The sequence below is a fragment of the Pantherophis guttatus genome, chromosome 1, assembly GCF_059756535.1.
Source record: "Pantherophis guttatus breed Tessera chromosome 1, ASM5975653v1, whole genome shotgun sequence".
Classification (NCBI taxonomy): Eukaryota; Metazoa; Chordata; class Lepidosauria; order Squamata; family Colubridae; genus Pantherophis; species Pantherophis guttatus.
In genome coordinates, this window is record NC_142063.1 from 344,389,985 (window position 1) to 344,678,342 (window position 288,358).

The window sequence follows — 288,358 nt, forward strand, 5'->3', positions numbered from 1 at the left end:
AGAATTCCCCAGCCAGCATATTTTAAGATGGGTGGACTTCAACTCCCAGAATTCCCCAGCCAGCATGTTTTAAGGTGAGTGGACTTCCATTCCCAGAATTCCCCAGCCATTATGCTTTAAGAGGGGTGGACTCTTAACTCCCACAATTCCATCCTGCCTGCTTTAAGACAGGTGCCTGACATATATTTACGACCGTTGAGGTGTCCTGGGGTCATGTGATCATCATTAACGTCTTTCCCAGGTTCCAAGCAAAGTCAATAGAGGAAGTTTGATTTGCTTTATGATTGCGTGATTCACTTAACGATTGTGGCAAAGATAAAATTGGGTGCGACTCACTTAGTGACTGCATAAAAGTTCTAATCCTAATTGTAATCATAAATCAAGGACTTCCTGCAATTTTGTGTCTGATTTAACCACAGAATTAAATTTGTCTGTTCCCCGGCTTGCTCTTGTCCTCGATTTACGACCACAATTGGGGCCAGAGTTTCCATTGCTAAACAAGGAAGTCGTTAAGCGAGTCGCACCCTATTTTTCAACCTTTTTTGCCACGGTTCTTAAGCAGATCACCGCTAGTTGTTAAGCGAAGCAGGCAGTCATTAAGCGAATCCGGCTTTCCCCATGCTTGTTAGAAGCCACCTGGGAAGATTGCAGAAGGGGATCATGTGATCCCGATACACTGCAACTGTCATAAATGCCCGTTGCCAAGCACCCAAATTTTGATCACATGCTCCTTTGGGAATGCTATGATGGTTGTAAGTGTGAGGACTGGACATAAGTAACTTTTTCAGTGCCGTGTTAATGGAATGGTCACTAAATCATCATCATTTAACGACCCCATAATCCTTTGTGAGGTGGAGTCTGGCCAACTGAATGGAGCTAGCAGAGTGTTTTCATGGCCGGATGCCCTTCCCTGTTGCCAATGAGGAGTTTATTCTCCATTGTGCCCAGAGAGAGAAAAATCTGCCTCTACCTAGGATCAAACTCACAGCCTCCGGATTGTGAGGCGAGAGCTCCACCTCCAGGCCACCGCACCACTTTACGGTACTGTCACTAAATGAATGATTGTAAGTCGGGGACAACCGGTGCCGCAGGCAGAAAAAGAACAAAAAAACTCATTTTCTTTAAAGAAAAACCCTGGGAAATTTAAAGAAAAAAAACCACAGAAACCATATGGTAGAAAGAGAAGTGAATGAACACTGTTATAAATTTCTCCAGGGATGTGTGAAAACGACATATTGATGCCAGCTTGAGCAGATTTCGAGCAAACTACGGTATGTTTCAGGAGGGCAAGGCGATGGGGCATTCCTGAGACTTAATGCCAGGCGCCGGAATCTCTAGTTCAGGTGCATAGAAAAAAAATGTGGAATGATGTCGTTCGGTAGGATAAAAAGGATAAACCAGTTTTGGAAACTTCGGGTTAGGCGAGAATTTTACATGTTCTTAACGCTCTTTCAGTTCAAAGCTAGGTAGTCCTCGACTTACAACAGTTCCTTTAGCGACCGAAGTTACGGCGGCGGTGAAAAAAGTGACTTGCGGCTGTTTTTCACAGCTGGAATCCTGCATCCAGTTTTTGGTTGCCACAGAATAAAAAAAAAAGATGTTGAGCCTTTGGGAGGAAAAAAGGTGCAGAGAAGAGCAACTAAGATGATTTAAAGGCCTGGAGATTTAAAACATATGAAGAACGGTTGCAAGAATTGGGATTGGCCAGTCTAGAGAAAAGAAGGATGGAGGGGGGGGGGTGGAAATATGGTGCCAATATTTGAGGGGCTGCCGCAAAGAAGATGGGAAGTCAACTTATTTTCCAAACCACCAGAAGGCAAGACAAGAAACAATGGATGGAAACTAATCAAAGAATAGAACAGAACAGAACAGAACAGAATAGAATAGAATCTTTATTGAGAATAGAATAGAATAGAATCTTTATATAGAATAGAATCTTTATTGAGAAGAGAATATAATAGAATATTGAGAATAGAATAGAATCTTTATTGAGAAGAGAAGAGAATCTTTATATAGAATAGAATAGAATAGAATCTTTATTGAGAATAGAATAGAATAGAATCTATATAGAATAGAATAAAATAGAATCTTTATTGAGAAGAGAAGAGAATAGAACAGAATAGAATAGAATAGAATAGAATCTTTATATAGAATAGAATAAAATAGAATCTTTATTGAGAATAGAATAGAATAGAATAGAATCTTTATTGAGAATAAGAATAGAATAGAATAGAATCTTTATTTAGAATAGAATAGAATAGATTCTTTATTAAGAATAGAATAGATTCTTTATTAAGAATAGAATAGAATAGAATCTTTAGAATAGAATAGAATCTTTATTGAGAATAGAATAGAATAGAATAGAATAGAATAGAATAGAATATTGAGAATAGAATAGAATAGAATCTTTATTTAGAATAGAATTTGAATTTGAATTTGAATAGAATAGAATAGAATAGAATAGAATAGAATAGAATAGAATAGAATAGAATAGAATAGAATAGAATAGAATATTGAGAATGGAATGGAATGGGAGAGGAGAGGGGAGGGGAGAAGAGAAGAGAAGAGAAGAGAAGAGAAGAGAAGAGAAGAGAAGAGAAGAGAGAAGAAGCAACCTGGAACTAAGACAGTGAGAACAATTAACCAGTGGAACTACTTGGCCATCAGAAGTTGTGAATGCTTCATCACTGAAGGTTTTCAAGAAGAGACCGGACTGCCATCTGTCAGAAATGGTGTAGGGCAGGAGTGTCTAACTCAATTTCATTGAGGGCCGCATCAGGGTTGTGTTTGACCTCAGAGGGCCGTGTGTGTGTGTGTGTGACCGGGCGGGGAGGGGGGGGCGTGGCCATGGTGGGCGTTTGACAGAGAAACTTATTTATTTATATTCTGCCTTCATTATTTTTACATAAATAACAAGGCTGTAAAGTTAGGGTCTCCTGCTTGAGTAGGGGGCTGGACTAGAAGTCCTCCAGAGTCCCCTTCCAGCCCTGTTTTGATTGATGGAATGCAGCCGGGGGTGGGCGGGGGGAAATCTGGCATTAACGCCACGAGAGTAATCATATTCCCTGTAATTAGCTACAATTAATGTCCATTAAATTTAAAAACATTTAATTTGCATCTCGGCTCTGGTCAACTCATTTGCACTGATTAAGTCTGCTTTATGAAGCATGACTGACACAAACATATGTGCGGCACACAAACCCCCCCCCCCACACACACACATACACAAAGACACACCCCAGACTTAATACTCAAAGGCTGAAGTTGTTTACGAGCAGGAAAGCTTTTTTCCCCATCCGCCTGAAACTAATTACAGGTAGTCCTCGATTTACGACCACAATCCGAGCCCGACGTTTCCGTGGCTAAGCAAAGGCTGTTGTTAAGTGAGTCTTGCCCCCCATTTTGCAAACTTTTTTTGGCCACAGTTGTGAAGCGAATCGCTGCCGTCGTTAAGTGAATCATGCAGTCGTTAAGCGAATCCGGCTTCACTTTCCGACTGTTTGTTGGAAGCCACCTGGAAAGTTATACAAATAGGGATCACACAACTCCGGGACACTAACCATCATAAATATGAGTCAGTTGCCCAAGCGTCCGTATTTTGATCACGTGAGCAAGGAGATGCTGCAGCGGTCGTAAGTGTGAAACATGGTAATAAGTCACTTTTCTCACTGCCGTCGTAACTTCAAGCGGTCACTGAATGGATTGTAAGCCGAGCACTGCCTGTATTTCAATAGCACTGATGGGACATGTTTCTCAGTTTTTCCAATACATGTAGTCTTCGACTTATGACCACAATTGAGCCTAACATTTCTGTTGTTCAGCGAGACAGTGTTTAATTTTAATTTTGCCCCATTTTACGACCTTTCTTGCCCCAGTCGTTAAGTGAATCAGTTGTAATACAGTTGTTAATTGAGTCCAGTTTCCCCGTTGACTTTGTCAGAAGATCGCAAACGGGGATCATGTGACACCAGGACGCTGCAACTGTCATAAATATGAGTCAGTTGCCACATCTCTGAATTTTGATCACATGACCACAGATGCTACAACGGTCGGGAGTGTGAAAAATGGTGATAAGTCACTATTTTCAGTGCCGTCGTAACTTCAAATGGTCACTAAAGGAACTGTTGTAAATTGAGGACTACCTGTAATTATTGTATATTATCTCCGTTGTGTGACACTGTTGATGTCACTTTTTTCACTGTGATGGTAACTACGAACGGTCGCTAAGCGAACTGTCCTCGATTTACAACAGTTCATTTAGTGACCAAGGTTACGACGACACAGAAAAAGGTGACTTATGACCGTTTTTCACCCTTACGACCATTGCAGCATCCCCAGGGTCACCTGATCAAAATTTCAGACTCTTGGCAACTGACTAGTATTTATGACGGTTGCGATCTGACAAGCCAAGTCCACGGGAAGCCCGATTCGCTTAACAACCAGGGTTCCTACTTACCAACTGCAGTGATTTCACTTAACAACAGTGGCAAGGAAGGTCGTAAAACGGGCCAAAACTCCCTTCACCGATGTGAGTTTTCACTGAGCAACAGAAATTTTGGGCTCAATTTTTTTTGGTCGTAAATCAAGGACTCCCTGTTATTTCGATGCCAGGCTAATGAATGGAGCAGATGGGGTATATATATATATTTTTCTGGTGCTGCAGATTTTGATGCATTCTGTCCATCCATCAAGGCCCTCCACCTTTTCCACCCAAAACTTTTTGATGAGCTCGTAAATCACATAAACCGGAGTTCAGGATTGTCAACCTGAGGTTTGTTGGGGTTTTGTGTGCAAAGCTGCTTTGAGATTTAGATGTCTTCTTTTGAGATCAGCACAATCTCGCCGGCAGCGGATGGGGCTTTGGAATTTAAATTAAAAAATAAATAAATAAATAAATAAATAAAGCAACATGGATTAGAGGAGCTACTGGCTGCAGCTTCAGAGTCCCAGCAAAATCCTTGGGAATATTGGATTGTCCGGCCTCGGAGTTAAATTAAAAAAGGGGACCGAAAAAATATGGTGGTTGTTATGGTACAAATCCTTTGTTTTTTGTAACAGGTTTAAAAGGTGGGGTGGTGTTAGTGGGATTAACGGGCAGGCAAAGGATGAATCCCTTCCTTGGGGAGGTTTAAATCGGGATTAGGGGCATCTGTGGGAGGGGGCGAAATTGTGAAGATGCAGCAGCCAGACAAATCAAAGCATCATCTCTTTTTTCTTTTCTCTTTCCTTTTCTTTCCTTTTCTCTTTCCTTTCCTTTTATTGCTTTCTTTTATTCTTTTCTTTTATTCTTTTAGTTTAATTTATTATTTTATTTAGTTTAGTTTAGTTTATTATTTTATTTAGTTTAGTATTTAGTTTATTATTTTATTTTTATTCACTGATTTAAAACATTTACATTATTCTTTTATTCTTTTAGCTTAGTTTATTGTATTTATTTTTATTTTATTATTTAGTTTTGTTTATTATCTTACTTATTTTATTTAGTTTTTTTATTTAGTTTAGTTTAGTTTAATTTAGTTTATTATTTTTATTCACTGATTTAAAATATTTACATTATTCTTTTATTTTATTATTTTATTTTACTTTATTATTTTATTTTATTATTTTTATTTTATTATTTAGTTTTGTTTATTTATTTTATTTAGTTTAGTTTAGTTTATTATTTTATTTTTATTCACTGATTTAAAACATTTACATTATTCTTTTAGTTTATTCTTTTATTTTACTTTATTACTTTATTTAGTTTATTTTATTATTTTATTTTATTTTATTTAGTTTAGCTTCTTATTTTATTTACTTTATTTTATTTAGTTGTTTAGTTTAGTTTATTATTTTATTTTTATTCACTGATTTAAAACATTTTACATTATTCTTTTACTTTATTATTTTAGTTTATTACTTTATTATTTTTATTTTATTTAGTTTAGGTTCTTATTTTACTTATTTTATTTTATTTAGTTGTTTAGTTTAGTTTATTATTTTATTTTTATTCACTGATTTAAAACATTTACCTTATTCTTTTACTTTATTCTTTTATTTTACTTTATTACTTTATTTAGTTTAGTTTATTATTTTATTTTATTTTATTTAGTTTAGCTTCTTATTTTATTTACTTTATTTTATTTAGTTGTTTAGTTTAGTTTATTATTTTATTTTTATTCACTGATTTAAAACATTTTACATTATTCTTTTACTTTATTATTTTAGTTTATTACTTTATTTTATCATTTTTATTTTATTTAGTTTAGGTTCTTATTTTACTTATTTTATTTAGTTGTTTAGTTTAGTTTATTATTTTATTTTTATTCACTGATTTAAAACACTTACCTTGTTCTTCATCGTCCAAGCAACTCTGTTGGGCAATCTCTTCATTATTTTATTTCTATCTATTTAAAACATTTATCTAGGGGCCCATCTTCTAAGCAATCCCACTTGGCAGTCAAAAGTCTTTTATCTTTTTATTATTTTATGATTATTTATTTTAAAACATTTATAGAGCAGCCCCCCTTCTAAGCAACTCGGCTGAACAGTCAAAGGGTTTTCTCTTTATTATTTTATTTTTATTTATTTGAAACATTTGCATAGCATTTATTTATGAATATCAGTGGCCCCGTGGTCGTGCCGTCCTTCTCTTGCAACCTTCCAACACAAGCAAATTCCATGGGGAAGCCAGATTCACTTAACAACCGTGTTTCTAACTTAACACTTGCCATGATTCATTTAACAACAGTGACAAGAAAGGTCATAAAATGGAGCAAAACCCACTTGACAACTGTCTTGCTTAGCTGAGCAATAGAAATTTTAGGCTCAATTGTGGTATTGTGCCCCCGCCTTCTCAGAGACCACCAAGGACCCCACAGTTGTCCTCCTCATCTCTACAAATCCCACTTCCTTACACTGATGATGTTACCTAGTTGGGTCATGAAACGTCTGCAAGAAAACAACCAGGCTCATAGAGCATCAAGGACCCTGCAGCCTTCCTCCTCTTCCCCCCTCCTCTTCCTCTCTGCAATCCCTACTCTCTTCTAAAACTGATAGCGTTACCTAGTTGGGTCATAAAACATCTGCAAAAAGCTAACTAGGTCGGTGATGGCAAACCTATGGCACGCGTGTCACAGCTGGCACGCAGAGCCTTCCCTGTGGGTATGTGAGCCGTTGCCCAGCTCAGCTCCACTGCGAACGCACGCCTCCCGCAGGCCAGCTGATATTCGGGATGCGCAGGTGGCGGGGCACATGCGGGAGAAGCGCAGGCATGCGAGGGGGGAGCGTGGGGTTAGGGTTAGGTGTGGCGTGCCCCCATGGCCTGTCTTTGGGCACAAGAGGCTCCCAGGAGACTCCCAGGAGTCTCCACACGGCCCGTTTTGGATGCCAGGTACATGCAGGGCCCGTGCGGAATCTGGGGAGGGTGAAAAACGGGCCTCCCGGAAGTTCCTGAAGTCTGGAAACAGGCCCATTTCTGGCCTCTGGAGGGCTCCGGAGCCCAGGAGAGGCCGTTTTCGCCCTCCTGGAGGCTCAAGGAAAACCTCTGGAGCCGGGGGGGTGGTGAAAACGTCCCTCCCGCCGTAGTGCAGGAGGCCAAGTAGGCCACACCCACCAATGGCCACACCCACCCAGCAATGCGTGGGAAGGCGTGAGGGGTGTGCGCATGCATCGGGGGGGGGCGCACGCATTGCATTATGGGTGCTTTTGGCACACAAAGAGAAAAAGGTTAGCCATCCCTGAACCAGGTTCTTAGAGCACCAAGGACCCCGCAGCCTTCCTCCTCTTCTCCGCCTCCCTGCAAGCCTGATGATGTTACCTAGTTGGGTCATAAAACATCTGTAAGAAAACAAGCAATTTGATTGGGGAAAAAAAATTGAAAACCAGGTTACAGCAAACCTGGGAAAAGTGCGGAAGGCTTTTCATTCCGCCAATCTGGTGGTTGTAGATAAACAGTGTTTTTCCAGTGTTCCAAATCAGCTGTTGACACCTTCGGTTCGGCTTCCCAAGAATTATTCATGGAATGCAAAAGGGGATTAAACTGAGCGTGCGGCACCTGTGAGCGTGATATGCCAAAATCTGCAAGGGGGCGGGGGTGTGGTGGGTTCGCTACCTCACAATTATGTGCTCACGCGTGTGACTTCTCGTGCTGCTAAATATTTCTAACATCGACACTCAAGAATTATCGAATCAGGTTCACATCCTTCAACCTTTGGGGCAAGCCATGAAGACGGTACAGTATTCGTATATACAGCGCAGGGATGAGATTCAGCCAGTTTGGACGAATCGGTATCTCCGACGATCAGCTGAGAGTGAACTGGTTCGCTCCGACAATCAGCCGGGTCTGCCCACACACCCCTGCGCTATACCGACTTATATTTCCTTTGTTTGAAGCCCAGCTGATTGGCGCGGGCCTCAGCTGTTTTACTCCCCGGGGCTGCAGTAGAAGGTAAGTTTTAGAGCCGTTTTCAGACACACTGTGCGCGCGCAGAGTGCCCGCTCAGCGACCAGTTGTTATACCGGTTGAATCCCACCACTGATACAGCGTATTATATAGGTAGTCCTTGGCTTACAACTGTTGGAAGAAATATCCACCCGGTTCAGTTCCAATCCGGAAGAATTGGAAAACAAAATGGAGGCTGATTGGAAAAGATGGTTTAATGACGAAGCAGAACCATATGGGTTTGTGGTTCTGGGCAGCTGACCACATGGAGTTGAGAGTTGAGGGGTTTGATACCTTCCCTTGGGCTTCGCACTTGAGCTTCCTGTTCCTGTGCAAGATGTAGTATTCTATTGGCTTTTATCAGACTCCCATGGGGTCATGTAAGGGTCATAGCTGGCTCTATAGGCAAAGTACAAATCCTAGGTGCGTGTCTGAGCTAAGTTTGGTTGGAAGTTTCTGAGGGTGAGGCAATACCGTTAGGAGATTGTGCAAATGTAGTGAGCTCTGTGCCTTCTGCTAAACGGTAGTGGGTTAATCCTATTGTGTCCTGAAGGATCGTGTCCTGTTTTTCTTTATCCCATCATCCTGGGGCTGAAGGTCTTTTGTTTTGTAGATAGGCTGGCCCAGTCTTTCTTAATGAGCACAAAATATCTGCTTCGGGTGGGGGGGAGTCTGCTTTCTGTCTTTAAAAAAACATGTTTCTTCATTTCTCATTTAGGGAAATATAATATTCTGCCTATTTTTTAATATTCCTCAAAATAGGAGGAGGTGGTGGCAACAACAGTTCCTTTAACGACTGTTCGAATTTACAGCACTCAAAAGAGTGACATAACTGGTCCTCGCACATACGACTGTGCAGCATCGGCACAGTCACGTGATCGAAATTCGAACACTTGGAAACTGGCGTGTACTTACAAAGGTTGCAATGTCACCTAATTTCCATTTGCAAACTTCTCAGCCTGCTCAAGGCTGACAAGCAAAGTCCAGAGGGAAGCCAGATTCATTTAACGTCTCTAGGATTCACTTAACGACTACAGCAATTCACGTGATCAAATTCAGACACTCGGCAACTGGCTCATAGATACGACGGTCAGTCGCAGTGTCCCGAGGGTCATGTGATCTCTTTTTGTGACCTTCCAACAAGCCAAGTCAATGAAGGGGAGGGAAGCCAGATTCACTTAACAACCGTGTTACTAACTTAACAATGGCAGCGATCCATTTAACGACTTTGGCAAGAAAGGTTGTAAAATGGGGCGAAACTCAACACTTAACCGCTGTCTCGCTTAACCACAGAAATTTTGGGCTCCGTGGTGGCCGTACGTCGAGGACTACCTGTCCTGGAGTACCTGCTAATAATTGCGGCAAAAAAAAAAAAAAGGTTGCAAAGTTAGGCGTGACTCACTTAACGACCGTCTCACTTCGCAACTGACATTGTGGTCGTAAGTCGAGGACTAGTTATACATTAGCACCTGAGGATGCCACGTTGGAACCACCAATCTGCAAAATGTTTTTTTTTCCCCCCAAAAAAAGAGATTTCAGGTTCGTAAGCTTTAACCAACTTGACGAACAATAAATAAATAAATAAAGACACATAAAACGATAGTGGAATACAAAATTTATGTCTGAAGTTGTAGTCAGGGCTGCCTTCAGCGGTGACCACGTTGTAGCAAAACATTTGGTATCAAACATTTAACAAGTTCTGTTGCATGACAACCACCCACTGGCATGCGATAATAAGGTATTTCGTTTAAATAGGCCTGTTATTTATATATTTATATGCTGTATAAGGATATAATCTATGTATAGGTCAGTTTATACAGAGTTTTTCGGGTGGGGAAACGAAAGGGTTTGATACAAAATGAAAGCGTCCACCACAGATCACGGGGAGAGGAGTAAAAACCCAGCCGGAGGAGAGGGGATTTACACAACGTGCAAACGAGGGACGTGAAGAAGGAGGCATCGCCCTGCCGGATTGAAATGGATCGGTTCCTACTTCCAAGCAGAAATAACGGGTTTTCTTTGTTCCTGTGCAAAGTTTAAAATGTCAATTCTACGTCGGGAAAAATTCAGAATGGGAAACTTTTTGCTCTCAAGCATTGAAATAGGATTCGAAGATTGTGTTTCTCAACTTCTGTCAGCGTTAAGATGGGCGGACTTCAGCTCCCAGAATTCCCCAGCTAACATGCTTTAAAATGGCTGAACTTCAATTCCCAGAATTCCCCAGCCAGCATATTTTAACATGGGAGGACTTCCACTCCCAGAATTCCTCAGCTAACATGCTTTAAAATGGCTGGACTTCAACTCCCAGAATTCCCCAGCCAGCATATTTTAACATGGGTGGACTTCTAGAATTCCCCAGCCAGCATATTTTAACATGGGAGGACTTTCACTCCCAGAATTCCTCAGCTAACATGCTTTAAAATGGCTGAACTTCAACTCCCAGAATTCCTCAGCCAGCATATTTTAACATGGGTGGACTTTCACTCCCAGAATTCCTCAGCCAACATGCTTTAAAATTGCTGAACTTCAACTCCCAGAATTCCCCAGCCAGCATATTTCAACATGGGAGGACTTCCACTCCCAGAATTCCTCAGCTAACATGCTTTAAAATGGCTGAACTTCAACTCCCAGAATTCCCCACCCAGCATATTTTAACATGGGAGGACTTCCACTCCCAGAATTCCTCAGCTAACATGCTTTAAAATGGCTGGACTTCAACTCCCAGAATTCCCCCGCCAGCCATGTTCTAAGATGGCGAATGTTTATGGAGATTTGCAATCTTGGCTGCCCCGAAAAGAGCTTCATTCCACAAGGCAACTGGGCTTTCGTTGTTTGACCTTGAAGACATTTCACTTCTCATCCAAGGAGCTTCTTCGGTTCTTAAGAAGTTTTTTGGGATGAGAAGCGAAATGTTTTCAAGGACAAAAAACCAAGGATGTCCAGTTGCCTTTCGGAAAAGCCTGTTTGGATTACGATGGGTGGACTTCAGCTCCCAGAATTCCCCAGCTAGCCTGTTTTAAGATGGGTGGACTTCAACTCCCAGAATTCCCCAGCTAGCCTGTTTTAAGATTGGTGGACTTCCACTCCCAGAGTTCTCCAGTCAGAATTCCCAGAATTTCCTGACAGTAAGATTCAGAGGTGGACGGCACATGAATTAACAACCGGTTTGCCCCAGCACTGAAAATGCGCGCACCTGCCTTTGCGCATATGCTTTACTCTTGCGCACACACGCATGCATGCAGCTTAAAAAATGCGGCTAAATAGGATGACAGGTCACAACTACCACCTGAACCGGCAGCAGCCCATCACAGGTAGAAACAATTAATCAGTGGAACTACTTGCCTCCAGAAGTTGTGAATGCTCCAACACTGGAAGTTTTTAAGAAGAGACTGGGACAACTATTTAAAATGGTACAGGGTGTCCTGCCTGAGCAGGGGGTTGGACTAGAAGACCTCCAAGGTCCCTTCCAACTCTGTTATTCTATTCCAGTGGTGGCAAACCTTTTATTCACCGTGTGCCGAACAGGTATTTGCTTCGCGAGCACCCGTGCTATCCGTGCTAACGCGCAGATCCTTCCCTGTGCGTTGTGTGCACAACCGCACCATCTGCTCCTGCTCACAGTTTCCATGCGTGCAATGCACCCGTGCGAACATCATCTATGCATGCATGCATTGCACGGAAGGACTTATGCACATGTACAAACGTGCACACATGCGCAGGAGAGCTCCGAAGACCAGCTGGGTCCCCTGAATTGCGCGCATGTGCACCGGAAGTCCGAACACCAGCTGGGGCCCATGCGCATGCACAGCTGCAGGTGAGTTAGGTTGACAGCTCCAGTGCCCGGAAAGATGGCTCTGCGTGCCACTTCGGGCGCACGTGCCATACGTTCGCCATCACGGTTCTAGTCTAACTCCCCAAATTCCGTAGATCAGTGATGGCTAACCTTTTTGCCGTCGCGTGCCAAAAGCGGGAAGAGCCCGGGGGGGTCGTGCATGCGCATGCCCCCACCCAGAATTCAATGTGCCCCACCCCCTGTGCATGCATGTGTGACTCCTCTATGCTCCTCCCACTTTTGATATGTGATGGCCCGGTAGGCCTGTTTTTTCACCCTCCCCAGGCTCCAGAGCCTTTCTTGGAGCCTGGGGAGGGCAAAAACGGCTTTCCCCACACACCCCCGGAAGCCGGAAATGGCCCGTTTCCCGACTTCCGGTGGGCCCAGAAGGCCCGAAAATCAGCTGGCTAGTGCGCGCATGCACACTGGAGCTGAGCCAGGGCAAAGCTCGGGTGCCCACAGATATGTCTCTTATCACGGCCCGAGATAGTATGCTTAACTGTCTCGTTTAGCAACCAAAATATGGGGTTCCGTTGTGGTCGTAAGCCGAGGACTGCCGTATTTTGAACGGATGAGAAATTTTGAGCTGCTCTTTTTAGAATTTTGCATTGTTTTTTTTTTGGTAAATTAGAGGTAAAGCCGAAGAAACACAAAAACGCTATTCGGGGGTGTACAATGAGTAATTAGTTACACAGCCCTTTGTGGTTTTGTACAGATTGTCTGGAAGGGCAGCTAAAACACTAGGGACGCCAAAAGTACAGCAAACTTTCATTGCACAACCAGACACACATGTATACATGCGCACATACACATACACGCAGCAGGCACGCAAACCAAGAACTAAAATCACCGTAAACGTTAAACGCAGGAAAAGACCCTGCTCCAAATTATCCACCCGCCAAAAATGCAATCCAGAGCATTTTCTAGTAGAGTAGGAATATCCAACATTAGCAACATTAAGATCTGTGGACTTCAATTCCCAGAATTCCCCAGCCAGCCATTTATGGCTGGCTGGGGAATTCTGGGAGTTGAAGTCCACAGGTCTTAAAAGCTGCCAAAATTGGACATCTCTGTTTTAGAGACTTAGTAAACCTGTTGAAACGTATTTAGAGGCTGACTTTTCAAGCCTGAAATTCAGAATATTCATATAAATCACCACTGTAATACATGCAGGGTAACTTTTCCCCAAACGCACACACTCTTGTCACACGTACACACAAACACACACGGGGTTCAAGGCATCCCAGAAAAAAAAAAAAAAAAACCCTCTAGCACGGATTTGCCAAACGACCAAGAAACCAAACCACTTCGGATTGGAGTCGCCGGAAAATGAGCCATGCCCCTTGCCCAGCCCGTTTCTCCCCTCCGCACCCGGGAGGCCCTAAATGAATCGTGTGCGGTCAAGCAACCCACAATCCGCAGCCAGCGGTCTCTTCTGACGTTTGTCGATCCCGGGTTCGAGATCTTGACAGTCAGTCGCTAAGAAGAGCTCCCGGTAATTCGTTGGTAAGCGTGTGCCACCGTTCGATTTTCTTATCCTTGTTTTTTAAGCAGTCAAACCAGTGCTTCAGACGATCCCCTTTGGCGTTGATACCCAGAACTACGCCACCTGAATGCACAAAGGGATGGAACAGAAGGAAACAAGTAACCAGGATAATCAAGGAAAGTCAGTTTGGTCTAGTGGTTAAGGCACCAGGCTAGAAACCAGGAGACGGTGAGTTCTAGTCCCGCCTTAGCTATAAATGCCAGTTGGAAGACTTTGGGCAAATCACCAGGAGATGGTGAGTTCTAGTTCCGTTTTAGGCATGAAAGCCAGTTGGATGACTATGGGCCCGTAACCAGGAGACGGTGAGTTCTAGTCCCGTCTTAGGCATGAAAGCCAGCTGGGTGACTTTGGGCCAATCACCAGGAGACGGTGAGTTCTAGTCCCGTTTTAGGCATGAAAGCCAGTTGGATGACTATGGGCCCGTAACCAGGAGACGGTGAGTTCTAGTCCCGTTTAAGGCATGAAAGCCAGTTGGAAGACTTTGGGCAAATCACCAGGAGACGGTGAGTTCTAGTCCCGTTTTAGGCATGAAAACCAGTTGGATGACTTTGGGCCCGTAACCAGGAGACGGTGAGTTCTAGTCCCGTCTTAGGCATGAAAGCCAGCTGGGTGACTTTGGGCCAATCACCAGGAGACGGTGAGTTCTAGTCCCGTTTTAGGCATGAAAGCCAGTTGGATGACTATGGGCCCGTAACCAGGAGACGGTGAGTTCTAGTCCCGTTTAAGGCATGAAAGCCAGTTGGAAGACTTTGGGCAAATCACCAGGAGACGGTGAGTTCTAGTCCCGTTTTAGGCATGAAAACCAGTTGGATGACTTTGGGCCCGTAACCAGGAGACGGTGAGTTCTAGTCCCGTCTTAGGCATGAAAGCCAGTTGGAAGACTTTGGGCAAATCACCAGGAGACGGTGAGTTCTAGTCCCGTTTTAGGCATGAAAACCAGTTGGAAGACTTTGGGCCCGTAACCAGGAGACGGTGAGTTCTAGTTCCGTCTTAGGCATGAAAGCCAGCTGGGTGACTTTGGGCCAATCACCAGGAGACGGTGAGTTCTAGTCCCGTTTTAGGCATGAAAGCCAGTTGGAAGACTTTGGGCAAATCACCAGGAGACGGTGAGTTCTAGTCCCGTTTTAGGCATGAAAACCAGTTGGAAGACTTTGGGCCCGTAACCAGGAGACGGTGAGATCTAGTTCCGTCTTAGGCATGAAAGCCAGCTGGGTGACTTTGGGCCAATCACCAGGAGACGGTGAGTTCTAGTCCCGTTTTAGGCATGAAAACCAGTTGGATGACTTTGGGCCCGTAACCAGGAGATGGTGAGTTCTAGTCCTGCCTTAGGCATGAAAGCCAGTTGGAAGACTTTGGGCCAGTCCCTCTCTTTCTCTCAGCCTAACCCACCTCACAGGGTGGTTGTGGGACAATAGGAGGAGGGAAGGTGTACTGGATATGTTTTGTTGCCTTCAGTTATTTGTAAAAATATTAAAGGTAGGATATAAACAAGTAAATAAATAAATAAAATGAGAGTTCCACAATCTCGTAGGATCATACATGTCTTAATAGATGCTGGCTGGGGGATTCTGGGAGCGGAAGTCCACCAACCTTAAACCTGCCAAGATTGGGAAACTCTGGCCTAACTGAATCATAATTGATATTGGGTGGATTTAAGAAGGGATTTGAAACATGGCTGAGTGTGTAATGATGATGGAATCAGTGTCAATGAGAATTTGTTCGATTCACTGCAAAATAACGCTGTGAGAACCCAGAGTTCCAATCCTGGGCCCCCTCCCATCCAATACCCAGATTTACCAATAAAATCGTTGGATTTGCCAATGTCATAGTCCCAGACTGTCACCTCCAAGGTCTTCTTGGTCAAATCGCCATGCTTTATCTCATACAAAAATTCCTGCAAAAAAGGAATTTAGAAAGGAGGAAAATTATTCAGTTCATCATTGAATAGTAAACCTGTACTAGAAACGAGCAAGTCTCTGGTGAACAATGAACAATGATGCTTTTTAAACAATGATGTGAGCTTTGGTCATCCACAACCAGAATGCAGAACTGAGTTGGCAGGGACCTCGGAGGTCTTCTAGTCAAACGCCCTGCTCAAGCAGGAGACCATTCCAGACAAAGCCTCCAGGGATGGAGCAGCCACAGCTTCTAGAGGCAAGTTGTCCCACTGACTAATTCTTCTAAGTGTCAGGAAATCGTTGTGTCTTCCCTTTCTTTTATGGTATCTTGAGAGATGAGAGATGGAGAGAGGGATAGAAATGTAGATGATAGATAGTAGACAGATGGAGAGATGAGGATGGAGAGAGATGTGGATGGAGAGATGGATAGAGTGATGGGTGGGTAGATTAGATAGATAGATAGATAGATAGATAGATAGATAGATAGATAGATAGATAGATAGATAGACAGATAGATAGATAGATGATAGATAGAAAGGAAGGAGGATGGATGGATGGATGGATGGATGGATAGATAGATAAAGATAGATAGAAAGAAAGAAGGAAGGATGGATGGATAGATAGAAAGATAGATAGAAAAAGAAGAAAGGATGGATGGAAAGAAAGAAAGATGGATAGATAGAAAGATAGATAGAAAGAAGGAAGGATGGATGGATAGAAAGGTAGGTAGGTAGGTGGATAGGTAGGTAGGTAGGTAGATAGGTAGAAGAATGGATGGATGAATGGATAGATAGAAAGATAGATTATAGATAGATAGATAGATAGATAGATAGATAGATAGATAGATAGATAGATAAATAGATAGATAGAAGGATGGATGGATGGATAGATAGAAAGATAGATAGATGACAGATAGAAAGATAGAAAGAAAGAAGGAAGGATGGATGGATGGAAAGAAAGATGGATAGATAGGTAGATAGATAGAAAGATAGAAAGAAAGAAGAAAGGATGGATGGATAGAAAGATGGATATATAGATAGGTAGGTAGGTAGATAGATAGATGGAAAGAAAGAAAGATGGATAGATAGAAAGATAGATAGAAAGAAGGAAGGATGGATGGATGGATAGAAAGGTAGGTAGGTAGGTAGGTAGGTAGATGGGTAGAAGAATGGATGGATGAATGGATAGATAGAAAGATAGATTATAGATAGATAGATAGATAGATAGAAAGAAGGATGGATGGATGGATGGATAGATAGATAGAAAGATAGATAGATAGATGATAGATAGATAGAAAGATAGAAAGAGAAGGAAGGATGGATGGATGGATGGATGGATGGAAAGAAAGATGGATGGATAGATAGGTAGATAGAAAGATAGAAAGAAAGAGAAAGAAGGAAGGATGGATGGATAGAAAGATATATATATATATAGATAGGTAGGTAGGTAGATAGAAAGAAGGATGGATAGATAGATAGATAGATAGATAGATAGATAGATAGATGGATGGATGGAAGGAAGGAAGGATGGATAGATAGATAGATAGATAGATAGATAGATATACCCTGTTTTCCCCAAAATAAGACATTCCCTGATAATAAGCCCAATCGGGCTTTTGAGTGCACAGGCAATAAGTCCAAGTGCTTATTTCAGGGTTCAAAAAAAAATATGACAGGGTCTTATTTTCAGGGAAACACAGTAATACAAAGGCTAAGTAGTACAGATAGTCCTCAACTTACAACAGTTCATTTAGTGACCGTTTGACGTTATAACAGCACTGAAAAAAAGTGACTTATGACCGTTTTTCACACTTACGACCATTGCAGCATCCCCCATGGTCACATGATCAAAATTCGGACACTTGGCAGTTGACTCGTATTTGTGACCGTTGCAGGGTATCCCAGGGTCATGGGATCCCCTTTTGGGACCTCCTGACAAGGAAAGTCAATGGGAAAGCCAGATTCACTTAACAACCGTGTTACTAACTTAACAACTGAAGTGATTTACTCATCAACTGTAGCAAGAAAGGTTGCAAAATAGAGAAAAACCCACTTTAGAACTGTCTCGCTTAGCAACAGAAATGTTGGGCTCAATTGTGGTCGTAAGCCTAGGACTCTACATTTTATTTAAGTCCATTTTTGCTATAAGCTGCTGTGGCCTAGAGGTGGAGCTCTTCCCTCACAATCAGGAGGTTGTGAGTTCAATCCTAGGTAGAGGCAGGAGGTTGGACTAACTGCTCTGTTAATTTGTAAACTGTTGTAATTTTATGCAATAGTAGCTGTAGTATTCAGCCAGTAGATGGCAGTGTTTACAACTTTGGATCTATGGGATATATACTCTATATCCGTGATGGCGAACTTATGGCACATGTGCCACAGATGGCACGCGGAGCCATATCTGTGGGCATGCGAGCGTTGCCCTAGTTCAGCTCCAGCTGCCCACCAGAAGTTGGGAAATGGGCTGTTTCCGGCCTCTGGAGGGCCTCTGGGAAGGTGGGGAAGACTGTTTTTGCCCTCCCCAGGCTCCTAGAAAGCCTCTGGAGCCTGGAGAGAGCAAAAAACAGGTCTTCCAGTCCTACCAGAAGTTGGGAAACAGGGCGTTTCTCGCCTCCAGAGGGCCTCTTGTGGGGGAAAGGCTGTTTTCGCCCTCCACAGGTTCTTAGAAAGTCTCTGGAGCCTGGGGAGGGCGAAAAATGGGTCTACCTGGCCCATCGTGCCATTGCGTGCCACAAACGGGAGGAGCGCGGGGGGCGCATTGAATTATGGGTGTGGGCACATGCACGTGACCCCCCACACAACCCCCACTTCTGGCACGCGACAGCAAGAAGGTTAACCATCACTGCTCTATATTCTTTTGTACTAAGTAGACTTGTTTCCTTTTACAGTTGAGCAGTTAAGCAGTAAAGCACATGGTGACTGTACTCTTTGTTTGGTCTGCGGTGCTACATATGAAACAGAATTTCTAACAAAAACATCGGGTGGTTTGGGGATGCAAGAGTCCAAGCCAGTGGTGGCTTGTCCCAGGTTCGGACCGGTTTGCAAGAACTGGTACTAAAACCAGTGGGAGGCTCCGCCCACCGCCCCGGATGTCGTCATAGGCGATCTGCGCATGTGCGATCCCGTTGCGAACTGGTAGTAAAGGTAAGTAGAACCCACCCCTGATCCAAGCATGGTTAACTCAAAGGTCCTCATTAATAAACACAAACTAAATTTGTTGGAAAATAGTTTAGCCACACTTGACAATTTAAAAGCAACACTCCCTTCCAGGAACATCTTGAAGTAAAAATATTTTAGCTAATTAGAGGATTGTTGCCCAATTGTGGTAACTTTTAAGCATCCTTAGTCCTTGAAACTCGCAATGGCGTCTACTGGTGTGTGTTTGTGTCTTTGTGTCCTATCTTCTTGCCTGCTTGTGCGCATGCTCTCGTTTCCAGGGCGCCTAGTATTTTGATTTCTGGCGCGCATATGCGTGCGAAAACCAGCTGGCTGGTGTGAATGCGCACGTAGAGAAGATGTTCTTCTGATTTCCAGCTTGTACATGCTCACCCGCCAGCTGGTCTGCGCACACGCACACACACCAGAAACTGGAAAATGATTTTCCCGGCGCACGCACCAGGGGTGGGTTCTAAATTTTTTTTACTACCGGTTCTGTGGGTGTGGCTTATTTTGTGGGTGTGGCTTATTTTGTGGGCGTGGCTTGGTGGGGGGGAGTAATGTGACTGGGTGGACGTGGCCAACTAAAAGCATTTTTTCTACAACCTTAAGAGGTTGCAGGAAAAAATGCTTTTAAAAGCCTCTGACGATCCCAGCTGAGCCGCGCGATCATCAGAGGCTTTTTTTTTTTACTTTTAAAAACATTGTTTCGGCCAAAGAGGTTGTAGAAAAAATGCTTTTAAAAGTTAAAAAAAAAAAAGACTCTGATGAGGTGGGCAGGGTAAGCGAGCAGCGCCCGGGCCGGGGACCGGATCGGGGGCGTGGCTAGCCAATGTTATCACCGGTTCTCCGAACTACGACAAATTTTTACTATCGGTTCTTGCGAACCGGTGCGAACCGGGAGCAAACCACCACTGGCATGCAACCAGCTGCTCTTCATTCATGCATGCACGCCAGAAACCAGAAGACCAGGCGCACGCCAAGTAGCTACTGTTCCGGTTTCCGGCACACGCACGCACGTGCGCTTCTGTTTCGGCACTCGGTGCCGAAAAGGTTCACCAACACTGTCCTAGCCTGCTTGGACAACCCCCCCCCCTCACGACCTGACACTTCTGATGCGTTCACGCTTAACTGCGTCTCAAACATACGTCCACAGGGTTTTTTTTAAAAAAAAAAACGAAACACGGATCTATGGAATCTAATCTGTTGCCATTGAGATTTGTTTAAACTCTGCACGACGTGGGTGCGGTTTTTTTTTTTTTTAAATAATATTTTCCAATTTGCCGGTGTGATGGCAATACCAGGTTGCCTCACAGACAGGCATCCTTCGCACGGATTTTTTTTATACAGAACATTTTAATCATCCCTTTCGCGGGTGTTTGTCTTTTCGCAGCTCCTTTTTTCCCGCCCCGCACCCCCGAATAGGCGCTGTTTCAATTAGCAAGCGACACTGCAAAATTCGGAGGTCTGCGTTTTGGAAAATCAGCTTTGCTTCACCTGTGATTGGCTTGAAAGTGTGAAATGAGATTAGCCTGCATTTAAATGTGAACGAAACCAATTTTTTTCCCCCCACCCAGGATTTGAGGTTCTGGATGGTACAAATCTAAGCAAGGAGGCTATTCCAGGCAAAAGTCTTGTTTCTTTGCAAAAATTGATTTTGAGAGGGGCTGGATCCAGATTTCAATATTTATGCCTGAGCTTCAATTAGGAACCGTGCCTGGTGTTCAAATGATTTTGAGTTAAAAGGGGAAGGCATCTAAGAGAATACCCAGGTCCCCAAACACGACAAATCCTCTGAAGTGAACTCAAAAGATTCCTTTAATTAGGAACGCCGGCAGCCCCGGCAAAAAGTTTCTCTCTCACCGCAGGCTAACAAGTCCGTCCGGCAGGGAGATGAATAATTGTCTGCCACATCTATTCATCTCTGCCCCCTGCCTTTTATCCTCAGAGCAAGGGTGGGGCTTGGCTAGTAGCGGTGGCTCTTCCATCCCGAGGACCGGCCCATAGATTTCCACTGCTCTCCTCTCCTCTGCCTTCTGTGCATCCAAGCGTCAGGCACTGGACCCAGCTGTTCCTCCTCCTCCTCATCAGCCGCCTCCAGACCTGGGGCTGTTGACTCTCCATCTGAGGGCTGACAGACGGCCCAGGCTCCGTCTCTGTCTCTCTCTCTCTCTCTGCCAGCTCCAATCCCTCTTTCCCCTCGGAGCTCTCAGGTTGCCTTGATACTGGTCCTGACTCCCATGCCGCCTCCTCATCTGATTCAGGTGTTTTTTTTTTTTTTTTAATTTGATTTATATGCCGCCCTTCTCCGGAGACTCAGGGCGGCTTACAATGCGTTAAGCAATAGCCTACATCCTTTTGTATATTTATACAAAGTCAACTTATTGCCCCCACAAACTGGGTCCTCAGGTGTTGGCGGGGCCAGCGGCCCACAGGCCACAATAATAATAATAATAATAATAATAATAATAATAATAATAATAATAATAATAATAATTAATAATAATTAATAATTAATAATAATAATAATAATTTTATTTCTATACCGCCCTTCTCCCGAAGGACTCAGGGCGGTGTACAGCCTGATTAAAAGCACAAAGACAGACAAAATTTAAAAATAATTAAAATTATTAAATCATTGGCTCAATTATAAAACCCTCAAATTTAAAATCCCACATTTAAAACCAATTAAAATCTTTACATTGATAGCCCGGCCTGGCGGAACAAGGTTTTGAGGGCACAGCGAAACACCCGGAGGTCGGAGATCTTACGTATTTCGGGGGGCAGTTCATTCCACAGGGCTGGGGCTCCCACAGAGAAGGCCCTCCCCCTGGGTGTCGCCAGCCGACATAACTTGGCCGATGGCACCCTGAGGAGACCCTCTCTGTGGGAGCGAACTGGCCGGTGGGAGGCTACTGGTGGCAGAAGTCGGTCTCGAAGGTACCCGGGTCCAATTCCATGGAGCGCTTTAAAGGTGGTAACCAACACCTTGAATCACACCCGGAAGACCACTGGGAGCCAGTGCAGCTCGCGCAGGAGGGGTGTCACGTGGGCACAATGAGTTGCGCCCATAACCACCCACACGGCCGCAGTTACAAGTTACAACAATCTGTAACTTCGGGTTGAATGGTTGGTACTCTGTGAATTTGATGGCTTTTTTGCAGACGTTTCATGACCAAGCTAGGTAACAGCATCAGTGTGAGGAAGAGTGAAATCCTCTGGGTGTTTATGTATAGTTATCCCAGGCAGTCTTCCTTGATTGGAGTATTTTTTGTCTTTCTTGATTGCACATCTGGTGTTGTTGCCTACTGGTAGTCCTCAATTTATGACTGGAATTTCAGCTATTAAGCAATATGGTCGTTAAGCGAGCCATCACGAGAGCTGACTTGCTTTTTTTGACTATTTCTACTGCGGTCATTAAGCATGTCCCCTGATCGTTAGGGGAACCACGAGGTCATTAAGCAAATCCTGCTTCTTCAATTGCCTTTTTTTTGTTTGTTTGTTTGTTTGGCAGAAGTCAGCAGGGAAAGTCGCAAATCGCAATTGCGTGACCGCAAAAACACCACAACCGCTGTAAATTTGATTTACATTGATTTGATGTGTTGGTGTTGGTCCTGCCATGGGGGGTGGGGGTGGGGTGGGTTATTTTATGGGGTTTTGTTATCTGGTGGATTTTTTTTTTAAATGTTGTAAATCGGCTGGAGGCAGCTACATGTGAGTTGGGCAGATATACAAATTTGTTTAATAAATAAATAATACAAATAATTAACTGTAAGCAGTTGCCAAGTGTCCCAATAGCAATGATGTTATTGGGGTGGGCGGGAGTGATTAGGTGCAACTATTGTAACTTGAAGGAGGGGTTGTAAGTCACTTTTTTCATAACCATTGTCATTTCAAGCTGTCAGTAAACGAATGGTTATAAATCCAGGGCTACCTGTAGATATTTTATTTTATTTTATTTTATTTTATTTTATTATTTTATTTATTTTATTTATTTTTTTATTTTATTTTATTTTATTTTATTATTATTTTATTTTATTTTATTTTATTTTATTTTATTTTATTTTATTATTTTATTTTATTTTATTTTATTTTATTTTATTATTTTATTTTATTTTATTATTTTATTTTATTTTATTTATTTTATTATTTTATTTTATTTTATTTTATTTTATTTTATTTTATTATTTTATTATTTTATTTTATTTTATTTTATTTTATTTTATTTTATTTTTATTTTATTTTATTTTATCTTTTATTTTATCTTTTATTTTAAAGGCGGGACTAGAACCCACAGTCTCCTGGTGATTGGCCCAAAGTCACCCAGCTGCCTTTCATACCTAAGGTGGGACTAGAACCCACAGTCTCCTGGGGATTGGCCCAAAGTCACCCAGCTGCCTTTCATACCTAAGGCGGGACTAGAACCCACAGTCTCCTGGGGATTGGCCCAAAGTCACCCAGCTGCCTTTCATGCCTAAGGCGGGACTAGAACCCACAGTCTCCTGGGGATTGGCCCAAAGTCACCCAGCTGCCTTTCATGCCTAAGGCGGGACTAGAACCCACAGTCTCCTGGGGATTGGCCCAAAGTCACCCAGCTGGCTTTCATGCCTAAGGCGGGACTAGAACCCACAGTCTCCTGGTGATTGGCCCAAAGTCACCCAGCTGGCTTTCATGCCTAAGGCGGGACTAGAACCCACAGTCTCCTGGTGATTGGCTCAAAGTCACCCAGCTGGCTTTCATGCCTAAAGTGGGAAGTCACTGTCTCCTGCTTTCTTGCCTGCTGCTTTAACCACTAGACCAAACTCTCGCTTATCTGGCTGATGGTCCCAAAACTATCAGCAAACCGACATTGATAAGGCTACCTCCTCCCGGACCTAGGCTGATCACGAAATATCTACCAAAAACCCACATCTAAGCTCAAAGAACATCAGGCACCACATTTTAATCCTGGAGCCATCAAGAAGTCTACGAGGTGAATCATTTTTGCCCTGGTGGTCTGGGAAGATATTACCCTACAAGGTAGAACCACAGCCAAAATAACCAGTGGAACAACTTGCCTCCAGAACCTGTGGGTGATCCAACTCTGGAGGTTTTTAAGAAAAGATTAGACAGCCATTTTTTGCCATCGCGTGCCAGGAGAGGGGTGGGGGGGGGTGTCGCGCATGTGCCCCGCCCCTACACATGCGTGTGTGACACCCCCCCTCTTCCTCCTCCCCCACCGCTCCTGGCACGAGATGACATGTTTTTCTCTCCCCAGGCTCCAGAGCCTTTCTAGGAGCCTGGAGTGGGTGAAAATGGCCTCCCCCCACCCCCGCAGGCCCTCTGGATGCTGGAAACGGCCTCTGGAGGGCCTCCAGGAGGGCGGGGAAGGCCGTTTCGCCCTCCCCAGGCTCCTAGAAAGGCTCTGGAGGCTGGGGAAGAGCAAAAAACGGGCCTTCCGGTCCCAGCGGAAGTTGGCAAACAGGCCGTTTCCGGCCACCGGAGGGCTTCTGGGTGGGGGAGGAAGGCCGTTTTCACCTTCCCCAAGCATCTAGAAAGGCTCTGGAGCCTGGGGAGTGTTCTGTCCCCGTCCCACACACGCACCCCCAGAGACGGCCCGGAGTTAATAAACCACACGACAAAGTCTTTGAAGATAAAGCTGGCAGCAACCCAGTGGCTAGCTGCCAATTCAGACTTTACTCACACAAAACAAAGATTAGACTGCAAGCATTCCGATAAAGCAGGCAAAGTTTCAACAATACAAGGATTAGTCCAAATGCAGTCCGACAAGGCAGGCAGAAGTCCAGTAACACAGAGATCATGGATTATTTCTAGTTTTTGCTTGTCACAAACTGAACCGGCCATCACACCCACATTTATACCCTGTGGGGTGCGGTCCAGTGACTCAGCTAATCTCTGGCACACCTTCCCCTCTGCTGCGCACGCTTCTCCCTGCACTGCTGTCGAGGATCCAGCCAGCACTTATCTCCTTCGTCGCTGTCCACCTGTGGCTGCGGGGACGTGCTTGGCTCTGGGCCTATCTTTTGGCCTTCGGTGTCCTCCGGAGGCATTGCCAGAGAGGAGGGTCCTGGAGAGGGAGGCCTTGCCAACTCCTCTCCCTCACTCTCAAAGTCTGCATCTGTCGATAGCCCAGGCTCAGGCAATGGAGCCACAACAGGGAGAGAGAGAAACGGGGCTTCCCCATCCCCCACCCCAGAGGCCCTCTGGAGGCAGGAAACAGCCTGTTTCCTTACTTCCAGTGGGCCCAGAAAGCCTGAATATCAGCTGGCCGGTGCGTGCATGCACGCCAGAGCTGATCTCGCGTCAATATGGCTACACGTGCTATCTGTGGCTCGCGTGCCATAAATTCACCATCATAGATATAGGGCCTCCTGCTTGAGCAGGGGGTTGGACTAGAAGACCTCCAGGGTCCCTTACAGCTCTGTAATTCTGTTCTTTTGAATAATGTCCAGGAGAAAATATACAAGAGACTATAAGAATCTTGGAACTTCTAGGGGATGGAGGGAGGAAATATGGGGAAATGTACCAACCGTTAAGTCTCAAACTTTGCCATTTTAAGACGAGTGGACTTCAACTCCCAGAATTCCCCAGCCAACAAGCCGGCAGGGGAATTCTGGGACTTGGAGTCCACTCGTCTTAAAGTGGCCAATGCTCTATTTCTGCTCATCGTTTCAGAGAAAGGCTTGCAGAGATACTTGGAGATATTAAAAATATTTGCTGCTCCACTCTGGTTACCATTTCAAAGAGAGGCTTACGGTTCGATTCAATCCAGCCCAAAATTGACAGAGAAAATATCCTGACAGACGTACCTCATTAAATTCAGGGTTGAGGGTTTTCTTCTTCACGGCCGTCTTATGCTTCGATTTCTTGTCCTCGTCTGGTTTCAAGTAGCTGCAAAGAAAAACATCCAGTTCTGTTACCTGGGCCATAACTCAGGGTTCAGATAATAACAGGATAACAGAGTCGGAAGGGACCTTGGAGGTCTTCTAGTCCAGCCCCCTGCTCAAAACAGGAGACTTTACACCATTCCAGACAGGTGGCTGCCCAGTCTTTTCTCCAGTGATGAAGCACCCACAACTTCTAGTGGCAAGCAGTTCCACTGGTTAATTGTCCTCACTGTTAGGAAGTTTCTCCTTAATTCCAAGTTGCTTCTCTGCTTGATGAGTTTCCATCCACTGTTTCTTGTCCTGCCTTCTGGTGCTTTGGAAAATAAGTTGTAAGTTGAGAATTTACGTATAACATCTGAGAATCCATTGGATTCTTAAAATCAAGGTCAGAAGCTGTCTCAAAGTTTCTTCCTCCTGTTTTCAAGTCTGACTCACTTATAAAAGAGCCTTGGTGGCGCAGCAGACTAAAGTGCTGTTAAGTAGCACCAGCTGCCTGCAATTACTGCGAGTTCAAATCTCACCAGGCTCAAGGTGGACTCAGCCTTCCATCCTTCCGAGGTAGGTAAAATGAGGACCCGGTTTGTGGGGGCAATAAGCTGACTTTGTATAAAAAAGAACATCGCTTAGGGGGGGCCCGAAAGCCTTACTAAGCAGGTATATACAAAAGTATGAAGGCTATTGCTTAACGCATTGTAAGCCGCCCTGAGTCTCTGGAGAAGGGCGGCATATAAATCGAACCTATAAATAAATAAACAATAAATAAAATATTGTCATTAACAGAATGTCAGAGTTAGAAGGGACCTTGAAAGGTCTTCTAGTCCAACCCCCTGTTCAAGCAGGAGACCCTAGACCAGTGATGGCTAATCTTTTTGTTGTCACGTGCCGAAAGGTTAGAAATCAGGAGAAGGTGAGTTCTAGTCCTGCCTTAGGCATGAAAGCAGGCTGGATGACTTTGGGCCAATCACCAGGTGATAGTGAGTTCTAGTTCCACCTTATTTATGAAAATTGGCTGGGTGATTTTAGGCCAATCACCAGGAGACGGTGAGTTTCAGTCCCACCTTAGGCATGAAAGCCAGCTATGTAACTCTGGACCAATCACCAGGAGGTGGTGAGTTCTAGTCCCACCTTAGGCACGAGAGCCAACTGCTTGACTTTGTAATCCCTGTCTCAACCCAATCCGTCTCACAGGGTTGTTCTTGGGAAAATAGGAGAGACAAGGATTAAATATGTTCTCTGCCTTGAGTTGATTACAATAATAAAATTAAAAAAATAAATAAAAATAAAGAATAAAATAAAATAAAAATACAATATAAAATACAATAATAAAAAATAAATAATAAAATACAATAATAAAATAAAATAATAAAATAAAAATACAATACAGTATAAAATAAAATACAATAATAAAATAAAATAAATACAATAAAATAAAAATACAATATAAAATACAATAATAAAATACAATAATAAAATAAAATAAAAATACAATACAATATAAAATACAATAATAAAATACAATAATAATAAAAATAAATAATAAAATATAATAATAAAAATAAATAATAAAGTACAATAATAAAATAAAATAAAATATTTGGGATGCTTGGATTCCTGCCCAAACTGAGGGTTGGACTAGATAACCTCGAGGGAACCTCCCCACTCTAGAATTCAACAGAATCCCATGCTCTTCCAGGCAAAGTAAAACTGCAGCCTTTAATTGACGCACCGGAGTAAAGCAATTATTTTCTCTGGAGCTTTTAATTAAACAGAAGGAGCACACTGTTTTATGGCTGTTTTGGCATTTAATCCTATAGGTCTCTGTGGCTGTTTTATCGTCTCGCTGCTTTATGACCATATTTTATTTATCTCTTTTCCTTTGTCGTCCCCGCGTGGATGTGCGTGTGGGACTTCTGTGTGTGCTAAAAATTACGATCTTGTGGATTGTCTTATAAATCTACCCCGTGCGCTGTAAAGCTTGGAGATTAAAAGTTTTGTGGAATAAATCATGCTCGCCTGGCCGCAAACAGCAAGAGCTGAAAAATTGAGGACGAAAATGAAATGCTTGGATTTTACCCAAGAGAGCAAGGTTGCGATCGCACATCAAGCTAAGCCGCGTTTAAACCTTGGTTTGTTGAACAAGCAGCAATGCGTTGGATTCACTCGATGGGCAAAAAGATCCAAGACAGGCTGAGGTTCCTCTCCATGTGACCATCCCAAAGCTGCTTTTTTTCCAAGAGGCAACTGGACTTTCTGGTTTTTCTTTGAAGACATTTCGCTTCTCGTCCAAGAAGCTTCTTCAGTTCTGACTGGATGGTGGGGAATGGAAGGATTTATACTCCTTGCAGACAGCTGGTCATTTGCATCCTTTGAGAGAGACTTTGAGGCCACTTGGAGGTTTATCTGTGTCCTCAGGATCACCTGAGTGGTGCAAAAGGGGGTGGAGGCTTCTTGGAACTGCTGAAAGGATTGTTGTAGACTAGAGATAGATGATGTCGTATCCCTCCCCCTCTGTTGAGAGGGCCAGAGGTGGGCTGCTGGGGGTTCGCAGGGGTTCGGGAGAACCTCTAGCTAAGATTCTGTGCAGTTTGGAGAACCCCCAAATCCCATTCCTGGCTGGCCCACCCCACCCTTCCCAGGACTCCCCACGCGGCCCATTTTGGATGCAGGTAAGTGCAGGGCGCACACGGAGGCTCGGGTAGGGTGAAAAACGGGCCTACCGGAAGTTTGGGAAAGCCGGAAACAGGCCCGTTTCCAGCCTCCGGAGGGCCTCCAGAGCCTGGGGAGGCCGTTTTTGCCCTTCCGGAGGCTCGAAGAAAGCAAAAATGCCCCACCCCGCTGTGATGCAGGAGGCCGACTAAGCCACGCCCACCATGGCAATACCCACCCACTAACCTGGCAGAGAACCCCTTGCTAAAATTTTTGAAGCCTGCCCCTGGAGAGGGCTGTTCAATTTTGACGATGGCCTCTTTGACTCCTCTTTGAAACCAGCGGTCTTCTCTGTCCAAAATGTGGACTTTGCTGTCTTCAAAAGAGCGGCCTTTTGTCTTTTAAATGCAGACGGAACTGCTGAATCTTGTCCCGATGGGTTTTGTTCTCCTACTTTGCGCCATGGGTTTGTGAAGTGGATGTTTTGTTTCCCCAATGTACCGATCGGCACATGGCTCGCTGCATTGTACTGACCAGCTGTCTGCAAGGAGTATAAATCCTTCCAACTCCCAGAATTCCTCCAATCAGCATGTGGGCTTCAAGTGGGAGTTGGCTGGCTGAGGAATTCTGGAAGTTGAAGTTCACACGTGTTAAAGTGCTCAAATTTGGAGACCCCCCTTGCTGTAAACCGTGCTCACTTACGTTTTCACGTAGGGATCGGAGTAACCGTTCGCGTCCATGGCAGCCAAGTGGGCGCAGCGGACGATGCCGACCAGCAGGCCCTGTTTCTGAGAACTGTATTTCAAGGAAACAAGGATTCGGCCACGCTCCTCCAGCGACTTGTCTTCCATTTTGTCCATCTGTGAACAGAGAAGGAAACAAAATGGCTGAGCCCCAAATTTCTACCTGGAAGTCGAAGGTCCAGGAACAGATTTTGCTCTCAAGAGCAAACCACGAGGTAAAAAAGATGTTGAGATTCTAGAAAGAGTGCAGAGAAGAGCAACAAAGAGGATTAGGGGACTGGAAGCTAAAACATATGAAGAACAGTTGCAGGAACTGGGTTTGTCTAGTAACTAGACAAATTAGACTCTAGTTTAATGAAAAGAAGGACTAGGGGAGACATAATAGCAGTCTTCCAATATCTAAGAGGTTGTTATAAACAAGAGGGAACTGATCTATACTGAAATGTTATAGGGCTGCAATGGCGAACCTATGGCACGCGTGCCACAGGTGGCACGCAGAGCCATATCTGTGGGTATGCGAGTGTTGCCCTAGCTCAGCTCCAGCGCACATGTGCACGCCGGCCAACTAATTTTCAGGCCTTCTGGGCCCACTGGAAGTCAGAAAATGGGCTGTTTCTGGCCTCTAGAGGGCCTCCGGGGAGGTGGGAAAGGCCGTTTTTGTCCTCCCCAGGCTCCTAGAAAGGCTCTGGAGCCTGGGAAGGCATAAAACGGGCCTTCCGGTTCCACCGGAAGTTACGAAATGGGCAGTTTCTGGCCTCTGGAGGGCTTCCAGGGGGGTGGGGAAGGCTGTTTTCGCCCTCCCTAGGCCTACCGTCCCATCGTGTTCCAAAAGTGGGGGGAGCACAGGGGAGGGGTCACACACACGACTGGGGGCCAGGGCACATTGAATTATGGATGTGGGCACGCGCATGTGTGACACACACACCCCCGCACTCCCCCGCTTTTGGCACACGATGGCAAAAAGGTTAGCCATCACTGTTATAGGGTTTCCGGCCTAAGCAGCGGGTTGGACCTCAGGGGTAGGTTCTACTTACCTTTACTACCAGTTCGCATCGTGCCAGCGCAAAGGGGGATCATGTGACCTCGGGAGATTGCAACCGTCATAAATGTGGGCCAATTGCCGAGCATCTGAATTTTGATCATGTGACCGCGGGGATGCTGCAACGGTCATACATGTGGAAAACGGTACTAAGTACTAAATGGTACTAACGGATAGCTGTAAGTAGAGGAGGATCTGTAATGATCTTCCACGTATTATTTCTGGTCCTGCCCTCTGCTGCTATAGAATAGAATAGAATAGAATAGAATAGAATAGAATAGAATAGAATAGAATAGAATAGGATAGGATAGGATAGGATCGGATAGGATAGGATAGGATAGGATAGGATAGAATAGGAGTAGAGTAGAGTAGAGTAGAGTAGAGTAGAGTAGAGTAGAGTAGAGTAGAGTAGAGTAGAACAGAATAGAATACAGTAGGAGTAGAAATAGAGTAGAGTAGAAATAGAGTAGAATAGAGTAGAATAGAATAGAATAGAATAGAATAGAACAGAATAGAATACAGTAGGAGTAGAGTAGAGTAGAAATAGAGTAGAGTAGAGTAGAAATAGAGTAGAATAGAATACAGTAGAATACAGTAGAGTAGAGTAGAGTAGAAATAGAGTAGAGTAGAGTAGAGTAGGATAGGATAGGATAGGATAGGATAGGATAGGATAGGATAGGATAGGATAGGATAGAATAGGAGTAGAGTAGAGTAGAGTAGAGTAGAGTAGAACAGAATAGAATACAGTAGGAGTAGAAATAGAGTAGAGTAGAGTAGAGTAGAGTAGAGTAGAGTAGAATAGAATAGAATAGAATAGAATAGAATAGAATAGAATAGAATAGAATAGAATAGAATAGAAAAACAGGCATTGGAAGGGACCTTGGAGGTCTACTAGTCCAACCCCCTGCTCAGGCAGGAAACCCTACACCATTTCAGACAAGTGGTTATCCAATCTCTTCTTTAAAACTTCCAGTGATGGAGCACCCACAACTTCTGGAGGCAAGTAGTTCCACTGACTAACTGTTCTCACTGTCAGGAAATTCCTCCTCAGTTCCAGGTTGCTTCTCTCCTTGATTAGTTTCCATCCGTTGCTTTTTGTCCTGCCTTCAAGTGCTTTGGAGATTAGATGACCTCTAAAGTCACATCCAATTTTTATGGCTCCCTCTGAGCTCAGATGTTCAGGTCTGACCTATCTTAGAAGGCATATCATCCCAGAAAGCCAGAATTTTTCTCCCCATATCTACTTGTGTGGTGCCTTCTTAGCCTTACTCATCCTCCCCACCTCAACCAGTTGTCGCTAACAGATTTAATCTGCTTGCTGGAATAACAACGCACTCGTCCCCAGCAAGGTGTAGTCGAGATTAAAGCCGACTGAAATCGGAGCTGAACACCTGTTTAAAAGGAATGTCGGATTCAATTAGGATCCTGTCCGCAGGTGATCGCACTGAATAAGATGTAACGGTACGTGGGAATGACGTTGCAAATCCGGGCGTGGAGGTGGGAGCGACAGGTGCTGCATACAGAACAGTCAGGTAAGAAGAGGACATGGCTTGCCAGTCATAAGTCAGTTCTTTGAGTGCTATTGCACCTTAAAATGGTCATTAAATGAACTGTTGTAAGTCGAGAACAAGCTATAAGACAAAAATCAGGATTCTGGTAACATCTTTTCCCACTAAGAGTAGGGAAGGGATTCAACTGGTTCAGACCGGTTCAGGCAAATCGGATGCTAATTTTACATCTGGTTCACCAAACCGGTAGTTGGAAGGACTGGCTGGCCCCACCCCTCTCAGGAGTCTCCACACGGCCCATTTTGGATGTGCGGAGGCTCTGGGGGGGGCAAAAAAACGGGCCTACCGGAAGTACCGGAAGTCCAAAAAGGGGCCCGTTTCCGGCCTGCGGAGGGCCTTCGGAGCACGGGGAATGCCATTTTCGCCCTCCCGGAGGCTCAAGAAAAGCCTCCAGAGCTTGGGGAGGGTGAATCCCTCCCCCATGGTGCAGGAGGCCGAGTAGGCCACGCCCCCATGGCCACACCCACCCAGCAACTGGGCAGAGAACCGGTTGCTAAAATTTTTCAACCCCACCCCTGACTAAGAGATTTTATTCAAAAGAAAAAAAAAGGCTTTTTCTTCTCTCATTTTTACTTTATTCTCAGGAAAAGAGGGAAGGCCCAGCTGTCAGGGGAAAAAAAAAACCAGTGAGAGTAATTAGTAGCTCGGCTGGAAAGTAGGATTCTGGACTTTCGTGAGAAAGTAAATCAGAATTCACATCGACTGAATTTCAGCCTCTTGAGGATAGATTTAAAAGCAGGGGTGTCTCTGTCCAGGGGGCTTTTGCTGATGAAATTGGGGTTTTGTAAAAGTGGCCTGCTTAATTTGAATTTGGAAAAGTGGGGAGGGCGCAGAAGAGGCCCCTGGATCAAGGCAAGAAGACACTCATCCTTCCAGCCATCAGCCTGAGCTGAGAGAAAATGCAATCTTCTTACGTTTAAGTCCCACAGAAGGAGTTTCTCTCTATCTCTGTCCTCCCACGCATTTCTCTTTCTCCTGGAATTGCTCATCAAGAACTCTTGAGCGGTTTCCAAGATTTCATTTTCATTTCATTTCATTTTTTTCTTTCTTTTCCTTCCTTCCTTTTCCTTCTTCTTTCTTTCTTTTTTTCTTTCATTCTTCCTTCCTTGCTTGCTTTCTCTCTGTGTCCTCCTTCCCTCCCTCCCTCCCTTCTTTTCCCTTCTCTCCTCCCTTCCTTCTCTCCTTCCTTTTTTTCTTTCTTTTCTTTCTCTTTTGACTACCCCACCTCTTGTTTTCTCTCTCCTCCTTCCTTCTCTCCCTACCTTTTCCCTTCTCTCCTTCCTTCTCTCCTTCCTGCCTTCCTTTTTCTTTCTTTCTTTCTTTGACTACCCCACCTCTTGCTTTCTCTCTCCTCCTTTCTTTTCTCCCTACCTTTTCCCTTCTCTCCTTCCTTCCTTCGCTCCTTCCTTCCTTTTTCTTTCTTTCTTTGACTACTCCACCTCTTGCTTTCTCTCTCCTCCTTCCTTCTCTCCCTACCTTTTCCCTTCTCTCCTTCCTTCCTTCTCTCCTTCCTTCCTTTTTCTTTCTTTCTTTGACTACCCCTCTTGCTTTCTCTCTCCTCCTTCCTTCTCTCCCTACCTTTTTCCTTCTCTCCTTCCTTCTCTCCTTCCTGCCTTACTTTTTCTTTCTTTCTTTCTTTGATTACCCCACCTATTGCTTTCTCTCTCTCCTCCTTCCTTCTTTCCCTACCTTTCCCCTTCTCTCCTTCCTTCCTTCCTTCCTTCCTTCCTTCCTTCCTTTCTTTCTTTTCTTTCTTTCTTTCTTTTGACTACCCCACCTCTTGCTTTCTCTCTCTCTCCCTCCTTCCTTTTTTCCCTTCCTCTTTTCCCTTCTCTCCTTCCTTCTTTTTCTTTCTTTTTTTCTTTCCTTTGACTACCCCACCTCTTGCTTTCTCTCTCTCTCCCTTCTTCCTTCCAATTCTGTTATTCTGCCTTCCTTCCTCCCTCCCTCCCTCCCTCTTTTTCCTTTCTCTCCTTCCTTTCGTCCTTCCTTCCCTTTTTCATATCGCCGCCTGACATTTTACTGTCACTCACCGGCAGCTGCTTCTCCAGGCAAATGTTGAATTTCTTAGTCTGGTTGGGCTTCAGTTTCTTGAGAGGAATCCTCGTTTCGCCAATGAACTCGTTGTGACGGAACTTGTCCTCGTCGCAAACCGAGATCCTGAAAGGCACCGAAGAGGAGAGGGGAGATGGATGAGCAAGGCCATCATTTGCCAGTGGAAACGGTTAATAACAGCATCAATTCAGCACAAACTCTTCTTCCTAACTCAGCAGGAGGCATGGATTGTGAAGAGCAGGGATGGGCAATCATTCGAGTTGCAAAGTCAAGAGAAGGATGAGCAAGGGGGTGGGACTAGAAGACCTCCAAGGTCCCTGTTATGACCCAGGGGGTCAAGGCAAGGACCCAGGCCTCTAGAGCAGAGTTCCCCAACCTTTCTGAGTAGGCAGCCCAGGAGGAGGGGGCTGTTGTGTCCTAGGCTTACTGAGTCATTACAATGCACAATTAGTCCCAAACAAACCTATTTTATTGTAACAGCTGAGAATTACGTTCATTCCCAGCTGAGTCCCAATTAGTTGCAAAACAAGTCCTTCGGGATAATCACCAACCTTTCTCTTCTTTGACACCCTGCCAAAGGCCTTACTTGGCAAAGCCCCACAAGTTCAGAAGCAAACAAGAGATGCCAACTGGAAACAGAGTTAGCAATGTTGCTTTCCTGCAAAAGGCCCAAGTGCCTTTGTTTCTCTTTAAAGCCTCATGGGAGGGGCCAATCATCTCCTGGCCTTACTCCTGAGTTGTCCCTTTTGCTTTAGCTACTCTTGCCTTCTGGCAGCTCTGTGCATGCGTGCGCTAGGAAGAGGCTCCTCCTGTTCCTCTGCCTCTCTGCTGTCCGATTCTGGGGGCTCCGGAGTCTGCGCATCACTCCCAGATGGCCCTGGTCCCATCTCTGCCTCCGACACAGAGCCCTCATCCGGGCCTTCCCCAGACTTCCTCTTTGGCCGAAAAAATGCTTTTAAAAGTAAAAAAAAAAAAAAGCCTCTGATGATCGCATGGCTCAGCTGGGATCGTCAAAGACTTTTAAAAGCATTTTTTCTACAACCTCTTCAGAGGTTGTAAAAAAAATGCTTTTAAAAGCCTCTGACGATCCCAGCTGAGTTGCCTGATCGGCAGAGACTTTTAAAAGAAAAAAAGCCTCTGCCGATCAGGCAACTCAGCTGGGATCATCAGAGCCTTTTGAAAGCATTTTTTTACAACCTCTTCGCCGAAGAGTTTGTAGAAAAAATGATTTTAAAAGTAAAAAAAAAATGGCCACACCCACCCAGTCACATTACCCAGCCCCACCAAGCCACGCCCATAGAACCGGTGGTAAAAAATTTTAGATTTCACCACTGGCCTGTTCCCAGGGTGCGCATGCGCAGAGTTGCCAGACGAAGGGAACAGGTAAAGAACAAGGGTCGACTTGGGAGAAAGGCCACAGGTGGACGATGAAGGGCCCCTCCCAGAGGGAATAAAAGAGGAGCGAAAGGGGAGTGGAGTTTGCAGGAGACAATTGGTTCACTTAATTGGTTCGTGACTCCTTGCCAAGTTTTGAAGTTATCGGCCTGGCAGCTCTCCAAGCCAGATAAAGGTCTGTGACTGTAAATACTCCCTTGAAAGACTTTTCTGGGTGTGAATCAGTGGTGGGTTCCTCCCGGTTCGGTCCGGTTCGGCCGAACCGGTAGCGGTGACGATATGATGTCACCGAACCGGTTTCCCCCCGCCCTCCCACCTCCCCACCCCCCACGTTATTCTTATCTTTTATTTGGTCCCACCCCCAATCTATTGCTGCCTCCTGGGTCCCAGCTGATGACTAGAGAGAAAAAAACTGTTTAAACTCTTGCTGCGGGGCTTCAAAGGGCCGCCCTACAGCTGATCAGTGTTAAAAGCAAACAAATGAGTCGGGTCGTAAGTGCGAGGACTGGTCGTAAGTGCGAGGACTTTCCAGAAATGACTCTGACCATCTAGCCACGCCCACCTAGTCACATGACCTCCAAGCCACACCCACAAAATAAGCCACGCCCACAGAACCGGTAGTAAAAAAAATTAGAACCCACCCCTGGTGTGAATGAGAGGAATTCTCAGTCACTTAATAAAAAGGGTTTTTTGTCGGGACAAGGAGTCTTTGTCGTGCTCTTGGGAAGCCTAAGTCAGAACATCAGTTCCCCAAACAACAGCCCCTATAAAACCCACAGAGTAGGAGCCCACTCACAGAGCAAGGTCCAGAGTCCCAAATCCAGGCCACAAGGCAGAGTCCAGGCACAAGAAAAGGGCAGTCTTCATGGCCAAGAAAAGACTCACGTCAGTAGTGGGTTACAAAACTCATTGCTACTGGTTTGCTCGGACGGTTTGCTCGTCCGGCGTGGGTGGGTGGAGCCTCCCTCCCACCACCGCCGCTACCGGTTCGCCGATCCGGGTAGAACCGTAAGCAACCCACCACTGCTTCACATCATGAGACCATTTCGAAGGCCCAGTGAAGAATATGAAAAACAGTTACAAGAACACCATTCGCTTAAAAAGTGACATGGCTCACTTTAAAAAAAACAACAACAACACCTTCCTTAGCAGCAGAAATTGGGAGCCCGATTGCGGTCATAAGCCGAGGATCGCGTGTGTACCTACCCTGAAGTTTATAGCCTTCCTGGCACATCTCTGTTGGGACCCTCAAAATTATCAGGGTTTCCGAGACATAAAACAACTCTAACTCTGTTACAATGGTGAAATCTAAAATTTGTTACTACCGGTTCTGTAGGTGTGGCTTAGTGGGGGGGGGGCGTGTAATGTGACTGGGTGGGCATGGCCAATTTTTTTTTAACTTTTAAAAGCATTTTTTCTACAACCTCTGAAGAGGTTTAAAAGGTTTAAAAGCCTTTTAAAAGCCTTTGACGATCCCAGCTCAGCCGTGCGATCATCAGAAGCTTTTTTTTTTTTTACTTTTAAAAGCATTTTTTCGGCCCAAGAGGTTGTAGAAAAAATGCTTTTAATTTTTTTTTTTTTTTTAAAAAGCCTCTGATGATTGAGCAGCTCAGCTGGGCATTGAGGGGGGCAGGGATTTTTGCTACCGGTTCTCCGAACCACCCACCTCCATCGCTACCGGATCGCGTGATCCGGTCCGAACCGGGAGCATTTCACCCCTGCTCTGTTATTGAAAAGTCTGCTTTAGACATCCGTTTTAAAGAAACAAAAGGAAAAAAAGTTAAGAAGAAGGAAGTTTGATTCTGCTTTAAGTTCCACATCCTCCAAAAACATTAGGGGACTGGAGGCTAAAACATACGATGAACGGTTGCAGGAACTGGGCCTGGCTAGTCTAGTGAAGAGAAGGACCAGGGGAGACAGGAGAGCAGTCTTCCAAGATACAAGGTTTGCTATAAGACCTAATAAATTGTCAAATTGAGCTAAATCCGGAAACATTTCTCCTGGGAATATTAAAAACTAAATTTGATTTTTAAAAAATAAGATATTTGATCCTACGCATACTAACAGCGGCAAGAATTGCGTTCGCGCAATATTGGAAGGAACGCAACATACCACCAGAGGGATTGATCATCCAGAAAATATATGAATGTGCCAAAATGAACAAACTTACTTAGAGTTAAATGAAAAAGATGAGTTGGAATATTATGCGGTTTGGGGAAAATGGTATAGGTCAGTGATGGCTAACCTTTTTGCCATCGCGTGCCAGGAGCAGGGGGAATGTGGGGGGGGGTCACGTACATGCGTGCCCATACTCATAATTCTATGTGTCCCGCACATGTGCATGTCACACACCTCCACACTCCTGGCACGTGATGGCCCGGTGGGCCCTTTTTTCTCTCTCCCCAGGCTCCAGAGCCTTTCTAGGAAGCTCGGGAGGGCGAAAATGGCCTTCCCCACCCCCACCCACCCCCGGAGACCCTCCGGAGGCCAGAAACGGCCTGTTTGCCAACTTCCGGAACAAACTTGTTCATTTTCGGCCTCCAGAGGGCCTCTGGGTGGATGGGGAAGGCTGTTTTCGCCCTCCCCAGACTCCTAGAAAGGCTCTGGAGCCTGGGGAGAGAGAAAAACGGGGCTTCCCCACACACACCCCAGCCCTCCGGAGGAAGGAAACAGCCTGTTTCCCTACTTCTGGTGGGTCCAGAAAGCCCGAAAGTCAGCTGGCGCGCGTCGGAGCTGAGCTCTTGTGGCCACCAATATGGCTACACATGCCACCTGTGGCACGCGTGCCACAGGTTCACCATCACGGGTATAGGTGGATAGACAAACAGAAACAAAAATAGGTAATATACAGAAGGAATTTGAGGAATAGACATTAAACGTATATATATATATATATATATATGTATATAATGTATATATTACATGAATTGTTAACCCAAAGTATAGAAAAATGACACTGTCTGTTTGACTATGTATTAGAGTTATGAAAAAGAAAAATTATAATATTTTTTTTTTTAAAAGGATAGCATTGTTCCAATATTTGAGGGGCTGCCACAGAGAGGAAGGGGGTCAAGCTATTCTCCAAAGCATGTGAAGGCCAGACAAGGAACAATGGATGGAAACTGATCAAGAAGAGATTCAACCTAGAAATATGGAGAAATTTTCTGAAAGTGACAGCAATCAACCACTGCTCGGTGGATTATCGCTTAATCTTTTACACCAGGAATGTCAAACTGGGTTTTTTCGAGGGCTGGATCGGCATTGTAGTTCTGCTCCACGGACTGGCTGGAGGTGGGTGGGGGGCAGGAGAGATGTTACGGACGTCTCCTGTTGTAAGATAAGGATTGCCTGTAGAAATTTCTTTCTCCTCGTGAATGAAAAATCGCTGCAAACGTCCCTTCGTGGTTGCCAGTTTGATGTGTATGTATGTATGTATGTATGTGTGTGTGTGTATTTGAGTGCGGGTGTTTGTGTATATAGCTGTGCCTTTGTGTTTGTGTGTGTGTGAATCTCTCCTATGCACACTGCCTCTCCCGCCAGCGCGTGTGGAAATAATGCTCAAAATAGGGGCCGCGTCAAAACGTATCTTAATTACAGCCTCCCCAATGCAGCTATTGTTTTTCCCCAATGAGCCACAACTGGGGAAGAGCAAAACTCAGCATAATTAAGGATGATTAAAAGTGACATCCCGTCGGGCAGGTGTGGGGAGGGGGAAGGCGTCCTTGGAAGGGAGCGCAGAATCTGCAGAGTGGCCATCCTGGGTTTTGGAGGAAAGGAGGAAATAGAATGGAATTAAATTGATTACAATTAGAATCATTAGAATTAGAATGGAATGGAATGAAGGGGAAATGAAGAGAGGAGAGGAGAGGAGAAATAAGAAGGGAATCAAATTAAATTGATTAGAATTAGAATTATTAGAATTAGAATGGAATGGAATGAAGGGGAAGGGAAGGGAGGAGAGGAGGAGGAGAGGAGAGAAGAGGAGAAGAGAAATAAAAATGGAATCAAATTAAATTGATTAGAATTAGAATTATTAGAATTAGAATGGAATGGAATGGAATGGAATGGAATGGAATGAAGGGGAAGGGAAGGGGAGGGGAGGGAAGGGAAGAGAAGAGTAATAAGAATGGACTGGACTGGACTGGACTGGACTGGAACAGAACAGAACAGAACAGAACAGAACAGAATAGAATCAGTGCTGGGCTGCTGCCGGTTCGGACCGATTCGGGTGAACCGGTAGTTCTGACGATCGGCTGGCCCCGACCACCCGCACCTGTCCTATCCTGTCCTATATTTCCTTCTTTCTGGCTCAGATGATTCGCGTGGCCCAGCTGGTTTCCACGCCTCTGCTGTTCTACTTACTGGGGCTGCCTTAGAAGGTAAGCAGCTGAGCTTCAAATTGCTGTATTTTGAATGCGGTGCGCAAGTACGTTAGGCGCATGCGCGCAAAGCACACCCTGACAGAACTGTTTGTGAAACCGGTTGCAGCCAACCACTGAATAGAATGGAATGGAATGGAATGGAATGGAATAGAATAGAATAGAATAGAATAGAATAGAATAGAATAGAATAGAATAGAATAGAATAGAATAGAATAGAATAGAATAGAAAATATGGGATTTTTTATTAGAAGGGAACAGAACGGAACAGAAAACAGAATAGAATAGAATAGAACAGAACAGAATAGAATAGAATAGAATAGAATAGAAAATATGGGATTTTTTATTAGAAGGGAACGGAATGGAACAGAAAATAATAGAATAGAATAGAATAGAATAGAATAGAATAGAATAGAATAGAATAGAATAGAATAGAATAGAATAGAATAGAAAATATGGGATTTTTTATTAGAACGGAACGGAACGGAACGGAACAGAAAATAGAATAGAATAGAATAGAATAGAATAGAATAGAATAGAATAGAATAGAATAGAAAATATGGGATTTTTTATTAGAAGGGAACGGAACGGGACAGAAAACAGAATAGAATAGAATAGAATAGAATAGAATAGAATAGAATAGAATAGAATAGAATAGAATAGAATAGAATAGAAAATATGGGATTTTTTATTAGAAGAGAACGGAACGGAACAGAAAACAATAGAATAGAATAGAATAGAATAGAATAGAATAGAATAGAATAGAATAGAATAGAATAGAATAGAATAGAATAGAATAGAAAATACGGGATTTTTTATTAGAATGGAACGGAACGGAACGGAACAGAAAATAGAATAGAATAGAATAGAATAGAATAGAATAGAATAGAATAGAATAGAATAGAATAGAAAATATGGGATTTTTTATTAGAATGGAACGGAACAGAAAATAGAATAGAATAGAATAGAATAGAATAGAATAGAATAGAATAGAATAGAATAGAATAGAATAGAATATTATTTATTGGCCAAATGTGATTGGACACACAAGGAATTGGTCTCCAGTGCAGAGGTTATCAGTGTACATGCAAACAACGAAGTAACATAATATAATATAATAACTTTATTGTCATTATACGTCTATGCACAGTATACCCATACAACGAAATTCACTTAACACCCAAAGATCCGGTCCAACACACATAACAATCCCCAAACACACCACAAATTCCCCGCTCCTGAACTACACAAACATCCACACAACAGATCAAGTCATGCTGTCCAACAGCTCACCGATGGTGGCCCTTTCGTTCATTGTTGAATGCAATTATAGCTCTGGGATAAAAACTATTCAGAAAACACAATCGTAAGATACTGATAGGAGAAGGTGGTAGGAAAGGCAAGAAGGATAATACTAATACGGTAATACTGCATGGATAAATATCCTTAGACTTAAGAGAGCGCTGTGGAAATTAGGTGTTTAGCGGTATGATGGTGTGGGGGGAAAGCTGTCTCTGTGCCTAGGTATTTTGGCACGCAGCGGGCATCCCAACAGGACGGATTGAAACATTTTGCATTCCTTAGATGCAGAATCTGGTGTGTGGGGAACAGAGAAATTTGTATGGAGAACTTGGGCTGGCTAAATAGCTTCCTTCCTGGAAAAATAGCAGAATTGCAGATTAAGAATTCTCTTTAGCAGTGTTTTTAACCTTGCCAACTTTAAGGTGGATATGAGAATCCCCCAGTCAGCATGCTTTAAGATGGGTGGACTTCCACTCCCAGAATCCCCCAGTCTGCATGCTTTAAGATGGGTGGACTTCCACTCCCAGAATCCCCCAGCCAGCCTGCTTTTAGATGACTGGACTTCCACTCCCAGAATTCCCCAGGCAGCCTCCTTTAAGATGGCTGGACTTCCACTCCCAGAATTCCCCAGGCAGCATGCTTTAAGATGGGTGGACTTCCACTCCCAGAATCCCCCAGCCAGCCTGCTTTTAGATGACTGGACTTCCACTCCCAGAATTCCCCAGGCAGCCTGCTTTTAGATGGCTGGACTTCCACTCCCAGAATTCCCCAGGCAGCATGCTTTAAGATGGGTGGACTTCCACTCCCAGAATCCCCCAGCCAGCCTGCTTTTAGATGACTGGACTTCCACTCCCAGAATTCCCCAGGCAGCCTGCTTTTAGATGGCTGGACTTCCACTCCCAGAATTCCCCAGGCAGCCTGCTTTTAGATGGCTGGACTTCCACTCCCAGAATTCCCCAGGCAGCATGCTTTAAGATGGGTGGACTTCCACTCCCAGAATCCCCCAGCCAGCCTGCTTTAAGATGGCTGGACTTCCACTCCCAGAATTCCCCAGCCAGCCTGCTTTAAGATGGCTGGACTTCCACTCCCAGAATTCCCCAGGCAGCCTGCTTTAAGATGGGTGGACTTCCACTCCCAGAATTCCCCAGGCAGCCTGCTTTAAGAGGGGTGGACTTCCACTCCCAGAATTCCCTAGGCAGCATGCTTTAAGATGGACAAACTTCCATTCCCAGAATCCCCCAGCCTGCATGCTTTAAGATGGGTGGACTTCCACTCCCAGAATCCCAGTGAGTAAGTCACGAGGCTAGAAACCAGGAGAGAGTGAGTTCTAGTCAGCAGCTGGGTGACTTTCGGTCAATCACCGGGAGACAGTGGGTTCTAGTCCCACTTTAGGCATAAATGTTGTGTGGGTGCCTTTGGGCCGATCACCAGGAGATGGTGAGTTCTAGTATCCCTTTAAATATGAAAGCCAGATGGGTGACTTTGGACCAATCACCAGGAGATGGTGAGTTCTAGTATCACCTTAGGCATGAAAGCCAGATGGGTGACTTTGGGCCAATCACCAGGAGATGGTGAGTTCTAGTATCGCTTTAGCTATGAAAGCCAGGTGGGTGACTTTGGGCCAATCACCAGGAGATTGTGAGTTCTAGTATCGCTTTAGATATGAAAGCCAGGTGGGTGACTTTGGGCCAATCACCAGGAGATTGTGAGTTCTAGTATCGCTTTAGATATGAAAGCCAGATGGGTGACTTTGGGCCAATCACCAGGAGTTTCTAGAGTTCTAACCCTAACCCTAAACCTAAGTGACCTATGACTGTTTTTCACACTTATGACCATTTCAGCATCCCCGTGGTCACGTGATCAAAATTCTGACGCTGGGCAACCGATTCATATTTATGACAGTTGCGGTATCCCGGGATCATGAGACCCTGTTTTGTGTCCTTCCAACAAGCAAAGTCGATGGGGAAGCCAGACTCACTTAACGGCCGTGATCCTGACTTCACAACTGCAGCGATTCATTTAACGACGGTGGCAAGTCGAGGGCTACCCCTACAAAGGAGTAAATTCTACAGATGTGAATGAAAACGGGGCCCGAATAGAGAATAATGCTTTTTATCATGCATCTATAATAATAGAAATTAATGCCTCAAGTGTCAACTGTGAAGCTGGCCTGGCGGCAGCCATCTTAAAACCTCAGTGCTGCCACAATGGAGCTGAGGGATAGGGAGGGGGGATTACAGATAGTTGGGGGCTATGTAGTCAAAACAAAATACTTTCTCTTGGGAACCAAGGACGTTCTCACACCTGGCCGGAGGATGGAGGAATGATATCGCCTGACCAGTAGTGGACGCTGCCTTTATTGGGACATGTGACTGATTGTTTGGGGTTGAGGGAAAAACTTTTACTTTTAATTAGGTGAAAACCTTAAGAGCCTGTAGTACAGTGGACTAAGCACTGTTATTAACAACTGCTGCTTGCAATTACTGCAAGTTCGAATCTCACCAGGCTCAAGGTTGACTCAGCCTTCCATCCTTTCTAAGGTAGGTGAAATGAGGGTCCAGATTGTGGCGGCAATAAGCTGACTTTGTATAAATGTACAAAAAGTATGAAGGCTATTGCTTAACGCATTGTAAGGCGCCCTGAGTCTCCGGAGAAGGGCGGCATATAAATTAAAGCAAAAAAAAAAAACGTGGGATCCTTCAGAGTCGGTTTTCACCAGAACTGTGCCAATATGATCTTTCCAATAAAGCTATTCTTTGAGGAATCTACCTGCCTCGGAGTTTTTGCTTGCAATGGCTCTATTACTTGGAAACCTGCAGAGGTGGTATTTAGCTGGTAGTGGAAGTTGCAGGTGGGGCTGCCCACTCGTCCCGCCCCTATGCCATTGTGAAGTTTCCGAAAGATGCCCTAATTAATTTATGAGCCACGAGCCAAACTTCAAAAGAAATACAGTCATTTATTAGGAGCAGCATTCCGGCAATATCCGGATGCAGTTAGAACTAATCCCACGTAGATTTACGTTCCCCTATAACCCTGTCTCTCCCCTCCTCCCTGGCCATGTCATAAATCCAGGGGTGAAATGTAAAATTTGTTACTACCGGTTCTGTGGACGTGGTTTGGTGGGGAGGGGGGTAATGTGACTGGGTGAGCGTGGCCAACTTTTTTTTTTTTAACTTTTCCAAAGCATTTTTTCTAATGCTTTGAAAAGCCTCTCTGCCGATCAGGCAACTCAGCTGGGATCGTCAGAGACTTTTCAAAGCATTTTTTTTACCACCTCTTCGGCCAAGAGGTTGCAGAAAAAGATGCTTTGAAAAGACTCTGACGATCCCAGCTGAGCCGCGCGATCATCAGAGGCTTTTTTTTTTTACTTTTAAAAGCATTTTTTCATTGGAAGAGGTTGTAGAAAAAATGCTTTTAAAAGAAAAAAAAAAGCCTCTGATGATCCTGCGGCTCAGCTGGGCATGGTGGGGGGCGCGCAGGGATTTTTGCTACCAGTTCTCCGAACCACCCGTCGCCATCGCTTTTGGATCGGGCGATCTGGTCCGAACCGGGAGGATTTTTTTTTTTAAATTTGATTTATATGCTGCCCTTCTCCAGAGACTCAGGGCGGCTTACAGTGCACTAAGCAATAGCCTTCATACTTTTGTATATTTATACAAAGTCAGCTTATTGCCCCCACAAACTGGGTCCTCATTTAACCTATCTTAGAAAGGATGGAAGGCTGAGTCAACCTTGAGCCTTGGAGAGATTCGAACCAGCAGTAATTGCAGGCAGCTGTGTTAATAACAGGGTGCTTAGACCACTGTACTATCAAGGCTCTTTCACCCCTGCATAAATCACATTCTCCGATTAACCACTTTGGCTGGCTGTGAAACCCAACACTCTCCTACTGATTGCGGTAAGAAAGCATCTATGGAATGCAGCTTCAGTTAGGGAAATCAATCAGCTCTATCAGTTCTCCTTCCCTCCTGCTCATGGCAACTTGAAAGCTTTGCAAGCTTTAGGCATATTTTTGAGGCTGGGCACATGCACAGAATGCACGTGTGCGAGCAAAGCGCATGCGCGGAAGGCCATGTGCGAATCGGGCATGGACGCGCACAAAGCGAGAGCGCACATGCGCAGCGAACCGGTAGTAACATAATGTGAAACCCAGTACTGGAATCCTGACCTCGAGAATAATGCTCTCCATGTTTTCTTTTCCCTCTTATTTAAAAAAAAAAAATCAGGATATTTTTATCTGTGTTAATAGCAAGATATCACAGAGCGAGCGGGCTGTCAGCGTTCAAACCCCGAATGCTATTCTGAGAGCATTTTCTCTTTCTTTCCCCCGACTCTCGTCATCTTAAAATGACACTTTTTTCGGCAGCTCGTTGGAACCACTTCAAAATCCCATTAGTCTCTTGTTTTCCACAGATGCTTCGAGAGGACTTGGTTACTGCTGAATCTTATTTTCATGTAGCATACAGATCCATCCTCAACATACGACCGCAGCGGAGGCCGAAATTGATGTTGCTCGCGGAGAAGTGTGTCCAGGGAGTCTTGTCCCGTTTTACGACTTTTCTCACCAGATTTGTTATGCGAATTGCTCCGGTTCTTCAATTAATCACGCAACCTTTCTTGCCACCGCTGTTAAGGGAATCACTGCCGTTGTTAAGTGGGGAACAGGGTTGTTGCGCGAATCTGGCTGCCCCACTGACTTTGCTCGTCAGAAGGTCCGCCGTGACCTCAAGACTTTTTAACTCCTTTTAATTGTTTAATTTTAATTTGTTTTTTAAAAAATAGGGGTGTTTTAATTAGTATGGGCCAAATTTATTTAATGTGTTTTAAATTGTTTTTTAAATTTTATACTATATGTGTTTTATCTTTGGCTGTTCACCGCCCTGAGTCCTTCGGGAGTAGGGCGGTATATAAATCCCAAAAAATAAAATAAAAAAATAAAATAAAGGGGATTGCGCAACCGTCATAAATGTGAGTCGGTTGTCAATCATTCGACTTTAAATTACGTGACCAATGGGGATTCTGTAATGGTCATAAGTGTGAAAAAGGGCCGTAAGTCACTTTTTCCGGTGCCGCTGTCACTTCGAATGGTCACTAAATGAATTGTTGTAAGTCAAGGACTACCTACATATATTTCCAATTTAGCCTGTAATTTTTCAAAGCAGCCTCTAAATTTAATCTGTTTTAAAACCCAGCCTCCTGATCATAGGCAAGTAGTACAGTGGTTTAATGCACCCTGTTATTAACACAGCTGCCTGCAATTTCTGCTGGTTCGAATCTCTCCAAGGCTCAAGGTTGACTCAGCCTTCCATCCTTTCTAAGGTAGGTTAAATGAGGACCCAGATTGTGGGGGCAATAAGCTGACTTTGTATAAATATACAAAAGGATGAAGGCTATTGCTTAGCGCATTGTAAGCCGCCCTGAGTCTCCGGAGAAGGGCGGCATATAAATCAAATTAATATATATATATATATATATATATATGTTCACTCATCGACAACACGCAAACCCACAACAAGGGAAAGTCTTCCAAACTTTCCCCCCCTTGGTTTCTGAGATGCTGCATAGAAAGAGGTACAGCTCAGAAATCCTAACAATGAGGACTAGTCGCTTTAGAAAACCACCAGGAATTCAGACACAGCCCCTGATGTTGTGATCTGCAACTTGAATGGTGAATTTAGAAAAAGGAAGAGGATTACATTTTCCCCGTTTCCCCGTTTCCAAGGACAGGGAGTCCTCGACTTCCAACGATTCATTTAGTGACCATTCGAAGTTACAACGGCACAGCAAAAAAGTGGCTTGTGGCCTTTTTTCACACTTACGACCGTTGCAGCAATCCCTGTGGTCACGTGATCAAAATTCAAACGCTCGGCAAGTGACTCATATCTATGAGTCTATATATATGATGTTATCTACGGGACCGCCTGCTACCACCAATAGCCTCCCACCGGCCAGTACACTCCCATAGAGAGGGGCTCCTCCGGGTGCCGTCGGCCAAACAATGTCGACTGGCGGCCCCTAGGGGGAGAGCCTTCTCTGTGGGGGCACCTATGATCTGGAACGAGCTCCCCCCGGAGATACGGAGGATCCCGGATCTGCGCACCTTCCGTCGCGCGCTTAAAACGTTTTTATTTCATCAAGCTGGCCTGGCCTAAATCTTCTCCCTTTTAAAATTTTAAAATTTAAATTTTAAACACTAATTTTAATTTGTTTAATTATGGGATATTTTAAAATTTAGCCAAATTGTTTAATCTGTTTTAATCTATTTTAAATTTTGTATCTCTGTGTTTTGTTTTTTGTTTTTTTTAATAGACTTTATTGTTGTATCTCTGTGTTTTATCTTTTGGCTGTTCACCGCCCTGAGTCCTTTGGGAGAAGGGCAGTATAGAAATTTAATAAAATAAATTAAAATAAATAAATAAATGACGGCCGCAGTGTCCTGGGGTCCCCTGCTCTTCTTTCGCGACCTCCCAACAGGCGAAGTCAATGGTTCGCTTAACAACACCGTGTTACTAAGTAAACAATGGCAGAGATCCGCTTAACAACCGTGGCAAGAAAGGTCGTAAAACGGGGCAAAACTCACTTCAGAGACGTCTCGCTCAGCCACGCAAACTTCGGGCTCCGTTGTGGTCGTAAATCGAGGGCTGCCTGTAAACGAGAAAACCTTTCACCCCTTTTTTAAAAAGAAGATGTATGTACCTGTTTGTGTGTGTGTGTTTGTTGAGTTTTGGAGGGCAAAAACATTTGAATTTTGGAGTTAACAATATTGTCCCTTGTTTCAAAACAGGCTGTGGGGATAAAGAGTTGATAAAAAAGAGAAGCGGACAAGGAAGAGTAGTAATAAAAACCGGGGGGCGGGGGGCGGAAGGGAATTGAAGAAAAGAAGGAAAGAATTTCATTTTCTTTTATCTCCCAGCAGTTCGGAGGCCTCGTTGCCTCCCTGGCCTTCAATATCCCTTATAGTAGGCAAGGGACAACCGAGCGCCAGCAGGTTATTTTAATTTAATTTTATTTTTTCCAGGGCAAAACTGGAGCTTCGGAATTGATTATAAGTTGGTTTTTTTTCGGCCACCTGGGAAATCAAAGACGACAGCAAAAATTTGTGGCCTCCTCCTCTCAAATTCGGTTTAAGAATTGGAAGGAAAATCCACCTGGTTCAGTCCAGCGGTGGGTTTCACATATTGTTACCACCAGTTTGTCGTGCGCGTACAACTTCCGTGCATACGCACGGCCTCAAAAACATGGCTAAATAGGACGACATTATGCCGGGGCGGGGGCGGGCCTACCCCACCCGCAGTCACCGCTACTGGTTTCCCCGAACTGGTCCAAACCGGTTGAATGCCACCTCTGGTTCAGTCCCAAACCGAGAGAAAGACGCTGGAACTAAAATGGAGGCTGGAGGCTGATTGGAGAGAAGGTCCATTTCTTGATGAAGCAGAAGCACCAACCACATGTGGTTCTGGGGCAGCTGACCAAAGGACTGAAGGAGTGGACGGATCCTTAGAGTAACGTTGAAGTTTGGGATTTGTGCAAGATGGGCTTTGTGTTCTGAAAAGGGTGTTGGGTCATTCTTATTGTGGCTGAGGGCTGGGTCCTGTGTTAGATTTTTGGGTGAGGGGGCTGCTTGCTCTAATCCTGTCACTAACTTCTTTTGTTAGCTGTCGAAATTGCTGTAAGGGGCTTCGAAATAGCCTGTCTTCAATGGGTTTCTGTGGGCAGCATTTGCTTTGCTTATGAATGGAGCCATCTAGATCAGGGGTGTCAAACTCAATTTCACTGAGGGCCGCATCAGGGCTGTGGTTGACCTCAGCGGGGGTGTGGGGGTGTGGCCAATTGGGTGGGCATGGCCCGCTTGATGCCACTCCCCAAACTGCTGGCATGTTTCCTCTTTGCATTGGGTAGACCGGGCTGAAACCATGCAGATAGACCGGGCCAAAGTGACGCAGGTAGACTGGGCCGAAGCGGCACAGGCTGGCCCCTTACATTTTCCAGGACGACCCCATGGGCTGTGTCTGACCACATCGCAGGCCAGCAGGCCTTGAGTTTGACACCCGTGATCTAGATAGTTGGCTTCCTTGGCATTTGCTGTCAGCTATTAAGAAAGACTGGAGCCTGCTTTCTGCCTCTAAAAACATGTATCTCCGTTTCTCCTTTGGGGAAATAAAATATTCTGCCACTTTTAATAATCTCCAAAATATATCATTCCTCAAGGAGAGGCGGGGGGAGTATGGCTTCCCACAGAAGACTGAGATAAGAAAGTTGGCAGGATTAGAACTCGCAATCTCCTAGTCAGCCAGCCCCCTTAACCACGACAGGTAGTCCTCGATTTACGACCATGATCGAGCCCATTGATGTTGCTAAGCGAGAAACCCATTTATGTTGCTAAGCGAGAAATTTGTCACATGAGTTTGGTTCCATTTTATGATCTCCCTTGCCTCTGACTCTGCCGTGACTCTGGCCCAAACAACACGTGACGGTGAGTTCTAGTACCACCTAAGGCCATGATGGCGAACCTATGGCATGTGTGCCACAGGTGGCACGTGGAGCCATATCGGTGGGCACGCGAGCTCAGCTCTAGCACGCGCACACCGGCCAACTGATTTTTGGGCCTTCTGGGCCCACCGTAAGTCAGGAAAGAGGCTGTTTCCAGCTTCCGGAGGGGGGGGAAAGGCTTGTTTTTCGTTCTCCCCAGGCTCCAGAGCCTTTCTAGGAGCCTGGGGAGGGCGAAAACAGCCTTCCCTACCCCTCCGGAGGCCCTCCGGACCTGGGAAATGGCCCATTTGCCAACTTCCGGTGGGACCAGAAGGCCCATTTTTTGCCCTCCCCAGGCTCCTAGAAAAGCTCTAGAGTTTGGGGAGAGTGAAAAACGGGCCTTCCAATCCCACCAGAAGTCGACAAACGGGCCGTTTCCAGGCTCCGGCGGGTGGGGAAGGCCTTTTTTGTCCTCCCCAGGCTCCTAGAAAGCTTCTGGAGCCTGGGGAGGGCGAAAAACAGGCCTACCAGGCCCACTGTGCCATCGCATGCCAAAAGCGGGGGGAGCAAGGGGAGGACACGCGACATACATGGGGAGGCGGGGCACACAGAATTATGTACGACCCCCCGCAACACCTCCCCCACTGCGCAACCCCTGCTTTTGGCATGCGATGGCAAAAAAGTTAGCCATCACTGACCTAACGGATGAAAGCCAGCTCAATCACCAGGAGAGTGTGAGTTCTAGTCCCACCTTAGGCGTGAAAGCCAGCTAAGTGACTTTGGCCAATAACCAGGAGATGATGAGTTCTAGTCCCACTTTCGACATAAAAATGATATCCGGGTACCTTTGGGCCAGTCTCTCTCTCTCTCTCTCTCTCCCAGCCCATCTCACCTCACATTGTTGTTGTTGTGAGGAAAAAGAGGAGGAAGATAGAGTACGACATCCGTTGGCCATCTTGAATTACTTATCAACATTAATAAAGGCAGGCTAAACATCCAGCATTAAACAAGCATACAAATAATGACCCCATTGTTTTCCTGTTTTGGCAACTGTGCCGAATTTAAAAGTGGTGTTTTGTTTTGTTTTTCTTGGCTGGTAGAAGTAAACCCCAGCTTCATAATTCACATAATCACCCAAAAAGAAAGGTGGTTTATCAATTCCTTCCCTTCCCTACCAGTTTTGTTGGCTAAAGAGCCTGAAACATGCACAAACAGACAATTTCCGTTAATTATGGGCAAAACCTCGAGACGCCCAACGGCTGCCAAAAATTTTGCCGATCATCTCCAACCCGGCTATGCCGAATTTGTCCTCAACATTGAGCAGAGAAACTGCCGCGTTTGTGAGGAATTATCTGGAGCAAACAGACTGCAGGGGGGGGCAAAAAAAGATATTTTAATCTGATTTTCCAAGCAGCTGGATCCAGCCGATAGGGAATCCTGCTTGGGACAGTTAGCAACAGTGGGAATCCGAGCCGAGTTTGTTTACAATTAAAACTCCATGGAGGAGATCTGATTAAGCGGCCCCTCTTTTTTTGGGATGTGGGTGTGTGTAAATCACATTAAGGTAAAGGATGGGTGGCTTATTCTCGTTTTTATTGGCACATTTTTCCAGTCGGTGAAAAAAAATAAAAATCTCCTTTTTAGGGTCAGATTTTGGCAGGCCTTTCAAAAATCAGGTTTTGCTGTGGCATCAGATTCATTCGGGAGGGGTTAATTGGATTTATGGAGGGATATAGTCACTGAGAAGGGCGCGGTGGCTCAGTGGCTAAGACACTGAGCTTGTCGATCGAAAGGTCGGCAGTTCGAATCCCTAGTGCCGCGTAACGGGGTGAGCTCCTGTGACTTGTCCCAGCTTCTGCCAACCTAGCAGTTCGAAAGCAGGTAAAAAATGCAAGTAGAAAAATAGGGACCACCTTTGGTGGGAAGGGAACAGCATTCCGTGCGCCTTTGGCATTGAGTCATACCGGCCACATGACCACAGAGACGTTGCCAAGCCTCTGAATTTTGATCACGCGACCACAGGGATGCTGGAATGGTCGTAACTGTGAAAAACGATCCTAAATCAATTTTTTCAGTGCCGCTGTAAGTTCGAAAGGTCACTAAATGAATTGGTCGTAAATCGGGGATTACCTGTAGCAGTCCCCTCTCCCTTTTCATGAAGGTAGAGGACAAGACTTGGGTGGCATCCCAAATAGTGCTGATTCCCAAAACTGCCAATTCAGAGAAGGAGAGCAGAATAACTGTCAAAAATGGATCATTTTAATCTATCTCTGTAATTCAGGGTTTCTCAGGCTTGTCAACTTTAAAATGGGTGGATTTCCATTCCCAGAATTCCCCAGCCAGCATGCTTTAAGATGGGAGGACTTCCACTCCCAGAATCCCCCAGCCAGCCTGCTTTAAGATGGGTGGATTTCCACTCCCAGAATTCCCCAGCCAGCATGCTTTAAGATGGGAGGACTTCCACTCCCAGAATCCCCCAGCCAGCATGCTTTAAGATGGGAGGACTTCCACTCCCAGAATCCCCCAGCCAGCATGCTTTAAGAGGGGTGGACTTCCACTCCCAGAATCCCCCAGCCAGCATGCTTTAAGAGGGGTGGATTTCCACTCCCAGAATTCCCCAGCCAGCATGCTTTAAGATGGGAGGACTTCCACTCCCAGAATTCCCCAGCCAGCATGCTTTAAGAGGGGTGGACTTCCACTCCCACAATTCCCCAGCCAGCAATGCTTTAAGAAGGGTGGACTTCCACTCCCAGAATTCCACAGCCAGCTTGCTTTAAGAAGGGTGGACTTCCACTCCCAGAATTCCCCAGCCAGCAATGCTTTAAGAGGGGTGGACTTCCACTCCCACAATTCCCCAGCCAGCAATGCTTTAAGAAGGGTGGACTTCCACTCCCAGAATTCCACAGCCAGCTTGCTTTAAGAAGGGTGGACTTCCACTCCCAGAATCCCCAGCCAGCATGCTTTAAGAGGGGTGGACTTCCACTCCCAGAATCCCCCAGCCAGCATGCTTTAAGAAGGGTGGACTTCCACTCCCAGAATCCCCAGCCAGCATGCTTTAAGAGGGGTGGATTTCCACTCCCAGAATTCCACAGCCAGCTTGCTTTAAGAGGGGTGGACTTCCACTCCCACAATTCCCCAGCCAGCAATGCTTTAAGAGGGGTGGACTTCCACTCCCACAATTCCCCAGCCAGCAATGCTTTAAGAAGGGTGGACTTCCACTCCCAGAATTCCACAGCCAGCTTGCTTTAAGAAGGGTGGACTTCCACTCCCAGAATTCCCCAGCCAGCATGCTTTAAGAGGGGTGGACTTCCACTCCCACAATTCCCCAGCCAGCAATGCTTTAAGAAGGGTGGACTTCCACTCCCAGAATTCCACAGCCAGCTTGCTTTAAGAAGGGTGGACTTCCACTCCCAGAATCCCCAGCCAGCATGCTTTAAGAGGGGTGGACTTCCACTCCCAGAATCCCCCAGCCAGCATGCTTTAAGAAGGGTGGACTTCCACTCCCAGAATCCCCAGCCAGCATGCTTTAAGAGGGGTGGATTTCCACTCCCAGAATTCCACAGCCAGCTTGCTTTAAGAGGGGTGGACTTCCACTCCCACAATTCCCCAGCCAGCAATGCTTTAAGAGGGGTGGACTTCCACTCCCACAATTCCCCAGCCAGCAATGCTTTAAGAAGGGTGGACTTCCACTCCCAGAATTCCACAGCCAGCTTGCTTTAAGAAGGGTGGACTTCCACTCCCAGAATCCCCAGCCAGCATGCTTTAAGAGGGGTGGACTTCCACTCCCAGAATCCCCCAGCCAGCATGCTTTAAGAGGGGTGGACTTCCACTCCCAGAATCCCCCAGCCAGCATGCTTTAAGATGGGTGGACTTCCACTCCCAGAATCCCCCAGCCAGCCTGCTTTAAGAAGGGTGGACTTCCACTCCCAGAATTCCTCAGCATCTTTACGAGAGATGGACTAATTCCAAGCCATTTGGGGAATTCTGGGAATTTAAACCCACATCAAAAGGACCAAAACATCAAACATGGGGTGACTTCCCACTGTCCCAACCATCTCCTTGACCAATTGGTCCCAGCTAAGGATCCCCTCAGTGCCCTCCAAACCCAGATCTTCTCAATCCCAGAATCCCCTGCCGATCTGGGCCCTAGGCATTCTGGGAAGTTTAGTTCTAATCTGGCACCACATTGGAGGGGACAGTCAAAGATTAAGGGAGAATTCAAGCGAGAAATAATGCACTTCATCCTCTGGGTTTTGTTCTCAATTCCCTCTCAGAGTCTCTGGAGAAATTAAGGCCTGTTAGTCAATTATTTCTGAAGGTAAAGCGATTAAAGACTCGATATAAACTTGGTTAATAGGACAGCCGCAGCAATAAAAAAGGAAAAGGAAAGGACAGATAGAAAAATAGCCCTGGGAAAATGAAGGCCTAATGCAGAATGAAACATGGTTTAGAATTAGATGTTCCCACTGTTACATTAGTAAAACTCGCCCGTCTGTTTGTCTGTTTGTCACTTTCAATTTGCCAAATCGGTACCTCACAACACAAAAAATATTCCAAATCAAGATACCGCAAGTCTGCTAGCTGAAAGAAAGAACGCCATTAACTCCCACATAATGGAAATTTCAAGGATTTCTAATTTGTGTGGAAGTCCTCGATTTACAACCATTCATTTAGTGACCGTTCAAAACCGTTAAGACTGATGCCTGGTAATATAATTCCCAGTTTGATAATCCAAACCCTCCTTGGGTTTTTGCATGTTATAACAGTTTTCAGTTGATTCTCGCCTTCTTCCACCTGCCATATAAAGTTCACTATTATTTTATTCAAATTTTCAAACGATTAGCTACATTTTGTAGATATAAATAATGAATATGGTAGTAAGCTTTAACTGTTATGACACAAAAAAAATTGTACCCAGATGATACAATTGTTTAATGAATGATGGAATGTTTGTAATTAAAAGAAAATTTTTAAAAAATTATATATATATATATACATATACATATACATATACATATACATATACATATACACACACACACACACACACACACACACACACACACATATATATATAAAACAAAAGTACAACGGTTAAGTGAGTTTTGTCTCCATTTTACGAATTTTCTTCAGGTTACTGCCGCGAATGTGCACATGCCGATCAGCTGGCGAGCACGTGCTGGAAAATGCACTTCCGGTTTCTGACACGCGCATGTGCACCGGCGGGCAAGTCTTCAGGTTAATGCCACGCATGCACACGCGCCGATCAGCTGGCCAAATGCTCCAGTACTGGGTTTCAAAATTTTTTACTACCGGTTCTGTGGATGTGGCTTGGTGGGCGTGGCAGGGGAAGGACACTGTAAAATCTCCATTCCCACCCCACTCCAGGGAAAGGTTACTGCAAAATCCCCATTTCCTCCCTTATCAGCTGGGAGGCAGAGAAGAGATGGGGGTGGGGCCAGTCACAATTTTTATTACCGGTTCTCCAAACTACTCACAATTTCCGCTACCGGTTCTTCCGAACTGGTTAGAACCTGCTGAAACCCACCTCTGACATCCTCACTCTGGTAAATGGAAGACCAGCTGATCATCACATGCGCATGCACGCCAGAAACCTGGAAGAGGAACGGGCGACGCCGCGCGTGCCAGCGACAGGGATCCACGTGCCACTTCGGGCACGGGTGCCATAGGTTCGCCATCATGGGTGTAAGGTCTCCTGCTTGGGCAGGGGGTTGGACTAGATGACCTACAAGGTCCCTTCCCACTCTGTTAATCTGTATCTGTATGTCTCCCCTGGTCCTTCTCATCACTAGACTAGCCGTGCCTGGTTCCTGCAACCGTTCTTAGTATGTTTTAGTCTCCGGTCTCCTAATCATCTGTGTTTATCATTATTATTTTATTTTATTTTATTTTATTTTATTTTATTTTATTTTATTTTATTTTATTTTATTTTATTATTTTATTATTTTATTTTATTATTTTTTATTATATTTTATTTTATTTTATTTTATTTTATTTTATTATTTTATTATTTTATTTTATTATTTTTTATTATATTATATTTTATTTTATTTTATTATATTATATTATATTTTATTTTATTATTTTATTATTTTATTTTATTTTATTATTTTATTATTATTTTATTATTTTATTTTATTTTATTTTATTATTATTTTATTATTTTATTTTATTTTATTTTATTTTATTTTATTTTATTTTATTTTTTATTATTATTATTTTATTTTATTTTATTTTTTTTATTTTATTTTATTTTTTTATTTTTTTATTTTATTTTATTTTATTTTATTTTATTATTTTATTATTTTATTTTATTTTATTTTATTATTATTTTATTATTTTATTTTATTTTATTTTATTTTATTTTATTTTATTTTATTTTTTATTATTATTATTTTATTTTATTTTATTTTTTTTATTTTATTTTATTTTATTTATTTTATTTTATTTTATTATTTTATTTTATTTTATTTTATTTTATTATTTTATTTTATTATTTTATTTTATTTTATTTTATTTTATTATTTTATTTTATTATTTTATTTTATTTTATTTTATTTTATTTTATTATTTTATTTTATTTTATTTTATTTTATTTTATTATTTTATTTTATTTTATTTTATTTTATTTTATTTTATTTTATTTTATTTTATTTTATTTTATTTTATTTTATTTTATTTTATTGACTTATATGCCGCCATTCTCCGGAGACTCAGGCGGCTTACAATATGTTAACCAATTATTTATTGGTTCAATTTATATGCCGCCCTTCTCTGGAGACTCAGGACGGCTTACAATGCGTTAAGCAATAGCCTTCATACTTTTGTATATACCTGTTTAGTAGGGCTTTCGGCCCCCCCTAAGCGGTGTTGTTTTTTATACAAAGTCAGCTTATGGCCCCCACAATCCGGGTCCTCATTTTACCTACCTCGGAAGGATGGAAGGCTGAGTCCACCTTGAGCCTGGTGAGATTTGAACTCGCAGTAATTGCAGGCAGCTGGCAGCTAAGTGCTACTTTAACAGCACTTTAGTCTGCTGCGCCACCAAGGCTCCTCTTGCTCTTCTCTTCAAGGGAGAAAGTCTTTTAGCTGACCTCCTGCTTTGCAAAATGAATTTTCTTTCTTATCTCTCTTTTTTTCCATCGGAGGCGAATGACTTTTCTCCATGCTCGACTGGACTTAACCTGCAATCTGGCGGTAACGCAGGATGTTTTAACCTCATTACGGGGTTCATTTTGGTCTGCCAACCACCGCCGAGGTAGTCACAACTCCCGGCACGGCGCGGAGAGAGTTCGGTCAGTCCCATTAAGCGACTCCGTTCGTTTTCTCCACCGAGAGACGTTCAAAGCAATTACTTTCCTCTAGGCATTTCGGCGCGAAGAATCGATGGAGCTCATTAGGTTTTCCATGCGCGTTTTAAGGCGGGGGGGAATGGCAAATTGGACCATCCCCCGGAAAATACAATAAATTTTTTAAAAAATTGATCCGTAACAAGAACAAGTTCCACGCAGCCATTAAAAATGAGGTGGCAAGAGAGGATTTGGGGCTTTTAGGAAATTCAAGCGCATTAATGCGCATGCAGGCGAGTCCTCGGTTTACGACCACAATCGGGATCAGAATCGACCTCGCTAAACACGACGGTTGGTTCAGCGAATTGTGCCCGATTTTACAACCTTGCTCGGCCACGAGTGTTAAGCGAACTACCACTGCGGTCGTTAAGGGAATCAATTGGCCGTTAAGCGAATCTAGGTTCACCCTGCCCTTGTCCCAACTATGGAGCTCCAATATTTGGGGTTCACTCTGCCCTGCTTCTCCTCATTTAAATTGCCTTTCTTTTCCCAAATAGAGAGCCAACTGAGAGTTCAAACTCCCCTTTAATGCTCCAAAATTCCTCTCAAACCGGGGGTGAAATCCAAAATTTTTCCCTACCGGTTCTGTGGGTGTGGCTTAGTGGGCATGGCAGGGGAAGGATATTGCAAAATCTCCATTCCCACCCCACTCCAGGGGAAGGATACTGCAAAGTCTCCATTCCCTCCCTTCCTGGGGGGAAGGATATTGCAAAATCCCCATTCCCACCCCACTCTGGGGCCAGCCAGAGGTGGTATTTGCCGGTTCTCCGAACTGCTCAAAATTTCCGCTACCGGTTCTCCAGAACCTGTCAGAACCTGCTGGATTTCACCCCTGTCTCAAACGCTCCCAAATTCTTGGCTGCGCCCAGTCCAGCAAAACCAAGGAACAGAGAAATGAGTCCACGAAAGAAACGAACAACCAATGAGTCCACAAAGTAAGGAAGAAACAAGCAAGCAGTCCTGCAAACTCCAAATATTTGCAGGACTGCAAACCAAATTCTACCAATTCAGCGTATGTTCCCGACAAACGCCCCTCCCCACAGTGCCTCCTTAAATCTCAGTCCCCAGGTGTGCCTTGTGTAGACGGGCGAGGTGCTCTCCTCCCGAGTCGTCGGATCAGCCTATGCTGTTCCCGCCTTCTCTCCACTCTCCGTGCTCGGGGATCAGGAGGGGGCGGTTCTTGCTCATCGCCTGAGCTCTGCCCCGCCTCCTGTCCACTACTTGCCGTCTTGCAGTCATCCTGCCACCCACCCACCCCCGTTCCTCACTGCTAACAAGCCGTCCCAATCCTGAAGGGCTGTGGGCTGAACTCGGCCGGCTCCTCCCCACATTTCTCCAAAGCCAACAAAGCCGCCCCCTCGATCTCCCTTGGCTTCAGCACCAGCTCGTCGTCCTCCGCAGATTCAGGCTCCGGCGGGGGCATGACACTTAGTTTTGGGGATTCACCTTGCCCTTCTTACAACTATAGAGTTTAGGCAGTGGTGAAATCCAATTTTTTTTAATACCGGTTCTGTGGGCATGGCATGGTGGGCATGGCGTGGGTTGGTGGGCGTGGGTTGGTGGGCATGGCAGGGGAAGGATACTGCAAAATCCCCATTCTCCCACAATCCTGGGGGAAAGATATTGCAAAATCTCCATTCCCATCCTACTCTGGGGCCAGCCAGAGGTGGTATTTGCCGGTTCTCCGAACTGCTCAAAATTTCCGCTACCGGTTCTCCAGAACCTGTCTGAACCTGCTGGATTTCACCCCTGAGTTTAGGGGTTCACCTGCCCTTCTCCTCCCAACCCCAATCTTAGAGTCCCCCTGCCCAGCTCCCCCAAAGGACAGAAACCCAGACGGGCTATGCCTCCAGCAGAGACAGACCAGACAATCCTGGTTAATAATTCATGTCTCTAGTAAGGCTGTTATTTGCCAAAAAAATCCATATCAGGGAATGGAGTCATAATTGGCCGGTAGTTCCAATTGAGAAATTCTCAATAATACATGATTTGCTGAAGGGCTCAGAAGTTGGTTTGTTGCAGGACCTATTTGCACTGTCTGATGGGTTCCATGATCATCCCAAAGCCACCAATAGAATACAAAGAGAATGAATAAACAAAGGTTTGTCTAAATAAACCTAAGTTAATACGAATCAAGCTGGAATGGCAAATGGGTCTTCTTCTCCTGGTCTGGTTGGAGACCTTCCGAGGGGGTCTCTTCAGACCCCTGAAGGGTGAGACTAAACTCAAGCTCTTCTGTTGTGGCCCGCCAGCGGCCTGCGCGGATCGTGGCTGATCCCGACGACAAGGAGGCTGGTGTGGTGTTGCGCCAGCAGCCTGCACAGCCAGTGACAGCGAGGAGGCTGAAGAGGATGTGGTTCCAGAGGCAGAGACTCCGCCTGGGCCTTCAGAACCTCCCGAGGCTCCTTCAAGTGGAGAGAGCGAAGTGGAGGAGCCTCTCCTCAATGCTCGAGCACGCGGGCCTGCCAAAAGGCAGGAGTGGCTACTCAGGAGGAGGAGGTCTCCTCGAGAGTAAGGCTTGAGGATAATTGGCCACTCCCTTAGCCTATTTAAGTCACACGCCGTTAGTAATTTCTTGCTGGAAACGACGTGTAATTATTACAGAGCATTTTGGAGAGTGAGTGTCTTATCGTATCTTGTTTTCTGGGCTGGTTGCCAACCTTTGCCGGTCTTGTTTATCCTTGCTACTTAATCAATTTGATAAGGACCGTTGGTATGTGTCAATATCCTCGGAAATCTGGAGCTGGGGAAGAACATCTTCCATGTTTACGAGTACTGTAACCGCTGGCTCACGCTTCCTCTTTCTGGGTCAGCCTATAGAGCAGCGATGGCTAACCTTTTTGCCGTCGCGTGGCAAAAGCAGAGGGAATTTTGGGGAGGGGGTCACGCATGCGCGTAACCTACTATTCAATTCCTTTCCATGCCCCGCCCCCCCCGCACATGCGCGCGTGACCCACTCCCCCTGCTTTTGGCACACAACAGCAAAAAGTTTATCAGTGGGCCCGGTAGGCCCATTTTTCACCATCCCCAGGCGCCAGAGGCTTTCTTGGAGCCTGGGGAGGGCGAAAATGGCCTTCCCCACCCACCCCAGGAAGCCGGAAACAGCCCGTTTCCTGACTTCCGGTGGGCCAGGAAGGCCCGAAAACCAGCTGGCTGGCGCACGCATGCGGGTTGGAGCTGATGTGCCCACAGATATGGCTCTGTGTGCCACCCGTGGCATCTATGCAGTGGTGGGTTCCTCCCGGTTCGGTCCGATTCGGCCGAGCCGGTAGCGGTGATGATATGACGTCACCGAACCGGTTCTCCCCCCCCCGCCCTCCCACCCCCCCACGTTATTCTTACCTTTTATTTGGCCCCACCCCCAATCTATTGCTGCCTCCTGAGTCCCAGCTGATGACTAGAGGGGAAAAAACTGTTTAAACTCTTGCTGGGGGCTTCAAAGGGCCGCCCTACAGCTGATCGGTGTTAAAAGCAAACAAATGAGTCGGGTCGTAAGTGTGAGGACTGGTCGTAAGTGCGACGACCTTCCAGAAATGACTCTGACCAGCTAGCCACGCCCACCTAGTCACATGACCTCCAAGCCACACCCACAAAATAAACCACGCCCACAGAACTGGTAGTAAAAAAAACTTAGAACCCACCCCTGCACCTATGCCATAGGTTCACTATCACGGCTATAGAGCTTTGGGCAACTCAAAACTACAACATGGGAACTGAACCATGGGCATTGGAGTACGTGTGGCCACTCGGCTTACAACCACAACTGAGCCCCAAATTTCCGTTCCTTAAGCGAGACAGTTGTTCAGGGAGTTTTTTTGACCCGTTTTACGACCTTCCTTGCCACAGACATTAAATGAATCAGGGCCATTTTTTACTTACTTTTACTTTACTTTTATTTGATTTGTATACCGCCCTACTCCCGAAGGACTCAGGGCAGTGAACAGCCAACAATAAAACACATACATGCAAAATTTAAAAAGCAGAAATAAAATCGAATTAAATAGTTTGGCCCAGACAGATTAAAACCCCGATCAATTTAAAACCAATTTAGACTTTAATTAAGTTAGGAACACGGTTGTTAAGTGAATCTGGCTGCCTCGTTGACTTGGCTGGTCAGAGGTTTGCAAAAGGGGATCACATGACCCCGGGACACTGCAGCCGTCATAAAATACAAGTAGTCCTCTACTTACAACAATTCATTTCTCCTCCTTCCTCTCCGACCGCTCGCAGTTCGTGTTGGCAGGGGGACAGAGGTCGACCTCGAGGCGTCTCGCATGGGGAGTGCCGCAAGGGTCGGTCCTCTCGCCCCTCCTGTTCAACATTTATGTGAAGCCGCTGGGTGAGATCATCCGTGGTTTTGGGGTGAAGTGCCATCTGTACGCTGATGATACTCAGCTGTACATCTCCACCCCAGACCACCCCAACGATGCCCTTGATGTGATGTCTCGCTGCCTGGAGGCCGTGCGGGTCTGGATGGGGAGGAACAGGCTCAGACTCAACCCCTCCAAGACCGAGTGGCTGTGGCTGCCGGTGCCCCGATATAGTCAGCAGGTGCCATCGCTGACTATTGGGGGTGAATCTCTGCCCCCCACGGAGAGGGCTCGCAATCTGGGTGTCCTCCTGGACGCGCGGCTGTCTTTAGAAGAGCATATGACGGCCGTGGCCAGGGGGGCCTTTTATCAGGTTCGCCTGATTCGCCAGTTGCAGCCCTTTCTGGATCGGGACGCCCTGCGCACGGTCACTCATGCCCTTGTTACTTCCCGGTTGGACTATTGTAATGCTCTCTACATGGGGCTCCCCTTGAAGAGCACCCGGAGGCTCCAACTGGTCCAGAATGCGGCCGCGCGGGTGGTTATGGGCGCAACCCGTTATGCCCACGTGACACCCCTCCTGCGCGAGCTGCACTGGCTCCCAGTGGTCTTCCGGGTGCGATTCAAGGTGTTGGTTACCACCTTTAAAGCGCTCCATGGCATAGGACCCGGGTACCTCCGAGACCGTCTTCTGCCACCAGTAGCCTCCCACCGGCCAGTTCGTTCCCACAGAGAGGGTCTCCTCAGGGTGCCATCAGCCAAGTTATGTCGGCTGGCGACGCCCAGGGGGAGGGCCTTCTCTGTGGGAGCCCCAGCCCTGTGGAATGAACTGCCCCCGGAAATACGTAAGATCTCCGACCTCCGGGTGTTTCGCTGCGCATTGAAGACCCTGTTGTTCCGCCAGGCCGGACTATCAACACAATAGTTTTAAATAGGGGTATTTAAATTCATTGGGGTTTTAAATCTGAGCCACTTATTTAATTATTTTAAATATCATATTGTTGTTTTGTCTGTGTTTTTAAATAGGCTGTACACCGCCCTGAGTCCTTCGGGAGAAGGGCGGTATAGAAATAAAATAATAATAATAATAATAATAATAATAATAATAATAATAATAATAATAATAATAATTATTATTATTATTATTATTATTATTATTATTATTATTATTATTATTATTATTATTATTATTTATTGGTTAATCTTTAGTGAGATTCACAGCCTTTGAGGCTGGTTAATAGCTCAGCAGCTCGAGTCCTAACCAAGGACCTAGGAACTGTTAAGGTATCGTCGGAGGATGTAAGCTGTTCCGAGTAAGGTGGTTTTTTGTAGAGTCAAAATGTTCAAGTCCGGCAAATTTAGAATTTCTAAATAGCGGGGTAGCCCTTTGGGTATTGCTCCGAGGGCTCCAATTACAATCGGGACAACACACGATTATTATTATTATTATTATTATTATTATTATTATTATTATTATTATTATTATTATTATTATTATTTAGTGACTGTTCCAACGGCACTAAAAAAAGTGATCTATGAACATTTTTCACACCTTTTTAGCATCCCCATGGTCACATGATCAAAATTCAGATGCAACTGGTTCATCTATTTATGACCCCTTGGTAAGACCCTTAATATGTCTCTCCTGGGGGTCATATGATCCCCTTTGGCGACTTTCTGACAAGCAAGGTCAATGGGGAAGTCAGATTCACTTAACAACTGGGACTAGAAAGATGGTAAAATGGGGCAAATGAGCCAGTTGCCAAGCATCTGAATTTCGACCACATGGCCACAGGGATGCTGCAACGGTCGTAAATGTGAAAAACGGTCATAAGTCACTTTTTGTAGTGCCTAAGGCGGGAGTAGAACTCCCAGCCTCCTGCTGATTGGCCCAAAGTCACCCAGTGGGCTTTCATGTCTAAGGAGGGACTAGAACGCACCGTCTCCTGCTGATTGGCCCAAAGTCACCCAGTGGGCTTTCAGGCCTAAGGAGGGACTAGAACTCCCAGCCTCCTGGTGATTGGCCCAAAGTCACCCAATGGGCTTTCATGCCTAAGGAGGGACTAGAACTCCCAGCCTCCTGCTGATTGGCCCAAAGTCACCCAGTGGGCTTTCATGTCTAAGGAGGGACTAGAACTCACCGTCTCCTGCTGATTGGCCCAAAGTCACCCAGTGGGCTTTCAGGCCTAAGGAGGGACTAGAACTCCCAGCCTCCTGGTGATTGGCCCAAAGTCACCCAGTGGGCTTTCAGGACTAAGAAGGGACTAGAACTCACCGTCTCCTGCTGATTGGCCCAAAGTCACCCAGTGGGCTTTCAGGCCTAAGGCGGGACTAGAACTCCCAGCCTCCTGCTGATTGGCCCAAAGTCACCCAGTGGGCTTTCATGCCTAAGGAGGGACTAGAACTCCCAGCCTCCTGCTGATTGGCCCAAAGTCACCCAGTGGGCTTTCATGCCTAAGGAGGGACTAGAACTCACCGTCTCCTGCTGATTGGCCCAAAGTCACCCAGTGGGCTTTCAGGCCTAAGGCGGGACTAGAACTCCCAGCCTCCTGCTGATTGGCCCAAAGTCACCCAGTGGGCTTTCATGCCTAAGGAGGGACTAGAACTCCCAGTCTCCTGGTGATTTGCCCAAAGTCACCCAGTGGGCTTTCAGGTCTAAGGAGGGACTAGAACTCACCGTCTCCTGATTGGCCCAAAGTCACCCAGTGGCCTTTCATGCCTAAGGCGGGACTAGAACTCCCAGCCTCCTGCTGATTGGTCCAAAGTCACCCAGTGGGCTTTCATGCCTAAGGAGGGACTAGAACTCCCAGCCTCCTGCTGATTGGCCCAAAGTCACCCAGTGGGCTTTCATGTCTAAGGCGGGACTAGAACTCCCAGTCTCCTGGTGATTGGCCCAAAGTCACCCAGTGGGCTTTCATGCCTAAGGAGGGACTAAAACTCCCAGTCTCCTGGTGATTGGCCCAAAGTCACCCAGTGGCACTGGTGGGTTGCCCCCGGTTTGCACCGGTTCTATAGAACCGGTCGTAAAACCGGCAGGAGGCTCCGCCCATTGACCCTGACGTCATCAAAATACTTCTGCACAAGCGAAGCAAGCGCGCGCGCAGCCCCATTGTGAACCAGTAGTAAAGGTAAGTAGAACCCACCCCTGCCCAATGGGCTTTCACCCCTAAGGAGGGACTAGAACTCCCATCCTCCTAATGATTGGCCCAAAGTTACCCAGCCGGCTTTCATGCCTAAGGAGGGACTAGAACTCCCAGCCTCCTGCTGATTGGCCCAAAGTTACCCAGCCAGCTTTCATGCCTAAGGAGGGACTAGAACTCCCAGCCTCCTGCTGATTGGCCCAAAGTTACCCAGCCAGCTTTCATGCCTAAGGAGGGACTAGAACTCCCAGCCTCCTGCTGATTGGCCCAAAGTTACCCAGCCAGCTTTCATGCCTAAGGAGGGACTAGAACTCCCAGCCTCCTGGTTTCTAGCCTGGTGCCCTAACCACTAATATTGCTTTTGATTTTTTTTTTTTTTATTTCTATTATTTCTCTGCATTTCACGGGAACATTCTGTGAGCTTATGAAGTGCCTCTGCTTCTATTTAGGGCTGTAGCTAAGAGGTCCTTGAGTTTTCGACTTAACCAACAACATTCAGACGGACGAGTGGAAATTCACACTTCCCCAATTGCGGCAGCCTTTAAAAATATCTCTCAGATCACCTTTTTAAAGAAGGTGGTATCAGACTATCGAAAATATTTTCGGAAAATTAGTTTGGCTGGATTCACGAAACACCGGCCCACTGAGCTAAATTAAGGTTGGGTTATTTGTCAATCAACATGTGGTGTGAATCAGCATGTCATTTTTAAGCCTTATATAAAATATTCATTTCGGCGTAATATAAGTACATGCCAGTTGCAAAGCATCCGAATTTTGATCACGTGACTATGAGGATGGTCGTAAGTAGAGGTGGACGTCATATAATTTAACAACCGGTTTGCCCAGAATTGAAAATGTGAGCGCGCATGCACACGCTTGCTTCGCTCACGCGTGCCTTGCACACATGCGTGCTGCATCAAAAACACGGCGATTGTATAGGATGGGATAACTTCGCTCACGGACGCGCCTTGCACACTGTTGTGACCTAGGCTTCCTGAGTCATTAAAACACACGAGTCGTCCCAAAAAACTCTTTTATTGCAACAGCTGTGAATTACGTTCATTCACAGCTGAGTCCCAATTAGTTGCAAAAAGTCCCTCAGGAGAAGTCCTTCAGGATAATCACCAGCCTTTATCTCCTTTGACACGCTGCCAAAGACCTACTTGGCAAAGCCACACGGAGTCCAGAATCAAACAGAGATGCCGACTGGGAACAGAATTAACAATGTTGCTTTCCTGCAAAGGGCCCAGGTGCCTTTGCTCCTCTTTTAAGCCTTATGGGAGGGGCCAATCATCTCCAGGCCTTACTCCTGAGTCGTCCCTTTAGTTTTAACTGTTCGTGCCTTCTGGCAGCTCTGCGCATACGCGCACTAGGAACAGGCTCCTCCTGTTCCTCTGCCTCTCCAATGTCCGACTCTGGAGGCTCTGGAGTCCGCGCATCACTCCTAGATGGCCCTGGCCCCATCTCTGCCTCTGATGCAGAGCCCTCGTCCGAGCCTTCCCCAGACTCCAGGACTGGCCCGTGGTCCTCCTCAGTCTCCTCACTTTCCGACTCCACTGCCAGCTTCGCAGGCTGCTGGCGGACCACAACACAACATGCACACTGCATCAAAAACATGGCGATTGTATAGGACGTAATAGCTTTGCTCACGTGCGTGTCTTGCACTGCACTTGCATGTGCACTGCATCAAAAACACGGCAATTGTATAAGATGAGATAGCTTCGCTCGTGCACGCAGTTTGCACACATGCGCGCTGCGTCAAAAACATGGCGATTTTATAGGACAGGATAGCTTTGCTTGCTCGCGCGCCTTGCGTACATGCGTGCTGCGTCAAAAACACTGCAATTGTATAGGACGGGATAGCTTCACTCAGCTGTCACCCCTGGGTGTGTGCTCCTTGTCTGGACTACCTCGCAGGGCTGACAGCTGTGGAGACTACAAGCCCCATCATCTAACTTTAGCTGGCTTTAGGGCAGGGGTCTGCAAACTTAAATACTCAAAAGAGCCATTTGGACCCGTTTCCCACAGAAAAGAAAACACTGGGAGCCACAAAACCTGGGTGGGCGTGGCCAACTCGATGTCACTCACTTCCACCAGTCACATGACACCCCCCCTAGCCACGCCTACCCAGCCGGTCATTAGGGCAGAGAACCAGTTGTTAAAAAACACCGGGAACCACAAAATTCTTTTGACATATCTCTCTCTCCCCTCCCTCCCTCTCTCTCCCTCTCTCATTGTATCCCTCTATGTCTCTCTCTCTCTCTCCCCCTCTCTCTGTATCTCTCTGTCTCTGCCCTGGCCACTTCTCCATCTCCCGCCGTCGCCCTTACCTTCTCAGGCCAGGTGAGGAGTGACTGGGAAGGGAAGGCGAGGGACGGGGCCAGCCAATGAGCCGCATGCAGCTCCGGAGCCGCAGGTTGCCGACCCCTGCTTTTAGGGGAAAGAACTTGGGACTTTCCAACCCATTGAAATCAGCCTGTTTGGAGAAAACTACACACTCACACAAACACGTCTCCTGTTGTTTTGCATAACACCACCTTCGGAGCTGTCACATTTTACAACTTTGCACCTTAATTTGTTAACGAAAGATTCGTACACACATATGGTATTTAAAGCAACAAACGCCCCCCCCAGGCCCCCACCCCCTGAGTCCACCTGAATCCCACCCAGCCGGTGTCAATTTTCTCCTCCTGACAGATCTGCAAAAAATAATAATAATAAAAAATGTGCGATTGCGTCTCTTTTAACAAGCGGGAAACGGGACCCTTGACAGAATCTCAGGTGGTGTAACATCTGTCACCTGTTCCAGCAGGTTTGACGAACTGCTGACGGTAGGGATGAAATTGGAAGCGCTAAGAAGGAGGCCGGCATAAGCAGTTCGGTCTAATTGGGTTATGCAATCTTCCCTCCTTCCTGGTTAAAAAGGGGAAGCTCTTATTTTGGGGCGCTCCAATAAGGGAGAATATTTGTAGCTCAGGGTTGAATTGGGGAGGTGGGGGGGTGCTCTCTGAGCTTCCTTCTTTTCTTGCAAACGTTTCGTGAGCTGTCTAGGTAACATCATCAGTGCTAGAAGGGATGAGGGGTTACACAGAGAGGAGGGGGGGAGGGCAGTGGTGACTTTTAAATTTTTTTACTACCGGTTCTGTGGGTGTGGCATGGCTTGGTGGCCGTGGCATGGCTTGGTGGGCGTGGCAGGGGAAAGATACTGTAAAATCTCCACCCCGGACCACCCCAACGATGCCCTTGAAGTGATGTCCCGGTGTCTGGAGGCCGTGCGGATCTGGATGGGGAGAAACAGGCTCAGGCTCAACCCATCCAAGACCGAGTGGCTGTGGCTGTGGCTCCCGGCGTCCCGATATAGTCAGTTGGTGCCATCTCTGACTATTGGGGGCGAGTCCCTGGCCCCCACGGAGAGGGCTCGCAACTTGGGCGTCCTCCTGGATTCACGGCTGTCTTTAGAAGAGCACTTGACGGCCGTGACTGGGAGGATTTTTTATCAGGTCCGCCTGATTCGCCAGTTGCGTCCCTTTCTGGATCGGGACTCCCTACACACAGTCACTCATGCCCTCGTCACTTCCCGCCTGGACTACTGTAACGCTCTCTACATGGGGCTCTCCTTGAGGAGCACCCGGAGGCTCCAACTGGCGAAGAGTGCGGCCGCGCGGGTGGTAATGGGAGCAACATGGCATTCCCGTGTGACACCTCTCCTGCGCGAGCTGCACTGGCTCCCGGTGGTCTTCCGGGTGCACTTCAAGGTTTTGGTTACCACCTTTAGAGCGCTCCATGGCTTAGGACCTGGTTATTTACGGGACCGCCAGCCTCCCACCGGCCGGTACGCTCTCATAGAGAGGGGCTCCTCCGGGTGCCGTCAGCTAAACAATGTTGACTGGCGGCCCCCAGGGGGAGGGCCTTCTCTGTGGGGGCACCCACTATCTGGAACAAGCTCCCCCCGGAGATACGGAGGATCCCGGATCTGCCGTGCTCTTAAGACTCTCCTATTCCAGCAAGCCGGCCTGGCCTAATTTTCTCCCCTGTTTTAAAATTCTTTTAAATCGAAATTTTAATCTGTTTTAAATTATTGGGATTTTTAATTGTCTTGGGCTAAATTATTTAATCTGGTTTTAATTATGTTTTTTAACTTTTGTATCTATGTGCCTGTTCACTGCCCTGAGTCCTTCGGGAGTAGGGCGGTATATAAATCTAATAAAACAAACAAACAAAATCTCCATTCCCTCTCCAATCCAGGGGGAAGCTGATCCTCCTGATCAGCTGGGACTCGGGAGGCAGAGAAGAGATGGGGGTGGGGCCAGTCACAATTTTTATTACCGGTTCTCCGAACTACTCAAAATTTCCGCTACCGGTTCTCCAGAACTGGTCAGAACCTGCTGAAACCCACCTCTGGGGGAAGTGGAGGGGGGGAAAATGAGGAAGTGGAGGAGGAAGGGAAAAGCAGGAGAAGGGGGAGGGAGGAAGAAGAAAAGGCGGAAGAGAAGGAGACAGAAGAGGGGAGGAGGGGGGGAAAGGAGGAGAAAAGGAGGAGGGGGAGGAGGAGGAAGAGGAGGAGGAGGAAGAGAAAAAGGAAGGGCAAATGAGGAGGAGGAGGAGGACTGTGGGGTCCTTGACGCTCTCTGAGCTTGTAGACATTTCATTACCCAACTAGGTAATTTCATCAGTGCTAGAAGGGAATGGGCTTTGCAGAGAGAAAGAGGAGGAGAAGGAGGAAGAGGAAGAGGAAGAGGAGGAGGAGGAGGAGGAGGAGAAGATGATGTCCTCGGTGCTCTCTGAGCTTGGTGGTTTTCTTTCAGGACTACCTCAAGCCCCCCCCCACCTCCAGCCCCCCCACATTACGAACAGCCACCCTCCTGTTCCTTCCACCTCCTCGCTCTCCTAAAGATTTCTAGGGAGAAAAAAAATTAAAATTAATATGCTTGGCATGCAGGCGTCTTTGCTTCGCAGCACACCTAAATTTAGTTTTCTTCAAATATGCAAGGAAGCGGCGGGTGGGGGGATAGGAAGTCAGCTTGGCTGGAAGGAAGAGGGAAAAAATAAACAGATGGGGAGAGAAGAAAGAAAGAAAGAAAGAAAGGAAGGAAGGAAGGAAGGAAGGAAGGAAGGAAGGAAGGAAGGAAGGAAGGAAGGAAAGGAAGAGAGGCGGGGAGGTGAGTGGCCCATTAGGAAGTGTGCAGTGGACCATACAAGATTTTAGTTTTCGTTTCGGGGAAAGCATCATCTGGCCCCTCTCACCCCTCTCTATCTTGGTAATGGTCTTTGGGAATAATTTTGATAGATGGAGAGAAGAATTGCAGCTAGGGGAGCAGTCTGTTCTGCCCCAGCTACGGACCCCAAAGAACGCAGCACACACAAAGTCTGTACAAACCTTCGTTTACTAAATTAAATCAGTCTTTTTCAAACAAAGGCTGTTAATTAACTTTCTTAACAGCCTACAAGAATCCAAAGAATAAATAATCGTAATTTTACTAGGAATGGCAGAAAGCCCAGAAGCAATTTGCAGGAAGCTGATAAGAGAACTAAGATCAGGACGCGAAGGAGAGTGAACGAAGTTGTTCCCTGCAAATTGCTTCAGTCGGCGTTCCTCCTTAAATAGGCTAAGGGAGTGGCCAATTAGCCCCAAGCCTTACTCTCGAGGAGACCTCCTCCTGAGGAGCCACTCCTGCCTTTTGGCCGCTCTGTGCACCCGTGCATCGAGAAGAAGCTTCTCCTCTTCTTCCTCTTCACCCATGGAAGCTTCTAGAGGTTCTGAAGGCCCTGGCTGAGTCCCCACCTCTGGCACCACATCTTCTCCAGCCTCCTCATTGTCCGACTCGAGTGCCAGCTGCACAGATTGCTGGCGCAGCATCACACCAGCCTTCTCACTGTCGGAATCAGCTACTAGCTGCACAGGCCGCTGACGGGCCACAACACAGTCGGATAACGGAATAACTGAGTGGGAAAGGACCTTGGAGGTCCTCTAGTCCACCCCGTGCATGCAACATTGCAAAGCGCACAGGTTCAGGATCAGAATAATAGAATAACTGAGTCGGAAGGGACCTTGAAGGTCCTCTAGTCCACCCCCTCCACGCAACGTGGCAAAGCAGATGGGTTGAGGAGCAGAATAATAGAACAAATGAGTCGGAAGGGACACTGGAAGTCCTCTATGTCCACTCCCTGCAGTCAATGTGGCAAGGCACACAGGTTCAAGGAGCAGAATAACAGAATAACCGAGTTGGTGGGGACTTCGAAGGTCTTCTAGTCCAGCCCGCTGGCTCAAGCATGAGACTCAATGTATACCAATCCAGACAAGGGCCTGTCCAGTCTCTTCTTCAAAACCTCCAGCGATGGATCACCCACAACTTCTGGTGGCAAGCTATTCCACTGGTTAATTGTCCTCACTGTTAGGAAGTTTCTCCTTAGTTCCAGGTTGCTTCTCTCCTTGATGAGTTTCCATCTGTTGTTTCTTGTCCTGCCTTCAGGGGCTTTGGAGAATAGCTTGACTCCCTCTTCTTTGGGGCAGCCCCTGAGATATTGGAAGACTGCTGTCATATCCCACCTAGTCCTTCTTTTCTCTAAACTGGGGATAGACCTTTAAAACGCTCCATGGCTTAGGACCTGACTATCTACAAGACCGCAATCTGCCAACGGTTGCCTCCCACCGACCGGTACGCTCCCACAGAGAGGGCCTCCTCAGGGTCCCGACAGCCAAACAATGTCGACTGGCAGCCCCCAGGGGGAGAGTCTTCTCTGTGGGGGCCCCTGCCCTCTGGAATGAATTACCCCCGGACATACGAAGGATCCCCGACCTCCGCGCCTTCCGTCGTGCAGTGAAGACCCTGTTATTCCAGCAAGCCGCTCTGATGGGATAAATGGTTTTAATTTGGCTTTAATGGGGTTTTAAAATTGGTTTTAAATGAGAGTTTTAAATTCGGTCTATGATTTAATTATTTTAATCTGCTTTTAAATTCTATTTTGTACACTGTTTTATTATGGCTGTTCACTGCCCTGAGTCCTTCGGGAGAAGGGCGGTATAAAAATAATAAAATAAAATAAAATAAAATAAAATAAAATAAAATAAAATAAAATAAAATAAAATAAAATAAAATAAAATAAAATAAAATAAAAAAATAATAAAATAAAATAAAATAAAATAATAAAATAAAATAATAAAATAAAATAAAATAAAATAAAATAAAATAAAATAATAAAATAAATAAAATATAAAATAATAAAATAAAATAAAATAAAATAAAATAAAATAAAATAAAATAAAATAATAATATAAAATAAAATAATAAAATAAAATAATAAAATAAAATAAAATAAAATAAAATAAAATAATAAAATAAAATAATAAAATAAAATAAAATAAAATAATAAAATAAAATAAAATAAAATAAAATAAAATAATAAATAAAATAAAATAAAATAAAATAATAAATAGATACCCAGTTCCTGCAACCATTCATCGTATGTTTTAGCCTCCATTCCCTGAATCGTCTTTGTTGCTCTTCTCTGCTTTCCTTCTAGAGTCTCAACATCCTTTTTTAACGACGCTGTAGAGCACTGCACACCAGAACAATTAGACACAAGAACAGTTTTTTCCCCGAACGCCATTGCTCTGCTAAACAAACAATTCCCTCAACACTGTCAAACTATTTACTAAGTCTGCACTACTATTAATCTTCTCATCATTCCCATCACCCATCTCCTCCCACTTATGACTGTAACCTTGTTGCTCGTATCCTTACGATTTATATTGATATTGTTTCCTGATTGCTTATTTGTAACCTATGACTATCATTCAGTGTTGTACCTTATGATTCTTGATGAATGTATCTTGTCTTTTATGTACACTGAGAGCATATGCACCAAAGACAAATTCCTTGTGTGTCCAATCACTCTTGGCCAATAAAAAATTCTATTCTATTCTATTCTATTCTATTCTATTCTATTCTATTCTATTCTATTCTATTCTATTCTTCGATTGCTTATTTGTACCCTATGACTATCATTAAGTGTTGTACCTTACGATTCTTGATGAACGTATCTTTTCTTTTATGTACACTGAGAGTGTATGCACCAAAGACAAATTCCTTGTGTATCCAATCACACTTGGCCAATAAAAAAGAATTCTATTCTATTCTATTCTATTTATTTATTTATTTGTCAGATTTATATGCTGCCCTTCTCCTGTAGGACTCGGGGCGGCTCACAACAATAAAACAACCTGACAACAGATAAAAATTAAATAATGTTAAAACCAATTAAAATCCCCAAATCCCCAAGTTAAATTTCACGGCAGATCAGGGAAGTTGCTGAAAGAGCCATGTCTTTAGGTCGGCGCAAAAGGTGCGGAGGTCGGGGGCCGTCCGGAGCCTGGTGGGCAACCCATTCCAGAGGGTCGGTGCGACCACAGAGAACGCTCTCATCCTGGGGACCACCAGCTGACACTGTCTGACCGAGGGGACCCGGAGGAGGGCAACCCTATGTGAGCGCACTGGGCAGTGGGAGGCCGGTAGGAGGGGATCCTGCAAATACCCCGGGCCCATGCCATGAAGAGCTTTATAGGTGAGTACCAGCACCTTGAAGCGGATCCGGAGGACCACCGGCAACCAGTGCAGCTCATGCAATAGTGGTGTTATATGGGAGTAGCGGGACGCACCCGTAACTACTCGCACGACCGCATTCTGGACCAGTTGGAGCCTCCGGGTGCACCCCAAGGGCAGCCCCATGTAGAGGGCATTGCAGTAATCCAGCCGAGAGGTGGATTCTATTCTATTCTATTCTATTCTATTCTATTCTATTCTATTCTATTCTATTCTTCATTCTTCATTCCACTATTCTATTCTATTCTATTCTATTCTATTCTATTCTATTCTTCATTCTTCATTCCACTATTCTATTCTTTTCTATTCTATTCTATTCTATTCTTCATTCTTCATTCCACTATTCTATTCTATTCTATTCTATTCTATTCTATTCTATTCTATTCTATTCTATTCTATTTATTCCATTCCATTCCATTCTCTACTCTACTCTACTCCATTCCATTCTTCATTCTTCTATTCTATTCTATTCTATTCTATTCTATTCTATTCTATTCTATTCTATTCTACTATTCTATTCTATTCTACTCTACTCTACTCTACTCTACTCCATTCCATTCCATTCTCCATTCTCCATTCTTCTATTCTATTCTATTCTATTCTATTCTATTCTATTCTACTCTACTCTACTCTACTCTACTCTACTCTACTCTACTCTACTCTACTCTATCTTTTTTTATATTGTGGTGACCAAAACAAAGAGAAGGACCAGAGGTGACATGATTGCGGCGTTCCACTATTTAAGGGGCCGCCACAAAGCACCCGAGGGCCGGACAAGAAGCAACAGGTAGAAACGAACCAAGGAGGGAAGCAACCTAGAACTAAAGAGAAACTTCCTGACAGTGAGGACAATTAACTGGTGGAACTACTTGCCACCAGAAATTGTGGATGTTCCAACATTGGAGGTTTTTCCAAGAAGAAATCGGACAGCCCTTTGATCTGGAATGGGGTAGGCAGGCTCTCCTGCCTGTGCAGAGTGGGGTTGGTCTAGAAGACCTCCGAGGTCCCTTCCTTCCAACTCTGTTATTCCCCTATAGATCTCATGAGCCTACCAAAAAACAAACAAACAAAGAAACATGAAACCAGTGGTGGGTTCCTCCCGGTTCGGCCGAGCCGGTAGCGGTGACGATATGACGTCACCGAACCGGTTCTCCCCCCCGCCCTCCCCCCCATGTTATTCTTACCTTTTATTTGGCCCCACCCCCAATCTATTGCTGCCTCCTGAGTCCCAGCTGATGACTAGAGGGAAAAAACCTGTTTAAACTCTTGCCGCGGGGCTTCAAAGGGCCGCCCTACAGCTGATCAGTGTTAAAAGCAAACAAATGAGTCGGGTCGTAAGTGCGAGGATGTGGTCATAAGTCCAAGGACCTTCCAGAAATGACTCTGACCAGCTAGCCACGCCCACCTAGTCACATGACCTCCAAGCCACACCCACAAAATAAGCCACGCCCACAGAACCGGTAGTAAAAAAAATTTAGAACCCACCCCTGCATGAAACCCATCGATCTCAGGGTTTTTACCCGAGTACCCTCACAATCATTCTAAAAAAAAATATTTGCCAAGAGAAATCTTCGGCCGTGAGAAAAATTTAAAGCCTCCATTTCATTCATGCAACCTTCCTTGGGGGTATCTTTTTCCGGAGGTTCGGTTGCCATAGCAACCCAGCGAGGGTACCCGTCGTCGCTTCCTTTTATACACCCCCCCCTTAATTCCTGCCAGGCAGGTAATTAAATCACCATCCTAGTGCCTGGGTAGTAGGAGAGGATGGACGCTTTTTCCCCCAATTTTTTTTTTTTTTAATTTTTTAACAACATAATGCGACGCTCGGATAGAAAGAAGTGGGAAACGATTGGGGGAAGAGAGGGACGAATTGAAAAATTTTTCCTGTGCTGTAAAAAAAACAGTCACACACATGCACAGCTCCAGCTGTGTTCCTCGTGAAGATAGGGGAAGGTGAAAAAAATGTCCATTCAATTCAGAATAGAAGGAAGGGACCTTGGAGGTCTTCTAGTCTACCCCCGCTCAAACAGGAGGGACCCTATATTGTTTCTGACAAATGGCTGTCCAATACTCTTCTTGAAAACCTCCCGTGATGGAGCACCCACAACTTCTGGTGGCAAGCGGTTCCACTGGTTAATTGTTCTCACTTCTCAGGAAACTTCTTAACTTCTTGGTTCTCCTTGATTGGTTTCCCATTTGTTGCTTCTTGTCCTGCCTTCTGGTCAGGGGTGGGTTCTAAAATGTTTTACTACTGGTTCTGTGGGCGTGGCTTATTTTGTGGGTGTGGCTTGATGGGGGTAATGTGATGGGGTGGGCGTGGCCAACTTTTTCTTTTTTTTTTACTTTTAAAAGCATTTTTTCTACAACTTTAAGAGGTTGCAGAAAACAATGCTTTGAAAAGCCTCTGATGATCAGACAACTCAGCTGGGATCGTCAGAGGATTTTAAAGGCATTTTTTCCCCCTACAACCTCTTTGGCCAAAGAAGTTGCAGAAAAAAAATGCTTTTAAAAGCCTCTGACCCAAGTAGGTAGTAGTCGACGCAAACAGTTCCAAAACAAACAGACTTTATTAGAACAGCTGAGAATTAACTCATTCTCAGCGTGGTCCAAACTAAATTAAAACAAATTTTTCATAACACAAATTCTTCAGTCTAATCACCAACCTTGGTATAATTAGGCAAACTGCCAAAGGCTTCGCTTGGCAAAAGTTCAGAAGCAGAAGACGCCAACCGGAGATAAGTGCAGCAAGACAAGAAACAAATCTATCAATCTTGTTTTCCGACAAAGAGGCCAAGAGCCATTGCTGGTCTTTTAAACCTTATGGGAGGGGCCAATCATCTCTTGGCCTTACTCCTGAGTCGTCCTTTTTGCTGTAGCTGCTCTTGCCTTTTGGCAGATCTTCTCATACGTGCACTAGGAACAGGCTCCTCCTGTTCTTCTGCCTCTCTACTGTCAGCCTCTGGGGGCTCCGGAGTCCGCGGCCCTGGCCCCATCTCTGCCTCCGACACAGAGCCCTCATCCGCGCCTTCCCCAGCTTCCAGGACTGGCCCATGTTCTTCCCCAGCCTCCTCACTGTCCGACTCCACTGCCAGCTCCGCAGGCTGCTGGCGGACCACAATACTAAGACCCTTTTTCACGTTTACAACCGTCGCAGCATCCCCGTGATCACGTGATCAAAATTCAAACAGTCGGAACTCCAACTCACATAATAGGTAGTGCGGACTTACAACTATTTGTTTAGTGACCATTTGAAGTTACAACGGCACTGAAAAAAGGGGCCCGCCTAAGACCATTTTTCACACTTACGACCGTTGCAACATGATCAAAATTCAGACGCTTGGCAACTGACTCATATTTATGACGGTTGCAGACAAGCAAAGTGAAAGGGGAAGCCCAATTTACTTAACAACAATGTTGCTAACTTCACAACTGCATCAATTAACAACCATGGGAAGAAAAGTCGTAAAATGGGACAAGACTCCTTTAACAACTGTCTCACTTAGCAACTGAAATTTGGGGCTCAATTGTGGTCGTAAGTCCAGGACTACCTGTACTGTACTGCGCAAAAGCTTAAGGCAAACTCTGAATGAAAACTCACTTAAAGACAAATACCGCAGTGGCGAAAGTAAATTTCCTTCCTTAGAGAAAGAATTCAGAAAAGTGGATTATGTTTCTTTCATATTCAAGGCCAACCTTTCAGGGTGAAAGGAGTCCTTGAGTTTGAGCCATAAAGTGTTTTATTTAGTTCTGCTCGGTGTAAACCAGCCACTTTGATTGACAAGCCATAATTTAGGGTTTAGGGTTAATGCAAAGCCCGACATGGTAGCTTAGTCATCCAATGATGCTCTCGAAGGCCACGTTAAGAAAAAAAAATGATGGGCATACTGAAAAGCAGGGACTATATTCTATCAAAGTTGGGCAGTGATTATATTTTATCTTAATTGCCGCAGACCTATTCTTGGCGATGTTTAAATGGTAAATAGGAACATTTAAAATTCGTTTCAATTTACTTTTCAGTGGGTTGTTTGTTTTTTTTTGTCTACGTGCATTACAGATTTTCCTCAGTGACTTGGAAATATTTTGTTAATTGCTCTGGAAGAAAAGTAATTTTTTTAAAAAAGAAAAACAGGAAGGTTTGAAGGAAATGGCTAATTGCAATGAGTAAACGCCGACCCTGTTCCTTATTCCCAAATTCTTAACCAGCCCAATGTCAGCGTTTCAGCGCTGACATAGAAAGGGAGATAAGCCCTGGACTTTTGCCTGCTAAATCCCTTTGAAGCTCGGTCTCTGTGGAAATGAAGAGGGAGGGGAACATTCCTGTGAAATGACGAGACAAGAAGTCAGGAGAGTGACTTGGAAGATAGCCAATGAGAAGCAGAGAATTGGGGATCAGAAAGGGAGGGATTGGGGGGCAAAAGGTCAGTCTTGTCCGCATCGAGTCATGATCCGGTTGCTGTGCTCGAATAAAGAGATTTCCTTAAAGATTGGCAGTTTGGAAATTCATTTATTTTGAGATAGCATCGAAGTCTGACACCCACTCAGTTTAGTGTGTCACGTAAACCAAGTTTTCTAATGATGATCGCATCCTCATTTGAAGATGCAGTTAGTATCAAGCTAGAAAGGCTGTCGAAAACCTTTGCAATTTGGCATTGCATTCGGCAAGGAATGTGAACCAGGAAAAATGTGACACGCAGAGGATTCGGGAGGCCAAAAACAGATCTGTCTTCGGTCTATAAGACACACCGAAATTTTCACCCTCTTTTAGGGGGAAGGGGGAAAGTGCGTCTTATACTCTGAAAAATACGGTCGTACCGCTTTATAAAGCTTTAGTAAAGCCACATCTGGAATCCTGCAGCCAGTTTTGGTCCCCACGTTACAAAAAAAGATGTTGAGACTTTGGAAAAAGTGCAACTAAGATGTTTAAACAGCTGGAGACAAAAACATATGAAGAATGGTTGCAAGCAACGGTTGGCTATGTCCAGTTTAATTAAAAGGAGGACTAGGGCCGTGATGGCGAATTTATGCCACCCATGCCCGAAGTAGCCTGCAGAGCCATGTCGCTTGGCACGCATGGTGTTGCCCATGTCTCTTTTGTTGTGGCTCCGTTGCCTGAGCCTGGGCTATTGACAGATGCAGACTCTGAGTTGGCAAGGCCTCCCTCTCCAGGACCCTCCTCTCTGGCAATGCCTCCAGAGGACACCGAAGGCCAAGAGATAGGCCCAGAGCCAAGCACGTCCCCGCAGCCACAGGTGGACAGCGACGAAGGAGATAAGTGCTGGCTGGAGCCTCGGCAGAGGCGCAGGGAGAAGCGTGCGCAGCAGAGGGGAAGGCGTGCCAGAGATTAGCTGAGTCACTGGACCACACCCCACCGGGTATAAATGTGGGTGTGGTGGCCGGTTCAGTTTGTGACGAGCAAAAACTAGAAATAATCCATGATCTCTGCATTACTGGACTTCTGTCTGCCTTGTCGGACTGCATTTGGACTAATCCTTGTATTGCTGAAACTTTGCCTGCTTTATCGGATTGCTTGCAGTCTAATCTTTGTTTTGTGTGAGTAAAGTCTGAATTGGCAGCTAGCCACTGGGTTGCTGCTAGATTTATCTTCAAAGATTTTGTCGTGTGGCTTATTAACTCCGGGCCGTCTATGGGGGTGCGTATGTCGGATGGGGACAGAACATCTTTTGGGTTTCTGGCGCACATGTACGCATGACGATCAGCTGGTCTTTTTGCGTGCGGTGGTTCTGGAAACTGGAAGAGCTGGTCTTCCATTTTTCTGCGTGAACATGAGCGCTGGCCAGCTGATCGTCGGCACGCATGCGCGCCAGAAACCCAGAAGAATATAAATTCATTTTCGGCCGCGCACATGCATCCTGGGCAGCTCCTCTTCCAGGTCGCAGCCCAGCCAAAAAGGTTCGCCATCACTGGACTAGGGTGACATGATAGCAGTCTTCCAATCTCTGAGGTGTTGCCACAAAGAAGAGGGGGTCCAGCTATTCCCCAAAGCACCGGAAGGCAGGACGAGAAGCTATGGATGGAAATTCATCAAAGAAGGAAGCAACCTAGAACTAAGGAGAATTTTCCTAACACTGAGAACAATTAACCAGTGGAACTACTTGCTACAAGAAGTTGTGAATGCTCCATCACTAGAGGCTTTTAAGAAGAGATTGGACAGCCACTTGTCTGGAATGGTATAGGGCAGTGATGGCTAACCTTTTTGCCATCGTGTGCCATGAGGCGGGGGCAGGGGGGGTTGCACGCGTGTGTGCCCACACCCATAATTCTATGTACCTTGCCCCCGCGCATCCGCTCGCGACCCCCCCCCCGCTCCCGGCACGTGATGGCCCGGTAGGCCCGTTTTTCTCTCTTACCTGGCTCCAGAGCCTTTCTAGCAGTCTGGGGAGGGCGAAAACAGCCTTCCCTACCCACCCACCCCTGGAGGTCCTCCAGAGGCCAGAAACAGCCCGTTTTCCAACTTCCGGTGGGACCGGAAGGCCCGTTTTTTGCTGTCCCCAGCCTCCAGAGCCTCTCTAAAAGTCTGGGGAGGACGAAAATGGGCTTCCCCATCACCCCCCGAGGCCCTCCGGAGGCTGAAAATGGCCTGTTTGCAAACTTCCGGTGGGACCGGCAGGCCCATTTTCCTCTCTCCCCAGCCTCCAGAGCCTCTCTAAAAGTCTGGGGAGGACGAAAATGGGCTTCCCCATCACCCCCCGAGGCCCTCCGGAGGCTGAAAATGGCCTGTTTGCAAACTTCCGGTGGGACCGGCAGGCCCATTTTCCTCTCTCCCCAGGCTCCAGAGCCTTTCTAGGAGTCTGGGGAGGGCGAAAATAGGCCTTCCCTACCCACCCACCCCTGGTGGTCTTCCAGAGGCCAGAAACAGCCTGCTTTCCAACTTCCGGTGGGACTGGAAGGCCTGTTTTTTGCTGTCCCCAGCCTCCAGAGCCTCTCCAGAACACTGGGGAGGCCGAAAATAGGCCTTCCCCACCACCCGCCGAGGCCCTCTGGAGGCAGGAAACAGCCGGTTTCCCTACTTCTGGTGGGCCCAGAAGGCCTGTAAATCAGCTGGAGCTGACTTTGCGTGCCCACTGATATAGCTATGCATGCCACCTGTGGCACACGTGTCATAGGTTCGCCATCACGGGTATAGGGTCACCTGCTTGAGCAAGGGGTTGGACTAGAAGACCTCCAAGCTCCCTTCCAGCTCTATGATTCTACTTCTATTTCTATGATTTCATATGATTTTTTTAATGGGACTAGTTCATGCTGATGTTAGGAAGGAATGCTCTCTCACAGAATCCCGTGGACTTAGATTTCCGATTCTGCCAAGGAGTCCTGTGAAACACAAAAGGTTTCACATCAACTCTATTGAATTCACCCACAATCTATGGTGGCACATATTTCTAAGTCATTTTCCTGACCTAGAAAAATTTTGCGCTCTAACTTGTCCTTTATGAATCTTTATGAGGTCAGCATCACAGTTCATTAACACCCAAAGGGTGATAAATAAATTCCAGGTTCCTGTGAAGGCGAGAAGTTGGCACGATATTTTATATCGGCTGCTTTAGATTCACAGGAGCCCGCAAGAAAGTTTACGAAGACAAACAGGCATCGAAAAGCTGGAAGCTTAAACCGAGAGAAGAGGTGGGGGAGTTCAGACAGTCCCCGACTTACTGTCAGTGCTGCCTCCGATCAATTCCTAGGAAAGAAAACCCTCGACTCCATGGATTTAGAGAAGAGGCACTTTTACTAACTGCCTTTTACTGAACGCAGCAAAAGTCGGGCAAGGACTGAAGCAAATGCGTGTGGAAAGACAAATTGAAAATAGTCCTAGAGCCCATCCCTCAGTAGTCAGTCTAATATACTCCTATCATTGGCCAGGAAGATGTTTTGAGAACATCTCTGGTCCAGGTGCTCCGTGCATGCCATTCCCAGGAAGTGTTGTGGCCCGTCAGCGGCCTGTGCAGCTAGTAGCTGATTCCAACAGCGAGGAGGCTGGTGTGGTGCTGCGCCAGCAGCCTGTGCAGCTGGCACTCGAGTCGGACAGTGAGGAGGCTGGAGAAGATGTGGCGCCAGAGGCGGGGATTCAGCCAGGGCCTTCAGAACCTCCAGAAGCTCCCTTAAGTGAAGAGGATGAAGAGGAGGAGCCTCTTCTCGATGCACGGGCGCGCAGAGCTGCCAAAAGGCAGGAGTGGCTCCTCAGGAGGAGGTCTCCTCGAGAGTAAGGCTTGGGGATAATTGGCGACTCCCTTAGCCTATTTAAGGAGGAACGCCAACTGAACCAATTTGCAGAGAACAACTTCGTTCACATACCATCGTGTCTTGTCTTGCTTATCTTATCAGCTTCCTGCAAATTGCTTCTGGGCATTCTGCCAACCACAGTAAGCTTTCAGTTATTATTCTTTGAATTCTTGGCAGCTGTTAATGCAGTTAATTAACGTTATTGTAAAAAACTGGTTTATTTAGTAAACTAAGGTTTGAACGGACTTTGTGTGTGCTGCGTTCTTTGGGGTCCGTAGCTGGGGCAGGACAGGAGGGTTGGCCTTGAAAAAGTTAAAACAATTCAAGTTTGCCTCTCTCTCTGAGTCCAAGCCTCCCTGTTGGTTCTCAGCAATTCTACTCACACACCACCTGCAACGATTCATTTAGTGACTGTTTGAAGTTACAATGGCACTGACAAAAATGACTTAGGACCAGTCCTCACACTTATGACCATCACAGCATCCTCACGGTCATGTAACTAAACTCTGGAGGCTTATGTACTTATGACAGTTGCACTGTCTTGGGGGTCATGCGATCCCAACAAGCAAAGTCAATGTGGGAAACCGGACTCACTTAACAACCACGTGATTCACTGAACAACTGCGGTGATTCAACTGTGGCAAGAAAGGTGGTAAAATGAGGCAAAACTCACTCAACAACTGCCTTGCTTAGCAACGGAACGTTTTTGTGCTCAGTGGTAGTCGTAAGTCAAGGACTATCTGTACAGGGAGTCCTCGACTTACCACCACAATTGAGCCCAAGCTTTCTGTTGCTAAGTGAGAGAAATGAGTTTTGCCCCCATTTTACGACCTTTCTTGCCACCGTTGTTAACTGAATCCATGCAGTTGTAAAATCAATAACACAGTTGTTAAGTGAATCTGGCTTCCACCTTGACTTTGCTTGCCCGAAGGTCGCAAAAGGAGATCACATGACCTCAGGACACGGCACCCATCATAAATACGAGTCACTTGCCAAGGGTCCGAATTTTGATCACATGACTACGGGGACGCTGCAAACGCTCGTAAGTGTGAGAAAGTCTCTTTTTTTCAGTGCCGTTGTAATTTCAAATGGTCAGTAAATGAACGGTTGTAAATTGAGGACTACCCTGTTTCCCTGAAAGTAAAGACCAGAAAATAAGTCCTAGCATGATTTTTTCCCAGGATGCTCGTAATATAAGCCCTACCCCAAAATAAGCCCCAGTTAAGATTGTCAGTCAGATGGATGCATTTAGTACCGTATTTCCCCCCAAATAAGCCCTAATCAGAAAATAAGCCCTAGCATGATTTTTCAGATGCTCGTAATATAAGCCCTACCCCCAAAATAAGCCCCAGTTAAGATTGTCAGCCAGATGGATGCATTTAGTACCGTATTTCCCCCAAAATAAGCCCTAATCAGAAAATAAGCCCTAGCATGATTTTTCAGGATGCTCGTAGTATAAGCCCTACCCCCAAAATAAGCCCCAGTTAAGATTGTCAGCCAGATGGATGCATTTAGTACCGTATTTCCCCCAAAATAAGCCCTAATCAGAAAATAAGCCCTAGCATGATTTTTCAGATGCTCGTAATATAAGCCCTACCCCCAAAATAAGCCCCAGTTAAGATTGTCAGCCAGATGGATGCATTTAGTACCGTATTTTCCCCAAAATAAGCCCTAACCAGAAAATAAGCCCTAGCATGATTTTTCAGGATGCTCGTAATATAAGCCCTACCCCCAAAATAAGCCCCAGTTAAGATTGTCAGCCAGATGGATGCATTTAGTACCATATTTTCCCCCAAAATATGCCCTAATCAGAAAATAAGCCCTAATGGGTCTTTTGGAGCAAAAATTAATATAAGACCCGGTCTTATTTTTGGGGAAACACAGTATATGTAAACCAAAATATTCCAGACCCCTTTCAAAGCTAGGATTGTAACTTATCTTTATACGTGTTAGAAGTCTATATCCTGTTTCAATATTATGCACTCCATGTCTCCTTTGCATTCAAGCTATGTCGGGAAGAGCTGCAATTTGCTTTTTCAACCAATTTCCATGGCTAAAAAGAATTGGGAGCTTTTCAGAAAAAAAAAAACACAATTAAGCACCAACAGCCCCAGCAGGAGCCCAGGGAATAACAACAGTCGCGTGTGTTGCCGTCTTAACCACTGATTGCAAAATTTAATAAGATGAACAGTCCTTCCAAAAAAAAAAAGGGGGGGGAAAGCAAATGTTCGGGGAGTCGTGGGGAGCCATGATGCTCCTGCCGATTTATACCACAGTCTGAGCAATCTTGGCGGACGCGACTGCAAAAGTTTTTAGTCCTCAACATTTCATGCACCGACTGCCAGCGTTTCTAAAGGCAAGGAGAAACGGCACATCAGCCTTTCTCCAAACCCGTGCTGGCTGAGGATGATGGGAGTTGCAGTCCGCACGTGGAAGGCGGAGCGATAGGTTATGTGATTTTGTTTGGAAAGCGGAAGCAACGTGAGAAGCATTGCATTGCATTCTGGGGAAAATACTGGGAGGCGTTTTTACCAGGTTGGCATTTTTCCTTTCCTTCCGGGGAGCAAGGTAAGGATACAGGTGGAAGGAATCCTCAACAACTGTGGCAAGAAAGGTCGTAAAATGGGTCAAAACTCACTTAACGACTGTCTCACATAGCAACAGAAATTTTGGGCTCAACTGTGGTTGTAAGTTGAGGACTATCTGTACAGGGCCCTCATTTTTCCAATTTTTGAGCTTTGCCCACTCTGTGTTGTGGCCCGTCAGCGGCCTGTGCAGCTAGTAGCTGATTCCGACAGCGAGGAGGCTGGTGTGGTGCTGCGCCAGCAGCCTGTGCAGCTGGCATTCGAGTCGGACAATGAGGAGGCTGGAGAAGATGTGGTGCCAGAGGCGGGGATTCAGCCAGGGCCTTCAGAAACTCCTATAAGTGAAGAGGAAGAAGAGGAGGAGCCTCTTCTCGATGCATGGGCGCGCAGAGCTGCCAAAAGGCAGGAGTGGTTCCTCCTTATTTGCTGTTACTCTCTACCTGATCTCTCTGCATGATCACTGTTTGATCATTGCTACTTGTTGCTTTCTACTATTTACTGAATGTTTTAATACTAAACTTGTTCTTGTTTGAAACTCGAGAAGAACTGTTTTATTGTATAATGACAACAACTGGTAAGAAGACTTTGTACTTGGAATATCCCTGAATTGGTATTTTAACTATCGCCTTATCTGTGTACGAGTTGGATTTTGGACTTTGGACTTGGCTTCACTTTCTTCTAAAAGTAAAACACTACCACAACTCAGTGTGTCAGTATATTAACTGTGGTTACTCACTCTCAGCCGCTTTCATGTGCATACTCAACGGGTACTCTGCTCAATAACCCATAACATCGGTTATGAGCCAAGAATATCCTTAACAGATTCGGTCTCCTACGCTTCTCCAACCTGCCTCGATCTCCCTTCGCAGGCCTCTTTAATCTCGCGCCTCACACTCCTGCGGCCCACGTGCACTTCTACAGGAGATAAAAGTGCCCGGAGAAGATACTGCACACCTTCACGCTCCTTTCCCGTATATCAAGCAGCTGTCACGGGGGATTTATGGGCGAGAGCCGGAAAAGCATGCAAAAAAAAAAAAGGATGACCAACTATTATCCTGACCTGCTGCTGATAAAGCATGTCCAGGTCTTAGGTGAGAAGACCCCGAATAAATTATGGGTCTAAAGGCCACACGCAAAGTTTTGATTTCATGAGCCCGGAGGGAGAACGGGGTGAGATCTCAAAGCAAAGCATTTTTGCAACAACAAAAATCTAAATTCTACAAAACCTATCAAGAGTACAGGTAATCCTGGACTGACGACCGCAATTATTGGGCCCCCAGATTTCGGTTGCTTAAGTGAAACGTTGGTTCGGTGAGTTTTGCCCCGTTTTACGACCTTGCTTGCCGCAGTGAAGTGAATCGCTGTCAGCGTTAAATTAGTCAGACTGAGGGGGTCCTTGGTGCTCTCTGAGCTTGCTGGTTTTCTTGCAGACGTTTTATTACCCTTATTAGGTAGCAGCATCAAGCACTGATGAGGTTACCTTGTTAGGCTAAGGAAACGTTTGCAAGAAAACCAGCAAGCTCAGAGAACACCAAGGACCCCTTATCATCTGTCCGTCTGTTTCTCTGTCCTTCTACCTACCTACCTACCTACCTATCCATCCAACCGTCCATCCGTCCATCCATATATCTATCTATCTATTTATCTATCTATCATCTATCCATCCATCCATCCATCCATCCATCTATCCATCTATTCATCTATCCATTCATCCATATCTATCTATCCATCCATCTATTCATCCATCCATCTATTCATCCATATCTATCTATCCATCCATCTATTCATCCATCCATCTATTCATCCATCCATCTATTCATCTATCTATCTATCTATCACCTATCCATCCATCCATCTATCCATCTATTCATCCATCCATCCATCCATCCATCTTTTCATCCATATCTATCTATCTATCACCTATCCATCCATCCATCCATTCATCTATCCATCTATTCATCCATCCATCCATCCATCCATCCATCCATCCATCCATCCATCTATCTATCTTTCTATCCATCTATTCATCCATCCATCTATTCATCTCTATCTATCTATTCATCCATCATCTATTCATCCATCTATCTATCTATCTATCTATCTATCTATCTATCTATCTATCTATCTATTCATCCATAGCTATCTATCTATTCATCCATAGCTATCTATCCATCCATATCTATCTATCCATCCATCTATCCATCCATCCATCTATTCATCTATCTATCTATCTATCTATCTTATCTATCACCTATCCATCCATCATTCATCCATCTATCTATCCATCCATCCATCCATCCATTCATCCATATCTGTCTGTCTATCTATCTATCTATCTATCCATCCATCCATCCATCCATCCATCCATCCATCCATCCATCAGCTCAATGAAAATAGGCAATACATTTTTTTTATACGTCAATGTTTATATGTCTATTCATGAGATATGTCAGTAACAGATTAAATAAATAACATATAATTTAAACTGACAGTTAACGGACTCACAGGGCTGTTTAGAGAATGCAAAGGATAACCAAAAATCCAAACCTTTTTCGGAAAGATAAGCCGACACTGACAAAAACAAGATTTCTTTTTTTAAAAAAAAAAAACTTGTACCATTTTTCCCCCGACGAAAGTTTGTTTTTCCTCATTTTGCAAGGAAGAAAATTAGCAGGCTCAAACCCCCACCCCACGTGTTCATCTCACATTAAGTGGATCTGGGGCACATTAAACACCTCCTGGTATCAATTTGCAATTTGCGTTAAATTGAATATCGCATTATTCACACATACAAACTCATCGCAACCTCTCTGGAGTTCTTAGTCACTTAAAGTGGTACTGGGTAACAGGTAGTCCTCGACCTACGACCAAAAGAAGCCCAAACTTTCTTTTGTACAGTGAGACATTTGTGAAGTGAGTTTTGCCCCGTTTTACGACTTTTCTTGCCACAGTTGTTAAGTGAACCGTTGCAGTTGTTAAGGGAGTAACACCGTTGTTAAGTGAATCCAGCTTCCCCATGAACTTGGCTTGTCAGAAGGTCGCAAAAGGGGATCACATGACCCCGGGAGTCAATTGCCAAGTGTCTGAATTTTGATCACAGGATCATGGGGGGGGATGCTGGAAGGTTCATAAGTGGGGAAAATGGTCATAATAAGTCCCTTTTTTTCAGTGCTGTCGTAAGTGTGAACAGTCATCTCGTTGTAAGTCTAGGACTACCTGTATACTGGAAGTCGTAAGTTTGAACAGTCATCTCGTTGTAAGTCGAGGATTACCTGTATACTGGAAGTCCTCAACTTCTGACTACAATTGAGCTTAACATTTCTGTTGCTGAGTGAGTTTTCCCTCATTTCACGATTTTTTTTGCCATGGTTGTTAAATGAATCACTGCAGTTGTTAAGTTAGTAACATGGTTGTTAAGTGAATCTGGCTTCCCCGTTGACTTTGCTCGTCAGACGGTGGCAAAAGGGGATCATGTGACCCTGGGGACATGGCAACCGTCATAAATACAGATCGGTCGCTAAACATCCGAATTTTGATCACGTGACTATGAGGACGCTGCAACGGTCGTAAGTGTGAAAAACGGTCATAATTCACTTTTTTCAGTGCCGTTGTAACTTTGAACCGTCATTAAACTAATGGTTGTAAGTCAAGAACCTACCTTTCTAAGGTAGGTTAAATGAGGACCCAGTTTGTGGGGGCAATAAGCTGACTTTGTATAAATATACAAAAAGTATGAAGGCTATTGCTTAATGCACTGTAAGCCGCCCTGAGTCTCCGGAGAAGAGCGGCATATAAATCAAATTAAAAAAAAAAAAAAAAGAAGTACCTGTACTTGTTTTTTAATTTTTATTATTATCAAATTTACAGTACATGCCTCCCATCGCGTGCTTCGAGCAGCCTCAATTATTTACAGCTACGTAATGGTATATTAGCAAGTGATAATTTCCTTGACATTTTTAAATCCCCAGTGGGTATTTTATGTCTTCATTTTAAACCCCTGATTTGTATTTTATTACTCCGTTCTCTGTTTAAAACATCTCCAGCCTTAAAACCACTTAATAAAAATACAAAGCAGGGACATTTAAAAGTGAAAATCCCGTTGAAATTAAAATTTAGTTTACTGCGGCTCCGACAGCATCCAGCCGTCATCTTTCAAATTGCCAGATTAGGATGTGGCAGAGTTACGAGCAAATCAAAATGGAAAATTTGCATTTTCAACAACCGGGAATGGCCCCGGCGTCTTTCCAGGTAAAACAATGTAGCTTTGCTAAAAGCTGAGAATTTACCGAGATGAGAAAGGGGAGAAAAATGTGTTAGAATAGAATAGAATAGAATAGAATAGAATAGAATAGAATAGAATAGAATAGAATAGAATAGAAGTTGGAAGGGACCTTGGAGGTCTTCTAGTCCAACCCCCTGCTTAGGCAGGAAACCCTACACCACTTCAGACAAATGGCTATCCAATCTCTTATTGAAAACGTCCAGTGTTGGAGCATTCACAACTTCTGGTGGCAAGTCGTTCCACTGGTTAATTGTTCTCACTGTCAGGAAATTTCTCCTTAGTTCTAGGTTGCTTCTCTCCTTGATTGGTTTCCACCCATTGCTTCTTGTCCTGCCCTCAGGTGCTTTGGAGAATAACTTGACTCCCTCTTCTTTGGGGCAGCCCCTGAGATATTTTAACACTGCTATCATATCTCCCCTAGTCCTTCTTTTCATTAAACTAGACATACTCAGTTCCTGCAACCGTTCTTCCTATGCTTTAGCCTCCAGTCCCCTAATCCTCTTTGTTGCTCTTCTCTGCACTCTTTCTAGAGTCTCCACATCTTTTTTACATCGTGGCAACCAAAACTGGATGCAGGATTCCAAGTATGGCCTTACCAAGGCCTTATAAAGTGGCATTAACACTTCACGTGATCTGGATTCCATCCCTCTGTTGATGAAGCCTAGAACTGTGTTGGCTTTTTTGGCAACTGCTGCACACGGCTGGCTCATATTTCAACGGTTGTCCACTAGGACTCCAAGATCCCTCTCATGGTTGCTACTATTGAGCCAGGTACCACATATACTGTACCTGTGCATTTCGTTTTCCTTGCGTAAATGTAGAATCTTCCTTTTTTCACCCTTGAATTTCATTTCGTTAGATGGCACCCAATGTTCAACTCTGTCCAGATCCTTCTGTATCCTGAGCCTATCTTCCAGAGTGTTGGCTATTCCTGCCAGCTTGGTGTCATCTGTAAATTTGATGAGTTCCCCATCTATCCCCTCGTCCAAGTCATTGATGAAGATGTTGAAGAGTCCTGGGCCTAAAACAGAGCCTTGGGGTACCCCACTGCATCCCTCCCTCCATGTAGATGCAGTTCCACTGAGGACCACTCGTTGAGTGCAGTTGATCAGCCAGTTTCGAATCCATCTGGTGGTGATGCTGCCTAACCGGGTGGTGATGGGAGCGACGTGGCGCTCCCATGTAACGCCTCTCCTGCGCGAGCTGCACTGGCTCCCAGTGGTCTTCCGAGTGCGCTTCAAGGTTTTGGTTACCACCTTTAGAGCGCTCCATGGCTTAGGACCTGGTTATCTACAGGACCGCCTACTACCACCAATAGCCTCCCACCGGCCGGTACGCTCCCACAGAGAGGGACTCCTCCGGGTGTCGTTGGCCAAACAATGTCGACTGGCGGCCCCTAGGGAGAGAGCCTTCTCTGTGGGGGCACCTACTACCTGGAATGAGCTCCCCCCGGAGATACGGAGGATCCCGGATCTGCGCACCTTCTGCTGCACTCTTAAGACCTTTTTATTCCACCAGGCAGGCCTGGCCTAATCTTTTTCCCTCTTTTCTTTTTAATATTAAAATTTTAATCTGTTTTTAAATGATTGGGGTGTTTTAAATCTGTCTGGGCCAAATGGTTTAATTCGGTTTTATTCTGTTTTTAAATTTTGCATTTATGTATTTTATCGTTTGGCTGTTCACCGCCCTGAGTCCTTCGGGAGTAGGGCGGTATATAAATCAAATAAAGATAAAGAAGATAAAGATAACCCAGATTTTCCTGCTTTTTCTAGTAGTAAGTTATGGTCTACTTTATCAAATGCCTTACTGAAGTCCAAGTAAATTATATCGACAGCCTCTCTCTGGTCCACTAATTTTGTCACTTTGTCAAAGAATGCAATAAGATTAGTCTGGCGTGATCTGCTTTTGACAAACCCGTGTTAGCTTTTGGTTATTATTTGGTTTGCTTCTAGGTGTTCGCTGATTCGTTGCTTGATTATCTTTTCCAGAATCTTCCCTGGTATTGAGGTCAGGCTGATAGGTCTGTGGTTTCCTGGATTTATTATTTTTTTTTTCTAAATTTAGTTTTGCTAAAAGCTGAGAATTTACTGAGATGAGAAAGGGGGGAAAATAAGTTAAGTAATTGGCTGGGGAAAGGAAAGATAAATCAGCTTTAAGCTCAGGCATTGTCTGGGAAAATATATTTAACGCTTTGGGAAAATGGTTAGCCACTGGGCAGACGAAGTTCCTTCTGACTGGTTTTGATATAATCCATCAAAAGGAGATTTAAAACACTTCAAAAGCCAGACACGCGATCCACAATTTTGCAAGTCGAACAGGGCTCTGACGGTCCTCCACTTACGACAGTTCATTTAGTGACCGTTTAAAGTTACAACAGCACTGAAAAAAGTGACTTACAACCATGTTTCACACTTACGACGGTCGCAGCATCCCTATGGTCACATGATCAAAATTCAGACGCTTGGCAACTGACTCATATTTATGATGGTTGCAGTGTCCCGGGGTCACGCGATCCCCTTTTGCGACCTTTTGACAAGCAAAGTCCATGGGGGAGCCAGATTCACTTAACGACGGTGTTACTAATTTAACAAGTGCAGGGATTCACTTAGCAAATGTGGCAAGAAAAAGTCGTAAAATGGGGCAAAACTCACTTAACAAATTTCTCACTTAGCAATGTAAATTTTTGTCCATGTAGGAGCCAGATTCACAGACTCACATTTATGACCGTTGCAGTTTCCCTTGGCAACTGATTCATATTTATGGCCGTCACATTGTCCCTGGGTCACATGATAACCTTTTGCGAATTTCTGACAAGCAGCGTCAATGGGGAAGCCAGATTCACTTAGCAATCGTGTTAAGAACTGCAATGATTCATTTAACAGCTGTGGCAAGAAAGGTCGTAAAATGGGGCAAAATTCACCGAACAACTGTCTCATTTAGCAACAGAAACTTTTGGCCCCAATTGTGGTCGTACGTCGAGGACTATCTGTTATGGTATGTGAGAACGACCTTGGCAGACGGAGGAAGGAAAGCTGCCTAAGGAACAATTAGATAAGGGACAGCAGAGCCCTCAGCTGCATAATGGACCGAAAAAGAGATTCAGAAACGATTTCTCAGGCTATAAAAGAGACCGAGGGAGATTTGTACTTTCTGACTTGCAAGATTCTGTACTTGCAGACTGATAATAAAGTAGAATTAGCTCACCTGGTCGTGGTTCCCTGTCTGCTTTACCTGGAAGGCTGACACGGACTCACCTGAGTGTTTTGCGGATCATGTCTTCGTCGGTGATCCCGTAGTACGTGAGGGTTTCGTTCCAAGCGGGGTTTAATGTATTCCGCAAAGTTTTGGTCCTCAGTTTGTTCGCCTGGGTGGGAGAGGGGGAAAGAAAATAAGTCAGTTTGTTTATATGAATAACTCAAGTCAGCGAACACCTCCTACCATTTTTCCCCATAACAACAATCCTGTGAGGTGAGTTGGGCTGAGAGTGTGTGACTGGCCCAATAAGCTTTCCTGCCTAAGAGCGGGACTGGAACTCACTGCCTTCTGGTGATTGGCCCAAAGTAACCCAGACGGCCTTCACACCTAAGGCGTGGCTACAACTCACCATCTCCTGGTGACTGGCCCAGAATCACCCGGAAGCTTTCATGCCTAAGACGGGACTAGAACTCATGGTCTCCTGGTGATTGGCCCAAAGTCATCCAGCTGGCTTTTATGCCTAAAAGAGGACTAGAATTCACAGTTTCCTGGCTATTGGCCCAAAGTCACCCAGCACTAGAACTCACTGTCTCCTAGTGATTGGCCCTCAGTCACCCTGTCAGCTTTCATATCTAAAGCATAACTAGAACTCACAGTTGCCTGGTGATTGGCCCAGGAGGGCTTTTGTGCTTACAGAGAAACTAGAACTCGCCATCTCCTGGGGATTGGTCCAAAGTCACCCACTCGGCTTTCATATCTAAGGGGGGACTAGAACTCACTGTCTCCTAGTGATTGGCCCACAGTCACCGAGTCACCTTTCATATCTAAGGCATAACTAGAACTCACAGTCGCCTGGTGATTGGCCCAGGAGGGCTTTTGTGCTTACGGAGAAACTAGAACTCACCATCTCCTGGGGATTGGTCCAAAGTCACCCACTCAGCTTTCATATCTAAGGCATAACTAGAACTCACAGTCGCCTGGTGATTGGCCCAGGAGGGCTTTTGTGCTTACGAAGAAACTAGAACTCACCATCTCCTAGTTATTGGCCCACAGTCACCCAGTCAGCTTTCATATCTAAGGCATAACTAGAACTCACAGTCACCTGGTGATTGGCCCAGGAAGGCTTTTGTGCTTACGGAGAAACTAGAACTCACCATCTCCTAGTGATTGGCCCACAGTCACCCAGTCAGCTTTCAGATCTAAGGTATAACTAGAACTCACAGTCGCCTGGTGATTGGCCCAGGAGGGCTTTTGTGCTTACAGAGAAACTAGAACTCGCCATCTCCTGGGGATTAGTCCAAAGTCACCCAGTTTTTGCTTTGTTTGTTGCATTAACTTTTGGCCAAAGTTAATGCAGTCTCGCATTAGACTTTGGCCTAATGCAGGAATAGAAAACATCCTTCTCCTGGGCCCAAAGTTACCATCATAAGTCGAAGATGACTTGTAGAGGTAGCCCAGTCCTCAACATACAACCATCTGTTTAATGACCGTTCAAACTTGTAACCAAAAAGTGACTTAAGAGCAGTCCTCAGACTTACGACCATTGCAGCACTCTGCACATTCACATGAACAAAATCCGGGCGCTCGTAGCAAACATCCGTTTACAACAGTCAGGATCACATGATCACAATTTCTGATCTTGCCAGCCAGCTTCCGACAAGCAACATCAATGAGGAAGTCAGATTTGCTTAACGACTGCGTGAATCCTGCAGTGATTCACTTAACAACTGTGCCCAAAAACTTCCAAAATTAGACGCATCTCACTTAATATACATCGCCTAGTGAGGGAGGGTGAAGTCCCAATAGCAGTCGTAAGTACAGGAAAGTCCTCGACTTAAAACAGTTCGTTTAGGGACCACTCAAAGTTACAACAGCACAGAAAAAAGTTGACTTATGACCATGTTTCACACTTTACGACTGAATAAAAGTAAGCGGCTTGACAACTGGTTCATATTTATGACGGACGCTATTTATGACGGACGCAGCCTCCTGGGGCCACGTAATCCTCATTTTGTGACCTTCTGACAAGCAAAGTCCATGGGGAAGCAGGATTCGCTTAACAACCGTGTTACTAATTTAACAACTGCTGTGATTCACTTAAAACTCATTTAAGAAATTTCTCGCTTAGCGATGTACATTTTGGGCTCAATTGCGGTCGTAAGTCGAGGACTACCTCTATTTGCTGCATAATTCTGCACAGGCAGCTCCATTCTGGCGAGAGCCCGCATTTTGCTGAGGACTCGGTGCCCTTTGGAAATGCCGAAGAAAATCTACAGCTTGAACCAAGAAGTTGCCAAACATTGTGCCGTCCTAAAAAGAGGATTTGACCTTTCTGTAAAGAAGATATTGCCAGTCAGGGCCTGATGTAAAACTCTGCGCAGGGCAGGATGTGACAGTTAGGGGGGAAAAATGGCAGTTAATCAGGATGTAATAGGGTTCCCGGCCCTTTAAAACGAGTCCGTAACTCAGCATAATAATAATAATATATTGCTGACATTCAGTGGAATTGCTGCTCTGGTTTATTTCCTGGAGTTTTTTTTTTCTTCTTGAAAATAAGCATCCATTTTCAAAGGACAGTTTTATCTTTGCAGGACTAAAGTACCATCCAGGAGTTTTGAGAAGACTCAGCTTGTTTTGGCCATTCCTGGGATGGATGGGATGGGAAGGGATGGGATCAGATAGCAATGAATAGAATGGAATGGAATGGAATGGAATGGAAAATAGAATAGAATAGAATAGAATAGAATAGAATAGAATAGAATAGAATAGAATAGAATAGAATAGAATAGAATAATGGAATGAAGAATGGAATGGAATGGAATGGAATGGAATGGAATAGAATAGAATAGAATAGAATAGAATAGAATAGAATAGAATAGAATAGAATAGAATAGAATAGAATAGAATAGAATAGAGGAATGAAGAATGGAATGGAATGGAATGGAATGGAATGGAATAGAATAGAATAGAATAGAATAGAATAGAATAGAATAGAATAGAATAGAATAGAGGAATGAAGAATGGAATGGAATGGAATGGAATGGAATAGAATAGAATAGAATAGAATAGAATAGAATAGAATAGAATAGAATAGAATAGAATAGAATAGAATAATGGAATGAAGAATGGAATGGAATGGAATGGAATGGAATGGAATAGAATAGAATAGAATAGAATAGAATAGAATAGAATAGAATAGAATAGAATAGAATAGAATAGAATATGGGAAGAGGATAGGATAAGAATAGAATAGAATAGAATAGAATAGAATAGAATAGAATAGAATAGAATAGAATAGAATAGAATAGAATAGAATAAAATAATGGAATGGAATGGAATGGAATGGAATGGAATGGAATGCAATGGAATGCAATAGAATAGAATAGAATAGAATAGAATAGAATAGAATAGAATAGAATAGAATAGAATAATGGAATGGAATGGAATGGAATGGAATAGAATAGAATAGAATAGAATAGAATAGAATAGAATAGAATAGAATAGAATAGAATAGAATAGAATAGAATAAAATAATGGAATGGAATGGAATGGAATGGAATGGAATGGAATGGAATGGAATGGAATGCAATAGAATAGAATAGAATAGAATAGAATAGAATAGAATAGAATAGAATAGAATAGAATAGAATAGAATAGAATAGAATAGAATAATGGAATGGAATGGAATGGAATGGAATGGAATAGAATAGAATAGAATAGAATAGAATAGAATAGAATAGAATAGAATAGAATAGAATAGAATAGAATAGAATAAAATAATGGAATGGAATGGAATGGAATGGAATAGAATAGAATAGAATAGAATAGAATAGAATAGAATAGAATAGAATAAAATAATGGAATGGAATGGAATGGAATGGAATGGAATAGAATAGAATAGAATAGAATAGAATAGAATAGAATAGAATAGAATAGAACAGAACAGAACAGAACAGAATAGTGGAATGGAATGGAATGGAATGGAATGGAATAGGAGGAGAAGAGAGGAGAGGAGAGGAGAAGAGAAGAGAGAAAATATGGAATATGGGAGGGGAGGGGAGGGTAGAGGAGAAGAGGAGAGGAGAAGAGAAGAGAAGAGAAGAGAAGAGGAAGAGAAGAGAAGAGGAGAGGAGAGGAGAGAAGAGAAGAGAAGAGAAGAGAAGAGAAGAGAAGAGAAGAGAAGAGAAGAGAAGAGAAGAGAAGAGAAGAGAAGAGAAGAGAAGAGAAGAGAAGCATGACTGGGTATTTTTGCTTTGTGACTTCCGCCTTGATCACTGCCAAACTCACCCATCCAGTGGTGGGTTGCTACCAGTTCGCTCCAGATCGGGCAAACTGGTAGCGGCAGTGGCAGGAGGCCCCGCCCACCTGCCCGGACGCTTCTGTGCACGCGCGCGCAAGTGAACCAGTCGCAATGGGTTTTGAAACCCGCCCCTACACCCATCCAATCGTCTTCATCCCAACCATCAGGTTTTACAGCTCAGCTGTGAAACCAAGCTGATCAAGCCGACTAATCAGCTAGATCAATGACGGGTAAGATGAATCAATTAGAAAAACAGGCTGATCCAATTAACCTTAATGAAGCTGACATAGGACTATAATTGCTTAAATGCTGTGAAATATCAACAAGAGACAACAAGGAAGGGAATGTCCTGCTAGAGGTTGCAGGGACAGTAGAATAATTAAGTCAAGATGGCAGCATCTCCATGGTCCACCATGGTGGCAGAGTAATTATAGAATGCAGTATTGCAGGTTAACTCTGCCCACAGCCAGGAAGTTCGATCCTGACCTGCTCAAGGCTGACTGAGCTTTCCGTCCTTCTGAGGTTGGTATGATGAGGACCCAGATTGTTGGGGGCAAGAGGCTGACTCTGTATACCGCTTAGAGAGGGCTGTAAAGCACTGTGAAGCGGTATACGAGTCCAAGTGCTATTGCGAAGGAAGGAAGGAAGGAAGGAAGGAAGGAAGGAAGGAAGGAAGGAAGGAAGGAAGGAAAGAAGGAAAGAAGGAAAGAAGGAAAGAAGGAAAGAAGGAAAGAAAGAAAAGTGAAGAGGGAAAGAGAAAGAGAGATAGAGGGTGGGAGAATGGAGAAAAGAGGAAGGAAGGAAAAGTGAAGAGGAAAAGAGTGAGAAACAGAAGGAAGGAAGGAAGGAAGGAAGGAAGGAAGGAAGGAAGGAAGGAAGGAAGGAAGGAAAGAAAGAAAGAAAAGTGAAGAGGGAAAGAGAGGGAGAAATAGAGGGTGTGAGAACGGAGAAAAGGGGAAGGAAGGAAAAGTGAAGAGGAAAAGAGTGAGAAACAGATGGAGAGGAAGGAAGGAAGGAAGGAAGGAAGGAAGGAAGGAAAGAAAGAAAGAAAAGTGAAGAGGGAAAGAGAGGGAGAGATAGAGGGTGGGAGAACGGAGAAAAGGGGAAGGAAGGAAAAGTGAAGAGGAAAAGAGTGAGAAACAGATGGAGAGGAAGGAAGGAAGGAAGGAAGGAAGGAAGGAAGGAAGGAAGGAAGGAAGGAAGGAAGGAAGGAATCTGGTGGCACAGTGGCTAGAATGCAGTATTGCAGGTAACTCTGCCCACAGCCAGGAAATTCGATCCTGACCGACTCAAGATTGACTCAACCTTCTATCCTTCCGAGGTGGGTAAAATGAGGACCCAGATTATTGGGGGCAAGAGGCTGACTCTGTAAACATCTTAGAGAAGGCTGTAAAGCATCAATGTTCCAGTATCTCAGGGGTTGCCACAAAGACGAGGGGGTCAATTTATTTTCCAAAGCACCAACGGATGGAAACTAATCAAGAAGAGAAGCAACCTGGATTTGAGGAGAAACTTCCTAAAAGTGAGAACAATTAACCAGCGGAACAACTTGCCTCCAGAAGTTGTAGGTGGGGAGGTTTTTAAGAAGAAAGTGTACTGAAATGGTACAGGGCCGTGATGGCGAACCTATGGCACGCCTGCCACAGATGGCACCCGGAGCCATATATGTGGGCACGCAAGCGTTGCCCTAACTCAGCTCCAGCGCGCATGCACGCCGCCCAGCTGATTTTCGGGCCTTCCAGTCCCACTGGAAGTTGGGAAACGGCTGTTTCCTGCCTCCGGAGGGCCTCTGGTGGGGTGGGGAAGGCCGTTTTCGCCCTCCCCAGGCTCCTAGAAAGCCTCTGGAGCCTGAGGAAGGCAAAAAACGGCCTACCGGAACTTGGGAAACGGGCCGTTTCCGGCTTCCGGAGGGCCTCTGGGAGGGTGAGGAAGGCCGTTTTCGCCCTCCCCAGGCTCCTAGAAAGCCTCTGGAGCCTGAGGAAGGCAAAAAACGGCCCACTGGAACTTGGGAAACGGGGCGTTTCCGGCTTCCGGAGGGCCTCTGGGGGGGTGGGGAAGGCCGTTTTCGCCCTCCCCAGGCTCCTAGAAAGCCTCTGGAGCCTGAAGAAGGCAAAAAACTGCCCACCGGAACTTGGGAAACGGGGCGTTTCCGGCTTCCGGAGGGCCTCTGGGGGGGGGAAGGCCGTTTTCGCCCTCCCCAGGCTCCTAGAAAGCCTCTGGAGCCTGAAGAAGGCAAAAAACTGCCCACCGGAACTTGGGAAACGGGGCGTTTCCGGCTTCCAGAGGGCCTCTGGGGGGTGTGGGGAAGGCCGTTTTCGCCCTCCCCAGGCTCCTAGAAAGCCTCTGGAGCCTGAGGAAGGCAAAAAACGGCCTACCGGAACTTGGGAAACGGGCCGTTTCCGGCTTCCGGAGGGCCTCTGGGAGGGTGAGGAAGGCCGTTTTCGCCCTCCCCAGGCTCCTAGAAAGCCTCTGGAGCCTGAGGAAGGCAAAAAACGGCCCACTGGAACTTGGGAAACGGGGCGTTTCCGGCTTCCGGAGGGCCTCTGGGGGGGTGGGGAAGGCCGTTTTCGCCCTCCCCAGGCTCCTAGAAAGCCTCTGGAGCCTGAAGAAGGCAAAAAACTGCCCACCGGAACTTGGGAAACGGGGCATTTCCGGCTTCCGGAAGGCCTCTGGGGGGTGTGGGGAAGGCCGTTTTCGCCCTCCCCAGGCTCCTAGAAAGCCTCTGGAGCCTGAGGAAGGCAAAAAGCGGCCCACCGGAACTTGGGAAATGGGCTGTTTCCGGCTCCCGGAGGGCCTCTTGGTGGGTGGGGAAGGCCGTTTTCGCCCTCCCCAGGCTCCTAGAAAGCCTCTGGAGCCTGAGGAAGGCAAAAAACGGCCCACCGGAACTTGGGAAACGGGGCGTTTCCGGCTTCCGGAGGGCCTCTGGGGGGGGCGTTTTCACCCTCCCCAGGCTCCTAGAAAGCCTCTGGAGCCTGAAGAAGGCAAAAAACGGCCCACCGGAACTTGGGAAACGGGGCGTTTCCAGCTTCCGGAGGGCCTCTGGGGGGGTGGGGAAGGCCGTTTTTGCTCCTAGAAAGCTTTTGGAGCCTGGGGAGGGCAAAAAACGGGCCTACCATCACGTGCCAAAAGCGGGGGGAACCAGGGGGTGGCGGGGCACATTGAATTATGTGTGTGGGCACACACGCGTGTGACCCCCCCACCACGCTCCCCCCACTTTTGGCACGCGATGGCAAAAAGGTCCCTTCCGACTCTTGTTATTCTATGCTATTCTACTATGAAGCGGTATGTAAGTCTAAGTGCTGTTGCTACTGCGATTAAAAACTGTCTCAGTTAACAGCAGAAATTTTAAGGTGGCAAGTCGAGGACTCCCGGCAATGAAAATATAATCCTGTTTTATGATTTAATTCACTCTTCTCTTGCGTTACGGCGTCCTCCTCTTTAGAAGATAGGATTCCTTTTGAAAACAACTAACGTTTGAACTGGGATTTTAATAAGATTTGCCGATACATTTCTTCCACAGGGGTAAACTTTAAATGAGTAAGGAGGATAGAAAGAAAGGAAGGGGAAGGAATCAGAGAAACGAGAGACAAAAGCAGGGAAGGCAGCATTATTAATGACGAATAATTTTGTTTAAACAAGCATATCAAAGTCGGCTGGGCTGCGATCGTTCTCTCTACCTTTGTTATTATTGCAAGGAATGGATTAGCAGCAGATCAGCGCCAGGAAATTTTTTATTAATTTATTTGAAATCATGTCATCCTCTGTCGGCTTAACCTATTTCCAGACATGTCAGGAAGATAAAAGTAGGTGATATTTACTCATTAACTCCACCGATGAGCTTCTAAAGGGAGAAGGAATTTTTAAAATTTATTTAATTAATATCATGATTTTCGGCTTGGGGAGGCGTACTGATCCCTCAATTAATTTACTCAGTTAATTGGTAGCTTTTCGCCCCAAACATATCCTGGTAGTCAGGGGTGAAATTCTCTTACCTTCCCTAAAAGGTAAAGGTTCCCCTCGCACATATGCGCTAGTTGTTCCCGACTCTAGGAGGCGGTGCTCATCTCTGGTTCAAAGCCGAAGAGCCAGCGCTGTCCGAAGACGTCTCCGTGGTCATGTGGCCGGCATGACTCAACGCCAAAGGCGCACGGAACATTGTTCCCTTCCCACCAAAGGGGGTCCCTATTTTTCTACTTGCTTTTTTTACCTGCTTTCGAACTGCTAGGTTGGTAGAAGCTGGGACAAGTCACGGGAGCTCACCCCGTTACGCAGCACTAGGGATTCAAACCGCTGAACTACCGACCTTTCAATCAACAAGCTTAGCCACTGTGCCACCGCGTCCCTATACCTTCCCTACCGGTTCGCAAATGTACACACATCGTCCACCTATGCACAAAGTCTTCTGCGCATGCGCAGAGGCTGAAAAGCATCGCAAAAAAGGGACATCATGATGTCCGCACATGTCACCCGAACAGGATAGAAAAGGCTGAATTTCACCCCTGCAGGTAGTCCTTGATTTACGGCCACAATTGAGCCCGAAAACTCCGTTGCTAAGCGAGACAGTGATTAAGCGATTTTTTGCCCCATTTTACGACCTTTTTGCTCCGGTTGTGAAGAGAACCACTGCCGTCATTAAGCGAATCATGCAGTCGTTAAGGGAATCTGGCTTTGCTTGTCAGAAGGAGATTGCATGACTCCATGACACTGCGACCGTAATAAATTCAACATAAGTTCAACATTTATGTGAAGCCGCTGGGCGAGATCATCCGTGGCTTTGGGGTGAGATACCACCAGTACGCTGATGACACCCAGCTGTACATCTCCACCCCAGGCCACCCCAACGATGCCCTTGAAGTGATGTCCCAGTGCCTGGAGGCCGTGCGGATCTGGATGGGGAGGAACAGGCTCAAGCTCAACCCTTCCAAGACTGAGTGGCTGTGGCTCCCGGCATCCCGATATAGTCAGTTGACTCCATCACTGACTATTGGGGGCGAGTCCTTGGCCCCCACTGAAAGGGCTCGCAATCTGGGAGTCCTCCTGGATACGCAGCTGTCCTTGGAGGAACATCTGACGGCTGTTGCCAGGGGGACCTTTTGTCAGGTTTGCCTGATTCGCCAGTTGCGGCCCTTTCTTGATCGGGATTCCCTGTGCACAGTCACTCACGCCCTCGTCACCTCTCGCCTTGACTACTGCAACGCTCTCTACATGGGGCTCCCCTTGAAGAGCATCCAGAGGCTCCAGCTGGTCCAGAACGCAGCAGCGCGGGTAGTGACGGGAGCAGCATGGCACTCCCATGTAACACCGCTCCTGCGTGAGCTGCACTGGATCCCGGTGGTCTTCCGGGTGCGCTTCAAGGTGCTGGTTATCACCTTTAAAGCGCTCCATGGCATCGGGCCTAGCTATCTTCGAGACCGCCTGCTGCTACCGACGACCTCCCATCGACCCGTGCGCTCCCACAGAGAGGGCCTCCTCAGGGTGCCATCAGCCAAACAGTGCAGGCTGGTGACCCCCAGGGGGAGGGCCTTCTCTGTGCGGGCACCTACCCTCTGGAACCAACTGCCCCCAGAGATAAGGAGAATCCAAGACCTCGGTGCCTTCCGTCGTGCCCTTAAAACCCATTTTTTTAAGCAAGCCGGGCTGGCTTAAGAAGAAATTTTTTAAATATTTTAAATGTTTTAATTGGTAGGGAGTTTTAATTGGGCCAAATTTATATATCTTTTAATTGTTTTTTAATATTTGTACTGCATGTTTTTTTAACTCTGGCTGTACACCGCCCTGAGTCCTCAGGGAGAAGGGCGGTATAGAAATTCAATAATAAATAAATAAATAAATAAATAAATAAATAAATAAATAAATAAGAGTCAGTTGCCAAGCCTCTGGATTTTGATCACGTGACCGCAGGGACGATGCAGCGGTCGTTAAGTGTGAAAACGGTCATAAGTCCCTTTTTTCAGTGCCTTTGTAACTTCGAATGGTCACTAAGCGAATGGCTGGGGCTATCTGTACCCGGCTAATTTCCTCAACGCATACTTACTTCCCTGTGTATTTTAGAGAAACCTGGAGCAAAAAAATAAATAAATAAAAATAAACCACAGTTTATCCATAAATTTAATGCATTTTTTAAATTCCGTTCAGTGGGGGATGGGCAACTTCAAAAGACAATTTTTTATTATTATTGTATTATTGTATTATTGTAAGGAGCCTTGGTAGTACAGTGGTTTAATGCACCCTGTAATTAACACAGCTGCCTGCAATTTCTGCAGGTTCGAATCTCGCCAGGCTCAAGGTTGACTCAGCCTTCCATCCTTTCTAAGGTCGATTAAATGAGGACCCAGTTTGTGGGGGCAATAAGCTGACTTTGTATAAATATACAAAAGGATGCAGGCTATTGCTTAACGCATTGTAAGCCGCCCTGAGTCTCCGGAGAAGGGCGGCATATAAATCAAATTTTTTTTTAAAAAAAAATTGTTATAAATATGAAATTTATGCGCTGCCAATCTCGTATCCAGCAAGTCTGATTTATCGGACTTTCTGCAATGTTACGAAAAGCGACTCAAGGCCGTTGAATGGATGCACGCTCTCTTTGCAGCAAAAGGATTAAAATAGAAAGACCGCGTTCAAAATGACAATCTATCCATCAATGAGAAAATTTCTACCATGGCTGAAAAATACCAAAAAATGAAAACCAGAATCCAGGTTGAGTTTCATCCAGCAGTTTATCTCAGTAACTCAAGCCTAAATTGCAAAATGACTGCTGAATATTTTCTTCTTTTCTTTCTTAATTTTAATTTCTTTAGTGTTACCCTGCCTTTGTTATTTTTATAAAGAACTCTTTGCTTAGCAATGGAAATTTCGGGCATGGTGCTGGTCGTAAGTTGAGGGCACCATCTCTAAGCCAGATAGCAATAGCACCTAGATTTAGATACCGCTTCACAGTGTTTTACAGCCCACTCTAAGCGGTTTACAGAGTCAGTCTCTTGCCCCCAACAATCTGGATCCTCATTTTACTGACGTCGGAAGGATGGAAGACTGAGTCAATCTTGAGTTGCTCAGGATCGAACTTCCTGGCTGTGGGCAGAGTTAGCCTGCAATACTGCATTCTAGCCACTGTGTCACCACGGATTCCTTCCTTCCTCCCTCCCTCCCTCCCTCGGAAGAAATAGCACTTAAACTTATATACCGCTTCACAGTGATTTACAGCTCCCTGTAAGCAGTTTACAGAGTCAGCATATTGCCCCCAACAATTTGGGTCCTGTTCTGCCCCAGCTCCGGATTCCCGAGGATATAGACACACACCAATGGTCCTTATCAAATTTATTAAGTAGCAAGAATAAACCAAAGTCCGGCAAAAGTTGGCAACCAGCCCAGAAAGCAAGACACGATAAGACTTTTCCAAAAATGCTCTGATGATAATTACAAGTTGTTTCTAGCAAGAAACTTACTAACGGCGTGCGACTTAAATAGGCTAAGGGAGTGGCCAATTATTCTCAAGCCTTACTCTCGAGGAGACGTCCTCCTCCTGAGTAGCCACTCCTGCCTTTTGGCAGCCCTGCGTGCCCGAGCATTGAGGAGAGGCTCCTCCACTTCGCTCTCTCCACTTGAAGGAGCCTCTGGAGGTTCGGAAGGCCCAGGCTGAGTCTCTGCCTCTGGCACCACATCCTCTTCAGCCTCCTCGCTGTCCGACGCGAGCGCCGGCTGCTGGTGCAACACCACACCAGCCTCCTCATCATCGGGATCAGCCACGATCCGCGCAGGCCTCTGGCGGGCCATAACAGGTCCTCATTTTACCGACATCGGAAGGACAGAAGGCTCAGTCAATCTTGAGTTGCTCAGGATCGAACTTCCTGGCTGTGGGCAGAATTAACCTGCAATACTGCATTCTAGCCATTGTGCCACCACAGATTCCTTCCTTCCTTCCTTCCTTCCTTTCTCCGTTCTCTTTCCCTCCATTTCTCCCTTTCTTTCTCTTCACTTTACCTGCCTTTTCCTTCCTTCCTTCCTTCCATTTCTCCCTCTCTTTCTCTTCACTTTGCCTTCCTTCCTTCCTTTCCTTCCTTCCTTCTTTCCTTCCTCTTTTCTCCATTCTCCTACCCTCCATTTCTCCCTCTCTTCACTTTGCCTTCCTTCCTTCCTTCCTTCCTTCCTTCCTTCCTTCCTTCCTTCCTTCCTTTTGTTCCTTCTTTCCTTCCCTCCCTTGGAAGGAATAGCACTTAGACGTATATACCGCTTCCCCGTGCTTTTACAGCCCCCTCTAAGCAGTTTACAGAGTCAGCATATTGCCCCCAAACAATTTGAGTCTTCATTTTACCGATCTCAGAAGGATGGAAAGCTGAGTCAACCTTGAGCCGGTCAAGATCGAACTGCCGAACGTCTGGCAGTCATCAGAATTAGCCTGCAGTACTGCATTTAACCACTGTGCCACCACGCCTCAGAATGGTTCCTATTCGGCAGTTTCAATTAGAGGATTATAATGCTGGTGTCAGCACTTCAATCTGCATTTACTCTAGTGCTGACATAAGGAGGAGAAGAGGGGGCAGCTGGCAAGAGGACGCTTGACATTTCACCTACTTATTTTCCTTGAAGATAATATCCCCTAGGAGATGAGATGGGAGGGGGGACATTCCTGGGAACTTAAGTAGTAGATATGGGGAGAGTGATTTGGAAGAAGGCCAATGAGACGCAGAGATTTGGGGAACGGAAAGGGAGGGTGTGGGGGCAGGATGTCAGAGTTGGCTACGCCACGATCGGGGCCAGATTGTCGTGCTTAATAAAATGAAAGATTTCTTCAAAGACTATCTGTTTGGAAATGCAATTTATTTTATTTGAGACGATATCGAAACTTGACAGCTGGCTTTTCTGTTTTCCACATGGTTTATTGTTATCCCTAACACGATGCTGACCTTTTTCACAGCAGATCAGCCCGGTTTCTACACCTCCGTCGACCTGTTTCCCAATTACTCCAACGTCTTTTCCCTCAGCTGTCACCTCTAGTTCTAGCCCCTGTATGTGGAGTTCGGATTTTTCACACAATGTGCACCGCTTTACAGTTGTTCACATTTTTTAAAAAAGGAAAACAGGTCAAGCACAGGAGAGATTGCCTGCAGAGATTTGCTGTGTGTGTGTGTGGGTGTTTTCGCCACCCCCTCAGCGAGTGGAGAGATTGCTTCAACAAGTGAGGGGTGAGGGAGAAAACAAACCACAAGTGATCTCTGTAGGCGATGTTTTCCGTGTCTGACTTAATTTTTTGCTTTCCTCCCTTCCCACTCACAGAACGGAGAGATTGGAGAGGAAGGGATGATGAGAGAGTAAGCAAGCACACAATGGGGAACGCCTTGAGCTGCTTGTCCAACCCGTTTGCAGCTGCGAACACGTTGCTTTCTAATGTGACTAGAGGTAGCTCTCGACTTATAACCACAACGGAGCCCTTAGTTTCTGTTGCTATGTATGACATTTTTAAGCGAGCTTTGCCCAGTGATGGCTAACCTTTTTACCATCGCATGCCAAAAGCGCGGGGGTTCACGCACGCGCGTGCCCACACCCATAATTCTATGGGCCCCGCACATGTGTGCGCGATCCCCCCCATGCTCCCGCTTTTGGCACGCGATCTCCCCAGGCTCCAGAGCCTCTTTAGGAGCCTGGGGAGGGCGAAAACAGCCTCCCCCCCCCAAGAGGCCCTCCGGAGGCCAGAAACAGCCCGTTTGCCGACTTCCGGAAGTTGGCAAATGAGCCATTTCTGGCCTCCGGAGGGCCCCTGGGGCACAGGGAAGGCCGTTTTCACCTCCCCAGGCTTCTAGAGAGGCTCTGGAGCCTGGGGAGAGCAAAAAACGGGCCTTCCCCACCTCCCCAGGCCCTCTGGAGGCAGGGAACAGCCTGTTTTCCTACTTCTGGGTGGACCAGAAGGCCCGAAAATCAGCTGGCCAGCATGCACATGCACGCCGGAGCTGAGCTCGCATGCCCACTGATATGGCTCTGCGTGCCACCTGTGGCATACGTGCCATTGGTCCTCCATCACGGGCTTTGCCCTATTTTACAACCGTACCTGCCACAATTGTTAAATGAATGACAACAGTTGTTAAGTTAGTAATATGGTTGGTAAGTGAATCTAACTTCCCCACTGAATTTGCTTGTCAGAAGGTCGCAAAAGGTGATCTCATGACCCCAGGACACCGTTATAAATACGAGTCAGTTGCCAAAGCATTTGAATTTTGATCATGTGACAATGGGGATGCCGCAATGGTCGTAAGCATAAAAACCGGTCATAAGACACTTTTTCTGTGCCGTCGTAACTCTGAATGGCCACCAAATGAACTACCCGTATTTTCCATTCTGTGTCTGCTTACTCTCTTGCAATCCCTTTCTCTCCAATGAATATACATACAAACCTTAATTCTCTAATTATCCCAGCATCGGGATGATCATTCTCAAGGGCGGCGATGTGGGGAAAAGGGAAGCACAATCACGCTTTTCCACTTAGTAACCAGTTTGCTTTCGGCCCCAATTGCAGTCGCTAAATGAGGACTAGCTTTATGTTAAAAAAACAGCACCACTCCTAAGATAGAACCCTGCGTGACTCTGCTCGTTATACAACTTCATTATGAAAAAAATGTCTATTTATTTCTACTCCTGGTTTTCCGGTCTTTAATCAATCACTTAGCCAGCTGTTTTTTAATTCCAGGGCTGTTAAGCTGACAGAAAATTTTGATGAAGTACTATAACAAGGGCTTTATGAAAATCTTCAGTAGATTATCTTTCCTGGCTTCTCCATAGCCATGTTTTTATTAACACCCCCCAAAATAAAAGATTACAGGCAGTTCTCGACTTACGACGATTTTTTAAATGACCATTCAAAGTTACAGCGGCACTGAAAACAGCGATTTAGGACCAATGTTCACACTTATGACCGTTGCAGCATCTCTGTGACCAGGTCATCAAAATTCAGACTCTTGGCAATTGACTCGTATTTATGACGGTTCCAGGGTCCCAAGGACACGCGATCCCCTTTTGCGACCCTCTGATGAGCCAAGACAACGGGGAATGCAGACTCACTTAATGTTCTGCCCCAGCTACGGACCCTAAAGAACGCAGCACACACAAAGTCTGTACAAACCTTAGTTTACTAAATTAAATCAGTCTTTTTCAAACAAAGGCTGTTAAATAACTTTCTTAACAGCCTACAAGAATCCAAAGAATAAATAATTATAATGATTCGCAGAAAGCCCAGAAGCAATTTGCAGAGAAGTAAGATCAAGACGCGAAGGAGAGCGAACGAAGTTGTTCCCTGCAAATTGCTTCAGTCGGCGTTCCTCCTTAAATAGGCTAAGAGAGTGGCCAATTAGCCCCAAGCCTTACTCTTGAGGAGACCTCCTCCTGAGGAGACACTCTTGCCTTTTGGCAGCTCTGCGCGCTCGTGCATCGAGAAGGGGCTCCTCCTCTTCTTCCTCTTCACCCATGGAAGCTTCTGGAGGTTCTGAAGGCCCTGGCTGAATCCCCGCCTCTGGCACCACATCTTCTCCAGCCTCCTCACTGTCTGACTCGAGTGCCAGCTGCACAGGCTGCTGGCACAGCACCACACCAGCCTCCTCGCTGTCGGAATCAGCTACTAGCTGCACAGGCCGCTGACGGGCCACAATACTTAACAGCCAGGTGACTAACTTATCAACCGCAGTGATTCGCTTAACAACTTGTGGCAAGAAAGGTCGTAAAACAGAGCCAAGCCCCCTGACCAAATGTCTCACTTAATAATGGAAATTTAGGGCTCAACTGTGGTCATACGTCAAGGACTACCGTTGCACGCCAGTTGCCAAGTGTCTGAATTTTGACCACACGGGTTGTAAGTGTGAAAAATCAGTCATAAGTCACTTTTTTCAATGCCTTTGCAACTTCAAACGGTCACTAAAAGAATAGTTATATGTCAAAATATATCTACACATACCGCGTGTTTAATTTATTTATTAATCAGTGGAACAACTTGCCTCCAGTAGTTGTAAATGCTCCAACACTGGAAGTTTTTAAGAAGAGATTGGATAACCATTTATCTGAAGTGGTGTAGGGTTTCCTGCCTAAGCAAGGGGTTGGACTAGAAGACCTCCAAGGTCCCTTCCAACTCTGTTATTCTGTTCTGTTCTGTTCTGTTCTGTTCTGTTCTGTTCTATTCTATTCTATTCTATTCTATTCTATTCTATTCTATTCTATTCTATTCGTTCGTGTTTGTTAAATTTATTTGCCGCCTATCTACTATCTCTTGAAATCCTCCCCAAGGTTGGATTAAATTAATGAGCAATAAAAATTCCCTTAAAGTCAAGCTGAAAAAGGGCAGAAACACACAGAAAGGTGATTGTTCACGATGCAACAACTAATTAAAACAAGGAGATTCAAGAGGCCTGCTTAATTTGGATCTCCTTCTCCATTTACCCGTGCAAATTGTGTTTTTTTCTTTCTTTCTAATATACTGTATAATTCATATTCTGCTCTTCCTCCTGGAGGATGCCACTGAATTGTTAAGCACCACAACCAGCTCGAATTTGTGGTCCCAGAGGAAATAACACAACAGCTTTCTTCTGACTTTATACCTTCGTGACTAGATTCCACCCAAAATCATCTTGATTTAATGACTCCATAATCCTTTGCAGGGCGGAGTCTGGGCAACTGAATGGAGCTAGCAGAGTGTTTTAATGGCCGGATGCCCTTCCCAATGCCAATGCGGAGTTTTGTTCGGCAGATATATTCTCATTGTGCTCAGAGAGAGAAAAATCTGCCTCTACCTAGGATCGAACTCGCAGCCTCCGGATTGTGAGGCGAGAGCTCCACCTCCAGGCTACCACACCACTCCTGAGCCACCCCCCCCCAAAAAAAATAAATCAAGAAAAATCCGTCACGAAGGCTCAATATTTTACCTCAGATCAAGGGGTCAAAGATCAGATCAAATTCAGCAAAATCCCTGAATTTATTTGGACCACGTGATTTCAATCTGGCCAATTCTGAAGGGGCAATTTTTGAAAATTTATTTTAATCTGGGGAATGAAGGATTCACCCAGGATAGCAGAAATCCTGATCTACTACAGGTAGTCCTCGACTTCCGACCACAACTAAGCCCAAAATTTCTGTTGCTAAGTGAGACATTTGTTAAGCCTCATTTTACGGCCTTTCTTGCCACAGTTTTGCCTCGTGAGTTTTGCCTCATTTTACGACCTTTCTTGCCACAGTTTTGCCTCGTGAGTTTTGTCTCATTTTACAACCTTTCTTGCCACCGTTATTAAATGGATCGCGGCTGTTGTTCAATGAGTAACCTGGTTGTTAAGTGAATCTGGCTTCCCCACTGACTCGGCTTGTCAGACGGTCGCCAAAGGGGATCACGTGACCCTGGGACGCTGCGACTGTCATAAATATGAGTCAGTTGCCAAGCGTCTGAATTTTGATCACATGACCACGGGGATACCGGAACGGTCGTTAAGTGTGAAAAACGGTCATAGGTCCCTTTTTTTCAGTGCTGTGTTAACTTTGAAAGGTCACTAAATGAACTGTTGTAAGTTCATTTACAAGTAAGTTCATTTAGTTGGTATTGCCAACTGCTGAAATGTTGTTGTTTTTTAAATGTTGGTTTAATGTTAGCTAGATGGCCTGAAAATTAGAATCAAAGCAGTCGACCATGTAAACCCTGATTCTGCACTCACTAACTTGCCTTGTTGATATGGATATTGAAGAGGTGACGTTCTGAACACATGACAGTAACAGAATTGGAAAGGGCCTTTGGAGATCATCTAGTCCAACCCCCTACTCATTCAGGAGACATATACTAGGGATTCGAATCGCCAAACTGCCGAACCTTTCTGATCGACAAACTCAGTATCTTAGTCACTGAGCCACCTAGTCAGACAATGGATTAGTGACAATGGACCCCATCTGAATTTTTAGACAGCCCCCCCCCCCCCGATGTGAAAACTGATATGGTTTCTATGTAATATTTCTAAATTTGGCCACAAACCCTCAGGCCAAAAAGGAGGTCCATCCAAAAGGTTCTTCTTTCTTATGTGCATTTCCAACGCAGAGCAGAGAGAAATTCAAAAGGACAAGGGTCTCTCAAGGTCACCTAGTCCACCCTCCTATTCTCAGGGGGGAAACACGGGGCAATCTCCCATCAACCTCTTCGGTTATAATTTCCACCGTTTCAGATTTTTCGACAAAGACAAAAAATCAGCCCATCCCTCCCTATTTTAAGCCTGTCATGCAATCCTCTCATTTTCATCTTTCTCTGTTCTTCTCCTCTGCTACCGTTTCTTTTCTCTTTCTTTCTCCTGTCTTCCCTCCCTCTTTTCTTCCTATCTTTCCTTCCTTCCTTCCTCCCTTCCTCCCTTCTTTCTCATTCCCATCTCCTTCTTTCTTTCTTTCTTTCTTTTTCTTTCCTTCATTCCTTCCTTCTTTTCTTCCTTCCTTCTCCTTCCTTCCTTCCACCCTTCCACTTCCCATCTTCTCCCTTCCTTTGTCCCTTCCTTCTTTCTCATTTCCATCTCCTTCCTTCCCTCCCTCTTTCCTCCCACTCCTTCCTCCCTTCCTCCCTTCCTCCCTCCTTCCCTCCCTGTCCCTTTTCCCATCTCCTTCCTTCCTTCTTCTTCCCATCTCCTCCCTCTCTCCCTCCCTCATTCCTCCCTCCCTTTTCTCATTCCCATCTTATTCCTTCCTCCCTCCCTCCTTCTGTCTCCTTCCTTCCTTCTCCTTCCCAATTCCTCCTTGCCTCCCTCCCTCCCTCCCTCATTCCTCCCTTCCTTCTTTCTCATTCCCATCTTCTTCCTCCCTCCCTCCTGCCTCCCACTCCTTCCTTCCTCCCTCTCTCTGTCTCCTTCTTTCCCATCTCCTTCCTTCCTTCCTTCCTTCCTTCCTTCCCTCCTTTCTCATTCCCATTTCCTCCCTCCCTCCATCATTCCTCCCTCCCTTCTTTCTCATCCCCATCTTATTCCTTCCTCCCTCCCTCCTTCCTTCCTCCCTCAGTCTCCTTCTTTCCCATCTCCTTCCTTCCTTTTCCTTCCCATCTCCTCCCTCCCTCATTCCTCCCTTTCTTCTTTCTCATTCCCATCTTCTTCCTCCCTCCCTCCCTGCTGCCTCCCACTCCTTCCTCCCTCCCTCTGTCTCCTTCTTTCCCATCTCCTTCCTTCCTTCCTTTCCTTCCTTCCTTCCTCCTTTCCTTCTTTCTCATTCCCATCTCCTCCCTCCCTCCATCTCCTTCTTTCCCATCTCCTTCCTTCTTTCTCCTTCCCATCTCCTCCCTCCCTCATTCCTCCCTTCCTTCTTTCTCATTCCCATTTTATTCCTTCCTCCCTCCCTCCTGCCTCCCACTCCTTCCTTCCTCCCTCTCTCTGTCTCCTTCTTTCCCATCTCCTTCCTTCCTTCCTTCCTTCCTTCCTTTCCTCCTTTCTCATTCCCATTTCCTCCCTCCCTCCATCATTCCTCCCTCCCTTCTTTCTCATCCCCATCTTATTCCTTCCTCCCTCCCTCCTTCCTTCCTCCCTCAGTCTCCTTCTTTCCCATCTCCTTCCTTCCTTTTCCTTCCCATCTCCTCCCTCCCTCATTCCTCCCTTTCTTCTTTCTCATTCCCATCTTCTTCCTCCCTCCCTCCCTGCTGCCTCCCACTCCTTCCTCCCTCCCTCTGTCTCCTTCTTTCCCATCTCCTTCCTTCCTTCCTTTCCTTCCTTCCTTCCTCCTTTCCTTCTTTCTCATTCCCATCTCCTCCCTCCCTCCATCTCCTTCTTTCCCATCTCCTTCCTTCTTTCTCCTTCCCATCTCCTCCCTCCCTCATTCCTCCCTTCCTTCTTTCTCATTCCCATTTTATTCCTTCCTCCCTCCCTCCTGCCTCCCACTCCTTCCTTCCTCCCTCTCTCTGTCTCCTTCTTTCCCATCTCCTTCCTTCCTTCCTTCCTTCCTTCCTTTCCTCCTTTCTCATTCCCATTTCCTCCCTCCCTCCATCATTCCTCCCTCCCTTCTTTCTCATCCCCATCTTATTCCTTCCTCCCTCCCTCCTTCCTTCCTCCCTCAGTCTCCTTCTTTCCCATCTCCTTCCTTCCTTTTCCTTCCCATCTCCTCCCTCCCTCATTCCTCCCTTCCCTCTTTCTCATTCCCATCTTCTTCCTCCCTCCCTCTCTCCTGTCTCCCACTCCTTCCTTCCTCCCTCTGTCTCCTTCTTTCCCATCTCCTTCCTTCCTTCCTTTCCTTCCTTCCTTCCTTCCTCCTTTCCTTCTTTCTCCTTCCCATCTCCTCCCTCCCTCCATCTCCTTCCTTCTTTCTCCTTCCCATCTCCTCCCTCCCTCGTTCCTCCCTTCCTTCTTTCTCATTCCCATTTTATTCCTTCCTGCCTCCCTCCTGCCTCCCACTCCTTCCTTCCTCCCTCCCTGTCTCCTTCTTTCCCATCTCCTTCCTTCCTTCCTCCCTCCCTCCCTCCCTCCCTCCCTCCCTCCCTCCATCTCCTTCTTTCCCATCTCCTTCCTTCTTTCTCCTTCCCATCTCCTCCCTCCCTCATTCCTCCCTTCCTTCTTTCTCATTCCCATTTTATTCCTTCCTGCCTCCCTACCTCCCACTCCTTTCTCCCTCCCTCCCTCCGTCTCCTTCTTTCCCATCTCCTTCCTTCCTTCCTTCTTTCCCTCCTTCCTTCTTTCTCATTCCCAACTCCTCCCTCCCTTTCTTCCCTCCTCCCTCTCCCTCCCCCTTCCCATGTCCCCCCTCCTCTCCTTTATGTTTTCCGGGCAACCCCTCCCTCCTCGTACAGCATCCTCTGCACCAGCCCCGCTCTGATCCTGACCTCCAACTTGCTCCTGAGGATGCCTGGATTAAGAAGAGCGGCAGCCAGCCGACAACACCTGGGAAGTGGCAGTGAGTGCCTTTCCTAGAAAAAACAGCTCCAGTCAAGCGTCCCACCCGTCCAAATAAAAGAGTGAGACTTTCGCACCTTACTGGCTCCAGGGAGTAAGTGCAATTTCACGTATGGATCAGCAAGCCCATTATGATCCATCGGCTTCAGGCCCTGAAGAGAAAGAGACAAAAACAGATTATAAAGAGGGAAATTCCAGCTGCTATCAATCTGAAAAGGGAGAGGGGGGGGGAAGCAACCCCCATCCTCTTTGTTATTCAGAGCCTGTGGTGTCTCCACCTGATTTATTCCAGGCAAAACAAATTTATCCACTCCTGTTTACACAACGCGCTCGGGTCTGTCTAATGATTATGCCGCCCGCCCTCCTCGAGCCGGCTGTGATCGTGCCAACGGGGAGCCGGTTAAACGCACGACGATCATCGCACAGGCCCTGGGCTCGAGAAAGGTTGAAACAAGGCAGAGGCACAAAGTCCCAATTCAACGCCGGAATTGGATAAGTCTAGTTTAATGCAACAGAGCCGCAGCAGAGGGATGAAAGAGCCACATGCGGCTCCAGAGCCACGGGTTGCCGACCTCTGCTCTGGGAGCTCAAGAATAAATCTTGACCGGGAGTTCTTACATTTAGGAAAGGAAAACCAAATGCACAAGTATAGAATAAGTGGTACCTGGGACAAGAGCAGTAACTGTGAGAGGGATCTTGGAGTCCTAGTGGACAATCACTTAAATATGAGCCAGCTGTGTGCCACAGCTGCCAAAAGAGCCAATGCAGTCCTAGGCTGCATTAACAGGGGGAATAGAATCAAGATCAGGTGAAGTGTTAATACCATTTTACAAAGCTGTAGTAAGACACTTGGAATACTGCATCCAGTTTTGGTCCCCACGATGTAAAAAAATGTGGAGACTCTAGAAAGAGTGCAGAGAAGATCAACAAAGATGATTAGGGGACTGAAGGCTAAAATGTATAAAGAACGGTTGCAGGAATTGGGTATGTCTAGTTTAATAAAGAGAAGGAGTAGGGGAGACGTGATAGCAAAGTTATAATATCTCAGGGGCTGCCCCAAAGAAGAGGGAGTCAAGCTATTCTCCAAAGCACCTGACGGCAGGAGAAGAAGCAACGGGTGGAAACTAATCGAGGAGAGAAGCAATTTAGAACTGAAGAGAAATTTCCTGACAGTGAAGGCAATTAACCAGTGGAACTGCTTGCCACCAGAAGTTGTAAATGCTCCAACACTGGAAGTTTTTACAAAGAGATTGGACAACCATTTGTCTGAAGTGGTACAGAGCAGTGATGGCTAACCTTTTTGACATCGTGTGCCAGGAGCGGGGGGAGTGTGGGGAGGGGGTGCACGCATGTGCCCACACCCATAATTCTATGCACCCTGCCCCCACGTGACACACACACACACACACACACACACACACACACACACACACTCCTGGCACGCGATGGCCCGGTGATCCCATTTTTCTCTCTCCCCAGGCTCCAGGACCTTTCTAGTTGGGACCAGAAATTGGCAAACGGGCCATTTTCGGCCTCCGGAGAGCCTCTGGGGGGGTGGGAAAGGCCATTTTCACCCTCCCCAGACTCCTAGAAAGGCTCTGGAGCCTGGGGAGAGAGAAAAACAGGCCTTCCCCCCCCCACCCTCCCGAGGTCCTCCAACGGCAGGAAACACCCTGTTTCCCTACTTCTGGTAGGCCCAGAAGGCCTGAAATCTGAGCTCATGTGCCCACCGATATAGGTTCGCCATCACGGGTATAGAGTTTCCTGCCTGAGCAGGGGGTTGGACTAGAAGACCTCCAGGGTCCCTTCCAGCTCTGTAATTCTATTCTAACCACCCAGTTCAGGGAAAACATTCGCAATAGCTATATATCCAACAAAATGAAATTCAGTGGAGGGAAAAGTAAGGATTTACAGTCAGGCAAGAGAAACCAAATGTACAGGAACAGATTAGGGAAAACTTGGCTCAATAGCAGTAACTGGGAGAGGGATCTTGGAGTCCTAATGGACCATTCATTTAAATACGAGCCAGCAACGTGCGGCAGCTGCCAAAAAAAGGCCAAAACAATCCTAGGCTGCATTAAAAGAGAGATGGAATCAGAATCAGAACAGAGCTGGAAGTTTTCTAGTCCAACTCCCTACTCAAGCAGGAGACCTTATACTATTTAGACAGGTCCACTCTCTTCTTAAAAACCTCCAGTGATGAAGCACCTACAACTTCTGGTGGCCAGCTGTTCCACTGGTTACTTGTCCTCACTGTTAGGAAGTTTCTCCTTAATTCCAGGTTGCTTCTCTCCTTGATGAGTTCCCACCCATTGTTTCTTGTCCTGCCTTCAGGTGCTGTGGAAAATAGGTTGTGGCAGCCCCTCAAAGAAGAATTAGGGGCGATATGATAGCGGTCTCCCAGTATTTGAGGGGCTGCCACAAAGAAGAGGAGGGGGTCAATTTATTCTACAAAGCACCAAAGGGCAGGACAAGAAATAATGGTTGGAAGCTCATCAAGGAGAGAAGCAACCTGGAATTAAGGAGGAACATCCTAACAGTGAGGACAATAAACCAGTGGAACTGCTTGCCACCAGAAGTTGTGGGTGCTCCATCACTGGAAGTTTTTAAGAAGAGACTGGATAGTCACTTATCTGAAATAGTATAGGTTCTTCTGCTTAAGCAGTGGGCTGGACTAGAAGACCTCCAAGGTCCCTTCCAGCTTTAGGATTCTATATTTTAGTCTCCAGGCCTTTAATCATCCTAGTTGCTCTTCTTTGCAGTTTTTCCAGCGTCTCAACATCTTTTTTTGCAATGTGGGGACCAAAATTGGATGCAGTATTCCAGGTGTGGCCTTACTAAGCGGGTACTAATACTTTACATGAATTTGATTCTATGCCTCTGTTTATACAACCAAGGATTCCATTCTCGTTTTTTTTTTTTTGACTGAAGCCGAATTCACACCTCAGTTATGGATGCAAATTTTCGCTTTGTTCCAACTCTGCAATTAATTCCTGGCTTAAATAACGGAGGGATTTCTGCAGCTACCAAATTACAGGGATCTTTGATGTGTGATTGCTAGGTTTGTGCAAACCTACACTTTTTGGTCCCACCATCGGCCAACAGAGAAAACGTATCGGGTTTGCAATTCCCAAACTCTACTGGAACAATTTGCAAACAAAACTTCCAAATTTAGGAATATCTTGTTTTTAGGCTGTCAAAGGGTCTGGGGCAGGGGTCAGCAACCTTAAATGCTCAAAGAGTCATTTGGACCCGTTTCCCACAGAAAAGAAAACACCGGTAATGTAAATAAAAGAAATAATGTGAATAAAAGAAAGGAATCATACAGAGTCAGATATATGGGCTCTGGGGGACCCTCTCTATTCACATTATTATAAGGGGAAGACGTGCTTAGATACATGAACTCTGAGAGAACCTCTCTATTCACATTATTATAAGAGAGGAAAGTGCTTGTTGGACAGTTAAACCCCATTAAGTGGTAATATATCTTCTGAGACCTAGATGTCACGAAGGGACTGCCATATGGAAAACATCTGAGTGACCTCACTGTGAATGACACAAAGACCTATATGTTACAAAGAGTTACTTAATCCAATAAATTTACCCAAGGACAGTAGTAACTCTCCCATTAGCAACTCCGAGCACTTAAGGAAAAGTTGTGTGGCTAAGATAATTTTATAAACTAAAAATAATGGTTTACTAATGGTTTATTAATTAGGAAGTGCGTCAATTATCATATGACAAATGTATGTAACCATATAGGGAAAATCGGATGTATGATCTCATATTAACCATATATGGAAAATGTATGATCTCACTGAATCCTTTGTCTTAGAAATGTATAAAACCGTTGTATCAGAGTTCTCTCCTTGTTCAAAGCTTCAAGCACAAAACTGGCTCTGAACCTTGCGCAATAAAACTGTCTCTGGCTAACCCAGGAATGTTGTTTGGTCTCATCATTCCACAACACCGGCAGCCACAGAGGTCCTAACCAGGAGCCTCCCATTCAATTTTGGGGCTGACTGGAAGTCCGGTTTCCCCCAACATAGAGTCTCCTCCTAGAGCGGCATCCTTTTTCCTCTACCTGTCCTAACCGAAAGCCCTATCAATTGTGGAGCCGACCGGAAAATCCACCCCTTGCCATAGAGTCTCCTCCTAGCACGCTGTGCTTCCCCCACTAACTGGAAGTTCCTCTCAAAATTGTGGCACCGACAGGGAGCCGCAGCAGAGGGATGAAAGAGCCACATGCGGCTCCAGAGCCACGGGTTGCCGACCTCTGCTCTGGGAGCTCAAGAATAAATCTTGACCGGCAGTTCTTACATTTAGGAAAGAAAAACCAAATGCACAACTATAGAATAAGTGGTACCTGGGACAAGAGCAGTAACTGTGACAGGGATCTTGGAGTCCTAGTGGACAAAGAAGAGGGAGTCAAGATATTCTCCAAAGCACTGCAGGACAAGAAGCAACGGGTGGAAACTAATCAAGGAGAGAAGCAATTTAGAACTAAGGAGAAATTTCCTGACAGTGAAGGCAATTAACCAGTGGAACTGCTCGCCACCAGAAGTTATAAATGCTCCAACTCTGGAAGTTTTTAACTTACACCACACCATTTCTGACAGATGTCACTCCAGTCTCTTCTTGAAAGCCTCCAGTGATGAAGCTCCCACAACTTCCGAAGGCAACTTCTGTTCCATGGGTTGATTGTTCTCACTGTCAGAAAATTCCTCCTCATTTCTAGGTTGAATCTCTCCTTGATCAGTTTCCATCCATTGTTCCTTGTCTGGCCTTCAGGTTGACCCCCTCCTCTCTGTGGCAGCCCCTCAAGTATTGGAAAACGACTATCCTGTTTCCCCCAAAATAAGATATCCCCTGATAATAAGCCCAATCTGGCTTTTGAGTGCATGGCAATAAGGCCAAGTGCTTATTTCAGGGTTCAAAAAAATATAAGACAGGGTCTTATTTTCAGGGAAACACGGTATCATGTCTCCCCTGCTCCTTTTCTTCACTAGACTAGCCGTGTCCAGTTCCTGAAAATGTCCATCGTATGTTTTAGCCTCCAGTCCCCTAATTTTTATTTTTATTTTTAATTCTGGCTCCCTTCTGTCCTCAGGGAGAAGGGCGGTATATAAATTTAAAATAAAATAAAATAAATAAAATAAATCATCCTTGTTGCTCTCCTCTGCACTCTTTCTAGAGTCTTAACATCTTTTTTATAGTCTGGTGACCAAAACTGGATGCAGTACTCTCGGTGAGGTCTTACTAAGGCTTTATAGAGTGGTATTATTGTAGTACCTCACTTGATCTTGATTGTATCTCTCTGTTCATGCAATCTGGGATTGTGTTGGCTTTTTCGGCAGCTGCCACACACTGCTGGCTCATATTTAGCTGGTTGTCCACTAAGACTTCAAGGACCCTCTCACAATCACTGCTGCTAAACCTGTTTTCACCCAGTGTACTTGCTTAAGCGTAAGACTTTCCTTTTCTCTACGTTGAATTTCATTTTGTTAGATAGGGCCCAGGGTTCAAGTATGTCAAGATCCACCCATAATTCCATGCACCCCACCCCCCTGCGCATGTGCGTGACCCCCCCATGCTCCCCCCATATTTGGCACATGATGGCACGGTGGGTACGGTAGGCCCGTTTTTCGCCCTCCCCAGGCTCCAGAGACTTTCTTGGAGCCTGAGGAGGGTGAAAACAGACTTCCCACCCCCCTGGAGTCCCTCAGGAGGCTGGAAACAGTGCGCGCACCGGCCAGCTGATTTTCTGGCCTTCCAGGCCCACCAGAAGTCGGAAAACAGGCTGTTTCTGGCCTCCGGAGAGCATCTGGGGGGGTGGGGAAGGCCGTTTTCGCCCTCCCCAGGCTCCTAGAAAGCCTCTGGAGCCTGGGGAGAGCAAAAAATGGGCCTTCCCCACCCCACACCAGAGGCCCTCTGGAGGCCCGAAACAGCCTATTTCCCGACTTCCGGAAGGCCCGAAAATCAGTTGGCCAGCGCGCCAGAGCTGAGCTCGCTAGGGAAACACTCGCGTGCCCACCGATATGGCTCGCATGCCACCTGTGGCACGCGTGCCATAGGTTCGCCATCACGGATCTAGGTCATTTCTGAAAAGCCGTTCTGCCAAATTCCTCCGGATCATTTTGCTCGCAGAAACGCGCCTGGCCATCCTCCCACAAACTTCTGCATTGAAATTCTGCGCACACAGGCAGGAGAACACGGCAGCTGATTTCCATTCCAGGTGTCCAGGTTAAGTTCTCCTCCGCCGCACAACGACTCAGCGGTGAAAGAGAAATCTTCCCGGCAAAGCCAGCTTTTGACGAAGCATTCGAGAAAGCGAGAATAAAGCTTTCTCGGATCCTGTCGCATTGCCGAAAGCATTAAAACTGTCAGGCGCCAGAGCGGTAAGCTTTTCAGATCCGTGTCTTTTTCCCCGCGGGATAATTTGGCTGGATCCCCCCCTTGAATGAAACTCTCTAAGGCGGGGTGGGGGCATCTGAGTCACACTGATTTCCTTTAAACGCACACCTACACAAAGACAGCAGCGCCCATGTGCCGGCTCGCGCACAGGCAGGCACGGCATAATAGCATCTGGCTGTGGCATTCACAAAGCAGAACAGAAAGAATTCATGAACCATCAATCCGGAATTGAAGAGAAATTGAGACCTGGCTAATGCAGGGAGAGGACTTGGTTTTTTTAAAAGCATGCAGGGAAGATATATAGCCGGTTTAGACTGGTTCGCCCGAACCCGTAGCAGAAATCACGGTGGGCCCGCTCACCTGCCCCACCTCTACGCCATTCTATTTATGCACGTTTTTGAGGACAGGTGCATTTGTGGAAGGCTGGGTGCATGTATGGAAGGCAGGCGCGTGCGAGAACCGGCGTGCGTTCACACGAAGTGAGTGTGCACACACGCCGTGAACCGGTAGTAAGATCATCTGAAACCCACCGCTGCTTACAACCATTCGTTTAGTGACCGTTCAGAGTTGCCACGGCCCTGAAAAAAGTAACTCATCTCCAGTCCTCACATTTCCAACCGTTGAATTACAGGTAATCCTCCACCTACGGCAAGAGTCAAAAAGAGAGCTGTGAAAATATCGACAGGCCCTGGATATAAACTGTTTCGGCTTCTACTCTCAAAACGACATTATATAGGGCCGTGATGGCGAAGCTATGGCACGCGGGCCACAGGTGGCCCGCGGAGCCATATCTGTGGGCACGCGAGGTTTGCCCTAGCTCAGCTCCAGCGCGCATGCACGCGCCGGCCAGCTAATTTTCAGGCCTTTCGGGTCCACCTGAAGTCAGGAGACAGGCTGTTTCCGGCCTCCAGAGGGCCTCCGGGGAGGAGGCTGTTTCCGGCCTCCAGAGGGCCTCCGGGGAGGAGGCTGTTTTCGCCCTCCCCAGGCTCCAGAGACTTTCTTGGAGCCTTTCTTGGAGGGCAAAATACGGGCCTACTGGGCCCACTGTGCCATCGTGTGCCAAAAGTGGGGGGCGCGCAGGCATGCGTGGGAGGTGGGGTGCATTGAATCATGGGTGTGGGCATTCGCGTGACACCCGCCCCCCCCCCCCACGCTCCCCACGCTTTTGGCACGCAACGGCAAAAAAGTTAGGGCATTGCACACCAGAACTACTAGACACAAGGACAGTTTTTTCCCCCATGCCACCCCTCTGCTAAACAACTCATTCCCACAACACTGTCAAACTATTTAGTAAGGCTGTATTACTATTATTATTCTCATCCTCCCTATTACCTATCTCTTTTTCTACTTAATGGCTATAACTTTGTTGCTTGTATATTTACAATTTATACTGTTTTATTTAATTTCCTAGTATGATTTACGTTTATTGCCTATTTAGTATCCTATGACTATCACTAAAGTGTTGTATCTTATGATTTATGACGAATGTATTTTTATGATGATTGTGATCATGATTTATCACTTACAGCTTTTATGTACACTGAGAGCTTATGCACCGAAGACAAATTCCTTGTGTGTCTAATCACACTTGGCCAATAAAGAATCCTAAACTCTTACAAGAATCGGTGTAGCGACTGTTCAAAGTTACAACGGCACCGAAAAATGTGACTTATGACCGTTTTTCACACTTACGACCGTTGCAGCGTCCCCAAGGGTAACGTGAACAAAATTCGGATGCTTGGCAACTGACTCATATTTATGACGGTTGTAGTGTCCCAGGGTCACACAATCTTCTTTTGCGTCCTTTTGACAAACCAAGTGTTCTGCCCCAGCTACGGACCCCAAAGAACGCAGCGCACACAAAGTCCGTTCAAACCTTGGTTTACTAAATAATTCAGTCCTTTACAACAATGGCTGTTAATTAATTGCATTAACAGCCGCCAAGAATTCAAAGAATAATAACTGAAAGCTTACTATGGTTGGCAGAATGCCCAGAAGCAATTTGCAGGAAGCTGATAAGATAAGCAAGACAAGACACGAAGGTATGTGAATGAAGTTGTTCCCTGCAAATTGCTTCAGTCGGCGTTCCTCCTTAAATAGGCTAGGGGAGTGGCCAATTAGCCCCAAGCCTTACTCTCGAGGAGACCTCCTCCTGAGGAGCCACTCCTGCCTTTTGGCAGCTCTGCGCACCCGTGCATCGAGAAGAGGCTCCTCCTCTTCGTCTTCTTCACTTAAGGGAGCTTCTGGTGGTTGTGAAGGCCCTGGCTGAATCCCCGCCTCTGGCACCACATCTTCTCCAGCCTCCTCATTGTCTGACTCGAGTGCCAGCTGCACAGGCTGCTGGTGCAGCACCACACCAGCCTCCTCGCTGTCGGAATCAGCTACTAGCTGCACAGGCCGCATACAGGCCACAACACCAAGATAATGAGGAAGCCAGCTGGGAAAGTCACCAATGGCGATCCAATGACCCCGGGATACTGCAACCGTCATAAATACACGCCAAGTAATTGCCAAATGCCCAAATTTTGATCACGTGACTGTGGCAAATACAGGCAGCGCTGAACCTACGACCATCATTGAGCAAAAATTTCCATTGTTAAGCTAGACAGTTGCTAAATATATTTCACCCCATCTTACGCATGCACCAGTGGTGGGTTTCAAATATTTTTACTACCGGTTCTGTGGGCGTGGCTTGGTGGGCGTGGTGTGGCTTGGTGGGCGTGGTGTGGCTTGGTGGGCGTGGCAGAGGAAGGATACTGTAAAATCTCCATTCCCAACCCACTCCAGGGGAAGGTTACTGCAAAATCCCCACTTCCTCCCGATCAGCTGGGACTCGGGAGGCAGAGAATAGATGGGGGCGGGGCCAGTCAGAATTTTTACTACTGGTTCTCCGAACTACTCAAAATTTCCACAACCGGTTCTCCAGAACTGGTCAGAACCTGCTGAAACCCACTTCTGGCATGCCCAGCACGTGCACTTCCGAACCAGTAGGGAAGGTAAGTAGATTTCAGTGTTAGGTTGCTCCCGGTTCGGCCGAGCCGGTAGCGGTGACGCTATTACATCACTGAACCGGTTCTCTTTCTTCGGGAGCTGGGCCCTCCCGCCTGCCCCCACATTATTCCGACCTTATATTTCTTCTTTTTTCGCCCAGCTGAGAGGTGTGGCAGAGCGGATTTGCGCACCTCAGTTGGGCAGATTCGCAACGCGCTTGCGCAAAGCGCAAGTTTGGCGCGTATGCGAGCGAAAAGGCGATCACGCGCGAAGCGCGCACACAAAGAGAACCGGTAGTAAAGTTCGTTAGAATCCACACCTGGTAGATTTCACCCCTGGGTTAACCCCCTCTTCTTTGGGGCCGCCCCTGAGATATTGTAACACTGCTATCATGTCACCCCTAATCCTTCTCTTCATTAAACTAGACATACTCAGTTCCTGCAACCGTTCTTTGTATGTTTTAGCCTCCAGTCCCTTAATCCTCTTTGTGGCTCTTCTCTGCACTCTTTCTAGAGTCTCCACATCTTTTTTACATCGTGGCGACCAAAACTTAATGCATTATTCCAAGTGTGGCCTTACCAAGGCCTTATAAAGTGGTCTTAACACTTCACCTGATCTTGATTCTATTCCCTCTGTTGATGCAGCCCAGAACTGTGTTGGCTTTTTTGGCAGCTGCAGCACACGGATGGCTCAGATTTAAGTGATTGTCCACTAGGACTCCCAAGATCCCTCTCACAGTTACTGCTCTTGTCCCAGGTACCACTTATTCTATACTTGTGCATTTGGTTTTTCTTTCCTAAATGTAAGAACTCCCGGTCAAGATTTATTCTTGAGCTCCCAGAGCAGAGGTCGGCAACCCGTGGCTCTGGAGCCGCATGTGGCTCTTTCATCCCTCTGCTGCGGCTCCCTGTCGGCGCCACAATTTTGAGAGGAACTTCCAGTTAGTGGGGGAAGCACAGCGTGCCAGGAGGAGACTCTATGGCAAGGGGTGGATTTTCCGGTCGGCTCCGCAATTGATAGGGCTTTCAGTTAGGACAGGTAGAGGAAAAAGGACGCCGCTCTAGGAGGAGACTCTATGTTGGGGGGAACCAAATGGGAGGCTTCCGGTTAGGATCTTTGTGGCTCCCAATGTTTTCTTTTCTGTGGGAAACGGGTCCAAATGACTCTTTGAGCGTTTAAGGTTGCTGACCCCTGCCCCAGAGCCTTTGACAGCCTAAAAACAGGAGATTCCTAAGTTTGGAAGTTTTGTTTGCAAATTGTCCCAGTAGAGTTTGGGAATTGCAAACCCGGTATGTTTTCTCTGTTGGCCGTTGGCCATGAACAGTTACTACTATTGAGCCAAGTACCACCTGTACTGTATCTGTGCATTTCGTTTTCCTTGCCTAAATGTAGAACCTTCCTTTTTTCACCCTTGAATTTCATTTTGTTAGATAGCGCCCAACGTTCAGGTCTGTTCAGATCCTTCTGTATCTTGAGCCTATCTTCCAGAGTGTTGGCTATTCCTGCCAGCTTGGTGTCATCTGCAAATTTGATGAGTTCCCCATCTATCCCCTCGTCCAAGTCATTGATGAAGATGTTGAAGAGTCCTCCTGGGCCTAAAACAGAGCCTTGGGTACCCCACTGCATCCCTCCCTCCATGTAGATGCAGTTCCATTGAGGACCACACGCTGAGAACAAAGAGAACATAAAAACAAAAAAAGAACAAACCAAACAAAGAGAAAAAAACCCACAATAACATAGAAATAAAGGGGGAATAAAAGGGGAATCTTCTGATTTCTTTTTGCCACAAATTCAAGTGTGATTTTATGCATTTTTTAAAAAAAAATTGATTTATATGCCGCCCTTCTCCGGAGACTCAGGGCGGCTTACAATGTGCTCAGCAATAGCCTTCATCCTTTTTGTATATTTTAGACAAAGTCAGCTTATTGCCCCCACAACTGGGTCCTCAATTTACCTACCTTAGAAAGGATGGAAGGCTGAGTCAACCTTGAGCCTTGGCGAGATTCGAACCTGCAGTAATTGCAGGCAGCTGGTCTTAATAACCAGCTTAATAACAGGGTGCCTTAGACCACTGTACTACCAAGGCTCATTTGTTTGTCTGTTTGTTCATTAAATGTTTACATCGCTCAGAAGGTGATTCTGGGCGGATATAAAGTTATCTCTGACTCTATGATCACCAAAAAAAATGCTCCATTCTTTTTCTATTATCCGTTATTTTTTTTCCCCTAGTCATCAAAACCACAAACCCCAAGCCCCTCTTAAGCGTCATCAATTTAAATCTTGTCCTTCCTCTAATCAATTAGGGTAGATCTCTCCGAAGACAGATCGATTTATTGGCCAGCTCAGATAATCCAGTGGTTAGGAAAAGAGGCCACAAGGTGATTTTGGGTGAAACGGTGCAAAAAGGTTACACGGAAGGGATTTAGAGACGTCACACTCTGAGGGGGCCAGGCATAGTGGTTACAACAGGGTGCCGGTTTAGACTGCGAAAAAGCCATCAAGGCTCATTAGGAACAAAATTCGCCATTTTTTCCCCTTAATCTAGTCTTCCTCACTAAGGATTATGGCGGTGATAAAAGGAGAGAGTTTAGACAGGGGTGGGCTACTGGGGGTTCGCAGGGGTTCAGGAGAACCTCTAGCTAAGATTCTGTGCAGTTCGGAGAACCCCCAAATCCCACTCCTGGATGGCCCCGCCCACCCGCCCCTCCCCGCCCCTCCCATCTGCCCCTCCCCTCCCAGGAGTCTCCACACGGCCCGTTTTGGATGCAGGGCATGTGCGTAGGCTCAGGGAGAGCGAAAAATGGGCATACTGGAAGTTCGGGAAGGCAGGAAACAAGCCCGTTTCCGGCCTCTAGAGGGCCTCCGGAGCCTGGGGAGGCCATTTTCACCCTCCCGGAGGCTCGAGAAAAGCCTCCGGAGCCCAGGGAGGGCAACCCCCCCCCCCGCTGCTATGGTGCAGGAGGCTGACTAGGCCACGCCCACCATGGCCACACCCACCCAGCAACCGGGCAGAGAACCCCTTGCTAAAATTTTTGAAGCCCCACCCCTGGTTTTAGAAAATTTCCGAGCTCTACCTTCAGGAAAGGAGTAGAATACAGGTAGTCCTCGACTTACAACAGTTCGTTTAGTGACCGTCCGAAGTCACGACGTCACTGAAGAAAGCGACTCGTGATCGTTTTTCACACGACCGTTGTAGCTTGTCGGAAGGTGGCAAAAATGCGGTCACATCACGCTGCAACCGTCAGAAGTACATGCCAGTTGCCCAGCATTTGAATTTTGATCACGTGACCGTGGGGGGGGGATGCTGCAACGGTCATAAGTGTGAAAAAGGGTCATAAAGAGTATGTCAACCCCAGGAGTGAAATGCTCCCGGTTTGGACCGGATCGCACGATCCGGTAGCGATGGCGGCGGGTGGTTCAGAGAACCGGTAGCAAAAATCCCTGCGCCCCTCCCATGCGCAGTTGAGCCGCGAGATCATCAGAAGCTTTTTTTTTTTTACTTTTAAAAGCATTTTTTCTACAACCACTTCGGTCAAAAAAATGCTTTTAAAAGTAAAAAAAAAAGCCTCTGATGATCGCGCGGCTCAGCTGGGATCGTCAGAGGCTTTTAAAAGCATTTTTTCTACAACCTCTTCGGCCGAAGAAGTTGTAGGGGAAAAAAATGCCTTTAAAAGCCTCTGGCGATCCCAGCTGAGTTGCCTGATTGTCAGAGGCTTCTAAAAGCATTTTTTTCTGCAACCTCTTAAGGTTGTAGAAAAAATGCTTTTAAAAGTTTTTTAAAAAAAAAAGTTGGCCACGCCCACCCAGTCACATTAACAAATTTTACATTTCCCCACTGGTCAACTCGTAAAGCATTCCTGGTGCTATTCAGCCGGTTTGACCCCGGCGTTATGCTGTCTTGTTTAGCCACATTTTCTAAGCCGCATACATGCGTGCAAGCCATGCGTGCGAGCAAAGCACATGCACGGAAGGCCGTGCAAATGCATGGAAGGCATACACGCATGTACACTCACATTTTCAGTGCATGGCGAACTGGTGGTAAAAATATGTGGAAACCCACCTGGTCATAAGTCACTTTTTTCAATGCCGTTATAACTTCAAACGGTCACTAAGTGAACGGTTGTAAGTCGAGGACAACCTGCAATTTCTGACTGCCGTTTTTTTTAAGACAGTCATTTTCCCTTCCTGAGATAACGTAGCGGCGATGGCTGTTCCATAATTGCAAATTTCCAGGGACTGATGCGGCTGCTTTAAAGCGGTTGCCGTTGAATGCTGGGTGAGCATCTCTCGGTTCTCTGGAGCATCTTTTGGAGATCACAACAACCCTGCCGGGGAGGACACAGAGGGGTGGGGGGAATGTAGAGCTAAAAGAGACCTTACCTTTTGGTGGTGCGTTTGGGGCATCTGTTTATCCCAGCCAAGAAATGAAATGAAGGTGGCAGAATGGAAGATGGGGAGACAACCAAAGGAAGGGAGTGGCAAACACAAAACAGAAAGAAAAAAGAAAAAAAGAGAAATGAGTAAAGGATGGAACTGAAACATTAAGCACTAGTAACATACACAGATAACGGAATTATACGAGTTGGAAGGGACCTTGGAGGTCATCTAGTCCACCACCACCACCCCCGCCCAAGCAGAAGACCTCTACACCAGTGAAGGCAATTAACCAGTGGAACTGCTTGCCACCAGAAGTTGTAAATGCTCCAACATTGGAAGTTTTTAACTTACACCACACCATTTCTGACCAATGGCAGCTCAATCTCTTCTTGAAAGCTTCCAGTGATGAAGCTCCCACAACTTCCGAAGGCAACTTCTGTTCCATGGGTTGATTGTTTCTCACTGTCAGAAAGTTCCTCCTCATTTCTAGGTTGAATTTCTCTTTGATCAGTTTCCATCCATTATTCCTTGTCTGGCCTTCGGGTGCTTTGGAAAATAGCTTGACCCGCTTCCTCCTGTCTGGGGCAGCCCCTCAAATATTGGAAGATGCTCTCCTGTCTCCCCTGGTCCTTCTCTTCACTAGACTAGCCATGTCCAGTTCCTGCAACCGTTCATCGCATGTTTTAGCCTCCAGTCCCCTAATCATCCTGGTTGCTCTTCTCTGCACTCTTTCCAGAGTCTCCACATCTTTTTTATACTATGGTGACCAAAATTGGATGCAGTACTCTAGGTGTAGCCTTACTAAGGCTTTATGGAGTGGTATTAGTACCTCCCTTGATCTTGACTGAACCCCTCTCTTAATGCAATTTAGGATTGCACTGGCTTTTTTTGGCTGCCGCCGCACACCGCTAACTCACATTTAATTGGTTGTCCACTAAGACTCCAAGATCCCTCTCACAGTTACTGCTATTAAGCCTGGTTTCTGATGGCAGACACATAAAGTGGCTTTTGCTAAATTTGGTTCCGAAATTAAGACACCGCCCCCCCTTGCAAATAATCTAGAGAAATCATTGCAATCAATGTCACAATCACAGCCATATTTGATATATTTTCTTATAATCCAGTTAGTTAGCTAGTTAGTTAGTTAGTTAGTTAGTCCTAGTTACAGGTGGTCCTTGACTTATGACCACAATTGAGCCCCGAACTATTCTCTCCTCAATTCGTTTCCACCCGTTGCTTCTTGTCCTGCCTTCGGGTGGTTTGGAGAATAGCTTGACCCCCTCTTCTTTGGGGCAGCCCCTCAAATATTGGAAGCAGGGTGTATAAAAATCAATGATTTTTTAAAAAAAAAATCAAAAAAAATCCAGATTTTTTTTATTTAAATCAGATTTTTTTGATTTTTATCGAATTTATTTTAATAAAAAACTTTTGGGGTAAAAATCTATCGTAAGATAGTTTTCTATTTAAGATACATAAATAATTTAGTTTATTCATCATGAAATGGAGCTCAGTTATGTAGCAGGAGGCTGTATATTCTGCAACACTGGGACTATCGGTGAGTCAACAGTGGGTCAAAGGAGTAGCAGAGATGACAGTTGTTCTTTAAAAATTATGATTTAAATCGAGTTGATTTAAATCAAGCCTTTTTATACTAGTGATTTAAATCATGATTTAAATTGTGATTTAAATCAACTCGATTTAAATCAAATCCACCCTGATTGGAAGACTGCCATAGGACTGTCTCCCCTAGTCCTTCTTTTCATTAAACCAGACATGCCCAAATCTTGCAACCATTCTTCGCATGTTTCAGCCTTCAGTCCATGTGTATCATTGCAAGGAATGGCTTGTTGAGTGACTTCCCTCGTTTAACAAACATTTGTAATTATGGTGGTGACGGAAAAGTAACTTTACAACCAGTCCTTGCACTGGGCAACTCTGGCAGGTTTAATAAAGGAAAGAAAAGCTGAACTAAGATGATAAACAGGCGCGGTTTCACTTAGTAAGTGCTCCACTTAACAAATATCCTAATCCTGGCTACTAAATGAGGACGGCCTGTAATTTGGCATCACTGGGGTGTGTTACAAATGGTCCCCACCGTCTTCGCAGCATCAAGCACTCACTGCTGAAATGATATAAAACCCGTTCTTAAATCCTGCTATTTTGGCACGACGATGATTTAAAAGGCGCTATAAATCCCTAATGGAGACCTAACAAGGATGTGATGTTCTTACAGTTATTTCGTGGTAATAAAATGGAGTGTGGAGTAATGGCCTGTCTTTCCCTTTTGCAAACTTCTCTCTCTGGATCTTTTGGTTTGGAACAGTATGTGGGAATGATAGGGAGAAGGGAAATACAGAGAAGAGCAACAAAAGATGATTAAAGCAGCAGTGGGTTTCACATTATGCGCCCCCACCCCATAGCCTGTTTTTGGGCCCAGGAGGCTGCAGGCAGGCCTGCTAGGCCAAAAATGGGGGGGGGGTTTGCACATGTGCAGGGGGTGGGGAGAGCGGGGGTGGGTCGTGCGTGCATGCGCAGGGGGGGATCGCATTCCATTATGGGTGCTGGCATGCACGCTTTCGGTACAGGACGAGAAAAAGGTTAGCCATCACTGTCCTAGAAGAATGAAATATTTTGAAGAATATTTTTTTAAAAAGGCAGATTATTATATTTCCCAAAGGGAGAAATGGAGAAACATGTTTGTGTTTTTTTAGAGGCAGAAAGCAACCCCGACTTTCCTTAGCAGCCCACAGCGGATGTCAGCACTTAAGAGATAAAGAGTGTCATGTTTCGAGGTTGTCTCGAATAAAATGTATTTCAAACAAAATCTTTGAAGAAAAAACTCCTATTTATTGAGCACGACATCCTAACATGACTCCCAACGAAGCCAACACTGACTTCCAGCCCCAAAACCCTCCCTTTCTGTTACCCACTCCCCTGCACTCATCGGCAATCTTCCAAGTCATTCTACCCCTAATCTACTCCAGATCAAAGGAATTTCCCCCTCCCATCTCATCTCCTCGGAAACATTATCTCCAGGGAAAATAAGTAGGTGAAAAGTCATCCGTCCCTTTCCAGATGCCTTCGCTTCTCCTTCTTATGTCAGCACTAGAGTAAATGCAGGTTGAAGTGCTGACAAAGAGCTTATTGAAAGAAGCCAAGTATCTAGGTAGCTCCATTCACAGGCAAAGCAAATCAGGCAGAAATCCATTCAAGACAGGATATTTTGAAACTCCCTGCAGCAAAGACTGAACAAAGGCAGAATGGGTAGGATTAGCCTTCGCTCAAGATCCAACATAGGGCAAAGCCATTAAGCCACAATAGAAGCCCATCCACCCACAGAGCAGACCAAACTTCAACCAAACGTAGCTCAGACAAACACCTAGGACAGTGATGGCTAACCTCTTTGTCATCGCGTGCCAAAAGCAGGGGGAGTGCGGGAGGGGCACGCATGTGTGTGCCCACACCCATAATTCAATGTGCCCTGCCCTCCCCCATGCATGCGCACGCAACCCCCCCATGCTCCCCCCACTTTTGGCACGCGATGACACGGTAGGCCCGTTTTTCGCCCTCCCCAGGTTCCAGAGGCTTTCTAGGAGCCTGGAGAGGGTGAAAACGGCCTTCCCCACACTCCTGGAGGCCCTCCAGAGGCCAGAAACTGCCCGATTCCCAACTTCCGGTGGGCCCAAAAATTAGCTGGCGTGCCCACCGTTATGGATCAGTGTGCCACCTGTGGCACGCGTGCCATAGGTTCGCCATCATGGACCTAGGATTTGTTCTTTGCCTATAGAGCCAGCTATGACCCCTACATGGCCCCATGGGAGTCTGGCAACAGCCAATAGAAGACATGTTGGACTGGAGGATAAAACATATGAAGAACGGTTGCAGGAATTGGGTATGAGCCTGAGTGGCGCAGCAGACTAATGCTACTGTTAAAAGGTAGTATTTAGTTTCCAGCTGCCTGCAATTACTGCGAGTTCAATTCTCACCAGGCTCAAGGTTGACTCAGCCTTCCATCCTTTCTAAGGTGGGTAAAATGAGGACCCAGTTTGTGGGGGCAATAAGCTGACTTTGTATAAAATATACAAAAGTATGAAGGCTGTTGCTTAACGCATTGTAAGCCACCCTGAGTCTCCGGAGAAGGGCGGCATATAAATCAAAATAATAATAATAATAATAATAATAATAATAATAATAATAATAATAATATATTATATATTATACAAACTGACTACCTACAACGCCATGATCGTGTTGCTAAGATCATTCACTGGAAATTGTGCCAGAAGTTTGGATTTGAGTACAGCAAAAACCACTGGGAACATCAGGTTGAGAAAATTTTAGAGAATGAGAAACTCAAGATCTTGTGGGACTTTAGGATTCAGACTGACAGGCACTTGGTCCACAACACACCTGACATAACAATAGTTGAAAAGAAAAAAGTATGGTTCATTGACATTGCAATACCTGGTGATGCACGAATTGAAGATAAGCAGCAAGAAAAAATCACAAAGTACCGGGACTTACAAATTGAAGTTGAGCGACTGTGGAAAAAGAAATCGTGTGTTGTCCCGATTGTAATTGGAGCCCTCGGAGCAATACCCAAAGGGCTACCCCGCTATTTAGAAATTCTAAATTTGCCGGACTTGAACATTTTGACTCTACAAAAAACCACCTTACTCGGAACAGCTTACATCCTCCGACGATACCTTAACAGTTCCTAGGTCCTTGGTTAGGACTCGAGCTGCTGAGCTATTAACCAGCCTCAAAGGCTGTGAATCTCACTAAAGATTAACCAATAAATAATAATAATAATAATAATAATAATAATAATGTCTAGTTTAATGAAAAGAAGGACTAGGGGAGACATGATAGCAGTGTTCCAATATCTCAGGGGCTGCCACAGAGAAGAGGGAGTCAAGCTATTCTCCAAAGCACCTGAAGGCAGGACAAGAAGCAATAGAAGGAAACTAATCAAGGAGAGAAGCAACCTGGAACTAAGGAGAAACTTCCTAACAGTGAGAACAATTCATCAGTGGAACTACTTGCCTCCAGAAATTGTGGGTGCTCCATCACTGGAAGTTTTTAAGAAGAGATTGGATAACCATGTGCTTCCTGCCAAAGCAGGAGGTTGGACTAGAAGGCCTCTCCCTTCCAACTGTGCAATTCTCTTATGTGCAACTAGCAAAATGTTTTGCAGGTAATCATATTTGAAGGGAATAAACTGAAAACTAGATTGCCCATCTCCTTTTTATTTCTGATGAAGTTCTAAGCTGGTAAAGATTGCCAGGCTGTACCCCGGGGAAGATGAGATCTGCAAACGCGGCAGAGAAAATAGATCTTGCGACAAAGGACGCCTATGAAGCAATCTTCCCAACTCGGAAAGGAAGTTGAAAGATTAAAAAATAATAACCGTGTTGATACGATGCCGACTTTTCATCTCTTCCTGAATCTACAACCTGGATCAAGGTTTGAAGCCTCCTGCTAAATTGGAATAGAAGAGAATATTTGTAGCTCGGTTGTTGTGTTGTGTAACAAAGGAGTTTGCATCGTGTCTTCTGACTGCTTGTCAGGGTTGGTGAACAGACACCGACAGATTTCACCAAAGTTTCGCTCAAAACCGTGAGCGTCCTAAAGGTAAAGGTTCCCCTCGCACATATGTGCTAGGCGTTCCCGACTCTAGGGAGCGGTGCTCATCTCCGTTTCAAAGCCGAAGAGCCAGCGCTGTCCGAAGACGTCTCCGTGGTCATGTGGCCGGCATGACTCAATGCCAAAGGCGCACGGAACCCTGTTCCCTTCCCACCAAAGGTGGTCCCTATTTTTCTACTTGCATTTTTTACCTGCTTTCGAACTGCTAAGTTGGCAGAAGCTGGGATAAGTTACAGGAGCTCACCCCATTACGCGGCACTAGGGATTCGAACCGCTGAACTGCCGACCTTTCAATCGACAAGCTCAGCGACTTAGCCACTGAGCCACGGCGTCCCACGGTGAGCATCCTAGACCATGCCAAATCCAAAAATGCCAGATAATTCTTGGAAGCCTTGCAAATCAGTCATCAACAGGCACATTGAGATAAGCAACATCTACACATCATTCTAAAGGAGAATCAAAATGCCAAAGAAGGAAACAAAAAGACCAAAAAACCTCATCATCTCTCCAGCAATCAATACCCAGAGAAGCGGTGATTAACACCAACATTAACGCTAGACTAACAATCATGCGATAAACAACGCCCCGATCAAGGAGCTGCCAATGCAGACAAACAAGCTAACATTAAACAACAGCCCCAAAAGAATGTTTTCAGAATTGAAGAAGCTTCTTGGATGAGAAGTGAAACGTCTTCCAAGAAAAACAGGAAGTCCACTTGCCTCTTGAAAAAAGCATCTTTGGGAAAACCATGACCTGGATGATGGAGAAGCTCCATAGGCTGAGTCAACTTTGAACCTGGTGAGATTTGAACTCGCAGTAATTGCAGGCAGCTGGCAGCTAAGTGCTACTTAACAGCACTTCAGTCCGCTGCACCACCAAGGCTCCTAATATCTGGACTTCAACTCCCAGAATTCCCCAGCTACCAATTATTACACCATGGTGGTGGTCATTTTAACCCTTCTAGGCTGCCCGGAGCTAAATTTGAGAGGTGGACGGAGCCTTGGAAATGATTCGAATAAGCATTCAGTAAATAAATAAAATTCTGTTTTAATGGCATTGCAACTAGGGCAGATCTTGTGTACGAGGGGAACAGCACAACATTGTCACAGCTTGCCATCAGAAATCGTGGGAACTTCACCACCGGAGGTTTTTAAGGAGAGATTGGAAATGGTAGAGGGCAGGGGTGAAATCCAGCAGGTTCTGACAGGTTCTGGAGAACCGGTAGCGGAAATATTGAGCAGTTCGGAGAACCGGCAAATACCACCTCTGCCTGGCCCCAGAGTGGGGAGGGAATGGGGAATTTGCAGTATCCTTCCCCTGGAGTGGGGTGGGAATGGGGATTTTGCAGTATCCTTCCCCTGGAGTGGGGTGGAAATGGGGATTTTGCAGTATCCTTCCCTTGGAGTGGGGAGGGAATAGATATTTTGCAGTATCCTTCTCCTGGAGTGGGGAGGGAATGGATATTTTGCAGTATCCTTCCGCTGGAGTAGGGTGGGAATGGGGATTTTGCAGTATCCTTCCCTTAGAGTGGGGTGGGAATGGAGATTTTGCAGTATCCTTCCCCTGGAGTGGGGTGGGAATGGGGATTTTGCAGTATCCTTCCCCTGGAGTGGGGTGGGAATGGGGATTTTGCAGTATCCTTCCCCTGGAATGGGGTGGGAATAGAGATTTTGCAGTATCCTTCCCTTGGAGTGGGGTGGGAATGGAGATTTTGCAGTATCCTTCTCCTGGAGTGGGGAGGGAATAGATATTTTGCAGTATTCTTCCCCTGGAGTGGGGTGGGAATGGGGATTTTGCAGTATCCTTCCCCTGCCACGCCCAACAAGCCACGCCCACAGAACCGGTAGTAAAAAAATTTGGATTTTGCCACTGGTACAGGGTCTCCTGCTTGAGCAGGGGGTTGGACTAGAAGACCTCCGAGGTCCCTTCCGGCTCTATTCTGATTGATTGATTGATGGATTGATGAGTACAGGTAGTCCTCGACATACGACCACAGTTGAGCCCCAAATTTCCGTTTCTAAAACAAGGCAGTTGTTCACTGAGTTTTGCCCGATTTTACGACCTTTCTTGCAAACAGTTGTTAAGTAACTCACTGGGGTTAGTAACACGGTCGTTAAGTGAATCTGGCTTCACCCATTGACTTTGCTTTTCAGATCACCACAAAAGGTGATCAAGTTGACCCCGGGATATTGCAGCCGTCATAAATATGAGCCAGGCTGAACTTTGATCACATGACCATAGGGATGCCATAACGGTCCTTAATGTGAAAAACGGCCCTAAGTCAATTTTTTCCGTGCTGTTGTAACTTCAAACGGTCAATAAATGAACTGTTGTAAGTCGAGGACTATCTGTAATTCAAATGGGGTTTTAGAGACATGTTAGACATTCCTATCTCTTTGTTTTAGCCATATTTTTATTCAGCATTTCTCAGAAAACATGGACGCAGAAGGGGGAGAAAAGAAAAAGGAAGACGAAGGGACAAATTTAAAAAAAAGGGAATTTATGAGTATCAGAGAATTAGGTTATACTGCTATATATTATACCGGACTATGTTATTATATTACTGAATATTGTTTTGAGAGCTACAGCCCTGGTTAAAACCAAAACAAAGTATTAATATCTACAAAAATAGTTATGTGAATCATAAAATAAAGATTAAAAGCCAAATCAAATTCTACTCAAGCTTCTGAACATCTATTCTGATTTCTTTACAACTAGCTCAGCGTTTCTCAGTGTTGGCAACATTAAGAGGTATTAAGAACTCCCAGAATCCCCCAGCCAGCATGCTTTAAGAGGAGCGGACTTCCACTCCCAGAATTCCTTAGCTAACATGCTTTAAAGGCCAGACTAGGTGGCTCAGTGGCTAAGACACTGAGCTTGTCGATCAGAAAGTTCGGCAGTTCAGCGGTTCAAATCCCTAGTACAGGTTTCTTGTATGAACAGGGGGTTGGACTAGATGACCTCCAAGGTCCCTTCCAACTCTGTTATTGTTACTTAATTCCCCAGCCAGCATGCTTTAAGATGGGTGGACGTCCACTCCCAGAATCCCCCAGCCAGCCTGCTTTAAGATGGGTGGGCTTCCACTCCCAGAATTCCCCAGCCAGCAGGCTTTAAGTGGGGTGGACTTCCAGAATTCCCCAGCCAGCATGCTTTAAGATGGGTGGACTTCCATTCCCAGAATTCCCCAGCCAGCCTGCTTTAAGATGGATGGACTTCCACTCCCAGAATTCCCCAGCCAGCATGCTTTAAGATGGATGGACTTCCACTCCCAGAATTCCCCAGCCAGCCTGCTTTAAGTGGGGTGGACTTCCACTCCCAGAATTCCCCAGCCAGCATGCTTTAAGAGGGGTGGACTTCCACTCCCAGAATTCCCCAGCCAGCCTGCTTTAAGATGGGTGGACTTCCACTCCCAGAATTCCCCAGCCAGCCTGCTTTAAGATGGATGGACTTCCACTCCCAGAATTCCCCAGCCAGCATGCTTTAAGATGGATGGACTTCCACTCCCAGAATTCCCCAGCCAGCCTGCTTTAAGATGGATGGACTTCCACTCCCAGAATTCCCCAGCCAGCCTGCTTTAAGATGGATGGACTTCCACTCCCAGAATTCCCCAGCCAGCATGCTTTAAGATGGGTGGACTTCCATTCCCAGAATTCCCCAGCCAGCCTGCTTTAAGATGGGTGGACTTCCACTCCCAGAATTCCCCAGCCAGCATGCTTTAAGATGGATGGACTTCCACTCCCAGAATTCCCCAGCCAGCCTGCTTTAAGTGGGGTGGACTTCCACTCCCAGAATTCCCCAGCCAGCCTGCTTTAAGAGGGGTGGACTTCCACTCCCAGAATTCCCCAGCCAGCCTGCTTTAAGAGGGGTGGACTTCCACTCCCAGAATTCCCCAGCCAGCCTGCTTTAAGATGGATGGACTTCCACTCCCAGAATTCCCCAGCCAGCATGCTTTAAGATGGATGGACTTCCACTCCCAGAATTCCCCAGCCAGCCTGCTTTAAGATGGATGGACTTCCACTCCCAGAATTCCCCAGCCAGCCTGCTTTAAGATGGATGGACTTCCACTCCCAGAATTCCCCAGCCAGCCTGCTTTAAGATGGATGGACTTCCACTCCCAGAATTCCCCAGCCAGCATGCTTGAATATGGGTGGACTTCCACTCCCAGAATTCCCCAGCCAGCCTGCTTTAAGATGGATGGACTTCCACTCCCAGAATTCCCCAGCCAGCCTGCTTTAAGATGGATGGACTTCCACTCCCAGAATTCCCCAGCCAGCATGCTTTAAGATGGATGGACTTCCACTCCCAGAATTCCCCAGCCAGCCTGCTTTAAGAGGGGTGGACTTCCACTCCCAGAATTCCCCAGCCAGCCTGCTTTAAGATGGATGGACTTCCACTCCCAGAATTCCCCAGCCAGCCTGCTTTAAGAGGGGTGGACTTCCACTCCCAGCATTCCCCCACTCCTTTTAGAGTTCCCGAAGTTGAGACATGTTGACCTAGAGTGTTTAAGACTTAAAGTGAAGAGAAAACCCACATTTCAGATTGGTACAGGCCTGTAATTTTAATGATCTTTTAAAAATGGCTTCCAAGCACGGTTAAACTCTCTGTTAGATTTACTTTGGAAATTGGAAGCTATTTTGGACATCAAAGAAACTGCTCCCACACCTCAATTAGCCATTTTTATATGGAAGGAACAGTATGTACTTTCCAACTGGAAATGCAGAGGCAGAGTTAGCCACGTGCATGGCTAGTTAAATAGAGGAATCCGAGGGTTAGTAACATTTTGCTAAAAGTAGCAGGTTGGAAAAGAAATTCAATTTTTAGAATTGTTTATTTGGCTAAAAAAAAAAAAAAAATTGTTCTCTCGAATCCCAGAGCGATCAATTTTAGCAATCAATCCTGGAATACAGTCACGGTAAAAATACTTTATACCGGTTTTCTCTATGTATAATATTCAGTGTAAATTTTGACGTCTGTTTTCTATTAGAAATTCCATTTCTGATACCTCAATGATTAAACCTAGCTTCTGCAGGAATTTAATTAAATAGAATAGAATAACAAGAGTTGGAAGGGACCTTGGGAGTCTTCTAGTCCAACCCTCTGCTTAGGTAGGAAACCCTATACCAGTGATGGCTAACCTTTTTGCCATTGCGTGCCAGGAGACTTCCCCCTCCCCCACCTCCGCTCCTGGCACATGATGGCCTGGTAGGCCCGTTTTTCTTTCTTACCTGGTTCCAAATCCTCTCTGTGTATCTGGGAAGGGCGAAAACAGCCTTTCCCACTCCCTTGGAGGCCCTACGGAGGCTGAAAGGGCCCATTTCCCAACTCCCGGTGGGACAGGAAGTGACATTTTTTGCTGTCCCCAGCCTCCAGAACCTCTCTAGGAGTCTCTAGGAGCCTCTCTAGGAGTCTCTAGGAGCCTCTCTAGGAATCTCTGGAGGCTGGGGACAGGAAAAAACGTCACTTCCTGTCCCACCGGGAGTGGGGAAATGGGCCCTTTCAGCCTCCGTTGGGCCTCCAAGGGAGTGGGAAAGGCTGTTTTCGCCCTTCCCAGATACACAGAGAGGATTTGGAACCAGGTAAGAAAGAAAAAGGGCCTTCCCCACCCCACCCCCACGCCCTCCAGAGGCAGGAAACAGCCTGTTTCCCTACTTCTGGTGGGCCCAGAAGGCCCGAAAATCAGCTGGCCGGCACGCGCATGCGCCCCAGAGCTGAGCTGGCGTGCCCACTAATATGGCTCCGCGTGCCATAGGTTCGCCATCATGGCCCTATACCCATGATGGCGAATGTTGCAATATTTTTAGGATCAGACTCAATAATGATAATAAAGATTAGAGGTTTAAATATATTTCTCTTTAATCATAACAGGCATTCTATATTCACTGAATATTCACAGATAGAAGCGAGGAAAATGGTGAGGGTGGCTCCTTATATATACAAAGGGCGGAGTCAAGAATGGGAGTGGTGAAATATGAATACATTAGGAAACAGAGAATAAGTTAACCCCCGATATCCCATATATACATTATTTACACATTAGGGAATAAGGCATTTACATCTGACAAATCCCCCTCTAAATGCCGGTTCGCTATACAACACCAATTACATTCAGATTCAGGACAATATAAGACATATAATTTTGAAGTTAAATATTTGTGCTGTTTAGAAGGTAAAGGCTTCGTTAATATGTCAGCTAATTGTTCAGAGGTATCACAATGCACTGCTTTGATAAATCCATCTTGAGACAATTGTCTCACATGTTTAAACTTTATATCTATATGCCTGGATCTTTGTCCAATGGCATCGGATCTGGATATTTCAATGGCTGCTTTATTATCTTCATGCATAACAAAAGGTAAAGCAGGTTTTTTCCAGACATCTGAAATCAAATCATTAAACCATACAAGGTTATTTGCAGCTTTAGATAAACAAACATATTCCGCTTCTGTGGTTGAAGTGGCTACCAGTTCTTGTTTACCAGTGTACCAGTAAACTGGACAGTTATTTAATAGAAAAATATAACCAGAAGTGCTCTTCCTGCATGATATATCTCCAGCCCAATCCGCATCTGCGTAACAAGTAAGTTTTGGTTCTTTGTCATTACTAGGTTCTAATATTAAACAAAAGTCTAATGTACTTTTTAGATATCTTAGAATTCTTTTGACAGCTTCCCAATGATACATAGTTGGTTTACTAACATGTCTTGACAATAAATTGAGAGGTAATGCAATATCTGGCCTGGTCCAATTAGATATATAAAGAAGTGAACCTATGACTGATCTATAAAATGTATTATCTTTGAATTCAGGGGAAGACTCATCAGTGTTTCTAAGGAAATCAGTTTGCATCGGAGTGTCACATGGTTTAGCATTGTTTAAATTGCATTTGTTTAGAAGTTCAATAATCTTATCTTTCTGAGTAAGTTTGAATCCACTTCTAGTTTTGTTAATTTGTACGCCAAGGTATTTGTTTACTTTACCTAGAGATTTCAACGAAAAATGTTCGTTTAGCTTATTTACAAAGGTTTCTCTTCTCTCCTTGTGTTTTCCTATATATAAAATATCATCTACATAAATTAACACGAATTCAATGTGATCATCACTTTTTTTTACAAAGAAACAGTTATCAGCGGTGGTAGCGTTAAAATCCATGGTCTTAAGTACTTTTACCAAACAATCATACCATCTTTTGCCAGATTGTTTTAACCCGTATAGACTCTTGTTCAATAGCCAGATTTCATTCTTATTAGTGTATTGACTGTGTGGTGCCCTTACATATATTTCCTTATCTAGTTTTGCGTGTAAGTACGCAGTCTGTATGTCATATTGAAATACATCAAGATTGAGTGCAGATGCCACTACCAGAGCTGTTTTAACACTCTCTGTTCTCACTGTGGGGGAGTATGTGTCAGTATAGTCCTCCGGATACTTTTGTGCATAACCTTGTGCAACTAATCTGGCTTTGTATAGAGTATTGCCTCCTTCTAGATTCTTAATTTTATAAATCCACCTAGTACCTATGATTGTTTTATCTTTAGGTGCAGTCGCAGGTGTGAATACATTTAATTCTTGCAAACTTTCCATCTCTTTTTTCATAGCTAGTTCCCATTTTTCCTTTTCTTCATAAGGAAGTTTTAATACTTCCTCATATGTATTAGGTGTTATTTGTTCACCATCCATATGCATTATGTAATCTCTGTATTTACCTGGTATTTGATTTCTATTGTTTCTAATAGCTCTTTCAGGTTTGCTATGGTTGTCATGCAAATATCTTGCTTCCTTTTTTGTTAATGTGTCTGTCTTTATTTTGTGCTGACTATTTGTCCAAGTTTTGGTTTTGTTTGTATTTTTGTTGATATTTTGATTTTCTATTGTTCCTCCCTCACAAGATTTTGTATCTTTGCATTTATCTGGAAATATTTCATTAAGATGTAATTTAGACCAATTGGCTTGTTCATGGAACACAGCTGTTCTGGAGACTATAAATTTGTTACTATTATCAATGAATCTGTACCCTTTGGTGCCAGTTTCATATCCCATAAATCTTAATCTTCTGGATACGTTTTCTCCCTTTCTTCTCAACTGTTTAGGTATGTGTACGTCTGCAGTGACTCCAAATATGTGCATGTGTGCTAATTTGGGTTTCCTATTATACATCACCTCATATGGTGTTTTATTCACAATACTGGACCAGGTTCTATTTTGAGTGTAATTTGAATAATGTAAGGCTTCTGACCAAAATTGTTTGCCTAAACCAGCATCCTCTAATGTGCACCTAATCATGGTTTGTAGTGTGGAATTCTTTCTCTCTGCAATCCCGTTTTGGAATGCAGAAAATGGACTAGACGTGAAATGTAGCATTCCTCTATCCTTTAACCATTGGGAGAATTCTTTAGACATGAATTCACATCCCCTATCTGTCATAATTTGTTTTATTCTGATATTATGTTGTGTTTCTATGCGTTTGTAGAATTCCTTAAATTTCTGAAAGGTTTCATCTTTGTGTTTTAATGTGTAAACAAAACCATAGCGACTGTAGTCATCTACTATTGTTAGGAAGTAACGTTTTCTATAAGTGATTGATGGAGTTAATGGACCAACTAAGTCCATATGTACTAAGTCAAAAATTTTGTTTGTTGATCTGTTGGATTTTTTTGGCCTGGGACTAGTTTTTAGTTTAGTGGATTTACATACTGAGCATTCCAAATAATTTTCACAATTTTTTATTTTGACACCTTCTGCGTGTTCAGTCATTTTTTGTACTACAGGAAAACTTGCATGTCCTAACTTCCTATGTAAGATGTGAGCACACTCATCATGAATTGGTTTACCTATTCTTGGTTTCTTCTCTTTGTGTGTATTTGTGTGATCATGAGATATTTTACATTCATCATTGTCACTGTTACTAACATTTTCATCATCTGCCTCAATACAATCTTCCATATTTGAATCAATGTTATGTAACCATCTTTCTTTTGTTACCAGATAGGGTAGGCCTCCTTTAATCATCACAGTGCCTACATTTGTTTTGTCCTTCTCTAAAGTTGCTTTCCCCTTAGAGAAAACTACATTGATGTCAGAATCTCTACTTAGTTTTATGACACTTAGTATGTTATGAGGTATTTCAGGAATTAACAATACCCCCTCTATTTTTCCTAGACCAGGCAATGTTATGTTTCCTCTGCCTAATACTTGAACCTTTTCTTGATTAGCTACCTTTATTACAAACTTATCTTCTGTAAATGAGGACAGAATATTTTTGTTATTAGTGGTGTGATTGGTTGCCCCAGAATCGATAAGCCAATTATTGTTCTCATTTTGTTGTGTTTTAGTGCTGTCTTGTTTATTTAGTCCATTCAGTGAACCAGATTTTCTCTCTTTTGAATTTTCTCTACCCCCTCTACTTTCTCTGTAATTTGGTGGGCTTCTATATTTATATCTATCTGTGGAAGACTGTCTATAATTGTATCTGCTTCTATATTCTGGCCTGTGTCTCTCCTTTGATATTTTGGGACAGTCTCTTCTATTGTGTTCCCTGGACCCACAATTGTGGCATTTAAAAGCTTCATTGTATTTTTCTTGGAAAGCTACCTTCCTAAAAGATTTGTGTTCTGTGTGATTGCTAGAACGATTTTTTCTTGAATTGTCTTCTGCTATCAATTTGTTAGATAGACTCTCTATGGATAAATATCCTAGATTGATGGTGTCTAAGTGTGACATAAAACTATCCCATGATGAATCAAGTGAATTGATAATAACACTTTTCATTGTTTGATCTGAAATCACTTCCCCCCTCAGATGTAGCTCAGCTCTTATTTTGTTTAGATATATCAAATGCTCACTTATGGAAACCCCTGGTTTTACTCTGGAAGAAAAGAAATCCTTAGACATTCTTGTAGTGGTAGCTACACTGTCGCTGTGAAACAGATTAAACATGCATTGAATTATTTCTGAAACAGTTAGGTTTGGTTTGATACTATGATACATTGCAGGAGATACGCTAGATATTATTAAGAAGAATGCTCTATGATGTAAACAATCTATTTTTAAAGTCCAAGGTCTTCTTGGAGGACTAGTGATAAAGAATAGTAAATTTTCTTTCATAAAGACAACCTGGAGCTGTTGATACCACTCTTGCAAATTAATGCCATCAACTCTAAGTTTTGGGAAGTCACTGGGTAAGTTTCCCACATTATTTTGTCCATTACTTACAACCTGAGGTAGTCCGTGATCTCGCAAGTGCAGGAAATTGCAAAACGGCATGGGGATGCTCGCAACGAGTCTGCGTGGTTCTCTGGCCAGTTCAAGTCTTTCCGGACCGTCTACGTGGTTTCGTACATGCGCGTTGCTCATTTCTTCTTTGGCATCGTCGTGGAAGGTTCTCTCCATTTCAGCTCGTTCGCTCTGCTCCTCTTCAGACGAGTCGGTCTCTGGCTCGGTTTTAGGAGTTCTGATGGCGGCGGCTGTTCTTCTCTTTCTCTTGTGTGCGTTGATATTTGATCCGGTCTGCGGCGTGGGGCGGAATCGGCATGGCTCTCTGGGCTCGGGCGTCGTCGCTCTCGAAGTCAGGATGGGAGCGTGTAGGTTTTGAGGTATCGGCTTGTTCTCTTGCTTCTTCGTTGGCGCTTTGGAAATTTTTAATTTTGGCCCAAATGCATCAAAAAGCGTCTTCATTGCTGATTTTATTTGGGATTTGGTTAAATCGTCTTCGCTTTCTGATTCGGGTTCTTCTGGAGATTTCGAATCTTCCTTTTCACTTTCGTTGTCTGATAACGTTTTTCGCGCCAGAAATTTTGAACTGAGCATTTTGATTGGCTCTGCTTCGCTCCCTTTGGAGGCTTGTTGAAACCAAGATGGCTGCCATTCAAAATTTCGCGCGGTATCACATCTTTTCTTTTTCATAATGACTTTCTCTGTAGTCATATCACTCACAGTTTTTTGGTCTTTGGGTTTCTCTTTGACGATGTTTTTCTCTCTCGCTGCTCCGCTGTTTTTCAGCATTTCTTGGAGATTCGCGATGAGACTTTCATCATTCTTCTGGCTTTTTAATAGCTTCAATATTTCTGACCTGAGTTCGTTATTTTCTATTTCGATTTCCTCCTGGTCATTATTTTCATTTATTAGTTCTTCTTCTTCTGTGGTGTACTCTTCGGATTCTCTCGAGATCGCGTTTGTGGATTCGTTGATTATTTCTTGTTCAGTTTCTATTTCTTTGCTGTAGGCCCTGGTGTTGGGCCTATCTTTCTTAGACATTTTTAAGTATTTATTGAGTCAATTAACCATCCTCTGCTACCAGCTTGTTGCAATATTTTTAGGATCAGACTCAATAATGATAATAAAGATTAGAGGTTTAAATATATTTCTCTTTAATCATAACAGGCATTCTATATTCACTGAATATTCACAGATAGAAGCGAGGAAAATGGTGAGGGTGGCTCCTTATATATACAAAGGGCGGAGTCAAGAATGGGAGTGGTGAAATATGAATACATTAGGAAACAGAGAATAAGTTAACCCCCGATATCCCATATATACATTATTTACACATTAGGGAATAAGGCATTTACATCTGACAGCGAACTTATTTGTGTTGCCCAAGCTCAGCTGCAGCGTGCATGCCTATGGCGGCCAACTGATTTTCAGGCCTTCCGGTCCCACCGGAAGTCAGCAAAGAGGCTGTTTCCAGCCTCTGGAGGGCCTCCGGAGAGAGGAGGGAAGGCCCGTTTTTCACTCTCCCCAAGCTCCAGAGACGTTCTAGGAGCCTGGGGAGGGCGAAAACAACCTTCCCTACCCCCCTGAGGCTCTCCAGAGGCTGGAAATGGCCCGTTTGCCGACTTACAGGCCGACTTCCTACCGTAAGTCACAAACGGGCTGTTTCTGGCCTCCGGGGAGTGGGGAAGGCCGTTTTCAGCCTCCCCAAGCTCCTAAAAAAGCCTCTGGAGTCTGGGGAGGGCGAAAAAAGGGCCTACTGGGCCCACTGTGGCAGCATGTGCCAAAAGCAGAGGGAGCGCGAAAGGTCGTATGCACAGGGCGCATTGAATTATGGGCATGGACACACATGCGCACGACTCCCCTGCGCTCCCCCCACTTTTGGCACGCAACGGCAAAAAGGTTAGCCATCACTGCCCTATACCATTTCAGACAAATGGTTATCCAATCTCTTGTTAAAAACTTCCAGTGTTGGAGCATTCACAGCTTCTGGTGGCCAGCTGTTCCACTGGTTAATTGTTCTCACTGTCAGGAAATTTCTTCTTAGTTCTAGATTGCTTCTCTCCTTGATTAGTTTCCACCTGTTGCTTCTTAATTAGAACATGTTCGGTTTTAGAATCATTTTACCCATCATTTGTACATAAGGCCCCAGAATTGTTCCAAATTTTGTGTTATTAAAATGGTCGGAATCAGTCAAATCTCTAAAAGTCAACGTTTCTCCACCTGGGGCAGCTTTAAGATGCATGGATGTCAACTCCCAGAATTCCCCAGCCAGCCATCATCCTAGTGGGGCCACCAAAGGTCTTTATTGGGCCACTGAAATGTCCTACTTAGGCCTTGTAAATCAGTAGTGGGTTCTAACTGGCTTTACTACCAGTTCTCTTCGTGCCCGTGCTTCACGCAAGCGCGTTACAAATCTGCTAGCTGAGGTGTGGCAATCCACTCTGCCACACCTATCAGCTGGGCTAAAAAGGAAGAAGTAAAAGGTAGGAATAACGCGGGGGCGGGCGGGAGGGCCCAGTTCCTGGACAAAGAGAACCAGTTCGGTGATGTCATATTGTCACCGCTACCAGTTCGGCCAAACCGGGCTGAACCTACCACTGTTGTAAATGTCCCACCAGAAACACCAAAGGTCCTATGTAGGACAATCAAATCTACTTAGGTTCCTAACTTAACAACTGCAGTGATTCAAGTAAGCGCTGTGTTCTGAATCGAACAACTGAGGTGATTCCCTTAACGACGGTGGCAAGAAAGGTCATAAAACGAGCAAAGCTCACTTCACTCTCTCGCTTAGCCACGTAAATTTTGGGCTCCCTTGAGGCAATTTCGGTGCGCGGCAAACCGGTGGTAAAATTATGTGAAACCCATCTTTGCTACCGCCCATCCGTCCACTCCCCCGCATCCAGTAATATGTCCAGAGGTGAAATCCAGCAGGTTCTGACAGGTGCTGGAGAACCGGTAGTGGAAATTTTGAGTAGTTCAGAGAACCGGCAAATGCCACCTCTGGCTGGCCCCAGAGTGGGGTGGAAATGGAGATTTTGCAATATCCTTCTTCTAGGAATAGGGTGGGAATGGACATTTTGCAATATCCTTCCCCTGGAGTGGGGAGGGAATGGAGATTTTGCAATATCCTTTTCCCAGGAGTAGGGTGGGAATGGAGATTTTGCAATATCCTTCCCCCAGGAGTGGGGAGGGAATGGGGATTTTGCAGTATCCTTCCCCTGGAGTGGGGAGGGAATGGGGATTTTGCAATATCCTTCCCCCAGGAGTGGGGAGGGAATGGCGATTTTGCAGTATCCTTCCCCTGGAGTGGGGAGGGAATGGGGATTTTGCAATATCCTTCCTCCATGAGTGGGGAGGAAATGGGGATTTTGCAGTATCCTTCCCCAGGACTAGGGTGGAAACATATTTTGCAATATCCTTTTCCCAGGAGTAGGGTGGGAATGGAGATTTTGCAATATCCTTTCCCCAGGAGTAGGGTGGGAACAGATATTTTGCAATATCCTTCCCCCAGGAATGGGGAGGGAATGGGGATTTTGCAGTATCCTTCCCCTGGAGTGGGGTGGGAATGGAGATATTGCAGTATCCTTCCCTTGCCACGCCCACCAAGCCACACCCACCAAGCCACACCACGCCCAACAAGCCACGCCCACAGTACCGGTAGTTGAAAAAAATTTGGATTTCACCACTGAATATATCCAACGGGAATTTGTCTTTCTGGCAAAATCGGTGGGCATTGGAAACGGCTCAGCGGGCAATTTTCCAGGCAGCAATGTTGATCAAGGGGAACGGAACGTAGGGAAGAAATTTAAAAAAATCAGGGGGTGCTCCGGGAACCAACATTAGATGGAAAGGGGGAGTGGAAAGGGAAGAAGGCAGGAATTACTCATCCCTTCCCCTTTTGCCGTCAGGTTTTTCACAGCTTTTGGATGGGCACGTCCGTTGCCGGGGCTGGATTTTGGCAAGGGCCCAGCTAGCCTTCCGCCCACCTGCTCTCCGGCGTTGAATGGCAGCACCACATGTTCCGCTTCCCACGCTCCTCTCTTTTTTTTCCAGGGAGGGGAGGGGGCATTTTCAGGAAAAGGGGGGCGGGCAGGGAAACCAAAGTGGGAAAATTTCGGTGGGGATTGATTGATTGACAGCCGAGCGGTGCGGTGGCCTAGAGGTAGAGCTCTCGCCTCACAATCAGGAGGCTGTGAGTTCGATCCCAGGTAGAGGCAGATCGTTCCCTCTCTGAGCACACTGAGAATATATCCGCTGGAAAAAAAACCTCCGCACTGGTGACAGGAAGGGCATCCGGTCAGGAAACATTCAGTTGCCCAGACTCCACCGCCCAGAGTTACTTAAACAGTAACAGTCTGCAACCTTAAACACTCAAAAGAGCCATTTCGACCCGTTTCCCACAGAAAAGAAAACACTGGGAGCCACAAAACCTGGGTGGGCGTGGCCAACTCGATGTCACTCACTTCCACCAGTCACATGACACCCGCCCTAGCCACGCCTACCCAGCCGGTCATTAGGGCAGAGAACCAGTTGTTAAAAAACACCGGGAACCACAAAACCCTTTTGACATCTCTCTCTCTCCCCTCCTTCCCTTTCTCTCTCCCTCTCTCTCTGTATCCCTCTATGTCTCTCTCTTTCCCACTCTCTCTGTATCTCTGTCTCTGCCCCGGCTTCTCCATCCCACGCCATTGCCCTTACCTTCTCAGGCCAGGCGAGGAGTGACTGGGAGGGGAAGGCGAGGGGCGGGGTCACCTGACAGGGAGCCACAGCAGAGGGCCCAAAGAGCCGCATGTGGCTCCAGAGCCGCAGGTTGCTGACCCCTGACCAGGCGGTGTATAAACTTTACTAATAAATAAATGGATGCAGGCAATGACAATGAATCCTATGTGCAGTGTTCCAATATCTGAGGGGCTCTGCCACAGAGAGGAGTGGGACAGCCTATTTTCCAAAGCACCTGAAGGCCGGACAAGGAACAATATATGGAAACTAAACAAGTAGAGATTCAACCTGGAATTAAGGAGAAACTTCCTAATAGTGAGGACAATTAGCCAGTGGAACAGCTCGCCACCGGACGCTGTAAGTGCTTGATCGCTGGAGTCTTTCAAGAAGAGACTTGGCAGCCGCTTGTCAGAAATGGTATAGGGCCATGATGGCGAACCTATGGCACGGGGGCCACAGGTGACACGTGGAGCTATATTGGTGGGCACGCGAGCTCAGCTCCAGCACACGTGCGTGCACCGGCCAGTTGATTTTCAAGTCTTCCGGGCCCACCAGAAGTCAGGAAACACACTGTTTCTGGCCTCCGGAGGGCCTCTGAGGGGGTGGGGAAGGCCGTTTATGCCCTCCCCAGGCTCCTAGAAAGGCTCTGGAGCCTGGGGAGAGCGAAAAATGGGCCTACCGGACCCACCGTGCCATCGCGTGCCAAAAGCAGGGGGAACATGGGGGGGGGCACATAAAATTATGGATGTGGGCACACATGTGTGTGACCTCCCCCGCGCTCCCCTCCCCCCGCTTTTGGCACGCAATGGCAAAAAGGTTAGCCATCACTGGTATAGGGTCTCCTGCTTGAGCAGGGGGTTGGACTAGATGACCTCCAAGGTCCCTTCCAGCTCTGTTATTCTGCTCCTAAAATACTTTTGGCACGACTTAGATTCAAGCTTCATGCACTGCAAAATGGTTTTCGAAACTAACTGGAAAATAGAGTAGAGTAGAGTAGAGTAGAGTAGAATAGAATAGAATAGAATATTTATTGGGAATGGAATGGAATGGAATGGAATGGAATGGAATGGAAGGGAAGGGAAGGGAAGGGAAGGGAAGGGAAGGGAAGGGAAGAGAAGAGAAGAGAAGAGAAGAGAAGAGAAGAGAAGAGAAGAGAAGAGGTACATGAAGAGAGGAGAGGAGGGAAGGGAAGGGAAGGGAAGGGAAGAGAGAAGAGAAGAGAAGAGAAGAGAAGAGAAGAGAAGAGAAGAGAAGAGAAGAGAAGAGGTACATGAAGAGAGGAGAGGAGGGGAGGGGAGGGGAGGGAAGGGAAGGGAAGGGAAGAGAAGAGAGAAGAGAAGAGAAGAGAAGAGAAGAGAAGAGAGGAGAGGAGGGAAGGGAAGGGAAGGGAAGGGAAGAGAAGGGAAGGGAAGGGAAGGGAAGAGAAGAGAAGAGAAGAGAAGAGAAGAGAAGAGAAGAGAAGAGAAGAGAAGAGAAGAGAAGAGAAGAGGTACATGAAGAGAGAAGAGGAGGGAAGGGAAGGGAAGGGAAGGGAAGAGAAGAGAAGAGAAGAGAAGAGAAGAGAAGAGAAGAGAAGAGAAGAGAAGAGAAGAGAAGAGAGGAGAGGAGAGGAGAGGAGAGGAGAGGAGGGAAGGGAAGGGAAGGGAAGGGAAGGGAAGAGAAGAGAAGAGAAGAGAAGAGAAGAGAAGAGAAGAGAAGAGAAGAGAAGAGAAGAGAAGAGATTCTTAGAATAACAGAGTCGGAAGGGACCTTGGAGATCTTCTAGTCCAATCCTCTTGCTTAGGCAGGAGATCCTCCACACACTTCACACAAATGATTATCCAATCTCTTCTTAAAAACTTCCAATGCTGGAGCATTTCCAACTTCTGGAGGCAAGTTGTTCCACTGATTAATTGTTCGCACTAGTCAGGAAATTCCTCCTTAGTTCCAGGTTGCTTCTCTCCTTGATGAGTTTCCATCCGTTGCTTCTTGTCCTGCCTTCAGATGCTTTGGAGAATAGGTGCACCCCCTCTTCTTTGTGAGAAGAAATGGACAGTCCGAACAACATCCAAACCATATAAATTACAACCCAGAGGATGCTGGGCCTATGTATGTGCTCAGGAAGCTGACATTAATAACTGCATTGTGCTTGATCCACAGAGAAAACGATGGATTTTTTCAGAAATGTGTAGGCACCTACCTTGGCTTTGTTGATCGTGCAGTGAAGCGCGTTGTTTTCCTGATCGTACAGCAAGATGAAATCTAACGTCCCCAGCGCAGCTGGAAAAGAGGAACGCAGGGTACATGAAAGGAAAATCCTTTTGCTTCCTCTTAAAAATACAAATGAACGGTTGCAAAAATAAAAAAAAAAGATCGAATTGTAAATTTCTGCAAAAGCAAGATCAGGTTAAGTTGCAGGAGAAGGACGGAGATTTAGCTCTGAAAAGTAGACTGTCTTGGAGATTTGAGGCTCCATTATGTTGTCCAAAGGTGCTTTTTTTCAAGCACTTGGTAGTACAGGGGTTTAAGGCACCCTGTTATTAAGCTGGTTATTAAGACCAGCTGCCTGCAATTACTGCAGGGTTCGAATCTCGCCAAGGCTCAAGGTTGACTCAGCCTTCCTTCCTTTCTAAGGTAGGTGAAATGAGGACCCAGATTGTGGGGGCAATAAGCTGACTTTGTATAAATATACAAAAGGATGAAGGCTATTCCTTAACGCATTGTAAGCCGCCCTGAGTCTCCGGAGAAGGGCGGCATATAAATCAAATTAAAAAAAAAAAAGAGGCAACTGGACTTCCTGGGTTTTTTTCTTTGAAGACGTTTCGCTTTTCATCCAAGAAGCTTCTTCAGCTCTGACTGGATGGTGGGGAATGGAAGGATTGATACTCCTTGCAGACAGCTGGTCATTTGCATCCTTTCAGAAAATCGTTGAGGCCACTTGGAGGGTTGTCTGTGTCCTCAGGGTCACCTGAGTGGTGCGAATGGGTGTGGAGACTTCTACAACACAGTCCTTTCAGCCAGGTTCCACACCCATTTGCACTACTCAAATGACCCTGAGGACAGAGACAAACCTCCAAAGGGCCTCAACAACCCTCTAAAAGGATGCAAATGACTGGCTGCCTGCAAGGAATATAAATCCTTCCATTCCCCACTATCCAGTCAGAGCCGAAGCTTCTTGGATGAGAAGCGAAATGTCTTGAAAAAGCACCTTTACGACAACTGTGACCTGGATGATTGAGAATCTCTGAAGACAGCTCCATCGTGTTGTTGATGGTGAGTGTTAAGGAATTTGCAGAGTAACCCTTGAATAGCAAGGGTGTGCACATGAAAGCGATTGAGAATAGGTACGAATAAACACAATCAACACACAGATACACTGAGTTGTGTTTACTTTCAGGAAATAGTAAGTCCAATAAACAATCCAGGTCATACACATATAAAGCAGGAGATAGCAAAACGACAGTCCAGGGATAATCCAATAACAAAGTCTTCTTACCAGTCGTCCTAGTCATTCACAATAAACAGTTCTTCTGGATTTGCAAACAGTAGCATACAGAGATATCAGAGAGCAAGAACGGCAAAGAGAAACAAACCATGTTTCTAGCTTCCTCTTAAGGAGATTGGCTACAGAGCTAACCAATCAGGACACAGTATGATGCAATACAGCAGTCTTAAAGCTATATTGATGGTTTATATATTGCCAACCCAACAAGGTAGATAATACTCATTTCCTAACAGTGAGCAGTGATGGGATTCAAAATTTTTACTTCCGATTCTGTGGGCGTGGCTTGGTGGCTTGGCTTGGTGGGCATGGCAGGGGAAGGTTACTGCAAAATCCCCATTTCCTCCCGATCAGCTTGGACTCGGGAGGCAGAGAATAGATGGGGGCGGGGCCAGTCAGAGGTGGTATTTACCGGTTCTCCGAACTACTCAAAATTTCCGCTACCGGTTCTCCAGAACTGGTCAGAACCTGCTGAAACCCACCTCTGGTGGTGAGGGGTTGAGGCAGCAGGCTAGAAACTGGGACACTGGGAATTCTAGACCTGCCTTAGGTCCAAAAACCAACCGGCGACTTTGGGCCAGTCACTTTCTCTCAGCCCTAGGAAGTAAGCAATGGCACACCACTTTGCAAAACGGTGCCACAATAAAATTGCAAGAGACCTCTCCATATATTTGCCAGGAGTTGGACCTGGAAGGAAATATCAATCGGGGGATTTGGAATATTGCGTGTTTTCCATTTTTCCTGCTCAGCCTTTTCTCCTTTTGTGCTATGCCTTATTGAGCATGAATTCAATGCACAATTAAACACGATGAAAAACCAGGAAATGCTGGTAAAGGCCAAGCTTCCAGAAAACTGACTGTTTTATGCCAAGGAAGAGCTTTGGGTAGATAATTGGCCCCCTAAAAACTCATGGGAAGGCGGGAAAAGGCGTACCATTTATTTGAAAAATATTTATTAATGCATATAAAAGAGTGAATTTGATGCAAATTAATGCCCCAGGCTGGAGAGTTGGAGACTATTAGTTCTGGGCATGAAGCCAGCTGGGTAAGTTTGGGTCATTTCTTCTCAGGCCTAAGAAGAAGGCAAAAGAGCGAATCGCTTCTACCAATGTTGCCAAGAAAACAACAGGGACTAGCAACCAGTCACCAGACGTCAAGAACTCTGCATTTGGCTTATTAAACCTCATTTTTCATGTCATTCCCTTTACTTAACATGATCGTTTGGGATTCTGTTTTTTTATTTTCTAGTCTCTTTGCATTTGGTTTTATGCCACCTTCAAACCTGATAGCCCTACCTCTACCAGGACTAGAGCCTTGATCATTCCAGCTCACCCTTTAATGCAGTTTTATTGAAAGAAGCGCTAATGAGAACTCAGTTTTCAACCCAGCCTTGGACTCATCTTATAGACAGGCTACCAGACTTCATTTAGCTAGTTTGCAAATCCATACCTTGTTCTCCGAAAATCAAGATCAATTACATTCTAGAGCATTCCCACAAGTTATTTTTTTCTTTATTAATATTTATTATTTATTATAACATAAAACAACAATACAAGACATACAACATATATATGAATACTCTTTTTACAGCAATTTCGTGATGATCTTTCTTTATTATTCACAATTTCCCCTTATTTCTCTTTATATTATTCCAATTTACGACTTGTCCCCTTCCTTTTATTTACAATATATTTCTCGTCATTCATAACAAATTCTTAATTCTAATGCTGAACTAATGCTTTAATTTTTAACATGTCTATCTTTTCTCCCCTATTTTTCTTCCTCATTTTTCCTTTCCTCCAACCACTTGTACCATTTATGCCAAATCTTGTAATATTCTGTGTCCTCCTTTTCTTTTAAATTCTTTAACTGTTAATCTGTCCATTAACCAGAGACATTCCTGTTAGGGATATTTACAGAAAAATTCATGAAGGATATAAAATATTTGATACTACATATTTTAACAACCGCTTGGATGGTTTATGCCCAGAATTGGAAAAAAGAAATAATACCAACAGGTGAAGAGTTAATAAAAAAATTTTGGAGAATGGGTGGCATAGAAATATGACTAATAATAATAATTTAAAAAAAGGAAAAAATTTTTTGGAATGTGCCGAGATGGACAGATCCCACAAGTTATTAATCGAAAACCAAAACGAGCATAGTTAATTTTAATGACTACATGGCTTTCACAATGTTTACTATTATTGATTGACACCTCCCAGGAAAACCTTGATCACCCATTAATACTCTTCAGTTTAATTGTTATAGAACAGGGTGTGGGCATCTATGGGGATTTTACAACCTGTGAACTTCCACTCCCAGAATTCCCCAATAAATGTACTTTAAGATGGCTGGACTCCAACTCCCAGAATTCCCCAACCAACATACTTTAAGATGGATGGGCTTCCAGTCCCAGAATTCCCCAGTCTGCAAGCTTTAAGATAGGTGGACTTCCACTCCCAGAATTCCCCAGCCAGAATGTTTTAAGATGGGTGGACTTCCACTCCCAGAATTCCTTAGTCTCCATTATGGACATCGGAACTTCGAAATTGGGTCATAGCTCCCAGTTTTGGAGGCCCGTTGCAACTTCAAATGGTCCCTAAGTGACTGGTCATAAATCGAGGACTATCTGTAGTTGCAGCCATTATTTTGATTTTCTTGTTTGTTTTTTTTTAACCTTCCTGCAGGCAACCTTGCAATTATCCCGAAAGAGAACAGAGTGGCGGCTAAATATATCATAAATCTAATGCACGAAGATGGTTTATTTATTCATTTATTTCTTTGTCGGATTCCTAGCTTGATGGAACGAGAAAGAGACTCCAGGCAGGTCGCTACTTAAAGCAAAACAATGACATGGTAATGAGAAATGAAAAATATGAAGAGAAACACCAAACAAACGAATAACTACAGTATTTATATTCTAGAACGGTATCTGCTGTCAGGGGTTGGACTAGAAGACCTCTAAGGTCCCTTCCAACACTGTTATTCTGTCAACTCTTGAACACTTCCCAGAAAAACTGCATTTTTAGAGGGCAGATAAGATCAGGGCCAAGTAAACATCGACACAACCATTCAAAGTTACAACGGCGCTACAAAAGTGACTTATGATTGTTTTTCACACTTAAGACCAGGAGTCTCCAAACTTGGCAACTTTAAGACTTGTGGACTTCAACTCCCAGAATTCCTCAGCCAGCAAAGCTTTGCCGGCTGAGGAATTCTGGGAGTTGAAGTCCACAAGTCTTAAAGCTTTCCTGGCTGAGGAATTCTGGGAGTTGAAGTCCACAAAGTCTTAAAGCTTTGCCGGCTGAGGAATTCTGGGAGTTGAAGTCTACAAGTCTTAAAGCTTTGCCGGCTGAGGAATTCTGGGAGTTGAAGTCCACAAGTCTTAAAGCTTTCCTGGCTGAGGAATTCTGGGAGTTGAAGTCCACAAATCTTAAAGCTTTGCCGGCTGAGGAATTCTGGGAGTTGAAGTCCACAAGTCTTAAAGCTTTCCTGGCTGAGGAATTCTGGGAGTTGAAATCCACAAATCTTAAAGCTTTCCTGGCTGAGGAATTCTGGGAGTTGAAGTCCACAAGTCTTAAAGCTTTCCTGGCTGAGGAATTCTGGGAGTTGAAGTCCACAAGTCTTAAAGCTTTGCCGGCTGAGGAATTCTGGGAATTGAAGTCCACAAAGTCTTAAAGCTTTGCCGGCTGAGGAATTCTGGGAGTTGAAGTCCACAAGTCTTAAAGCTTTGCCGGCTGAGGAATTCTGGGAGTTGAAATCCACAAATCTTAAAGCTTTCCTGGCTGAGGAATTCTGGGAGTTGAAGTCCACAAGTCTTAAAGCTTTGCCGGCTGAGGAATTCTGGGAGTTGAAGTCCACAAGTCTTAAAGCTTTCCTGGCTGAGGAATTCTGGGAGTTGAAGTCCACAAGTCTTGCCGGCTGAGGAATTCTGGGAGTTGAAGTCCACAAGTCTTAAAGTTGCCAAGTTTGGAGACCCCTGCTTAAAACCATTACAGCATCCCCATGGTCATGTGATCAAAATTCCAAGGCTTGGCAACTGGCATGTACTTATGCCAGTTGCAGCGTGGTCCGTTTTTGCGACCTTCTGACAAGCAAAATCCATGGCGAAGCCAGATTCACTTCACAACCGCATTCCTGACTTAACAACTGCAATGGGGCAAAACTCACTTAACAACCGTCTCACTTAGCGACAGGAATTTGGGGGTCAGTTGCGATCGTACGTCAAGGATTACCTGTATGCCCAGAGTTGACAAATGAAAGCAAATTAATTAGAACACAGAATAGAATAATAGGGTCGGAAGGGACCTTAGAGGTCTTTTATTGAATTTATTGGAGGCCGTTTTATTGAATCTATTTATTTATTGAAACAAATGCCTTTTATTTTCACGTTTCCTCTCCTATTTTAAATCAAACCAGCAAGCCAGACTCAGAAATGCAGCCTGTCTTCCTTGGCAGGACATGGCTGCTTCCCTCTGACCATGATTACTGGTGAATATCAAGCCTTAACCGTGGTTTTGTCAAACAATCCTTGGTCACTCAAAGGGAAGAGGTCGAAGCAGAAATGTACCACACTGCCATGGGTGCAACAGAGAGAGGGGGGAGAGAGAAAGAGAGAGGAGAGAAAGAGAGAGAGGAGGGAGAGAGAGAGAGAGGAGAGAAAAGAAAGAAAGAAAGAAAGAAAGAAAGAAAGAAAGAAAGAAAGAAAGAAAGAAAGAAAGAAAGAAAGAGAAAGAGAGGAAAGAAAGAAAGAAAGAAAGAGAAAGAGAGGAGAGAAAGAAAGTGAGAGAGGAGAGAGAAAGAGAGAGGAGAGAAAAAAGAGAGGAGGGAGAGAAAGAGAGAGAGGTGGGAGAGAGAGAAGAGAGAGAGAAAGAAAGAAAGAAAGAAAGAAAGAAAGAAAGAAAGAAAGAAAGAAAGAAAGAGAAAGAGAGGAAAGAAAGAAAGAAAGAAAGAGAAAGAGAGGAGAGAAAGAAAGTGAGAGAGGAGAGAGAAAGAGAGAGGAGAGAAAAAAGAGAGGAGGGAGAGAAAGAGAGAGAGGTGGGAGAGAGAGAAGAGAGAGAGAAAGAAAGAAAGAAAGAAAGAAAGAAAGAAAGAAAGAAAGAAAGAAAGAAAGAAAGAGAAAGAGAGGAGAGAAAGAAAGAGAGAGAGAAGAGCGAGAAAGACAGAGGAGAGAGAAGAGAGAGGAGGGAGAGAGAGAGAGAAGAGAGAGAAAAGAAAGAAAGAAAGAAAGAGAGAGGAGAGAAAGAAAGCAAGAGAGGAGAGAGAGAAAGAGAGAGGAGAGAAAGAAAGAGAGAGAGAAGAGAGAGGGAGAAAGAGAGAGAGGGGAGGGAGAGAAAGAGAGAGAGGGGAGAGAGAGAAGAGAGAAAAAAGAAAGAGAGAGAGAGAGGAGGGAAAGAGAGAAAGGGGAGAGAGAGAGGAGAGAGAGAAGAGAGAAAAAAGAAAGAAAAAAGAAAGAGAGAGAAGAGAGAGAGAAAAGAAAGAAAGAGAGAGAGAGGAGGGAGAGAGAGAGAATAAATAGATATGGATGATTGATACGGATAGATAGATCCAGGAGTGACAGATAGATAGATAGATAGATAGATAGATAGATAGATAGATAGATAGATAAGACAGAGAAAGAGAGGGAAGGTGGGAGGGAAGGAGAGAGGAGGGGCCTAAACACAGAGGCAGGGACAGAAAGCACCTGTTTCCCCATTTCGTAAGCAAGGAGAAAACCAAGCTAGAACTAAGGAGAAACTTCCTAACAGTGAGAACAATCAACCAGTGGAACAGCTTGCCACCAGAAATTGTAGGTGCTTCATCACTGGAGGCTTTTAAGAACCGAAACGAAACGAAACGAAACGAACGCCGTCACTGGCATAGAGTCTCTCACCTGAGCAGGGGGTTGGACTCAAACACCTCCAAGGTCCTTGCTATTCTGCTCTTCTGCTACGAGTTGTAAAAAAAGGTCGTAAAACGGGGCCATAACTCACTTAACGACTCTCTTGCGTAGCAATAGAAATTTTGGAGGCTCCATTGTGGTCACAAGTCATGGACTGCCTCTATTTATTTTAGAGTAAGGATGTCAGCATTCTGATCCTGCCATAAAGAGGAGAAGACGAGGCTTGACTTTTCACCTACTTATTTTCTCTGTAGATAATATCCCCTAGGAGATGGGATGGGAGGGGGGACATTCCTGTGGGTTGAAGTCAGGAGCTGGGGAGACTGACTTGGAAGATGGCCAATGAGACGCTGAGAATTGGGGAACGGAAAGGGAAGGGTTTGGGGGTCAGAGGGTTAGTATCGGCTACGACGAAGTCGAGGCCAGATTGTCGTACTCAATAAATGAAAGATTTCAGCAAAGATTAATTGTTTGGGAGTGCAATTTATTTGAGATGACATCGAAACCTGACAGATAGCCACCCCCCTCCCATCCCACCTCCTACCTGACAAAGGGGTTGCATCCTTACACATTTATATCTGTAAGAAGGAAAGTCTTTCTTTTTTATATATATATTTCTTCATTTATCCCTTCTCTATCCTTTTCTTTCTTTTTTCCCCCCTTTCTTCCCTTTTAATTCCTTTCCTCCCCCCCTTCCCCCCCTCCTTTGGCTATTTTCAATTTGACCTCTTTTTTTTTTAATTTAACCAAATTGTTGTTTAAAAAAAAAATCCAACAAACAACCATCATAGCGTCCAGAAAAACGGGACTTCGTTTGATCAAGTCCAGTTCCGGCAGGGCCCAATCGCAGGCAGACATCCTGGCCTGTCCCCCTACTGACATATCCCCCTGACCCATCCTCTCCTTAAACAGACCAGCATTGCCCTTGATTGTCTCCGCTGGGGTTAATTTTCCCCCAAAGTAGTTAAGCTGTAACGTGAGGGCTGGCACGGAGCAGTGATGGATGGACGGCTCAGTGTTCCCTGATTCTGGGGTCACCTTGAACCTTCCAGCTGTTCGGCAAGCTTTGCTCGGATCAGAAAAAAAAAGCAGAATTACACACACCCCGTTTGCGAAACCAGAATTTCAATGTCACGTAATCTGGGCTGAGTTGGAGGTATATTTTAGGCCATCGACGAGGCAGAATGGAGGGTTGAAATTATTTCAAATGAACCAAATATCAGAATACAGGTAGACCCAATGCTGGGCTGCTGTTGGTTCGAGCCGGTTCGTGCGAACCGGTAGTTCCAACTATCAGCTGGCCGCATCCACCCGCCTCTGTCCTATCCTTTCCTATATTTCCTTCTTTCTGGCTCAGATGATTCGCGCAGCGCAGCTGGTTTCCGCGCCTCCGCTGTTCTATTTACCGGGGCTGCCTTAGAAGGTAAGCGGCTGAGTTTCAAATTGCTGTATTTTGAATGCTGCGCGCAAGGTTATTATGCGCACATGCGCGCAAAGTGCTCCATCACCGAACCGGTTGCAGCCCACCACTGGGTAGACCTCAACGTACGACCACAATTGAGCCCAGAATTTACGCTGCGCAGTGAGAAATGGGTTAAATGACTTTTGTCCCATTTTACGACGTTTCTCGCCCGAATCACTGCGGTTCTTAAATTAGTCGCCCGGGTGTTAAGTGAACCTTGGTTTCCCCCATTGGCTTTGCTTATCAGAAGGTCACAAAAGGGGATCACATAACTCCAGGACACTGCAACTGTCATAAACGTGAATGCTGCAAGGGTCATAAGTGTGAAAAAATGGTCATAAGTCACTTTTCCCACTGCCGTTGTAACACTGAACGGTCACTAAATGAACTGTTGTAAGTCGAGGACTACCTGTAACAAGAGTTGGGAGGGGCCTTGGAGGTCTTCTAGTCCCGTGATGGTTAACCTTTTCTTCAGTGCCATTGTAACACTGAACGGTCACTAAATGAATCATCGTAAGTGGAGGGCTAACTGCAGCTGCTAGGAGTCAATACCGACTCGATGACACATCAGCAATCATATTACCGTGTTTCCCCGAAAATAAGACCCTGGCTTATATTTTTTTGAACCCCGAAATAAGTGCTTGGCCTTATTTTCGGGGAGGTTTTATATATTTTGGGGCGCATGGAGCAAGACGGGGCTCCTCCTGCCGTCTTCCCTGATTTCCAGCTCTGTCTCCCTAACCCTAACCAGAGGAAATGGCGGGGACCGGCTGTACATGCAGTTAAATATTTTCAGGGAGGGCTTATTTTCAGGGGGGGCTTATTTTAGGGGAAACAGGGTAGGCAGATGTCTGTATATTATTTTTGTTTATTTATTCCATTTTTATAGCCGCCCGTCTCAACCCAGGGACTTTGGGAAGCAATACAAACATCTATATACAAATATTACGTATTTATGAAAAAAGCTTACATTTCATATCTTGGGGGTGGGAGGGGGAATAGCTTGAAGGAACGACGTGCAAAATTGCAAATGAAACTGTTTGCAAAGGAAACGGGGGGGGATGGCGGCATCATAATATGCCATAGATGTTGAAGGGTGAACATCTCAAACCCCATTTGCGGTTTTGATGAGCCGCGAAAAATGAGAAAGGAAAAACCGACCTCCGGTTCCTCGATTTAATAGAAGGAGAGTCTCTTTGCTTGGCTGATTCTCCCCCAATACAGGCTGAATAGAAAAAGAAACCAAACATTTTCCAGTTTAACCTGTTCTGAGCCAGCTCCCCAAACACGACAAACCGTCTGAAGTCAACTCAAAAGATTCCTTTATTAGGAGCGCCGGCAGCCCCGGCAAAAAGTTTCTCTCAAGTCCGTCCGGCAGGGAGACGAATAGTTGTCTGCCACATCTATTCATCTCCGCCCCTACCTTTTATCCCCAGAGCTAGGGTGGGGCTTCGCTAGCAGCGGTGGGCTCTTCCGTCCCAAGGACCGGCCCATAGATTTCCACTGCTCTCCTCTCCTCTGCCTTCTGGGCATCTGTGCATTGGGACGCAGCTGTTCCTCTTCTTCCTCATCAGCCGCTTCCAGACCTGGGGGCTGTTGACTCTCAATCTGAGGGCTGACGGACGGCCTAGTCCCGTGATGGCGTACCTATGGCACGCGTGCCACAGGTGGCACGCGGAGCCATATTAGTGGGCACGCCAGCTCAGCTCTGGGGCGCATGCGCGCGCCGGCCAGCTGATTTTCGGGCCTTCTGGGTCCACCAGAAGTAGGGAAACAGGCTGTTTCCTGCCTCTGGAGGGCTTGGGGGCGGGGTGGGGAAGGCCCGTTTTTCTTTCTTACCTGGCTCCAGATCCTCTCTGTGTATCTGGGAAGGGCGAAAACAGCCTTTCCCACTCCCTTGGAGGCCCTACGGAGGCTGAAAGGGCCCATTTCCCGACTCCCGGTGGGACAGGAAGTGACGTTTTTTCCTGTCCCCAGCCTCCAGAGACTCCTAGAGAGGCTCCTAGAGACTCCTAGAGAGGCAAAAAATGTCACTGCCTGTCCCACCGAGAGTTGGGAAATGGGCCCTTTCAGCCTCCGTAGGGCCTCCAAGGGAGTGGGAAAGGCTGTTTTCGTCCTTCCCAGATACACAGAGAGGATCTGGAACCAGGTAAGAAAGACAAACGGGCCTACCAGGCCATCATGTGCCAGGAGCGGGGGGGAGGGGGAGGGGGTTGCACACACGTACGCGTGGGCACGTGCGTGCGACCCTCCCCCGCCCCCCCTCTCCTGGCACGCAATGGCAAAAAGATTAGCCCTAGTCTCTGTCTCTCTCTCTCTCTCTCTCTCTGCCAGCTCCATTCCCTCTTCCCCCTCGGAGCTCTCAGAATTGCCTTGATGCTGACCCTGAATCCCCCGCCTCCTCCTCCTATGATTCGGCTGCTGGAGGGGCCGGCGGCCAACAGGCCACAGCAGAGAAATTCAAGCTGTAAAAGAGACTTGGGGAAACGGCAAATAAATTGGAATTTCTATGCCTGTTTTCGAAATATCCAAAATGGCACTGCAGATCTTCACACACACACACAAACATTATACATCTATGTGCGACATTGCAACCCACACAAAGAAAAAGAGCAGGCTTTCCACTGAAAGAGAAGAGGAAGTCCTTGACTTACAACCATTTATTTGGTGACGGCTTAAAGTTACAGAGGCCCTTTTTTTTCCTCAGCGGCAGTGGTGGGTTCCTCCCGGTTCAGTCCGGTTCGGCCGAGCCGGTAGCGGTGACGATATGACGTCACCGAACCGGTTCTCCCCCCCGCCCACCCACGTTATTCTTACCTTTTATTTGGCCCCACCCCCAATCTATTGCTGCCTCCTGAGTCCCAGCTGATGACTAGAGGGAAAAAAAACTATTTAAACTCTTGCCGCAGGACTTCAAAGGGCCGCCCTACAGCTGATCAGTGTTAAAAGCAAACAAATGAGTCGGGTTCGTAAGTGCGAGGACCTTCCAGAAATGACTCTGACCAGCTAGCCACGCCCACCTAGTCACTTGACCTCCAAGCCACACCCACAAAAAAGCCACACCCACAGAACCGGTAGTAAAAAAATTTAGAACCCACCCCTGCTCAGCGGGATGACTCTCTAAAAAAACAGTACCGTTGAGTTTCGAGATTGCTTTGGGGGCTGAATTCTTGAAAACACAGGTAGTCCTCAACTTACAAGTGTTCATTTCGAAGTTACAACGGGGCTGAAAAGTCATAGAACAGCTTGCCTCCAGAAGTTGTGGGTAATCCAACACTGGAGCCAAAAATGGGGGGAGCGCGGCGGGGGTCATGCCCTCGTGTGCCTGCACCCATAATTCAATGCCCCCCATGCCCCCCATGCATGCACGCGTGACCCCCCCCCCGCATGCGCGCGCGACCCCACTGCGCTCCCCTGCTTTTGGCATGCGAGGGCAAAAAGGTTACTGGTGGGCCTGTTAGGCCTGTTTTTCGCCCTCCTCAGGCTCCAGAGGCTTTCTTGGAGCCTGGGGAGGACAAAAACAGCCTTCCCCATTCCCCCGGAGGCCCTATGGAGGCTGGAAACAGCCCGTTTCCAGACTTCCGGTCGGCCCAGAAGGCCCGAAAATCAGCTGGCCAGCGCACACATGCGTGCTGGAGCTGAGCTAGGGCAATGCTCGCGTGCCCACAGATATGGCTCCGCGTGCCACCTGTGGCACGCGTACCATACGTTCGCCATCACGGGTCTAGGCCTATGTCATTTCAGATAGTCCCCGACTTACAACCACAATTGAGCCCCAAATTTCCATTGCTATGCATGGCCATGCTTAACTTAAGTTTTTTCCCCACCCTTGTAGGACTGGCTCGCGTCCTGCGACCGGCACTTAGCGCCAACCGCAGTCCCTTTGCAATCTGGTCTCTCCCTCCCCCTCCCCCCGCTGCCGCCACCCTCCTTCTGCTGTGCTTCACGCTTGACATTAATCCTCATATCAGGCTTTTAATTAGAAACCCCGAGATTGGAAAATAAACCCCAGCCATATGTGTGTGTGGTTTTTTTTTTAAAAAAAAATGAAATAAACAAATCTGCTTTTCCAGATGCCTCCGAGCCAGCGCAGCAATCCCAGAACGCACCCTTGACACCGTTTATTATTAATGTTTTTCCATTTATTAGTTGGAGAAAATAATAAGAATAATAATAAAAGATGAAAGGCCGCTCTGTCGTACCAATTGCCCCAGGCAGATTCTCTCGGCGTGGGCTCCTGCGTTTCCTCTGCCACAACGAAGAGGCATTCTCAGAAATGTGGAATTTATTGATAAAGTTCTCGTCCTCCTCAGTGGTGGGTTGTCTCCGGTTCGGACCGGTTCGCATGAACCGGTAGTAAAACGGCGGGAGGACCCGCCCACCGCCCCGGATGTCGTTATCAGTGATCTGCGGATGTGCAGAAGCATCTGTGCGTGCGCAGAAGCAAGGCACGCACACGAGCGAAGCGATCGTGTTTGCACGATCCTGTTGCGAACCGGTGGTAAAGGTAAGTAGAATTCACCTCTGGTCCTCCTCCTCCTCCTCCTCCTCCTCTTCCCTGCAAACTCCACTCCCTTGTAGCAGTGATGAGGTTACCGGTGGTGGGTTTCAACCGGTGTTACCACCGGTTCGCATCATGCAAGCGCTTCGCTCGCGCGCGCGCCAAACTTGCGCTCCGCGCGAGTGCGGTGTATTACAGAACAGCTGAGACGCGGCAATCCGCTCTGCCGCGCCTTTCAGCTGGGCTAAAAACCACCATATATAAGGTATGTATAACGCAGGGACAGGCGGGAGGGCCAAGCTAACCATCAGAGAGAACCGGTTCGTTCTCAGCTCATCAGCATCGCTACCAGTTCAACCGAACCGGGCTGAACTGGTAGAAATCGACCACTGGATGTTACCCAGTTGGGTCATGAAACGTTTGCAAGAAAAACATCAAGCTCAGAGAGCATCAAGGACCCCACACTTCTTCTTCTCCTCCTGCTCCTCCTCCCTGCAAACCACTCCCTTCTAGGACTGATGATGTTACCTAGTTGGGTTATGAAATGTCTGCAAAAAATCCACCTAGCTCAGAGAGCACCAAGGACCCCACAGATGTCCTCCTCCTCCTCTCTGTAACCCCACCACTCTCTTCTATCCCTGATGATGTTACCCAGTTGGGTTATTAAACGTCTGCAAAAATTCCACCTAGCCCAGAGAGCACCAAGAACCCCAACATTCTTCCTCTTTTTCCTCCTCTCCACAAACTCCTGTCCCTTATAGCACTGATGATGTTACATAGTTGGGTTATTAAACGTCTGCAAGAAAACCACCAAATTCGAGGACCCACAAATTCAACTCTGAAATATTCTCATCTATCGGTATACTCACACATTCACACACAGACACTTCTCTCAATCCTCTTTATCTGTGGGGAAAAAAATGGTCGGCGCTTGTCTGAAACATCAAAAGGAAAAGTTCAAATTCCAATTCATTTGGAGGTCATTACCAAATTGCAAAGAGCCTTGGTAGCACAGTGGACTAATGCACTGTTATTAACATCTGTTGCTTGCAATTACTGCAAGTTCAAATCCCACCAGGCTCAAGGTTGACTCAGCCTTCCATCCTTTCTAAGGTAGGTAAATTGAGGACCCTGATTGTGGGGGCAATAAGCTGACTTTATAAATATACAAAAGGATGAAGGCTATTGCTTAATGCATTGTAAGCCGCCCTGAGTCTCCAGAGAAGGGCGGCATATAAATTAAAGCCAAAAAAAAAAGAAAGAAAGAAAGAAAGAAAATTTGGGATGGTTTTTTTTTATTATTATTCCAGCTTTATTGGCCAGGTCTGTGAATTAAAACTGTGAGGACTAGAAACATGGACAATCCTATTTTGTAATGCATTGCACAATGGGAGTTGAGTAACATGCAGGCCAGGTTAATCCTGCCTGAATGCACTCAGACCTGCATTTCCCAACCTTGACAACTTTAAGATGGGTAGACTTCAACTCCCAGAATTCCCCAGCCAGCATGTTTTAAGATGGATGGACTTCCATTCCCAGAATTCCCCAGGCAGCCTGCTTTAAGATTGGTGGACTTTAACTCCCAGAATGGCCTGGCCTGGCCTAAATCTTCTCCCCTTTTAAATATAAATCTTAAATATAAATTTTTAATCTGTTTTAAATTTTGGGGTATTTTAAATTCAGACAAATTATTTAATTCGTTTTTAATCTATTTTAAATTTTTGAATTCATGTGTTTTATCTTATGGCTGTTCACCGCCCTGAGTCCTTCGGGAGAAGGGCGGTATAGAAATTTAATAAAATAAATAAATAAAATAAAAAAGAATCCCCCAGCCAGCCGGATTTAAGATGGGTGAATTTCCACTCCCAGAATTCCCCAGCCAGCCATGCTTTAAGATGGGTGGACTTTAACTCCCAGAATCCCCCAGCCAGCAAGCTTTAAGATGGGTGGACTTCCACTCCCAGAATTCCCCAGCCAGCCTACTGCCTGGGGAATTCTGGGAGTTGAGTTCCATCCATCGTAAAGCTGCATAGGTTGAGAAACACGGATTTAATTTACTAGCTCTCGGGCTGCCCTCATTGTTAGAATGCAAAGAGATTCTTAATGAATGCATTCGGTATCGCAAAGGTTTCGGCCTAAATAAATATTAATTTTTCTGTTCTCCCTTTGTCTTTGTTCGATCCTTTTGGGAAGAATATTTCTGCCATCCCCAGCACATCTCAACGCAAATGTAAATACACAAACACACACACAGACACACAAACACACCAGAGACCCCGTCAGCCTCTTCTCCTCATAACAAAAAACCTTGAAACTTCTAACGAGGCAAAAGAGACGCTTTAATGATTCCTCGTGCCAGCGGCAGTGTTTTTAATTATAATCGCAATTATCTGTTTGATTTACACTTCGCTGTTATTGCTTTGTTTCTCCACGCATCCGTGAGAATTTGTTCTTTTTTTTATATATATATATATTTTTGGACGCACCGATGATAAAAACTTTTCCAGCCTGCTACTGAAACCATCTTGTCCTTTTTGCGTATTTCTTTATTTAATCTATTTACATAGCATCTCGCCAACGGCAAATCTGTGCGGCAGATACTATTAAAAAAGGAAGCACAACACAACCAGAGGAACAACTCACAATGGAAGAGCATCTGTGTAGAGTGATGGCTAACCTTTTTGCCGTCGGGTGCCAAAAGCAGGGGGAACGCAAAGGGGTCATAATTCAATGCCTCCCCGTGCTCCACCCCCCTGCGCATGCGTGCGCGACCCCCCCACCACGCCCCATTTTGGGCCTAGCAGGCCTCCCTGAAGCCCATTTCCAGATTTCTGGTAATCCCCTTTTTTCACCCTCGTCAGGCTCCAGAGGCTTTCTTGGCGCCTGGGGAGGGCGAAAACAGCCTCCCCTGCCCCCTAGAGGCCTTCCGGAGGCCGGAAATGGCCCGTTTCCCGACTTCCAGTGGGCCCGGCAGGCCCGGTTTTCTCCCTCCCCAGGCTCCAGAAGCTTTCCTGGAGCCTAGGGAGGGCAAAAACGACCTCCTCAACCCACCCCCCCGGAGGCCCTCTGGAGGCCAAAAATGCCCTCCCAGAGCCTCCGCGTGAGCCCTGTACTTACCTGGCATCCAAAACGGGCTGAGTGGAGACTCCTGGGAGGGGAGGGACGGTATGGGTGGGGCTAGCCAAAAATCAGCTGGGGAGCTGAGCTAGGGCAACGGCTCGCGTGCCCGCAGATATGGCTCCACGTGCCATCTGTGGCACGCGTGCCATAGGTTCGCCGTCACGGACCTACAGGGTCCCTTCGAACTCCGTTAATCTGTTATATATTCTTCACCTTTGTGGAGACTAGGCACGTGGTACGCTGGGTAAATCCCAAAGCCTGAATATCCCTTCCTTTTGCCAACACTACCCTTTCTCTAATTCCTCATTTTCTTAATTATAAAAGAAAAAAAAAATTACAATTAGTCCTCAATTTACAGCAGTTCATTTAGTGACCATTACAACGGCACTGAAAAAAGAGACTTGTGGCCGTTTTTCCACACTTACAACCGTCGCAGCATCCCCCCATCCCCACCCCATGGTCACGTGATCAAAATTCAGAAGCTTGGCAACTGTCTCATATTTATGACGGCTGCAGCGTCCCAGGGTTATGCAATCCCCTTCTGCGACCTTCCGAGGATAGGCGATTCACTTAACAACCGTGTGACTAACTTAACCACGGCGGCGATTCGCTGAACAACGGCGGCAAGGAAGGTCGTAAAATGGGGCAAAATTGACCCAAGAAGTGTGTCGCTTAGCGGCAGGGCTTTTGGGCTCCACTGAAGTCGTTAGTCAAGGACTACCTGCCTAATTGCTCTCAGCTGCTACTCCATTGATTATTCTTGTTTTCATTTGCATTCCACGCTGCCATATACATTTTTTAAAAAAAATCTTTTGTAGATGATCTATTTTTAAGCTCTCCAGCTAATTTATTGAAATTCATTATTCCTTTTTTCTGGCGGGCTGGTTCTGATTGATAAGCAGGAGAGACAATAGTTTATACTGCAAGAATAGAATGGAATGGAATAAATGGAATGGAATGGAATGGAATGGAATAGAATAGAATAGAATAGAATAGAATAGAATAGAATAGAATAGAATAGAATAGAATAGAATAGAATAGAATAGGAGTAGAGTAGAGTAGAGTAGAGTAGAATAGAATAGAATAGAATAGAATAGAATAGAATAGAATAGAATAGAATAGAATAGAATAACAGAGTGGGAAGGGACCTTGGAGGTCTTCTAGTCCGACCCCCTGCTTAGGCAGAAAACCCTACACCACTTCAGACAAATGGTTGTCCAATCTCTTTTTAAAAACTTCCAGTGTTGGAGCATTCACAACATCTGGAGGCAAGTTGTTCCACTGGTTAATTGTTCTCACTGTCAGGAAATTCCTCCTTAGTTCCAGGTTGCTTCTCTCCTTGATCAGTTTCCATCCGTTGCTTCTTGTCCTGCCTTCAGGTGCTTTGGAGAATAGCTTGACTCCCTCTTCTTTGGGGCAGCCCCTGAGATATTGGAAGACTGTTATGTCTCCCCTAGTCCTTCTTTTCACAAGATGTTCAAAAAGAGATTATAGATGATGGATGGATGGATGGACAGATGGACAGACAGCAGACAGATGTACCGGTAGGTAGACTGGTTAGTAGATATGTAGGTAGATGATAGATAGATAGATAGATAGATAGATAGATAGATAGATAGATAGATAGATTAGATAGATAGAGATCGAGAGAGAGATTAGAGAGAGAGAGATTAGATAGATAGATAGATAGATAGATAGATAGATAGATAGATAGATAGATAGATAGATAGACAGGTAGATAGATAGATAGATAGATGATAGGATAGATAAGTAGGATAGATAGATAGATAGATAGATAGATAGATAGATAGATAGATAGATAGATTAGATAGATAGACAGACAGACAGACAGACAAGACAGACAGTCAGACAATCCATAATCTCACAAACGCCACTCTGGCCAGCAAACCAAAAACGATTAAATAACTTTTAAAAACCATTAAACGTAAATATAAGGCCTGCCTCTTCTTTTTACACCCCTAGCAAAGATAACGGCTCTTTCCAACAAACATTGATTAAGCCGCCATCCTTAATCTGCTTTCAAGGACGTGTGTTTTCCTCGCCACCTTTTAAAACATCGTTCAAACGGATTTTTTTTTTTAAAAAAAAAAAACAAGACAAAGATTGCATGAGTGATTTTTTTTATTTAATTAATTAATTAATTAATTAATTAATTTATTTTTGGTCCCTTGCAAAACCACCTGCTGTGTGGGCTCTGGATTTTCGGAGAAAAGTCACAGCATAAAGACAGGGGAGGCTTGGAACTAAGGCTGGTGGTCCGAATTAGAAACAAGTAAGAGGATTTTCCGGGATCAAAACAACAGCTCAGCAGCTGATCCACCGGTCTCATCTGTGGCCACCACTGAAAAGATAACAAGCCGAATTGGAAGAAGCCTTGCCAAAATCTCTTTAAGACCGGCATTCTCACCACAAGGCACCCGTCCTCAAACGTATCCATTTTGGCAATGCTGCCAAAAAAGCCAACGCAGTTCTAGGCTGCATCAACAGAGGGAGAGAATCAAGATCACGTGAAATGTTAATACCACTTTATAAGGCCTTGGTAAGGCCACACTTAGGATATGGCATCCAGTTTTGGTCGCCATGAGGTAAAAAAAGATGCGGAGACTCTAGAAAGAGTGCAGAGAAGATCAACAAAGATGATTAAGGGACTGGAGGCTAAAACCTATGAAGAACGGTTGCTGGAACTGGGAATGTCTAGTCTGATGAAAAGAAGGACTAGGGGAGACATAACAGTCTTCCAATATCTAAGGGGCTGCCCCAAAGAAGAGGGAGTCAAGCTATTCTCCAAAGCACCTGAGGGTAGGACAAGCAACGGGTGGAAACGAATCAAGGAGAGAAGCAGGGGTGAAATCCAGCAGGTTCTGACAGGTTCTGGAGAACCGGTAGCGGACATTTTGAGTAGTTCGGAGAACCGGCAAATGCCACCTCTGGCTGGCCCCAGAGTGGGGTGGGAATGGAGGTTTTGCAATATCCTTTCCCCAGGAGTGGGGAGGGAATGGGGATTTTGCAATATCCTTCCCCTGCCACGCCCACCAAGTCACACCAAGCCCACAGAACCAGTGATTAAAAAAATTTGGATTTCACCACTGGAGAGAAGCAACCTAGAACTAAGGAGGAATTTCCTGACAGTGAGAACAATTAATCAGCGGAACAACTTGCCTCCAGAAGTTGTAAATGCTTCAACGCTGGAAGTTTTTAAGAAGAGATTGGACAAGCATTTGTCTGAAGTGATGTAGGGTTTCCTGCTTATGTACGGGGTTGGACTGGAAGACCTCCGAGGTCCCTTCCAACTCTCTTATTCTATTACAGAATACAGGTAGTCCTCAACGTACAACGATTCATTTAGTGACCATTCAAAGTTACAGGAGATTTGACAACCATTTATCTGAAATGATCGAGGCCAGTGATGGCTAACCTTTTTTCTGTGCGGGGGTGGGTGGGGTCGTGTGCGTGTGTGGCCACACCCATAATTCAATGCCCCCCCACGCATGCGTGCACGACCCCCTGCGCTCCCCCACTTTTGGCACACAATGGCACCATGGGCTAGGTAAGCCCATTTTTCGTCCTCCCCAGGCACCAGAGGCTGTCTTGGAGCCTGGGGAGGGTGGAAACAGCCTTCGCCACACCCCCAGAGGCCCTCCAGAGGCCAGAAACGGCCCCTTTCCCGACTTCCGGTGGGACCGGAAGGCCCATTTTTCGCTCTCCTCAGGCTCCAGAGGCTTTCTAGGAGCCTGGGGTGGGCCAAAACGGCCTTCCCCACCCCCCTGGAGGGCCTCTGGAGGCAGGAAACAGCCCATTTCCTGAATTTCAGTGGGCCCAGAAGACCCGAAAATCAGCTGGCCGGCATGTGCATGCGTGCTAGAGCTGAGCTAGGGCAATGCTCGCAGGCCCACAGATATAGCTCCGCTTGCCACCTGTGGCACGCGTGTCATAGGTTCGCCATCACCGGTCTAGGCCTAGACCATTTCACGTAGTCCTTGAGTTACGACCACAATTGAGCCCCAAATTTCCATCGCTAAGCATGGCCGTGCTTAACTTAGTTTTTTTTCCCACCTTACAACCTTTCCTGCCCCTATTCGTTAAGGGAGTCACTGCCGTTGTTAATTGAATCATGGTGTCATTAAGCCTGATTAAGTCGTAAGTATGAAAACTCGTCTTTATTTGATACGGCTTTTATTTATTTATTTATTTATTTATTTATTTATTTATTTATTTATTTATTTATTAAATTTTTATACCGCCCCCTCTCCCGAAGGACTCGGGGCGGTGAACAGCCAGAATTAAAAACACACAATACAAATATTAAAATACATTAAAACAAAATTAAATTATCTTTGGCTTCTCCAATTTTAAAACCCCTTACCCATAAAATTCACCCAATTAAAAATTTTAACCCAGCCTGGCTTGCTGAAATAAAAGTGTGTTATCTGTGTTATCTATATACAAGTGTGTGTTAGTGTGTTATCTATATACAGGTGGTCTTACAACTTACAACTGTTCATTTAGTAACCGTTCAAAGTTACGACGGCACTGAAAAAAAGGACCTACGGCCGTTTTTCACAGTTACGACCTTTGTAGCATCCCCCATGGTCACGTCGGCAAAATTCAGATGGTTGGCCACTGACTCATATTTATGTCGGTTGCAGCATCCCGGGGTCATGCGACCTCGTGACAAGGAAAGTCAACGGGGAAATCAGATTCACTTAACAACCGTCTTACTAACTAAGGGATTCACTTAACAACGGTGGTCAGGAAGGTCGTAAAATGGTGGAAGTTTCAACTCAAGAAGTGTTTCACTTAGCAACAGAAATTTTGGGCTCAATTGTGGTCATAAATGGGAGGACTGCCTGTATTTATTTCCTGGCCTTTTAGCAAGAACCTGCATCATTTTTACAAGCTTCAGTTGGACTCTCGTGTTTTTAGCCCAGAGATGGGTTTCAACAAGTTCTGACCAGTTCTGGAGAACCGGTAGCGGAAATTTTGAGTAGTTCAGAGAACCGGTAGTAAAAATTCTGACTGGCCCTGCTCCCATCTATTCTCTGCCTCCTGAGTGCCAGCTGATTGGGAGGAAATGGGGATTTTGCAGTAACCTTCTCCTGGAGTGGGGAGGGAATGGGGATTTTACAGTATCCTTCCCCTGGAGTGGGGAGGAAATGGGGATTTTGCAGTAACCTTCCTCTGGAGTGGGGAGGAAATGGAGATTTTGCAGTATCCTTCCCCTGGAGTGGGGAGGGAATGGGGATTTTGCAATATCCTTCCCCTGGAGTGGGGATGGAATGGAGATTTTGCAGTAACCTTCCCCTGGAGTGGGGAGGAAATGGAGATTTTACAGTATCCTTCCCCTGGAGTGGGGAGAGAATGGGGATTTTGCAGTATCTTCCCCTGGAGTGGGGAGGAAATGGGGATTTTGCAGTAACCTTCCCCTGGAGTGGGGAGGAAATGGGGATTTTGCAGTATCCTTCCCCTGGAGTGGGGAGGAAATGGGGATTTTCCAGTATCCTTCCCCTGGAGTGGGGAGGAAATGGGGATTTTGCAGTAACCTTCCCCTGGATTGGGGAAGGAATGGAGATTTTACAGTATCCTTCCCCTGCCACACCCACCAAACCACACCCACAGAACCGGTAGTAAAAAAATTTGAAACCCACCACTGTTCTAGCCTGATATTACCTTGCCCCAAATGGATTAACGATTACAAATTGGATCACGAATGAATCGGATCAAATCTTTATGGCGCTCACAGACGAGTGTATGTATTGGATCCCAAAAAGATTTGGGGAATTTGACTGACTCTCCTGTGCTATCCCATCCCTGAATTTCTTTTGGCCTCTGTTTCGGCTGGGTGAGGTTTTCATCAGAAACGAAGCATTTCTCCAGGCGGAATTTATAAACGGAATTTATATTCCCCCCCCAGCTCACCCGTCCTTTGATGTCTCCAGCAATTAGTCTGCTTGCGTTGCCTATTTAAAGACGGCCTCTGCAAATTTCGGTCCGTCTGTCTTTTAAAAAAAAAAAAAAGATTTAATTGCAACCCAGAACGGAGGAGTCTGGAGGAATGAAAAAAGAATGTGGCTTGGATGACATTAAAAAAAAAAAATTATCATTCTAAAGATGAAAAGATGCTGCAGAGAAAGTTCCCGGCGGAGGAAAGGAAAAAAAGGTGGCAGGATTTGGGTTTAGTCTAGAGAAAAGAAGGACTAGAGGGGATATGATAGCAGCATTTCAATATTAGAGGGGCCGCCACAAAGAAAAGGAAGGGGGTCAATTTATTCTCCAAACAAGCCCCCGAAAGTAAGACAAGAAACAACGGATGGAAACTAATCAAGGAGAGAAGCCACCAGGAATTAAGGAGGAACTTCCCCATGGTGAGAACAATTAACCGGTGGAACAGCTTGCCACCAGAAGTTGTGGGTGCTTCATTTCTGAAGGTTTTTAAGAAGAAACTAGACAGTCCCTTGTCTGAAATGGTATGGATTCTATTGCTTGAGCATGGGGCTGGACTAGAAGACCTCCAAGGTCCCTTCCAGCTCTATTCTATTCTATTCTATTCTATTCTATTCTATTCTATTCTATTCTATTCTATTCTATTCCATTCTATTCCATTCCATTCCATTCTATTCTATTCTCAATAAAGATTCTAATTCTATTCTATTCTTTTCTAAATATTCTGTTCTGTTCTAATTTCTATTTTATTCTATTCTAAATATTCCATTCCATTCTAATTCTAATTCTTATTGCTATTCTATTCTATTCTATTCTATTCTATTCTATTCTATTCTATTCTATTCTAAATATTCTGTTCTGTTCTAATTTCTGTTTTATTCCATTCTATTCTAAATATTCCATTCCACTCCATTCCATTCTAGTCTAGTCTATTCTCAATAAAGATTCTAATTCTATTCTATTCTATTCTTTTCTAAATATTCTGTTCTGTTCTAATTTCTATTCTATTCTATTCTATTCTAAATATTCTGTTCTGTTCTAATTTCTATTTTATTCTATTCTAAATATTCCATTCCATTCCAATTCTTATTCTTATTCTTATTCTTATTCTTATTGCTATTCTATTCTATTCTATTCTATTCTATTCTATTCTATTCTATTCTATTCTAATTCTTATTGCTATTCTATTCTATTCTATTCTATTCTATTCTATTCTATTCTATTCTATTCTATTCTATTCTATTCTATTCTAAATATTCTGTTCTGTTCTGATTTCTGTTTTATTCCATTCTATTCTAAATATTCCATTCCATTACATTACATTCTAGTCTAGTCTATTCTCAATAAAGATTCTAATTCTATTCTATTCTATACTTTTCTAAATATTCTGTTCTGTTCTGTTCTAATTTCTATTTTATTCTATTCTAAATATTCCATTCCATTCCATTCCATTCCATTCTAATTCTTATTGCTATTCTATTCTATTCTATTCTATTCTATTCATTTCCAGCTCTGCAAAAGCTCTCCACATGTCAAACAGAGGCTCTTTTTCTTTTTTTTTTGGTTAAGCTGAAATTTTTCCCACGGGAGTCCTGCCGGTGTGAAAAAGGATCAATAGACAAGCTGATAGCTACCAGGAGAAAAAAGAACTTGTCAAAAATTCCAGGGTAGCTGATGCAGAGAAAGTCCTAACCGTGCGCCCCGCTGTTACCTGGCAGGTTAAAAGCTGATTTTTCACACTTTATCAAAAAAAAAACCAAAAACCCTCAGACTTCCAACCTTGCCGGTCACACTTAGCTAACCGGCTGCAATCGTGCCCTACTTATGATACTTTTCCCCAGCCTGGAGGAGAAGGGAATAGGGGGCCTTTCTGGCCCAGGAGGATGGGAATTGTAGTTAGCCTGTCCACAAAGCATCGGTGGAAATCAGTTTGGGAGATACAGGTAAGTCCTCGATTTACGACCGCAGCTCAAGCCCAACATGTACGTTGCTAAGCAAGACACTTGCCTCGTAAGACGCTTCGCCCCATTCTGCGACCTTCCTCGCCACCGTCGTTAAGCGAATCACTGCCGTCGTTCAATGAGTAACGCGGTCGTTCTGCGAATCAGGCTTCCCCATTGGCTTTGCTCGTCAGGAGGTCGCAAAAGGGAATCAGTCACGTGACACACACACACACACACACACACCCCCCGGGGCACTGCGACCGTCGTAAATACGAATCTGTTGCCAAACTGCCTGAATTTTTGACCACATGACCGTGGGGGTGGGATGCCGCAACGGTGTGAAAAACGGTAATAAGTCATTCTTTTTCCGTGAGGTCGCAACTTTGAACGGTCGCTAAATGTCGTAAGTTGAGGACTACCTGGTTTTAATTCAGCGCCAAGGATGTTTGCTGTGAGCCAAAGGTTCCCATAGGGAGGCTGCATTTGAGGCAGAATCGAAGACTAAAAAGGACCTTTAAAGTTCAGTTAGTCCAGCTCGGGAAGGGATCCATTGCTACAGCGCCCGTTATATTGAGGAGCAAGTGAACAACTGCTCACAAGTTGAGGACAGTGATTTATTTATTTATTTATTAAACAAGTTTTATTGGGTTTTTTTTCTTTTCTCTTCTCCTACCTTCACCCATATCTTTCTTTCTTCTTTTTTTTTGAACAGAGTGTTGGTCGTTTCTTATCTTATACAATTTACAATTACAATATACAATTAGTCAAATTCAAATTCATTTTACTCAATTACAATTTTTGTCAATATCGTCTTCCCTCCTTTCCTTTTTTTTTTTTTTTGAATATACCTCAGTATTTCTATACTTGCATCTATAAACACCTTCTTCATTTATCCCTAAGTTCTAACTTTGCTAGTTGTACATATTGGTCCTCTTTTATTCGTTAACAATTCATTCTTTTTCCTAATATATTTATATTGGTTTGTTCGGAGCTGCCTTTCTTCCACTTCTTCTTCTTTCTTTTTTTTATTGTACAGCAATCTTTCTCCTCAAACCTAGCCTCTCCCTCTTCCCTCTTCTCCTTCCAACTTTCTTTCCCCACCACCTTCTTCTCTTCTCTACTTCCCCTTCCCTTCTCCTTCTCCTCCTCCTCTCTTCCCCCCTGTCTTACCTTCTCTCCTACTCTGCTTTCCCTTCCCTTCCTTCCTCCCTACTCTTCCGTCCCTCTCTCTCCTTCCTCCTCCCTTCCAATTCCTTCATCTCTCTCTATTGCTGTACTCATTTTCCAATTTAATGTTTTCCATTGTGGAGCTCAGGCAACCCCAATCCCTTATCTTTTAAATTATTAACGACACATTTCATCTTCCAACTTTCTCCTTCCAACTTTCTTTCCCCACCTTCTTCTTCTCTTCTCTACTTCCCCTTCCCTTCTCCTTCTCCTCCTCTCTTCCCCCTCTTGTCTTACCTTCTCTCCTACTCTGCTTTCCCTTCCCTTCCTGAGGACAGCGATTTCGTTGTATACGTGATGTACAATGACGATAAAGGCGTTGAACTCTGAACTTCGATGGGTTTGAAGAAAATTTGCATCCCTCATCCAGAGACGGCCTTCACTTAATTTAACAATTGGTTCACATGGTACCGAAAATGTGAGCGCACGCGTCCCTCCCACACGTGTGTGGCCTTCCACACATGTACATGTGTTGGCACGCATCCGCATTGCTTAGAAAACGTGGCTAAATAGGATGAGGCAGGTGGGCGGCCACCCACAGGACACCCACAACGACAGTGATTCGCCCGAACCGGTTGAATCCCGCAACTGCCCTTATCCCAAACTTTGAAGAACCGTAGCCTCTTCAATGTATAAATGAGGGTTTGTCAACCTGGACAACTTTAAAAGGTGTGGACCAACTCCCAGAATTCCCCAGCCAGCAACGCTGGCTGGGGAATTCTGGGAGCTGAAGTCCATACCTCTTAAAGTTGCACAGGTTGAAAACCACTGATAATATAAATGAATTTGTGCAACCTCCGTGCTAGGAATAAAATTATTTCACCGGAGTTAACAGTTGGCCAAGAAATAAATGCAGCAATTGCCTTTAATCCGTACCTCTGTCTACCTATTTATATAAGCCACTCTTGCAGGGAATCAAAGCCCAGACTGAAAAATTGTAGCTATACAAGAAATTCTTAACCATTATAAATTCGCCAAACCACCTTCTAACCTGGCTGGCAAGACTTGGCCTCAAAATGTCAACATCTCTCTATTTTGTTTAAATATATAAATTTTTAGTTGGAAGATTGTTTTTTTTTTCTTTGCCGAGTTAAAAGGCTACCAAGAAAAGTAAAGAAGAAAATAAGAAAGAGAGAAGAAAAAAGAAAGTTTTGGAAGATGTCTCTGGGCCAATCACCAGGAGATGGGAAGTTTGTATTCCACCTTCCTTATCCTGCTCTATGACTGTCATAAAGATTTGATTTGAGAGAAGAAAGTGAAGAAAGAAAGAAAGAAAGAAAGAAAGAAAGAAAGAAAGAAAGAAAGTAAGAAAGAAAGAAAGAAGAGGAATGAAGGAAGAGAGGAGAAGGGAGGGAGAGAGGAAAGGAAGTATATTGGAAGGGGAAGGAAGGAAGGAATCAAGGAAAGAAGGAAGGAAGGAGAAGGGGGCGAAGGGAGGAAGGAGGAGGGAAGAAGGAAGGCAGGGAGGGAGGAAGGAAGGAGAGAAATGGGAATGAGAAGGAAGGAAGGAGGAGGGAAGAAGGAAAGAAGGAAGGATGGAAGGAAGGAGGGAGGGAGGAAGGCAGGAAGGCAGGAAGGAAGGAAGGAAGGAAGGAAGGAAGGAAGGAAGGAAGGAAGGAAGGAAAAGGGAGGGAGAGAGGAAAGGAAGTATATCGGAAGGGGAAGGAAGGAAGGAAGGAAGGAAGGAAGGAAGGAAGGAAGGAGAAAGGGGGAGAAGGGAGGAAGGAGGAGTGAAGAAGGAAGGGAGGGAGGGAGGAAGGAAGGAGAGAAATGGGAATGAGACGGAAGGAAGGAGGAGGGAAGAAGGAAAGAAGGAAGGATGGAAGGAAGGAAGGAGGGAGGGAGGAAGGCAGGAAGGAAGGAAGGAAAAGGGAGGGAGAGAGGAAAGGAAGTATATCGGAAGGGGAAGGAAGGAATCAAGGAAAGAAGGAAGGAAGGAGAAGGGGGGAGAAGGTAGGAAGGAGGAGGGAAGAAGGAAGGGAGGGAGGAAGGAAGGAGAGAAATGGGAATGAGAAGGAAGGAAGGAGGAGGGAAGAAGGAAAGAAGGAGGGAGGGAGGGAGGAAGGAAGGAAGGAAAGAAGGAAAAGGGAGGGAGAGAAGGAAGGGAGGAAGATAGAAACTAAGTAACATCATCTGTGCTAGTAGGGAGTGGGGTTTGCAGAGTGGAGGAGGAGGAGGAGGAGGAGGAGGAGGAGGAGGAGGAGGAGGAGGAGGAGGAGGAAGAAGAGGAGGACTGTGGGGTCCTTGGTACTTTCTGACTTTGTGCTTTTCTTGCAGACGTTTCATAACCTAACAAGGTAATATCATCAGGGCTAGAAGGGAGGGGGAGGTTTGTGGAGAGAGGGGGAGGGGGAGGAGGAGGACTCCTCCTTTCCACAAACCTGCCCTCCCTTCTAGCCCTGATGATATTACCTTGTTAGGTTATGAAACGTCTGCAAGAAAAGCACCAAGGACCCCACAGTTCAGCCCTGAGTTTACAATTATTCTGTTCTGCAGGTGGCCTTAAGTACGTTCCTGTCGCCTTGAATTGTTTACCCAAAGGGATAAAGATGAGGTATAAATGAATTTAATAAATAAATAAACAATTTGCATGTAGGGCTTAGAGAAATGCCAAATAGGACAGCCCCACCAAAACAACTGGTTATGCGCTCTCTCTCTCTGTCTCTCTCTGTCTCTCTGTCTCTCTCTCTCTCTTTCAATCTCTTTCAATCACGCTCTCTCTATTTCTCTTTCTCTATCTCTATCTCTTTCAATCTCTCTTTTCTCTTTTTCAATTTCTCTTTTCTCTTTTTCAATCTTTCTCCATTTCTCTATCTCTATCTCTTTCAACCTCTCCCTCTTTCAATCTCTCTTTCAATCTCTCTCTTTTCTCTTTTTCAATCTCTCTATTCTCTATCTCTAACTCTGTCAATCTCTTTTTTCAATCTCCCTCTCTTTCAATCTCTCTCTCTCTCTTTCAATCTCTTTCAATCTCTCTCTATCTCTTTCAATCTCTTTCACTCTCTTTCAATCTCTCTTCAATCTCTTTCAATCACTCTCTCTTTCAATCTCTCTTTTCTCTTTTTCAATCTGTCTCTCTCTCTTTCACTCTTTCAATCTCTCTCTATCTCTTTCAATCTCTCTCTATCTCTTTCAATCTCTCTTCAATCTCTCTCTATCTCTTTCAATCGCTCTCTTTTAATCTCTCTTTTCTCTTTTTCAATCTCCCTCTCTTTCAATCTCTCTCTTTCAATCTCTTTAAATTTCTCTCTATCTCTTTCAACCTCTCTTCAATCTCTTTTGATCGCTCTCTCTTTCAATCTCTCTTTTCTCTTTTTCAATCTCTCTTTCAATCTCTCTCTATCTCTTTCAATCTCTCTTCAATCTCTTTCAATCGCTCTCTCTTTCAGTCTCTCTTTTGTCTTTTTCAATCTCCCTCTCTCTCTTTTAATCTTTCAATCACTCTCACTCCCTTTATCTCTCTCTCTCTCTCTTTCAATCTCTCCCCCTTTCAAACTCTCTCTTTACTCTTTTTCAATCTCTCTCCCCACCCCCCCATTTATGTCTTTGTGCATTAAATACTTTCTTTCCTGCCAATGCCACTCTGGTTTTATTCTCAGAATCCTATTCGTTCTGCATCCTTTCATTTTCGTCCAGCCATGCAGCTCCCTTCTTTAAGAAAAAAAAATAAATAAACTTTTCTAGGTTGTTAAGACCATCACGTCAATGCTCTAAAAAACCCCCGATGCTGCTGGCATTGTCCAAAACCTGCCACCCGTTGCCTCCAAGCCATATATTCTCCCCCAGCTGGTTGCAAACCTTGGGGGAAAAGAGTCTGTGTGCTGTGCTCAATGGGCTCCCAATTTTTCATCCTTTCTTTCTGCCACCGATGCCAGCCCCGTCTCTGCCAAGATGTTGGTGGCATCATTGTGCTCTGCCCAAAATCCGACAATGAAAAGCTATGCGGTGTGAAACTGCCAACTGGGCAAGCGATGCGGCACAAGGAATAAAGGAACGGAAAGATCCCGTTTCGTGCCACCACCTCCTTCCCCTCCAAAAAGAAACTGGATCTGAACGATGGCGGATTTTGGAGGACAGTTTGGTCTAGTTGGTTAAGGCATCATGCTAGAAAGCGGGAGGCCGTGAGTTCGAGTCCCACCGAGGTAGCTAGGTAACATTGGGCCAATCACCAGGTGAGGTGAGTTCTAGTCCCGCCATAGGCATGAAAGGCAGCTGGGTATCTTTGGGCCAATTACCAGGTGAGGTGAGTTCTAGTCCCGCCATAGGCATGAAAGGCAGCTGGGTGTCTTTGGGCCAATCACCAGGTGAGGTGAGTTCTAGTCCCGCCATAGGCATGAAAGGCAGCTGGGTGCCTTTGGGCCAATCCCCAGGTGAGGTGAGTTCTAGTCCCGCCATAGGCATGAAAGGCAGCTGGGTGTCTTTGGGCCAATCACCAGGAGATGGTAAGTTCTAGTCTCGATTTAGGCATGAAAGCTATCTGGGTGACTCTTGGGCAGCCCTCCTTTCTCAGCTCAACCCACTTCACAGCTCAACTGCGTTGTTGTTGTGCAGAAAATAGGAGGAGCAAGGTGTGTGAAATAGGTTTGCCGTCTTCACTGATTTGTAAAAATATTTAATAAAGGTGGGATAGAATATAGAATAACAGAGTTGGAAGGGACCTTGGAGGTCTTCTAGTCCAACCCCCTGCTTAGGCAGGAAACCCTACCCCATTTCACTCCAGTCTCTTCTTAAAAAACTCCAGTGTTGGAGCATTTTTACTTTTGGAGGGAAGCTATTCCTCCAGTTAATTGTTCTCACTGTCAGGAAATTTCTCCTTAGTTCTAAGTTGCTTCTCTCCTTGATTAGTTTCCCCCCATTGCTTCAATTTATTCACCCAGTCATTCATTGCTGGATAAAAAGAAAAGATAAGATAAGATAAGATAAGATAAGATAAGATAAGATAAGATAAGATAAGATAAGATAAGATAAGATAAGATAAGATAATTAATTCAATTTATATGCCGCCCCTCTCCGAAGACTCAGGGCAGCAAATAAAATAAAATAATAAAATAAAATAAAATAAAATAATAAAATAAATAAAATAAAATAAAATAAAATAAAATAAAATAAAATAATAAAATAAATAAAATAAAATAAAATAAAATAATAAAATAAAGTAAAGTAAAATAAAAATAAAATAAATAAATAAAAGAATAGAATAGAATAAAATAAAATAATAAATAAATAAATGATAAATAAATAAAAAATAGATAAAAACAAAACAAAGAAATTAAAATAAAATATAATAATATAAAAATAAAATAAAAATAGTAAAATAAAATAAAGCAAAACAATAAAACAAAATAATAAAATAAAGAATAAATAAAAGAATAGAGTAGAGTAGAGTAGAGTAGAGTAGAACAGAACAGAACAGAACAGAACAGAACAGAACAGAACAGAACAGAATGAAATGAAATAATATAAAATAAAGTGCAAAGTGCAAAACTGATCAACGGGAACTAGAAAGCTCGCCGGCGTTGATGCCTCCGGGGTCAGTCCTGAACCGGACAATATTTCCAAAAGTTATACGTCCCACGTCCCCCAGTTATCCTGATCCTTTTCAGGCTAAACTTCCTTTCTGCCTTCAAACCCAAACGTGGGAATATTCTGCCGAAGAGGGGGTGGGGGGGTAACACCATCGCTCGAGTTCTGAGCTCTTGCCGAATGCCAGCCTTACAACCTGCCCTGCTTAGGCCGGCAGCCAAGACGGGGTGAACAAACACCCTGCCATGCGTAAATGGAGGGGTTGCTCCAACATCTACGCACGTCCCTGGACGATTCTCCTCGCTTGGCAGCCGAAACACGTTCATCAACTCCTTTGAGGAACAGGATGCTGGCAGCCAGAGAGACGATGGATCAGCGGCGCTGACTCCTAGAAGGGGGGGTGCTGTGAAATCCGGAGGAGTGAGCGGACGGCTCCGTTTCTACGATCGAGTCTCCCCCTCCCAAGTTTCCATAGCTAAGCGAGACAGTTGTGGTTGCGAGCTTTGCCCCGTTTTAAGACTTTCCTTGCCGCGGTTGTTAAAGTGAATCGCTTGCAATTGTTAAGTCACCAATAAGGGAGAGGAGGGCGGGGTTGAAATGTGGGGGTCTTTGGTGCTCTCTGAGCTTGGGTGGTTTTCTTGCAGACGTTTTATGACCCAACTAGGTAACATCATCAGTGCTAGAAGGGAGAGAGGTTTGGAGAGAGGAAGAGGAGGAAGAGGAGGATTGAGGGGTCCTTGGTGCTGTCTGAGCTGGGTTGTTTCCTTGAAGACATTTTATTACCCAACTAGGTAACATCATCAGGGATAGAAGGGGTTTGGGGAGAGGAGGAGGAGGACAATCACTATGGGGTAGCATTGATGATATTACCTAGCTGGGTAATGAAATATCTTCAACCAAGCTCAGAGAGCACCAAGGACCCCTCATTGTTAAGTGAGTCGCACGGTTGTTAAGTGAATCTGGCTTTCCCTATTGACTTTGCTTGTCAGAAGGTCGCAAACGGGGATCCCGTAACGCCAGGACACTGCAACCGTCATAAATATGAGCCAAAGGCCAAGCATCTGAATTTTGGTCACGTGACTATGGGGGATGCTGCAACGTATGTCTGGAAAACGGTCCTAAGTCGGGTTTTTTTTCAGTGCCGTTGTAACTTCGAACAGGTCACTAAACGAACGGCTGTAAGTCAAGGACCACCTGTGTTTGGGAGTGAAAAACGACAACTCCTCGGAAGCTGCACCGCGCCGAAAAAAGGAGGCACCGAACTCGCAATCCCACGAACCCGGTAAGGTGTCTTACTTTCTAAAAAAAAAAAGAAGCTAAGCTGTTAATCCTCTTGAGGGGAAGAAAAAGAGCGAGTCCTGCTTTGTGCCGCAGTAATTAGAGACCCAAGCATTCGAAAGCCTTCCTGAGGACCGGTGCCTTGAATCAACGCAACCTACAAAAATAGCTTTTGAAGCCTACGAATCTCTCCAGGATCTAAAGCAGAATTTTCTCTCTGCTAAAACTATTAAGTTTTCTCACTGCTGATCTGTTCAGACTGGCTGGGCTGCAGACTTCAAGAGATTTTGCGAATACAGGTAGTCCTCGATTTGCAGCAATTCGTTTAGTGACCGTTCAAAGTTACAACGACACAGAGCGTGTTTCACAGTTATGACCGTGGCGGCATCCCCACAATCGTGTGAATTATGTTCAGATGCTTGGACCGTTGGTTCGTATTTATGACCGTTGCAGCGTCCCCGGTCATGTGGTCCTCTTTTTGCGACAAGCAAAGTCGGCGGGGAAGCCAGATTCATTTAACAACCGTGTGACTCATTTAACAACTGCAGTGATTCACGTAACAAATGTGGCAAGAAAAGACGTAGAACGGGGCAAGCCTCACTTAACCAATGTCTCGCTTAGCAACATAAATATTGGGCTCAATTGCGGTCGTAAATCGAGGACTATCTAAAGGTAAAATTAAGTTTGGAGGGATGTATTGATTTATTATTTGTTAATTTTCTCAATTTCTATAGCCACCCATCTCAGTTAATGAATCTGGTGGCTTATTAAAAAAAATACATTGCAGTTTAAATATATTAAAATATTAAAAAGGTTTTAAAAATGGAAAAAACGCTAAAAAAAACATCCAGATTAAATTTAGCCCGCGCCACACTTCAAAAGTGACTGGAATTCCAATTTTACAATTTCCTGTTCTGAAAAATCTTAAAACTAGGGATGGCAGCGGGCCCCTTGCAGGTAGTCCTTGATTTACGACCACAATTGAGCCCAAAGTTTCTGTTGTTAAGTGAGACATCTGTTAAGTGAGCCTTGCCCCATTTTACAATCTTTCTTGCCACCGTTGTTAAGTGAATCACTGCAGCTGATAAGTTGGTGACACGGTTGTTAAGTGAATCTGGCTTCCCCATTCACTTTGCTTGTCAGGTCGTAAAAAGGGATCACGTGACTCTGGGACACTGCAACTGTCATAAGTACATGCCAGTTGCCAAGCCTCTGAATTCTGATCACACGATCACGGAGATGCTACAAAGGTCGTAACTGTGAAAAACGGTCCTAAGTCACTTTTTTCAGTGCCATTGTCACTTTGGTCACTAACAGAACTGTTATAAGTCAAGGACTAAATGTATAGAAGAGAGAGGGACAGAAAAAGATTTTGTGTTTTTCACAGGAACAGAAATTCAACATTAAGGCTCTCTCTACTACTGGTAATCCTCGATTTACGACCACAATTGGGGCCAGAATTTTCATTGCTAAAGCAAAACACTTACTAAGCGAGGTGAGTCTGATTTTATGAGCTTTTTTTTGCCCGCGGTTGTTAAGCAAATCACTGCCGTTGTTAAATGAATCATGCAGTCGTTAAATGAACCTTTGACTTTGCTTGTGGATGGGAAGGTCACAAATGGGGATCACGAGACCCTGGGATGCGGCAACTGTCATAAGTACATGCCAGATGCCAAGCTTTCAAATTTTGACCACAGGACTGTGCGGCGGCTGCGACGGTCGTAAGTGTGAGGATCCGTTGCAGGTCAATTTTTTCAGTGCCGTTGTAACGGTCGATAAATGAATAAATGGTTGTAAGTCGAGGACTGTGCCAGTTGAATTTCTGCCTTCAAGACAGAAGCTGAAAGGGTTTTTCTTAATTGGGAAGGGAGCAATCTTAATTCAAAGAACAATTAGAATTATTCATTTCACAATTAAAAATTATTAAAATTAATCACAGCTGGAAAGGAAGTAACTTCTATACTATTTAGTCCTTTCTTTTAACAGCTCAAGCTGGCAGGCAGACAGTATCTACGGTCCAACTTAACAAGCAACGCAGCTCTGAAAATTGTTAAAAATCAGCAACTTCACCCATCCTACCCTATAAGGTTGATGTTGAGGGGGGGAAAAAAAAAACTAGGGAGAAAAGATGAGACAAAAATACACAAGATAAAACGGATACATGTGTCTGTGTTTGTTTCGTTTTTACATTTTCTCCCCGAATTCACTCCTACTCATTTGGGTGATGATCCTTCTGCATTTTATCCCCACAATCACAACAGCCCTGTGAGGTAGGATGAGTTGGGGGAGGATAACCAGTCCTAGTCACACCCAATGAGCTTCCAGAGAGGAAGTGAATTTAAACTGGGCTGCTCTCTCTCTTTCTCTCTCCGTCTCTCTCTCCGTCTCTCTCTCTCTCTCTTTCTCAGCCCAATACACCTCACAGAATTGTTGTTACGGGGAAAAGTAGGAGGATGAAGGAACATTGTGTGTGTGTGTGTGTGTGTGTGTGTGTGTTCACCGCCTTTATAAAAATGATAAAGGCGAGATATAAAGCAATAAAATAAATAAAACCTGGATCTTCTTCGGTCTATCCAAACCTTAACCACCATATCAAAGCGGCTCTCTTAAAAAGCCCAGATCCCTTTCTCTCCAAACTCCAAACTGGCTCTTTTCCCAAAAAACACCTTCTTCTTCCTCCTTCTCTCTCTCCCTTCCCCAATTCAGGTTCATTCCTGCCTGACTCCCTTCAGTAACTGTTCCCAGCGGACAGAATCAAAACAGGAAGAAACCCAAATCTTAAAATTGTGTGTGTTTTTTTTTTCTCGACACTTAGCATCTTGTATCCAGTCCTGTGCTCCAAAAAAGCATAAATTCAACCCGAATCTCTGTGCATGGGATTGTCGGGGTCGGGGTCTTCGGACCCCCCCAACCTCTTGGGTGCTGAGACCTTGCTTTAAAAACACCCAACGCTCGGCACAAACAGCTGGCACATCTGTGTCCTGTTCACTGCCACCAGGAATGCAGCTCCCGAAAAGCTAACACGGATCCCGAACCAAGGCACAGATTCCAGATTCCCCCACTGGTTCAAGGGACCACCCATCCCATTATCCTTGCCTGCAGAATGCACGTTTGCACCCACCTCGTCCCTTTCTCCTGCTCCCAGCTCTGGGGTGCACCCCACTGTGTTGCACTAGGCGCATAGTTGATTTTGCAAAGCGAAGCAACTGGTAGTTTCTAGCAAAATCCTCAAAAATGGGGGGATTTGAGGAAGGGGGGATTGGTGGGTGGGAGATCCCTTCCTTCCGAAAGCGAGAAAGCTGGGAAGCGTTGTTTTTTTTTTTCCCCTGCTGCAGCGGCAGCTGGAGGGCAGTGGGCTTGTGAGTGCCGCAGTGTTTTGCCAGCTTGTCCCGCCCAAGGTGGTCTTTCTCGCGGTGCAAGGACAACGAGGGGAGGGCAGGAGGGCATCGGAGAATTGAGGAGGGGGGGGGTTAAAAAAAACAGCCGGGGAGGGAAGCACAACTCCCAAGAGTTTGGAGGTATTTTGGAACCCGGAAGGAATTTTTTTTGCAGAGGATCAGAAATGAGAATAGTTTTATTTGGCCAAGTGTTGATTAGAGACACACAAGGAATTCGTCTCCGGCGCAGCAGCTCTCCAACGTACGACAAATTTATAAACATCACCGTCGTAATAGCAAACAGAGAGGGGTAGTGAAGAAGATGATAAGAAGGAAAATGGTATTATTCATACTATTAATAATACTACTATTATTATTATTAATACTATTATTATTAATAATAATAATACTATTATTATTATTAATAATAATAATACAGTTATCATATAAGTTAGAATAGAATATAAAGATAGATATTAAGAGCGGTAATAACACTCCGAAAAGGTAAGGCACCTTTGGGCATGAATGAGACCCCAGGAACACCTCGGGGCGCCAGAGAAGGAGGGCAGGATCCTTCAGCAAAGATCCAGAGATCTTTGGAGGTGAGTAAGAAGACGATAACAATCCCAAAACATCTGGCGCATCCCTCGAACACCATTTGGCAGTGACCAAATCCCCTATCAGTCAATTGCAGATTGGCAGCTTGATTTGAAGCAGCTGACATCCTGCAAACCATCTCTATAATATTATTAAACCCCCCATCTGGTTAGATCAGGTCTTTGGGAAGGACTCGATGGGGAGGGGGGGGCACAGATGCCAAATCCTGGGGTTAACATCTGGCTGGCTGTAGTGCCACCCATAACAGCAGATTTGAAGAGGCTGGTGGGGGCTTTCTCCCCCCCCCCACCAGGTTTGCTACCAAGGGGAGGGGTCTGTCCATGCGTCCAAGAAGCTGATCGAAAGCCTTTAATGGAAAGCAGAATAACAAAGAGTCGGAAGGGACCTTAGAGGTCTTCTAGTCCAACCCCTTGCCCAAACAGAAGACCCTATTCCGGACAAACAGCTGTCCAGTCTCTTCTTCTTCAAAACCTCCAGCGGTTGATTGGAGAAGCCACAATTTCCGGAGATTCCACAAGTTCTCGCTGCCACTGCCAGCAAATTCCTTCCTTATTTTTTGAGCATCTCAGAAATATAGAATCACAGAGTTGGAAGGGACCTGAGAGGTCCTCTAGCCCAACCCCCTGCTCAAGCAGGAGAGACCTTATATACCAGTCCGGACAAACGCCTGTCCGGTCTCTCCTCGGAAAACCTCCACTAACAAATCACCCCATGGTTCTTGCCCAGATTCACACGTGCTCTCCCACTCGCGGGCACAATACACGTGTCTACACACACACACACACACATCTAACCAGACCCGACCCAGCCTCTAACACTCACGGGCACAATACACGTGTCTACACACACACACACATCTAACCCTACCCGACCTAGCCTCTAAATCCGGCCCGAGCGCAAATCCCTTCCTTCCTTCCTTCCTTCCTTCCTTCCTTCCTTCCTTCCTTCCTTCCTTCCTTCCCAGACTTTGGGCTGTCACACTCGCGGGCACACTACATGTGTCTACACACACACACATCTAACCCTACCTGACCTAGCCTCTAAGTCCGGCCCAAGCGCAAATCCCTTCCTTCCTTCCTTCCTTCCTTCCTTCCTTCCTTCCTTCCTTCCTTCCTTCCTTCCCAGACTTTGGGCTCTCACACTCGCGGGCACACTACACGTGTCTACACACACACACATCTAACCCTACCCGACCCAGCCTCTAAATCCGGCCCAAGCGCAAATCCCTTCCTTCCTTCCTTCCTTCCTTCCTTCCTTCCTTCCTTCCTTCCTTCCTTCCCAGACTTTGGGCTCTCACACTCGCGGGCACACTACACGTGTCTACACACACACACATCTAACCCTACCTGACCTAGCCTCTAAATCCGGCCCGAGCGCAAATCCCTTCCTTCCTTCCTTCCTTCCTTCCTTCCTTCCTTCCTTCCTTCCTTCCCAGACTTTGGGCTCTCACACTCGCGGGCACACTACACGTGTCTACACACACACACATCTAACCCTACCCGACCTAGCCTCTAAATCCGGCCCAAGCGCAAATCCCTTCCTTCCTTCCTTCCTTCCTTCCTTCCTTCCTTCCTTCCTTCCTTCCTTCCTTTCTTCCTTCCTTCCCAGACTTTGGGCGCCCGCGGGCGCCCCGTCCCACCTCCGACGCCGCTGGAGCCTTTCCCACGCGCGGTCCCTTCGGATCCCCAACCCGGACAACTTACTGCAATCGTCGGATTCGTAGCCGTCGGCTTCCTCTTCTTCTTCCTCCGGGCGGGCCGGCGGGGGTGGATGATGGGTAGGGGGGTCCTGATCCTCCTCCTGCTGCTGCTGCTGCTGTTGCTGTTGCTGATCCGGGGGTCGCGCTTTGCCGGCGGGGCTGGGGGTCTCTCCGGTGCCGTAAGCGCCGAAGAGTTGGTCGAGGTCTTCCTCGTCGTCCCGGGGCGGAGGGGTCCCGGCCGGGCTAGGCGGGCCGGCCGAGGTGGAAGCGCGGCGTTGCTGCAAGCTCTGGCTCCGGGTGAGCAAAGCGGCGGCGGGGAGGCCGCGGGGGAAACGCGGGAAGTAGTCGGAGATCTGCTTGATGGGGCGGATGGGACCCGGGCAGACGTCGATAGCCATGTGCTCCTGGATGCTGATGGGAGGCTTGTCGCCTTTGCGGTGGCTCATGCGGGCGGCGCCCGGGGAAGAAGGAGGCTCTTGCTGGGGCCGTCCGCGTCGCCTCTGCTGCTGCTGGTGCTGCTGTTGCTGCCGCCAGGAGCCCGCAGAGGCCGTCGCCAGCCCGGCTCTGCCGCGCCGAGCGCCCCGGCCACGCTGCTGGCTGCTAGGAGGAGGAGGAGGATGGATGGATGGATGGATGGAAGGAGGGAGGGAGGGAGGGAGGGAGGCGGCTGGGCACAGGCAGCGGGTGGGCGGTCAGGGTGATGTCACCGGCTCTGCCCAAGCCCTGCCCTGCCCAAGCGAGCCCAGCCAAGGACCGGGGCGACGGGGGCGACCGACTAAAGGGGGCTCGCTGAAAAGGCTCCGCAAGAGAAGGGAAGGAGATCGGGGATGGCCAGGCTCCCCCCGAAGGCAAACGGGAGATGTTTTTTTTTTTTTTTTTGTCCTCCCGGGGTAGACTGCTGCTGGAGCTGGAGGCTCGGAAGAAGGAAGGGCAGGGCAAGGGGGAGGGCGGTTCGCTGAATGCTTCGCAAGCAGACCTCCCCCCCCCCGAATCTTGAGCCGTTAGGGAGGAGAGGGGAAGGCAAGTGGACGATCTTCGTCCTCTGGGGTAGACTGCTGCTGGAGCTGGAGGCTCGGAGGAAGGAAGGGCAGGGCAAGGGGGAGGGCAAGGGAGGGGGGCTGTTCGCTGAATGCTTCACAAGCAGACCCCTTCACAAGCAGACTCTTGAGCCGTTAGGGAGGGGAGGGAAAGGCAAACGGGCGAGCTTCGTCCTCCCGGGGTAGGCTGCTCCTGGAGCTGGAGGCTCGGAGGAAGGGCCCGGCAAAGGGGCGACCGAGGACGGGCTCGCTGAAAAGGCTCTGCAAGGAGCCCTGAGCCGGCAAGAGAAGGGAAGGAGATCGGGGATGGCCAGGCTCCCCCCGAAGGCAAACGGGAGATGTTTTTTTCGTCCTCCCGGGGTAGACTGCTCCTGGAGCTGGAGGCTCGGAGGAAAGGGAGGGCAAGGGTTGAGAGCTAGAAAGCTCAAGGTTTTCTAGCCCTCGACACCCTGCCCCGCTAGAGAGGGGAGGGAGGTCGGCGATAGACTGCTGCTGGAGTTGGAGGCTCCTGCCCTGCCCAAGCAAGCCCAGCCAAGGACCGGGGCGACGGGGGCGACCGACTAAGGGGGCTCGCTGAAAAGGCTCCGCAAGCAGCCCTGAGCCGGCAAGAGAAGGGAAGGAGATCGAGGATGGCCAGGCTCCCCCCGAAGGCAAACGGGAGATGTTTTTTTCGTCCTCCCGGGGTAGACTGCTCCTGGAGCTGGAGGCTCGGAGGAAAGGGAGGGCAAGGGTTGAGAGCTAGAAAGCTCAAGGTTTTCTAGCCCTCGACACCCTGCCCCGCTAGAGAGGGGAGGGAGGTCGGCGATAGACTGCTGCTGGAGTTGGAGGCTCCTGCCCTGCCCAAGCAAGCCCAGCCAAGGACCGGGGCGACGGGGGCGACCGACTAAGGGGGCTCGCTGAAAAGGCTCCGCAAGCAGCCCTGAGCCGGCAAGAGAAGGGAGGGAGATCGGGGATGGCCAGGCTCCCCCCGAAGGCAAACGGGAGATGTTTTTTCGTCCTCCCGGGGTAGACTGCTGCTGGAGCTGGAGGCTCGGTGGAAGAAAGGGCAGGGCAAGGGGGCGACCGAGGACGGGCTCGCTGAAAAGGCTCCGCAAGGAGCCCTGAGCCGGCAAGAGAAGGGAAGGAGATCGGGGATGGCCAGGCTCCCCCCGAAGGCAAACGGGAGATGTTTTTTCGTCCTCCCGGGGTAGACTGCTGCTGGAGCTGGAGGCTCGGTGGAAGAAAGGGCAGGGCAAGGGGGCGACCGAGGACGGGCTCGCTGAAAAGGCTCCGCAAGGAGCCCTGAGCCGGCAAGAGAAGGGAAGGAGATCGGGGATGGCCAGGCTCCCCCCGAAGGCAAACGGGAGATGTTTTTTTCGTCCTCCCGGAGTAGACTGCTGCTGGAGCTGGAGGCTCGGAGGAAGGAAGGGCAGGGCAAGGGGGAGGGCAAGGGAGGGGGGCTGTTCGCTGAATGCTTCACAAGCAGACCCCCCCCTTCACAAGCAGACTCTTGAGCCGTTAGGGAGGGGAGGGAAAGGCAAACGGGCGATCTTCGTCCTCCCGGGGTAGACTGCTGCTGGAGCTGGAGGCTCGAAGGAAGGGCCCGGCAAGGGGGAGGCCGAGGACGGGCTCGCTGAAGGCTCTGCAAGCAGCCCTGAGCCGGCAAGAGAGGGGAGGGAGATCGGGATGGCCAAGCTCCCCAAAGGCAAACGGGAGATGTTCGTCCTCCGGGATAGACTGCTGCTGGAACTGAAGGCTCGAAGGGAGGGCCGGGCAAGTGGGAGGGAGGGGGCGGTTCGCTCAAGGCTCTCTAGCCCTCTACACCTGTCCCGCGAGAGAGGGGAGTGAGATCGGTCCGGCCAGCCTCGGGGAAGGCAAACGGGCCGGATTCATACTTCGGGATAGACTGCTGCAGGAGCTGGAGGCTCGAAGGAAAGGCCGGCAAGGGGGCGGCCGAGGATGGCTCGCTCAAGGCTCTGCAAGCAGACCCGGGGAGGGAGATCGTCCCGGCCAGTCTCCGGGAAGGCAAATGGGAGATGTTCGTACTCCGGGGGTAGACTGCTGCTGGAGTTGGAGGCTCGAGGCATGAAAGAAGACTAAAGACCTGCTCCCTGGGTCGTAGACAGGGGAGGGAGATCGGGCCGGCCAGCCCAGCCTCGGGGAAGGCAAGCGGGCGGTCTTCGTGCTTCGTATGTGCGAAGTCTGTCTTCCGGGATAGACTGCTGCAGCAGCTGGAGGCTCGGAGGAAGGGCAGGGCAAGGGGGCGATCGAGAATGGCTCGCCCAAGCTTCTGCAGCCCTCAACTTACGAGCCGCTAAAGAGGGAGAGAGATCGGCCAGCCTCGGGGAAGGCAAGCGGGCGATCTTCACACTCCGGGATAGACTGCTGCTGGGGCTGGAGGCTCGAAGGAAGGGGCCGGGCTAAGGGGGAGGCTGAAGGCGGCTCGTCCAAGACTCTCCAGCACCCTCCTTCTACCCTCCGCTAGAGAAGGGAGGGAGATCGGGCCGAGCCGTGCAGCCTCCGGGAAGGCAAGCGGGTCATGTTCCTAGTCCGTATGGAGCTTCGTGCGGCGGCTGTTGATAAAAATAGGATCACCAGCATGATTGCCAACGTCCGATGACGGATATAGCGCAAGAAAGAAGATGGAGCTTTTGGGATAGACTGCTGCTGGAACTGGAGGCTCGCAAGGAAGCGACGCCCTCGCCTCTCCAGTTCCCCCACCCCTGTCCCGCTAGAGAGGAAAGGAAGATCCGTCCGGCCAGGCCAGCCTCGGGGATGGCAAGGGAGGCGCGAGTCCTCCATCTGGAGCCTCCCAGATAGACTGCTGCTGCAGCTGGGAGAGCATCAAGATCACATGAAGTGTTGATACCACTTGGTAAGGCCACACTTGGAATGCTGCATCCAGTTGTGGTCGCCACGATACAAAAAAACAGATGTGGAGACTCTAGAAAGAGTGCAGAGAAGAGCAACAAAGATGATTAGGGAACTAGAGGCTAAAACAGATAAAAGAACGGGTTGCAGGAACTGGGAATGTCTAGTTTAATGAAAAGAAGGACTAAGGTGTTCCAATATCTCAGTTTCCCAGTATCTCAGGGGCTGCCCCAAAGAAGAGGGAGTCAAGCTATTCTCCAAAGCACCTGAAGGCAGGAAAAGAAACAATGGATGGATGCTAATGAAAGAGAGAAGCAACTTAGAACTAAGGAGAAATTTCCTGGCAGTGAGAACAATTAAGCAGTGGAACATTTTTTTTTTAAATTTGATTTATATGCCACCCTTCTCCGGAGACTCAGGGCAGTTTATAATGCTATTAAGCAATAGCCTTCATCCTTTTGTATATTTATACAAAGTCAGCTTATTGCCCCCACAAACTGGGTCCTCATTTCACCTACCTTAGAAAGGATGGAAGGCTGAGTCAACCTTGAGCCTGGGGAGATTCGAACTAGCAGTAATTGCAGGCGGCTGAATGATAATAACAGGCTATTAGTCTGCTGCGCCACCAGGCGCAGAAGAATTTGCTTGCAGAAGTTGCGAATGCTCCAACACTGGAAGTTTTTAAGAAGATGTTGGATAACCATTTGCCTAAAACGGCATAAGGTTTCCTGCCTAAGCAGGGGATTGGACTAGAAGACCTCCAAGGTCCCTTCCAACTCTACTCTACTCTACTCTACTCTACTCTACTCTACTCTACTCTACTCCACTCCACTCCACTCCACTCCACTCCACTCCACTCCACTCCACTCCACTCCACTCCACTCCATTCCATTCCATTCCATTGTATTCTTTTATTTTATTTTAAAGATGTTGGATAACCATTTGTCTGAAATGGTACAGGGTTTCCTGCCTAAGCAGGGGGTTCGACTAGAAGACCTCCAAGGTCCCTTCCAACTCTACTCTACTCCACTCCACTCCACTCCACTCCACTCCACTCCATTCCATTGTATTTTTTCATTTTATTTTAAAGAAAATGTTGGATAACCATTTGTCTGAAGTGGTGTAGGGTTTCCTGCCTAAGCAGGGGGTTGGACTAGAAGACCTCCAAGGTCCCTTCCAACTCTACTCTACTCTACTCTACTCTACTCTACTCTACTCTACTCTACTCTACTCTACTCTACTCTACTCTACTCTACTCTACTCCACTCCACTCCACTCCACTCCACTCCACTCCACTCCATTCCATTCCATTCCATTGTATTCTTTTATTTTATTTTAAAGATGTTGGATAACCATTTGTCTGAAATGGTACAGGGTTTCCTGCCTAAGCAGGGGGTTCGACTAGAAGACCTCCAAGGTCCCTTCCAACTCTACTCTACTCCACTCCACTCCACTCCACTCCACTCCACTCCATTCCATTGTATTTTTTCATTTTATTTTAAAGAAAATGTTGGATAACCATTTGTCTGAAGTGGTGTAGGGTTTCCTGCCTAAGCACGGGGTTGGACTAGAAGACCTCCAAGGCAGAGGTGAAATCCCTCAGGTTCTGGAGAACCGGTAGCGGAAATTTTGAGTAGTTCGGAGAACCGGCAAATACCACCTCTGACTGGCCCCAGAGTGGGGTGGGAATGGAGATTTTGCAGTATCCTTCCCCTAGGAGTGAGGAGGGAATGGGGATTTTGCAGTATCCTTCTCCTGCCACGCCCACTAAGCCCCACCACGCCCACCAAGCCACGCCCAAAGGTAGTAAAAAAAATTGAATTTCACCACTGCTCTAAGGTCCCTTCCAACTCTCACTAAGGCTCATTCCAAGAGCCTTGGTGGCGCAGCAGACTAAAGTGCTGTTAAATAGCACCAGCTGCCTGCAATTACTGCGAGTTCGAATCTCACCAGGCTCAAGGTTGACTCAGCCTTCCATCCTTCCGAAGTAGGTAAAATGAGGACCCGGATTGTGGGGGCAATAAGCTGACTTTGTATGAAATAGAACACCGCTTGGGGGGGGGCTGAAAGCCCTACTAAGCAGGTATATACAAAAGTATGAAGGCTGTTGCTTAATGCATTGTAAGCCGCCCTGAGTCTCCGGAGAAGGGCGGCATATAAATCCAATCAATCAATCAATCAATCAGTCAATGACATTATGGTGTTCTGGGGTCATGTGATCTGCTTTTGACAAAGCAAAGACAAGGGAGAATCCAGATTCACTTAACAACCGTGTGACTAATTTAACAACTGCAGTGATTCACTTAACGTATTGTAAGACGCCCTGAGTCTCTGGAAAAGGGCGGCATATAAATCGAACCAATAGGTAGATAGATAGATAGATAGATAGATAGATAGATAGATAGATAGATAGATAGATAAATAAATAATAATCCGTTGCCAAACATCCAAATTTTGTGCATGTGATTGAGATTGTACCATGGTATGAAAAATGTCAATAGTTATCTTATTATTTATTCTATATTTATCTTTTACCAATAATACAGATATATAAATCACTTTAATTCATTCACCTCAAATCCAGACAATCCTTCTACAGTTCATTAATCCTTTAGCAACTTTTTCAAATTTCCCCTCTTTCGATATCAATAGACTGATTAATAGATTAAGACAGTTTAACAAAGTTATTTCCCCCTGATTACATAATCTACAATTGTTTTAGAGTTTTCCTGTTTCTTTTCTGTATCTTTCCTTTTAAGTCCGTCTTGCATCAGTCTCCTTCTAATCCACGATACTATCTCTAAATCCTTCGGATTTTTTTTCCAGGGCCACTGTCACTAAACAAACTATTGTTAAGTCAAGAACTACCTGTCATGGACAGGCACTGGACAAAAAAAGGATTGATGGAGAATTGTTTTCAGTAATCGCAGCTGAGATTATTCCGTGCACAAAGGTGGAAAAATTTAAATGCCCACCTGGAAGGCAGGGGTGATTTAAGATGCCAGGATTTGCAGAGCTGGCAAAATTAACTTGTTTGATTGGAGAAAAAAAAACAACTTACCACCTTTGGCACTGACGGGGAAACGGTTATGGGCTTTTTGCTGAAAAGGAGGAAAAATGAGCGTGTGATTGATGGCTTTGGCGATTAGAAAGGTTGAAATATGGAAAGCAGGGAGATAAACTCTGGCATTAGAGAACGGATCAAATAGAAATGCATTTATAACTGCGGTAAAAAAAAAGAGTCGGAAGCTGTTTGTTTATCTCTTTCTTTTTCTTTCTTTTCTCTTCTTCCTTTTTTCAAAATTTCTTTACTGTTAGTCCTCGACTTGTGGCCACAATTGAGCCCAACATCTCCGTGGCTAAGCGACACGCTTGTTAAGGGAGTTTGGCCTCATTTTTACGACCTTGCTTGCCACGGTTGCTAAGTTACTAACACCGTTGTTAAGTGAATCTGCCTGCCCCATCGACTTTGCTTGTCCGAAGGTCGCAAAAGGGGATCACGTGACCTCCCCTCCCCGCCCGGGAATGCTGCAGCCGTCATAAATAGGAGTCAATTTGCCAAGTGTCCGAATTTTAGTCACGTGACCACAGGGATGCCGCAAAAGTCGTTAAGTGTGAAAAACGGTCCTATGTCACTTTTGTCGAACGGTCACTAAACGAACTGTTGTAAGTCAGGGACTATCAGTACTGTTGGGGAATGCCGGGAACTGAAGGCGGTCATACATTTAGAGATCATCAGATGGTTTATGGAACAGATCAAATATCTCTGGTCAAAATGGAGTCAAGATTTTCTCTTGAGCGATGTCAAAAATTCCTGGGCATAAGAGACAAAAAAGTCCTCAAGTTACGACAGTTTGTTTAGTGACCATTCAGTTACAAGGGCACTGAGAAAAGCGACTTATGTCCATTTATCACACGACAGTTGCAACATTGGTGATCAAAATTCAGAGCAACTGGCATGTACTTACGACGGTTTTCATGTCCCGATGTCACATGATTCCTTTTTGCGACCTTCTGACAAGCAAAGTCAAGGGGGAAGCCCAGATTCACTTTACAGCCATATTACTAATTTAACAACTGCAGGAATTCATTTAACAACGATGGCAAGAAAGGTTCGTAAAATGAGGTAAAAGGTACTTAAGAGCCGTCTCGCTTAGCAACAGAAATATTGGGCTCAATGATAGTCGTCGGTCGAGGATTACCCGTACTACAGTTCCCATGCTGAGTTTCAGATACCGGAAGAAATTATTCAGCTTTAAAGATGGGAAGAGGTGTCAAGATCTGGGTTTTGTCAGCTTCTCATCTTTGTGTACGTGTGAAAATTCAGTATTTTTTCTCAGATTCTCAGTTCGGCAAATCTGTCAAGTTGGTTGTTTGCTGAAACTGAGGGTTTCTTTCATTTAAAGAAAAGTTTGCAATTTACACTGGGGGGGGGTGCATTTTCGTGTTCATTTCTCCAAAAGTACGTCTCTTTGTCGTCAATGCGTATACAATTTTTTAAAAAAATCCGGGAATACTTTTAATTATTTTGCACATTCTTCTCCTGAATGTCCATGAAGTTTTCGGTACAAGTCTCTTCGCCAAGATGCATTTATTGTGTTGTCAACATTGCAAAAGCGAGAGAACTGTGAACGCGGAATGATAACTCGGTTCTATTTATGTTGCTGGTTTGAAAATCTGGAATTGGGGCTGACGCTGCATTGAAATGCAAATTAATTATTATTATTTTTTTTGGTCCGATTGTTAGTCTGCATTTGTTTTGTAAACCGTTCCTGCCTCTGCGTCTTCTTTGTTGCTTGAGGTTCAAATTAATCCTTCCCTTCGTATATCTTTCTATTTATTTTTCTCTCTATTTATTCCTCTTTCAGACGAGGTAGGTTTGCAAGTCTTTCTCGTTGTGTTCTATAAAAAAAACCTCAATAAAATTATATCATTAACTGCAAGAAAACGACCCAGCTCAGAGAGCACCAATGACCTCAGTCCTTCTCTTTCCCTTTCTTTCTTTCTTTTTCTTTTTCTTTCTTTCTTTCTTTCTCTTTTTTCTTTTTTTCTCTTTCCTTCTTTCCTTTTTTATTTTTTTCTTTCTCTTTCTTTCTCCTTCTCTTTCTTTTTCTTTTTCTTTCTCTCTTCCTCCTCCTCCTCCTCCCCCCCATTTCATTCCACAAACTCTAATCCTTTCCAGACTTGATGATGTTACCTACTTGGGCCATTTCTGAAGTGAGTTTTGCTTCATTTTATAACCTTTCTTGCCACTATTGTTAAGTAGAGGACTATCTCTAATGAAGGGGAATATTTAAAAAAAAAAAAAGAGAGAGAGAGAGAGAGAGAGAGAGAGAATGAAGTAAGACTTTAGAGAGAGTCTGTAACTTCATTTTTGCAGCTCAGATGTAAAACTTAATTAAGCTGTGTACTGTGCAGGAAGACATGGATGGGGAGGGGCTGCGTTTCATCCGCCCTTATTAGATCAATTCCATCTAATTGTGATGCATCACTCAGCAGAAACTGTCACTTTGAGAGATGATTGGGAGTGTCTTGTTTTTTGCACAAACACAAGGATAGGATAGGGATAAGAACAGAAGAGAAGAGAGGAGAGGAGAGGAGAGGAGAGGAGAGGAGAGGAGAGGATAGCAATGAATAGAACAAAACAGAACATGAAAATGGAATGGAATGGAATGGAATGGAATGGAATGGAATGGAATGGAGGATAGAATAGGATAGGATAGCAATGAATAGAAGATAACAGAATGGAATGGAATGGAAATTTAGAATAGAATGAAGGAAAGGAAAGGAAAGGAAAGGAAAGGAAAGGAAAGGAAAGGAAAGGAAAGGAAAGGAAAGGAAAGGAAAGGAAAGGAAAGGAATGAAATGGAAATTTAGAATAGAATGAAGGAAAGGAAAGGAAAGGAAAGGAAAGGAATGGAAATTTAGAATAGAATGAAGGAAAGGAAAGGAAAGGAAAGGAAAGGAAAGGAAAGGAAAGAAGGAAAGGAAAGGAATGGAAAGGAAAGGAAAGGAAAGGAAAGGAATGGAATGGAAATTTAGAATAGAATAGAGGATAGGATAGGATAGCAATGAACAGAACAGAACAGAGCAGAACAGAACAGAACAGAACAGAACAGAGGAAAGGAAAGGAGAATAGAATGGAATGGAATGGAATGGAATAGAATAGAATAGAATAGAATAGAATAGAATAGAATAGAATAGAATAGAATAGAATAGAATAGAATAGAATAACAGAGTTGGAAGGGACCTTGGAGGTCTTCTAGTCCAGCCCGCTGCTCAAGAAGGCGACCCTATAATATAACTCCAGACAAGTGGCTGTCCAGTCTCTTCTTTAAAAAACCTCCAACATTGGGGCATCCACAACTTCTTGAGGCAAGTCGTTCCACCGATTGTCCTCACTTGTCAAGAAGTTTCTCCTTCGTTCCAGGTTGCTTCTCTCCTTGATGAGTTTGAAATTGGAAAAGTTCCCTCTGTGGCTCGGCATGTGCCCAATTTTACAACCGTTTTTGCCCTGGTTGTTAAGTGAATCCACTTGTCTGGAATGGTATAGGGCCGTGATGGCAAATCTATGGCACGCGTGCCACAGCTGGCACGCAGAGCCCTCTCGCCCAGCTCAGCTCCACCATGCATGCATGCCGCCTCCCGCCTGCCAGCTGATTTTTGGGGTGCACGGGGGACAGGGCGCATGCAGGAGACGTGCGCACATGCACAGGGGGGCCACTCGCATGCACGGGGGTGGGGGTCGTGTGCGCATGTGCGGGGGTGGGGGTAGAGCATGGGGGGTTTGTCGTGCTCCCCCACAGCTCGTTTTTGGGCCCAGGAGGCTGCAGGGAGGCCTGCTAGGCCCAAAACAGGGCATGGGGGGGTATGCCTCCCCCACTGCCTGTTTTTGGGCCCAGGAGGCTGCAGGGAGGCCTGCTAGGCCCAAAACAGGGCATGAGGGGGTATGCCTCCCCCACAGCTCATTTTTGGGCCCAGGAGGCTGCAGGGAGGCCTGCTAGGCCCAAAACAGGGCGTGGGGGGGTATGCCTCCCCCACTGCCTGTTTTTGGGCCCAGGAGGCTGCAGGGAGGCCTGCTAGGCCCAAAACAGGGCATGAGGGGGTATGCCTCCCCCACTGCCTGTTTTTGGGCCCAGGAGGCTGCAGGGAAGACTACTAAGCCCAAAACGGGGTATTGTTGTGGTCCGCCAGCAGCCTGCGGAGCTATCAGCGGAGTCAGTCAGTGAGGAGGCTGGGGAGGAACATGGGCCAGTCCTGGAGTCTGGGGAAGGCTCTGCATCGGAGGCAGAGATGGGGCCAAGGCCATCTGGGAGTGATGCACGGACTCCGGAGCCTCCAGAGTCGGACATGAGAGAGGCAGAGGAACAGGAGGAGCCTGTTCCTAGTGCGCGCATGCGCAGAGCTGCCAGAAGGCATGAACAGTTAAAACTAAAGGGACGACAGGTTCCAGTACGGTCAACTTCAAGCTAGATGGAAGGAAGATCAAAAAACTGGCTTTGTGTAAAATGAGGAGAATTTGGTAAAACAAATTAGAGATCAAAAACAAATGCATATTAAAAGGTTGTATAATGCTTTATTGGAAATAGATTCTGAGACCGAATTGGTTAAAGACTGTATGATTAAATGGGCACAAAATTTTCAAGAGCCAGTAATGATGGAGACTTGGGAAAAGATTTGGATTAGAAATGTGAAATTTACACAAGCACAAAATTTAAGAGAAAATTTTTATAAAATGTTTTATAGATGGCACTTAGATCCCAAAAAATTATCATGTATGTATCCTAATGTGCAAGCTAAATGTTGGAGATGTGACTGTGATGATGCAAATTATTATCATATATGGTGGACTTGTAGAAAAATCAAAGCATTTTGGATAAAGATTTGGTGGGTGATGCAGAATATTCTTAAAAAGAGACTGAAATTTACTCCACAGTTGTTCTTACTGGGTATAACTACGGACTGTACAGTTGCAGAGACTAAATTGATTTTGAACTTGATAACAGCAGCAAGATTGTTGGTAGCACAACACTGGAGGAAGGATTTTTTGCCTACTGTTGATGATTGGATATTGAAAGTAACTAATTTAGCTGAAATGGCTAAAATTTCAGCATATCTGAAGGATCACACACAAGAAAGGTATATACAGGACTGGAGAAGATGGATTGATTATATACAAAATGTATCAGACCAAAAAATATCAAATAGCTTATGAATGATCTCTTTTATTTGTATAAGCGCTATATAAGTGATATTAGAAGTATTATGTTTAAGAAATAGGATTTTATATATGGGGGGTTAAGAATTTTTTTTTTTTAGGGGGTGTTAGTTTAATGATTGGTTATGCAATTTAGTTTATTGTTAAAGGTCAATAGAAATACCTTGTGTTCTGCTCTGGGAAGTCGGGGAGGGGGAGGGGGAGTTGGGAGGGAGGGTTGTGGGGAAATTGTGTTTGTTTTAAAACTTTTTCAATAAAAAAAAAAAAACTAAAGGGACAACTCAGGAGTAAGGCCTGGAGATGATTGGCCCCTCCCATAAGGCTTAAAAGAGGAGCAAAGGCATGTGGGCCCTTTGCAGGAAAGCAACGTTGTTAATTCTGTTCCCAGTCGGCATCTCTGTTTGATTCTGGACTCCGTGTGGCTTTGCCAAGTAGGTCTTTGGCAGCGTGTCAAAGGAGATAAAGGCTGGTGATTATCCTGAAGGACTTCTCCTGAGGGACTTTTTGCAACTAATTGGGACTCAGCTGTGAATGAACGTAATTCACAGCTGTTGCAATAAAAGAGTTTTTTGGGACGACTCGTGGCTTTTAATGACTCAGGAAACCTAGGTCACCACAGGTATGGGGGAGGGGGTGCGGCTCACCCCCCATGGCCCATTTTTGAGCCCAGGAGGCTGCAGGGAGGCCTGCTAGGCCAAAAACGGGGGCGGGGGTTCATGCATGGGGGGACAGGGAGGGTCGCATGCGTGGGGGGGAGCACGCATTGCGTGACACACCTGCGCTCCCCCCCACTTTCAGCACATGATGGTCTGGTGGGCCCGGTAGGCCCATTTTTCGCCCTCCCCAGGCTCCAGAGACTTTCTAGGAGTCTGGGGAGGGCAAAAACGGCCTTCCCCACACCCCAGAGGTCCTCCAGAAACTGGAAATGACCTGTTTCCCGACTTCTGGTAGGCCCAGAAGGGCTGAAAATCAGCTGGCCAGCATGCACACGCGCACCGGAGCTGAGCTCGCGTGCCCACCGATATGGCTCCACGTGCCACCTGTGGCACGCGTGCCATAGGTTCGCCATCACGAGTTAGTCCAACAGGAGGGTTGGACTAGATGACCTACAAGATCCCTGTTAATCTGTAAATTTTGCCCACAACAGCAAGGATGAGGAATTAGTTCTACCTTCCCAATCTTTGTTCGTGGGGGGGGGGTCTGTTTTCCTTCACTCCGTCACATTTCTTTTATTTTCCTGCCCAACAGAACGGGCAGTAAGTGAGATTTTCACCCAGCCTCTGACAACCTCAAAACCTCAATCCCAAACCCAGACGAGAATTCATATTTGGTGGGATGGATAAGTGCAAAACAAAACAACAACAAAAAAAGATATTTAAATGTATTTTCTTTCTCGCGTGAGAGATGGAGCGAAAATGTGACTCGACATGTGAGAACGAGAGAGAGAGAGAATTAGAGAGGTGGTGTTGGGAGGGGGGATTTGGAAGAAATAAACGGGGGTGTCAGACAGAAAAGGAGACATCCGAGAGAAAGGAAAAAAATTATATAAGGTTCTGAAAAGAAAGAGAAAAAGGAATGAGAAGTGAGGATAGCAAGAGTCTGATTCGCAGAATTTTTTTCCCCTAAGATCTTCCTATAAAAAGCAGAATTGTAGCTATTTGGTTGATTATTATCATGTTAAGAGAAAAGATGGCCACATAATTAACTGACTTTTAAAAAGTTGGATTGTATGGAAAATGTAATAATTGGAATATTCATGTCTATATTCCTGGAATTTATATAAAGAAATATATGGGGAAAGTTATTTGGTTTATGATTATTATATAAAGAGAAAAAATAGCTGTAAAACTAACTGACTTTTATCAAGATGTTGGATTGTATTATTTAAGGAAATGTATGCTACAAAACAATTGGGTTTATTATTCCTATAAGAAATGAATGATTGTAACACTACATAATTAATTAATTTGTACTAAGGTGATGGATATTGAAATAGATGACAATGGAAAACATTAGTAATTATAATAAAGGAATATAAGGAAATACTAGGAATCATATTAGGTGAGATTTTAAATTTGAGGGGTACAACATAGAATGGAAGGGAAAAGTTGAATTGGTTAAGATTAGAGGTCAGGATGAAGGGTAATATTGGTTTAAAAAAAATAGAGAGAATAATATTATGGCAAAAAGGAAGTATAGAAATTGTAATTTAGTTGAAATGACTAAAAACTGTTTAAATTTGTGAATCGGCCAAATACTCTGTTCAGAAAAAATACATTGTATATTTGTATTTTAAAATACATTGTATTTTGTTTTTTAAACTGTTTTTAAATTTTATATGCAATGTTTTATTTCGGTTGTACACTGCCCTGAGTCCCGCAGGAGAAGGGCGGTATAGAAATAAAATAAAATAAATAAATAGTATGTGTGTTTGTGTAAAAAATAAAAAAACTTTTTTTTAAAAAAGCAGAATTGTACATAAAAAGGGAATACGGGGGGGGGTCCTTGGCTTACGACCAGAATTTCCACTGTTAAGCAAAGCGGTCGTTAAGCGAGTCGCACCCAACGACCTTCTTTGTCACGGTTGTTAAGAGAAACACTGGAGGTGAATCCCGCAGTCCTTAAGCAAATCCAGCTTTCTTTAGCAACTTTGCTGGTCAGAAACTGGCTGGGAAGATCAGAAAAGTCTTGACCGATGGCCATAAAACACCGGATTTTGATCATGTGACCGTGGGGGCTGTTGCAACCGTCTTAAATGTGAGGACTGACGATGAATCCCTTTTTTTTCAGTGCTGGTGTAACTTAAAACAGTCGCTAAATGAATGGTGCTAAGTCAAAGACTTCGTGAAATCTTCCAAGTGCATTGTTTTGGCTGTCACCTTGCTTATTTTTCATTTTCCTCACACACACCCCAAAACATGCTTGCTCCTGACACCCCCAAATCTACTCCCTCTCCATCCCCAAAAAAATAACACACAAAAAAAAGTAGATTGGATGTTCTTGCCCCAAAATGTGGAGATTAGCAAAACTTGTCTCCGGTTTGCAAATAAGATGATTAGAGGGCTGGAGGCTAAAACATACGATGAACGGTTGCAGGAACTGGGCCTGGCTAGTCTAGTGAAGAGAAGGACCAGGGGAGACAGGAGAGCATCTTCCAATATCTGAGGGGCTGCCCCAGAGAGGAGGAAGGGGGTCAAGCTATTCTCCCAAAGCACCCGAAGGCCAGACAAGGAATAATGGATGGGAACGGATCAAGGAGAGATTCGACCTGGAAATAAGGAGAAATTTTCTGACAGTGAGAGCAGTCACCAAGGAGCCTTGGTGGCGCAGCAGACTAAAGTGCAGTTAAGTAGCACTTAGCTGCCAGTTGCCTGCAATTACTGCAAGTTCAAATCTCACCAGGCTCAAGGTTGACTCAGCCTTCCATCCTTCTGAGGTAGGTAAAATGAGGACCCGGATTGTGGGGGCAATAAGATGTCTTTATATAAAAAAAGAACACCGCTTGGGGGGGCCGAAAGCCCTACTAAGCAGATATATACAAAAGTATGAAGGCTATGGCTTAACACATTGTAAGCCGCCCTGAGTCTCCGGAGAAGGGCAGCATATAAATCGAACCAATAAATAAATAAATAAATAAAATCAACCCATGGAACAGAAGTTGTCTTCAGAAGTTGTGGGAGCTTCATCACTGGAGGCTTTCAAGAAGAGACTGGACTACCATCTGTCAGAAATGGTGTAGGGTCTCCTTGCTTGGGCGGGGGGTTGGACTAGATGACCTATAAGGTCCCTTCCAACTCTGTTAATCTATTAAGTCTGTCTATGAAACATAAGCTATGAATGAGATGGGATGGGATAGGATAGGACAGGATAGAAAATAGAATGTAGAACAGAACAGAACAGAACAATCTAAATAGTTGGAAGGGATTTTGGAGATCTTCTAGTCCAACCCCCTGCTCAGGTAGGAAACCCTGTACCATTTCAGACAAATGGTTGTCCAATCTCTTCTTAACAACTTCCAGTGTTGGAGCATTTACAACTTCTGGTGGCAAGCTGTTCCACTGATTAATAGTTCTCACTGTCAAGAAATTTCTCCTTAGTTCTAGGTTGCTTCTCTCCTTGATTGTACTGTACTACCAACAGCCTTGGTAGTACAGTGGTCTAAAGCACCCTGTTATTAAGACCAGCTGCCTTCAATTACTGCAGGTTTGAATCTCGCCAGGCTCAAGGTTGACTCAGCCTTCCATCCTTTCTAAGGTAGGTAAAGTGAGGACTCAGTTTGTGGGGGCAATAAGCTGACTTTGTATAAATATACAAAAAGGATGAGGGCTATTGCTTAGCACATTGTAAGCCGCCCTGAGTCTCCGGAGAAGGGCGGCATATAAATTAAATTAAAAAAAAAAAATTAGTTTCCATCTGTTGCTTCTGGAACAGGATAGGACAGGATAGAAACTAGAATATGGAACAGAACAGAACAGAATAGACTAAACAGAGTTGATGTCAGCGTCTCACTGCTGGCATAGAGAGGAGAGAGATAAGCCCTGAACTTTTGCCTGCTAAATCCCTTTGAAGCTGGGTCGTTGTGGAAATGAAGGGAGTGGGGACATTCCTGTGAAATGACGAGACAAGAAGTCAGTGGAGTGACTTGGAAGATAGCCAATGAGAAGCAGATAATTGGGGATCGGAAAGGGAGGGATTGGGGGGCAAAAGGTCAGTCTTGTCCACATCGAGTCATGATCCGGTTGCTGTGCTCAAATAAAGAGAAGATTTCCTTAAAGATTGGCAGTTTGGAAATTCATTTATTATGAGATAACATTGAAGTCTGACAGTTGGAAGGGGCCTTGGAGATCTTCTAGTCCAACCCCCTGTTCAGGCAGGAAACAATATTCGATTTCAGTCTTGCACCCGAGCAAGGTTCAAAGGGGAAATTCTCTGATCAATACTGGTAGTCCTCAACTTACAACTGTTCATTTAGTGACCATCCACAGTTATAACGGCACTGGGAAAAAAAAGTGACTTAGGACCATTTTTCACGTTTACGACCGTTGCGGCGTCCTCCATGGTCACGTGATCAAAATTCAGATGCTTGACCGCTGACTCATATTTATGACGGTCCCAGTGTCCCAGGGTGACGTGATTCCCTTTTGCGACCTCCTGACAAGCAAAGTCAATGGGGGGAGGGGGTGGGAAGCCAGATTCACTTAACAACCATCTCACCAATTAACCCCTGCGGTGATTCACTTCACAAATGTGGCAAGGAAAGTCGTTAAAATGGAACGAAACTCCCTTAACCAATTTTCTCACTTAGCACCATACACTCTGGGCTCAATTGTGGTCGTATGTCGAGGTCTGCCTGTAGAAACCCAGGGGCCTCTCCAGGGGTGGGTTCTAAAATTTTGTACTACCGGTTCTGTGGGCGTGGTTTATTTTGTGGGCGTGGCTTGATGGTCATGTGACAATTCTTTAGGATTTAGCAGAGGTACTGGTCTACCAGGCTTTTAACTGCTTGCAGAGCTGTACCGGTCTACTCATTTGTTTTTGCAGGCTCCGGTCTACCCATTTGTTTTTGGAGGCTCCGGTCTACTCAGGTATTTGTGCAGGCACCGGTCTACTCGTGTATTTTTGCAGGCACTGGTCTACTCATGTATTTTTGCAGGCACCAGTCTACTCATGTATTTTTGCAGGCTCCGGTCTACTCATTTGTTTTTGGAGGCTCCAGTCTACTCATGTATTTTTGCAGGCACCGGTCTACTCATGTATTTTTGCAGGCACCAGTCTACTCATGTATTTTTGCAGGCACCGGTCTACTCATTTGTTTTTGCAGGCTCCGGGCTACTCATGTATTTTTGCAGGCACCAGTCTACTCATTTGTTTTGGGAGGCACCGGTCTACTCATGTATTTTTGCAGGCACCGGTCTACTCATTTGTTTTTGCAGGCTCCGGTCTACTCATGTATTTTTGCAGGCACTGGTCTACTCATGTATTTTTGCAGGCACCAGTCTACTCATTTGTTTTTGGAGGCACCGGTCTACCCATTTGTTTTTGCAGGCTCCGGTCTACTCATGTATTTTTGCAGGCACCGGTCTACTCATGTATTTTTGCAGGCACTGGTCTACTCATTTGTTTTTGCAGGCACTGATCTACTCATGCATTTTTGCAGGCACTGGTCTACTCATTTGATTTTGGAGGCACCGGTCTACCACCAAACTGCCTTTTACCGCTGATCAGCTGCAGGACGGCCCTTTGAAGCCCCGCGGCAAGAGTTTAAACAGTTTTTCCTTATAGCCCATCAGCTGGGACTCAGGAGGCAGCAATAGATTGGGGGTGGGGCCAAATAAAAGGTAAGAATAACGGGGGGGCGGGGGGGCAAAACTGGTTCAGTGACATCATATCGTCACCGCTACTGGCTCGGCCGAACTGGGCCGAACCGGGAGGAACCCACTACTGGGCCTCTCTTTTTCTCCCTTAAACATCGGAGAACGAAGGATTAAAAAAAAACCCAGAAATCCGGTAAAAAAAGAAAAGAAAAAGGCAGATGTTTGCAAGAAACCTGGTGGCGCCTGCCAAGCGAAAACCAATTGCAGATGTAATTTTTTGCACTGAGCTTTTAAAAGGACGATACGTACGATTGCGGGAGGGTGAAGGGAGAAGCGGAAAGACAATTATTTAAAAAAACCTTGAGATTGAATGCAGATCAAAAGGTGCAGATATATATAGAGAGAGCGCTTGCCGGATGAGGCGTGCAAACAATGCCGAGATTTTTTTTTCTTAGCCGGCGCGGTGGAGAAGCTGCTTTCAATACCAGACACCGATGACAAGCTGCAAGCCACAAAAGAGAACTTCGCGGTGATGATTAAGTGCCGCATTATCCTGGATGGGTTTTCTACCCAACGGGGGAAACGGGACGGGGTGGAGAGAAATACTAACAAAAGCAGCATTGATGGAGAAGTGGAAGAAGGATGAGACATGGAACGTCGGTGGCACCATGGTTAGGAGGAGACAAAAAGCAAAGGGCGGGGAAAGGGACCTTGAAAATCCATCATCCTGGGCGGGTGGGCTTCTCGGCAGCTTCTCCAAGTTCCGGTGGAGAGAACGTTCCCGCCTCGGCTTCCTTTGTGTGAAGACTAAAATTGGAAACACAGTCGGGTGGGAAGACGGCGACTCGAGAAGCAGAATGGGACTCGATCGATCCATCCAAACAGAACTGGGAGGGATCTTGGAGGTCTTCTAGTCCAACCAGACGTGTGCTTCAAAAATTTTAGCAAGGGGTTCTTTGCCTGGGTGCTGGGTGGGCGTGGCCATGGTGTGCGGGGCCTAGTCGGCCTTGTGCACCACGGCAGGAGGGGTGTTTTTGCCCTCCCCAGGCTCTGGAGGCTTTTCTCGAGCCTCCGGGAGGGCGAAAACGCCCTCCCCAGACTCCGGAGGCCCTTTCGCCCTCTTCTCGATCTTCTGGTAGGCCCGTTTTTCGCCTTCCCCAAGCCTCCGCATGTATCCTGCACTTACCTGCATCCAAAACGGGCTGTGTAGGGACTCCCGGGAGGGGCGGGAGGGACAGGAAGGGCGGGCCCACCCAGGAGAAGTATTTGGCGGTTCTCCAAACTGCACTGTCCTCACCACTTTCTATAGAGCAGAGGTGTCAAACTCAAGGTCCGCGGGCCACATCTGGCCTGCAGGGTGCTTAGTTTTGGCCCGTTGGGCCGGCGTGGAAACAGCAAAGGTTGACCCACGGTGCCTCTGCTAGCGCATGGACCCCTCACACCGCAATGGCCTCCTGCAACTCTCTGCCAGCGAAAACAGAGCTGGGGGCGGCGTGGCCTCCCAGGCTGCATTTTTGCTGGCAGAGGGCTGCAGTAGGCCATCCAGGCCGAAAATGGGTAGGACTTCAATTGCAAGTTGTGATGTCATCTTCACTTTTGGGAGCTTCCCTCCCTCCATCAAGCCCTTATTATCTGCCCCCGGGTGTTGTTTCCCCCCCTCCCCATCTCTTATTTGTAGGGTCCTTGGTGTTCTCTGAGCTTGGTTGTTTTCTTCAGCACCCAAGTAGGTAACATCATCAGTGCCAGGAGGGTGGGAGGTTTATGGAGAGGAAAGGGAGGAGGAGGACTGACGGCTCCTTGGTGCTCCCTGAGCTTTGTTGTTTTCTTGCAGACGTTTCATGACCCAACTAGGTAACACCATCAGTGCGAGAAGGCAGTGGAGTTCTCTGTTTACGTCAATGAAGGAATTGCCAACTCAGACAATCAATAAATGGGACAGTCAAATCAAGGAACCACCAAGAGCACACCTACCCAGACAATGCTGCGGACTCTGTTCAAGCATCTCTTATGTACCGTGTCCTTGAAAGAAGGGAGTGAACTGCCAATAATCTTTTCTACAATAGCACTTAAGTCTTATATACCGCTTCACAGTGCTTTTACAGCCCTCTCTAAGGAGTTTACAGAGTCAGCATATTGGCCCCAACAATCTGGGTCCTTGTTTTACCAACCTCGGAAGGATGGAAGGCTGAGTCAACCTTCAGCCGGTCAGGATCGAACTTCCTGGATGTGGGCAGAGTTAACCTGTAATACTGCCTTCTAACCACTGCCCACCCACCAACTTGCATTATAACTATGCCCACTACAGATTGATTCCTTCCCTCCCTCCCTAAGCAATCACACTTATATACTGCTTCACAGTGCTTTACAGCCCTCTCTTAAGCAGTTTACAGAGTCAGCCTCTTGCCCCCCATCAATCTGGGTCCTCATTTTACCCACCTCGGAAGGATGGAAGGCTGAGTCAGGATCGAACTTCTGGCTGTGGGCAGAGTTCACAACTCTGCCTTCTAATCACTGCCCACCACTATGCTTTGGTTGCCAGGGGGCTGCCCCAGTGGTGAAATCCTACCAGTTCGCACCGGTTCTCGCGAACCGGTAGCGATAGAAGCTACCAGTTCCTGGTAGTAAAAAGAAGCTACCGGTTGGTCTGAACCGGTATTTCCAAAGATCAGCTGTGCTGCTTGATTTATATTAGCTAGAAAGCAGGAAATCCTGCTTTCTAGCAAATCTAAATAGTGTGGCACAGCTGTTTTCCCCCCCCCAGCTGTTCTACTTACCTTAGAAAGTGTCCAGCATGTATTTGGATTGCACTGTGCATACACACATGCAGTATTTGTTTGTCCCGCACCGCGCATGAGTGAACAGCAAACCGCGGAGGATTTCACCACTGGGCTGCCCTCTTGAATTTTTTTGACCTACAAGTGGTCTTGGCAAGTAAAAGGATATACACATTTTCCCCCCATCTGGTGCAATTATAGCCAGTCTCGGCTATTAAAATAAGAATAATCCTGAGAGCAAGCTCCATGTATAATAAAAATACTTTATATGAAACCGACAACATACAACACAAAGATATGCAGAAAGGAGTTTAAGAAAACTCCATTGCAACAACAGGAATTTTTTTTAAAAAAAGGCGATTCTCAGGAATCCATAATAATTAGAACAGGGTTTCTCAACCTGAGCCATTTTAAAAGGGGTGGATTTCAACTCCCAGAATTCCCTAGCCAGTACGAGGAATTCTGGGAGTTGAATGTATGGCTAACTCCAGTATCATCATCATCGTTTAACGACCCCATAATCCCTTGCGGGGTGGAGTCTGGGCAACTGAATGGAGATTGCAGAGTGTTTTCATGGCCGGATGCCCTTCCCTGTTGCCAATGCGGAGTTTTGTTCGGCAGATATATTCTCATTGTGCCCAGAGAGAGAGAAGTATCTGCCTCTACCTAGGATGGAACTCACAGCCTCCTGATTGTGAGGCGAGAGCTCCACCTCTAGGCCACCGCACCACTCCTTATGCTTTATGCTAACTCCAGTATGGCTTCCCATAATTCCTCAGTCATAACCCCAGTATGGCCGGCTGGAGAATTCTGGGAGTTGAAGTCTCCTCTTAAAGGAAAGTCCAACTTTCATCTAGTTTGACCAACAGAACCTAATTTATAGAAATCAAACGCAATCCAGCGACTGAATTATTTCTGAAATCCAGATTTCGCCAATTCCAGCCCCCAACGGACCTCCCCCTTCTCTCTCTTCCTGCCAGATGTTCTAGATCCCACCAAACTCCCAGTGAGGGACATCTGCCTTTTCTTCATCCTCCCAGTCGCAGGTGTGATTGTGGCTCCATCTTCAACCTTCCCTCCTTGCATTGCAGAGGAACCCACAATGCAAAAAAAAAAAAAAATTAAAATAAATAAAAATCCACCTTGTTACACGGGATCAAAATCAGGAAGGGGTTTTGTGAGTATGCAGATGTGAGACAATATTAAGCAGAGACCCAAATTCCGAGTTTTTTTTATCCCGGTCCTGTTGCACCCCGCTGCCATTTTCAAAGAAAAATAAAATATATTTTCAGGGAACATGGAGGAATCTCATCATCTGTGGTCTAAATCCAAGTTTTTTTCCCACACGACACCACCCTGGTTGGAAAGTCCAATTGCAAGAATTTTTAAGGCTCCTTTTTTTCGCTATTCCTGGGTGTCAAAAAGACCGATCAGCTGGCAAGCAATGAAGTCAGAGGAGCGACCGAGCGGCAGGGTGTGGTTGTCGGCCATGTGGGCAACTGTCTGTGTTCTTCCTCCGATTCTTTGGTTGAATGTCCGCCTTGAGTTCGACGTGGAAGGTGAGTAAGGATAAAGGCGGCAAGCTTTGGAGATCCGTCATCGCCAGCGACATTTTAAGACGCGTCTTCTTGCTTTTTAAGAAGAGGAAAACAGGAAAGCATGTCAGCACACGGACAAATTTTGGGAAGAACGACAACATAATGTAGCGAAGAGGGGGTTGAGGGGTTTTTTAGTTAAATTTTTAAAGAAAATTTTAAGGGGACCCGGGAGGGAGGGAGAGGGTTGCAAAAGCGGACCTGGGGGGGTCCAGATAGCGACTGAGCGGGATGATGGGTCGATTAGTTGCAGCAGGAGGGTCGCGAAAGGAAATTTAACCGGGAAGCAGGGGGATGACAGGAAGGGCTGTGAAATTGAAATAATGAGTGGGAGGGGCAGGTATGACGGACGCAGGGGGCCATATCAAGTGTCGGGGGTGCGCATACGCTGTTTACGAGCGATTGCGCACTCCGGCCCCCAATGCGTGACTCGTGTCCTGGGTTGTGTAGAGTCTCAGGCCCAGGGTCCGCGGCTGATGTTGTGTAATGCCAGGTCGGTGGTTAATAAAGCCCCCCTCATTTGTGATCTTATTTTGGAGGGGGGTGCGGACCTGGCAGGTATTACGGAGACCTGGTTGGGCCAGGAGGGGGGGTCCCCCTCGTTGAGATGTGCCCGCCAGGTTTCCGTGCATTTCATCAGCCAAGGGCCCAGGGGAGGGGTGGGGGAGTGGCGGTGATTATTAGGGAAAGTCTTTGTCCGAGGGAGACCACTGTTCCTCAGATAGCCGGATGTGAGTCCCTTTGTGTGAAGTGGGGCCGTGGGGTGCAGATGGGTTTGTTGACTACGTACCTGGCTCCCTGCCACGTGGCAGCGACCCTGCCCGAGCTACTCGACGTCATTGCCGGGGTGGCGGTTGATACCCCCAGACTTATTGTCATGGGGGATTTCAACCTTCCATCCGCGGGTGAGGCGTCAGAGGCGGCTCGGGAGTTCATGGCTTCCATGACGGCCATGGACCTGACCCAGTTAGTTCAAGGCCCAACTCACATAGGGGGACACACTCTGGACCTGATTTTTGTCTCTGGTCAGTGGTTGAATGATCTTGGTAGAGGGGACCTAGATATTAAACCCTTGTCATGGACAGATCATTCGCTCCTCCAACTAGACTTTCCTACCGCCTTCTCCCGCCGCAGGGAGACGGAGCCAACTAGATGGTTCCGTCCCAGGCGCCTGATGGACCCCGAAAGGTTCCTGACGGAGCTTGGGCCGTTCCCTGAGACCCTAACACACGACTCGACTGAAGAGCTGGTGGCCGCCTGGGAAAGGGCGGCCGCCAGAGCTTTGGACCGCGTCGTGCCTTTGCGGCCTCTGACCCGATGCCGATCTCAACTGGCTCCCTGGTTTTCTGAGGAGCTGAGAGAGATGAAGCGTCGGAAAAGACGCCTAGAGAGCATTTGGAGGACTAGTCAATCCGATTCCGACCGGACACAGGTGAGGTCTTATATCAAGACCTACCTAGTGGCGATAAAAGCGGCAAAGTCTAACCACTTTTCCGCTCTTATCGCATCTGCAGAGAACCGCCCAGCCGCCTTGTTTAGGGTGACCCACTCCCTTCTCCGGGGGGGAGCGCGGGAAGATCCCTTGCAGGGTCGTGCTGAGGATTTTGTACAGTTCCTGCATGATAAAGTCGCTCGGATTCGGGATGGCTTGGACTCCAACTGGATGAGTCCGCGGGAGGAGATGAGGCAGGTCTTGAGAATGTTATCTGGGAGGAGTTTGATCCTATGACTCCCGAGGATGTGGACAGGGTTCTGGGTAAGATTAGTGCCGCCACGTGTTTATTGGACCCGTGTCCCTCCTGGTTGGTGCTGGCCTCCCGGGAGGTTACACGAGGCTGGCTCCAGGGGATTATAAGTGCTTCTTTGAGTGAGGGTGCCTTTCCTGCCGCCTTGAAAGAGGCAGTAGTGAGGCCCCTCCTCAAGAAGCCTTCCCTGGACCCGGCTGAATAAGCAACTATCGTCCAGTCTCCAACCTTCGTTTTGTGGCGAAGGTTGTTGAGAGCGTGGTGGCACGACAACTTCCCCGGCACCTGGATGAAGCTATCTATCTGGACCTGTACCAGTCGGGCTTCAGGCAGGGGTACAGCACAGAAACGGCATTGGTCGCGTTGGTGGATGATCTCTGGAGGGCTCGGGACAGGGGTTGCTCCTCTGTCCTAGTCCTATTAGACCTCTCAGCGGCTTTTGATACCATCGACCATGGTATCATGCTGCAGCGGTTGAGGGGGTTAGGAATAGGGGGCACTGTTCTGCAGTGGTTCTCCTCCTTCCTCTCCGACCGCTCGCAGTTTGTGTTGGCAGGGGGACAGAGGTCGACCTCGAGGCATCTCGCATGGGGAGTGCCGCAAGGGTCAGTCCTCTCGCCTCTCCTGTTCAACATTTATGTGAAGCCGCTGGGTGAGATCATCCGTGGTTTTGGGGTGAAGTGTCATCTGTACGCTGACGATACTCAGCTGTACATCTCCACCCCAGACCACCCCAACGATGCCCTTGATGTGATGTCCCGCTGCCTGGAGGCCGTGCGGGCCTGGATGGGGAGGAACAGGCTCAGACTCAACCCCTCCAAGACCGAGTGGCTGTGGCTTCCGGCGCCCCGATATAGTCAGCAGGTGCCATCGCTGACTATTGGGGGTGAATCTTTGCCCCCCACAGAGAGGGCTCGCAATCTGGGTGTCCTCCTGGACGCACGGCTGTCTTTAGAAGAGCATATGACGGCCGTGGCCAGGGGGGGCCTTTTATCAGGTTCGCCTGATTCGCCAGTTGCAGCCCTTTCTGGATCGGGACGCCTTGCGCACGGTCACTCACGCCCTTGTCACCTCCCAGTTGGACTATTGTAATGCTCTCTACATGGGGCTCCCCTTGAAGAGCACTCGGAGGCGCCAACTGGTCCAGAATGCGGCCGCACGGGTGGTTATGGGTGCAACTCGTTGCGCCCACATGACACCCCTCCTGCGCGAGCTGCACTGGCTCCCAGTGGTCTTCCGGGTTCGATTCAAGGTGTTGGTTACCACCTTTAAAGCGCTCCATGGCATAGGACCCGGGTACCTTCGAGACCGACTTCTGCCACCAATAGCCTCCCACCGACCAGTTCACTCCCACAGAGAGGGTCTCCTCAGGGTGCCATCGGCCAAGTTATGTCGGCTGGCGACACCCAGGGGGAGGGCCTTCTCTGTGGGAGCCCCAGCCCTGCCCCTGGAAATACGTAAGATCTCCGACCTCCGGGTGTTTCGCTGCGCTCTGAAGACCCTGTTGTTCCGCCAGGCCGGGCTATTAACATAACGTTTTAAATTGGGGTATTTTAAATTTCTGGGATTTTAATTGGAGCCTAATTATTTAATGATTTTAAATTTTAATTGTTGTTTTGTTTCTGTGTTTTTAAATAGGCTGTACACCGCCCTGAGTCCTTCGGGAGAAGGGCGGTATAGAAATAAAATTATTATTATTATTATTATTATTAACTGTGTTTCGGTATTGGACGGTGGCAAGAGGTTTTAGCTGGGACTTGCCCTGCAGTTCGCTTGCAAACTTTTATTGGTCCAAAATGTTGTGACCTATTTCTTAGCTGCAGTTAAGTAGTTGCATACAGAACTTGTCAACTCGCAAAGCATCCCTGGCCTGCTCTCGAGTTGCCACAGGCAAGGAGTGTGGGAAAACGAACTCTGCAGCTGCAGTGAGGGAGCACTTCAGTCAAAACAAAAGCACATTCCAGCCACCTCTCTATCAAGGCCATCTCCACGGTTACCTACAGTGGCCGGAGGGGAGTGATCTCTACAACTTGCAAAATTGCTTCGTGTGACTGATGACACACCTTGGGGAGGGGAGGGGGGAAACAAGGTCAGAGCCGGGACATAAATTAAGTGGGGTCAGAGTTGGCTTCACTTGGAACGTGCCGACATGAAGCTCCTAATAAATAACTGGATTTCTTTTGAAGCTTGGCTCAAGGCTCATGATTTGATTAGGGCATCGGTTGGAACCCTGACAGCTAGTCAACTCTGACCCCACTTAATTTACATCCCGGCTCTGACCCTGTTTCCCCCCTTCCCCCAAGGTGTGTCATATTCTCCAATGAAGCAATTTCGTGGAGATCACTCCCCTCCGGCCACTTGAGTAACCGTGGAGATGGCCTTTACAGAGAGGTGGCTGGAATGTGCTTTTGTTTTGACTGAAGTGCTCCTTTACTGCAGCTGCAAAGTTCGTTTTCCCACACTCCTTGCCTGGGGCAACTCGAGAGCAGGCCAGGGATGCTTTGCGAGTTGACAGAACTTTTGCTCCAAACCTTGATGGCTTCTCATGAGCTTCCAAAACACGTTTGGTCCAGTGGTGAAGGCACCAGACTAGAAAATGGATGACTGTGAGTTCTAGTGCTGCTTTAGGTATGGAAGCCAGCTGGGTGACTTTGGGCCAATCACTAGGAGACAGTGAGTTCTAGTCCTGGCTTTAGGTATGAAAGCTGGCTGGGTGATTTTGAGCTAATTACTGGGAGACTGAGTTCTAGTCCTGCCTTAGGTATGAAAGCCGACTAGATGACTTTGGACCAATCACCAGAAGATTGTGAATTCTAGTCCTGCCTTACGCATGAAAGTCAACTGGGTGACTTTGGACCAGTCACCAGGAGATAGTGAGTTCTAGTCCTGCCTTACGCATGAACTGGGTGACTTTATGTCAATCACCAGGAGATGGTGAGTTCTAGTTCCATCTTAGGGCATGAAAGTCGGCTGGATGACTTTGGGCCAATCACCAGAAGATTGTGAATTCTAGTCCTGCCTTACGCATGAAAGTCAACTGGGTGACTTTGGACCAGTCACCAGGAGATGGTGAGTTCTAGTCCTGCCTTACGCATGAACTGGATGACTTTGGGCCAATCACCAGGAGACATGAATTCTAGTCCCTCCTTAGGCACGAAAGCTGACTTGAAGTCTCCTGACCAGAATTAAAACCATTGGTTAAAATCCTTCAGGTTGTGTTCCTTGTGTGAATTACTGCACAGAACCTAGCACTAGGTGCCGAGGAAAATGGTCACCCTGGGGATATCTCTGCTGTCGTCATCCTCTTGCCCAGAGCCTTTTTATATCATGCTTTTTATCTCTGTTTGCTTGAGACCATAATAAAGCTTAACATCCCTTTTAATTGATAGGAGGGCTCATGGTCTCTGGATCTACAAGAACGAGTTGCCTTGGGCACCCGATCGCTGCCCCGACGCTTGGCAAAACAGTATGTTTGTGTATAAAATTTCACAAGTCAAAGCACCCATATGCTCACACCCTAGCTAAGATAGCTAGATCATTTCCAAGAAAGGATAAACCGTCGCAGGATTTTATTCCAGCCTGTCTTCAATGCACCTGCTGTGTTTTCCCAAAAATAACACCAGGTCTTATGTTAATTTTTGCTCCGAAAGATGCATTAGGACTTATTTTCCTTATTTTGGGGGGAAATACAGTACTGAATGCATCCGTCTGGTTGATAATCTTTTTTTTTTTTAATTGAAAAGTTTTACAAAAAGTTTACATATTTCCCCCCCCCTTCCCTACCTCAACCTCCCCCCTCCCCCCCTCCTCTTCCCAGAACAAATTACAGGGTATAACCTTCAACAATCATAATCAATCCTAGTCTAAATAATTATGACATTCCACATCTCTTGTTCCTTCAATTCCCTAATTACCCGACTAGCTTTATTACTTAAAGACACACCAAATATCTATATAATCATTCATAACCTATCTGCAATTTCTTATTCCGGTATTTATTTTGAATATAATCTATCCATCTTCTCCAGTCTCTTAAATATCTTTCATTTGAATGAGCCTTCAAGTACGCCGAGATTTTTGCCATTTCCGCTAGGTTTGTAACTTTCATTGTCCACTCTTGGATTGTAGGTAAATCTTGCTTCTTCCAATATTGTGCCACCAACAGTCTTGCTGCAGTTATTAAGTTCAAACTCAATTTAGTCTCTATAACTGTACAATCCGTAACTATACCCAGCAGAAACAGCTGTGGTGTAAATTTCAACCTCTTTTTAAGAATATTTTGTAAAATCCACCAGATTTTAATCCAAAACGCTTTAACCTTTTTACATGTCCACCAAATGTGAAAATAAGTGGCATCCTCACAATTACATCTCCAACATTTTGGTTGTACATTCGGATACATACGAGATAACTTTTTTGGGTCTAGATGCCATCTATAAAACATTTTATAAAAGTTCTCCCTTAAATTTTGCGCTTTGGTAATGTCTGATTGATAATCTTAACTGGGGCTTATTTTTGGGGTAGGGCTCATATTACGAGCACCCTGAAAAATCATGCTAGGGCTTATTTTCCCGTTGGGTTTTATTTTCAGGGAAATACGGTAGCCCTCAACTTACGACCACTCGTTTAGTGACAGTTAGAAGTTACAACGGCATTCAAAAAATGAGTTATGACCGTTTTTCACCCTTCTGGCCACTGCGGCATCCCCGGGGTCATGTGATCAAAATTCGAGCGCTTGAATCAAGATTTAAGTGGGGGGGGTTAATAGAAGGGTAATTGTTTTGATTAAGTAAATTTGAGTAAATTTTTTTAAGATGGTATTAGTTGAGATAGGTAATTTCAGATTAAGAAATAAGTGGTATGGCAAAATGGAATATATAAAATTTTGTTAAAGAGGATTAAAAATTGTATAAATTGATGACCGGATCAGGCCTCTGTTCCGAAAAGATGTAATTTGTCTGCTGAGAAAAATAAAAATAAAAAAAAAAAAAACTTTTTGCAAAAAAAATAAAAATAAAAATTTGAGCATTTGGCAACTGGCATGCATTTATGACGGTTGCAGCATCGGGGGTCATGTGATCGTCATTTGTGACCTTCCCAGCCGGGTTCTGACACGCAACGTCAACAGGGGAAGCCAAACTCGCTTAATGACCAAAATGATTCATTCAACATGTGCAGCGGTTGACTTAGAAAGCACGCAAAATGGGTCAAAACTCACTCAGCGACAGAAATGTTGGGCTCAATTGTGGTCGTATGTCGAGGACTACCTGTAATAACCCTCTTTTCTCCCAACCAAATCAAGTCCGTGTTTTTCTCCCATCCGGTTCTGACTTAGGCTTCCTTAAAAATTAAACAGCACAAACTTAGTCCCGGCAAACCTCTTTAATTCATACGGCTGTAAATTACTTTCATTTACAGTCCACAAGGCTTGATAAACAGTCTTTCAGAGGAAAGTTATCAACACCCACCTATCCCGTGTGGAACGCTGCCAAAAGCTAATTTCCAGATGCAGGACAAGGCCAAACTCAGCACAGAGTCACAAACAGAACTTTCAAACCTTGAATCGGCCAACTAATTGCTTCCTGCAAAAGCTCACGTCCCGTTCGCTTCTCTTTTATGTCTTATGGGTGTCAACCTCAACACGTCGTGGTTGTCATTCAGGTGGGCGGGGGGGGAGGGAAAACTCCGCTTACCAGTTGTCATATCCAGATTGCGTACCGTTGCTGATTCCACCCTGCTTGCCATTTCCGCAGTAGCCGCCGGGATGTGAAAGCCTTGGATAGGATTTCTGCCGCTAAGGGAGCCTCCATTTTAGCAGCTCCAACGCTATCGCCGCTGCACAGCTGAGAGGCGAACCCGGAAGTGACTACGCGGCTTCTAATATTAAAGACTATTCCTTAGTGTTTCGACGAGCTGGAGGGGCGGAGCTTTGTGTATCATACCCACGATGACGGAATGTAACTTAACATTGGGGGGGGGAGTATGGCGTGGAGTCACGGGATTAGCGGGTAGCTTTGAAAGGTGATGGGAAGCACTGCGCGGTAGCGCTGACAATAAACCATTCTCCACGGGTGTTTGTTGGTTCGTGCCAGAGCCGAGGATAAAGATTGCTAAAACACAGATAACTTCTGGTTTGGAGTCTTATTTCACCGCGGAATTCCGGAACCTGACAATGGGAGGGGCCAATCATCTCCAGGCCTTACTCCCAAGTCAACCCTGTTTCTTTAATTGTTCTTGTCTCCTGGCAGCTCTGCGCATGCGCACACTGGGAACAGGCTCCCGCTGCTCTTCTGCCTCGCTGATGTCAGTCTCCGGAGACTCCCAGATGGCCCTGGCCTCTCTCTGCCTCCGACACAGAGCCCTCATCTGAGCCTTCCCCAGACTCCCGGACTGGCCCACGTTTCTCCCCAACCTCCTCACTGTCCAAATCTGCTGCCAGCTCTGCTGGCCACTGGCGGGCCACAACACATCCCTAGCCAGGAAAAAAAAGGTAATTTTCTTTGCCCTACTTACCAGGAGTGCTTCGGACGGTATCGCTATCGCCATCTTCACGGTCACTCTGGTAGCCCTCCGGGGCACTGTATCGCTCGCTGCCGAGACTGCTTTGGCTTTCTGATTTGGTGCTTCCCAGAGTCCGACCGGTGCTTCCGCTTGGCGACCGGGCAGCCTCGCCACTGGAAACTGAAGCAGAAATAATAATAATAATAAATTGAACGTGATCTTGAGTGTGAAAACCAGCCTTATTGCTGGAAATGAAGCCGGTAGGACAAAATCCCGGTGAATAAAAACATAAATTGAACAGCAATAGCATTTAGACTTATATACCGCTTTACACTGCTTTACAGCTCTCTCTAAATGGTTTACAGAGTCAGTGTATCGCCCCCAACAATCTGGATCCTTATTTTATTGACCTCAGAAGGCTGAGTCGATCTTGAGTCAATCTGCCCACTGCCAGGATCAAACTCCTGGCAGTGGGCAGAGTTAGCCTGCAATACTGGATTCTAACCACTGCGCCACTGTCCATGATGAATGAACAAATGAGTGAGTGAGCGAGCGAGCAAATGAATGAATGAATGAATGAATGAATGAACCAAAATCCATCTCCACTATCAAAGCAAAAAAAAACAAAACCCAGAAATTTTGGGCTCAAGGACTACATGTAATAGCTTTTCATCGTCTTCTGTAAACTCACCCAATGGATTAATTCAATAATAACTTTATTGTCATTGTACATGTATACCCATACAACGAAATTCACTTAACACCCAAAGACCAGGTCCAACACACATAACAATCCCCAAACACACTCCCACCCACCACAATTTCCCACCCCTAAACCACCCAAACATCCACACAACAGACCAAGTCATGCTGTCCAACAGCTCACTGATGGCCCTTTAGTTCATTGTTGAGTGCAATTATAGCTCTGGGATAAAAACTATTCAGAAGACGTGTGGTCCGAGTTTTAATTGTTCTGTATCTTCTGCCAAAAGGCAACAGTCCAAAAAGATTGTAAGCAGGTTGGGAAGAGTCTCTGAGAACGTTATGCAACTTCCTCAAACAGCGAGATTCGAAGATGTCGTCCAGGGCTGGTAGCTGGAGCCCGATGATATTCTGGGCAGTTTTAATGATTCTCTGTAGAGCTTTTTTGTCCGCTACAGAGCTGCTCCCATACCATGCAAGAATGCCGTATGTCAGGACACTCTCAATGGCGCTGCGATAGTAGGACAGAAGTAACCGCAAGAAGCGTGAAGTCACAATTACGCCTATTTGCACATTCTCTAACAGTGGGTTTTGCTCACCGGAGTCTGCTGGGTGCTTCCTGATCTGGAAACCCTTTGATCCCACGGACAAGGACCGATCGTCAAAACTGGAGGAGCTGATCTCAGAATCGCTGTCGCTGTCGCTGGAGACAACTGCGGGAAAACAAACAAAATGGCGGAAGGTGAAGGCCGTCGTTCGTCTCACTTAACAACTGCACTGCTTAATGACAAAACATTTGGTCCCAACTGCTGTCGTAAGATGAGGACTACCTATATACATTGAGTATATATTTACCTGACACCCAATTTTTTTTTTTTTAAAAAAGAGTTATCAACTGGGGACTTATGTTGGTGTTAATAATAGTAGTTAATAGTACAGCTAGTCCTCCATTTAGAACCATAATTTCCTTTGCTCAGCGAGACAGTTATTAAGTGAGCTTTGCCCCATTTTACAACCTTGCTTGCCACAGTGGCTAAGTGAATCTCTGCGGTTGTTAAGTGAGTCACACGGTTGTTAAATGAATCCGGCTTTCCCCGTTGACTTTGCTTGTCAGAAGGTCGCAAAAGGGGATCACAGTACCCTGGGGACACTGCAACCGTCATAAATATGAGTCAGCTGCCAAGCATCTGAATTTTGATCTCGTGATCACAGGGATGCTGTAACGGTCGTAAGTGTGAAAAAACGATCACGAGTCGCTTTTTCCAGTGCGGTTGCAACTTCAAATGGTCACTAAAAGAACTGTTGTCAGTTAAGGGACGTGACTTGAAATTTGGATGGCACAGCTACTTAAGTTATGATAAAGTTAAGACGAATGTAAATTTTAAGTACCGTATTTTTCAGACTATAAGACGCACCAGAGTATAAGACGCACCTACCTTTTTTGGTGAGGAAAAGAAGAAAAAGAAATCTCCCTCTGCCTCTGAACAATTTTGCCTCCTTGCAGCAAACAGCCAACAGCCTGCTTTACTTTCATTTTCGTTTTCATCATAGCTTGATTAGCACAAGGGGGAAAAAAATCTGCTCCAGCAATTTATCTCCTTGCAGCAAGCAGCAGAGCCCTGCGCAAAACAGCTGAGAGCAAATCAGCGGAGAGTCAGGAGGCCGATCCAATCAACTTGTGCTAATTAGGCTGTGCTGAAGCTGAAAGGAATTGTTTTTTTCTTGCTGTTTGCTTGCAAGGAGGTAACTGCTGCGAGGCAGAGGCCAAAGGGTGGGGGCCAGTGGGTGGCCGGGACTACATTCGGTGTATAAGACGCACCTAAATTTTCACCCCCTTTTAGGGGGAGGGGAAAGGTGCGTCTTATACTCCGAAAAATACGGTAGTGCCTTTTTAGAGGTGCTTTTTGAGAATTTGGAACAGGTATAAACCAAAACCACAGAAGTTCTCTTCTTGTTGTGGCCTGTCGGCCGCCGGCCCCTCCAGCAGCCGAATCAGAGGAGGAGGAGGAGGAGACATCAAGGCAACTCTGAGAGCTCCGAGGGGGAAGAGGGAATGCGGCTGTCAGAGAGAGAGAGAGGCAGAGCCTGGGCCGTCCATCAGCCCTCAGATGGAGAGTCAACAGCCCCCAGGTCTGGAGGTGGCTGATGAGGAGGAGGAGGAACAGCTGGGTCCAGTGCCTGACACACGGATGCACAGAAGGCAGAGGAGAGGAGAGCAGTGGAAATCCGTGGGCTGGTCCTCGGGACGGAAGAACCACCATTGCTAATGAAGCCCCACCCTAGCTCTGGGGATAAAAGGCGGGGGGCAGAGATGAGTAGATGTGAGAGACAACTATTCGTCTTCAGGACAGACGGACTTGTTAGCCTGAGAAGGAAACTTTTTGCCGGGGCTGCCGGCGCCCCTAATAAAGGAATCTTTTGAGTTCACTTCAGAGGATTTGTCATGTTTAGGAGTTGGTCAGAACACTTCTCTTCAGGAGAAAAATGATAATTAAACCCATTTGGTTGACATATGACGAGCGATTAACATTCCTTGGAAGAGAAGCCTGTCTGAAAAACAAGGGAAAATCTCAAGGAAGGAAGGTTTTACTTGTCAATTTTTTTTACGTACGCTCAATTGCTTGGAAGATTTAAAATGGATTTTAAAAAAAAAGAATTCTGTTTTGACAGACGAAAGGAGCCGATTTTGAAAAAGACTTATGCGCCGTTGATGAACATCTTATTGCTAAAGTGCATAAATTGTTATTGACGATGAATCAGGAAGAGGAATATGTGTCCAGATTTTATGCTTAAATAAGCAGGAGGTTTTGGATATAAAGGTACAGTAGTCCTTGCCTTACGACGACAATTGACCCCAACGTTTCTGTTGCGAGACAGTTTTTGAGTGAGATTTGCTCAATTTTACAACCTTTCTCACCACTGTTGTTAAGTGAATCACTGCAGTTGTTAAATTAGTCACACAGTTGTTAAGTGAATCCGGCTTCCCCATTGACTTTGCTTGTCAGAAGGTCGCAAAAGAGGATCACGTGACCACCCGGGACACTGCGACCGTCATAAATACGAGTCAGTTGCCAAGCGTCTGAATTTTGATCCGCGACTATCGGGATGCTGCAATGGTTGTTAAGTGTGAATAATGCTCATAAGTCAGTTTTTTTTTCAGTCGTGCTGTAACTTTGAATGGTCACTAAAAGAACTGTTGTAAGGGGAGGTGACTAGGTGGCTCAAGTGGCTAAAGACACTGAGCTTGTCGATCAGAAAGGTTGGCAGTTCGGCGGTTCGAATCCCTGATACAAGCCTCCTGCCTGAGCAGGGGGTTGGACTAGATGGCCTCCAAGGTCCCTTCCGACTCTGTTACTGAATATTCTGCTTGAAAATTGGGAAAATAGGTGGACGGACTGAAATTTACACTGAATTATTTCAATAATTTGAAAATATTTATCAAATGATGTAGAGATAGTCGTCCACTTACCGTTCGAAGTTACGATGGCACTGAAAAAATGCGACGTAGGACCGTTTTTCACACTTATGACTGTTGTAGCATCCCCATGGTCACGTGTTCAAAATTCAGACTCTTGGCAGCCGACTCATATTAACAGAGCCTTGGTGGCGCAGCAGACTAAAGTGCTGTTAAGTAGCACCAGATGCCTGTAATTACTGCAAGTTTGAATCTCACCAGGCTCAAGGTTGACTCAGCCTTCCCTCCTTCTGAGGTAGGTAAAATGAGGACCCGGTTTGTGGGGGCAATAAGCTGACTTTGTTTAAAAAAGAACACCGCTTGGGGGGCCGCGAAAGCCCTACTAAGCAGGTATATACAAAAGTGTGAAGGCTATTGCTTAACGCATTGTAACCTGCCCTGAAACTCCGGAGAAGGGCGGCATATAAATCGAACCAATAAATAAATAAATAAATGAATGAATGAATGAATGAATGATGTTACGGTGTCCCGGGGTCATGTGATCCACTTTTGACAAAGCAAAGTCAAGGGAGAATCCAGATTCACTTAACAACCGTGTGACTAACTTAACAACCACAGTGATTCACTTAACAACGGTGGCCAGAACGGTCATAAAATGGGCCCAAGCTCACTTAACAGCGGTGTTGCTTAACAAAACGGAAATTTTGGGCTTAATTTGTGGTCATAAGACGAGGACGAACTGCACTGTTGGGCCTTTAACCTCATTTACTCCTTTTTTACCCTCCCTTACGGTAATTTTAGATTTTGACTTTTTTATTATTTCGGAAACTTCATAGAATCCTTTTTAAAAAAAAAAAAAAAACACAAAACCTAGAAATCCGCAGAGGCTTTGTATTTTACCTTTTTTTTTTTATTTTGGAAACTTCATAAAAATCCCTTTTTTTAAAAAAAAAAAAACACCCAGAAACCTGCAGAGACTTCGCAGCTGTCACAAGCGGAGCGTGTGACTCAAACACGCATATGGTGGCTGTTAAATCAATTCCGATGTTCTTTTTTTTTTCTTTAAGGAGGAAAAAAAAAAGGAAACCACCTCCCACCCCTCATCCACCCCCCCCCAAAAAATCTAGGAGGGTGTATTAGCACTAAACCTCATTACGTGGCTTCCCACCCACCTGTCATCTGGCATTTCTGCTTTTTTTCTTGCAAACTCAAATTGAAGGGAGAGAAGGCAAAGGTACAAGCCTCAATTTAGCTGACAAAAAAAAACCCCAGGGTGGCTATTTGAACTGGGAAATTGTTCCCACTTTACAAGTGGGAATCCGCACCCCCCCTTCGGCTATTTAAGCAGCCTGCGGGGAGGAAATCTGCAGAAGGCAGCTGTTGGATGGGGAAGATGAGATTATGGAGAGGAAGAATGAAGGGCCCCCTTGCCAATCTAACTGCCTTCCTATCATCTAATTTTGAGCTAAACTTAGTTGGCAGGCTGCCCCTCCCACCCCACCCCAAAGGGACCTCTGGCTAGGAAATGTGTAAAACAGGGAATTGCTTAGAACAACGTATATCAGGGCTGAAAGGGACTTTGGAGGTCTTCTAGTCCAACCCCCTGTTCAAGCAAGAGACCTATTACCATTCCGGACATTCCAAATTCCCCAGCCGGCATGCTTTAAGATGGGTTAACTTCAACTCCCAGAATTCCCCAGCTAGCATGCTTTAAAATGGGGGAATTTCAACTCCCAGAATTCCCCAGCCAGCATGCTTTAAGATGGGGGAATTTCAACTCCCAGAATTCCCCATCCAACCTGCTTTAAGATAGTTGGACTTCCACTCCCAGAATTCCCCAGCCAGCCATGCTTTAAGATGGGTGGACTTCCACTCCCAGAATTCCCCCAGTCAGCATGCTTTAAGAGGGGTGGACTTCCCCTCCCAGAATTCCCCATCCAACCTGCTTTAAGATAGTTGGACTTCCACTCCCAGAATTCCCCATCCAACCTGCTTTAAGATAGTTGGACTTCCACTCCCAGAATTCCCCATCCAACCTGCTTTAAGATAGTTGGACTTCCACTCCCAGAATTCCCTAGCCAGCATGCTTTAAGATGGGTAGACTCCAGCTCCCAGAATTCCCCCAGCCAGCCATGCTTTAAGAGGGGTGGACTTCCACTCCCAGAATTCCCCAGCCAGCATGCTTTAAGATGGATGGACTCCAACTCCCAGAATTCCCCTGCCACCATGCTGGCTGGAGAATTCTGGGAGTTGAAGTTCACCCCTCTTAACATTGCTGAAGTTGAGCTTCTGTTTTCCAAGTTCCCCATGTCTCTCATGGGGGTGGGGAGTGCTAACCTTTTCCTCTGGCCCAGGTATAGGTGTGATCCGTCCCGCTACCCCGGAGCTCCAGCGATGACGGTTCCGGGCGAGGAGGAGGGGGCCGAAGGTGGATTTCCTTGGCTTTTTTGCCGCTGGTCTCTTTTAATGGCAGGATGCATTTGGGGAGGCCTTTGAAGAACCAGGCTCCAGATCGCTTCCAGACCTAAAGACGACATTTAAAAAATAAATTAAAAAAAGAGGGGTTCAATTATTCGGATTGCTCCTTTATTTTTATTTATTTTTTCACTTTATTTAATATTCATTTTATATTCATTCGCTTTCAGGCTTGCAAAATTAATGTCAGCCTTCCCACACAGAGCCAACGTAAGAAGATGAGATCATCGACTTCATTGTTAAAGCTACGTTCGCAGAATCTTGCAAAACCGATTGTCCGTATAGGTGAATCAGGGTAAAAATTATGGAAAATAAACTTCTTTGTAGCCGCATCCCCGAAGCATTTCGTAATAATGATTAATATTGTTCCTTTAAAAAAAATATATATATATATTTATACATTTTTTCTTCTTCTTTAAAATACATAGGTGCTTAATAAACAAGTGCATTGTCTGGATCCATTTGTTTATACAAAATATTAATGAAGAGCCTTGGTAGTACAGTGGTCTAAGGCACCCTGTTATTAAGCTGGTTATTAAGACCAGCTGCCTGCAATTGCTGCAGGTTCGAATCTCACCAAGCTCAAGGTCGACTCAGCCTTCCATCCTTTCTAAGGTAGGTAAAATGAGGACCCAGTTTGTGGGGGCAATAAGCTGACTTTGTATAAATATACAAAAGAATGAAGGCTATTGCTTAGCGCATTGTAAGCCGCCCTGAGTCTCCGGAGAAGGGCGGCATATAAATCAAATTAAAAAAAAAAACTAGTAGTAAAAATAATAATTGTAATATCATCCATAATTAAAATGCTACAATTTACTTAATATAGTAAAACTTTTTTACTTCATTTGCTTATATGTTTCAATAATCTTTAACCTCTAATTTCTATCTCTTTTATCCAACCATTGATAAAACATATTCCATTTTAAAAAAATATTCTGTTTCTTCCTTATCTTTTATTATTAATGTCAGTCTATCCATCTCTGCACAATCTACCAGGTTTCCCCGAAAATAAGACTGGGTCTTATATTAATTTTTGCTCCAAAAGATGCATTAGGGCTTATTTTCTGGTTAGGTCTTATTTTGGGGGGAAATACGGTACTAAATGCATCCATCTGACTGACAATCTTAACTGGGGTTTATTTTGGGGGTAGGGCTTATATTATGAGCATTCTGAAAAATCACGCTAGGACTTATTTTCCGGTTGGGTCTTATTTTCAGGGAAACAGGGTAATATTTTTTCTAATGATACGTTCATCTGTAGGTATATCCTCAATATTGTTCCTTTTTTAATAGCACCGGTATCCCGTCTAGAAGACTTTTGGGGGGAGGCAGAAAACACCTATGAAAAAAACAACCCAATTCCAAACAATTGGATAGGTGTTGTTTGTGAACCTCTGTTGTGGTTATTATTTAAAATTTATTTTAATCTCCCCCAGGCTGGGCGGCTATAAAAATTTAAAATAAACAATAATTCCAAATAGCGACCTTGAATTTGGGAGGTTGGGCAGAAAAAAAGAGACCCCGATAGTCGTTTGCAGTTTGTGCACATGTGTGAAAAAACCTGGGGCAGAGGTGGGTTTCACAGCAGGTTCTAACCAGTTCTGGAGAACCGGTAGTGGAAATTTTGAGTAGTTCGGAGAACCGTTAGTAAAGATTCTGACTGGCCCCACCCCCATCTATTCTCTGCCTCCCGAGTCCCAGCTGATCGGGAGGAAATGGGGATTTTACAGTATCCTTCCCCTGGAGTGGGGAGGGAATGGGGATTTTGCAGTATCCTTCCCTCTGGAGCGGGGAGGGAATGGAGATTTTGCAGTATCCTTCCCTCTGGAGCGGGGAGGGAATGGAGATTTTGCAGTATCCTTCCCTCTGGAGCAGGGAGGGAATGGAGATTTTGCAGTATCCTTCCCTCTGGAGCGGGGAGGAAATGGAGATTTTGCAGTATCCTTCCCTCTGGAGTGGGGAGGGAATGGAGATTTTGCAGTATCCTTCCCCTGGAGTGGGGAGGGAATGGGGATTTTACAGTATCCTTCCCCTGGAGTGGGGAGGGAATGGGGATTTTACAGTATCCTTCCCCTGGAGTGGGGAGGGAATGGGGATTTTGCAGTATCCTTCCCCTGGAGTGGGGAGGGAATGGGGATTTTACAGTATCCTTCCCCCAGGAGTGGGGAGGGAGTGGGGATTTTACAGTATCCTTAATGACCGTGTTGCTCACTTAACAACCCCAGCGATTCACTTAGCAACTGTGGCATTAAAAGACGTAAAATGGGGCAAAGCCAGGGGTGAAATTCAACCGGTTTGTACGAACACGCCCACCCAGTCACCACTCACCCCTTCCAGCCGCTCGACCCATTCAACGATAAATACTGCAGCAGAGAGAATCCGAACTTTTTTCCCTCCATTCACTGCTGCAGCCTGTCCCTTTAAGGTAGTCCCCGGGAGGGAGGGGGGCCAGGAGTGGACCATAAAGGCAGCAGCAGCTCGGCTGTGAATGAAGGGAGAAAAGTTCGATTTTCTTGTGACCTACGCTCACTTACTCATTACATGACACAATTAGTCTCAAACAAACCTATTTTATTACAACAGCTGAGAATTACGTTCATTCCCAGCTTAGTCCAAATTAATTCCAAAACAAGTCCTTCAGAAAAAGTCCTTCGGGCTTATCACAAACCTTTATCTTTTTTGGCACCCTGCCAGAGGCCTTTCTTGGCAAAGCCCCACAAAGTTCAGAAACAAGAGATGCCGACTGGAAACAGATTTAGCAACGTTGCTATCCTACAAAGAGCCCAAGAGCCTTTGCTGCTCTTTTAAGCCTTATGGGAGGGGCCAATCATTTCCTAGCCTTACTCCCGAGTCGTCCTTTTTGCTTTCGCTGCTCTTGCCTTCTGGCAGCTCTTCTCATGCGTGCACTAGGAACAGGCTCCTCCTGTTCCTCTGCCTCTCTGCTGTCCGCCTCTGGAGGCTCCGGAGTCCACGCATTACTCCCAGATGGCCCTGGCCCCATCTCTGCCTCCGACGTGGAGCCCTCGTCCGGGCCTCCCCCAGACTCCAGGACTGGCCCATGGTCCTCCCCAGACTCCTCACTGTCTGACACCGCTGCCAGCTCCGCGGGCTGCTGGCAACCACAACAGGTTTCTCTCTGCCACAGCATTCACTATGAACCCTTCTGGTGCTCATACACACATTTTTTCCTACCGGGTTCTGTGGGCGTGACTTGGTGGGGTCATGTGATTGAGTGGCCGTGAGTGACATTGAGTTGGCCACGCCCACTCCATCACAAGATCCACCACCACGCCACGCCTACAGAACCAGTAGGGAAAAAATTTGAATGAAACCACTGGGCAAAGCTCACTTAACAACTGTCTCGCTTAGCCACAGAGATGTTGGGCTCAATTGTGGTCGTAAGTCGAGGACTTGCCGTAAATGCATTCTACAGAAAGCCAAGGAGGAAATTTTCGGGGACGTTCATCTGAAAATACATTCGAGCCAAGAGAAAAGTAATTTCAGTTAAGAAGAGGGCCAAAACCTCACGGATGATAAGAGGTCACGAAAGCCGGTCACCAACTTTACCCCGTCCAATTTTTTTCAAGAGCGCACTTTCTTTTCCAATTTAGATTTTAATACAGAGATTAGGGATGAAGGGAATTTATTAAAACATATTTTAATCTATACAGTCTCGCACAAAAGGAAGAGCAATTGTCACAGAAAGAAAGGCGAAACCCTGAAACTCAATTTAATTTCTGCCCGCCGGCAAAAACTCATCAAAAACTCAACGAGGGCACACTTTAAACACAAACATACACACACAAAAGTGTTAGACTTATGGAAACTGTGCCAGATAAGACATTTTCCCCCGTGAGAAATTTATTTTTCCATTCTGGAAAAATAAAATAAAATGTGAATTGATGCTCAACGGATTAGAACAGACTGAATTCCTGCCTCGAGATATTTATTCTTTAAAATTGGACAAGAAAAGACAACATGGAGAAATAAACGTGTAGCTGATAACATGGTAGGAAACAAGAATCAGAGACAGATCATTTTTATTATTATTCAATCCTCAAAGGAGTCCAGACCAGTGTGTCTCATTGGTTCATTTCTTGCCATCGAAGGCAGGGGTCTCCAATCATGGCAAATTTAAGACTTGTGGACTTCCACTCCCAGAATTCCCCAGCCAGCATGTTTTAAGATGGGTGGACTTCCACTCCCAGAATCCCCCAGCCAGCATGCTTTAAGATGGGTGGACTTCCACTCCCAGAATTCCCCAGCCAGCCTTGCTTTAAGATGGGTGGACTTCCACTCCCAGAATCCCCCAGCCAGCATGCTTTAAGATGGGTGGACTTCCACTCCCAGAATTCCCCAGCCAGCATGCTTTAAGATGGGTGGACTTCCACTCCCAGAATTCCCCAGCCAGCATGCTTTAAGATGGGTGGACTTCCACTCCCAGAATCCCCCAGCCAGCATGCTTTAAGATGGGTGGACTTCCACTCCCAGAATTCCCCAGCCAGCATGCTTTAAGAGGGGAGGACTTCCACTCCCAGAATTCCCCAGCCAGCCTTGCTTTAAGATGGGTGGACTTCCACTCCCAGAATCCCCCAGCCAGCATGCTTTAAGATGGGTGGACTTCCACTCCCAGAATTCCCCAGCCAGCATGCTTTAAGATGGGTGGACTTCCACTCCCAGAATTCCCCAGCCAGCCTTGCTTTAAGATGGGTGGACTTCCACTCCCAGAATCCCCCAGCCAGCATGCTTTAAGAGGGGTGGACTTCCACTCCCAGAATTCCCCAGCCAGCATGCTTTAAGATGGGTGGACTTCCACTCCCAGAATTCCCCAGCCAGCATGCTTTAAGATGGGTGGACTTCCACTCCCAGAATTCCCCAGCCAGCCTTGCTTTAAGATGGGTGGACTTCCACTCCCAGAATCCCCCAGCCAGCATGCTTTAAGATGGGTGGACTTCCACTCCCAGAATTCCCCAACCAGCATGCTTTAAGATGGGTGGACTTCCACTCCCAGAATTCCCCAGCCAGCATGCTTTAAGATGGGTGGACTTCCACTCCCAGAATCCCCCAGCCAGCATGCTTTAAGATGGGTGGACTTCCACTCCCAGAATTCCCCAGCCAGCATGCTTTAAGATGGGTGGACTTCCACTCCCAGAATTCCCCAGCCAGCCTTGCTTTAAGATGGGTGGACTTCCACTCCCAGAATCCCCCAGCCAGCATGCTTTAAGATGGGTGGACTTCCACTCCCAGAATTCCCCAGCCAGCATGCTTTAAGATGGGTGGACTTCCACTCCCAGAATTCCCCAGCCAGCATGCTTTAAGATGGGTGGACTTCCACTCCCAGAATCCCCCAGCCAGCATGCTTTAAGAGGGGAGGACTTCCACTCCCAGAATCCCCCAGCCAGCATGCTTTAAAATGGGTGGACTTCCACTCCCAGAATCCCCCAGCCAACATGCTTTAAGATGGATGGACTTCCATTCTCAGAATCCCCCAGCCAACATGCTTTAAGATGGATGGACTTCCACTCCCAGAATTCCCCAGCCAACACGCTTTAAGATGGATGGACTTCCACTCCCAGAATCCCTCAGCCAACATGCTTTAAGATGGATGGACTTCCATTCTCAGAATCCCCCAGCCAACATGCTTTAAGATGGATGGACTTCCACTCCCAGAATTCCCCAGCCAACATGCTTTAAGATGGATGGACTTCCACTCCCAGAATCCCCCAACCAGGATGCTTTAAGATGGATGGACTTCCACTCCCAGAATTCCCCAGCCAGCATGCTTTAAGATGGGTGGACTTCCACTCCCAGAATTCCCCAGCTAGCATGCTTTAAGATGGATGGACTTCCACTCCCAGAATTCCCCAGCCAGCATGCTTTAAGATGGGTGGACTTCCACTCCCAGAATTCCCCAGCCAGCAATGCTTTAAGATGGGTGGACTTCCACTCCCAGAATTCCCCAGCTAGCATGCTTTAAGATGGATGGACTTCCACTCCCAGAATTCCCCAGTCAACATGTTTTAAGATGTTTGGACTTCAACTCCCAGAATTCCCAATTGGGAGTTGAATTCCGCACGTCTTTAAAGGGCCAAGATTGAAAAACTGATTAAAATAATCTCCCCTGACAAACAGCAAATTACCAGAACAATTATCAGCAGAATTGTGGCACCATTGCAAAAACTCACCTCTCTCTGCTCGCTGCAGATCTTACAGAACCAAACGGGCCGCTTATGGGCACCCGGCGTTTCTATGCCACACTTTGTGCAAACTTTCTGGGGAGAGAGAGAGAGAGAGAGAGAAAAACCAATCAATCCAAAACTGGTGACACCAGTGGGTAGATGGGTGGGTTGGCCGGGACATGGGGGAGAAAGCATCAATCTCTAAAAATGTGGCGAAATGTCTTGCCTCCTGCAAAGGAAAAAGTTGAAATAATAAATAATATTATTATATTAATATTTATATTATTATTTATATTATTATTTCAACTTGCAATTAATATTTATATATTAATAATAATAATAATAATAATAATAATAATAATAATAATAATTGCAAGTTGAAATAATAATATAAATATTAATTGCAAAAAAACCACATTTCCCCCCAAGTTTCCAGGCGGTCCTCGACTTACGACCACGATCGAGCGCAAAATGCCCGTTGCTAAGCAAGGCAGTAGTTGAGTGAGTTTTTCCCCATTTTACAAGCCTTCTTGACACCACTGTTAAGCGAATCACTGCACTTGTTAAGTGAATTGTGTGGTCCTGAAGCAAATCTGGTTTCTTTGGCAGAAGCCGGCTGGGAATGCCGCGAATAGGGATCACATGATCCCCCCCCCCGAGACTCTACAACCGTCATAAATATGAACCAGTTGCCAAGCGCCCGAGTTTTGATCACGTGACCATAAGGGTGCTGCAATGGTCGTAAGTCTGAAACGCGGTCATAAATTATAATTTTTTTCAGTGCTGCTGTAAGTTTGAATGGTCATTAAACTTTCCAAACTAACTTGGTTAACAATGGAAAACTGGGGTTGAATTGTGGTCGTAAGTTGAGGACATACGAAAGCATTACTTTCTTAACTTCGGACATTGGCACTTCGACCCCAAAGTATTTTCCCACAATGCACCTGAGGTACCCTCTCTCGAGAGGTTCAAATACAGGTAGTCCCCAATTTACAACAGTTCATTTAGTAACCGTTCAAAGCTATACGTCTTCAAAGCAAAACTAAAGGAAGTCCAGTTGCCTCTTTAAAAAGCAGCTCTGGGACAATCACGACTTGGATGGCCGAGAATCTCCCATAGACACACACATTAAAATGAAATTTCGATCTCCCGCAATTGGATTATGGCCAGAAAGAATCATCAAGGCAACGTTAGTCTTTGCAGGTCTCTCTCTTCCTGTTCTGACCTGGGCTCCCTTAACAAGTAGGAGGCGAGAATTGGTCCCGGCAAAAGCTCTTTTATTTACACGACTTGTGAATTACGTTCATTCGCGGTCAGCAAGGTTTGTCCAAACAGTTTTCCAAAGGAATATTCATCAACACAGACCTTATCTCGTTTGGCAAGCTGCCACGTAACTTGTTCCCAACCGCAGTACAAGGCAAAACTTGGCACAGAGTCTCTCAAGGAGTCACGGAACGAATTGTTTCCTGCAAAAATCCCACTCCCTATTTACTCCTTTTTTATTTCCTGTGGGAGGGGCCAATCACCTCCAAGGCGTGGCTTTACTCCCGAGTCGACCCTGCTTTCTGAGTTTGTTCTTGTCTTCTGGCAGCTCTGCGCATGCGCACACTGGGAACGGGCTCCAGTTGTTCCGCTGCCTCGCTGCTGTCTACCTCCCTCTCTGCCTCCGACGCAGAGCCCTCGTCTGAGCTTTCCCCAGCCCCCAGGACTGGCCCAGTGGTGGGTTCTAACTGGCTTTACTACCGGTTGTCTTCGTGCACATGCTTCGCGCGAGCGCATTAGGAATATGTCCAGCTGAGGTGCGGCAATCCACTCTGCCGCACCTATCAGCTGGGCTAAAAATAAAGAAATAAAAGGTAGGAATAACACAGGGGCGGGCAGGAGGGCCCAGCTCCCAGAAAAAGAGAACCGGTTCGGTGACGTCATATCGTCACTGCTACCGGCTCGACCGAACCGGGCCGAACCAGGAGGAATCCACCACTGAACTGGCCCATGTTCCTCCCCAACCTCCTCACTATCCGACTCTGCTGCCAGCTCTGCTGGCCGCCTGCGGGCCACAACACTTCCCCGTCTTCTGATTTCAAGACCAGCCAGCAAAAAAAAAAAAAAAAAAAAATAGACACAGCCGTTGTTTTTTCCCAGCCATCTGGACAAGCCGAATGAGCCCGCAGGGCAAAGCAGTTCAAAAAAGATTTCAAAAGAGCTGCGAGGCCCAAACAGAAGGAATAAAATCAAATGGAGGGCTCAATAAAAAAAGAGAATTGGGGGGGAGGGGGAAATCAATTCCACAGCGAGATGGAATAACCATTTCCCTTGCACGGCGCCGGTAAATTAATACCGCCGGCCGTATCCGCGGCAGGATGCTGAACAGTCACGGGAGGCTGAAAAAATGTCAATCTGGAGGGGGTCCTCGGTCGAAAAAAGGTTAGGCAAGAAAAACCGAATAGACAGGTACAGAAAAAGGGGTACCTGCAGTGGTGAAATCTAAAATTTGTTACTACCGGTTCTGTGGGCGTGGCTTGGTGGTGGTGGGGGTAATGTGACTGGGTGGGCGTAGCTATTTTTTTTTTTTTTTTTTTTTACTTTTAAAAGCATTTTGCCTGATCGGCAGAGGCTTACCTCTGGGGCCTGGTGGCGCAGCTGGCTAATAGCCTGTTATTAACAGTCAGCTGCCTGCAATTACTGCAAGTTCGAATCTCCCCAGGCTCAAGGTCGATTCAGCCTTCCATCCTTTCTAAGGTAGGTAAATTGAGGACCCAGTTTGTGGGGGCAATAAGCTGACTTTGTATAAATATATACAAAAGTATGAAGGCTATTGCTTAACGCATTGTAAGCCGCCCTGAGTCTCCGGAGAAGGGTGGCATATAAATCAAATTTAAAAAAAAAAAATTCAGCTGGGATCGTCAGAGGCATTTATTTATTTATTTATTTATTTATTTATTTATTTATTTATTTATTTATTTTATTTCGAATTTATATACCGCACCTTCTCCCGAGGGACTCAGGGCGGTGTACAGCCAGATAAAAACATACAATACAAACATTAAAAACAATTAAAAGGATATATATTAATTTAAAAGAAAAAAACCCTTTTTTTCTTTTAAAAGCCTTTGACGATCCCAGCTGAGCTGCGAGATCATCAGAGGCTTTTTTTTTTTTTTACTTTTAAAAGCATTTTTTGCCCAAAAAGGTTGTAGAAAAAATGCTTTTAAAAGTTAAAAAAAAAGCCTCTGATGATTGTGCGGCTCAGCTGGGCATGGGGGGGGGCAGGGATTTTTGTTACTGGTTCTCCGAACCACCCGCCACCATCACTACCGGATCAGGCGATCCGGTCCAAACCGGGAGCATTTCACCCCTGGGTACCTTGGCTCAAAAGTGGTAACTGGGAGGGATCAGAATACAGAATACAGGCTAACAGAGTTGGAAGGGACCTTAGAGGTCTTCTAGTCCGACCCCCTGCACAGGACCCTTCAGTACAGGTGGTCCTCAACATACAACGGTTCATTTAGTGACTGTTCAAAGTTACAACGGCACTGAAAAATGTGACTTACAACTGGTTTTCACACTTACGACCTTTGTAGCAGCCCAACGGATCATGTGAGCAAAATCCAGGCACTTGGCAATTGGTTCACACTTATGACCACTGCTGTGTCCCAAGGTCATGGGAATCACCCTTTGCCCCCTTTTGATCAGCAAAATCAACGGGGAAGCCAGATTCACTTAACAACCGGGTTACTAACTTTTATCAACTGCAGGGATTCGCTTAACGACTGTGGCAAGAAAGGTCGTACCAGGGGGCAAAACACACTTAACAAATGTCTCACTTAACAACAGTCATTTTGGGCTCAATTGCGGTCGTAAGTCAAGGACCACCTGTTCTCCTTCACTGGGCTCCCCAGCAGGAAGATAAAACAAGATAGAGGTAGTCCTCGGTTTACAACGACCGTGGAGAGCAGAATTTCCATTGCTGAGCAAAGAGGTGGTTAAGCAAGTCCCGGCCAATGTTATCCCCTTTGTTGCCACAATTGTTAAGCAAATCAACTGCCGTTGTTAAGTAAATCACATGGTTGTTAAGCCCCACTTTGCACAAATGGCAATCACGTGACTATGGGACGCTGCCACAAGCTGGTTGCCCAGTCCCTGAATTTTGCTCTTGTGACCGTGGGGATGTTATGTCGGTCCGTAAGCACGGGGTTGCAAGTCACTTTTTTCAGTGCCGTTGCAAAGTCAAACGGTTACTAAATGAATCATCATCATATATTATTATTATTATTATTATTAATTTATTTATTTATTATTATTATTTATTGAATTTGTATACCGCCCTACTCCCGAAGGACTCAGGGCGGTGAACAGCCGAAAGATAAAATACATATAATACAAATGTTTAAAAAAATCATTAAAATACAATTAAATAATTTGGCCCATAAAACAAAATTTTAAAACACCCCAAATTTATAAGACAAATTTAAAAATTTAAAACAGTTTAAAAAGAGGTTAGGCCAGGCCAGCCTGCTGGAATAGGAATGTTTTGAGGGCATGACGGAAAGCGCGCAGGTCTGTAATCCTCTGTATCTCCGGGGGGAGCTCGTTCCAGATGGCAGGTGCCCCCACAGAGAAGGCTCTCCCCCTGGGGGCTGCCGGTTGACACTGTTTGACCGACGGCACCCTAAGAAGTCCCTCTCTATGGGAGCGTACTGGTTGGTGAGAGGCTACTGGTGGCAGAAGGCGGTCTCGTAGATACCCCGGTCCGAGGCCATGGAGTGCTCTAAAGGTGGTAACCAAAACCTTGAAGCGCACCCGGAAGACCACCGGGAGCCAGTGCAGCTTACACAGGAGGGGGGGTCACATGGGAGTGCCATGTCGCTCCCATAACCACCCGCGCAGCCGCAATCTGGACAGGCTGGAGCCTCCAGGTGCTCCTCAAGGGGAGCCCCATGTAGAGAGCATTGCAGTAGTCCAGGCGGGAAGTGACGAGGGCATGAGTGACCGTATTTAACGAGTCCCGATCGAGAAAGGGATGCAACTGGCGAATCAGGCGGACCTGATAAAATGCCCTCCCGGCCGCAGCCGTCAAATGCTCTTCTAAAGACAGCTGCGAGTCCAGGAGGACACCCAAGTTGCGAGCCCTCTCCGTGGGGGCCAACGACTCGCCCCCAATGGTCAGCGATGGCACCAACTGACTATATCGGGATGTCGGAAACCACAGCCACTCGGTCTTGGATGGATTGAGCCTGAGTCTGTTTCTCCCCATCTCCTTTTAATGACTCCACAATCCCTTGAGGGGTGGAGTCGTGGGCAACTGAATGGAGCGGAGTGTTTACTGGCCGGATGCCTTTCCTGTCGCCAATGCGGAGTTTTTTTTTCAGCAGATATATTCTCATGGTGCCCAGAGAGAGAAATATCAGCCTCTATCTAGGATCGAACTCACACCCTCCTGATGGTGAGGCGAGATCTCAACCTCTAGGCCACGGCCCCACTTGGTTACTAAATGAATGGCTGCCGTGAAAGCGAATTCATTGAGCTTGCTGAGTGGTTTTGTCCTCTTCTTCGGAACCCAAATTCCAGTTTTCTAATTTTACTTATTATCTCTGTAAAAAAAAAAAATATGATTGCGCTCAATTGGCATTTGGATACCAAGCCTTCCCTCTCTTGTGGAAAATTGGCAAATCCAATTAACGTGCTTTTCCTTTGTCATTACTTATAAACAGACGCACACACACGCTACAGTATTAAAAAAAAATTGCCGTATCACCCAGGAAACAGCTTTTCCTTCCATTCAAAACGGCCGTACAGAGAGAATAAATAAAATATAAATCGATAAATAACATTTTTTGCGGAGATTATTGAGAGTTAATTAAAACACAGATGTTTTGGATTTTTTTTTTAAATAGGAAAGCCTGGGGGATCGTCCAAAATGTTCATTTTAACAGTTCAAAGGGAGGAGCAAGAATAATTAGAAGGCTGTTAATCTATAGCCTAAATTAATTGCAGAATTCCTGCTTTGATTGATATCGCCTGTCAGAAGGTGGGAGGGGCGGAGCAGGAAGAGGCATAGGAGAATGGCTAGACAACCTGCTCATCCACCTGTTGGGACTACAAATCCCATCACTCGACAACCGCAGGAAACCACAGGTAGCCCTCGGCTTACAAACCATTCGTTTAGTGACCACTTAAAGTTACAACTAAGGGACGCGGTGGCTCAGTGGCTAAGACACTCAGCTTGTCGATCGAAAAGGTCAGCAGTTCGGTGGTTTGAATCCCTAGCGCCGCGTAACGGGGTGAGCTCCCGTGACTTGTCCCAGCTTCTGCCAACCTAGCAGTTCGAAAGCACGTGAAAAATGCAAGTAGAAAAATAGGGACCCCCTTTGGTGGGAAGGGAACAGCGTTCCGTGCGCCTTTGGTGTTGAGTCATGCCGGCCACATGACCACGGAGACGTCGTCGGACAGCACCGGCTCTTCGGTTTTGAAACAGAGATGAGCACCGCCCCCTAGAGTCGGGAACGACTAGCACAGATGTGCGAGGGGAACTTTACCTTTACCTAAAATTACAACGGCACATAAGAAAGTGACTTATGGCCATTTTTTCCACACTTATGACGGTTGCAGCATCCCTAGAGTTAGATGAACAAAATTCAGATGCTTGGCAACTGACTCATACTTATGACGGTCGCACCCCGGGTCATGTGATCCCCTTTTGCGGCCTTCCGACGAGAACCATCAATGGGGTAAACCAGATTCATTTAACAGCCGGGGTTACCAACTCATCAGCTGCAGGGATTCACTTAACTGTGAATGAACTGTGGCAAGAACGGTCGTGAGATGGGGGCAAAACTCCCTTAACAACCGTCTCCCTCAACGACATACATTGTGGTCGTAAGTCGAGGACTACCTGCACGGCACCAGTTGTCAAGTGTGAAAAATCACGTCGCTTTTCTTGTTGCCGTTGTAACTTCGAACCGTCACTAAACGAAAGGTTGTTAAGTCGAGGACTTGCCTGTGTTAAGGTAGGTGGGAAGAAGCGGAATTGCAGACATATTTATCGGGATCGCTTGCAAAAAAATATATCCCAAAGCACGTTTCAAACGTCGCCCAAGCCAGGTGACGCTTCCAAAAAAACACCACAAATATTTTTCTAGGCCAGGGGTCTCCAACCTTGGCAACTTTAAGCCCGGTGGACTTCAATTCCCAGAATTCCCCAGCCGGGAATTCTGGGAGTTGAAGTCCTCCAGGCTTAAAGTTGCCAAGGTTGGAGACCCCTGTTCTAGGCCATACCCCGAAGCTGGGGGGGGGGGAGGGAAAGGGGGGGCTTACCTTTTTGCAGTCTTGGCAAAACACCCCCGTGCTCCCCAAAAACCCCAGGCCTTCCCCACACAGCAGGCACTGGGACGATCCGTTTCCCAGGACGTTTTTTTGCATGTTCTCCAGCCGCTCCACCAGGCGCCTGCAAGGCAGAGACTCCCGTCAAAACAGGCCCCAAGAACGCGGCCTGCAAATCGAACCAGAAGGTCCCGAAATTTGTCGGCATTTCCCCGCTGGGATTCTCAAGGAGGCCTTTCATTCGGATCACAGATTAACAAGAGTCGGAAGGGACCTTGTTAGCAGGGATGGGTTCTAAATTTGTTTACTACCGGTTCTGTGGGCGTGGCTTATTTTGTGGGTGTGGCTCGGAGGGCATGTGATTAGGTGGGCGTGGCTAGCTGGTCAGTGTCATTTCTGGAAGGTCCTTGCACTTACGACCAGTCCTCGCACTTACGACCTGACTCATTTGTTTGCTTTTAACACTGATCAGCTGTAGGGCGGCCCTTTGAAGCCCCGCAGCAAGAGTTTAAACAGGTTTTTTCCCTCTAGTCATCAGCTGGGACTCAGGAGGCAGCAATAGATTGGGGGTGGGGTCAAATAAAAGGTAAGAATAACGTGGGGGGGAGGGAGGGCGGGGGGGGAGAACCGGTTCGGTGACGTCATATCGTCACCGCTACTGGCTCGGCCGAACCGGACCGAACCGGGAGGAACCCACCACTGGGGCAGTGATGGCTAACCTTTTTGCCATCGCGTGCCAAAAGCGGGGGAGCGGGAGGGTTCCACGCATGAGTGCCCACACCCATAATTCAATGCACCCCCACACTCCATCCCCCTTATGTGTGTGACCCACCCCGTGCTCATCCCGCTTTTGGCAAGCGATGGCACGGTGGGCCCGTTTTTCGCCCTCCCCAGGCTCCAGAGGCTTTCTAGGAGCCTGGGGAGGGCAAAAACAGTCTTCCCCACCACCCCGGAGGCCCTCTGGAGGCCGGAAACAAGCCTGTTTCCCGACTTCTGGTAGGCCCGGAAATCAGCTGGAGCTGAACTAGGGCAACACTACTGCAATGCTCTCTACATGAGGCTGCCCCTGAAGACCACTCGGAGGCTTCAGCTGGTGCAGAATGCAGCCGCGCGGGTAGTGATGGGAATGTCCCGACACTCTCATGTTACACCCCTCCTGCGGGATCTGCATTGGCTACCAGTTGCCCTCCGGGTGAGATTCAAAGTGCTGATAATCACTTACAAAGCCATACATGGTGTAGGCCCAGGGTATTTGGCGGACCATCTGCGGCCAGCGACAGCTCCCCATCGCCCGGTGTGTTCCCACAGGGAGGGCCTCTTTGGGGTGCCGTCGGCCAGACAATGTCAGCTGGCGACCCCTAGGGAGCGGGCCTTCTCTGTGGGCGCACCTACCCTGTGGAATCAGCTCCCGCTGGGGCTCCGGGTGGCCCCTGACCTTCGCTCTTTCCGCCGTGGCCTTAAAACATGGCTATTTCGCCTGGCTGGCTTGGACTGAAGGGGTTTTAGAGGGGATTTTAATGGTCTTTATAGTTTTATTGGGTATTTTTTTTTAAAAATTAAACATTGTGTGTTTTATTGTTGTGAGCCGCCCTGAGTCCTTTCGGAGATAGGGCGGCATATAAGTCCAAATAATAACAACAACAACAACAACAACACTCGTGTGCCCACAGATATGGCTCCATGTGCCATAGGTTCACCATCACGGGTATAGAGTTTCCTGCCTGAGCAGGGAATTGGATTAGAAAGTCCTCCAAGGTCCTTTCAACTCTGTTATTCTGTTCTTTTGTTTAATTAAAATGGTATATCCTACATGGTTTTTTGTTCATTCATTCACTTTTTCAGCCCTAGTTCTGTGAAATCTCATTCACAAGTTTCTGGGTTTTTTGTATCCTGCTGAAAAGCAACAACTCTCTGCTGCAATTTGGGAGACTCAAATAGCTATTTCTGCCTTATAAGGCGTCATCAGTGAGCCACACCCTCTTCTCAAGTATCCTCCATTGTAAAGGTACAATGTGTCTTTTTCTTTTTTCGTAGGCTTTTATGTGCATATTCTTTCTAGCCAGGTTCCACCTACGTAAGCTAAGTTGTTCCTCAGCCCTAGTTCTGTGAAATCTCATTCACAAGTTTCTGGGCTTTTTGTATCCTGCTGAAAAGCATTCATATATATATATATGAATCGAGTGGATGTGATTCTGCAGCTAGGGCTGCAGAAAAACCTTGGTTACGTAGGAAAAACCTGGCTAGAGGAAAAACACACATAAATCCTACGAAGAAGTAAGAAAATAGATATTGTACCTTTACAGGGAGGATACATGTGGGTGTCGCTTACTGATGATGGCTAACGAGCCAGAAATAGATCTATATAAGTCTCTCACCTGGCAGCAAGAACTTGCTGGCTGCCAGAAAGAAAAAAGCCCAGAATCGAGTGGATGTGATTCCACTGAGCTAGGGCTGCAGAAAAACCTTGGTTACCTAGGAAAAACCTGGCTATATATTTAAAAAAAGGAGTCCTTCCTAACGCAGGCAACGTTTAAGGCCGCAGCAGATAAAAACGTCTGTCTTCATTTCCAATTCGCACAGACGTAAGGTGCAACCTTACAGCAGCTTTAAGCACAATCGGTGAGACGTGCAAGACTTTACGGCTTACTTCTTCCAGGCCAGAACTCATAATCTCTGCTACTTTCCTCAAATCCCTTCTGCCCGATTTAATGCCACCGACCTTGAAAGTTAAAAGGTTTCCAAATCCTTTAGCAGACAGATAAAAGAGATAAATAGCTTTCATTCAAAGACCCAGACAATGACAAAAGTGACTGGATTTAAAAAAAAGAAAAGAAAATTATTATTTTTTTTAAATCCAGCTAGGAAAACAGTTGTAATGGACTCGGCCCACCACGAAATTCAAAGTGACTTTATCCCTCGCCCAAAATACAATTTTTCAGGGATTTAAGGAGCAGCTACTTGCATCGATGGCTAAAAGGCTTCTCGGCAGCAAATTTTCGGTGTCTTTTAATTTAAGGTTGTAATTCTTTTTGGAAGTGCCATCCCGGCTGCAATCTTTTTTTTGTTTTTTTTTTAAAGCTTCAAAGAATGCAAGAGCATTAACCCCGCTGAACGCTGCGGGGATTATTATCTCAATTATTTCCAGAAGGTGGAAAACCGGCTACAAAAAACAGCTTAGCCATTTATTTTTCAACCAGACAAGCTGATGACCTATTGGTTCATCCATTAAAAGGATGATGTGACTAGAATGAACAATTAAGAGTTCTAACTGGTATACACATACACAGAGAGAGATATATGAATATGAAGAGAGAGAGAGAGAGAGAGAGAGAGAGAGAGAGAGAGAGAGAGAGAGAGAGAGAGAGAGAGAGAGAGCAGTGGTGAAATCCAATTTTTTTTTACTACCGGTTCTGTGGACGTTGCGTGGTGTGGCTTGGTGGGCGTGGCAAGGAAAGGATACTGCAAAATCCCCATTCCCTCCCCACTCCTGGGGGGAAGGATATTGCAAAATCTCCATTCCCACCCCACTCTGGGGCCAGCCAGAGGTGGTATTTTCCGGTTTTCCGAACTGCTCAAAATTTCCGCTACCGGTTTTCCAGAACCTGTCAGAACCTGCTGGATTTCACCGGATAGATAGATAAATCTGTTGATACATACTGTATATATAAATATAGATATCTGTTAATATATATACAGTAGTGGCCAAAACTGTGGAAACCTTTTGGGAAAAGTGTATTTTCTAAAACTAGTTATAACGCCACTTATTTTTGGAGTAGTACCATAAAATTATATCTTTTATGAAGGATTTGCTATTAGAACAGCAGTTACAAGTATAAAGTAGAAAAGTGAAACACGTAGAAAAAAACGAGATATACAAAAATTATCCCCATGTCAGTTAATCCTTAGTTGGGTCACTTTTAGCATGAATTATGGCCTTACAACGTCTTCCCATGGAGTGAACTAAGTCTTTTAGTTCTGCAGCTGTTCTAATCTGAAACCAAGATCGAATGATGGCTTCTATTAACTGGGTTTTATTGCTGGGTCGCTTCTGACTAACCAGTTTCTTTAGTCGGCTCCCTAGATTTTCAACTGGGTTAAGTAAGGTCTGGGCTATTCTCAGGCCATTCCAGCAGTGGAATAGGATTATCTTGAAACTCCCCCCCCCAGAAAAGTGGTGTTATTAGAGCCATCAAACCTCAAAAATACATTTTTCCCAAAAGGTTTCCACAATTTATACACCATATACATAGTGTGTTATGTGTGTAGAGAGAGGCAGAGAGAGAGGGAGGGAAATAGAGAGCTAGAAAGATATAGATGATAGATATAGATGATGGAGGGATAAAAAGGCAGAGATAGAGGGAGAGGAAGAGGAAGAGACAGACAGACAGAGAGAGAGAAGGGGAGAGGGAGAGAGAGAGAGAGAGAGAGAGAGAAAGATAGGGGATGGATGGATGGATGGATGGATGGGCAGAGATAGAGGGAGAGGAAGAGACAGACAGACACAGAGAGAGAGAGGGAGAGGGAAAGAGATAGAGATAGAAAGATATAGTAGATGGATGGATGGACGAATAGGCAGAGATAGAGGGCGAGGAAGAGACAGACAGACAGACAGAGAGAGGGAGAGGGAGAGAGATATATAGAGAAAGATATAGGTGATGGATGATGGATGATGGATGGATGGATAAATAGGCAGAGATAGAGGGAGAGGAAGGGACAGACAGACAGACACACAGAAAGAGAGAGAGGGAGGGAGAGGAAGAGAGAGATAGAAAGATATAGGGGATGGATGGATGGATAAACAGGCACAGAGAGAGAGAGAGGGAGGAAGAGAGAAAGGGAGAGGAAGAGGGAGAGGGAGAGAGAAAGATATAGGGGATGGATGGATGGATAAATAGGCAGAGATAGAGGGAGAGGAAGAGACAGACAGACACAGAGAGAGAGAGAGGGAGGGAGGGAGAGGGAGAGAGAGACAGACAAGCAGACAAATACCCAATTCTCTTCTGCTCAATTATGTCCAGCTTCTCAGCTCTTCGGATGACCGCCAGAATGACCTCCATTTCTTTCGAATCCAGAGCTTGCATCTTCCTCTGGCGGTCCGTTTGGAAAGTGTGCACTGACCAACCGGTCTGAAGCCTGCAAAGGAAACAAACCAGTTTTGAATTTTTTTTTTCCCCAGCCAATCGAGGTTTCTGTTTCTTTAAATGCAGCATTTGCGTTATCTCAATACGGCTTGCCTCAAATTTCATTTTTGCCACCATTTTTAGGGCTTTTAAGAAGAGTTTGGACAACCATTTATCTAGAATGGCGTAGGGTCTCCTGTTTGAGCAGGGGTTGGACTAGAAGACCTCTAAGGTCCCTTCTAACTCTGTAATTCTATTAAAAAAAACCACTGCAGCATTCCCAATTATGGTCACATGATCAGAATTAGGCCGCTGAGCAACTGGCATGTACTTATGACGGTTGCAATGTCCCAGGTTCACTTGATACCATTTTGCGACCTTCTGACAAGCCAGATTCACTTAACGACTATGGCAAGAAAGGCCGTAAAATGGGGCAAAACTCACTTAACAAACCCGCTTAGCAGGGGATATTTTGGCCTCAATTGTTGTCATAACTCGAGGACTACCTGCAGATCGACCCCAAGGCCCCATCGTCACATCTTATTTAAATTTAAGTTCTAAAAGCAAGACCGAGCAGGTTTCCCTAAAGGAATGAGGAAAATTTCCAATTATGATCATGATTGATGAAAGGATGGGAAAAATTACGGATCCACCACCTACTTGGCGCGGAGAGCCAGATGTCGGTCATTGGGGCATACCCACTGGTCGTTCCCATTGCCAAAAATGGTTTCCGCCATGGATCGTTCAGCCGTGGGCTCTGCAGAAAGCGGAGTCAAACCTGCAGAGAGAGAGAGAGAGAGAGAGAAGTTATTTTGGAGAAAAAGTGATGAATAGAATAGAATAGAATAGAATAGAATAGAATAGAATAGAATGGAATGGAATGGAATGGAATGGAATGGAATAGGAAAATATGGAATGGAATGGAATGGAATGGAATGGAATGGAATGGAATAGAATAGAATAGAATAGAATAGAATAGAATAGAATAGAATAGAATAGAATAGAATAGGAAAATATGGAATGGAATGAAATGGAATAGAATAGGAAAAATATGGAATAGAATAGAATAGAATAGAATAGAATAGAATAGAATAGAATAGAATATTGGAATGAGGAATGGAATGGAATGGAATAAAGAATAGGATGGGATGGGATGGGATGGGATGGAATAGAATAGAATAGAATAGAATAGAATAGAATAGAATAGAATAGAATAGAATAGAATGGAATGGAATGGAATGGAATGGAATGGAATGGAATGGAATGGAATGGAATGGAATGGAATGGAATAGAATAGGAAAATATGGAATGGAATGGAATGGAATGGAATAGGAAAATATGGAATGGAATGGAATGGAATGGAATGGAATGGAATGGAATGGAATGGAATAGAATAGAATAGAATAGAATAGAATAGAATAGAATAGAATAGAATAGAATAGAATAGAATAGAATATTGGAATGAAGAATGGAATGGAATGGAATAAAGAATAGGATGGGATGGGATGGGATGGGATGGGATGGGATGGGATGGGATGGAATAGAATAGAATAGAATAGAATAGAATAGAATAGAATAGAATGGAATGGAATGGAATGGAATGGAATGGAATGGAATGGAATAGGAAAATATGGAATGGAATGGAATGGAATAGGAAAATATGGAATGGAATGGTATGGAATAGGAAAATATGGAATGGAATGGAATGGAATGGAATGGAATGGAATGGAATGGAATAGAATAGAATAGAATAGAATAGAATAGAATAGAATAGAACAGAACAGAATAGGAAAATATGGAATGGAATGGAATAGAATAGAATAAGCTGGAAGGGACCTTGGAGGTCTTCTAGTCCAGCCCCCTGCTCAAGCAGAAGAACCTATATCCGTGATGGCAAACCTCTGGCATGTGTGCCAGAGGTGGCATGCAGAACCCTCTCTGTGGGCACATGCACGGTCGCCAGTGGCTCTTCTGGTTTCCGGTGCGCCAGCCAGCTGGTCTTTGCGAGCGCCGGAGTGCCTGAAAGCACCTGAAAACAGCCAAAACCCAGGCCATTTTTCAGGCTGTTTCCAGATCTTTTTCGGGCAGTTTTCTGGGCCGTTTTCAGGCCATTTTAGGCCCTTTTCCAGCTGTTTTTCAGGCCGTTTCCAGGCCATTTTTAAGCCTTTTTCTGGATGTTTTTCCAGCTGCTTTCAGGTCGTTTTCCAGACCTTTTCTGGGGCGTTTTCAGGCCCTTTTCCGGCTGTTTTTCGGGCCATTTTCAGGTCGTTTTTAGGCTTTTTTCGGGCTGTTTTTCGGGCTGTTTTCAGGTCATTTTCCGGACCTTTTCTGGGCTGTTTTCAGGCCGTTTACCGGCTGTTTTCCAGCCCGTTCCCAGGCCATTTTTAGGCCTTTTTCCAGCTGTTTTTCAGGATGTTTCCAGGATGTTTTCTGGACCATTTTGGGGCCTTTTTCAGGCCATTTTCTGGATCTTTTGGGGGCCTTTTCCAGGCCGTTTTCCAGGCTGTTTCCAGGCCATTTTTAAGCCTTTTTACAGCTGTTTTTCGGGCTGTTTTCAGGCCATTTTCTGGACCTTTTCTGGGGCGTTTTCAGGCCATTTTCTGGGGTGTTTTCAAGCCCAAAAACAGCCTGGAAAACGGCCCAGAAAATTGTCAAAAATGGCCAAAAAACAGGCATGTGTGCACCGGCCAGCTGGTCTTCGGGCTTCCGGTGCTCTGGTCCACGCAGATGCACACATGTTCCTTTTTGGGTACTCGGTCCTGAAAAGGTTCGCCATCAGTGACATCTATACCATTTCAGATAAGTGACTATCTAAAGTAGCCTCTTCTTAAAAAACATCCAATGATAAGTCTACACAATCACTTTTTTTAACATTTTACAAACCAACTTTTACCCACAGGTACAGGGAGTTCTCGACTTGTGACCAAAATGGAGCCCAAGCAAGACAGCTGTTAAGTGAGTTTTGACCGATTTTTCGACCTTTTCTTGCTACAGTTGCTAAGTGAATGCAGTTGTTCAGTTGGTAACATGGTTGTTAAGTGAATCTGGCTTCCCCCTGGACTTTGCTTGTCAAGAAGGTTGCAAAAGGGGATCATGTGACCCTCCCAGGACACTGCAACCGTCATAAATATGAATCAGTGGCCAAGGATCTAGATTTTAATCAAGTGAGCATGGGAATGCTGCAAGGGTCGTAAATGTGAAAAATTGTCATAAGTCACTTTTTTTTTTAGTGCAGGGGTTAACTTTGAGCGGTCACTAAACGTTGTAAGTTGAGGATGAGCTGTAGAACAAAACAGGTTGCAGAAATAAGCACAGAATAAATCTTACCTCAGTTTCTTGATCGTTTTTCCCTCTAAAAGGGGATGATTTTACACTGTTAGATTCGGGTACAGTTAGTCCTCACCTTACGACCACAATTGACCCCCAACTTTTCTGTTGCCAAGCGAGACAGTTAAAGGGGTTTTACAACCCGTCTTGCCACAGCTGTTAAGTGAATCACCGCGGTTGTTAAGTTAGCAACACGGTTGTTAAGTGAATCCGGCTTCCCCATCGATTTTGCTTGTCAGAAGGTCGCAAAACGTGACACTGCAACCGTCGTAAATGTGAATCAGTTGCCAAGTTGTCTGCATTTTGATCACGCAACCACAGGGATGCTACGAGAGTCGCAAGTGGGAAAAAAATGGCCATAAATCACTTTTTTCAGTGCCATTGTAACTTCGAACGGTCAGTAAGCGAATGTTTGCAAGTTGAGCGCTTCCTCAAATCCAACATGGATGTATCCGCGAAAGATTCATTGTTTTGTTCGGTTCGGTGTCTGATTTTTGGCTGTGGAAAAATATATTCTCACACGTTCTTTCTTTTTTGATAAAGGGAAAAGGCAAACATGCTTCAAATGCCAGTTTTCCTGCCTCTTCCAATGGTCAAGGCCGGTTTTCTGCCCAATTGCCTCACCCGAGCACTATCGAAACTGCAAATAGCTTGTTTGTCCTTGGCCTCGTTTGTAGGCAGGAAATAGCATATTTTCCAGTCTATTCTGTTCCCAGGGCCAAAAAGGCTCCATTTTGGCAGTTGGAAAGTGGGGGGGGGGATCTCAACCACTGATTCCCAGCACCAAATGGTGCCCCTTCCATCACACAAGACAAAAAAAGGGCGGACTGTCCTACTTGCAACATTTAGAATTTAAAACAAGGTTTCTCAAATTTGGCAACTTTAAGACGGGTGGACTTCCACTCCCAGAATTCCCCAGCCAGCATGCTTTAAGAGGGGTGGCCTTCAACTCCCAGAATTCCCTAGTCAACATGTTTTAAGATGGGTAGACTTCCACTCCCAGAATTCCCTAGTCAGCGTGCTTTAAGGGGGGTGGACTTCCACTCCCAGAATTCCCCAGCCAGCATGCTTTAAGGGGGGTGGACTTCCACTCCCAGAATTCCCTAGGCAGCATAGATTAGGAAACACTGGTCAAAACCTGCAAGAGAAGGACAGACTAACTTCCCAACCCATCTTAGCTGTCCTAGCAAGGGACAATGGAGGGGAAGCGTTCCATTTCGAACTGGGTGCCCGGTTTATTTCCTTAAAAAGCCCTCTGCCCATGGAAAATAAAACTGCACAAGGCTGTAGTCCTCATGAGAGTGCAGTGCAAGCTTTAGAGGGCGCGGGGCTTAGATGGTTTCATCTTGAGGGAGAAACTGGCAGAATTCTCCTCAGCTTCTTATTCCTTTTGTCATTTTACCACCAATTTTAACACTGCAAGCTGCCCAGTGTCACCCTTGTGGTTGAGATGGGTGGCATATAAATTTAAGAAATAAATAAATGTTGCGACCTGCTTCGTCCCATGGAGCCCCCCTTTCTCAACAAATATCCCTCCTCCTAAACGGGACCACTCTTCAAAATGGCCTCTTTTGGGTGCCTTTTGCAGCTTCCTCGCCCTGCCATTATTTATTTTTAGGGGGCAGACAGAAGGGAGTTGCCCTTTTATTCCCAAAGGATGCCTACGAGGCATTCTTGGAAATAAACAGGATGCCGAAGGATGGAATTTAGCAAGCCAGCTTCCTTTGGCTTTTCAACTCAAAGGGAAGTTAGTAGAAAGTGAGGTCAGAATAAAGCTCAGAATATTTTTGGAATAAAAGCAAAGAGGGCTTGCAAAGGAGACACACTAGCCAGAAAATCAAGAAGCTTTAGTCGCGCAGCGGAGAAAGGGCACCATCAGACTAATTTGGCATGCTTCGTTTCTATCCCGCATGGGTGTAGAATGTATTAAGTTTTGTGATATTAGACGTCCCGTCTTTGACTGGGGAGACCTTATAATTCTCATTATTGGAATATCTTTTGCTTTTTGCAGGAGGTGACAAAAGGGAGGGGAGGGAGGGAAAAGGAAAAGAGAGGAAGAAAGGAAGGAGAGGTAGAAATATAAAAAAGAAAGAAAAGAAAGAAAAGAAGGAAGGAAAGAAGGAAAGAGGAAAGGAAAGGGGAAGAAAAGGGGAAAGAAAAAGAAAAGGAAAAGGAAAGGAAAGGTGGAAAGGAGGAAAGAAAGAAGAATGGTAGGATGGAAGAAACAAAGAAAGAAAGAAAGGAAGGAAGAAAGAAAGAAAGAAGGAAAGAAGGAAGGAGGAAAGAAAGAAAAGAGGAAAGGAAAGGAATGAGGAAAGGAAAGGGGAAAGAAAAAGAAAAGGAAAGGTGGAAAGGAGGAAAGGAAGGATGGGAGGATGGAAGAAACAAAGAAAGAAAGAAGGGAAGGAAGGAAGGAAAGAAAGGAAGAGGAAAGAAGGAAGGAAAGAAAGAAAGAAGGAAAGAAGGAAGGAAAGAAAGAAGGAAAGAAGAAAAAGGAAAAGGAAGGAAGAGGAGGAAAGGAAAAACAAGAATGTAAGGAAGAAAAGAAACAAAAATAGAAAGAAGGAATGGTAAGGGAGGGAGGGAGGAGGAAAGAAGGAAAAGAAGAGAGGGAGGTCAGAAAGAAGGAAGAGTAAATATGGAGAAAGGAGGGAGGGAGGCAAGGACAGGAAGACAGGTAAGGTAATACCAAATGGAAAACTTAAATCCATCCAGAGCAAAGTCCGGGCCTGGTTTTGCACCTACCCCCCCCCTCAGCTTCCTTGCCAATACCTGGGTAACTATGATTATGCCAGGAAGCAACCATGGCAACCTGGACAAACAAGCCCTGGTTGCTAGGAAGAGGCCACAGCAACAAGCAGCCAGGAGATTAGGGTGAAGGACCAGACATTTCTTCCATCCACCCACCCGCCCACATAAAATGGCACCTCCAGGTGTTTGGACTGCGATTCCCAGAATTCCCATGGGATGGAAAGCTAGGGATTCTGGGAGTTGCAGTCCCAAAGGATGGGAAGAAAACATGGCCACTGGGACAAGACCCGGCACCGCCATTTTTATTCCGTCTCTCCATTGGCTTTCCATGACAACAACCTCGCCCCCCCCACAACCGTGAACGCATTTGATTTTATAATTTATTTAGCTACAGGTGGTCCTCGCCTTACAACCATTCATTTAGTGACCGAAGTTTACAACGGCACTGACTTAGCGTGTGGCCACATAACCAAAATTTAGAGGCTTGGCACCTGGCATGTACTTATGACGGTTGCAGTGTTCTGGCAAGCAAAGTCAATGGGGAAGCCCGCTTCGCTTAATAACCGTGCGACTAACTTAACATCAGCGGTGATTCGCTTTTGCGGCCAGAAAGGTCGCAAAATGGGGCACAACTCACTTAGCAACTATGATTGGCTTAACAATTGTGAATTGCCACTGTGACAAGAAAGGTCGTAAAATGGGGCACAACGACTCACTTAACGTCTTCCTTAGCAAAGTCCATGGGGTGGGGAAGCCCGATTCGCTTAACAACTATAGGACTAACTTAATGACCACTGAGATTAACAACCGTGGCAAGAAAAATTGACAAATGGAACAAAAATTCAGCACCCTTGTCGTCACGTGATCAAAATTCGGACACAACTGACCTGTATTTATGACCATTGCAATGTCCGCGGGGGTTGGGCGATCCCATTTTTGTGACCTTCCAACAAGCCAAAACCATGGGGGAAGCCCGATTCACTTAACAATCTCGCAACTAATTACAGTGATTCACTTAACAACCTTGTGACTAATTGCAGTGATTCACTTAACCTTGTGACTAATTGCAGTGATTCACTTAACAACCTCGCGACTAATTGCAGTGATTCGCTTAACAACCTCGCGACTAATTGCAGTGATTCGCTTAACAACCTCGCGACTAATTGCAGTGATTCGCTTAACAACCTCGCGACTAATTGCAGTGATTCGCTTAACAACCTCGCGACTAATTACAGTGATTCACTTAACAACCTCACAACTAATTGCAGTGATTCACTTAACAACTGTGACAAGAAATGCCATCAAAGGGGGCAAAGCTCGCTTCTACAAACGCCTCGCTTAGCAACGGATACCTTGGGACTCCCTCCTGGTCGCAAATCGAGGACTCCCGTCCCCATCAGCTGCTGTAATCTTTTTGCAAGATTTGAAGTTGGATCGGCTCTTGTAAGCTCCCCGCCGGGCCGCCTCGTCGCTGTTTTCGGCTCTGCCAAGCGGTAGCAACAGGTTTGCAAAGGCTTCGCTTCCCAACAAGGAAATTTGACTTTGGGAAAAACAAAACCGAGCAAATAAAAACCCGAGTTTTATTCCGGCCTTTATTAAGAGGGAGTGTCCCGAAAGGAAGCAAAGCTTTTTTTTTTTACTTTCTCTTGCTTTTTAAAATAAAGTGTTTTTTTTGTTTTTTTTTAAATATAGAGAGAAAAAAGCAAGAGGCGGGAAGAGGATTTTGGGGCTTTGCAAAGGGTGCAAACAAAAAAAAAATCACAAAAAAACCCAGGGATTTAGAGGAAGGGGCGTCCTCTATTCTTTGGGGGTGGGGAGAGAGAAAAGTGCCTTTTGCAAAAAAAGGACAGGGAGGGAAAAAGTCGGAATTTTGCACGCATTGCACACTCACCTCAAGGCTGGAGAGAAAAGGGGTGCTTTGCAAAGGGTGCAGCACCCCTCCCCGGGCATTTAGAGGAGGGGGCGACCCACCCGCCACGTGCAAAGTGCCTTTTGCAAAAAAAAAAAAAAAAGACAAGAGAGGAAAAGTCCCCAATTTTGCAGGGCCCTTGACACACTCAACGCATTGCACACTCACCTGAAGGCTGGAGAGAAGTGAGGGGGTGGCTGGGGGGGGGGGTTGTCCAGGAGCGCCAGGCGCGTGCAAGACCCCCCGAAGAACTGCAAAGCTTTGGAGAGGGGAAAAAAATAAGAATAACCAAGGCTGCTAATCAACCATTAAATAAATACAGGGGCCAACCGTCCAAAGGCGGACAGTGGTTGGGCGGGAGGCAAACTCCGGCCTGGATTCCCGGAACGGATTGCAGCTGTCAGGAAAGGCCAGGTGAGATAGGTCGACTTTCCCAGCTGTCGCCCCAGTTGTGTTGTTGCGAGGGTGTGACAGCTGTGCAAAGGGGCCAAAGGAAGAGGCCAGAATCCGGCTGGGCGGAAAGAAGGAAATGTGACTCAAAAGGGTGGATTCCTATTTTCTTTTTTCCCCCTGTTGTAAATAAGTTTATGGAGGTGCTAAAATCCTTCCCTTGCAAGGGAAGGAAATAAATATCATATTTCACAGGGAGTCCTCGATTTACGACCACAATGTAGCCTTTTCTCTTAACAATTGTTCAGTGAGTTTTTAAACCCACTTTATGACCTTTTTTTCTTGCCTCTGTTCTTAAGCGAATCACTGCAGTTGATCAGGGAGTCAGATGGTTGTTAAGTGAATCTGGCTTCCCCATTGACTTTGATTGTCAGAAGGTTGCAAATGGGGATCATGTGACCCCAGCCAGGAGGCTACAACTGTCGTAAAGACGAGCCAGTTGGCAAGCGTCTGAATTTGGATCACACGACCGTGAGGAATGCTGTGACGGTCGTAACTTTGAAAAAAAAACAGTCCCAAGTCACATTTTTGGTGCCATCGTAATTTTGGAGCAGTCACTAAACGAACTACGGCAAATTGCGGATTACCTCCTGTATATCAAAGTTTAATAAAAGTTTCTGGGCACGTGGCTGACTTGCGATGCATTTTAACCAGTGGTGGGATTCAGCCAGTTTGCACCACTTCGGGAGAACCGGTTGTTAACTTTCTGATCAGTTTGGCAAACTGGTTGCTGGAAGAAATCATTAGGGTAGAGAACCGGTTGTTAAATTACTTGAATCCCACCACTGATTTTAACCCACACTCATGATAGAATCAAGATCACGTGAAGTGTTGATACCGCTTTATAAGGCCTTGGTAAGGCCACACTTGGAATATTGCATTCAGTTTTGGTCGCCACGATGTAAAAAAAGATGCGGAGACTCTAGAAAGAGTGCAGAGAAGAACAACGAAGATAATTAGGGGACTGGAGGCTAAAACATAGGAAGAACGGTTGCAGGAATTGGGTAGGTCTAGTTTAATAAAGAGAAGGAGTAGGGGAGACATGGTAGCAATGTTACAATATCTCAGGGGCTGCCCCAAAGAAGAGGGAGTCAAGCTATTCTCCAAAGCACCTGAAGGCAGGAGAAGCAGCAATGGATGGAAACTCATCAAGGAGAGAAGCAATTTACAATTAAGGAGAAATTTCCTGACAGTGAGAACAATTAATCAGTGGAACAACTTGCCTCCAGAAGTTGTGAATGCTCCAACACTGGAAGTTTTCAAGAAGAGATTGGATAACCATTTGTCTGAAGTGGTGTAGGGTTTCCTGCCTAAGCAGGGGGTTGGACTAGAAGACCTCCAAGGTCCCTTCCCACTCTGTTATTCTATTCATGTTGGGGCAGCAACACAAAAGCCAGATTGGGTTCATTTTTGTCCACATCGTGAGTCTTGTGGAGACAGCTGCCCTATACAGCAATTGTCAGCATTGTGTGGTTGCAAAGAGCCTGTAGTACAGTGGACTAAAGCACTGTTATTAACATCTGCTGTTTGCAATTACTGCAAGTTCAAATCTCACCAGGCTCAAGGTTGACTCAGCCTTCCATCCTTTCAAAGGTCGGTGAAATGAGGACCCAGATTGTGGGGGCAATAAGCTGACTTTGTATAAATATACAAAAGTATGAAGGCTATTGCTTAACGCGTTGTAAACCGCCCTGAGTCTCCGGAGAAGGGCAGCATATAAATTAAAGCAAAAAATAAATAAATAAAAATATTCGCTTTCTGAATCCCAATGTTCCTGACAGCCAGACGTTTTACAAATGTCTCCCAAATGCCAGTTCCAATTGCAAAAAGATCCCTGGGGAAAATTCAAAATGCAAGGACTTGCACTCCACGGAGCTCCAAGGGAAAAGCATCTGTTATCAAGTTTTAAAAGATTTGACTTGTTAATTGGGCTATAGATCCCGCATAGCTCAAAATCCAGTTCATTAAACACATGGCACTTTCCCTGAGCATCAATGAATCAATCAGAATAGACCTGGAAGGGACCTTTGGAGGTCTTCTAGTCCAGCCCCCTGCTCAAGCTGGAGATCCTATATACCATTTCAGACAAGTGACTGTCCAGTGTCTTCGTTAAAAACCTCCAGTGATAAAGGACCCACAACTTCTGGTGGCAGGCTGTTCCACTGGTGAATTGTCCTCACTATTAGGAAGTTCCTCCTTAATTCCAGGTTGCTTCTCTCCTTGATTAGTTTCCACCCATTGCTTCTTGTCCTGCCTTCATCTGTTCTGGAGAATAGCTTGACTCCCCCTTCTTTGGGGAAGCCCCTCAAATACTGGAATACTGCTATCATGTCCATCCGTCTCCAGTCCTTCTTTTCTCTAGACTAGCCATATCCAAATTCTGCAACCGTTCTTTGTATGTTTTAGTCTCCAGGCCTTTGATCATCTCAGTTGCTCTTACCTGATTTTTTTTCCAAAGTCTGAACATCTTTTTTTGTAATGTGGTGACCAAAACTGCCTGCAGTACTCCAGGTGTGGCTACAGGTGTGGCTACTCCAGGTGTGGCTATGAAGTACTACGGCTTCATAAAGTGGTACTAATACTTCACATGTTTTTGATTCTATGCCTCTGTTTATACAACCAAGGATCCTATTAGCTCTTTTGGCTGCTGGCACACACGCTTGCTCCTGTTTAAAGGATTGTCCACTAGGAGTCAGTAGTGGGTTTCAAAAAAATTTACCACCGGTTCTGTGGGTGTGGCTTGGTGGGCGTGGCGTGGCGTGGCTTGGTAGGCGTGGCAGGAGAAGGATACTGTAAAATCTCCATTCCCTCCCCAATCCAGGGGAAGGATACTGTAAAATCTCCATTCCCTCCCCACTCCAGGAAATGGATACTGTAAAATCTCCATTCCCTTCCCACTCCAGGGAATGGATACTGTAAAATCTCCATTCCCTCCCCAATCCAGGGGAAGGATACTGTAAAATCTCCATTCCTTCCACACTCCAGGAAATGAATACTGTAAAATCTCCATTCCCTTCCCACTCCAGGGAATGGATACTGTAAAATCTCCATTCCCTCCCCAATCCAGGAGAAGGATACTGTAAAATCTCCACTCCTTCCCCACTCCAGGAGATGGATACTGTAAAATCTCCATTCCCTCCCCACTCCAGGAGATGGATACTGTAAAATCTCCATTCCCTCCCCACTCCAGGAAATGAATACTGTAAAATCTCCATTCCCTCCCCACTCCAGGGAATGGATACTGTAAAATCTCCATTCCCTCCCCACTCCAGGGAATGGATACTGTAAAATCTCCATTCCCTCCCCAATCCAGGGGAAGGATACTGCAAAATCCCCGTTTCCTCACGATCAGCTGGGACTCGGGAGGCAGAGAATAGATGGGGGCGGGGCCAGTCAGAATTTTTACTACCGGTTCTCCGAACTACTCAAAATTTCCGCTACCGGTTCTCCAGAACTGCTCAGAACCTGCTGAAACAACCCCCCCCCCTCTGACTAGGAGTGATTGTGTACCGATGTGCACACAGAGATTATGTCTCATCAGAGACCGTTCTCCGAACTGTGGTTAGATTGGGAAAATACATCCTTGGAAAAATAGTCCTTGACTTATGACCAGTGATGGTATTCAGCTGATTCGGGTGAATCGGTAGTGGTGACTTGCAGATGGGCCTGCCTCACATAAAATTATGTGAAACCCATCTCTGCTTACCTATGACGGGTCGCTTAACGACAAACAAGTTACAACGTGTCCCAAAAAAGCTACTTATACAGGTAGTCCTCGACTTACGACTGCAACAGAGCCCAATGTTTCTGTTGCTAAGGGAAACACTTGTTAAGTGGGTTTGGCCTCACTTTATGACTTTCTTTCCATTGTTGTTAGGTGAGTTACTGCAGCTGTTAAGTTAGTAACACGCTGTTAAATGGATCTGGCTTCCCATTTATTTGGCCTGTCGGACGGTCGTTAAAAGGGGATCACGTGATTCCCTGGACACTGCAACCGTCATAAATGTGAGTCACTGGCCAAGCATCCGAATGTAAATCCCGTGACCGTGGGGATGCTGCAACGTTCGTAAGTGTGAAAAATGGTCATAAGTCACGTCTGTCAGTGATGTTGTAACTTTGAACGGTCAATAAGCGAACTGTCGTAAGTCGAGGACTACCTGTACCTTTAATTGCTGCATTCCGTTGTTCGGTTTCACACTGGATGTTTTCTTACTGAATGCTGAACCTAAGGGCTTTTCCCGAACATTGTTGGCACTCTCCTTTTTGAATGCGGCTAGTCCTCGACTTACAACCGTAATGGCACCTGTGCATCGCAATTGTAAACAGTGCTATCTTTTGCGACCTCCTTTTAGAAAATTCAATGGGGAAGCCAGATGGACTTAACCAACTGCGTCACTAACTTAACAACTGCGGTGATTAGCTTAACAACCGTGGCAAGAAAGGTCCTAAAATGGGGGCAAAACTCACATAACAACGGTTTTTATTCACCACAGAAATTTTGGGCTCAGTTGTGGCTGTAAATCAAGGTCTACCGGTAATAGTAACAATAATACGATGCATATGAAATCCAACACCAGCTGTAGAACTGAGAGCTGTGATTTCACGTTGTGTATATAATAATAATAATAATAATAATAATAATAATAATAATAATAATAATAATAATAATAATAATAATAATTGGAGCCCTCGGAGCAATACCCAAAGGGCTACCCCGCTATTTAGAAATTCTAAATTTGCCGGACTTGAACATTTTGACTCTACAAAAAACCACCTTACTCGGAACAGCTTACATCCTCCGACGATACCTTAACAGTTCCTAGGTCCTTGGTTAGGACTCGAGCTGCTGAGCTATTAACCAGCCTCAAAGGCTGTGAATCTCACTAAAGATTAACCAATAAATAATAATAATAATAATAATAATAATAATAATAATAATAATAATAATAAAATACATCAAGAAGTTGCAGCTTCCTGCAATAACACCAGCGGAACTGCAAAAAACTGCGCTACTCGGAACATCGTATATTTTAAGAAGATATTTGGTTGATAACCTAGGAAGCTGGCAGCAACCCGTATCAACCATTAGCACCAGTCAGTGGTATTTGTGATGCATTTTTAAATGTTCAGTTGACTTGAGTTTCGTGTTTAATGAATAAAAGAGATCATAATAATAAAAATAATACCTGGCCATCGAAACTACACAATTATGGATGAAACATGTAACAGTGATACCCATCATCATTGGGGCGCTTGGTACCATGTCCAAGAATTTTGCAAAAACACATCAAGAAATTGCAGCTTCCTGCAATAACACCAGCGCAACTGCAAAATGCTGCGCTACTCGGAACATCGTATATTTTAAGAAGATATTTGGTTGATAACCTAGGACGCTGGCAGCAACCCGTATCAACCATTAGCACCAGTCAGTGGTATTTGTGATGCATTTTTAAATGTTCAGTTGATTTAAGTTTCATATTTAATGAATAAAAGAGAAAATAATAATAATATTTCTGCGCTGAGTAGAGGGGAGGACTTAACAAAAAATAATATAAATGCCCCCTTTCCTTTTGAACGTTTTGAGACTAAATATCCTCTCTGTAAAACTGGTTCATGCTTCTAAACTAGAGTTATTCCATCACCAAGCCAAGGTCGAGGCTTCCGGCCTGCTGCGTTCAACCAGGCCTAACCCTGCCAGTTGCCATGGCAACCTTCATCTCTCAAGTGGTCCCCTTCGGTTCCCAGCCAGAGTGATGGACGAGGATGCTCATCCTCCTCAGATAACCTCTTCAAATACCTGGGGGTGGGGATGGGGACCTTTTTTTGTCCCCTTTTGCAACCAATTTATTTTTCTCCACCGAATTACACTGCTCAAAAAAATAAAGGGAACCCAAGCAGAAGACATCCGAGATCTGAATGAATGAAATAGCTTTATTAAATACTTTGTTCTTTACATACAGTAGTTTTGTGGTCCCTTTAGTTGTCCCTTTAGTTGCAGTGTATAAACTACTGTATGTAAAGAACAAAGTATTTAATAAAGCTATTTCATTCATTCAGATCTCGGATGTCTTCTGCTTGGGTTCCCTTTATTTTTTTGAGCAGTATATTTCTGGTATATTTGCGAAGCGTGAACGAGAATTTGGTGTCTTGTGCTAATAAAATCTGATCATTGCTTTACTTTTGAGGTTTTGGGGGGGGGGGTTCTCTTCATTTTAATCTCACAATTGTTCATCGCTGCAAATTACGATATTTTATCTGCAGCTGAGCTTAAAAAGCTGATTTTCTGCTTAGATGGGAGACCACGAAGAGATCCTAGGGTTGTAGGTCGATCTGGATTATAATTTCCCTTTGTTGGATCCTCTACAACAGAGTTCTTCAAACTTGGCAGCTTTAAGACTTGTGCTGGCTGGAGAATTCTGGGAGTTGAAGTCCACAAGTCTTAAAGCTGCCAAGTTTGAAGACCTCTGCTCTACAACAACCCTGTGAGGTAGGCTAGTTGAGGAAGAATGACTGGCCCCAAGTCGTCCAAGGAGTTTGCATGCTGAGATGGACTTGAATCTGGGTCTAACCTCTTCGCCACTCTATTACAGGTAGTCCTTGACTTACAACCATTCGCTTAGTGACCATTTGAAGTTACAACGCACAGAAAAAGGTGATTTATGACCATTTTTCACACTTATGATCGTTGCAGCATCCAAACAGTCACCTGATTTACATTCGGATGCTTGACAAATGACTCACATTTATGATGGCTGCAGTGTCCCGGAATTACGGGATTCCCTTTTGCGACCTTCTGACTAGCAAAGTCAATGGGGGAGCAAGATTCACTTTACAACCGGGTGACTAATTTAACAACCGCAGTGATTCACTTAACAAGTGTGGCAAGAAAAGTCATAAAATGGGGCAAAACTCACTTAACACACATTTCTCACTTAGTAACATTTATTATTATTATTATTATTATTATTATTATTATTATTATTATTATTATTATTAATAATAATAATAATAATAATAATAATAATAATAATAATTTTATTTCTATACCGCCATTCTCCCGAAGGACTCAGGGCGGTGTACAGCCAATTTAAAAACACAAGACACAACAATGATTAAAAATTAAAATAATTAAATAGATTATTTATTTTATTTTATTATTTTATTTTATTTTATTTATTTTATTTTATTTTATTATTTTATTACTTTATTTTATTTTATTTTATTTTATTTTATTTTTATTTATTTATTTATTTATTTATTTATTTATTTATTTATTTATTTATTTATTTATTTATTTATTTATTATTCCAATTTATATACCGCCATTCTCCCAAAAGGACTCAGGGCGGTGTACAGCCAAAAGTAAAAGCACACAAATATAAAATTTAAAAAATGATTTAAAAGCATATTAAATAATTTGGCCCAGCTATTCAAATAAAACACCCGTTTTAAAATTTTAAAAAATTAAATTAAAAAAGTTAAAAGATTAGGCCAGCCCGGCTTGTTGGAATAAAAACGTTTTGAGGGTACGGCGAAAGGTGCACAAGTCGGGAATCCTCCGTATCCCGGGGGGCAGTTCATTCCAGAGGGCAGGTGCCCCCACAGAGAAGGCTCTGCCCCTTGGGGTCGCCAGTCAACATTGTTTGACCGACGGCACCCAGAGGAGCCCCTCTCTGTGGGAGCGTACTGGCCAGTGGGAGGCTATTGGTAGCAGCAGGCAGTCTTGTAAGTACCCAGGTCCTAAGCCATGGAGCACTCTGAAGATGGTAACCAGCACCTTGAATCGCACTTAGAAGACCACCGGAAGCCAGTGCAGCTCGCGCAGGAGAAGTGTTACATGGGAGCGCCATGTCGCTCCCACAATCACCCATGCAGCCGCATTCTGGACCAGTTGGAGCCTCCGGGTGCTCTTCAAGGGGAGCCCCATGTAGAGAGCATTACAGTAGTCCAGGCAGGAAGTGACGAGGGCATGAGTGACCATGTGCAAGGAGTCCCGGTCCAGAAAGGGATGCAACTGGCGAATCAGGTGAAGCTGATAGAAGGCCCCCCTGGCCACAGCCGTCACATGCTCTTCTAAGGACAGCCATGCATCCAGGAGGACACCCAAGTTGCGAGCCCTCTCTGTGGGGGCCAACAACTCTCCCCCAATAGTCAGCGATGGCATCAGCTGGCCATACCGGGACACCAGGAGCCACAGCCACTCAGTCTTGGAAGGGTTGAGTCTGAGCCTGTTCCTCCTCATCCAGATCCGCATGGCCTCCAGGCACCAGGACATCACGTCAAGGGCATCATTGGGGTGATCTGGGGTGAGTGTCATCAGCGTACTGATGGAGCTTCACCCCGAAGCCACGGATGATCTCACCCAGCGGCTTCACATAAATGTTGAACAGAAGGGGCGAGAGGACCGACCCTTGCGGCACCACACAGACAAGGCCCCTCGGGGTTGACCACTGCCCCCCTGCCAACACAGACTGCGACCGGTCAGAGAGGAAGGAGGAGAACCACCACAACACGGTGGCCCCTACCCCTAACCCCTCCAACCGGCGCAGCATGATACCATGGTCAATGGTATCAAAAGCCGCTGAGAGATCTAATAGGACCAGGATAGAGGAACAACCCCTATCCCGAGCCCTCCAGAGATCATCAACCAATGCGACCAATGCCGTTTCCGTGTTGTACCCAGGCCTGAAACCCGATTGGAATGGATCTAGATAGACAGCTTCATCCAGATACTGGGGAAGCTGTCGCGCCACCACACTCTCAACAACCTTTGCCACAAAGCGGAGGTTGGAGACTGGATGATAGTTTGCTAATACAGCCGGGTCCAGGGCAGGCTTCTTGAGGAGGGGCCTCACCACCGCCTCTTTCAAGGCAGTGGGAAGGAAACCCTCACTCAAAGAAGCGTTGATAATCCTCTGGAGCCAGCCTCGTGTAACCTCCCGGGAGGCCAGCACCAACCAGGAGGGACACGGGTCCAATAAACATGTGGCCGCGCTAAGCCTGCCCAAAATCCTGTCCACGTCCTCGGGAGTCACCGGGTCAAACTCCTCCCAGATAACATTCTCAAGACCCGCCTCCATCACCCTGTCTGAACCTACCCAGTCAGAGTCCAAGCCTTCCCGAATCTGAGCGATTTTGTCATGCAGATATTGCACAAAATCCTCAGCCCTACCCTGTAAGGGGTCTTCCCTCACTCCTAGATGGAGCAGGGAGCGGGTCACCCTAAACAGGGTGGCTGGGCGGTTATCTGCAGACGCGATAAGAGCGGAAAAATAGTCAGATTTTGCCGCTCTTATCGCCACTAGGTAGGTCTTAATATGAGACCTCACCAGTGTTCGGTCGGATTCGGAACGGCTGGCCCTCCAACCGCTCTCTAGGCGTCTTTTCCGGCACTTCATTTCCCTCAGCTCCTCGGAAAACCAGGGAGCCACACGGGATCGGCACTGGGTCAGAGGCCGCCAAGGCACGACACGATCCAAAGCACCAGTGGCCGCCCTATCCCAGGCGGCCACCAGGTCTTCAGCCGAGTCGTGAGCCAGAGCCTCAGGGAATGGCCCAAGCTCCATCTGGAATCCATCCGGATCCATCAGGCGCCTGGGGCGGAACCACCTAACCGGTTCCACCTCCCTGCGGCGGGGGGTAGCGGTACGGAAGTCCAGTCGAAGGAGTGAATGATCTGACCATGACAAGGGCTCAATGACTAAGTCCCCTACTTCTAGATCATTCAGCCACTGACCTGAGGGAAAAATCTAGTCCAGAGTGTGTCCCCCCGTGTGGGTAGGGCCATGAACTAACTGGGTCAGGTCCATAGCCGTCATGGAAGCCATGAACTCCCGAGCCGCTTCCAACGTTTCACCGACAGTTGGCAGGTTGAAATCCCCCCATAACCATAAGTCTGGGCGTATCAACCGCCACCCCGGCTATCACATCGAGCAGCTCGGGCAGGGCCACTGCTACGCGGCAGGGAGCCAGGAACGCCATCAGCAGGCCCATCTGAACCCCACGGCCCCACTTCACAAGGAGGGACTCAAATCCAGCTACCTGAGGTACAGTGGCCTCCCTCGGACCAAGATCTTCCTTTATAACAACCGCCCACCCCACCGCCCCTTCTCTGAGCCCTCGGCTCAATTGTGGTCGTAAGTTGAGGACGACCTGTATTTATGAGAGTCCTGGGGTCATGTGATCATCTTTGCAAACTTCTGACAAGCAAAGTTAACAGCCATGTGACTAACTTAAGAACTGCAGTGATTCACTTAACAACGGTGGCAAGAAAGGTCATAAAAAGGGGCAAAACTCACTTAACAACCGACTTCCTTAGCGTTCGAAATTTTGGGCTCAGTTGTGGTCCTAAGTCAGCACCACCTTTTTCGGTGACACCAATACAACAACACACAATTCTGGGAGTTGAAGTCAATTCTTAAAATGGCTCACGTTGAAAACACATTTGTACATCTCTGCTGCCCTCTGGTGGGCAGGTGAATAAAGGCAGCATAGGTAGAGTTTGGGTCTTCTCTTTCCTGACCTTCCTTCCTTCACCAGCTGCTCTTGCTTGCAACTGCCCCACCCAAGTGAAATGCGATATTAGGGCACAAGGAGGTCAAAAAAGTCAAGATGGCGCCTGGGATAGTGCAATGGAAGTGCCACACATTTTTCTCAGGGGCTGTTGGGGGAATTCTCCTCGGCTAGGGGGTTTAAACAGAACTGGGGGCAAGGAGGGAAGCATCTATTGGAGATGCTGCAGTATGCCTCGGGAATGGGGTTGGACTAGATGATCTCCAGCACCCCATCCATTCTGGGAGCAGGAGAATGAGGAAACGCAGCAGGAGATGCTACCTATCTCTGCAATCAGATCGGGAGTTTGTCATAGATGGATTAAAGTTCTCCAGTTGGTATTATCTTAGCTTTCTTCCTTGTTCCTTCTTTTCTCTATATTTGCCCTTCTTCCTTTCTCACCTCCCTCTCTTCCTTTCCTTCTTCCTTTCTTCCTTCCTTCCTTTCTTCCTTCCTTCCTCACTTTCTTTCTTCTTCCTTCATATCCTTCCCTTCCTTCCACCTTCTTCCCGCTCTCTTTTTCCTTCCTTCCTTCCTTCCTCTTTTCTCTGTTCTCCCTCCCTGTTTATCCCTCTCTTTTCCTCTTCAGTTTTCCTTCCTTAGTTTCCTTCTTTCCTTCCTTCCTCTTTTCTCCCACCCTCTGTTTCTCCCTCTTTTCTTCATAACTTTTCCTTCCTTCCTCTTTTTTCCGTTCCCCCTCCATTTCTCCCTCTCTTTTCCTCTTCACTTTTCCTTCCTTCCTTCCTTCCTTCCTTCCTTCCTTCCTTCCTTCCTTCCTTCCCCTCCCTCTGTTTCTCACTCTTTTCTTCTTCACTTTTCCTTCCTTCCTCTTTTTTCCGTTCCCCCTCCATTTCTCCCTCTCTTTTCCTCTTCACTTTTCCTTCCTTCCTTCCTTCCTTCCTTCCTTCCTTCCTTCCTTCCTTCCTTCCCCTCTCTCTGTTTCTCACTCTTTTCCTCTTCACTTTTCCTTCCTTCCTCTTTTCTCCGTTCCCCCTCTATTTCTCCCTCTCTTTTCCTCTTCACTTTTCCTTCCTTCCTTCCTTCCCCTCCCTGTTTCTCACTATTTTCCTCTTCACATTTCCTTCCTTCCTCTTTTCTCCGTTCTCCCTCCCTCTATTTCTCCCTCTCTTTTCCTCTTCACTTTTCCTTCCTTCCTTCCTTCCTTCCTTCCTTCCCCTCCCTCTGTTTCTCACTTTTCCTCTTCACTTTTCCTTCCTTCCTCTTTTCTCCATTCTCCCTCCCTCTATTTCTCCCTCTCTTTTCCTCTTCACTTTTCCTTCCTTCCTTCCCCTCCCTCTGTTTCTCACTTTTCTTCTTCACTTTTCCTTCCTTCCTCTTTTCTCCGTTCCCCCTCCATTTCTCCCTCTTTTCCTCTTCACTTTTCCTTCCTTCCTTCCTTCTTTCCTTCCTTCCCCTCCCTGTTTCTCACTATTTTCCTCTTCACATTTCCTTCCTTCCTCTTTTCTCCGTTCTCCCTCCCTCTATTTCTCCCTCTCTTTTCCTCTTCACTTTTCCTTCCTTCCTTCCCCTCTCTCTGTTTCTCACTTTTCTTCTTCACTTTTCCTTCCTTCCTGTTTTCTCCGTTCCCCCTCCATTTCTCCCTCTCTTTTCCTCTTCACTTTTCCTTCCTTCCTTCCTTCCTTCCTTCTTTCCCCTCCCTGTTTCTCACTCTTTTCTTCACTTTTCCTTCCTTCCTCTTTTCTCCGTTCTCCCTCCCTCTATTTCTCCCTCTTTTCCTCTTCACTTTTCCTTCCTTCCTTCCTTCTTTCCTTCCTTCCCCTCCCTGTTTCTCACTATTTTCCTCTTCACATTTCCTTCCTTCCTCTTTTCTCCGTTCTCCCTCCCTCTATTTCTCCCTCTCTTTTCCTCTTCACTTTTCCTTCCTTCCTTCCCCTCCCTCTGTTTCTCACTTTTCTTCTTCACTTTTCCTTCCTTCCTGTTTTCTCCGTTCCCCCTCCATTTCTCCCTCTTTTCCTCTTCACTTTTCCTTCCTTCCTTCTTTCCTTCCTTCCCCTCCCTGTTTCTCACTCTTTTCCTCTTCACTTTTCCTTCCTTCCTCTTTTCTCCGTTCTCCCTCCCTCTTTTTCTCTTTTCCTCTTCACTTTTCCTTCCTTCCTTCCCCTCCCTCTGTTTCTCACTTTTCTTCTTCACTTTTCCTTCCTTCCTGTTTTCTCCATTCCCCCTCCATTTCTCCCTCTCTTTTCCTCTTCACTTTTCCTTCCTTCCTTCCTTCCTTCCTTCCTTCCTTCCTTCCTTCCTTCCTTCCTTCCTTCCTTCTTTCCCCTCCCTCTGTTTCTCCCTCTTTTCCTCTTCACTTTTCCTTCCTTCCTCTTTTCTCCGTTCTCCCTCCCTCTATTTCTCCCTCTTTTCCTCTTCACTTTTCCTTCCTTCCTTCTCCCTTCCTTCTTCCCTCCCTCCCTCGCTGAGCTCCTCATCTGAACCACACAGATGCAGAGGATGGCAGCAGGATACAACAGAAAGCTCTCACTCAGCAGCACCCAGTTGACCTTTGCAAACTAAATCTGGTAACCTCGCCTGCCCACTCGGGTTCTTGCCCGGCTCCCAAGTTCCAACCCTTCAGACGTGTCCTAAATTCTCAAGCTATGATCTTTTCCCCTCAGTCTCTTCGCATTGCTAAGGTCCCAGCCTCTCCTGCGCGGCTCTGCTGCCCTCTAGCGGCAGTTGCAATTTTCGAAGCAGAGCTAGAATGCGCCTCGCTCGAATTCGGAAAACCGGCGGTGGAGAAAATCTACCCCACGGAGCCCGGGCATTAGCCCCTCTTCCGGAATTGGAGTGTAGGAAGTTAGCACCCACCCCTTTCCTAGAGGAATGAAATATTTTGGGAAATATTAAAAAGGCAGAAATATTATGTTTCCCTGGATGAGAAATGGAGAAGTATGTTTTAAATACTCCTTACGCACGGTCCCTCATGCCCTTGTCACTTCCCGCCAGGACTATTGTAACGCTCTCTACATGGGGCTCCCCTTGAGGAGCACCCGGAGGCTCCAACTGGCGCAGAGTGTGGCCGCACGGGTGGTTATGGGAGCAACATGGCGCTCTCATGTGACACCTCTCCTGCGTGAGCTGCACTGGCTCCCGGTGGTCTTCCGGGTGCACTTCAAGGTTTTGGTTACCACCTTTAGAGCGCTCCATGGCTTAGGACCTGGTTACCTACGGGACCGCCTACTACCACCAATAGCCTCCCACCGGCCGGTATGCTCTCATAGAGAGGGGCTCCTCCAGGTGCCGTCAGCCAAACAATGTCGACTGGCGGCCCCTAGGGGGAGAGCCTTCTCTGTGGGGGCACTTACTATCTGGAACGAGGTCCCCCCAGAGATACGGAAGATCCCGGATCTGCGCACCTTCCGTCGCGCTTTCAAGACCTTTTTATTCCATCAGGCGGGCCTGGCCTAATCTTTTCCCTCTTTTTAATTATATAAATTTTAATCAGTTTTTAAATGATTGGGGTGTTTTAATCTGTCTGGGCCAAATTGTCTAATTCGATTTTGTATTTATTTATTTATTTATTTATTTATTTATTTATTTATTTATTTATTTATTATTCAAATTTCTATACCGCCCTTCTCCTTTCGGACTCAGGGCGGTGAACAGCCAAAATAAAACATTTATACATAAAGTACGATTAAAAATAGATTTAAAATAATTAAATTTGGCCCATAGTTTAAAATTTATCAATTTAAAATCCATATCAAAATTTAAAATCAACCATAAAATCATAAAATCAAGAGAGACCGGCTAACTGGTATTTAGTTTTTGTATTTATGTATTTTTACTGTTTTGGCTGTTCACCGCCCTGGTCCTTCGGGAGTAGGGCGGTATATTTATTTCTTTTATTTATTTATTTGTTTAAATTTCTATACCGCCCTACTCCCGAAGGACTCAGGGCAGTGAACAACCACAGGATAAAACAAATAAATACAAAAATTTAAAATAGAATAAAAACGAATTAAATAATTTGGCTGAATCAAATAAAGATAAAGAAAGATAAAGATAAAGACGAAGCAGCTCCCATCTTCCTGCCCCCACCCTTTGTCAAGGGGCCAGAGGCAGAAACTCAATCTTTGTCAATGGACCATCATCTGCAACACAATAGGACCCATCTAGCAACAGAAACTCACCGCATGGCACCTGGGAAGATTACATCAGCCAGCAAGGCTAGCTAAGACCCCCACCCCCTGGGAGTCTGACAACCAATCAGGATACTCTTTCGGGGCCCCAGGAAGTTCAAAGCCAGAGAGGGTATAAAACCCGGGGACTCACTGCATCTTGCCCCCTTTTCTGTTCAGGAACTCAAGCCGTGTGATCCTGTCCACCATTAAACCATCTTTCCAAGCAGTCTCCATGTTTCCAGTGTCTTTTTCCCCACTTGGAGCTGAACCCAGAAGGAGATTTCTTGCTACAGGAGAGAACACAGGTTCTAGCGATCCGTGGTCCACATTCCTCTGCCTTGCGAGCTGCAAGCTTGGAAGCTGCATTCACACAACTCGATAGGCGTGCAAGGTGCAAGCTTGGAAGCTGCGTTCACACACGATTTGCTAGGCTAGCATAGGGTTGGCTAGTTCGTGATTTGTGCAAATGGAGGCAAGGCGGTAAATTGAATAACTGGGTGTGCAACGATGGAAAGCAGTATGCCTCAATAGAAGGTTACAAGAAACTCCTAGGCAAATGTGGTTTGTTTGTGTGTATACACACACAGGCATGGATTTCTTGCCTGTTCTGCATTTAAGACTTTGGACATCAGCTTGCTAGCTACTTGCAACACGTTTGTGGTTACAAATCAGCTTATTAAATTTCATGAGTGGTTACATTCCCATGCTATTGTAGGACACACACACACACACAAATGAAATGTTTTTGGGAATATTAAAAGAGGCCGAATATTATATTTCCCCAAAGGAGAAAGGGAGAAACGTGTTCTTAAAGGCAGAAGGCAGCCTCAATAGCCTCCAGCAGATGCCTGAAGTCTAGAAATGGATATTTTGTGCCTATTAAGAAAGACTGGGCCAATCTATTCACAAACAAAACACCTTCAGCTCCAGTGATGGGATTAAAATTTACAGCCCCCCCCTCAAATGCAAAGAACAGGACATGATTTCTAGGAAATAATAGGATTAACCCACCACCATTAGAATAGCAAAAGACACAAGGCTCACTGCATTGCCCAACCCCCCTGGAGCATCTCAGAACCCTATAACAATCTATGTACTCCTCAAACCAATTTGTCAGCTGTCCCAGAACTACATGCTGTGGTTGGCACTGCTCATCAATAAACAGAGTCCTTCCTTCCATGCGGCCTCCATTTTATTTCTAGCACCTTTCTTCCCAGCTTGGAACCGGGCCTGATTTTTCTTCGAGCACTATGTTAATCCTGATTTATTCAAATGCAGGTTTGAGTGTCCCCTTCAGCATAAACCCATCCCAGAGCCTGACTGCGCAGCAGCTGAGCTAAAATATTGGTGGCACAATCAATTTTATATGATGAAAAACACGAGGATTGAAAGGATCCTAGAGCTCACTTAGTCTAACCCTGGGCCCAACAGAAGAATGTGTAGTTCATGGACCAAAATTCTCATTGCTAAGCAAGACAGTTGTGAAGTGAATTTTGACTCGTTTTACGATCTTTCTTGTCGCGGTTGTTAAGTGAATCACTGCAGTTGTTAAGTTAGTGACATGGTCGTTAAATGAATCTGGCCTTCCCCATTGACTTCGCTTGTCAGAAGGCCACAAAAAAGGGATCACATAACCGCGGGGACACTGTAACCGTCATAAATATGAGCCGGTTGCTTAAGCATCCGAATTTCGATCGCAGGACCATGGGATGATGTAACGGTCATAAGTATGAAAAATGGTTGTAAATTACTATTTTCAGCGCCACTCTTAACTTTGAACGGTCACTTTGAACGAATGGTTGTAAGCCGAGGACTGCCTGTAAGGTGGAGCTCAAGGCTCAGATTGCCGGCTGGGGAATTCTGGGAGTTGGGAGTCCGCCATCAGAAATCTGTCCAAAGAAAGTTGAGAAATGCTGGCTTAATATCGGTTAGCCTCTCAATGCCGGACCAATCAGCTCCCGCCCTGCTTTGTTTAGCTTTTCCAGGCCTTCTGAGTTTAATAATAAATAATAAGTATACGCATTGCACATCCAAATACCACAGACCTAGATAAAATGGTAAGATACGCAGATTTATTAGACACAAAAGGAGAATTAAAATCAATACAAGATTTGAAAAAACAAGGAATAAATTTGGAATGGTGGCCATATTTACAAATCAAAACTAGATTTTAAAAAGATAAAGAACAATTTGGCATAAACAGGAAACAATTGGAATTAGATAAATTAATATTAGGATCGGGAAGAAAAATGATTACAAATATCTATAATTACTTATTAGGATACAAATTGGAAGAAGAAACAGTAAAGGAAACAATGATAAGTTGGGCTAGGAATTTTGGACATAACATAGAATTGGATAAATGGGAAAAATTGTGGGAGAGAAATTACAAATTGACCATGGCAGTATCATACAAAGAAAACAGCTATAAAATGTTTTATAGGTGGCATTTAGCATCAGCGAGACTGGCAAAAATGTACCCCAAATTATCACCCCAATGTTGGAGATGTGATCACAAACTAGGGACATACTACCACATGTGGTGGATGTGCCGTAAGGTGAGGAAATTTTGGTATAAAATTAAAGGGTGGTTGGAAGAGATTACACTCCAAAAGATAGATTTTAAACCAGAGATGTTCCTCCTAGGAATGATTGATAGAAAAAATGGAAAAAAGTCTCTCTTATATTATATTGCATATTCTAACGGCGGCCAGAATTACTCTAGCACAAATGTGGAAGTCGACCAATACACCATCGGAAGAAACAATAATAAAGAAAATCCTCGAATGCGCCAAAATGGATAAATTAACGATGGAGACCAAAGAAAGAGAAGACTCGGATTATTATAAAGTGTGGAATAGGCTTTATACATGATTGGAAAACAGAAATCAAATTAAGAAATAAGAATATAAAGTGAAATTAGATATTAACATACTGGATATAAATGTAAATAATGATCCCGCTGACAAAACAGTTAATTATGAATATTTAAAAATAAAGAGAAGGAGCGGGAGGATAAAAGCTAAGAGTAAAGACAAAAGTCGATGCAGAAAGTTGTAAAATTGTATATATCTGTTGTTAGTGTTGTATTTTAACGTCTGGTATACATGTGTTTTTGTTTTTGTCTCTTGATTTCTTTTGCTATTGTGTGTTTGGTTTTAAAATGTAAAATACTCAATAAAATTTATTTTTTTAAAAAAAGTATACGCATTGCACGCGATTGCACGCGTGTCCTTCCTCGTGCAAATCCCCGGGCTTCGTGGCTTCTCTCTGCTGGGACTATTTTTCCGTCAGTTCCCACCGCGCGGATGGACTCTCTGGAGGGCGGTTTCCAAGCGGGAGGCCGCACCGTTGCCGTGGAGACGCGTCGCCGTGGAGACGCGCCAACCCACCGACAGGCGGCGAAAGAACGCTGCGCCGGTGGAGGAAGAAGAAGCCGAGAGGAGGGGGAGAGAGGGGGGCGGACGTCCCCCTCCCCGCGCGTGCGTGCAATTCCCGCGGGTGGGGGGGAGGGGGAGAGGGAGGGGGATCCTGGGGAGACCCTGAGGGGGGAGGGGAAGGAAGTGGGGGACAGAGGAGGGGGAGGGGTGGTCCCCAAAATCTTCAAGGGGGGAGGAGAGGCGCCCCCTCCCCTCTTAGGGTGGGGGGGAGGGAGCCATTGTGCTTTTTAATCAATAAGGTAATCAATAAAATGTAATTAAAAAGCTGACCAATGAATAAAAGTAACAAACAAATAATGAAGGTTTCATGAAAGCAATCAATAAAATACAGATTTTGATAGCATCTTCTATGAGCCCATTCAGTATTCATTTTAAATGTTACATAGTATTAATTAATAAATATTAATTAATAATACTATAATCATAGCTTGTTTTTATTTGTTAAGTTTTAAATGTATTAAACATTCATCTCTTTACTACTTTTGCTAAGTAATAAAGGGATGAATGTTTAATAAATTTAAAATGTAAGAAGTAAAAACAAGCTGCTATTAGCGATAATATTTTTTAATTAATACTATGTAACATTTAAAATGAATACTAAATGGGCTCATAGAATATGAGGACCCAGATTGTTGGGGAGCAAGGCGCTAACACTGCAAATGGCTTAGAGAGGGGTTGTGAAGCAGTATATAAGTCTTAAGGGCTATTGCTATTTTATCATAATGTATAATTTGGTTATACATTTTAAAACTAAACAATAGCCAAGCTCTCTGGGCAGTTTACAGTGGAAGGAAGAAAAGGAAGGGAAGGGAAGGGAAGGAAGGAAGGAAGGAATAGAGAGGGAGGGAAAAGGGGAAGGAAGGAAAAAAGAAAAGGAAGGAGGAAGCAAGGAGAGGAGGGAGAGAAGAATGAAAGGGAAGGAAGGAAAAAAGAAAAGGAAGCAGGAAGGAAGGAGAAAGGAAGGAAGGAAAAGGGAGGGAGAGAAGAATGAAAGGGAAGGAAGGGAAAAAAAAGCAGGAAGGAAGGAAGGAAAAGGAAGGGAGTGAGAAGAATGAAAGGGAAGGAAGGAAAAAAGGGAAGGAGGAAGGAAGAAAGGGAAAAGGGAGAAGAATGAAAGGGAAGGAAGGAAAAAAGAAAAGGGGAAGCAGGAAGGAAGGAGGAAGGAAGGAAAAAGAAGGGAGGGAGAGAAGAATGAAAGGGAAGGAAGGAAAAAAGGGAAGGAAGCAAGGAGAAAAAGGAAGGAAAGGAAGGAAAAGGAGGGGAAAAAGAGATTAAGGCAGCCAGGAAAATGGAAAGCATGGAGGGGATAAATAGAAAGGGAGGGAAGAGAGGAAGAAAAGAAAAAAAATGAACAAAAATAGAAAAAAAATGAAAAATGAAAGAAATCCATTTGAGTTTACTGGGTTTTACTACCCAGTAAAACCAAATTTAAAAAAAAATAAAGACACTAGGCAAATCTAGCCACTTCAAGACAGGCACCTAAAAGCTAAAACCTTAAAAACTTAAATCTGAATTAAAATGCCATTTTAAAAAAGAAAGCATGGGGGAATTGAAAAGCCTTCAGCCGGCAACGAAAGGGTGCTAGTGTTGGGGACCAGGCAGGCCTCTTTGGGGAGAAACGCCTATCCATCCCATCCTCAGCCCCAGAGAGTTGTTGTGCATAACCGCTGGCTATACAGACCAGTCACCAAGCATCTGAATTTTGGTGGTTAAGGGGATGCTACAAAGGTCATAAGTGTGAAAAACGGTCATAAGTCACTTTTTTCAGTGCCGACGTAACTTTGAACGGTCGCTAAGTGGACTGCTGTAAGTGAAGGACTACTTTATAATAGCAACAGGGAGAAAGTCAGCTAGTTGGTGGTTTCGGGGTGCTTTGCCAACCCACTCTGCATAGTTACTCCGTTCTTATGTGATTTTTTAACTTAATGGGATTCAGGATGGATTTGATTTAAATTGAGTCGATTTAAATCATGATTTAAATCACTAGTAAAAAGACTTGATTTAAATCAACTCGATTTAAATCATAATTTTTAAAGAGCAACTGTCATTCTGCTACTCCTTTGACTCACCGATAGTCCCAGTGTTGCAGAATATACAGCCTCGTGCTACATAACTAAGCTCCATTTCATGCTGAATAACTAAATTATTTGTTATCTTAAATAGAAAACGATTTTACGATAGATGTTTACTCCAAAAGTTTTTTATTAAAATAAATTCGATAAAAATAAAAAAAATCTGATTTAAATAAAAAAATCCGATTTAAATAAAAAAAATCAGATTTTTTCAATTTTTTTTAAAAAAATCATTGATTTTTATCCACCCTGATGGGATTTGACACCCCATTCCTTTAAAGCGTGGGGCTGCAGCGCCAGAATTGTGAGAAAGGAAAATAACCACACATATATTTTTGTGTTTGTCTTGGGTTCAGGCTCAGCGGGCGACAACGGTTTCCCGGAAGGATGGAGACGAGCCGGCAGGATGCCATGTCTGATGGGGAGGGAGCGAAAGGCGGCAAGCTGACAGCAAAATTGCCCCCTTCGCCCAGTAAGAAGAAAGTCAGCAAGAAAAAGAAGAAAAAGAAAACCGTTCCAGGCCCTGGTGGGTAGCTATATAGAATCTAAGTGATGTTTCAGTCGTTATAGCAGTCTTCCGATATTTGAGGGGCTGCCCCAAAGAAGAGGGGGTTCACCTATTTTCCAAAGCACTTGAAGGCCAGACAAGGAATAATGGATGGAAGCTAATCAAGGAGAGACAACCTGGAATTAAGGAGAAATTTCCTAACAGTGAGAAAAATTAACCAGTGGAACAGCTTGCCACCAGAAGTTGTAGGTACTCCAATACTGGAGGCTTTTAAGAAGAAATTGGACAGCCACTGGTCTGAAATGGTATAGTGTTTCCTGCTTGAGCAGGGGGTTGGACTAGAAGACCTCCAAGGTCCCTTCTAACCCTATTATTCTGTTATTCTGAAGGGGCTATTAGCAATCCCATTTTTTAGCTCAGCAACCTCTAGGATTCTCACAGAGTCGGTGGCTGTACTAACTGCATGGCAGGAAGAGGTAGGCCTCGACTTAGGACCACTGTGGAGCCCAAAATTTCCATTGCTAAGCAAGACCGTTTTGAAGTGAGTTTTGCTCCATTTTACGACCTTCTTGCCAGATCTGTTAAATGAATCCCTGTAGTTGTTAAGTGAGCAATATGGTTATTGAGTGAATCTGGCTTGCCCATTGACTTTGCTTGTCAGAAGGTTGCAAAAAGGGGATCACGACCATCCCGGAACACTGTAACCATCATAAATATGAGTCATCCAAACATCTGAATTTTGATCACGCGATCCTGGGGATGCTGCAATGGTCGTAATTGTGAAAAATTGTCATAAGTCATTTTTTTCAGTAACTTCAAACGGTCACTAAACGAACGGTAGTAAGTCAAGAACTACCTGTAATTCAATAATCGGGGACTGAGGGAAATTTATCATGGAAGCTCACAGATCAGGGGTGAAATGCTCCCGGTTCGGACTGGATCGCCCGATCCGGTAGCGATGGCGGGTGGTTCAGAGAACTGGTAGCAAAAATCCTTGTGCTCCCCCCCCCATGCCCAGCTGAGCCACGCGATCATCAGAGGCTGTTTTTTTTTTACTTTTAAAAATATTTTTTCTACAACCTCTTCGGCCGAAAAAATGCTTTTAAAAGTTAAAAAAAAGGCCTCTGACGATTGCGCTGCTCAGCTGGGATCGTCAGAGGCTTCTAAAAGCATCTTTTTCTGCAACCTCTTAAGGTTGTAGAAAAAATGCTTTTAAAAGTAAAAAAAAAAGTTGGCCATGCCCACCCAGTCACATTACCCCACCACCACCAAGCCACACCCACAGAACCGGTAGTAACAAATTTTAGATTTCACTCCTGTCACAGATCCATCCCTTTGGCATGACAAGGATGGTCCGGAGGGATTCCTACGGGCTCTGGAAATTGATGGTTGGCCTGGGTGATAAGGGAAAAGGATACCATCGAAATACAGGTACTCCTCCACTTATGACCACAATTGAACCCAAAATTTATATTGCTAAGCAAGACAGTTTGTTAAGATATTTAAATTTAGTAGCTGGAACAGTGGGGTTGTGAGCCATAACATACAACTGTGGTTGATTAGTTGGAGAGTGCTGGCTCCTGCGTGAGGCAACCTGTGCTGCGATTGGTTGCTGTGGATGTAAAGGGGGAGTTTCCCTTTTTTCCCGCCTTTTTCTTCTGTGTGCCCTTTTGTGCTCTGTGATTTACCTCAGGATGCTCCTGCTGTGTGGATTTACCTCAGGATGCTCCTGCCTTGATTTACCTCAGGATGCTCCTGCTGTGTAGATTTACATCAGGATGTTCCTGCTGTGTTGATTTGTCAGGATGCTCCTGCTGTGTGGATTTACTTCAGGATGCTCCTGCCTTGATTTACCTCATGATGCTCTTGCTGTGTAGATTTACCCCATGATGCTCCTGCTGTGTTGATTTACATCAGGATGTTTCTGCTGTGTTGATTTATGTCAGGATGCTCCTGCTGTGTGGATTTACCTCAGGATGCTCCTTCTGTATTGATTTACCTCAGGATGCTCCTGTTGTGTAGATTTACCCCATGATGCTCCTGTTGTTTAGATTTACCTCAGGATGCTCCTGCTGTGTTGATTTACCTCAGGATGTTCCTGCTATCTGGATTTACCTCAGGATGTTCCTGCTGTTTGGATTTACCTCAGGATGCTCCTGCCTTATTGATTTACCTCAGGATGCTCCTGCTCTGTCTTAAGGATGCTCCTAGTTTGCTGTGTATGCAGTTGTAAAATATATTTATTTACATAAAAATACAAGTACATGTCAGCGCCTCTGACTCCATTTGGATACCGGTTGCGAAATTCCCTGACATGGTTGTATATTAGGGTGTAACATTCAACTCTGAGCGAATAAAACAAAATAAAAGTACCACAGTGATTTGCTTAAAAGCCATGCCAAAAATGGTAAAATTGGGCAGAATTGACTTAACATCCATCTTACTTAGCAGTGTAAATTTTGGTCCCACTTGTGGTCGTAAGTCAAGGACCCCCTGTCCTATAAAAATTCAAAATTGCTCACTTTTGATTTTGATTTTTTTTAAAAAAAACAGACAAACATTCCAGCCAAGTCAAGAAAAAATCCATTTTTGCCATATTTCCACTGGATCTGCTGCAGCGCTGGAAGTGCGACGGGACCCCGCAGGAAGGTCACAGCAGGCGAGGATCAGGCAAAGCCACCAGGAACTCGCTCTCGGCCTGCTCGTCGTCCACTTCGATCTCAACCCCAGGAGACGCCGTCCTGCCCAACGAGAGCCTTCGCTGGGACGGCGTTTTGGACGACCCCGAAGCCGAAGAGGAAAGGCTGTGCAACTATCGGTTAAGCCGAAGAAAACGCTATGGCGAATTCTTGCAGCAAAACCCCCTGTTGGACTCGCCTTTTCCGTGCCAGCAGCTGCCGGATCTGGATAAAGTCCCTGAGGCAGAGAAAGAGCGTTCCTTACACAAGAGTAAATCATCCTCCCTCATGGCCACCAAAAACAAAAGGCGTCCAAATTCAAAGCAAGGTAGCAAAACCCCAAAGAAGCAGCCAACAACGTTGCCATCCAGTAAATCTCAGGGAGTTCTGTGAAACGCTCCGAATTTGAGCACAATTTTTGTATTTTTATGGCCAAAGCACGAGATCAGAATTCTTATTAATAATATATTTTTTTTGCCTGTGGGGGGTATCACAATGATCCAGGTGTATTTTTCAGTTTTTGCAAATTGTGTGTTGGAGAATAAAACGCTGTGTTTGACAGTCGCACCTGCCCTGTGTTTGCATAAATTGTGCGCGAGGGGAGGAAGGGGGAGCGTGTGAAATTCATACAAAAGGGATATTCTTCACAGGTGTGTTCAGGATGGCAAACAGGTTGGCAGGACCTGAACGAACAGAAATTTATTTGCATAAATAGAGCAAGAGATAAGATCCAAGGGCTCGGGTGCGTTATTTTTTATTTTTCAAAAACGCAAATACGATACTTCCTGGAATGATAATACATTAATCCTCAACTTTTGACCACAACTGAGCCCAAAATTTCCATTGCTAAGCAAGACCGTCGTTAGGTGAGTTTTCCCCCATTTTACGACACTTCTTGCCAGATGTTAAATGAATCACTGCAGTTATTAAGTTAGTAACACAGTGGTTAAGAGAAGCCGGCTTTCCCATTGACTTGGCCTGTCAGTAGGTCACAAAAGGGGATCACGTGACCCCCGGACACTGCAGCCGTCCCAAATATGAACCAAGTTGCCAAGAATTTTGATCATGTGACCGAGGTGATGCTGCAACGGCCATAAGTGTAAAAAGTTGGTCATGCGTCATTTTTTTCAGTGCCGTTGTAACTTTGAACGGTCACTAAACAAATGGCTGTAAGTCAAGGACTATCTATAAAGCAGTGTTGGCGAACATTTTCGGCACCGAGTGCTGAAATGGGAGCGAATGCGCGCGTGTGTGTGCTGGAAACCAGAAGAGCAGCCGCCTCGTGCGCATGTGCGCACTGGGAGAATGATCTGGTTTGCAGTGCACGGATGCGCGGCAGCCACCTGATCTTCCGGTTTCTGGCGGACATGCATGTGTGAAGGCCAGCTGGCCGGTGCCGGGAAGATAATCTTCCAGTTTCCAGCATTTGCATGCTCACTGACCAGCTGGTTTCGCGCACACATGCCAGGTGGCCGGTGCGGATGCACGCGCCGGAAACCGAAATATCATGCGCACCGAGCAGCTGCTCTTCCAGTTTCCAGCGCTCCCGTGTGCGTGAAGACCAGCTGGCCAGCACGCCGGAAGCTGGAAGCTTTTAGGCGATGGCTCACGTGCCCGGAGAGATGGCTCTGTGCGCCACTTCCAGCACATGTGCCACAGGTTCACCATCACAATTATAAACCACGGCTGCCAGGGGAATTCTGGGAGTTGAAGTCCACGCATCTTAAAGTTGAGAAAGTTGCTAAGCCATTTAACCCACCACCGTCATACAACAGCACAGCTCAGGCTATTTTCTTCGGATAATTTATTACGACATGAAAAAGAGGGATTTCAATAGCCAATTATCTTTGGCCTGACAAACTTTAAATCGCACATTTGAAACCACCTTTAAAAATGACACAAGAGTGAGACTTCTTTCTTTAAAAAAAAAACACCAAGGTTTTATGCAAAGCTTTTATAAATGAACTCTTGAGCAATGCAACTTAAAAGAGCCCGGAGCACACCTATCCGAGAGTAATATTTGCAAAACAGATGTATTTTTTAAAAAAATCTATTCTGTATATCCTATGAAAACTGATGCTGTCTTTAGGGAAATTCACGCTGGGAAAATGCCAGATGGTGAAAAATCTCACCAGGTGTGCCTTTGTGTGTGCAAAATGCACACCAGGAGGCCACAGAAAACTGTTGTTACAAATGTCAAATGAACATGGAGGAATTTATTTATTTATTTATTTATCTTGCAGAATCTAAGGGCCCTTTCAGATAATTTTTGATCCCTGGCTTCCAAGTTTGGCTGGGCAGGTAAACCCCCTCAAAGTCTTATTTTTACTCATTTTTTTTAAAGTAATTTTGCAGGACAAAAATATCATGGCAAAGAATTTTAACATGGGAAAACAGCCCGATAAAATGCAAAAGCACAATTTCTTAAACTTGACTTACGACGATTTTCATTTGGATATGCATGCAGTCCTCGATTTACAAAGAATTTCCATTGCTTACTGGTGGTTGAGTAAACCGTGCCCCGTTTTATGACCTTTTTTTGCTACGGGTGTTAAGAAAATCACTGCAGTTGTTAAAGTGAATCAGGAGGCTTCCATCTTACCCCATTGACTTTGCTTGTTGGAAGCTGGCTGGAAAAGTCACAAATATTGAGCACGTAAGCGTTGAGATGCTACAACCGTCGTAAACATAAATCCATGGACAAGTTTGATCATGGTATCTTAAGAATATCACAACCATCTTTTAAGTGTGAGAATTGGCCATAAGTCACTTTTTATTTATTTATTTATTTTATTTCATTCAATTTGTATACCGCCCTTCTCCTAGTGGACTCAGGGCGGTGCACAGCCAGAACTAAAACACATACCAATACAAAATTTAAATTTTTTTTAAAAGAATTACATGACTTTGGCCCAAAATTTAAAACATTCAAACTAAAACCCATTGACAATTTAAAAAGCTGAAAAACTTTTTTCAGGGCCGTGGCAACTTTAAACAATCGGTAAAAATGTTCGTAAGTCGAGGATTACCAAAAATTCAGAGAAGAGCAACTAAATTGATCAAAGGCCTGGAGACTAAAATATATGAAGAACGGTTGCAGGATTTGGGTCTGGCTAGTCTAGAGAAAAGAAGGACTAAGGGGCACATTATAGCAATATTTCTTTATTATTTATTTATTAGTTCGATTTATATGCCGCCCTTCTCCGGAGACTCAGGGTGGCTTACAATGCATTAAGCAATAGCCTTCATATTTTTGTATATACCTGCTTAGTAGGGCTTTTGGCCCCCCCTAAGAGGTGTTCTTTTTTATACAAAGTCAGTTTATTGCCCCCACAATCCGGGTCCTCATTTTACCTACCTCGAAAGGATAGAAGGCTGAGTCAACCTTGAGCCTGGTGAGATTCGAACTCGCAGAAATTGCAGGCAGCTGGCAGCTAAGTGCTACTTAACAGCACTTTAGTCCTCTGCGCCACCAAGGCTTATAGTGCAGTATTTGAGGGGCTGCCCCAAAGAAGAGGGGGTCAACCTATTCTCCAAAGCACCAGAAGGCAGGAGAAGAAGCAACGGATGGAAACTAATCAAACTTCCTAACAAAGAGGACAATTAACCAGTGGAACAGCTTGCCACAAGAAGTTGTAGGTGCTCCATCACTGGAGGTTTTTAAGAAGAGTCTAGACAGCCACTTATCTGAAATGGCATAGGGGTCTCTTGCTAGAGCAGGGGGCTCTGCTGGTTCTGTGGGCGGGGCTTGGTGGGCGTGGTGTGGCTTGGTGGGTGTGGCAGGAGACGGATACTGCAAAATCTCCATTCCCATCCTACTCTGGGGCCAGCCAGAGGTGATATTTGCCGGTTCTCTGAACTACTCAAAATTTCCGCTACCGGTTCTCCAGAACCTGCTGGATTTCAACTCTGGGCTGGACTAGAAGACCTCCAAGATCCCTTCCAGCTCTATTCTAGTCTCAATTTTAAAAAGAAAGCCGAAAGCTACTTTTTTTTTTTTTTTGCACAGTGAAAATAACCAGAGCTCTCCCGTAAAACTTGCAGTAGCATAACAAACTTGTTATTTTTAATTTTTTTTCCATCCTCGGATCGTTTTACATCGTTTTTAGAATTTTTTTTTTTAAATTAAAAAAAAAAACAAAACCCGTTGCTGGAATGCACTGCCGATGACTTGAGTTATGTTCCTTTACAAGGAACACCGTGCCCTACTAAAATATTCCTCATTTTTTAAACCCGAGGCCGCAAGAGAGACAATAGCTGGCAGGTCTCAAACAGGTCCTTTCACAAATTTAAGGAATTCCTTTCTGCTGCCAGAAGGGGAGGAAAAAATCAAGGCAGTTGGCTTGAAATATCGCTGGTGTCAGCAATTCGGAGCAACTTTTAAGTTTTTGGCTGGGTTACAACAGCCCACGGCAGTTTCCCTTAACATGCTCCTTTCAGGAACATTTATTTTTTAAAGAATAACTCTATTATTCCCCGCTTTGGCAAGGTTCAAACTACACGTGATAGCTGAGATCTCATAATTTATTTGCACCCTGTCCTGAGTTCAGGACTTCCAAAACTGAATTTGTCTTTCAGCCAGAGGCTATTTTAGAGAAGCTGCCTGGAGAAATCCAATGTTTGCATAAAGGAATGTACTGCTCTCCCTAAAATGCGCTTTTTTCTTTACTTCTCAGGTTTCCTATACAGCAAAAAAATAAAATAAAAAAAAAATCGGTTCTAACAAGCAACTTGCTCTAAATCCTCCCCGTGAGTGAAAATCAAGAGTCCTAACACATTTGACTTAAAAGTATAGAGATTTTCCAAGTTTTGTTAAATAGTGTGATTTTGTTAAAAAGACTCGCAAAGCTTTTAATAAAATTTTTTGGGGAAAACAGGTCCTACTAATTCCTGATTTTTTTTTTCCCCAACTTGGCAATTTTAACTAAGGACTTCAACTCCCAGAATTCCGCCTAGTCGGCTGGGGAATTCTGGGAGTTGAAGTCCACCCATTTTAAGCTTTGCCAAAATTGGAAAACATTGTCATAAATTAACACAGCTTCGCTCCAACAAAATCCTCCCCACGAATCAGACCTAACACAAATATCACAAAATACTTCTCCCTTCTTATTATCACTTTCAAAAAAATTTTCTCAATTAAAGCTAAAGCACTGAGTTTCACTCAACATTTTAGATTATTAATATTCCATCCATTAAATCTGTTTGAGCTGGGCTGTTTTTTTTTAAAAAAAAAACACACATTTTTTCGAATGTTTTTTCTACCACTTTTATGAATATTTTCTGGATTCACCAAAGATGCCTAAACCATGGATTACAGTCCACTGTGGCTTCTCTTATAAACCATGATAAAGCCAGCCTTAACTTAGTTACATGACTGCCTATGCAAAAGGAAATATTTGTTTTTGAACCTTGTCTGAATTTTTCTCACTTTTTGCGATCAGGGATTATTGATCCTGAAAACAAAAGTAAATATTTGTTTCTCAACCTTTGCTTAATTTTTCTCTCATTTTGTGATTAGGGGTTATTGATCCTGAAAACACAAAAGTAAATATTTGTTTCTCAACCTTTGCTTAATTTTTCTCTCATTTTGTGATTAGGGGTTATTGATCCTGAACGCACAAAAGTAAAAAAATATTTGTTTCTTAACCTTTGCTGATTTTTTTCCCTCACATTTTGTATTGATCCTAAAACCACCACTTGTTTCACACAGAAAAAAACAGCTGGAAGACAATAAAACACACATCACATTTAATCCGCACTCAAGAATGTAAAAAAAAAGAAGAGCTTCAGATGTAAAAACTTTACCCTGGGAAACAATTTTGCAGCTGTCCCTTTCTCAAAATGAATGGCTAATTCCCACAAGTGCACGAAATTACCTACTTTTCCTCTCTTCTGCCTTGTCTGTATAAATTATCCCATGATAAGTAAATTTTTTTAATCAAAAGTGAAGCCGTAGCATTTAATTGTCTCATTGTTTTGGAATTAATGATTAAAAGGCCTGTCTGAATCAAAAATGCTTTTGTTCGATCGTTATAATAAACAGAACTAGCAAAAGTCACGGGGAAAGAACGGACAGCTAATTTTATAGCAAATACAGAGGTGGGTTTCATATTTACCACCAGTACACCGCGCACCGAAAATATGAACGCGCGCACGCCTTCTGCGTAGCCTTCCACACATTGCTTTGCTCACGCGGGCGGCTTGCACGCATCCACGCGCAGGGGTGAAATCCAACAGGTTCTGACAGGTTCTGCAGAACCGCTAGCGGAAATTTTGAGTAGTTCGGAGAACCGGCAAATACCACCTCTGGCTGGCCCCAGAGTAGGGTGGGAATGGAGATTTTGCAATATCCTTCCCCTGCCACGCCCACCAAACCATGCCCACAGAACCAGTAATAAAAATATTTCGATTTCACCACTGTGCACGCGGCTTAGAAAACATGGCTAAATAGAACGGCATAGCGCCGAGGCGGGTGGGTGGGCTCACCCGCTCTCCCGAACCGGCTGAATACCACCTCTGAGCAAATAAGATATATTGGTTAAAGTACATCTATCTCTCATTGGTCTTTTTCTTTAAATGTAAAATCATTTCAGACAACTTGCCTGGAGGCATTCCGAATTCTTCCAATCTCCTGAATAGAAGAACAGCTAATTTTTGTAAACAATTCTACATCCATCTAAAATTAGGAACTGCTCCAGCAAAATCTATATATTATACTTTTTAGCTCTTGTGTTTTTCAAAGTTGGGAACGTTAAGATGGGTGGACTTCAACTCCCAGAATTCCCCAGCCAGCCATGCTGGCTGGGGAATTCTGGGAATTGAAGCCCACCCCCTTTTAAAGTGGCCATGTTTGAAAAAAAAAATATTGCTTTAACTTAACAAAGGAAGTGCTGAATTTAGCCTTAAAATCACAATGGCTTTAAAAGGTGAGATTTTTTTAAAAAAGGTTTGTTTTTTAAAACTCTCCGAATCAGGAAAACCATACAGTTTCCACAATCCCTTAAAAGTTCTTACTTTAAGTAAGAGGAAAATTAAGTTACTTAAGATAAGTTCCCTCTGAAAAAACATCCTGATTTTCACCCCTGTATAAAAAATATCAGAATCACCAATGAAATCATTTTTTTTTAAGGGAAAGCAAAAAAAAAAAAAAAGAAAAGAAAAGAGAGGGGGGAAATTGCTATTTTTATACATAAAAGCAAAAATGAAGTACGGGAACTTTTAAGCAAAAAGGGGCATTTTAGAAGGGAACCAACTTTTAATGTGACTGTGGGTGAAACGTGAGATTCTTTACACAAGGATTCCATGCTGGTTTAAAGTAGCTCTTGATTTTTTTTTCTTTTTTTCAATTCCACCACATCAGTGGCGGGTGAAAGCTGATTTATTCCTGGTGTTATTCGAGATTTATTTGAAAGTGTCTAATAAAAGCAGTGCTTTCTCTTCCAAAGACTCTGAAATGCCATCTCTCTCTCTCTCTCTTCTCCCATTTTCCCATTCATGGAAACATTCTTCCCCCTGCCTTGGGCTTCAGCTAACTTTACAGGTCCTTTCATAGGAATGGCAGCTTGACGATTTTGCAACCACTTCCAATCAACCGTTCAGATTTTTTTTTCCCCCATTGAACTCAACAAGACGAGAAGTAAGAACATGGATGAAGGGAGGGAAATTTGATTTTTTTTTAAAAAAAATTATGTTTTGGAGCAATCAGCGGTTAAAGGCTTAATTTTTTTTAACTCCATGGCCTGTAACAAATAGGAGGAAGCAAAGTAACCGTTGACGGATGCTCTCCCTTCCTCGTTCCTGTTGCCTGTTGAATCCATAGTGGTACAGATGTCCAACAGGTCACTCTGATGCTATTTTTTTTTTTTTTTAGTTCTGAGCATGAAAAAGATGGCAGGGTAGAAGCCACCTGAGTTTCAGCAAGAGAGAACTGGAAGTCAGCAGCTTTCGGAGTGGTTCTCATTTCCGGACGATTCCAACTCCACGCTAGATAAGAATTTCCGGTTGAATTTTTTGCAGTTGTAATCCAGGGTAGTGGTGTACACAGTTTTGGTGTGCTTTGGGTACACAATGGTGGTGCTTGTGAAATTCCCAGGTCGGTTGCAAAGGTGGAATTGCACCTCCGCTTTGTAACTGCGCCATGTGCTGTCGGGAACACAGATGATGGTTTGGCTGCAAGACGACACGCCAAGCCGGACTGGCATGTAAACATTGTTAATGAAGTGTTTTTCGGAGTCGTACTTAACCGAGGAGGTGTATCTGGGCAAGAAAAAAATAAATACAGATTAACATCATTTTCTTGGGAGGAAAAAATACAGCAACTCCTCGATTAACAACCATAATTCATCACCATCATCTTCTTTTAACGACACCATTAATCCCTTGCAGGGTGGAGTCTGGGCAACTGAATGGAGCTAGGAGAGCGTTTACTGGCCAGATGCCTTTCCTGTCGCCAATGAGGAGTTTTGTTCAGCAGATATATTTTCAGCGTGCCCAGAGAGAGAAATATCAGTCTCTACCTAGGATCGAACTCACAGCCTCCTGATTGTGAGGCGAGCGCTTCCACCTCTAGGCCACCGCACCGCTCCCTTACAACCACAATCGAGCCCAAAATTTCTGTTGTTAAATGAGACATTTGTGAAGTCAGTTTTGCCCCATTTGACGAGCTATCTTGCCACGGCTGTTAAGTGAATCCCTGCAGTTGTTAAGTTAGTAACACGGTTGTTAAGTGAATCCGGCTTTCCCAATGGCTTTGCTGGTCAGAAGGTCGCAAAAAGGGGATGGCATGACTCCAGGAAAACTGCAACCATCATAAATATGAATCCGTTGCCAAGCATCTGAATTTTAATCATGTGACTATGGGGATGCTGTGACGGAGGTGTGAAAAACTGGTCATAAGTGGCACTTTTTTCAGTGCCACTGTAATTTTGTAATGGTCACTAAATGAACTGTTGTAAATCAAGGACTATCTATAGTTAGAAGTAAGGTAGTCCTTGACTTAACAACAGTTCATTTAATGGCCCTTCGAAGTTACAACAGCACTAAAAATGTGACTTACGACCTTTTTTCGCAGCTACAATTTTTGCAGCACCTCCATAGTCCAGTGATCAAAATTCAGATGCTTGGCCACTGACTCGCATTTATGACGTCATGCAGTGTCCCAAAGTCACGTGATCCCGTTTTGTGACCTTCTGACAAGCAAAGTCAATGGGAGAGCCCGATTCACTTAATAACCGTCTTACTGACGGCAGTGATTCACTTAACAACGGTGGCAAGAAAGGTTGTAGAATGGGGCAAAACTCACTTCACAGCTGTCTCACTTAGCCACAGAAATCTTGGGCTCAATTGGGGTCGTAAGTCGAGGACTTAAACCTTGAAGATTTCTATTGTGTCTTTTTTAATCATGTTTAGTGTTATTTTAGCTGACTATTATGGGAGGGTTTTTTTTTATGTGGGATTCCACGCAGAGACTTTGAAACGATTCCCATCTCCAAAAGGCTTACGATTTCAAGGGAGAAGTTTGACTCGCACAGCTGTTCTGTTTCTTTTAGCGAAGAAATCTGTTTTTATGATCTATTTGAAGCTGTAACTTGAGACCCATTCCCATTTCACTGTGCTGCTTAATGTCTTTCAAACTTGGCAACTTTAAGAACAGTGGACTTCGATTCCCAGCATTCCTCAGGAAAGATGCTGAGTTGACTCCGTGGGACTTGAAGTCCCATGATTTAAAGCATGCTGACTGAGGAATTCTGGGTATTGAAGTCCACTGATCTTAAAGGCGGTTAATTGAGGGATTCTGGGAGTGGAAGTCCATCCATCTTAAAGCATGCTGGCTGGGGAATTCTGGGAGTTGAAGTCCACCCCTCTTAAAGTATGTTCACTGGGGAATTCTGGGAGTGGAAGTCCATCCATCTGAAAGCATGCTGGCTGGGGAATTCTGGGAGTGGAAGTCCACCCATCTTAAAGCATTCTAGCTGGGGAATTCTGGGAGTTGAAATCCATCCCTCTTAAAGCATGGCTTTTGGGGAATTCTGGGAGCTGAAGTCCACCCAACCATGAACTGAAGATAGTTCAGTCAGTGGCTACTAGAGAAAAACATGACCGAAATAGGAGACAGGGCCACAAAACAGCTCAATTCAAAGCTTATTAACCCCAATCCCAACTCAATGGATTCTAACCATGATATGTTGAGGGAACTCAAATGGCTTGGCACATCATGCTAATCCCATTAGCATTAAAATAATCCCAAACTTGATGGCTTACTACAAAGCTGTCCAACCTTGGCAATTTAAGAGACTTGTGGACTTCAACTCCCAGAATTCCCCAGCAGATGAATTCTGGGAATTGAAGTCCATAGGTCTTAAATGTTGAATACATTCAACGGTCCTTCAGCCATTTCCTTTTCAACCTCGCTGCTTCTTCTTTCTTTCCAAAAAAAAAGGCAATATAAAGACAAATAAGCTACCTTACATCCTTGGGTGGCAACGGGTCAAATGCCACCCCTTCGCCAAAGGAGAGTGGGCAGAGCCGCAGGGGGTTAGGAGGAGACGAAATGTCCTACAAAACAATCAATACAAGAAATTTTTTTGAGGGACAAAAAAATACATGTGAAAAAACAGACTCAGAAGAACAAAGTCACGTCTGACCCAAGAGCAAGCAAAACCCAGCCAAATACAATACAAATACAAATACAAATACTTAATCCTTTTATTCAGCAATTATAGGTAATCTAGATTTGCAACAGTTCATTTAGTGACCCTCCAAAGTTACAACGGTGCTGGAAAAAGTGACCTATGACCTTTTCCCCCACATTTACAACTTTTGCAGCATCTGCACAGTCAGGTGATCAAAATTCAGCTGCTTGACAACTGACTCCTATTTATGATGCTTGCAGAGTCCTGGGGTCTCGTGATCCCCTTTTGCGACCTTCTCCAAAGAAAAGTCAACGGAGGAGCCAGATTCACTGAACAACGAGGTTACTAATTTAACTACTGCAGTCATTCACTTAACAACCGTGGCAAGAAAGGTCGTGAAATGGGGCAAAACCCACTTAACAACTGTCTGGCTTAGCAACAGAAAGGTTGGTGCTCAATTGTCGTAAGTCAAGGACTATCTATATTACAAAGCATTAAACCGAACTGCTGTTCTTGGAATACAGATCAGTGTTTACCAGACTCAGGAAACCTTTAGATGAGTGTCTCCTGGCTGGGGAATTCTGGGAGTTGAAGTCTATCCATCTTAAAGCAAGCTGGCTGGGAGATTCTGGGAGTGGAAGTCCACCCCTCTTAAAGCATGCTGGCTGGGGGATTCTGGGAATGGAAGTCCACCCCTCTTAAAGCATGCTGGCTGGGGGATTCTGGGAGTGGAAGTCCACCCCTCTTAAAGCATGCTGGCTGGGGGATTCTGGGAGTGGAAGTCCTCCCCTCTTAAAGCATGCTGGCTGGGGGATTCTGGGAATGGAAGTCCACCCCTCTTAAAGCATGCTGGCTGGGGGATTCTGGGAGTGGAAGTCCACCCCTCTTAAAGCATGCTGGCTGGGGGATTCTGGGAGTGGAAGTCCACCCCTCTTAAAGCATGCTGGCTGGGGGATTCTGGAAGTGGAAGTCCACCCCTCTTAAAGCATGCTGGCTGGGGGATTCTGGGAGTGGAAGTCCACCCCTCTTAAAGCATGCTGGCTGGGGGATTCTGGGAGTGGAAGTCCACCCATCTTAAAGTAGGCAGGCTGGGGGATTCTGGGAGTGGAAGTCCACCCCTCTTAAAGCAGGCTGGCTGGGGGATTCTGGGAATGGAAGTCCACCCCTCTTAAAGCATGCTGGCTGGGGGATTCTGGGAGTGGAAGTCCGCCCCTCTTAAAGCATGCTGGCTGGGGGATTATGGGAGTGGAAGCCCACCCATCTTAAAGTAGGCAGGCTGGGGGATTCTGGGAGTGGAAGTCCACCCCTCTTAAAGCATATTGGCTGGGGGATTTTGGGAGTGGAAGTCCACCCCTCTTAAAGCATACTGGCTGGGGGATTCTGGGAGTGGAAGGCCATCCATTTTAAACATCTTGGCTGGGGAATTCTAGGAATTGAAGTCCATCCATCTTAAAGCATCTTGGCTGAGGAATTCTGGGAGTTGGAGTCCACCCGTCTTAAAGTTGTGGGGTTTAGTTAGACCATCTGCCCTCTGAATCTTCGAAACCAGTATCTGCAAAATGGTTGAAGCATTGGAGGGGAGAGTCCCAACCCACGTAGGAAAAAGGTGAGAGTGAGATGGGAGATGAGCTATTTGATGTCTTCTGCATAGCCAGCGTATTTACTTGCAGCTCATCGGTCATGACATACCAGCAATACTCCACATGCAACTCAACAGCTGCCTCTAATCCACTTTCTGGAAGAAGAAATAAAATCACTTTGCAGCATCTCTGGCAGTTTGTTATTTCCCAGCACGCATAATGTACATTCCAGCGGGGAAACCCCAGCCGGAGATGCTGTCTTGCTTTTGATGTGCAGCTTTGTAGATTTCCTGTGGGGCTGGCTCATTTTTGTCCCAGGTTGTTTGCAGCAGCTAAACCAGGGTTTCTCAAACTTGGCAACTTTGAGATAGGTGGACTTCAACTCCCACAATCCCCCAGCCAGCATGCTTTAAGAGGGGTGGACTTCCACTCACAGAATTCCCCAGTCAGCATGCTTTAAGAGGGGTGGACTCCAACTTCCAGAATTCCCCAGTCTGCATGCTTTAAGAGGGGTGGACTTCCACTCACAGAATTCCCCAGTCAGCATGCTTTAAAATGGGTGGACTTCCACTCCCAGAATTCCCCAGTCTGCATGCTTTAAGAGGGGTGGACTCCAACTTCCAGAATTCCCCAGTCTGCATGCTTTAAGAGGGGTGGACTTCCACTCCCAGAATTCCCCAGCCATCATGCTTTAAGAGGGATGGACTTCCACTCCCAGAATTCCCCAGCCAGCAATGCTTTAAGGATAATCCTCGACTTAGAACCATTTGTTTACAAAGCGTCCAAAGTTACAAGGGCATAGGAAAAAAAAAAAAAACAAACCCTGACTTTCAACCACTCCTTAGCCTGATGACCGTCGTTGCCTCTCTAAGGTCCAGTGATCAAAGCCACGAGTGAATTATGAACTCCGGCAATGTTGGACCGACCTGGCTCTCTCCAACTGGGAACCGAAAGGGCTACTGTCTTGGCACGGGGGAGAAACGGCTGGAACCGGTTGCTAACCACTCCCAGCCTTTAATTCGATCCAGTCTTCAAGCTGCGTAGAAACCATTTTGAGTTCCTGTCTGAGCTGGGGCCAAAGCGGAGCCGCATTCCCACCCGTGCCAAACCGTTCCTTCTTTCTCCAGTTAGGGAAAAAACTGCCATTTCAGGAGAAATCGATGCCACTGGAGAGGGGGGGGGGGGTTGAAAGAGGGCACCAAAGAGAGGATTAAAAATCCAGTTTATCTGCCGTTTGGCTTTTAGCAATTCGGCTAAAAAAAAAAGGAGAGAGGCTGAACGACAGCGTTAAGGTTAGGGAGCGAAGCAAAGCGTGCAATCCCTTGGTGCTCTCTTCAGCTGGGTGGTTTTCTTGGAGACGTTTCATGACCCAACTAGCAAACAACATCAGTGCTAGAAGGGAGTTAGGGTTGGAGAGGGGGAGGAGGAGGAGGGAGAGGAGGAGGAGGAGGAGGA

General features: G+C 45.5%; 5 protein-coding genes and 1 pseudogene across 10 annotated transcripts in view; 2 read left to right on the top strand and 4 right to left on the bottom strand.

The window, feature by feature from the left end:
- Positions 1 to 12,915: 12,915 nt before the first annotated feature.
- DOC2B (double C2 domain beta) lies at positions 12,916 to 187,230 on the bottom strand. 2 transcript variants are annotated; one of them, XM_087883454.1, is made up of 10 exons: positions 186,636 to 187,230; positions 148,738 to 148,817; positions 125,989 to 126,012; positions 112,281 to 112,355; positions 91,110 to 91,219; positions 33,767 to 33,893; positions 29,086 to 29,243; positions 25,660 to 25,741; positions 15,598 to 15,694; positions 12,916 to 13,863 (listed from the first exon to the last, which is right to left on the bottom strand). In XM_087883454.1, the coding sequence occupies exons 1-10, from the start codon at positions 187,075 to 187,077 to the stop codon at positions 13,727 to 13,729; spliced, it is 1,332 nt and encodes a 443-aa protein (XP_087739580.1). In that variant the 5' UTR covers positions 187,078 to 187,230; the 3' UTR covers positions 12,916 to 13,726. The 2 variants fall into 2 exon arrangements, with proteins under 2 accessions (XP_087739580.1, XP_060549231.2); XM_060693248.2 differs by lacking the exon at positions 125,989 to 126,012 and having other exon boundaries at positions 186,636 to 187,149.
- On the top strand, positions 88,352 to 88,953 carry LOC148116997 (uncharacterized; the record flags this gene model as incomplete). The annotated part of the gene is given in 2 exon segments (XM_087882209.1): positions 88,352 to 88,529; positions 88,532 to 88,953. Coding segments are annotated over 2 exon segments (600 nt in total), but the record flags the coding sequence as incomplete, so codon positions are not given.
- A 20,837-nt stretch (positions 187,231 to 208,067) lies between the features above and the next one.
- RPH3AL (rabphilin 3A like (without C2 domains)) lies at positions 208,068 to 251,401 on the bottom strand. 3 transcript variants are annotated; one of them, XM_060693249.2, is made up of 10 exons: positions 251,032 to 251,164; positions 250,307 to 250,494; positions 243,537 to 243,654; positions 242,746 to 242,889; positions 237,751 to 237,880; positions 230,443 to 230,529; positions 224,120 to 224,306; positions 218,967 to 219,080; positions 217,678 to 217,845; positions 208,068 to 209,455 (listed from the first exon to the last, which is right to left on the bottom strand). In XM_060693249.2, the coding sequence occupies exons 3-10, from the start codon at positions 243,611 to 243,613 to the stop codon at positions 209,421 to 209,423; spliced, it is 942 nt and encodes a 313-aa protein (XP_060549232.1). In that variant the 5' UTR covers positions 243,614 to 243,654; positions 250,307 to 250,494; positions 251,032 to 251,164; the 3' UTR covers positions 208,068 to 209,420. The 3 variants fall into 3 exon arrangements, with proteins under 3 accessions (XP_060549232.1, XP_034261380.1, XP_087739581.1); XM_034405489.3 differs by lacking the exon at positions 250,307 to 250,494 and having other exon boundaries at positions 251,032 to 251,401; XM_087883455.1 differs by lacking the exons at positions 250,307 to 250,494; positions 251,032 to 251,164 and adding an exon at positions 246,204 to 246,576.
- Positions 251,402 to 258,799: 7,398 nt separating this feature from the next.
- LOC148116998 (uncharacterized) lies at positions 258,800 to 259,588 on the bottom strand (annotated as a pseudogene).
- Positions 259,589 to 269,373: 9,785 nt separating this feature from the next.
- On the top strand, positions 269,374 to 275,256 carry LIAT1 (ligand of ATE1). Of its 3 annotated transcripts, none has more exons than XM_060693246.2 (3): positions 269,374 to 269,476; positions 271,863 to 272,032; positions 274,568 to 275,256. In XM_060693246.2, the coding sequence occupies exons 2-3, from the start codon at positions 271,894 to 271,896 to the stop codon at positions 275,083 to 275,085; spliced, it is 657 nt and encodes a 218-aa protein (XP_060549229.2). In that variant the 5' UTR covers positions 269,374 to 269,476; positions 271,863 to 271,893; the 3' UTR covers positions 275,086 to 275,256. The 3 variants fall into 3 exon arrangements, with proteins under 3 accessions (XP_060549229.2, XP_087739582.1, XP_087739583.1); XM_087883456.1 differs by having other exon boundaries at positions 269,404 to 269,482; XM_087883457.1 differs by lacking the exon at positions 269,374 to 269,476 and adding an exon at positions 270,573 to 271,240.
- Positions 275,257 to 280,418: 5,162 nt separating this feature from the next.
- Positions 280,419 to 288,358, bottom strand: part of RFLNB (refilin B) — a 17,166-nt gene continuing 9,226 nt past the window's right edge. Inside the window, exons 2-3 of the mRNA XM_034405491.3 lie at positions 285,155 to 285,246; positions 280,419 to 282,948 (exon numbers count right to left, since the gene is read on the bottom strand). Coding sequence (XP_034261382.1) covers positions 282,627 to 282,948; positions 285,155 to 285,246 — 414 coding nt within the window. The 3' untranslated portion in view covers positions 280,419 to 282,626. The remainder of the gene's footprint in view (positions 282,949 to 285,154; positions 285,247 to 288,358) is intronic.

Bases quoted from the DNA above. Each gene is read 5' to 3' on its own strand.
- LIAT1 (XM_060693246.2), top strand. From the start codon at position 271,894: ATGGAGACGAGCCGGCAGGATGCCATGTCTGATGGGGAGGGAGCGAAA. The intron at 272,033-274,567 runs GTGGGTAGCTAT...TAAAAAAAACAG, and splicing joins GAAAACCGTTCCAGGCCCTG to ACAAACATTCCAGCCAAGTC.
- DOC2B (XM_087883454.1), bottom strand. From the start codon at position 187,077: ATGAGCCACCGCAAAGGCGACAAGCCTCCCATCAGCATCCAGGAGCAC. The intron at 148,818-186,635 runs GTAAGTTGTCCG...CCTCTTTTCCAG, and splicing joins CTACGAATCCGACGATTGCA to CTGCGCTGGGGACGTTAGAT. The intron at 126,013-148,737 runs GTAGGTGCCTAC...TGGGATAAACAG, and splicing joins GCACGATCAACAAAGCCAAG to ATGCCCCAAACGCACCACCA.
- RPH3AL (XM_034405489.3), bottom strand. From the start codon at position 243,613: ATGGCGGAAACCATTTTTGGCAATGGGAACGACCAGTGGGTATGCCCC. The intron at 242,890-243,536 runs GTAGGTGGTGGA...TTTCCTTTGCAG, and splicing joins CATCTGGCTCTCCGCGCCAA to GCTTCAGACCGGTTGGTCAG. The intron at 237,881-242,745 runs GTATTTGTCTGC...TCTGCCTTGCAG, and splicing joins ATTGAGCAGAAGAGAATTGG to GCGCCTGGTGGAGCGGCTGG.